The sequence below is a fragment of the Leiobunum rupestre genome, chromosome 1, assembly GCF_980474605.1.
Source record: "Leiobunum rupestre chromosome 1, qqLeiRupe1.1.hap1, whole genome shotgun sequence".
Taxonomy (NCBI): Eukaryota; Metazoa; Arthropoda; class Arachnida; order Opiliones; family Sclerosomatidae; genus Leiobunum; species Leiobunum rupestre.
The window spans coordinates 57,439,862-57,702,052 of record NC_143384.1 but is presented as its reverse complement, the minus strand read 5'-3'; the positions used below and the strand labels follow the sequence as shown (position 1 = coordinate 57,702,052).

At 35.1% G+C, this 262,191-nt stretch overlaps 10 protein-coding genes across 24 annotated transcripts; 4 read left to right on the top strand and 6 right to left on the bottom strand.

Annotated features, from left to right (window-relative positions):
• Positions 1–19,328: 19,328 nt before the first annotated feature.
• Positions 19,329–41,038, top strand: LOC149963366 (thioredoxin domain-containing protein 11-like). The gene is made up of 14 exons (XM_090180481.1): positions 19,329–19,742; positions 21,502–21,712; positions 22,634–22,861; positions 28,234–28,327; positions 31,234–31,406; positions 32,590–32,718; positions 33,038–33,369; positions 34,123–34,561; positions 36,101–36,146; positions 36,203–36,363; positions 36,644–36,756; positions 37,427–37,507; positions 38,188–38,507; positions 40,054–41,038. The coding sequence occupies exons 1-14, from the start codon at positions 19,564–19,566 to the stop codon at positions 40,644–40,646; spliced, it is 3,099 nt and encodes a 1,032-aa protein (XP_090036607.1). The 5' UTR covers positions 19,329–19,563; the 3' UTR covers positions 40,647–41,038.
• Positions 41,039–43,800: 2,762 nt separating this feature from the next.
• Positions 43,801–46,165, bottom strand: Urm1 (Ubiquitin-related modifier 1). 4 transcript variants are annotated; one of them, XM_090170576.1, is made up of 2 exons: positions 46,007–46,165; positions 43,801–44,149 (listed from the first exon to the last, which is right to left on the bottom strand). In XM_090170576.1, exon 2 carries the CDS (start codon positions 44,109–44,111, stop codon positions 43,818–43,820), a length of 294 nt encoding a protein of 97 aa, XP_090026702.1. In that variant the 5' UTR covers positions 44,112–44,149; positions 46,007–46,165; the 3' UTR covers positions 43,801–43,817. The 4 variants fall into 4 exon arrangements, with proteins under 4 accessions (XP_090026702.1, XP_090026699.1, XP_090026698.1 ...); XM_090170573.1 differs by having other exon boundaries at positions 45,924–46,013; XM_090170572.1 differs by lacking the exon at positions 46,007–46,165 and adding an exon at positions 44,199–44,757.
• A 2,985-nt stretch (positions 46,166–49,150) lies between these two features.
• On the top strand, positions 49,151–71,479 carry LOC149963364 (uncharacterized). 2 transcript variants are annotated; one of them, XM_090180479.1, is made up of 16 exons: positions 49,151–49,335; positions 49,419–49,491; positions 52,688–52,833; positions 54,560–54,711; positions 55,949–56,068; positions 56,480–56,612; positions 57,268–57,354; positions 58,527–58,558; positions 59,191–59,692; positions 65,668–65,800; positions 65,885–66,172; positions 66,898–67,571; positions 69,129–69,212; positions 70,814–70,936; positions 70,998–71,190; positions 71,328–71,479. In XM_090180479.1, exons 3-16 carry the CDS (start codon positions 52,698–52,700, stop codon positions 71,329–71,331), a joined length of 2,661 nt encoding a protein of 886 aa, XP_090036605.1. In that variant the 5' UTR covers positions 49,151–49,335; positions 49,419–49,491; positions 52,688–52,697; the 3' UTR covers positions 71,332–71,479. The 2 variants fall into 2 exon arrangements, with proteins under 2 accessions (XP_090036605.1, XP_090036606.1); XM_090180480.1 differs by having other exon boundaries at positions 49,151–49,491; positions 52,691–52,833.
• A 7,452-nt stretch (positions 71,480–78,931) lies between these two features.
• Positions 78,932–100,160, bottom strand: LOC149963363 (uncharacterized). 7 transcript variants are annotated; one of them, XR_016482235.1, is made up of 10 exons: positions 99,965–100,159; positions 94,907–94,994; positions 91,225–91,402; positions 89,750–89,842; positions 87,854–87,937; positions 87,715–87,785; positions 87,343–87,384; positions 84,767–85,132; positions 84,276–84,332; positions 82,689–82,780 (listed from the first exon to the last, which is right to left on the bottom strand). XR_016482235.1 is itself a non-coding variant. In XM_090180474.1 (10 exons), the coding sequence occupies exons 3-9, from the start codon at positions 94,985–94,987 to the stop codon at positions 84,279–84,281; spliced, it is 603 nt and encodes a 200-aa protein (XP_090036600.1). In that variant the 5' UTR covers positions 94,988–94,994; positions 99,965–100,037; positions 100,121–100,137; the 3' UTR covers positions 82,689–82,780; positions 84,276–84,278. The 7 variants fall into 7 exon arrangements, 5 of the variants coding, with proteins under 5 accessions (XP_090036601.1, XP_090036600.1, XP_090036599.1 ...); XM_090180474.1 differs by lacking the exon at positions 84,767–85,132 and having other exon boundaries at positions 99,965–100,037; positions 100,121–100,137; XM_090180475.1 differs by lacking the exons at positions 82,689–82,780; positions 84,767–85,132 and adding an exon at positions 78,932–80,167 and having other exon boundaries at positions 99,965–100,160.
• A 3,374-nt stretch (positions 100,161–103,534) lies between these two features.
• Positions 103,535–108,907, top strand: LOC149963362 (uncharacterized). Its single transcript, XM_090166470.1, has one exon. It carries the CDS (start codon positions 103,535–103,537, stop codon positions 108,905–108,907), a length of 5,373 nt encoding a protein of 1,790 aa, XP_090022596.1.
• A 4,636-nt stretch (positions 108,908–113,543) lies between these two features.
• LOC149963361 (uncharacterized) lies at positions 113,544–118,856 on the top strand. The gene is made up of 2 exons (XM_090166455.1): positions 113,544–116,856; positions 118,810–118,856. The coding sequence occupies exons 1-2, from the start codon at positions 113,544–113,546 to the stop codon at positions 118,854–118,856; spliced, it is 3,360 nt and encodes a 1,119-aa protein (XP_090022581.1).
• A 951-nt stretch (positions 118,857–119,807) lies between these two features.
• On the bottom strand, positions 119,808–136,393 carry Mrgn1 (Mahogunin ring finger 1). Of its 4 annotated transcripts, XM_090180469.1 has the most exons (13): positions 136,209–136,393; positions 135,315–135,433; positions 134,239–134,327; positions 132,869–133,015; positions 132,296–132,413; positions 131,258–131,324; positions 130,456–130,613; positions 129,462–129,807; positions 129,331–129,400; positions 128,694–129,051; positions 128,583–128,603; positions 123,374–123,581; positions 119,808–122,229 (listed from the first exon to the last, which is right to left on the bottom strand). In XM_090180469.1, exons 1-13 carry the CDS (start codon positions 136,291–136,293, stop codon positions 121,673–121,675), a joined length of 2,343 nt encoding a protein of 780 aa, XP_090036595.1. In that variant the 5' UTR covers positions 136,294–136,393; the 3' UTR covers positions 119,808–121,672. The 4 variants fall into 4 exon arrangements, with proteins under 4 accessions (XP_090036595.1, XP_090036596.1, XP_090036597.1 ...); XM_090180470.1 differs by lacking the exon at positions 128,583–128,603 and having other exon boundaries at positions 128,682–129,051; XM_090180471.1 differs by lacking the exon at positions 128,583–128,603.
• A 32,394-nt stretch (positions 136,394–168,787) lies between these two features.
• LOC149963359 (uncharacterized) lies at positions 168,788–170,716 on the bottom strand. The gene has a single exon (XM_090166426.1). The coding sequence runs from the start codon at positions 170,714–170,716 to the stop codon at positions 168,788–168,790; it is 1,929 nt and encodes a 642-aa protein (XP_090022552.1).
• A 9,930-nt stretch (positions 170,717–180,646) lies between these two features.
• On the bottom strand, positions 180,647–181,930 carry LOC149963358 (uncharacterized). Its single transcript, XM_090170571.1, has 4 exons — positions 181,657–181,930; positions 181,509–181,596; positions 181,029–181,438; positions 180,647–180,964 (listed from the first exon to the last, which is right to left on the bottom strand). Exons 2-3 carry the CDS (start codon positions 181,523–181,525, stop codon positions 181,054–181,056), a joined length of 402 nt encoding a protein of 133 aa, XP_090026697.1. The 5' UTR covers positions 181,526–181,596; positions 181,657–181,930; the 3' UTR covers positions 180,647–180,964; positions 181,029–181,053.
• A 15,216-nt stretch (positions 181,931–197,146) lies between these two features.
• On the bottom strand, positions 197,147–202,064 carry LOC149963357 (uncharacterized). Of its 2 annotated transcripts, none has more exons than XM_090170569.1 (2): positions 201,982–202,064; positions 197,147–199,347 (listed from the first exon to the last, which is right to left on the bottom strand). In XM_090170569.1, the coding sequence occupies exon 2, from the start codon at positions 199,286–199,288 to the stop codon at positions 197,576–197,578; it is 1,713 nt and encodes a 570-aa protein (XP_090026695.1). In that variant the 5' UTR covers positions 199,289–199,347; positions 201,982–202,064; the 3' UTR covers positions 197,147–197,575. The 2 variants fall into 2 exon arrangements, with proteins under 2 accessions (XP_090026695.1, XP_090026696.1); XM_090170570.1 differs by lacking the exon at positions 201,982–202,064 and adding an exon at positions 199,422–199,909.
• Between the last annotated feature and the right edge of the window lie 60,127 nt (positions 202,065–262,191).

The following is a 262,191-nucleotide window of genomic DNA, read 5'->3' as shown; positions in this document are numbered from 1 at the left end:
TCACCCCTATCCCCATCTAGTGCCCCCCTATCCCCATCTAGTGCCCCCCTAGTCTCTCTCTCTCTCTCAATAAATAAATAAAATAATGTATTTTCTAAAAACAATTTAAAGGTTTCTCATCTTTTTAAATACAACATGATGTCACTGAAATTTAAAAACACACAATCCCCCGATTTATTAATTATATTCTAAATAATAAATTTAATGTTAAACCAATTTTTATCTTGTAATTAATAAACCCAAGAGGAATGTTATCTAAATTGATTTTTTTTAGTTTCCTAGTTTTAGAAATAAGGTAGCGTAACGCGAACGCGTTGATTTAAATTAATTTTTAGACTAAACAAATTTTTCGACTTACCTGGTTTTGAAAAATAAGGTAGCGAAACGCGAATACGGTCATTTAAATTCATTTTTGGACAAACCGAATTTTCCAAAATACCTGGTTTTAGAATTAAGGTAGCAAAATAGAACGCGTTAATTTAATTTAAATTAATTTTTAGATAAAAAGAGTTTTTCGAGTTATCTTGCTTTTTGGAGTCGAAGCGCACCCTGCCAAACAAGAGTTGCTATACTCCCTTTAAATAAACGTACCAAAATATAAGCAACGACGCCAAAATTATATTATAATGCAAGTATCATTATTTTCAAAGACCTTAGGCTGCGTTCAGTAAGAGTAATCAGACCTGCAGCGGTTCTGAACCGTTTCATATCGTTTGCAGCGTTACGTCAAGAGCTACTGAACGCTTTTCTGTACTCACGCAATCGGTTAAACGCCATTACTTTCCTTAACGTTGTGACGTCACGCTACAAATGAACCGGCTCCCCCCGCAGGTTGAAATGGTTTCAATCGGTTGAGCAGCGTAACGTCATACCGGAAGTCCAAAAAATCGTACAGTAAAAAATCGGTTTCTAAATCTTGAACCGTTGAATTGGTTGCAAGTTACTGAACGTACCCAATTTACGAATACTTACGAATACTTTTGATAGCGATAGTTTTCGGTCACGAATTGACTACATACCAGGCAGTGATTTCTAATTTAGAGTACGAGGTCTATGTTATCTTGGTTCGAGTAAAGATAATATCGACTTCATACCCAAAATTCAAAAATAGAGAGCTTTCTGATTGACGGTTTTGTAACGAACCGATTACCCACTTCCGGTAAGAGATCTCCGAAAAATCTGCCTCCATGCTTTGCTGTGTGCCATCTAAAGTTCAAAATTTTCCTAGTGGGTAAACGTGGTTGACTATGCGCAAGGCAGTAATTTCGAATCTAGGGTACGACTCTATACGCTCTATACAGTATAATATCTTTCCTTCGAATTTTTTATGAAGGTGCGTAACCAAAAAGAAAATAATTAATAATAACAGATGTGTTGATGAACAAATTCTAAATGACTTCATATTTAATTTTAAGTACTAATATTAAAAGTATGATCCGAAAAATTTCATATTAAATTTATAAGCATTTATCCATATTTATATCCAATAGTCGTCGAGATATGGTGTACATAACACTTATTTATTTTAAAAGAGACTTTCAAGACAGAGCTGTGGGCGGTTGAAATCCATTTAAAATACGTCATTCAGTCGCATAATTCGCATTTGCAAAGGAGTTAATTCATGTCAAATCACCCAAGGTCCCCACGCCACCCCCTCCGATTTTAGTGAAACTCTCACCAAATTTAATTCAGCTAGGCTTGGCTAGGCTAGGCTAAAAGCCCAAGGCACCACCTTAGGCCTAAGTCATCATGCGACTTTTGAAGCCCTTAATTCAGGTGGCCGGGTTACAATGCGTAGGAGGGTGGTGGCAAGAAATCCAAAATTTCAGCTGTGTATTCAATATAGCTCTAGAGATACTGGTTTTGAAATTTACCCCTGGACGCGCTCGAAATTTCAAACCTTTAAAAAAATCCCGTTTTTAACGAATTTTATTTCAGGAACGGCTTCGCTCTCCAGAATGATTTTTTTATTTTGGTAAAACAGTTGCTAGAGTCCGCAAGTAAGGTGTCACAATTGAAAATAAATGAGTATTTTATTTTATAACAATTTTCAAAGAGGCTTGATAAATCGCGGTTTTTCTTCGACATATTTATTTAAACAATTTCCCAATTCCGAACAGTAGATATTATATGGTCAGTTATGACTTGAAGTAGTTGAAAAAGGGTCGGGAAACACGAAAATAGAACTAAAATTTCTGAATGACGTCACGGTGTGGACACTTTAATTATTGGATGATAAAATAAGCGAAAAAGTAGATTAGTCCATAATTAAAAGGGATAATATAGCTAAATCCTAAACAAATTTGAAGAAATTAAAAAAACTTACTAATAACTCGTACCAATAGGTCTTCGAGCAAAAAACGAGAAACTCGGATCCAATAGATCTTCGAGTAATAAACTAAATTAAAAATAAATAAAATAGCCAGAAATTCCAACGGTAGACCGGGTTCGTTCTATTTGGAACTCATCAGTACCGTGCGCCAGCCAGATTTCCCGCACGGTACGGATTATTACTCGAAGATCTATTTGATCCGAGTTTCGCGTTTTTTGCTCGAAGACCTATTGGTACGAGTTATTAGTAAGTTGTTTTAATTTCTTCAAATTTGTTTAGGATTTAGCTATATTATCCCTTTTAATTATGGACTAATCTACTTTTTCGCGTATTTTATCATCCTTCTCACAGTCCATAGGTGGTTTCTACTAACTTAACTTTAATTATTGGCTTTTTTTGAAAATTGCAAAATCGAAGCCGTCTTTGGTTACGATTTCGGGTTGTTGAGAAACTAAAATTGATAAAAAAAATGAATTACCACTGGAAAGATAAGGGTTCCATATACAACATATCAAAAATTAATTTTGTGTTTACAATTCCTTGATACTTTAAATAACTTCTCAAATAGCGGTAAAAATCTATATTTATGTGATAAGTGTCAGCCCTAGAACCGCTTTGGAAACAGGCTACTCAATTCGCAACTAAAATCAGGCACCCTCGTTACTGATTAGCTTTTAGAGAACGCGACGCTTAATTACAGTTCCTTACTCAGTGTGTGCATAAATTAGTTATAATAAACATAAGTATGACATTGAATGATATCCGTTAATGACAGTCTCTCTCAAAGTGGTTGCGTAATTAGCAGCGTAATCTGAGGATTTGTAAAATGAAATTCGACAATGCCTATTCTTTTGCGGAATTTTATATCAGCCAAAACATATTTAGATCTCAAATTCGAATAGAAGTTCCGTCATAAACAAAATGAATGCATAAAATGCTTTTGAAAAGTTCAGTCCTTACCCTCTATTGATGTATTAACGAAACAGATTTATCATAAAATAATTAAGAGATGCGAGAATAGGGAGTTTCGTACTTGTGTATTTGATGTTACTTATGGTATATGTAAAGTATAATTTAGATCAAAGTTGATTTAGTATAGCGTCATTCTATTCTACAACCCATTTCTGGCCCATTTTTACCTCTCCTCGGAGGGGTTATATAATCATCGTGTCTGTCTGTGTGTCTGTCCTGCGAACGCGTTCGCATTTTCCGTGCAAAGGTTAATCATTGCGTACGCAGTTTCTCGAAATTTCTGTGTTCACAGTTGCTAGGACTGTCGAAGGGTTGGCAAAACCACCGTGCGACGGTGAGTGTTAACGGATAAATTTGCGGTTGGGTTTGGTTTGGATGGTGTTTTTTCGTTAACGTTCACCGTCGTGACGGTTTTAACTCAGTTTGATTGGATATTTCATTATTGTAATGTTTAAGTGTAGGGTGTTAATGTTATGACGGTTGTGGGTGTTGAGTTTGTTGTGTTTATGTTATAACGGTTGTGAGTGTTGAATCTGTTGTGTTTGTTTTTGTTGAGTCTGTTGTGTTTGTGTTTGTTGCGTTGTGTTTGTTGGTTTGTACGGGCGTTTTCTCTTCAACTTCTTCTTAATGACTTTGGGACGAACCGAGTGCTGAGTGTTATACAACCTCTCAACGTCCAATGGCAGGGTTTCCACCAATTGTACACGGTATTCGTCTTACTATCAAATTGCGATTTATTAGCGCCGGGTGGGAATCGAACCCGGGTCTGCCTCGTGCAAGAGACTTACTCTAACCACTCAGCCACCAACGCTTGTTGAGATACGGTGTTTTTCTAAAAGACAGCTTTGGCGAATGTCCTTTACAAAGTTATAACGTTACATCATAAATCTTATATTTAATGAAATATTTATAAATTATATTAATCTTATATTTAATGAAATATTTATAAATTATATTAATCTTATATTTAATGAAATATTTATAAATTATATTAATCTTATATTTAATGAAATATTTATAAATTATATTAATCTTATATTTAATGAAATATTTATAAATTATATTAATCTTATATTTAATGAAATATTTATAAATTATATTAATCTTATATTTAATGAAATATTTATAAATTATATTAATCTTATATTTAATGAAATATTTATAAATTATATTAATCTTATATTTAATGAAATATTTATAAATTATATTAATCTTATATTTAATGAAATATTTATAAATTATATTAATCTTATATTTAATGAAATATTTATAAATTATATTAATCTTATATTTAATGAAATATTTATAAATTATATTAATCTTATATTTAATGAAATATTTATAAATTATATTAATCTTATATTTAATGAAATATTTATAAATTATATTAATCTTATATTTAATGAAATATTTATAATTTATATTAATCTTATATTTAATGAAATATTTATAAATTATATTAATCTTATATTTAATGAAATATTTATAAATTATATTAATCTTATATTTAATGAAATATTTATAAATTATATTAATCTTATATTTAATGAAATATTTATAAATTATATTAATCTTATATTTAATGAAATATTTATAAATTATATTAATCTTATATTTAATGAAATATTTATAAATTATATTAATCTTATATTTAATGAAATATTTATAAATTATATTAATCTTATATTTAATGAAATATTTATAAATTATATTAATCTTATATTTAATGAAATATTTATAAATTATATTAATCTTATATTTAATGAAATATTTATAAATTATATTAATCTTATATTTAATGAAATATTTATAAATTATATTAATCTTATATTTAATGAAATATTTATAAATTATATTAATCTTATATTTAATGAAATATTTATAAATTATATTAATCTTATATTTAATGAAATATTTATAAATTATATTAATCTTATATTTAATGAAATATTTATAAATTATATTAATCTTATATTTAATTAAATATTTATAAATTATATTAATCTTATATTTAATTAAATATTTATAAATTATATTAATCTTATATTTAATTAAATATTTATAAATTATATTAATCTTATATTTAATTAAATATTTATAAATTATATTAATCTTATATTTAATTAAATATTTATAAATTATATTAATCTTATATTTAATTAAATATTTATAAATTATATTAATCTTATATTTAATTAAATATTTATAAATTATATTAATCTTATATTTAATTAAATATTTATAAATTATATTAATCTTATATTTAATTAAATATTTAAGTATTTTAATGTAAAATTTGATCGGGATCAGGAATTGAACTCGGGTCGCATTGTTACCATGCTGATAGTTCACCGCCAAGCCATTGACTTCCTTAGAAGAAAATTAACCATTATGATATGGCGGGTTTTTTTACTAAACGGATGAATACAATATCTGTGGATATTTTTTATTGAACTTTGTTTTTTAATTTTTGTGAATTTCGTCGGGAATTGAACCGGTAGCGCGGTTTTAGGACTTTAATTCGTTGCCGCTGTGTTATTGATTCCTTTTACGTTGTGTTATAAATCTGTAATATATTATTCAATGACGTTGTTGAACTCTTTAATTGTCAGTAGGTTTAGTTTTTTCGGATACTCTTTTTACCTCTCCGAGGGGACTTTGTACCCTAGGAGAGGTTATACAACCAGCGTGTCAGTCTGTGTGTGTGTGGGTGTGGGTGTGGGTGTGTGTGTGGCCTGCGAACGCGTTCGCATTTTCGGGGCAAAGGGTAATCACTGCGTACGCAGTCGAACCACCGTTTTAGCAGTTTAAAGGTTGGCGGTAAGCGTTAACGGATAAATTTGCGATTGCGTTGAATTTTTTGTTTTCGTTAACGCCCACCGTCGCTTCGTTTGTTATGAGTGCGTATTCTCCAACTCCTGAGTTGAGTCTGTTGTGTTTGTGTTTGTTGCGTTGTGTTTGTTGTTTTGTACGGGCGTTTTCTCTTCAACTTCTTCTTAATGACTTTGGGACGAACCGAGTGCTGAGTGTTATACAACCTCTCAACGTCCAATGGCAGGGTTTCCACCAATTGTACACGGTATTCGTCTTACTATCAAATTGCGATTTATTAGCGCCGGGTGGGAATCGAACCCGGGTCTGCCTCGTGCAAGAGACTTACTCTAACCACTCAGCCACCAACGCTTGTTAAGCTACGGTGTTTTTCTAAAAAATAGCTTTGGCGAATGTCCTTTACAAAGTTATAACGTTACATCATAAATCTTATATTTAATGAAATATTTATAAATTATATTAATCTTATATTTAATGAAATATTTATAAATTATATTAATCTTATATTTAATGAAATATTTATAAATTATATTAATCTTATATTTAATGAAATATTTATAAATTATATTAATCTTATATTTAATGAAATATTTATAAATTATATTAATCTTATATTTAATGAAATATTTATAAATTATATTAATCTTATATTTAATGAAATATTTATAAATTATATTAATCTTATATTTAATGAAATATTTATAAATTATATTAATCTTATATATAATGAAATATTTATAAATTATATTAATCTTATATTTAATGAAATATTTATAAATTATATTAATCTTATATTTAATGAAATATTTATAAATTATATTAATCTTATATTTAATGAAATATTTATAAATTATATTAATCTTATATTTAATGAAATATTTATAAATTATATTAATCTTATATTTAATTAAATATTTATAAATTATATTAATCTTATATTTAATTAAATATTTATAAATTATATTAATCTTATATTTAATTAAATATTTATAAATTATATTAATCTTATATTTAATTAAATATTTATAAATTATATTAATCTTATATTTAATTAAATATTTATAAATTATATTAATCTTATATTTAATTAAATATTTATAAATTATATTAATCTTATATTTAATGAAATATTTATAAATTATATTAATCTTATATTTAATGAAATATTTATAAATTATATTAATCTTATATTTAATTAAATATTTATAAATTATATTAATCTTATATTTAATTAAATATTTATAAATTATATTAATCTTATATTTAATTAAATATTTATAAATTATATTAATCTTATATTTAATTAAATATTTATAAATTATATTAATCTTATATTTAATTAAATATTTATAAATTATATTAATCTTATATTTAATTAAATATTTATAAATTATATTAATCTTATATTTAATTAAATATTTATAAATTATATTAATCTTATATTTTATTAAATATTTATAAATTATATTAATCTTATATTTTATTAAATATTTATAAATTATATTAATCTTATATTTTATTAAATATTTATAAATTATATTAATCTTATATTTTATTAAATATTTATAAATTATATTAATCTTATATTTAATTAAATATTTTAGTATTTTAATGTAAAACTTGAACGTGATTAGGATTTGATCTCGGGTCGCATTGTTACAGTGCGGATAGTTCACCGCCGAGCCATTGACTTCCTTAGGGAAAATATGAAAGTAAAGGAAACATTACGATAAGGCGGGTTTTTTTACTAAAAGGATGAATACAATTACTGTATATATTGTTTATTGAACTTTGTTTTTTAATTTTTGTGAACTTGTTAATATAGGGCACTCTGATTGTTTATTAACTTGTTAAAGTCTAAATATTTTACGTATGAAAATTTAAAGGTCAAATCTTGTTTTAGCGCAGTCAGCAGATAAGATAGTTAAAGGGTAGAACCCGTTAGTTTTTTGTAATCTATTTCGTTTTTTCAGTCGTATATTTTTATCGAGTTGTATACATCGTGCGCTTACACTGATGTTGGTCTGGTTTTAAACTGGGTCGTCATTACTTCGTAATTTATTTTAAACGTTTTCTCGACTGATTAAGATGTTTAATGCAGTTCATCAATTGGGTTCGTTTGTTTCTATTTATAAAGAGCCATAAATATTCCGTCTACGGTCAGTTATTGATTTACGAGCTGTCGTTTAGTCACGTGGCTTTCTGTGCTTTGTGAATGGTAAGTTTTTCGCTTCTTGTTAATAATTTTTTTATTGGTGTGGAAATTTGGACATCTACGATTCCTAATGCAGCCATTGATTTCCTGGGTGTGCGAGTCATTATATGATATTGGAAATTGGACGGTATCGGTCTTTTTCATACGGTATGTGTCACAACGTCAACTGGAAGTCTACGAGTCGTCCACTACCAGATGTCGAATATAGCTATTCTACGGTATCATTATCAAGGGCGAGTGTTGAAATAAAATGAGCGTTAAAGATCCGGCAACTATTTCGTAAGCGAGAAAAATACAAATACCCTCTGTAGATATTTATTTCATTAAAATTTGCTTCGTATTATATTCAACTGATAAACTTCTACGGTAAAAAGGGTTAAACTCAATTGTGCATTGTTTTAGTACGTCTAACGCACTGTTGTAACTACTTAATTTATAATATTCTGAATAAATTATAATCGGTTGTTTCGTCTCAATTATTTTAATTATATTTAAAATTTTATACCGGGCGGGATAGAACCGGGATTAAGGTTTTAGTAAATAACTCTGAATTGTGGAGATCTATCTTTAAGAGTTATCTCGATAAATTAATACCATTAGGGACAATTCATCCGAGGAGAGGTATATTTTGGCTTGCCAACCACTCACGAATAGCACCTCTCTACGTTACATGCATAGACATAATAAAGAAATAGACAACTTACGCGGAGTTTGATTTTACAAAAAAATACGGGAGCTATAACCGAGGGGCTTATCACTCCACGTAATCAGTGTACAGAGCCGTACCTTTGACTGTACTAATGGGATTACGCGTAATCTTGGAAGTTCCTGCCTTTGGCAGTACTAATCTAAGCGTAATCCGGCGTAATCGGTGTACAGACTTTCCAAGAGTGGTTAGCCCCTCGGCTATAACTAGCAGACAGCCGGCAATTGTTCCGTAAGCGCCACTTAAGTTTGGTGGCACTTTAGGCTAGGCGCCCACTGGATCTCCGTTTCGTATCCGTCCTGCCTTCCACAAGGCATTGTCTCCGTTACGAAGCAAAGGCTTGTGGAAGGTAGTACGTAGCATTGAGTTGGGAATATTAATCTAGAGGTCCAATCGAAACGTCGGATTTCAGTATTTCGCGAAACAAGTTTTTAAAAATAAGAATACTGTCGTCTGCTCCCATCGGCGTCCCAAATGACGAGAAAACGTTATCATTCTACCCGTGGCGCCGTCTATCTCTCAATGATTCGTTCTAATAAGACGCGTTTTCAAGCAAAAAATTTTTTTTCTTCAAAATAATGGGGTCATATGATAACGTTTGCTCGTCATTTTAGAGCAGACGGTACATTCGTATTTTTCAAAAACTTGTTTCGCGGGGAGCAGATTTGATTGGATCTCTAGATTAATATTCCCAACTCAATGGTACGTAGACGTTACGAAGAGCAGTGAGCGCTTGGCCTAGGCCACGTAGAACCTAACGCTTAAGAATATTTATAGGATTTAAAATCAGACGCAAAACCTTTAGCGGTGAATTTGAAACACGGGTAGTACGTTCATGTTAGCTAACATGTTTTATAATTAAATACCAAAGTTTTTGTGGTTTGATTATTAAAAAAGTAGTACTTAGTAATGGTGTTTTCTAATGAAAATCTGTTTTTATTTTTTAAAAATGGTTAATATTTGTGCTTTTACGCATTGCAATAACTTTTCAACAAGTAAAACAATACCGGAAAAGGTTTCATTCCATAAGTAGGATTAAATTATAATATTATTTAGATAAATATTCATTCTTATTTAAAATCTTTATATAACTATAGGTTTCCCTTATCTAAACCTACAATACTTTATCAATGGATAATTGCTGTAAATCGAGACAACTGGACACCTTCAAATCGTGATTTAATTTGAAATGATCACTTTTTAGAACGGGATAAACAAATTGTAAATGGCAAAAGGTTTCCATAGAATTAAAACAAGTAATAATATTATAAATTATTTTTTTATTTAATTACAAAGAAACTACATCCACTTGAAAGTAAAATAGAAAAAACTGGTGATGCTAACGTATGACCGTTAAATTTTGACCAAGGATCATTTCGTGTAGGTTTAATTATGTTGTTATTTTAATTTGAGCGAGATCTCCTTGGTTTTTAGCCAACTTTGTTTAGTTGTTATGAAGATATATTCCTCTCTCTATAAAAGAAATGTAGTCTAAGAACTAGAACTTGCTGTATTACGAAATATTGTTGGCATGGATATCTTCCCAGATCTCCACGAAAATATGTTTAATTTTAAAATACAGTATCCTGGTTTTTTCTCTCGAAGTATCGACGTTGTTTACATTCTGCCACAAAGGGAGTTTAGTTTCTTAGATGGCCGTTTGTGGCGCCACGTATTTCTTCCCTATAACGCATAGCTCGTGAAGGGGGATAGCAGCGCGGAACAAACCCTCATATTTAATTGGGCCTCTACTTATTTCCTATCTCTATGGGATTGGCATCTTAATAGGAAATTTGGAAGAGTGGTTACACTAGCACCACCTACCCGCCAGCGCACCGTACTACAAAAATAAATACGAATATTAGTTTTACTTCCGGCGGGAGCCGCGGGATAGACTTCTAAAAATGGAGGGATTTAGTAAATCGGCGAAGTGGAATAAACAACATTGCGCGGTCCACCACTGTAGAAATTCGAGGGTTAATAACCCTGATCTTTCATTTTTTCGTTTTCCTAAGGATTCTTTAAGGTAAATATTACTGTTTACGGTTTTAAATCATTTAGTATGCACTTTATAGAAATATATCAGCTAAGCCTTTGTCACTATAATTATTTAGATGTAACAAATGGATTGAAAAGTGTGGTAGGATGGATTTATCTGGACGAGAGTCAGAGCTGTTTAAAGCTGGGGTCGTTTTATGTTCGAGTCACTTTGAACCACATTCTTTTTTCGATATCAATAAGAGGTTAGCTTTGAATCTGTTTCAATATAATTTTCCTAGATTTATGTAAATATTTTTAAAGGAACAAACTGTTGCAAAATGCTGAACCTTCAATTTTTAATCTTGGGCCTGAAATTGACCTGTTTGAGCATGTTTCAAACCCACCACAAAGTGAACCTGAAAAAATAATTTCTAGTGTTGGCGATGCAACGGATGATGTGATGATGGTTAGTGATGATAATTTATTGACTGACAGTAACACTGAAATTAAAACAGGAATGCCAAGTACTAGTGGCACTGACAAACAAGTTGTTCCTGAGGAATACAAGAGGAAACTTTTGAAAGCAAGGAGTTTACTTAAAACTCAATATAACAAAAACAAATATCTGACTAAGAAGGTTAAAAAACTTAGTTGGGAAATGAAAAAAATTAACCCAATTGAGACTTTTTTTCAAAGTTTACCTGAAAAGGGAAAATTGTTTTTAAAAATTCAATTGAGACTCAACAATAAGGCCGCCAAAGGTAGAAGATTTACCAATGATGAAAAACAAATGTGCCTAGCCCTCCATTTTCAGGGACCTAAAGTTTATAGGCAGTGATGGGCGCGCTCGTATCTTTGGATACTTTTAGGATACGAGATGATACTTTATCCGAAAAATAAAAATAAAATAATACGATTTTGATATGATCTTCTACATTGCAAAATGATCGCGATAGAATTTTGAAGATAATAAATCGGAAGCGAACTATATTTGAAAAGATTCTTCTCTTACCTACCCTAGCGAAAAAAAGGGCGGAATAGAGCTAGTGCTTCCATTTCTTGTATTAGAAATTACACGATAGATTTATTCTGGTTTCTCTTCAATTTTGTTTGTATTTGAGAGGAAATATTTTAGCGTCATCTAGATATGACAATATACACTATTTGAGCGGCGAACCTATCTCACGTGATACTAAAATATAGCCAAACCCGAAACACTGTTAAGTGATAGAAGGGAGAGGAGCGGTCAAAGGTCGCACAGTTTTTCTCGCTGTTTTCTAACGAGGGGGGGGGGGAGCCTGAACAGGCGGAGGGAGGGGGGACGGAAAGCAGAGACTTTGATTCTGCGCCGCGCAGCCTGAAAGGCAATTTCAAAACTAAAACCAAAACTCCCAAAAGTTATTTTTCCCACCTTGGAGTAGAGCAGACGCAGTTAGAGAGTCATGTGTATTGCAAACTGGTGGTGTGGGCTGTGGCGATGCAATAGCTTTATTTATTTTCCATTATTTAGTTTTTGAAAATACTAAAATTAAAATCGATTCTAATCCATAAAATCAAAATCAAATGTTGAAGGATTTACTTCTGAATCAATAATCAGATGTAATTGATGTAAATGATGAAATAGTGTCATGGGACCACATTGAACAATTTCATGGGCTGGACTCTGCTGAAACATACCGAATGGCTCCCAAATTAACAACTAAGGATCTTAATATAACCAACTTCCAGAAATTAAGGTTAAAAGGGCTTGCCACATATTTAGCCATTCAGTTGGAATGGGTAAGTACATGTATACTTTAACAAAAATTATGAAACAAGAGTGCTTGGCAACAGCCAATTTTGTTAAAGAAATGGATAAACTTTTTGATATTTTTAATTCAAGTACTTTCGAATCAGATAAGCCTTCAAGGAAGCCCCTAGTCAAAGACTCTGAAAGTTTTAAATTTTTAAAGGAAAAACGAGAGTGGTTTAAAAAGATCTAAGTTCATGATTGCAAAAGAGAACCACCATGTTTCAAGAGTTGGCGAATTGCGATATCTTGCCTTCTGCAATTGAGTGCTGATCTTTTTGATAAACACAAATTAAAATATATTCTGACATCGAACCTCAACCAAGATGTTCTTGTAAATTATTTTTCCAAAGCACGATCGTTGACTGGAAGCAATGAAAACCCAACATGTCAACAATTTAGGTTCACTTTCCGTAAACTTATGTGTTCATCGTTGTTTTCAAAATCTGACACATATAATTGCAAAGATGTAGATGAGCAATATGTAGTCAAGCTAAGTGAACTGATGGGCACTCATTTGAAAAACCCTTTGTCAAGTTCATTGCAAGATCAAGAAATTAATTTTTGTGATCAGTTTAGTGAAGTTAAACCAACTACATCAGTTGATTACATGTACCTTCCACTTTGTCACAAAAATGTTTAAACTAATGTTGCTGGGTACATTGGGAAAAAAATGATTGAGATTCATCCAAATTGTGAAAATTGTAAAATATCAATTGTGAAAGAAACCACTAAAATGGAAAGTGACAACGAGATGCTTCTCATTTCAAGGGCTTATGTTAATGATTCTGAGAAAGAATGTGGAAATCTAAAAATTCCAACTACAGAATTTGCAGATGCAATCATGAAATTTGATAGATATTTTGAGCAGCTCTTTAATAGAACCATGCACAAAACAAACTTGATGGCAAAACTGGACTATAAACTAAAAGAAATCTCAATGCCAAATTTTATGTGCGAAGAGGCCAAAACAAAAGCCCGACATATTTTTTATAAAATGCTCCATTCATCGTTCACTCGTTTCATATAATGAAGAGCACGCTGCAACAAAAGCTGCTATGAGAAAAAATGACTGCAAGTCTGACAGTAACAGACTTGGAAATAGTGATATTTTTTACGGGGGCCCCGACCCCCTTAAATTTATTTTTATTGAGAGCAACTGGCCCAAGCGGGGGGGGGGGGGATTAGGGGAAAAAATTAAAATTAGGTAGGGAAAATAGGAAAATAAAAAATGGTTACGTTACTTACATAACATTTCTTAACTTTAAAACAAGCAAGTATATTATAATATCACACAATCATTTGTAACGCTAGATCCCGCTCTCGTATAGGGTAGGAAAACAGAGTTTCAAAAACGGCGTACAAATCAATATGTTCCAGAAATTTCCGTAAAATGTTTAATAAATATTTTTTAATTAAATTGAGAGCCCCGGTGGCCCGCAGCCCCCGTTCGAATGATTTATTTTAAGAGCCCACTGATTTTTATTAAGAGCCATTGGCCCCAAGACTCCCGCTAATTCCAAGTCTGGACAGTAACGAGAGAAGGAATAGAAAACTGGCTAAAGTTTTACATTTGTAAGCAGTGGTATTAGTTTCTATTTAAAAACCACACCGTATTTTGTATTTTCAAATGTTTATATTTATCATTCATGTATTACATATTTTTAAGAATATAAATATTTCTATTAATTAAATTTTGCTTTCTAACATATAATTTAATAATAATCAGCTAGGCTAATACCCAAGGAACCACCTTAGGCCTAAGTCATCAAGCGACTTTTAAAGCCATTAATTCAGGTACTAATTAAAGTTTCCAGTAATTATAATCATATAACAAAGCATTTCTTAATCTATGATATAATACAGCTCTAGGTAAATTTAAGGATATTTGGATTCTGAAATTGGAACACCAAGGCTTAGTGGTATTATCGTTGAATAAAACTAGTAAAAAACCATTTAACAACGAAATTAGTAATAATTACATTAAAAGATGTTTAGGGAAACTATGAAATGTAATTTAAGTAATTATTAATCGAATTTTTACGATTACGAAGGAATTATTTCTTTTAAGCGATTCGTAAATCCCTCCATTTTAAAAACTTCGTCAGACGGCAGATCCGCCAAGAAAAAAATAATATTCGTATTTATTTTTGTAGTATGGTGCTCTGGCGGTTAGGTGGCGCTAGTGTAACCAGTCTTCCAAATTTCCTATTAAGATGCCAATCCTTATGGCTGTATGTATTACCCATTGAGTTGAGTTGGGAATAAATAGAGGTACAAATAAATCTGGCTAGCGCGGGACCAATTTCGTTCAATATGGAGACTTTTTAAACTATATCGTTCAACTGTGGCGGCATCTGTCTCTAGAGGTGGCAACTATATTGCAATTGAATTTTTGCGCGAATCATATAACTTTACAAAATATAGATGGCGCTACCGCCCAATTATAAAGATGAATATCGTACAGTCTTCTCAGAACAGGTCCCGCGTAACCATGGCAACCGACATGGTAATTGTAATTCTAGCAGTATTATTCCCAATTCAATGGTATTACCATAGAAATCGGATAACAAACTAGAACGATTTTTGAAATTTTGTCGCGGGTTCCGATTAGAACTTTTAAAAAACCCATGCTTTTCGTTTGGCTGGCAACGAAAGTTACGCCATCGGTGCCAAACTGGTGAACTAACACTCTATTTCGCCTAAAAATAAATGGAAGACTTTAGCTATTCCCTACAAAAAATGTTCTATGAACATTTTACATACGAGCAATCGTTGTGTCGTAATCGCGGTTTTAACGTTGTACCTGATACGCGTCTTACAATTTTGCGCCTTCGTTGACTTAAAGGGGCTCCAAAGTTCGGTGGCAAAAAAAAGAAAATTGAGCATGCTTGTCCTTTCCCCCAACCCCTCACTCGGCCTTATCAGAGGCGGGCAGAGTTAACCATAAATTTCGCACTTTACTGACTTTACACACATTTTGCCACCGAATTTTGGAGCCCCTTTAAAACGCATCCGCCGCTCTTCATGTAACCGCGTTTAAAATTTACCACCCAGCTAACTCTTGTTATTTTTGCAATAAATCGCTTGAAAATGAAGCTATTGTGAAAGATGTGTGAGATAAAATGATGGGAAAGTCGGAATAATGGGTCACTTCAATATAAGTTCATATTGACTGCCGTAAGGAATAAATCCAAAAGACCAGTATCAATGCTTTGAAAAGAAAACATGACACCGATGAGACTGTTCGACATGTAGAACGCGAGCGAATCAACCTACCAAATGATATAAGAAATATTCAACATACGATTTTTCAAGTTTATATGAACTTAAATATAATATAAAATCGTCTTGAAAAACCGTTTATTGCTTTATAACATTCAAAAATAATATTAAAATTATTAACATTAATAATATAATAAGTTTGCGTTGTCAACGCGCGTATTTTGAAACGGAAAAACCCGATTACTATTGTTAAATCTTGGATTAATAATATGATATTTTTAATACGAAACAAATAACGAAATACGTGGAATTTTTGGCGTTAAATAAGCTTAGAACGTATTTCGTTATTTGTTTCTTATTACAAGGAGCGTTCGCCATCATTTAACCAAGATTTAACGATAGTAATCGGGTTTTTCCGTTTCAAAATACGCAGTTGATTAAACCGAGGCTTAAGACTGGACAAGATTCCGCGCCTTAAGATTTTCGTCTACTAGACGAGCAGATGCTCGGTTATCTACATGGTGCGGGGAAAATATTATTTTTGAATGTTATAAAGCAATAAACGATTTTTCAAGACGATTTTATATTACATTTAAGTTCATATAAACGGGAAAAATCGTCAGTGGAATATTTCTTATATCATTTGGTAGGTTAATTAACGTTTAATTATCGCCAACTTTACATTAATTTCAATGGGGTGGGGGAAACTTTTAACCAAGTTACGCGCGAGCGCGCCTCTTTAGCCAAGAATCCAATCGGTGCCTTCTCAGCCATTCGATTAAGCGTTCTAGTTTGTTATCCGATTTCTATGTGTATTACAGGCAGCCTTGGAAATAAGGTTTTATTTTAAACTGATCCGTATGACCAGTGACCCCCTAGCTTATGAATTATTAAACTGGTCTTATATAAAATGTTCTAATGTCATTTATAAGACTAAAAAAAACCTATACTACATGTTTAGAAGTTAGATTTATGTTGGTAACATTAACTTTACACGTATTCAAAATAGTTAACATTATTTTATGAGTACCACAAGGATAGTACAATATAGTACTATCTCACCTAAGACTACTACCACAGCCTAGAAGACCCTCGTAATTTACCGTATTATCTCTTTCTCTAGGCCCCGTAGCTCCAGAGTCTCCGGTCCGTTACCGCGTAGCCAGGTTATTCCATGGCCTACCGTACTCCAGGGAAAGCGAGACTAGAGGATTGAGGGTTTGAGGCCAGAGGGGGGTTAGACAGTTCGACTCGTTCGAGAGATGCGAGCGAAGGGACTCTACATAAAACCTCAACGTGCGGCTGCGGCTTTAGTAAGCGGAGTCGCTGTGCATATAAATCCAGTGAATACGGAAATCAAAATTGATATAAACCTTAAATTAATAGGTCATCTCCTATTATTTGGAATTTTTAAACTGGTCACCTTCTGTTTTTTGTTATTATTCCGAATTAATAAACTTGACACGGTGACCAGTGACCCCCCAAATTTTGAATAAATAAACTGGTCTGAGCAATTAATTAATTGGTCTTTGACCACCTGACCACCGTTATTTCCAAGGCTGATTACAGGCCATGTTCCTTCATCCATGCCATAACCACAACACCTGTATAGTACACGAGTTACTTAAGCCTTTGACAAAATATCATTTCGTCTATTAGAATTTTTTTATTAAAAGATTATCTGCTGCTTTTTATTAGGGTTTCGAAAGAATTAATTGATTTATTTACAAATTATAAATAAAACTAACCTTATTTTAAATTATCACAGCTGAAATTTTCGCGAATCACGTCAGAGTACCAAAGAGATTACAAACACGATCACGTGATGATATTTTATTTTCTCACCTAATCGACAGGCGTCGCTTAAAAGTAGTACCACAGGTATGGGGCGCCAAACCGGCAAAAATTGTATGAAATTTCTATAAAAATAAGATAATTAAAACGTATATAAAAGTATGAAAAAACGTCTATAAAAGTAAGAAACACGTCTATAAAAGTATGAAAAAACGTCTATAAAAGTATGAAAAGCGTCTATAAAAGTATGATAAAACGTCTATAAAAGTATGAAAGAAGGTCTATAAAAGTATGAAAGAACGTCTATAAAAGTATGAAAGAACGTCTATAAAAGTATGAAAGAACGTCTATAAAAGTATCATTAATTGTTAAAAGTTTTATAAAAGACTGATACTTCATGGAATTAAAAACATTATATTTACAATTTGTAAATAAAATGTTTTGAATTCCACGAAGTAGGTATCAGTCTTTTATAAAACTTTTAACTATTGCAAAATAACCATGGAACATTATTTTAAAATTTATAAGTATCATTAATTATTAAATTGTGGAAGCTTGTGGCAAAATACTGTTTCTAAAAACTGCGATGACAAAATGAATTTAAATCATTAAAGTTAAAAAAAACTTATTATTTTGGTGTTCGATGGAAACAGGAAAATGAGATCCGCAAACCGCGTATACGCAGCGGTAGAAGCTTGACTTTTTGGCGCATTCCTAGCACTATATAAATTCAACCTAAACTTCGGTGCGTTCAGTGTAAATGCAGTGGCGTTCAGCCTTTCTTTCTCTCTCGAGCTCTCTCAAGAGAACGAACGAGCGCGCTGGATCCCTTTGACTCTTTCATTTATAGACGTTATTTCATACTTTTATAGACGTTTTTTCATACTTTTATAGACGTTCTTTCATACTTTTATAGATTATTCATACTTTTATAGACTTTTTCATACTTTTATAGACGTTCTTTCATACTTTTATAGACGTTTTTTCATACTTTTATAGACTTTTTTCATACTTTTATAGACGTTTTTCATACTTTTATAGATGTTTTAATTATCTTATTCTTATAGAAAGTTCATACAATTTTTGCCGGTTTGGCGCCCCATACACAGGAATACGGAACAACTACCGGTTGTCTGCTAGTCGTCGCCTCCGTATTAACCACCCGTACAATCTTGGGTCTATTTCTTGATTATGTCTATGGTTACATGTTCCATGACCACGCGATTTTCTCTATTTTAGCTGTAGGCTGGAGCAGACGCTACACCGTTAACGCCGCAGCGCCGCCTAGACTTGTTTCGGTCGCGAATTTACTCTCTGCTAAGCTTCGTGTCCATTGCCAATTTTGCCAAAGGCAAGCGCGTGCTATTTCAATTTTGCGGGAGGAGATTATATTCTTATGTATATGGTTTTGAACTTGGCAAGCAACTCGAATTCTTCTCCGCACACGTGAAATATTACGTCACTATTTCTGTAAATCTCTTTATCTCTTTGCCAAAGTGCGAATCGAGGTCTGAGGGTAAGTTTCGTGCATCTGCTTCTGTAAAGTTCTTTCCGTCATCTTTTTCGTTAAAGATGAAATGGGAAATAAGCGGAGTTGCCATATTTGGCACGTTTTTGTGGAAACTCTGATAAGCGACTCAACGAAAGAATAAAAAATGTTCGCGTCCCTCGTTGCTACTCGCTAGTTCTAGTTTTCCGAATCCGGGGTGAAGTTAATCATGAGTGACGTCACTATGGCGACTGGCATCAATAGCGATGGGAACGAAGATGCGGCGAAAACACAAGAGACACGTGGCGAATCCTCCCATCGTCTCTTACAAGTGATGACCGTTTATGGTAGAGAATTTTGCTTTTTATTAGCTGTGATATTTACCGCATTCGCCGCCTTTCAAAATGGGTAAAAATACTTTTACATAATCAAACTATATAACACTAAGCCTAAACCATTCCTTTCTTATCTATGTTGTGTTAGTTGGACTGTTAGCTCTTTCAATTTTTTTAGGTAGTACACGTGCCAAGATTCTACGGCAAAGTGAGGAGTTATTTTTAGCACAGTAAACTCACCCATATGCTTAAACGTTAAATGGTACATGTATTTATCTATAAACATTTTCAACTCTTCATTACTTATTTTTATGAAATTTACACAATCACTGGTACCAGTATCATTTGTAATGCTACTAAACGTTTTTCAATAAAAAGAGATGCATTAAAAGTAGTTGTTTCAGTTAACAATGATATGTTATTAGTTTTAGAAATTTAATATCCTTAAATTATTATTTTACACTGTTAGAAGCTTCTCTTAAGAACTCATGTTACGTGATAGTAGTGCACTTTACAGTTAGCTAATGAAGTTCTTTTTACAGTAGCTAGCTGTAATAATAATATGTTTATAATAGACTATTAGCTGCTCGCACAGTTTTGGTTATCGCTAATACAATCTGCAAAATTAATTTAGTAGAATTTAATATAAATTTCAATTTGATTTCTGGTAACGGGAACCTAACAAATATTTCAATCTTTGGTCATTTAAAGGAAAAAACATAGTTTGCCCCCTCCTATATAAGGATAACATTTTGTCAAGCTAAATTAATTTTAAAAATAAACCCATATGGATCACTGCTGTGGCAGCCACATGTTGAGTTAGTTCTGGCTTAAAAGAATGTATGTATAATATTTTACACATGTTAGTCAAATCCTATGTTTTCACCTTTGACTAACAATTAAGGGGACCATACAATTGATAAATTATTTTAATTGAAATGATGCATGATGGCAGCTTTTGACAACTTGACTACTTTATTTTAATTAATTTGATTGTAAAAATCAAAATTAATGGAAATTAAAAAAAACCTGTTGGATCAAATATTTTTTTTAAATTTAACCCCTCTATATCATCTTATAAACATGACTAAAAAAGATAATTCCCAGGTGGTATTTATTTTCTTTTAAACTTCTATAATTAATTCATTTTCATCTAAACTTTTCTTCACATAATTATTTTAAATAAAGGTGATTGTCATTTATCTTAAAAAAAAATATTACAGTTTTTAACTATTCAAACATATGAAGATAGCAATGTTTCAACATTAAAGAACTATTTAAGGGTTATGAATGACTAAAGAGAAGGGAAAACCATTATTCCTAATTGTTTTGTGAACCAACTTATGGTGTTGGCCAAAGGCCCTAGACACCAAACCATTATTCCTAATAACTTAGTCAATGATCATCTGATATCAGCAAAAGTGACGTAAGACGCAAAAGTGTGTTTGCGTCCTTCAAAATATTTACTGAAAGCTAGTATGGTTTTCTCTTTCTTTTGGCCAGTTATCACCAGGGCGTGCATTGCCTGTTTTGGATTCTTGGAAATGGCATAGTTGCCAATTGCAGCTCATCTGATTATTATGATAATAAGAGCTTTATTGCTTTGTGAGATCCATTTTGAAATTGGCCCAATGGTTGAAGATTTTTTCATGCTCTTAATTGTAGGATACCCGGGTCTTCTGGCTATAGCCTTTGAGATTTTACACCACTTGCACAGCCCTGGTGAGGAATGACCCTTAATCTTTCAGTGAATACACGAGCTGTTCCTAAGTAGCGTGTATGAATTCCTACTAAAGATAAATTTCTAATGATATTTATATCTTTCTCTGTAGCCCACTTAAAACAAGAAAGGCAAATCCACCTCAGAGATTTTTCCCACTGTCGTCACTGGTTTCGGATTTTTATGTGGGAAATATGCAGGGACTTAACTCTTTGCTGCTGGAAAATGATGTATCCATTGTCATGTATTATGCACCGTGGGATGCAGTGTGCATTCAGGCTCGATCCGAATTCGAAACAGCTGCACGATATTACCATGCTCAGGTATTTAATATTTTCAGTGGACATCCTACAAATATCAATGCAGTTTTTACAGTTGAAAATTCAACAAAAACCACTTGATTTTCCTTATTACACCAAAATACCCTGTAAATATGTATGGCTTAATATTGTAGCTTGAGTAAATAAAAAGGGCTCTAAAATCTTTTCAAGCTAGAGCTTTCTTGCCTAAAGATCCTGGCACCTAGGTGCAACAAAAACAGCACCACAGGCAAGGAGAACTCAAAAGTCATCCATTTTCTTGTGTAAATTTAAATGGTTAGACGTTTTAGTAACTGCTTACGTCAGAAAATTGTCTTTCCCCCACCCATAAAACGTTCAGCGTAAGGGCGCGTCCAATGAAATTTGTACACAACACTGCGTTAACGTTTTCCTTTTGTTTGTTGCTTCTAGCTGGCACTGCCACTGATAATAATATAATCTTCAATTTGATTGACAAAAGGCACATTCCCCTAGTAGTTACATAAAATCATTAAAAACTATGTTAAAATATTTCTATTTTTACATCAGCTATAGTAAAATCGTTGGTTTTTTTTTCTAACTCTTCTATCATTTTCTGTTTACATGTTGTATGAAATCACACCAAGAATATATTTCTTTATACATATAGGAAGATAACCTGCTAGCATAATGGTTTAAGTTTCTTTGGGCATGTGTTGGGTGAAGTAAAAAATTACCAACCAAAGAACCAGATATCAGACTGATTTCCATTTTTATTGGGCTTACTTTTTGAGCATGAGCTAAAAAACGTCTCAACATAGTAAAACATCATTCTTCCCTAAGTTGAAATAAATAGATTTTTGGTTATGTGATTAGAATAAACTTGGTTTCCTAACTTCTCTAGGACCAGGACAGTTACCTCTTTTCGCTTTAGCACTTGACCTTGACTTATGATATTTTTTATAGGTGTTTTTCGCTGCGGTAAATTGCTGGTGGCCTGAAGGTGAATGCCGTAGGTCGTTGAAGCTGCAGTCTTACCCTCTACTTCTAGCTCACGTAAGACGAGCTGGCTCTGTGACTTACAATGGACCTCTCCTGGCTACATATTTAATTCCATTCTTGGACCATGTTTTGTCTCCAGTTTTTCCTATATATCAACAAGGAGAGCTTTTAGATCTTCAAGCCCGGCATGAGGTTGGTTTAATTTGCAATTTTTTTATTTTGTACTGACGTAAGTTTATAATTATTTAAACATTTGTGTCAGTTTCCTATATTTCATGAGAAATATTTTTACTGAGCCATTTCTACTCATACATGCTCATTGCCTCATTATGTGTTTTCTTTGTGCCTATTCTGGGATATCGGAGTAGGGTAAGAAGATTAACTGTATATTGTAATTTAAGGGCCTGGTGCAGAAACTTTTTGCGATTCCTGTTTATTTTAACAGGATCGCAATTTAGCGATTCAGATTTAGCGAGTTCTTTATTTTGCGATCCTCGAAATCGCAGTGCATAGACGTTTTAGCGCTTTCTGTTCATTCTTGACGATATTATTTTTCCGAATTTTGATACCAAAGTTACGGACCAATAGGAGAGCTCGATTTTTGACGCAAAAAGCTATCACATGGTTATGGTTGGCTTGCATTTTGATGATGAAAGCCTGGCTCTTCTATTTAATAATTTTTTACTCTAATTTTATTATTAGGTTTTAGAATTGTTACAGTTAAATCCGTTATTTTATTAAAATATATTAATATAATATAGCCACGTAAGAATGGGGGTTAATCCAAAATCTTTTTACACCAATAAAATACGAATGAAAATAAAATTCATTACTATATATTATTCTCGGCAAAAGTTAACTACAGCAACCTCATCTTGTTTTATATTTTTTTTAGGCGGATACGATCGAGTTTGTCACGTAGATAGCGTGGGTATTTTTTATTTTGGGCGCAAATGATAATTTAATTTTTAATTTTAATTAAATTTTTTTAACTTTTTATGTAATTTTCACGTTTTTTGTTGTTATTATTTTGTTGTGTGATAGACCTTGTCACGTAGATAGCGTGGGTATTTTTTATTTTGGGCGCAAATGATTATTTAATTTTTAATTTTAATTAAAAATTTTTAACTTTTTATGTAATTTTCACGTTTTTTGTTGTTATTATTTTGTCGTGTGATAGACCTTGTCACGTAGATAGCGTTGGTATTTTTTATTTTGTCCGCAAATGATTATTTTTTTATTTTAATTTAAAAAATTTAACTTTTTCTGTAATTTTCACGTTTTTTGTTATTTTGTCGTATGATAGACCTTGTCATGTAGATAGCGTGGGCATTTTTTATTTTGTCCGCAAATGGTTATTTTTTTTTAATTTTATGTAATTAATTGAACTTCTTCATGTATTTTAAAATTTTGTTTTGGTTATAATTTTTGTCGTGTGTTCGCCTACACCAGGCTGTTTTAAAAAATTGCTAAAGAACCGTTTTACGCTCTCGTGCTGGGGGCACGCTGTGCCGCCCCAGCCCCATACTAAAAAAAGCGATGGGTCTTCTATAACGCAACCTAGAGGACAGTACCTAGGCATACCCTTCCAAGTATTGTCGGGAGTGTGAAAATTTGCCCGTATATCGCACGGCCAAGGGCAAAGTGGGGTACGCGACTGGAACACACGGCGGAAATAATAACAAAAATCGTGAAAATGCCCAAACAAGGGAAAATAAAATAAACCAAAAAAATAAAATAAGCGGTTGCGGCCGAAAAAGGCAGCACAACTAGATAATTCCCAAAATTTAGAAAACTTGTAATTTATGTAACCGGAATACCACGTGGAAACTATGTTTTTTTACAAACCACCGGAATACCACGTGGAAATTATTAGGGCTGAAAAACACGTGGTGTCGTCGAACAGACGACGAAAATAATAACAAAAAGCGTTATTAAACAAAAAAAAATTAAATTTAAATAAAAAATTAAATAATCATTTGCGGATAAAATAAAAAATACCCACGCTATCTACAAGGTCTATCACACGACAAAATAATAACAACAAAAACGTGAAAATTACATAAAAAGTTAAAATTTTTAAATTAAAATAAAAAATTAAATAATCATTTGCGCCAAAAAAATTAAAACTATCGTCTCCGCCTGATATAATTATAAAACAAGATGAGGTTGCTGTAGTTAACTTCACCCGAATTCTCTGTTAGAAAATGAGCCATATCATTTGGTTTTTTGGAAAATATTTATTTCAAAACTTAGCTGATAGCAATTAAAATAAATCTAGTTATTAAATAAATCAATAAATAAATAAATAAAAACTGCAATTTAACAAGTGTACACAAATTGGTAATTGTCTAAAGGAATTTCTAGCTAAATATCCTATGTTGATCACACGTAAAACAATGGACCTGCTATTTGATATAAGTTGTTGTTCTACCTAATTATCTGGCATTTACATAGCCTAGTCAAGGTATAATTTGTAACAAATGATATAAGCGTATACAATTAACTGACAAACACTTTTAATAAAAGGTAATACATCAAATTGGCTCAGTAAGCTCTTGATGCATGTCAAATAAACTTAAATGTTCCTATACATCTTTTATCGCAACTCCTAGTCTACCTGAGGAAAGGTTTCTTCTTGGTAGATGAATTGGTATAAATGTTGGTTGATAGCTAAAGATCTTTGATACACTGAACCAATTCACCATGTCATTACTGACCCACTGCATACACTACCAGCAAATAAGGATCTATAAATAAACCAAGGCTTAGAATGCACCCAAAGTAGTAATGTATAAGATTGCCTATTATAATTTATTCTTACCTGTAAAGTTGCTAAGAGTGGCAAGCTTATTTTAGTGTTTCGTAAATCGTGATTGTGGTTAGGCTTTGGCTCTGACAATAATTTAACAAAAACATTTTTCGGAAAGCGATAATGAACTAGAAACTCAAATTTTAGTAATTTAAAATATTCCGACCTATCGTGTTGTGTTATTTATCTTATTAAAGTAGATAAAAAGTGTTTACTTCTTAATTTATATCCTGAGCTCTTTGCGTACCACAATCCGCCATTGCTTTTGCGAGCTTTTCGGCGGCTAGCGACTGTCCTAGGCCTCTCCCAAAATAAACCAGAACACTTTCCTGTAATTTTTGCGGGACGAGATGTCTCTGCACACCGATTTGGCGCGAAGTTCGCGATTTTTCCTAAATCACGCCCCCTTTCTGTTAATTTAGCGAGGAATCGCTATTTTGCGATACTTTAAAACGTCTCTGCACCAAGTCCTTAATCGGATTCTGCCTATTAAAATCTAGATAAGCAGACGATTTTATCAGTATTAGGTGGATTCTTTTTGCTTGTCCTGGAACACCTTTCGTGTTCACCTTTTACTCTAAATTAAACTGTTCGCTTGTTCTGGTGAAGAGACTTACTCAATAACTATTCGTCAAGGTCAGAGTAATGGGGATACACTTTTATCCACCCAATAGCGATAGTAAACTGATAAAATTATGTGCGTTCTAGAATTTCATTGGTTACCTGATCAAACTATTAACCACCACAGAATTGGGGTAAAATCACGTCATATGGCTACTCTTTTTACCCTACTTCAAAATCTCAGAACCAGTTAAAAGAATCCACCTAGAAAGCATAGTCCCAATTCTCTTTAACAAGCTAATAGTTATGGGCCAGAGTAAATCTCATCCTTGGAACAGGCAAATAAAACATATTAGAGTAAATATACTACACTTTTAGTCTGAGAACAAGAGTAAAGAATCCACATATTGTCATAGTGAGCGCATGCAATAAGCAGTGCCAAGGCATAGGACTAGTACAGGATAATTACTTAATTCTCTTGCTAGAGGCTCTTATACTTTTTGGGTGTCAGTACAGTATAATGTTTAATGAGAGCTTGTGGCAAAGTAAAAAGAGTGAGTGGGAGAGGGGGTTGTTAGAACGTATGTCTACAGGAAATCGGAAGAGAGAAAATCGCGCCAGAGTCTAAATATATCGTTGCTAGTACTATTAAAACTAGTAGACTATGTAATCTATTATGAGACTAGCTCTTAGTAAATATTTTAAAGGGTGCAAAGGTAGAGTTGTCACACCTTTGGGTCTTATGTTGCTTTTGCTATGAGTAATTATTTCTACAAACTTTTGTAATACAATTCTAGACTATTAAAATGTAAAATCATTTTGTGAATTTGTAACTTAATAATTAATTATAGTCAAATTTGAAAGTGATAACTAAGATTTTTATAAAGCCTACACTCACAAAGGGATTAGGAATTTGTCCTGGTAAAATATAGGATGGAAAGATATAAGTAGAAGTGTGGCTTTTGAGTTTACAACAAAATGCTATTAAAAATGAAATGTCAACTATTTACCATCTTAAATGTATATAATTTAGTTAACAATAACTATTTAAGCCAAGAATTAAGTTGCGAAACAGTTCCACAAGAAAGCTCCACTAAATGACAGGTGCTGTTTGGGGGGGGGGGGATATTTCTGTTCCCTTTCATGTTTTGCAGAACTCTTGAAAGCATAAATAAAATAAAAAAATATTAATAACCGAAGAAACAAAATTTTGAGGGAAGCAAGGTGGTACTAAAAGCTAAAGCTATTTCAAAATATTCCTTTTTTAAGGCTCTGTGTATTATACGTAAGCTTCAATATCACAGGGCTCACACACTTCATCCATGCCATTACACATTTTTTCAAACAGTACCCTTTTTGCATTACTATAACTGAATAATTGTGACCCGGAAGCTACGTATGTATAACCAACCAACAGGCTTATCGTCAGGGAAAATATTAAAAACACTACCATTCCTTTATTTAAAATTTTAACCTTGAATTTTCCTGAAATAATCCTTTTTAAAATATAGCATTTCTTATTATTAAATCGCTTTTATTCGACTGATAGCGTTACGTGTAAAATTCGTTTGATCCGAGTGGGAGTGAGACCACTTTTGGTGCAACAAAAAAAAACGACGTAAGACAAAGTCAGTGACTTGTATGGCCTTAAGAAAAACTGCTCATTACTTCTAATGTTTAGTTTTCTTATAATAATAATAATTATATTTTACAATGAATAACATTCACCATTCTTAGTATGCTGTAGGGGCTTAATACTGGCCTGGTTTACAACTGAGGTTCTTGTTTGCAATGGTGGCCAACCAATGTTTTTTAAATTACATGCAATGTTTTAAATCAATGTATTTCTTGACGCATACGCAGCGCAGTGGCAATGAACCCTTAGACATTCCATATTGTATAGATGTATAGTTTCCTGGTGTGTCCCAGTTTATTTCTTTGGGATTCACTCAAATAATAAAAATCACTAACCAATCTCTTGTGTGGGTGAATGAAACTTCTCTTTATTAAGTTATTTAAGTTTTGAAACTCAGTTAAAACTCTTAGATAAAAAAAATATTTTAAAATATCAATCTGGGATTACTGCAAGCATTTTTCCCCCTAACTTAACTCGGAATAAGCATATAGATAATAACATTTTAAAGGCTTGGTCTTCAAACTGATTTTAATTCTTTAAATTTTCCTTTTTTAGGCTGTTATGGTGGGTTACTTTGAATTTCATTCATCTCCTCAACCACCTGGTTATCGACAGTACTATATTGCAGCTTTAAAAATGCTTGGGAAAGGTATACATTAAGCATCATTTGATTAATAAATATTTAAGCGCTAGCAGAAAGCTTTAACTTTGGAAAACTTGGCAAAAATCACATTTATGAATTCGAAAACTTTGACATACCCCTGAAGTGCGTGTGTGACCATGGTGGTTTGGCAGGCACATGAAGTAGTGTGTGCATTAGGGTGTCCCTTATTTTTCGAAAGTCAAAAAAAATCAACGCATACCAATTTAATTATGTTTATTATGACACATTGTAACCGATATCTTTCCCCAGTTACAACCTAGTTCGATTGTTCCCTAACCACGTTAGTGCGTGAGAGTGAGAGAGCAGTACAATTTACGAAAGCACCAAAGAAGTTCCAATCATTATTTATTTGAGGTGATTTAGGTAGTGGTAGCAATAACAATAATCAAAAAGTAACATTTCTTCAATTAAATACAATAATAAATTTAAGATGAAAGAGTAACAAAACACAAAACATCATACCCTTAGTTACCATTGTGCAGCAGACATAGCATAGCACTAATTTTAAAGTAATAATTACTGACTTCCTCCATAAGAGTGAAGAATGGCGGGATTATGACAAGTCAACAATACACTAACTCTTTCTAACATATAATAATTTTAACCTAACATTACAAAATATACTTTTATTTACAACTAAATAATAATATATCCTAAGAGCTACCTTATCAACCTACTCCAACAGCATCATCACTATCAATCTCTCTAAATCCTAGCTAACCTCCCTTTATATACTGCCACAATGGGCATACAGCCAAAAGGTGTAAAAAAGATAATTTAACGACGTCATGAGAGACGTGCTCTAAGTGACGTCGACTGCTAAAGTTTAGCTAACTAAGCTCAGTTCAATATAAGCCTATGCCAATAAGTAATAAGTAGCAACATTAAAAGAATAATAGGTAAATAAGAATGTGTATAAAGAGATTGTTCTGGTCTCATAGGAAATAGGAATGTCAAGCTGTCAATGGTAAGAAACCTTACCATTTGCTTAGGCCTAGGCTGATGGAAGCTAGGGTGAAAATCCCGACGGTTGCAACTATTTCATTTTAGCTCATTCTATAAACAGGAACACGTGCCGACTTGCATCTGAAAACGTGCATACAAGTTGGGCAGGAGACGAGGCGTGTGTCCGCGTAATTTGCCATTTTTGTGTCAATTTATGCGCAATTTACACATTAATTTACTGTTAGAATGGCGGCAGTCGAACTACAAAGTGCTAAAAATGATATTTATTTAGTGGGAGATGTACACCATCAGATAACAGGTGTGAAATTGCCTTCAAATCGACAGGATCTAGCAGTTTTGTTTTTCAATATTCGGGAAGTTAAATTAGCAGTAAGTGAAAGTGCTAATCTCGTAATTCATGAATGACATTCACTTACTGCTACTTTCTGGAAACTATAAGTAGAGTAAGTAATGGGCACGACGTAGGAGTTTTAATCGCTGAATTAAGTAAAGCATTTAACACAGTTGACCATGACTTTCTAAAACATAAAAATTTCTCTGATAAAGCTGTGATGTGGCTTGAAACATGCCTTAAAAATAGAAAGCAGTATGTTGTTGTTGGAGTAGAGATCTTTGATGAAAGGAACATAAATAGAGATGACGTCCCGCAGGGAAGTATACTAGGACCTACCTATACAAGTGATATAAATCAGTACCTAAATTCAAGTGTATCAAAAAAATATGCCAACGATGATGCTCTCATAAATTCAGCAATTAATGCCAACAACCTTAAGGAGCCAAAGTGCATGGAAACTAATCCTTAAACGTGTTCGGAGAAATAGGAAACTCATACTAAACAAGTCAAAAACGGTATTCATGATCTTTTGCCCAAATGCGAAATCTATTCAGCCTGGTGAAATTACCACAATTGAAGGTACGGAAATAAAGTTGAGTCTCCTCCTATATATATCTGGGAGTAATTATAGATGATACTCTCTCCTGGAAACCATACAGCGAACAGGTAATTAAGAAAACTAATCCAACCTATTTTCACATATGGAGACTTATTCTACAACTCCGCAAATGAGCCTTGCTTACGAAAAAAAATTGTAGCCTAAAAGAAGAAACGCTCCTCAGTGACAGACTCAAGAGGACAGCTGGGTTGTCTGACAATAAAACAACTGTAAAAACAACTGTACAAATGAAACATCATAGCCTTCATGTTAACAGTGTCGAAAAACCGATGTCGAGATTATCTATTTGAAAATATAAAAATTTAAAAAAGCAATATGTAATGCATAGTTTTCAAACCCGAGGATCCGATCTCAACTTCTACGTGTGGCAACTAGAGACATCCCATAGAACCAAAAGCACCAAGCACCGTGGAATAACTTACAAACAGTGATCAAACAAATTGGATCTTACAAACAATTTTGTGATGAGCTTACTGAATTTGTACAAACTATACCAGATTAAACTTCGTGATAATAGGGTTTACTGTACTAAAATATCTCTGCATATTCTAGCAAGGCTGGCAAGAATTGGGAATCGTTCTTTATTGGCCTGCCACCATTCGAAAACATTGCTTGTCTTGGAGATTAGAGGTCTGAGAATTTTTGCCACTAAGCACAAGTCCAAAGAACGTTTTTAAAAGACCCAAATAGTGATTGGCCGCGCCACGTACGCCAGACAGGGTTTTTCGAGTGTTAACAAATAAAATCAACAATATTCGATTTGTGATAGATAATGTATCAAGAAAAATGAAAAGAAACATACTCGGATAATTATAATAAAGTGGTATGACAGTGCACTGAACTGGCCAGGGATAGCCGATATATCGGCTGTGCCCATATCGGTGCATCCTTACTATAATTACAATTAAAATTATTTATAATTTATTTGCTTAAACAGTGTTCTTAAAAAAAATACGCTTTTCCCATTTTTAGATACCACAAGAAGGTTGGGATTTGCTGTGGTAACAAGTAGAGCTGCAGCTGTTCGTCTCAGGGTTACTGTGGAGTCTGTAGTCTTACACTTATGGAATGGAACCAAAGTCTATCCTGAACCTGTAATTAAAAATGAAAACCTCATCTCTTGGGCATTCAATAATCTTAATCAGGTAAATTTTAAATATTCTGTTTAGTATTGTTTCCTGATAATTTAGTACTGAAATAATAATAATAAGCTATTAAATGTTGGTAGTTAAAAAGTAATTGCTTCTGTATTTTAGAGGCATTAACACAAATGATTTAATTAAAACGTTAAGTGTGTTTAGTTCTATTTTTAAAATAATTTACTTCCCAATTTTTTGGTGTTTCGATTAGTCTCACAAATAGTTGATTATGTAAATAATTTCCATAGCACCCAAACATGACTGTGTTAATTAAAAATATTTATTACAAATGTGAAATACTTAAGCAGTAATCTAAGAATTGAAACTATAATGCTAATTTATGACTGAGGTAAATTTTGGTATTTTTTCCATACTTGTCCATTCTTTTTCGTTTTTCAATTATGTATTTTGTTAAACGTATGCTGATGGACTACATTAAATTGTTCTTCCTTCTGTGATAATGCTCCATTTGAATATTTTTGGAGGTTATTTTGCATAGAATGGATACATATAGTTGTAAATTTATTAGTAACATAATAACAATAAGTATGACTCTTTCTATGGTTTTAGTTCTTATTTTCTTACCGGACCTTTTTTTCGTCACTGATAATCTAGTGTAGTACTGACTTGGACATGCAACCAAAATTAGTAATATATTATTCGGATTAAGCGAAGCTGATATTGGCCAATATCGATATTAGAAAAATAGGCCGATATATCGGTACATCTCTATACTTTTTAATTAATATTTATGGGTTCTGTTCTGTTCATAAAATATGGATGAAAGGGCCGGAGGTCACAGGGCATTGTTTAACTCTCATATATTCATTAAGTACTGTTCAGGTAGTTCCCAATAATGATTTCCCACCTTTGTTATTAATAGAGGCATGTGTCAAAATTGCTGTAAAACTGAATTTGGGATTATTTTCTTTGAAATTTAATTTTAATTTTTAATTACATAGTGTAAGATAGCCAACAAAGAATCTATTAAAAAATTTAATACAAATTAATTTACATAGCTTTAAGATATTACCGAGTGCCAATCATGTGAATGCAGTCGCAGTTATGAAAAACTTAAATAAAATTCGGTATAGTTTTGTGATATTTTGCTTAGCGTAATGATTGGTATCTTTTCATTAAATAATCCTGTTTTTGAATAATATTTTCAACTATTTTTCTTCCAATTTAGGTGTGTACTTGGCTGTCTCCTTCTGGTATGAAAAGCCGATTAATGGCCCAAGTTTTGGAAAAGTCTCCAACTCTAATTCTTTTCACACCAAGAAATCTCATGCTTGAACCACCACCTTATTATGATTTGGTAAGGATTAGTGATTTCCTGGCTGAAACAAATTCGTTCATAATTTTTATAAAAACAAGGTTACTATTATGAGTAGATTAAAAGGTTACTATCGAGTTATTCACTATTTGATATATTTTTGTTTATAAGTAAATAAAGGTATTGAAAACCAATTAGTTAAAAGGAATAAGTGCACGTATGTTCGAATGGTTTTTCTGCCCCATATGATAGAGAAATTTACAAAATAAATATTACAGTACTATGTACCCTAAAATAGTAAATTAAAAAATTATCAATACAATATTGAAATAACATTTGATAAATATTTCTTATCTTTCAGTTACGTGAAACTGCAATGAACTATTTCAACTGTGAAAATGCTCCAGGAGTTACATCAGTTATACACCGAATAATTCTGAAACGTCACATTCGTCAAAAAGATTTTGATAAATTAAGGGATATATGTAGCCCTCGAAATATAGATATGACTTCAGGTGAACAACCATTTGCGTCTGCATGTTGCCAGTCTTTCTTGCTTCCAAAGTTCAAAGTTAAAAAGAAATCCGACTCAACTTGTTATTGCTCTGCTTGTATATACTCCACTAATGGCTGGCCAATTTCAAGTGGTGATGCCAGCTGCAGGGAAGGACTAAAAGCTGTATCTCTTTCGAGGTTTGTTTTTTTTTCCTTGAAACATTTTGTTAGGCTGATTTGGGGCACAATATATTTAGTGATCAAACAAAACAATTCATACTAAAATATTACCAGGAATATATATATTTATACACTTTGAATGTCTAAGGATCTGTTGCCACCACTCTCGGAAAGTGGCTCGAGAAACTGGCTGAGCTTAAACTACATCGAATGTAAGACCTAACTCATTTTTTAATATTTATTGGCTGGCTATCATTGATTGTATGCCAAGTTTTACTTAGGGCTTTGCTAGCTATTATCTCCTTTGTATAACACTCCCGTTTCCATGAAAATCATTGGGGACCACCTTAGTCGTCCTTAGGCATTTCAAGTGTTTGTTTATAGTTTCCTGATATTACCCATTAAAAAATTTGAATTTCTTAGGTGGAGAAAATGTAATATATAGGAATGACGAGATATTTCTTCTGACACAATGAAGGCTTAGCTGGCAGTATGACTAACCCTTACAACTAAGATTTAGGTGTTTCAATCCAATAATACCTTTCTATCAAAGTCATCCTTATCTAGAATTGAGTTTCAACAAAATTAATCTGTTTTTTTGCCACATTGAAAATTATCATATATATTTTTTTTTAAAGTTCTGAAAAGAAGCAATTTTAGTCTTTTTGCCCAAAATGAAAGAAGTCTGCTCTTGTTCAATATAATGTTTTTGGACCAGTGTTATTTGAACCCCCAATTTTGAATCTTCTGATGTATAATTTTTTTTGGCAGACGACTTGCAAAAGGACAGTGTGATAGTCGCAAGTTTACAGTGAAAATAAAGGGGAGGACATTATATTTCGCATCAGTCAAGTGCCTTTCTAGACAATCTGAATTTTCTAAGTTGACATTATCATTAGCCGTTGGTACTTCCAAAGCATCTGGTGTTGAAGATGACAAAATCTTGAAGATGTCATTAACTAAGAAAAAACAAGAATGCAGACATCTGAATCTAGCTTTAAAATATAGCCCATTTAATTTTCCATTGGCTCCTGCACAGCCTAGTTTATCATACTGGCAAGCAAACTTCTCAGGATTAGGATGTAGAACCAATCGTTCATTAAGTTTTCTAGCTCTTGATACAGTGCTTCATCACTCCTTTGCTGAGCATCTCGGAGTTGACATCTATTCCATGCCTCATCAAACTGCAGCAATTATAGTGGAGGCTAAGGTTTGTATATTTTTATATTAGGTGCCTTTTTGTGTGTTAGAAGTAGACAGAAATCATTTATTTTCTGGTAAGAAATAAAACAAACGTTATCATTTAAGTATTTCCTTATCAATATAAATAACTTAAATTGTCCCCTTTACTGGTATCCAGCTCTGTTAAAGGAAGTTGTCTGATTGGTTTACTAGTCCCTGGTTCGAATGCCATAAAGGGTGAAGTGAACTACAGCGGCCTCATTGAATTTCATATTAATTTTGGTTGCGCCTGATAGACCTTGTGACGTAGTTGCCGAGGGTATTTTTTATTTTGGCCACAAATGATTATTTAATTTTTAAATTAATTTTTTAATTTAAAAAATTTCTCATTTTCATTGAATTTTATATAATTTTGGTTGCGCCTGATAGACCTTGTCACGTAGATGCCGAGGGTATTTTTTGTTTTGGCCGCAAATGATTATTTAATTTTTTAATGTAATTTTAAAAATTTCACATTTTTGGGCATTTTCACGTGTTTCGTTGTACTTATTTCCGTCGTGTGTTCGCCGACACCACAGTTTCGGTGTCCTAATAATTTCCACGTGATATTCCCGATATTCCCGTACTTCATAAAATCAATTACAGTTTTTGTTCATTTTCTTGGTGTTTTGTATTTTTAGGCCACAAAGTGATATTCCCGTACTTTATAAAATCAATTACAGGTTTGGTTCATTTTCTAGGTGTTTTGTATTTTTGGGCCACAAACGCTTATTCCAGGTTGATATTAAAAGTATATACTAGGTCGCGTTATAGATGGCCCATCGCATTTTTTAGTATGGGGTTGGGGAGGCGCCGCGCGCCCCCAGCCATTGAGCGAAGTGAGTGCGCGGCGCCGTCAGGCGCCAATACGCGGTATCTCAAAGTGCGTTAGGCGCCAATACGGGGAGTTACTATTTAAGTTGATACGATGCCACTAGGTACGATTACAGAAGGGCCACCGTCAATGCTCGGAATGGGGCTGGGGCGCGTCTGAAAAGTTGTGTCGACGGATACACGACTAAACTATTTTTTAAAAAAACGTAACCAATCCCCTAAAATGACTTTTTTTTAAATTAAGTTAATGAAAAAATTATCGTTTGCGGGCCAAAAAAAATAAGTACGTAATCTACGCGTCAAGCGCTATATTCTCCGCAAAAAAAGTCATCCCCTAAAATTACTTTTTTAAAATTAAGTTAATTAAAAAATAATCATTTAAAGCTCGTAAAACAAGTGGCCTTCATTCACACACTCTACTAAAAAAATCATCCATTCTGTTTGCAGTTTGTTATTAGCTAAGTGTTTTAAAGAAATGTTGGCTCATCTGAATATGTAAGCCTCTAGCTAGCTTAAATATAATGCAAAACTACACTTATATCACAAACTGTCAAAATAGCCTAAAAGTGTAAAAGGCTCAAGCCTGGCCTCTAGTGTACTAAATCTGACCCTGGAGCTTAAGTAATTATTGGTAGCGTTTTTTTCACTATGATGCTTCAACAAAATTAACTTTTGAAATTTTGTTCTTTTCCAGCAAGAAAGTCAATATCTTCTTCCAGATGTAACCAAACATAGTTTAGGTAAATGATTGAACTTACAACTTAAAGTTAATTTCAACTTACTTTATTTCTTATAGTTGATTTTATAAAAAACTTCACATTGGGAAGACTTGATCGATATTTAAGAAGCGTAGCTTCACCTTACCCTAATTCGCCACTTGATGAGTTAGCAGGGGCATTATGCGTGCTTGAAGCAACAACGGAAACATTCAGTGATATTGTACTCAATCCAACAAAGGTATGCTATTTTACTACTAACTGCTTAAAAGTTTTGTCTAAAACTTTTTAGCTGGACTAATTTTGAGTTATGTTGTAAGATTGGTATATAATATATCTTAGACATCTTCCTACATTGTTAATGTTATTTGTTTAAATGTACATTTACAGAGACTCACTTCTTTTTCAGAATATTTAAGAAAAGTTTGTGCTAAATATATCATATAATTATACTATATTTGTATGGTATTGGTATTTGCGTAGCAAGATAAATCCCTAATATTCGTACATTTTTTCCCCAGGATGTGGTACTCATGTACTATGCTCCATGGTGTGTCTTTTGTAGTGGAATTGCTCATATATATCTCACTGTTGCCAAATTTTTTTCTGATGTTGAAGACATAACTTTTGCCAGGTGGGTTATATTTGGCAACTTTCACAATTTTTGTCAGTGGCGCTGCTAGGGTGTAATCAGGTAAGCTGCCCTTTGCTCGAAAAAATTTATGGAGAAGGCCCTAATTTTAAGAAACAAATGAAACAAAATTATATAAAATAATAATTGTTATTTTAAAATATGGTTTTATTTAAATTAACTGATTCTTAGTTTTAAAGGTGATTGGATTGTGGCCATCCTAACTTAAGATGGGTCCATTTTTAAAATGTGGCGTACTCTTTAACCTTTTTTGGAGTAAAGGATGGCAAATAAATATAATCTGTTCATTTGAATTAGAGTTGTTGATTGCAGAAAAGTTTCCGCAAATTGGAAAAAAAAAAATTGAAACCAATTTCTTGTTCATGGTTTTTATTCTAGACTAGTCTAGAGGTTTATTTTTACTTTTGGATGCGACAAAATGAGGCGAAAATACAGCGAAATTTAAATTTGTGAACAATTTTTATCTAATCATGGAATTAAAACTATGAAAAATACTGAAAGTTTTCTAGAAAAAAGGCCTCGGTAATTTTTCGTCTTAAAACTCTTAATTTGAATTAATGAACTTGTAAATTGGTTATTTCTGCATGTGCTTACTGCTTAAGTGAATTTGCTAAAATTTTACCAGTTTTGATTAACTTTTTTACTGTTATAGAATCAATGGAGATCTGAATGATTTACCATGGGAATTTACAGTAGAAAAATACCCGACAATATTATTTTTTCCGGCTCATAAGTAAAGTATTTATTAATTTATTCATAGACTGAAGTTGAACTAAGTTAATTCAAAATATCTTAAGCATCAATCAGTTATGTTTCCACTAAACCAAGGGTGATTTCTTTTAAAGAATAGAATAGTTTTTAGTTAAATTTAATTAACATTTTAAATTTGTTCATTTAACTATCCTCATTTAGTTTGGCTGTATTGCTATGGGTTAAAATAACAATAGACAGACAGATAAATGGAAAATTGGGAGGAATTAGTTTACATCCTATTATGTGGCATCGTAGACCCTGCCACGTACCATCGCTTTGAGGTTTCCAATACTCTTGGAAACATTGTTGTGTCTGATGATTGATTTCTTCAGCAACAGATCGCCCACCCAACTACAGGGTGTGCTACTGTGTATTTACACAAGTTTTAACATAAATTTTAATGTGAATAATTAAACTAAATTAGGTGTATACATTTTTTGAATCAGAAAATGAAATACTAGTGATTTTATTAGAAAGCTGTACTAGCAATTTCTATAACAATTAGGTTTATCCCTCTTTCAAGTCCACAGAATGGTAGTAGTACACTGAGTAAACCAAATCACTTTGAAATGTATAATAAATTTCGCCATTTGTTCTGGGTCCACTTCTCACATATTGCTTGTACTACAATTCCTTATAAGTTCTTAAATATCTTGACAGAAAATCAGAAAGTGTGGAATTTCCAGCAAGCCTTCCAATCAATAATGTCAACCTCATTCAATTTGTTTTGGCTAATGCTAAAGCAAATGTGCGTTGGCAAGCAGCTATGCAACTTTGTGATGGTGATTGTAGTACCAAAAATGCATTGCAGTCTTCATTACAAGTACAAGATCTTTTTCTTGAATTACGTACTCTTCGCAATCAGTTACATCATTTGGAAGATTATCTCTTTGGGTTAGCTAAAGACGAGTCACTTAAGTCAAATGAATTGCCTCCAGGACCTTTTGCCAAAGAAATTCCTCAATGGAAAAGCCTTAATGGTAATTTAGCATATCACTTAAATGTGATGTCCAATTAAAAGAAAACCAACCTTAAAAAAATCATGTTAATAGAATTAGGGAACATGGGCAAATAATCTTTATCTACATCATAACTTATTATAAAAATATCCCATCACATTGCACCACATAAGTCACCCCTGATTGCTATTTTTTTTTCAAATAATCTTCCATTTTTCAAAGAATTCTACCCATTGCAATTCTCTATTTTTAAGATAAAACTGCTTTTTTGAAGGCAAACTGTTTATTTTACCTTTCCCGCTATTATCAACGCCAATCAAGTAGAAAAATGTATTTAATTGGACGTCAAAGTAATTCTTAACAAATAATTGTAGAGCTTAAGGGCTAAGGGTAGAGATGAGTCGGGCTGGCTATTTCTGAAACCCGACCCGGCCCGGCCCGCCAAAATTAACTAAATTTGAAACCCAACCCGACCAGACCCGCCAAAATTATTTATTTCGAAAATCTGACCCGACCCGACCCGCCAAAATTCTTTAAAACTGAAACCCGGCCCGGCCTGACAAAATTTGTAAAATTTTAAACCCGACCTGCCAAGGCCCGATAAAATTGAAACCCGACCCGACCCGATAAACTTGCACTTTTTATGGTTATAGTATAAGCTTGTACTATATTCTAGAGTGAGCTCCCGAATTAAAAATTTCAATTGCTATAGAGTAATATCGTCGTGACGTATGTCAACGTCAACCATGCTTTTTCCTATAGATAAAAAACTGCCCTCAAAATGGCGGCCATGTCCAAAGCTACAGAGCGATACTATTATGACTAGTTGACTAGTTACCGCATGAACTGTGAACCTCTGTTTCCCACAACAACGCTTGTCACGAAGTGAAAAGATAATCACGTGTGAGACTCGTTAGGGGGGGAATCATAGGTAAACCAAATTAAAATTTTGGTGCACTTCAGCGCCGCCAAGTGAGGCGTTTTAGAACGTATGTCTCTCTACGGGCGAGTCAATCTAAGAGTGAAAAGGCGCCAGGGTATATAGACCAAATATTAAGTATTTTTTCCAATTAGTAGGCTATGTAGTCTGTACTCTGTTGTGAAACTAGCTCTCAGTAAAAAAATTGTGATGGCAAAGCTAGCGTATAAACGTTTTTGAGTCTTATCATGTCGCTTTTGTTAACAAGCAATAATGAAATAATTCGCTTTCTGTGTGAAGAGATTAGCTTTTGCGAATAGCATAGAAACTCGGAATGCCCGATCATTAATATATAAAAGCCCGACCTGACCTACTCTGTTTCATGTAAAAAGACCGACCCGACCAGACCCGTTAAAAAAAGACCGACCCGGGCCCGGCCCGAAAAAAAATATATAAAATGAAACCCGACCCAACCCGCCAAAAACTTCAATATCCAAAACCCGGCCCGCCCCAAGGCGGGCTCGGGTCGGGTCAGGTAAGCCCGCCTTTAGCGGGCCCAAGACTCATCTCTAGCTAAGGGCTAGCTACTGAAAAGATAAACATTTTTAATTTATCGAGTAGAGATCTAATCTAAAACCAATTTTTCAGAGTTCAGAAACCATTTAGTGGAGATTTTAAAGAATAAAAAGAGGAAAATTAGACAAGCGAGAGAATTGCAGAAGTATCTTCGTAAAAGACTTCGTACTGGTTCAGTGAGCACAGAAATGGAACTTTTACATAAAGAGCTAGCTACAACTAAAGGAATATTACCTAAAACTCCAATTAATAAAATAACTCCTATTAAGTCTTTTTCCAAAGAACATAGTCCTGTACCTGCAATTTCTCTGGAAAGAAATGTTCTTAAGAAATCTAAACCAGCAAGTGGCACTTTAAAGACAAATTTATTAAAAGAACCTAGTTTAGCTACCAAAATTGAAACTAAAAGCACCCTTGCTGAAAAACATTCTACATCCAAGGAAAAAGTTGTTCCAGAGAAAGAAACACCTGTAATTTCACCAACAAAATACCAACCAACAGTTAAATCAGAAAGTGCTAGTATTTTAAAACCAAAAATTGGTTCAAAAATAGCTACTGAATCAGTGGACTACAAAAAGCATAGTAAAATAAAAATAGGTATATCCAAAAACAAAGAAAAAAGTGAGCCTTTGCTGAAAAAGAAACGAAGAACAGATGAGTTATGACGTGGTAATATTTGTGAATATATTTATTCACATTACTAGAATTTTTTTGGGACTGTTTTAGTAATTTAAATGTCCTATAGTTTTAAAAGAATACCTGTGATATTTCAAAAACAAAAAGTACAAACAGTATTTTTTGAAAAATAACCTTTCAGAACTAAATACTAAAGCGCCAGTTTTATATAGGAAAATCTACCTGGATTTTAAGTTTGAAGTAACTGGTTTTTTAAACTTAATGTTTAGTTTGATTAAGCCAAAATGCATTTGCGTACTGGTTTGGTAAATCGTTATGCATAAGACTGAAAAAGGTTACATAAGTTTTTTTCAAATCATTTAACTGTTGACCCTTTGGAAATTTAATTTGCTTTATGTAAATAAATTTAAAAAAATAGTACTGTCTTACAAAAAAAAATATATTTTTAAATCAACTTATAATATTCAAATTTCTGCAGGCTTATATCATCAATTTAAAGCAACTATATTACTAGGAGCACATGTTTGCAGTTTATGATAAATCTCAGAAATTATTTGTATAGATACATGGCACAAGAAACTCTTCAATTCTGCAAATCAAAAACTCCCAATTTATGTTTTTGGTATTCTGCTAAAGGACTGGAATAGCTCTATTTCGTATAATATTGTTAGTGGTTGTAGCTGTAAGTGCCCTTATTTTATTGAAAGGGGTGGACAAACCCAAACACTTTGACCTGAGGACCATTGTGTAATCCCAAACATTAAGACCAATTTCAGCGATAAAGTGGAAAATCTGCTTGACTGGAATGCTCTTAAGTCACTATTTGATGCATACCTCAAACATCTGTGCCAAGTAATCAACAAAACGACATGGGATAAGAGGAAGTTTCCTTATCAGCAAAGCAGGCCCTACAGATAGGATCACCACTGATTTCAATCAGATGAAGATGCTTGTTTAGTTGGCAATGTCCAGTTATCAACATAATACTAGACTTATAGGGCTAGTAAGTCATTGGATCTTTTTCTAGAAGGACCACAAATGAACTCCCAAGGGTTTCTTCTGACCCGATATCTCAAGCCAAAGCTTGAGTGGCTGGTCAGCCATAATAAACAGGGTGTTACGGATAACAGTACCGAAACCATTGAGTTGGGAATAAATAGAGGTACAACTAAATCTGGCTGGCGCGGGACCAATTTCGTTCAATAAGGAGACTTTATCAACTTTATCGTTCCACCGTGGCGGCATCTGTCTCTAGTGGTGGCAACTATATTGCAATTGAATTTTTTCGCGAAACTGATGCGAGATTGAAATGTATGATTACTCGTAACAAACAAACCTTTGAAGTTGTTTAAAAATAATTTTATTCTGTCAACACGATCCTTTTTAACTCAAGTTACGGTGAGTTAGCTAATAATTATTTATTTTTAACCATATAGCTTTACAAAATATAGATGGCGCTACCGCCTAATTATAAAGAGGAATTTCGTACAGTCTTATCAGAACAGGTCCCGCGTAACCATGGCAACCGTAATTGTAATTCTAGCAATATTATTCCCAATTCAATGACCAAAACAGTTATATTCTATTCTATGGGTCCCTACAAGTTAAAAATGTCCAATGAACCATGGTCCTAAAAAGCCCCATTTCAGAGTTACAAGTTCTCAAAAATCAGCCTAAAAACATGGAAATCAATGCAAATGTGAAATATTTATTCTTCCTTGACCCCAATTGTTTTCATAATTAATCTGTTGTTTTTTAGCAATAGTAATAAAATGATTTTCGAATATCCAAATATCATTAAGCTGGGAAGATTGACGAATTATTATATCTTTCAAGTTAATTATAACATCAGCTAAACCCTTGTAGTGAGTGATAAGCCAAAACCAAGGACACATAATGAAATTGTAATATTTTTTAATGAATACCAAAAAATTTCTTTACAACAACGGTTCAAAATGCCCACCTTTGGCTCTAATAGACAAACACCAACGTTGCAAAAATGATTGACAAACGATTTCAAAGATTTCTGGTGTATTTCCCTGGACGTTATTGTGAGTATCCAGTGTGGACAAGCGATCTGAACAGTAGAAAATCAATTTTGAAGAAAGTATAGGTTTAAGAGCAATCTAGCTATCCAAGAAAAATTTTGATAACCTTACACTAGTTCTTCTTGAGACAATAGTCAACACACTAGCATAAATGCCCAAACTTTCATAAAAGCTAAATAGTGGTTAATCAGATTGGCCACCTGAGATGGAGGGGACAGTGCATCATCATAGGGGAAGTACGCAGAAGCTCAATTTTGTTTTCAGCACAGGAGGAGATAACCTAATCGCAGCAGTATCCCTAGCTTAGTAAGTCTGTAGCAGAATAGCATAACTCCCTTTTTCACCGAAACTCATGCTCTGGTTAGTTAGAATGCTAAACAATCATTAAAGGCCAACTACATACTGTCTTTCACTGAAAGTTGGCTCGCTGTAAGACAAGTCGGCCTTTAGGTAAAAGGATCCATCCGTTTTAAATTCTTTAAAGTTAACAAAACGTAAAGATTTGGTGGGAAGGAAGATCTATAGCTTGTGCTATTCAATATTTTGATAATTATTTTTAAAAACATTTACCCCAAACCTGAGTGGCATATGTGTTCCAAATCGCGTTAACTTTTTGCTATTTAGAATTATTAGCTTGTGAATTTTATTCAACTTCTGTACACAACCATAAAATATTGTTATAAATTGGCCATTTCAGTTCGCTATATGCAAAGAAATAAAACTCACAATTTACTTTACTGAGTATTTCAGCATCTTTGAAAGATTTAATACTTATTTGTGCTACATTAAATTCTGACTCCCCCTCTGAGTAAGCAAACAATTTCTCCCTATTTTCTTAGTCAGATTATTAAAAGGGTTCTATGATTTTACTAGCAATAGACTGGGCCCACAAACAAGAGGTGGAGGAGCTGGTACAAATTACCAGGGGCTGTGCAGCTCTGGTTTGTACATATGAGGTATAGTAATGGCTCTTAGTGCCAGGGCTCGCTTTCAGCAATTCTTGGTTATTTTTTTAAATGCCTTTCCTTCCATGGGACTTACAATAGGATAAGTGTTTTTTTTCTATGAATTCAAAATAATAAAAGTACATTATCCTGATTTGAGAAATTTATTTATAAAAACCAATTTGTTAAACACATAAATTATACTTTATTAGCCACCATGAAGTGTTGAAATAAAAAGAATTTCATCAGCAGGTTGAATTTCATAATCTAATTGTCCTAATAATTCCCAGTCAGAATCATTAATAAGGACTAATATTCCGGGACGCACAGTTTCTCCTTGGATAAACAATTCAGGGCGTTCCTTTAACATATTAACTTTCATCCATTCTAATAAGCTTTTTATAGTCCATTTAAGGTTACTCTTTGGTAATGTTACATCATGATTCTTTTTATTTTCAAATAGCAATTCCGCACCACCTCCAAATAGAATTTTAACATTCATCGCACTTCACTATCTTAAATACCATTGACTGAATTCACCTGTAAATAAAGAATATTTATTACAGGGGAAAAAACAGATACAACCTACATTACATTTTAGGTTCTTTGCTTTAGCCCACATTTGAAAGGTTTAAGTGAGGTTGAATGATATCTCCGTGTACATGTTATACAGATCTTTGCATAAGTACACTGTGCACTATATAATATTTTGGTGGTTTGTGGCTAGAAAGTTTTACATGCACTACCTAAAGAAATATGCTCTCACTTTAATTGTATGATAAAAATAAGTCATGTGACCTTAAATATTTTATTGAATCATTTACTCTTTACCTTATCAATGTGTTGAACCATGATAATATAATTGGAAACTTTTAAAGATAAATAAAGTTACTTTTAATAATCAGCTAGGCTAATACCCAAGGCACCACCTTAGGCCCAAGTCATCTAGCGACTTATAATGCCTTTAAACAGGTGGCCGTGTTACAATGCGTAGGAAGGTAGTGGCAAGCCCTTCATGCCACCCAAGCCCAACAGCTCCCTACAATAACTATGACCGTTAACCTCTACTTGATTGTTTCTCTCAGAAAATTGAAATATATTTTAATGGTATTACATTTTGCTATTATTAATACCAAATTATTTATCATTTGTGCCATCTCCCCACCTGATTGGACAAACTTTTCATTTTAAATTAGTGAGGGAAGTAAGCTTTTTAAAAGTCCTGATATTTTTTATCTAAAATAAGAGCATTCAACCTTGGAGGAATAAAACAAGTATACTTGTTTTATTCCTCCAAGATTCAACTCTCTAGCCTAAGGTACCTTTAACTACCACCATAGTACTTTTCATTGACAGGCACCATCTCCAAGCAAGTTTAGCAGGTGCCTGTCACAAGCTGTGCAAACTTACACCAGCAACTGGTTGACACTTGTCTTTTTAGTCCTATGCACATTTCTTAGTATGCTTAGTCGCACACCCAAAGGATTCATACTTTCAAACGTGTATGCCTAGCATTATAGAAATTAGCTAAATTATTTTCCAATTAATCCTTAAAACACTAGTTCAAAATCATAATAAAACAAATTGAATAAAGCTTTGTCGCATTAGTGTCTAAATAATGCAAATTTCATTAATAGTATTTAATCTATTTTCAAATTAAAGATTCACAGAAGCAAAGTTTTATAAGTTATTAAATTTTAAATTCATGGGATTTAAAGAAAATACAGTTCATAGATATTCTGAAGTACATATGAGAGGCATCTTGCTTAATTATTAGGGAAAGATGATAATCTAAAATATGCCTTAAAGTAATCTTTTCCCTTAAATTCCAATTGAGCCTCAAGAATGCAATAACATTCATCACCCCTGGTTTTAACTTATTTTGACCAGAGGTAGTTTTTGTTCACTTATGTTCAGCATGCACCTCTTAACAAATTTTTAAAGGGCAAAACGCTTTAACACTTCTTGCAATGAGATAATTAGTGTAAGACTCTGTAACCAAAATATCGAAAAACAAGGCACAAATGAATCCCCCCCCCCCCCTCAAATATAATAATAATTAGCTAGGCTAATACCCAAGGCATGGTAACCTAGTACAGCACTGTAGCCAAGGACGGCACACAATAGGCGAAAACTATTCCCTAGTTTTGGAGTTATTTTTTAGAAATAACGAGCAACTTCAAAATACAGTTTGGCTGTTATTGTATGGAAGAAGTTGGTAGTTTGAGGTAAAAGGTGTATTCTTTTCGTCCCAAAGCGAGCGAATAGTTTTGGCCTAATTTAAATAAAAAATATGAACAATAATTATGCATACGTTTTGAGGGGCACGTGCCCCTTGTGCCTCCCTTAGCTACGCTACTGATCTTGTTTAAGCAAAGTCTAAGAATAAACAGTTACTTTTTCTGGTAGAATGTAAAGTTAGAGATTCCTATTGAATTTTCAGCTTTAAGGTGTTTAATTTAAACGTTTAGTTTTTTTGATAAGAATTTGTCTACTATGCTATATAGCCTCTTGTAAAAAGCACTACTTGATACTTTTTGGAATGCATTAATGCAAAGTGAAAATACATTCACAACCGTGCCAGCCTAGCAGACGTCATGAAATGTGTGAGTAGGCGCGGCTTAATTTAAATAAAACATCTTCCCAGAAATTGCCAAGAAGTAATATTTCCGACAGCCAGGACTCATAAGTTATTATTTATATGGTGCTTGGTGAAATATTAGAAAGCTGGAAACTTTCTCGAACGTAAAATCAGTTTTTTGCTAAGCCTTAACATGCCAAAAAAGTTACCTGGTTAAAAGGAAACACTTGTTGGATACCGTACTGCAAAAGTTCTATGTTTATTCTAAAGGAATGAGTTTTCATCTTTTTCCAAAAGATAATTTTATGCGAAATGAATTAACTCTGCCTCCATGAGAAGCTTTAAAATTGCCTGGTATTATAAAATATTACATATAATTTTAATTATTTATACCATAAGAGGATGATAATAATAATATTATCTTCTTATACTTAGTTTTAAAAACATAATATATGTTACCTTAAAATATATTATTGAAAATAAACATTAGCATGTTCCTTATACACGTGAGCCGACGCGTTTCTTAACTGACGCAGTGTTGCCAATGTTCGAAAGTTAAAAATCCCACAGTTTCGGTGAAAAACCACCCAAAAGCCACAACCCCTATATATTCACGAAAACTCCTCGGAAAACAGGTACAATTTTTTGGGACTGAATTAAATTTGTTTTTTGTTTTTGTTTTGTATTTTATTTATTTTTGTTTTTTGGAAAAATTATTAATGTCATATTTAAAGAACTAGTTTACTTTATCCTCCTTGCTTATCCATAGGTAGCAACTCTACCATTTTATTCATTATACATTTTTGAATAGGCGATATTATAAAGTCAGATATGCTTGCTCAACTTGTTAAAATGGGACAACGAAATAGTACAGTTAAAGCCTACGGATGAATTCATAGGCTCTTTGGTGGGGAGGCTAATGGAAGCATAGTGGAAGGTGGCCTTTCCCATCAAAACAATAAGGCCACTTTACTTTATTATATCGCCTATTGTGAAGATTGAAATGTCAGGGTTCTGGCTTAAAGTTAGTGCAATTGATATAATTAGCCTTTTCAGTTTACATAGAGCCACGTAGTGGCCAATGCGAGAAGCTCATGAACTGCTGCTGGATTTTCAATAAAGCGTCTGCTTAGCAGACGAAAATCCAGCAGTTTATGAGCTTCTTGCATTTGCCACTACGTGGCTCTATGTAAACTGAAAAGGTTAATTGGCCTCAAAGCTAGATCTCAAAATGCAATATGCATTCCACAGTAACGTGATGATAGTTCAAGCCTCTGAATGCGCCCCCCCCCACCCATTTGACCCTTGCTCCTCTTCAAATTGGACAATGGACAGCTTCGTGTTTATCTACTCCCAAGTTGTTTAGGAGATAAGACTGTGGACGAATTCCAAGAAATGCGAAGGCCAGCTGCAACCGCAGCAGTGACCTTTCGCCTTCCTTGGAACTTGGCGCAAGTCATGATCCCCCCGGTCTTCCTTGCGGCTCGCGGCGCCTTGCGTTCTTTATGGAGGGGGGACTAAGGGTGGGTACAGTGGCTTATGAGAATTAAAAGTAAAATTAGGTCCGTTATCGAGCCGAAGCTGCCGAACAGGTGGAAGAATTTGGAGAGGGGAGTAGAAACCGAGTATCTTTTATTGAAGCGTCCATTGGTTGAAAATATAAGGATCATAGAAAATAACTGAAGAAGAGGAATAGCAACCATGATAGCAACTGAATATTAGACAAGGGTTTAAAATCTCAGATCTCTCGTCAAAGAAATCAAAGCTAATTTAAACTCGTACCCTAGATTCGAAATCACTCTCTAGCTCGTTGCCGATAGCGTTTACCCACTTCCCACCGGAACTCAGAAAAAATTCGCCCCATGGTTTGCGCCTTACCACAACCGATGGAGCCCGATTTTTCTGAGGTCACGTGCCGGAAAAGGGTAAACGCTTCGTAACAAAACCGTCAATGGGAAAGCTCTAAGTATTCGAATCTATTGTACGAGTTTAAATTATCTTTGAAGAAATGGAACATGCTTATAAAAATTTATTCCCGAGTTAAAAAATAACCCGTGAAAATATTAAATGTTGGTGTTCCACACCAAATATCTGAGGTTCTATTCCCTTAAAGCGATCAATTACATATCATGTAATTTACGGCTCACAATGTTCAGCTCTGCGTTAGACATAATTAAATAAATCATCCTCCAAGGAAATCGCCAAGAAGTAATATTTCCGAGAACCAGGACTCGAAAGGTATTGTTTATTTAGTGCTTGTAGAAATAATGGAAACTTTTCACCTGTAAACCGAACGTCGTGTTTTTCGCAAGCCGTATTATGTCTAAAAAGCTACCTGGTTTAAAGAGAACGCTTGTTGCTGCCGTAAATGGTAAAAATTTCCATTATTTTAAAAAGCTCTATATAAACAGACACTTGCAGGTCCTGGCTCTCGGAAATATTACTTCTTGGCGATTGATTTCGATTCAATTACACTTCTCTTGATCGTCGTATTTTTTATTGTTTTGTTAACTACTGGTGCCCGGGTATCCAATTGATATGTTAGGACAGGGCCTAGGCAGTGGTGTAGCGCAGGTATAGCAGGCCCTTGAAGTATAGAAATCTTATAACATAGAATGATTCCATATATATACAAAATGGGCCAATTACATTTTTGGAGGTTTCGTCATTATCAGCCAATCACGATTCAAAGAGTGATTAGGGCAACGACTCGTTGCCATCTAGTATAAGTTACTGAAAATAATTATTCGATTATAGATTACATCAACTTAAGAACCAGCATTTGATTGGCCCACGTCAATCGAGTTTAATGTAGTTTTTATACATGGTAGACTGTTTCTTTCGACGTTTCTTTACTCGTAAAGATTTTTCTCTTATATGCAAACGTTTTGAATAACTATTGCGTTGTTTGTTGTTATGGCTCCTCGATGCTTCATTTCCACATCTAGAAAACGATTTACGGTGGACGATAATGTGTCGTTCTACACGAAAAAGTTTGGGTTTTCTTAAGCCTCGGGGCAATTTGAAATGATAACAAACAGCGGGTTATTCAAATTGGTGATTTGGTAAAAGCATAGAAATCTCATAGTTAACTAGAATGGAGGAAGAAAAACGTACGCGAGAAGTGCGCCTATCATGATAGCAAGTTTGTATTGCCAAAGGCTTGAGAGGTGGGGAAAGGGGGTGGCAACGAGAGAGGATTGCAGCATCCGTTTTTCTTACGTGTAGTCTGCTGTAAATGCCGGGAAAGCGAAAATCATCATAGGAGAATTTCTGGATAATAATCCACTGGTAATTTAAGGTTAGTTATTTTCATATTTTTCGGGAATCAGATGCTTATTAAATAAGTATCAACAATTATCATTATTTTTTAGTTACTTTACGCTGTATGCGATATTTAAACTGCTGACAGCTCGACACACGCGGTTCAACAGACCAAGGCTTATTTTTAGTTACTTTACGCTGTATGCGATATTTAAACTGCTGACAGCCCGACACACGCGGTTCAACAGACCAAGGCTTATTAAAAGTAGATGGGATGTTTCGGTCTGAGACCCTCCTTTTCAACCTTCCAAATTGAGCGTGTGAGCTCGAAATGCCCCCATCTACTTTTAATAAAGTTGATTTAAAAATAAACTACGTTGACTCCGTCTCTATAATTTTACAGTTAGTTATTTCAACTAACCATGGTTAAAAACTTTGTTTACATGAGGTTTTTTTTGTCTGGGTGGTTTCAGCCATGTTCTTTGCATGAATTTTTGGTTAAGAAAATTTGCTGGTGATTTTTGACAATTACAAGTTAATTAGGTTAGTATGTCCAGTGCAGTGTAGCGATGCACCGACTATATTATACTTATATCAGTAATATCTAAATGGTATTGGCTGATACCCCTTTTAAAAAATTTGTACAAAGTAAAAATAAAAAGAAACGTCGCTTTTACATTTTTTTAATGAATAATTTGAAAAAAATTATATTACAGTGCACTGAACTATTTTTATAGTGATTTTTATCATTAACACTACTGTTATGATAGATAAATTTGGCAATATCGACTAATTGCCCGATTCACGTAGCGCTGCATTCCCACTGCAGTGAAACACGAACGTTCTTAAAATGTTGATTTTGATACAATTTCATAGTAATGATCCATATAGTTGATGCAAGTTTCAAGTTATTTGTATTATTTTTGAATAACTATGATTTCACTCTTTCTATCTACCATGATTAACGAGTTACTTCACCACATACATGAAAAAAACTTTTCATTATTAGTTCAACTTTTTACCAATTTGTTCAACTTTCGACCAATTTGCTCAACTTTCGACCAATTTGCTCAACTTTCGACCAATTTGCTCAACTTTCGACCAATTTGCTCAACTTTCGACCAATTTGCTCAACTTTTGACCCATTTGCTCAACTTTCGACCAATTTGCTCAACTTTCGACCAATTTGCTCAACTTTCGACCCATTTGTTCAACTTTCGACCCATTTGTTCAACTTTCGACCCATTTGTTCAACTTTCGACCCATTTGTTCAACTTTCGACCCATTTGTTCAACTTTCGACCCATTTGTTCAACTTTCGACCCATTTGTTCAACTTTCGACCCATTTGTTCAACTTTCGACCCATTTGCTCAACTTTCGACCAATTTGCTCAACTTTCGACCCATTTGCTCAACTTTCGACCCATTTGCTCAACTTTCGACCCATTTGCTCAACTTTCGACCCATTTGCTCAACTTTCGACCCATTTGTTCAACTTTCGACCCATTTGTTCAACTTTCGACCCATTTGTTCAACTTTCGACCCATTTGTTCAACTTTCGACCCATTTGTTCAACTTTCGACCCATTTGTTCAACTTTCGACCCATTTGTTCAACTTTCGACCCATTTGTTCAACTTTCGACCAATTTGTTCAACTTTCGACCAATTTGCTCAACTTTCGACCAATTTGCTCAACTTTCGACCAATTTGCTCAACTTTCGACCAATTTGCTCAACTTTCGACCAATTTGCTCAACTTTCGACCAATTTGCTCAACTTTCGACCAATTTGCTCAACTTTCGACCCATTTGCTCAACTTTCGACCCATTTGCTCAACTTTCGACCCATTTGCTCAACTTTCGACCCATTTGTTCAACTTTCGACCCATTTGTTCAACTTTCGACCCATTTGTTCAACTTTTGACCTAGTTGTTCAACTTGTAACAGTTTGACTCAACCTAATCGTATCCGATCAAGGTTGCAACACGTTTAGGCTAAACTGCAACAATTTGGGATTCGGGCCAGGCAAGTTTTATATGTAAAATAATGATACGAATTAAATAAGAGAAAGAAAGGTCTTTACTTGACATTGAAATTATACATTTCATAAACAAAAAGAAACACTTACAAAATACGATAACCCTCCTCAGGCGGCCATGGCTATGGTTCTATTTATTTAGAATATCAAAATCAGAGTTATCGAAGCCCGGATGGCAAAAAGGGAAAAAAGGAACCTTTCAGCTTGACAGCTCCGGAATCAGAACAGCCAGGACGCGCAGCTTCGTACGCAGCGCCTTTTTGTTGGGCACGAAGCGCCGCGGATCGTCCTGGCGGTCAGAAATCCGTACTAGGGATTTTAAAACATAACAAAAAATAAGAAAGTTAAATGATAACCGACCAGGTCGCCATCTGGTGACCCGATCGGTTACAAACTTTCGACCAATTTGTGCAACGTTCGACCCATTTGTTCAACGTTCGACCCATTTGTTCAACGTTCGACCCATTTGTTCAACGTTCGACCCATTTGTTCAACTTTCGACCCATTTGTTCAACTTTCGACCCATTTGCTCAACTTTCGACCCATTTGTTCAACTTTTGACCCGGTTACTCCAACGTTCGACCGGTTACTCCATCGTTCGACCGGTTACCCCGACGTTCGACCAGTTACTCCATCGTTCGACCGGTTGATTGATTGTTTAACCAAATATTTTTATATTTACAAGTAAATATTCAATGCTTGTTGCTCACCTCCTCTCTGTCATGTGCGGCGTACAACTGAGTTTTACCCACAAATTCCAAAAAAGGTGGTATTCCCTTTGAGTGAGGAAATTAAAGAAGTTTCTTTATTTAAATTTCAAGGTGATATAAATTTCTACTATTAAGAATTGAATTTTAAATGCGTTTGTGGAAACTACATAATCAACATGAAATTTAGTCAAATGTATGGTATCACTAATTTTTGTGTATAAATAATGTAGTGTTAATTTATTATGGAAACCCTACAACTCTACCTTGAAAGTTAGATATTTGGGCCAAAACGTCCAAGTAATTTTTTCACATTATAGGCTCAGAAAAACATTGTGTATTTTCTGCAACCGCGTGTGATTTTTAATTTGTTTTTGATATAAAAAGGGGAAGTTATATCAAAGGGACTTTCTCTCAAACCACCACTTGATTTGACTCAATTATATTTTAGTAGGCCAATTGTAATAATATTTAAAAGTTCAAACTTTCAGAAGTAAGGTGATGGAACAGCAAGATTCTAGGCAGCATAACTGGAGAAGACCAATTTCTTCGATAACAACAGAAGATGCCTTTGGTATTAAAACATTTTCCATTGAAAAAAGACAACGTCTCAGGCCATCCAAACACAATGAATTGGGTATGACTGACAATAAATAGTTATTATCCATTGTAATTTATACATTCAAGTGTTCCTCTTACCTTGTAAAACCACCCAATTGGAAAGCTAGGTTCGCAGGTCAATTTGGAGAAATGTTTGAAGTTTTTCCAAGCTTTCAGGTAAAGATATAAATGAAGCACCCAAAGTTGCAACAAAGATTTTGTTTAACAAAAAACTTGTAGGAAATCTAGCACTTTTAATTAAACTATTGACAGCTTGGTGTTTGTCTGCACGTAGTACTGAGGTTTAAAAAAAATTGTAATGCCGTTTCTATTTAAATAACTTCTGATTTTCAATGTATAAATGTCTAAATTAAAAAAAGCATAACTTATTACTTGTTTTTTATGCGTGGGGTGGTGTAGTGGTTAGCATTCGCCTCTCTCTCCCCACTGATCTTCGGTTTCCCCTTCTAGTGATCATACGGGGACCACAACCCGGTAAGTCGGTGATTACCGGGTTCACGTTTTTGGCCCAAGCCAATTAGAATAAAAAAATAGGAAAAATCGAATAGCGGCCCCTAGCCTGATAAACAAAACATGTAAAAAGCCCCAGTAAATAATAGAAGAGGGCAGTTAACAACCTGAGCTGGGTGAAGGAAGCTAGTTAGAAAATACCAGACAAAGACAGACCTCTCAAACCACTGTCCGGCCATAAGTTTTTTTAAATAAACAAGGAGTTAACTATATCTTTGAGTTTTATTACTTGTAAAGTTATGCTGTTTAATTAGTGCCTTGCATTTTTGTGGCCCCGAGTGCCATGGAGATATAGATGAAAAAAAAATGATGACTGGTTATAAGTAAACAAGACATATTGTATCTTCAAGTAACTAGCGACCTTTTATTAATAGTTAAACATAAATTATATACAAAATTCAGACTTAGCTCCTATGGAGGCTAGGTGGGAACTGCCATTCAATAGAGTGATCCTTATCTTATCAAGGCCTATTTAAACAATTTACTAACAAGACCCTCTGGCGCCATCTAGGGGCAGTTTGGGTACTACCCTTATAATTTATGGACCCACTAAAATTGGTCCATTACAGCTAGGAGCAACAAACCCAACACCCCACACAAGGAGAACGCAACCCGTCAGAAGTCGTGGATTTTCTTGTGTACATTTTTCATTGGCTAGACGCTTCAGCGTAAAGGCTCATGACGCTCGTCCAATGAAATTCGTACACAACCCTTCGTTAGCGTGTTTAAAGGCTAGCTGCGTTCTCCTTGTGTTTGTTGCTCCTAGATTACAGGGTTTTCAACCCCACCTCGATTCGGGACTGGTTGCAAAATATTTGAATCGGGTTTTTCTTCAGGTTTTTCTTCAGTCGGGTTTTCCAAATTTCATGAAAACAGTCAAACTTAAAAATGTTTAGAAAACCCGACCCGACCCGGCCAACCTGGGTTTTTAGGTTTTTTCCTCTCCCCGAACCTGACCCCGACTAAAATCTTACCCCGTACGATCACTATCCCCTTCTCATAAAAAAACTTGCGGAGGTTAACGGTAATAGTAAGTGTAGGGAGCTGACAGTTGCTCGCCTGGCATGAAGGGCTTGCCACAACCCTCCTATGCAATATAACCCGGCCACTGGATAAAAGGCCTTATAAGTCGCAAGTTGACTTGGGACTGTAGTGGTGCCTAGGGTATTAGAATAGCTGATTATTATCATTATTATTAATAAATTAAGAGTATAATACTTCTGCACCTATAGGTGGAAAAAGAATTGCATCTCAAGTCAAAAGAAAGTGTGAAGCTGCTGTAGGAATTTCTGATGAACTACAAATTAATCCAATTACCATTTACCACTCTACACCAGAGGATGAATCCCAAAACCAGACAAACATTTTCCTTAGGGAAGAAGAGGTATTGTATTATTCTCAACATTATTTTTTGGTCTTTAGTTTAAGCCTAACTCAGGTCGTTTCAAGACCCAATTTTTCTACAATCTCCCTAAACCAACCAAAATCTTGAATTGGTCCCTAAAGTGCCCTATTTTCCGTAAATTTATAAAAACGCACCATCAAGTTAATGTATTGTTATTGTTAAATAAAATGGTCAATAATAATCAGCTAGGTAAGGCAATTTAACCACTGATTGGGTTATATTGTAAGGCCTGGTTTTGACTTACTGCCAAAACCTTCCACCGACGGCCACAGGTGGCGCTAGAGTACTATAGAAAAGATTAATATAAAAGAATCAGCTCATGAAGGTTAGGTGTTAGAAGTAGTCGGAGCTGAACGGCGCTCGGAACTTATAGTAAGAGTCTCCAATTTAGACGTATAGCCTTGGGACCGCCTTGATAGAACCAACCGCAGACCAGTAAGAAGTTTTGGTGAGAAATATTAAAAGGGTTTTGTTGTTTTATAACCATTTAGTTGAATTATTTGCCTATGTAAAAATAGTCCCTTACAATATAACTCGGGGGTCTTTGAAACAAAATAGTAACTTTTTTGTGCAAATTAAAATCTTGCAAAATTTTTTATAAAATTTATTTAAATACCAATTACTTCAGAAAAATATAGTACAAATAAAAATTTCTTTTGATTTAGCATTATTTCCTGTCATTTAGATTTCTTTGGGAACCCTACTAACACACAACTAGATGGACTATCAATTGAATTTTTAAAGTACATGCCTATATGAAATCTCACAAAAATGTAACATCTGAATCCCCTTACGATAACCATCGCTCAAATTCTCCACCAATGCCCTGTTTTTATTTTGGGACAACATGTTATCGCGATGCCTATAATGGCATAAGGGGCAGTATAGTGTACCAAAGATATTAAATGGGAAAGAAAGAATGACCAACAAAATTTTGGGAAGAAAACTGATCATTCTTTACTCTTTCGCATTTGTTATCTCTTATCTCTTGACCAACGGTGGCTTTCGTCAGTGTACCAAACACTGATTTGCAGTTATTTACCTTGATATTAGAAGTGGCATAAATAAAAAAAAATTATGATCATAGTTAATAACCTTAATGACCTTTTCTAGGTAAATATTTTAAAATTCACATTTAAGCCCTTTTCACACCTGCTCTTGTGTTGTTTTATTTATTGTTTGATCGATTGATTGATTGATTTTTTTTATTTATTAGCTTACTGATTTAATGGTATACAAATTAGAAGTCTCAAAGATTCAAGGCATCCAGCCATGTAGTGAAACTAGACATTTTTTTTGGATGGTGGACTTCAATGAGGAGCGAAAGAAACTTAAGGTATTTTAATAAGTTGAAGATCAACCTTGAGGCAGTTTTAAGTTTTTCGCACTTAATACCTTTTGAATCTGATTTAATATACAACTCTGTTTAATATTTTAATTTCATCAAGAATGTATTTATTTATACTCAGGGAGAATGAATATGTCGAGATTATTTTTAGCGTTTCTCCAATTCCACCCGTTGGAGCCCCGGGTATGCTAATCCGCTTAAGTAAAATCAAATCATACTGCAATCTCATTGGTTCTTAAAAATAACGTTTTTCGACGCGAATAACGCTGCAGCGAGGACGCAAAAAATAAGACCCCCCTCCTTCCCCCCCTTAAGTGTGACGGTGTTAGGGCCTCAACGTGTCCGGCGATAGTCTCGACATATTCATTTTCCCTGAATATAAATTCTTGATTTCATTAGGAAAAGAAGATAATTTTTATTGAAGTTAAAAAAAAAATGTTCAAAGACGGATTAAAAAAATTAATATACTGCTGCACTGCCTGTGATGAAGTTTTATTAGGTTTATCAACTATCATTCAAGAAACTTTCGCAGGTAATTAAGAATAGCTATCTGATTACTTTAAAATAAAATTTCTTTAACATTCTGACCAAGTGAACCCTTTTGGGTCAGAGATTGCATTTCTTCAGTCTTTAATGTGTGGGATTGTACAAATCATTGAAGTAGTGTACACTGGACACGTAACTGCCCATCTCCTCTCATTAATATTAGTAAAAAATAATAACTTTTATCTAGAATAGTCAAGCAGGGTTTCCACAGTACCTGGAAAAGTTGGGGAATTTGAAAATGGTCTAAAAATCACGGAATTTTGTTTTGTTCTAACTGATTTTTATGTATAATAATTGTTTTTCTTAACGTTAATAATACGTGAAATAGTGTTCATACTATTTTTAAAACTAAAATAAAGTACTACTGTAATTGGGAAATGGTACGGGTGTTAGACAGGCAGGGAAATCCTGGAAAAATCCGGAAATTTGAAAGTGTAAAATCTGTGACAATCTTGTCTAGGATTGATTGATTATCTGACCAATGTAGTATAGAAAGATATAAGGTTTTTCATTATATTTAGTAATCATAATCAGATTTGCAGAAAAAATACATTTAGTCATTGCTAATTTTTGGTACATATTTAAATTTATGACTTCATGCGTACATTTTGAGAGCATGTGCATAATGGTTTATTTTGCAGAGTTTATTGGAAAGACTCATTTCTGTATCCATTCAAGGTGTGCCAAATTTTTCCTTGATAAACATTTTACAGAAGAAATCATTGAAGGTAGGCAAAAATTCTTTTTTTTTCTGGAACCGCTCATTTAAAATGAAACCGCATTGTCATTAGACAAACAAAAATATTTCTTAGGCAGGGTGCCACTTCTCTACATGAGTCGCAATTGAAATACACTTCATAGCCCTATAGATTTTAGTGTTGCTAGATTTACGCTACTCAATTTTTGGAGTTATTCGAAACGCAGTTAATAATCTAACAATGGGAAGGGTAAGGAATACCGTTTTTAATGAAAATATCAGGTTACTACAGCACTCTTCACCTTAATTAAGTCACTAATAACAACCCATTGGTTGTTTGAGTAATTTGACACCACATAAATTTTGGGAAACTTAAGATTTTTGTTCAATAATTATAGAGGCGAATTCTAAGTGGTTTATTTTTAAATCAACTTTATTAAAAGTAGATGGGATGCTTCGAGCTGAGACCCTCCTTTTCAACCATACAAAATGAGTGTGTGAGTTGGAAATATCCCGTCTACTTTTAATAAAGTTGATTTAAAAATAAACCATGTTGAATCTGTCTCTATAATTATACAGTTAGTATATTTCAACTAACCATATATAATAATAATAATAATAATATGGATTTAAAAAAAGAACCAAAAAATCTCCATACTGAAAATCATAACTTGTTAAACCTAAAATTGCAGAAAAAATTTTGAATTAGAAAATTTGGTATTAAATTTAGCTGAAGAAGTAGATATTTTCCTTATTAGAAATATTCAAAACATCACCATCGCCCATCCAAAAAACGCCTAATTAAAGAAAACCTTTCCTAATTTAAAAAAAACACAAAAACATAACGTAATTATATATTGTAAAAAGTTGATAAATAAACATGTTTGACAATTTATATGTGACATTTAACAATGGATCTCGTAAGATCCAAAACGTTGTGTTGGGATCAACGTTGATGGCATTTTAACATCACGTTTTTAATTTTGTATATTTAATAGTTTTAATAAATTTTATGAAATAGCAATCTCATGAGTACTCCGTAACAAAATAAATGTATAATTTTATCTGTTTGATGAATTTGTTGTGAGTTTGAAAGTAAAGGTTATTCTCTAATTTTAGCGCTCATATGTGGACAACCCTTAAACTTGTTTACTGTTAGCTTTATTTCATATTTGACTCCTTTTGTCTTATTTTATTTTCTAGAGTTCAATGAAGAGCAATTAGAGCCAATTTCTGTAAGTGCTCCAGTTATATTATGTCTAATATGTGGGTTAACAAGGGAAATATGTATAAATGAACAAATACTCAAAGAAGTAATTATTTTATAAACTATGGTAATAAATCAGAAATTTTAACATCTTACTAAAACAGCTGAGTTACTTTTCTCACTTAAATACCTTTTTTTTTTCAAATCTGTCACTGAGTTACCTTTTCTAAAATTACTCTAGGGATGCAACGATATATCAATAGTCAAAGGTCGTTTTTAGACTTCAAAAGCCATAGATCATACCGGCTGTACCCATATTGGTGCATCCCTAAATTAATCACTATCACTTTTTTACAATTTTGGAATTTTTAATGTTATCATTAAAAAATATCTTCTGAACTATTTATAAACTCCTAAAAAAACGAAAGTTTTGTATTAAGAATTAAAAAAATATTTTTTAATAACTTGTTAGTCACTTAAATCACTAAATTTTAATCCATTTTTGGGATATTATCTTGAAAATTTAAAGAAATTGGGTATAGCTCTTTTTTTTGAAATGATAAGGGTTCCATGAATTATTAATAATCTAGAAAGGGTCTCACTTCAAATTTTCTTTGTAAATCCTGCTTTCTACTTAAACTATTCAATTTTTCTTTTTAGCCAAACATAAGTATTGTGGAAGCATTAGATGGAATTTGTGTCAGAGCCACTGATGGAGGCTATGGAATTTTAGTTGCAAGTGAACACCTTAATTCCGCAGAAAATAAAAATATTGTTCTCCAATGCATTTCATGTAAATTCAACACACATAATTGCATTCATATTGATGTCACCAGAGAGCTATCTGCAAATTCATCTGAACTCTTATTGATTGAAGAAATTTTATATAGAAAATCTCTCGAAATTAAAATTACTCAAAGAAAGGTACTCCCTATTTCAAAGATGAAGATCCCATATGAAGCAGCTACACATTCAGAGCTGAGAATAATTTCTGAAAGAGATTACGATTATTTTGCTAATTCCCTGAACTTTCAAAATAATATATACATCGTTGAATATTCTGAAGAAAAGTGTTCAGTCTGCAAAAAAGTAATACCCAAAGATAAACTTGAGTATTCAGTTGTACAGCTGTTTTTAAGGTCAAGTGTTGTTAACTGCCAAAGTAAGTTTTTGGTTGTTTGAATATTTTACATATCAAATACTATTTTTATTAGTTTTTTGCACATTGGCTGTAAACAATCTTGGTGTCTTAATGAAAATCAGAGTTGGCTTACCCTTACCAAAAAATAAGTTGGCTAAAAACCACTTAGGACAACTTGTATATCAACTTGATTTTTAGTTTGTATTTGGGACAAATGCCTACTTAAAAATAACTTAAATCCTCTTTATTAATCAACTTATTTCCAACTAAACCAGAATCAACATTTACATTTAACTACTTAAAAGAAACTTAAATCCTACTAGGGAAACATCTAAAAACCAACTTAAAAATATTATGTAATTTCCTGACTACTAAAACCAACTAATTATAAACTTAGCAAAAGCAGTATTTTCCTAACAACTGAATAACAACTTATTACCCCTTTAATAGTAACTTGAAATAAGCTGACAACTTGAGACTACTTAATACCAACTCAATATCAACTAATAATGTGTATACAAACTGAAATCCAACTTATTTTTTGGTAAGGGTTATAAACCTAGTATAATCCTTATAAAATTGGTCTACGGAATTCTATCGCCATGTTCAAAAAGATGGCTTTTTGACAGATGTTCTCAATCATTTGTGAAATCACAACACTTAATGGAGCGTTGCCATTATTAAGGCTTTGCGAATGGTACTTTTTTTGTATTTGTCAAATATCAAATTTTGGGAACCATTAATCGAAATTCAAATATGGCCAAATATTTCCACCAATTGCCGTGAAGTTTGAAAATTTCTACCAAATAGAAATTTTCATCAAATTATTCTACCATATATAAAATTTTTGGGTTATTAATGAATATTATCGCCAGAACATTGTTTCAATTGAAAAATTAAATTTTTCTTAGTTTCACGGTGTATTGACTTCTGCCATACTGGTGAAAGATGTGCACCGTAGGTGAATTAATAACTTCTCCCCAAAACATCATTTTTTTAACTAATCATATCTCCACCGTTAAGTACTTATTAAAAAAATCCAGTTATGGCAAGTTTAGAGGTGTTGAAAGTGTAATATTTTATACAGAAACAATTTATCAGGAGATATAAGTATAAAAAATGATGTCTAAAAAGTCATTTGAAACGTCACTTCATTTATACAGAAATTAAATTAGGTGGGGTGGCTGAGTGGTTAGCACTTTCGCCTCGTCGGTTTCGATCCCAGCTAGTGGCACTGGGTGACCCTTACCAAAAATTAAGTGGTCTAGGAACTTGGTTTTAAGTTTGTATTTGGGACAAATACCAACTAAAACCATACATAAAAACAACTTATTACCAACTAAAACCATACTGCCAACTTAATATCCACTTATTACCCCTTTAACTAGTTAAAACCAACTTAATACCAACTAAAATGTGTATACCAACTAAATACAAACTAAAAGCCAACTTATATTTTGGTATGGGGAAAAATCCAGAACCACAGAGTGTGTAAGCTATCTCTCCACTGGTTATAGGGTTTTCCCCCGAGATCTTCTGTTTCTCCTTCCCATAAAAACTTGCTGAGGTTAACGGTAAAAGTAAGTGTAAGGAGTTGACGGTTGGCTCGCGTGGCATGAAGGGCTTGCCAACACCCCTTTACGCATTGTAACCCGGCCACCTGTTACTTGATCACGCACAAGCAACATTGCTTATGTGCCTTGGGTATTAGCTCTATTTTAAAAAAAATATTCAAAAACTTAATTACTTCATAACCAGGTCTTATATTTGTTTCTCACAATAAAACAAACTGCTGTCTTCTATCTTATACAGTGTTCTAACAAAGTTGTCCGTAAATTGACAACAATGTTGTTTTAGAGCGCATGCTTGTAAAAAGGGTTAATCAAATATCAATTTTCTTACCTTTATTCAAACGCCTGTAAAATAACAAAATAAACCATTCTCGCAGTGTTTCCCCTTAATATAGGTCTAAAAATCACCAAATATAATCAAATTTTAAGACAAAATGCCAAAAATATTTTTTTTATTAATTTATTTTAATATAAATAATTAATTTATAACTTTGTTGGAGTGGCGTAGTAGTTAGAAGTTTTGCCTTGCAGCAAAAGGAGCTGGGTTGGATCGCAGCTTGTGACACAGGTTGAAAATCCGGGACCATTCTGCGTAGAGTTTGCAATTTCTCTCCTCATTGGTTAAAGGGATTTTCCTGAGATCTTCGGTTTCCCCTTTCTATAAAGACTTGCTTATAGGTTAACAGTAATAGTTAAGTGTAGGGAGCTGTCGGTTAGCTTGCGTGGCATGAAGGGCTGTCACCTCTCTCCTACTCATCGTAACCTGGCCACCAGTAAATAAGGCATTAAAATTCGCTAGCTGACTTTGGCCTGTGGTAGTGCCTAGTATATTAGCCTAGGTAGCTTATTATTATTATTATTATTATTAAACTTTACCACAGTTAAATTATAACACTTTTTAGCAGAGTATTGTTATTGAACGAGGTGGCAAGCCACGCACTTCGACCTTAGGTTCATTGCGCACCCCAAACCCATGACTTTAAAAGTCCTTCTCTGACACAAAGTTAAGAATCTGCCTGGTTGTAATGTTGGAGACATCATGTGTCTCCAACTGATGCATATCCAAATGCTCAAACCTTTCAGCTGTGTAAAAGTCACAGCTACAAAGGACATGAGAGGCGGTTTCCTTCTCAACTGAGCAAGCCCTACAAATTGGGTCATCACTGACTCCAGTAAGTTATAAGTGAGTAACAACAGAGTTCTACCGTAGATCTATATACCTGTGGTGGATGTGTATATTTTTTTATGCAGCGTAACATTATACTACGGTTTATCAGTAGAATACCTGTTTGTCATGTGGAGCATTGTGAGACCAAATCCCGGCCTAAAGCGAAGCAATAAATTCCCTTCCGAAATTAGAGCAAGCCTTACCCTACTTTTAAATAAATGCACTCTTCTCTCAAAATAATATATAATAATAATAATAACCAAATATTTATTTGTTGGAGCGAAAAGTAATCCTGAAATTTAACCAAATTATTGGTTAAATTGAATAGTGACAAATATCTTGCACAGCCCTAATCATTAAAGGACTGAAGAACTTGCAATAACGTTACGCAAACAAAAATGTTTCGCTACTTTCTTTTGTAAAGTTCCATTTTCCTCCTACCCCTAAAATCAGCTTTCTTGTGTTCGTAGGCGTCTTTGGGACAAACTTTAAAACTAGCGCTTTTCTGTACTGAATTATAAACACCCTGTATATAATACTATAGACTTATGCTAATAGTAATCTTATTATATATACTGAGCAAGTGTATTTAGGTCACCTGAACTCCTAAGCTAAGTTGGACATTCGTCATGAGTATGGTTTTCGGCAATTATTTTTTATATCACTATAGAGTAGCCGATGGATTGGATGCCCACGAGGAAAGTAATGTCACAATAAAATCCCACTCAGAATTTTGAATTGCTGGAATTGGAAAAAAATTAACTGTACAACTGTGTTTTACATCATGATGGGCACTCAAAGAAATGAGTAATCCCTTACCAAAAAATAAGTTGGCTAAAAACCACTTAGGACAACTTGTATATCAACTTGGTTTTCAGTTTGTATTTGGGACAAATGCCTACTTTAAAATAACTTAAATCCTCTTTATTAATCAACTTATTTCCAACTAAACCAGAATCAACATTTACATTTAACTACTTAAAAGAAACTTAAATCCTACTAGGGAAACATCTAAAAACCAACTTAAAAATATTATGTAATTTCCTGACTACTAAAACCAACTAATTATAAACTTAGCAAAAGCAGTATTTTCCTAACAACTGAATAACAACTTATTACCCCTTTAATAGTAACTTGAAATATGCTGACAACTTGAGACTACTTAATACCAACTCAATATCAACTAATAATGTGTATACAAACTGAAATCCAAGTTATTTTTTGGTAAGGGATGAAAATGCTGTTTAATAACTTATTGAAGTTCGCATTTTAGTGGTTTTTCAAAAAAGCAATAACAAGTTGATTTGTTTTAAGGTTTCGATATACAGTTTAATAAAATTACGAGTGTGAACTAAGTATATGAAATTAGTTTACTACAGCAAGTTTTTAAATATTATAATTTATACTCCAGTTAATACGCACTACTATTAACTGAAAGTTGCTTAACCTCAGTGGTTTTATGTATCCCACAAAGATGTTTAATATTACCACCAAATATAGAATCAAGATCATTCAATATTTAAGTTTGATATAGAAGTACAAAGATTTGATCTATCCTGGGGCGATGAATCTATGAGGGATTTAGGAGTGCCATTAATTACATCTCTTAGCACTTTTTGATTAGGCTGCATTTATAATTTTGTCTCTCTTGATATTGAAAGAATAGTTGTTTATATTTTAGGTGTGGCTTGATCTTCACTTTTTACTGATAGCCATAATTACAAAGTGAGATAAATAAACCCTCTCTAATGAGTCAAAGGCTCTGCAAATGTACTGTTAAGACACAAAACAGAGCGGGTTTCACCAAAACAAGCTTTTATCTGTGAATGGCATGACTGAGCTAAGGGTTAAACCTAGGAGCAACAAACAACCCCACCCAAGGAGTACGCAACCCGTCTAAAGACGTGGATTTTCTTGTGTACATTTTTGATTGGTTAAATGCTTAAGCGCCTGCTGCCGTCAGAAGGGGAAAATTCGGAAATTGTCTTCCCCCTGCCAGTAAAATGTTCAGTGTAAAGGCTCGTCCAATGAAATTTGTACACAACACTGCATTAGCGTGTTTAAAGGCTAGCTGCGTTCTCCTTGTGCTTGTTGCTCCTAGGTTAAACACTTTAAAATCACTCATTGTTAAGACTATTAATAAAAATAACGTGCAAGACTACCAATAAAAACATGTGCTGTTTGCTCTATTACGCTTTTCGTTTAATTTAAATTGATGCAGTAAATAGTATTTAGATGCAAATCTGTATTTCAAAACTATAGAAAATAATTTTTTTGGTGACATAGAAATCTGGCCATATTTAAAATTATATAATCGCCACAGACAATATTTTATTAATAAAAGAAAAATAACTAAATAGTAAATTTATCCTAGAAAAAAACCATGTAGATGATACCATAAAGTTTACTTTGAGGGAGAAAATAATGGTGCCTTACCATTTGTAGATGTAAAGTTAATTATTAATATTAATGAGATTAAAATTCAATATTACCAAAAACCAACCCATGCTAAAAGATTTTTAGATTATAATTAGTCGCATCCTAATTACATCTAAATCAATTTAATTAAAAAATTTAAAAATAAGTGACCAACCAGAAAAGGAAGAAGACTTAATTTGTAAACAGTTAATAGCATATAATTACCTGAAAAACTTAGTTAAAAATAAATTTAAATCTAATTTAAAAATTCGATAATAAGGTAGGGAGAAAATAACAAAAAAATACCTAAATTAGTATTGCCATATATAAAAGGCATAAGTGAAAAAACGAATTAACAGTTAGTTAAACATAACATAGCTTTAATCAATAATAATTTTGGAAATCTTGCATCAAATCTCTAAAAAAAAATAAGCCAATAATATAAAAATATATATCAAATCCCGTGCAATTGTAAAAAGTCGTATGTAGGACAGACAAAAAGATTTAAAAAACGAGTAAATGAACATAAAAAAGACATTATAACACAATTTAAATAACGGTCTGGCAAAACCATTTAAACAAAAATGTAGATCATGTAATGCAATGGGCCGGAGGAATCTAAAATATTAGCTAAGGATGATAACTGGTTAAGAAGGATCTTTTAAGAATTGTTATGATTTTATTTAAATAAAATATTTTAGTCATGAAGTATCTCGTCTCTTGATCACATAAATTTAAATATAAATAGTCTTAAGCCGAGACAAAAAATTTCTTACAACCCTTATTTATTTCATTGTTTCTAATTTTAACATGATGAATTTCTATTTCATTTTTTAAAGTATTTCATTATGTCTGTGTTTGTGGCACAACTTTTGAATTTGATGGCTTGGAAATTGGTGCCATCAACATGGGACGCTTCATGATAAGTCACCAAATACTTTGGGAATATCACGACGCATTTATTTTTGCAAGGTGATATTGTTATTGATCAAATCAGCAGTAGCATCCTTGAATCTGAACTTAATACGAGTTATTTACAATTTATAAATGTTTTAGGAGCTCCTTCCATGCATTTTATGAAATGATTATAGCTCGTTTTGAAAGAACTAATGATTATCAAAACATAAGAAAACTTCTAAGCTACGCACAACTGAAAGCAAGCTGGCAGCATTTCTTAAAGTTGTTGGATTTTGATGCCTCAAATGGTTTTAAATGCAATGAATGCTTGGAAACTCCAAAAATAATATTATGCGATGGCACAACTTTGGGATTCAAAAGGAAATTTTTAACATGGGCAAGCCTCAGTACAGGAGATCAGGATGTGTTAAATATTCCCTATACAAAGTATGAAGTTAATTTTTTTTTCTTAAATGAAAACCTAGTACACGATTAGAAACAGAAAAGTAGAAATTTATTATTTAAACTTATAACTTTTAATAATCACTAATCAGGAGGATATCATTGATGGAAAGCTTGATGATTATTGCTTTTAAGAAATACTGAGAGCAGGTTGAAATTTTTAAGTAAAAAAGCCATTCTTTAAATAGTTGACATATAGCAAATAATATATTGCATATCTCATCATTTATTATTTTGATTTGTAAGGGACAATTCCCATATGGAAATGACTTCATCAAGCTTTGAACACGAGGTCAAGATAGGATACGATCATATCTTTGGATGATAAAATTTTTATATTTATATATGACAGAATAAATTTTTGATTGAAATCATTTGAATCCAATAAGTTTAATTGATTCAAAGTATATGGAAAGAATAATTTGTATCAAAATTTATTTCAAAAAATTTTTATCCAGTAAGATTTGAATTATAAATCCCCTGACTGCACAGTGAATATGTTGTAAAATTTTACAAAGCTATTTTTATATCATTTTATTTCATTGAAACATTTGAAATTCACCCTGTGACTCCATAAATAGGGCTATTAAAAATACGGTTATTTGAAAAGGAGGAGATACTTTATTTTCAGCCCAAATTTAAAAAATTATTTTAGTAACATTTATGAGCTTTGGTCATGCACTTTTTTTAAAATGTAGTGAACATTACAGGTTCTCTGATAGGGTGTTTTTAAAAACACCTCGAGTAAGAAAACAACTAGCCAGTTTTGTTTCTGCAAGGAACATATCGAAATTGGATTTTAGAAATCTCATTGATTGTCTAAAATCTGAAGCCACAGATGCCGCAACCACCTTGGCAGACATGTTAATTTCGATCGTTGGGGATTTGGAACATCCTAGTTGTCCCAATAATTATAAGACTTTTTTCGAGTCTTTGTCGAAGGATTCGGCATTATGTGCAACTTTTCCTTGCTCCAGTCAATTTATGGACTTGCTGCAGAAACTGGATGATGGGTTTAAAATTAGGCAACACCCGGACGAATTAAGATTATTATCAATGGAATGTCCAATCTTATTCCATTTAATATCAAATGAGAATTTTGACTCATTGCCTTCAAATTTAAAACCTATACTAAGGATAATTGCCCAAAAATCTAAAGCCTGTTTTCCAGTTAATGATGCAACTGAACTAGATTCTGAAAATATCCACGATAATTTAAATGAGGAAGACGATAAATTGGCATGCTTTCCAGCACTTTCGGTTATACGCAGAAGAGGAAATTTTGCAGCAGATATCTTAACAGATGCAAAGTCTTGCGAGAAGGACTTCTCAGGAAAGCATTCAACGCTTATACCTGGAATATTTACAATCTATTGCGAGCATGGTAATTATGTTTTCAATTGTTGTATTCATATTCCTATATTAAGACTTTTTGATCAATTTTGTGGTATCCTAAAAACACAAGATTTTTTCATTTATTGAATGGGGTGGCAAGCCGCACACTTCGACCTTAGGTCCATTGTGCAACGTACCCAAACCCATGACTTTAGAAAAGTCTTGCCTCGACACAAAGCTAAGAATTAGTTTGGCCGGGATGTGGGGGAAGTCATGTGTTTCCAACAGTTGCATACTAAGATGCTCAAATTTTTTAGCCGCATAGTAATCACAGCTACAAAGTACATGACAGGAAATTTCGTCCGCAGCTAAACAAGCCCTGCTAGTTGGGTCATCATTAACACCAATAAGGTTCAAGTGTTGAAGTTCCACATGTGGGGTCATTCCTGATACCTGTGAGACTCAAATATCTATTAAATTGGTAATGACCCGTGAATAGGCCAGTAATCAACCTTATATTAATACCGAAGAGCGAGAGCATCTCTCCACTCTTTGCCTTAAAGGAACTTGTCTTTAGCAGTGCCTTGGGTATTGTCCCTGGTGTATCCTAGCACCAACTGTTGGGGGTATAGTGCCAGAGGCTTACCCGTTGCGAGTTGGACTGGGTACCGCCTGGGACTAACACAAGACCAGAGTTAGTAAAGGGCGAGTATCATTCGACCCCTGTTAGTTGGGACAGTCATTGCCTAGGACCAACCCATGAGACGAGAGGAAAGTAAAGTCACCACCTTTAATCCTCTATCTGGGTGGAAGGCTAGAATACACAGGCTGTCGGCTGGTGCCCTAAGGAGATCGTTGGAAATAGTCTCTCTGCTTCCCCGATATTATTCAGCCCTCAGCACGATACACTTTGGCTTAAGGAAGAAGCAGAGCGTTAGTTGGCCAGCATGGGTAGTTTTCTCTCAACTTATTTCTCTCTTCCACCATGAAGAGGTACAAGGTTGCAATTTATGGAAAGGAAAAAACACAAGACACATCAAATAATAATAATTACTTTTTGTAACCTGTATCACAACAGGCGTGAGGCCCTTTTAACAGCGATACAGGGGAATTTAAACTGCGTGGGAGGGTTGTGGCTAGCCCTGCCACAGCTAACCGCTAATTGGATGTTCGTGTTAAGTTTAGGAAAGAACTTTTTTACAGCGGAGTCCATCATTAAATTAGAAATAAAATACAAATAAACATTGATCGTTATAAAAAGTTGCCTATAATAATTAACTTATATCACATATTCCCTAGCTTCAGTTTTAAATATTTAATGATTGACAAGTTTTTAAATTTTTAGGTAGTTCATTCCAATGTTTGGCCCCCTTTAGTTTCAAATTCTGAAGGCTAAATTTATATAATTGACTAATATAAAGTTAGTAAGTTTATTAAGAGTATTAATAGTTATGACTAATTGAAATATTAGATGCACCCACCGCCTTTTAACTTTGTTTATATAAGCTACTGCTTATTAACTTTAGGTTGATTTAACCATTTTAAGCGGAATATAAATTAGAATACTTTAATGTTAGTAGTATTTATAGTTTTTATTTTATTTTAGGGATTTGTTATGGCTTTCAAGCAATGCATAAATCAGAATCAGTAAATGTGCCTTTCACTATTCTGAGAACAAGATTTCAACAAAGTATGATTGAAATATTGTAACATTTTTAATTTAATTTATGTGCATGGAAGTGTACTTTTAATGGAAAAAATTTGTAGACAACCATAAATCCAAGTGCTCTTGGAACCCTTGTCATTCTCTAATGCAATTATTTAATTGGTCTTTAATTAGTTCAGGAGCATTTCGGTGGTTATAATGGTGTATTTCTCCATCCCGTCAAAAGCTTAATTATATATTGGGTAAATTTCTCCATCCACAATAACACTTAATTTTTATTGATGTTTAATTTTCAAACTACAATAACCTTGTCACCAAAAACAAAAGTTATGAGACCTTTGTAGCACTGCACTTCCATTTTGTAGTTGGGAAAGTATTGAAGTGTTGGAAAGATGGGGATTAGCTGTAGGTCAGTGTCCAACTGGTTACTATCTGCAGATTTTAAGGTCAAGTTTTGGCGATCATAAAACAATTATGTAAACCAGCTAGTTAACTTAAAGGTGATTCCAGAGAAGGAACATTATAACTATACCACTTGGATTACCTTGGATGAGTATTTAATAAAAGGTGTGAATGGTGTATATATAGGATCATGCCTATCATAAGGTCCCCATAAGTAAAGGTCTAGACCATTTGTGCTACAAGCACTTACCCGATATTAAGCGGTAGGCATATGGCAGGTCGCCAACCCAAGGTTTGGCTTGAGATGAGTGGGCAAAGGCAGGCCAAAGAGTTCACTCTAGGCCCGTCTCGGAAGAGGTCAAGAGAGTTGCTAACTCTCTCTAAGACCAACATTAGGATGGTCACTGGCCTACTTACAGGCCAGTGCCAACTCAACAGACACTTAAGTCTCATAGGGGTTAACGATAACCCAATCTGTAGGGCATGCTCTACAGAGGAGGAAACCGCCTCTCATGCTCCAGTGTCAAGCTGTAACCAAAGCTTATTGAAAATTGAAACCCTTTCAAAGTTAAAAACATTTTTTTTCTGTCAGCTAGTTTTAACCTAAATTCGTTGCTTGGGAGTAAAAATTCTTAAAGGTGGCGCTACTTTTGTTACGAGGTAAATTTCATTTCTTCTCTCAACGACAATGTCGATAACATGGGGACCCTATGCTAGACCTTTTATTATGGTGACCTTATGATAAGATATACCTCATTGTCCCTTTTGGAAACATACAAAATCCACCTTCACTAAAATTTATTTGGCTTACAATTAATTTGCCCAAAAATTAAAATAAAATTGTCCAAAAAAATAAATGAAAACAAAAATGATTACTTTCGCCAAAAAGAATAGAAATTGCCCAAAATAATTAAAAAAATTAAACCAGTTTAAGTTTAGTAAAAAAACTTAAGCTGTTAAAGAACCATAAAAGGTAAAAAAAGTTTGTATCATTTCTGAACCAATTTCGTTTCTTATTTCTAGATGAAATTAGGTTGAAATAAAAGGCAAGCCTTGGCTTTAATTGCATAAGAACAAGTTATTCTTGTAAAACACCAGGATATGTGATCTATATTTTCCAATAATTCCAAATTGCATGCATGTAGCCAATAGTTTCCGCTACTCTACCAACTAGTTTAACTTGCATTTTCACTTAGAAAATAATTTAATTTCTTTAATTTTAGGTCCAAGTGTTGTGGTCTACGACTTCGCTTGTGGACTGCAACAATATTGCCTAAATAGAGACCCTGTATTTTTCAAAAACACCAAATTTCTAATAGATAGGCTTCATTGGAAAAATCATACAGGTGTCTATCTTTAAGCTTAAAACCCCGCAACATTGAATATTTGAAATATATATTTTTTTAGGGTGCTCTATTGGCTTTTGCTTGGACCTATATCTTCAGTTCAAATCTTTAAACACTCAAATCAACGAGCAAGTTAATTCGTCACTTAAAAAAATCAAACACATTTTAACATTCATGAATCAAGAAAATTTTATGTCACATTGCCAATTATATCTTTATTCCTACAATAGAAGTAAACTGAAGAATGGAGATTGGTATGATTTTTTCTTCTCATTTTGTTTACTAAAATATATCAGTGTTAAAAAATGACAAACGATAAGCTGATAAATCACTTAGTGCAACATGATTGTGTTAGCTAAACTATTCTAAAAATATTTACATTTTTTTTCAGCTAAATCTACATCACTGATGCTGCTATTTTTGGGAGATAATTAACAAATATTTGCTTTTTCTATGTCATGTTAATTTATTTTTGTAAAAAAGAAGGTATCAATTGTATAAGTTCTATAAGATACAATAAATTTATTCATTAAAATTATTAAATTTTTGTTTTATGGGGGGTTTTTAATAAAAGTTGTTAATTTGGTACTGAATTTTTCTTTAGGAATATGATTTTTAAGTTGGGTTAGGTCTTACCCTATCATATTAATTATTCCCTCAAAACTTGAATTTGGCAGCAGCTGAACTAATCATTTCCTTTAAAAAAAAACCCATTATTACTAATTATTTGAACAAAAAATATTTTGGCAAAAGTAAACTACATCAGATTGTTGTATTTATATACCCCGTGCACCGCCAAAGCATTACAGGGGTTAAAAGCATTACAGGGGTTAAAAGTAAACTACAGCAAGCTCATCTTGTTTTATAATTATTTTCGGCGGATACGATAGAGTTTGTCATGTAGATAGTGTGGGTATTTTTTTTTATTTTGGCCACAAATGATTATTTAATTAATTAATTTAATTTAAAAATTGAACATCTTTGGGTATTTTAAATTTTTTTGTGGTTATTATTTTCGTCGTATGTTCACCGACACCACGTGTTTTTCAACCCTTGGTATTCCTGTAGTTTGTTAAAAAAAATAATTTCCACGTGGTATTTCGGTAGTTTGTTAAATAAATTACAAGTTTTCTTAATTTTGGGATATTTCTAGCTGTGCTGCCTTTTTTGGCCGCAACCGCTATTTACTATCATCCCTATGGTGCTCAAGGGACTGCGGTGGCGCCCCTTATCTGCGCTATTTAAAGATGCCCTGACTGTTTAAAATACTTAGGGCCTGTTGCAAAAGCCCTAGCCAAAGTGCTTAGCCCATTGAATTTCACATGTGCGATTCTGGCAAAGCAGACTTTTACAACGGGCCCATAGTATCCTGATGGGAAATCTAAATTTCAGAGGATCAGTTTTGAAATATTTTTTCACTGGTAAGTGGTAAGAAAAAGTTATTTATTTACAAACACATTGCTCTACATCACAATAGAAAATTAAAATGGTATAGAAGCATAGAAGTCAGTATGAAAGTTGAAAGTTTAATTTTATTTATTGCAAAAACTTTTCTAACATTATTTGAATAACATGCTTTTTGGATCAAATATAAATTTAAGGTATATACTGGTAAACTTATTTTTGTACATGGTTAAGATATATAAAAGAAACAATTTTAATATTAAATTAATAACACTATCAGTCATAGAATGTACAAACCTGACTGGTCTGGTGACAAAATATTTTTTAAATATAAACTACATCCCTTGTAATATATCAATGACATGCAGAAAATAAGACTATCAGCAGCTCAACATGGTATCTTTGTGACTCAATTCTCAACACAGTTGTTAGTAATTAACAATAACAAATAACTATAAATACTGATTACGTTTTGTGAATAGTATACTTTACTATAAATAAAAGCCACTTATTGTCCAGCATAAAACATTTTAAAATGCTACATACATTTCATCTTAATTGCATAAGTCGTTGTCAGGCGCTAACATAAATCTGTACATGACAATCACAATGTGTATTGCAACCAGGGGCGGCGGAATAGTAGGGTACAGGGGTTAATTAACTTATTTCTTCTTATAGTTTGTACCCTCCTGAAAAACGAACATTCCGCTGCTACTGATTGCAACAGCAAAAAAAAGGAATCTTTGAACACCACCTATAGTGGGGACAAATTGCTTTAACATATCTCCCTGCTAAATTAAATTTTTTAATACAAAAATAATAATAATAGGTGAGATTCCATATTCAGTCAAAAAGGAGCGCAGTTCAAATGTATATAAATTATAACATATGCTATAAAAAAATCTTGATAACTAGACAGCTGTTTATGGGCCCCAACCTCAGAAAAGATCTCGAGCCCTGCCAGATAGTCAAATTTCCGGATGTGGGGTCCTTGAGACTGTAAATTTGGCACTGGAACTCTAAAAATTTGGTGGAACTATAGATAAATATATTTGACAATCAATCTGCTAAAGCTTTTGCAAAGAAAAATATTCAGAACAAACGCTCTAAATAAAATATTGAAGGTATAATTTTATTCCAGAACAAAAATAAAATTACTTTACCCTATGTTAAAACAACCGAAAATGTTGCACATATTTTGACCGTGTTTAAACAAAACATTTATACATTGTATACAGAGGTGTATACAACCAAAAATTTCAGATCCTCTCAAATTTTACAATTTCTGGTTAAGCCTTAAGCCAGTGATTGTGTAACCTTGTTAAATTTAAAATAAATTAATTGATATTTACATAAGTTTTTAATATAAATTGTTTCATAAGTACGTCACTTTTTATTTTACATATGCAAAGCGTTTACTGGGAGAGTCACAAGAGACTATATAACATACTTCGGCACAGTTTTCGTTATTCTCTCTTTGACTCGCTCTCAGTAAACGTTTTGCAACTTATCTCATCCAGAGGGTCACACTCGCTGTCCAGCGTGGCAATGCAGCCTCTGTTCTTAAGTTCTTTTATTGCTTAACAAGAGGTCTAAGACCCATCACGTTAAGACAGTGGATAATTCAAAGTATATATATATATACAGAGAAGATATTATATACAATATGTATGTACAGGAAAACAATACAATGTGAGGGAAATAAAACAAAATAAAGGAGTTATGTATTACATTAAATAAAACATAGTCCTAGGAACACTTTTGTATTGTATGTATTATAAATCTATGGTGGTAATAAAATTAGATAATGAAATGATTTTTCGCTTATTTGTCTCTTGATTAATTTAAAAGGTCCTACTATATTTTAATCTAAGTTATTATGGGTAAAGTCCAGAAATTAGAATAGCTGCCGCTAATGAATCTTGTCGAAACTAGCTGCAAACTACCAATCAACCAAAATTAATAGTGGTATAATTGCGCGGCGGAAATGAAAAATATTAAAAAACTTCTATGCATTTCCACCAAATATCAACCAAAATATGATATTACTTACGGAGTTATACTAATTGCACAATTTGCATCAACTTAGACAGTGAACTTCTCTGAAATCCATCTTCGCTTTCCCGCGCTTTATTAGCTATTTATCCTTGTTCGCACTTGGGGTTTCTGAGCCTTGGAAACCAACAATAACAAAATAGGTTAGCAAGGCTTCCCAATGCGAACAAGTCTTTGAATTCGTAAACGGCCAAAAACATAAAAAAATTAATAATTAAGCAATTTTTCAAAGAAAATTAATTAAATTCTGATAAAAATCATGTATTTGGAAATTGCAAATAACGAAACTGTACTTATATTGGTTATCTATGGCTATGAAACGACAAAATATGATATTTATCTATTTTGTCAAATTAATCTGCTACTATAAACAAACCCTTAAGACGGGCGTACTTTTCATGTTTCTGATTCCAGGTAACATATGTTTAAAGTATAACTAGACTTTGATTGCAAAAGCTTTGAAACTTGTACGAAATTTGTTCCGTAAGAAAATCTTGGAAAACGAAAGTCAAAATTTGTTCTGAAGATGGGGTTACCTAACAGTGCTGTTAAAGGCTATGAATGTATGCTATTAATACCAGGTTACTGAATTAAAATAATTAATATAAATATTGTTTATTTATCAAAATTAGTATCTGAAATCCATAATTTTTAATCAAAGGTTTAATTTTTATCACAATTAAATGAATATTAATTATTTCGAAACAGTAAAATTTTATAAATATTAAATTAAATTTTTTTAATATATTTATATCATAATTTTATGATATTATAGTGATATCATACCAAGTATTTCATAATAAATGATATAAAATGCTGTCAAATGATGATAAGTTTAGTTTGGCACTCTTATATGGTTAGGGCTAAGATAACTCCAACAAGACCACTGAAATATAGTTTGAATGCCTTATACGTAAGATTTTATGAATAAAATAATATTTAACTAGTTTTAAAGAAGGCGCCCGTCGATTATCTTTAATTAAATAAATTTTCTTAAAAAGAGCTACTTCCTTTTTACTATCTTGGAGTACTCTCCGGTCCACTCTCTTCATACACTATTTATTTCTTTAACAGTTATTGCAGTTCAGAGGGTTCGTAGCGCTCTGAGAGAAATAATAGAATTCGAGAAAATAATGCGACGATTATATTTAGATTTTTCCTATATATTGCTAAAAAAATCCATAGAAATTATTTTTACCAATTTATATGTGGTGAAATACTTTATACCAGCTTCAAATTTCACACATAAATAACATTTTTAAATATTTTAATTATTACTTGTTTATCCCTTGCGTCATGGCTTCCAAAGTGAAGTGTAATATATGGTCTTTGCTTCCAATTAAGTTCAGTCACGGCCAACTTTGATTGTCGCTCGCTGTCTATGGCGCGACAGCGAGCGACAATCAAAGTTGGCCGTGGCTCACTATGGTTATCACTGTTAGCAGTCGATTATTTGATGTTCGTTGACAATTTTCTTTCGCTGACAATCATAGTTCTCTCCAGGAAATTGTTCGAAACTGAATTATTAAACTTCCGCCCTTAATTTTCCTTAACTTACTAATTAATAACAGTTACTATGTATAATATAAAGTGGTCAAATAGGATCGGGGGGGGGGGGGGGGAGGGCGTTTTACATGAACCTCTGACAAAATGTTAATGTACCTAAGGCTTAAGTGAAGTTGATCATGTTGATGTACCTCTAAACGGACTTCTCATTAAAACATTGTTAAACTGTAGGAATATCCAATTATTTATTATTATTAATCGCTTTAAATTACCTTTCGGCAAAAGTATTTTCTGAAAGGTAGAGCAGAGCTAGGATAGTACATAATTATCGTTTCCTTTTAAATCAGACAATTAGTAACTGAAATAAAAAATTTATGATCAAAGGTTTAATGTTTATCAAAATTAAATAAATATTAATTATTTCGCCATAAATGAAATTAGTAATAATTAATACATTTTTAATAATTTTACTTTATGATATAATAATGGTTTTATACCAAGTTTTTCATAATAATTGATGATATCTGTGATATTAAATGATGATAAGTGTGGTCTGATGCTCTCAAAGATTAATAAATTCTAAGATAAAGCCAAGGAGACCATAAACCTAGCTGGCGCCCGTCGGATTTATATAATTAAATTATGAACTTTATTTAGGAAAAAATTACTTTTTATTATCTCAGAGCACGCTGTGTTTCATTTTCTGTTATTCACTAATTGTAGAAGAGAATGTAGTTAAGAGGGTTCTGTACCAGAGGGGAGGTTGTCTGGTTTATGGATGGGTCAAGGACCCATTTGGTTGCAGGGGCTGGTATGTATTGCCAAACTAACAACATTGGCTTTTACAAAAGCCTTGGAACGTATGCTACCGTTTTTAAAGCAGAGATTTCTGCTATATGCTTCTGTGTTGACTTTGTTGGCTTTGCATTTATAAGTTCTATTATTTCAATCAAAAAATAAAAATGCTACAAAATGCTGACATTTTTAGCGGAAATTGTTCCAAATTTAATTGATACCCCTAGCTCTAGGAATTCTTAAACTATTAATTCTAATTCATTAATAATACCATAAGTAACACAATAAATATAAGTATGACACTTCTTATTCTCCCAATTATAAATTTTTAATGATAGTCTGGGGATCATTCCATGTCAATTCGACTAGCGGAAAATTTGGCTAATTTATAATTTTAATAATATTTTTTCTACGAGTATAGTAGCTTAATAAAACTAGTTTCCCATAGTTTTAACTTTGCAAATAATTTAATCACAAGTCTATAATTTTTTTTAAAATTTTGGGTTATTTTCGATTTTAAATATCTAATAGACATATACCAAAGATAATATGCAAATTAAGTAAAAATTTAGTGCTGAATCCGAATATGGGAGTCAAATTTAGCTAAAATAATTATGAAACGAAATAATTGGCTATTTGAGGGGTCCAATAGACTCCCAGATTTTGACTTGTACTCCACCTTCAATTTTTTTTTTAATTTTATATTTTTGGTTCCTATATAATTCTGAAAAGATAAGTTTTTTGACGGATTTCTGGTTTGATTACGCAATCATCCCGCGACAGACTATCATTTCCCAATATCGTTTTTGTCATACTTATGTTTATTATATTACTTTTGATAATACTACTAAGCATTTTTGAGAAATACAGACATAATTTGAAGGAGTAATTTCTATCATGTGTATGTCTTTACATAGTGGTTGTTGTGGTTTTAATTTATGTGTATGTCTGTTTGGGAAATATTCAGACCTATTAACAAACTGATGACATCACAGGAAAATACCCCCTGTAACTAGGCACTGCCACTAGAATATATAGAAAATGGGTATGAAGTCCCTTAGAGCATCTTTTGTAAATCACTCAGTAAAACCTTTGTATATGAGGAATAATTAGCTTTATTTTTATATTATAAAACACGTTATACATTTAATTGATGCCTCAATTATGAGGCATCAAACTTACCATTGAGCTGGACAACATCAGATGGTTTTTCCAACATCATTGTTTAGGTCTGAAGTACATAAACAACCTCAGCAATTAAGGGGAAACATTGAATGTGTCATTTTGTTGTCAGTTTTACGGGCGTTTGAAGAAAAATAAAATTTATCAGTTTTTAGATATTGACTTGAACTACAATATTAAAAAAATACAATTTTCGATTAACCATTTGGTTATTCAAAAATTCTTGAACATTACTTGAAGGCTCAAAATAGTGATATTTGTCAATTTTACAGACAGTTTTGTGAGATAACTAACGAAAATAATTTATCGTTAGCTTATATAATTTCAATGGAGCTAATGAAAATTTTCTTTCGTTAACTGCTAACGATAAGAGTAGAATCACGCCCAGGTTTTCTAGGAAGCACTTTTTATTTGAGCCTTTAATTAATATTAAGTATTTTTTTAAATAAGCGATTTTAGTCGCACTTTAGGTGTGATTTTCGATAGTTATATTGCCTTATCAATTCCATTTCTATTTTGTTTTCAATTTGCGGCAGAGAAACGAGTGAAATAAACTTTGATGTTTTCAAGTGAAAAATTATCTATTTTAGGTAGGGTTGAGTATTTTAATTTAATACAGTATCAGTCTGTATAGTTTGAAACTAAGGGAAAATAACTTTCTTCTCTGAAACTCCATCTATATGTTTCGCCTTAAGGGGGGAAAGTCTGAAATAACCATAGAAATAAGACGTTCTTACGACACTTCTACAATAATGAAGATATTGAACCACGGTTTTCTGCATAATTATGTTTGAAACCTCAACTAGTCAATGATTGATGATTCGTATTTGATTTTGTTTTTTAATATTTAACAGAATTTAATAGTTACATAAAGGGGATCACAAATAAATTTTAATATGGGAAATACATAAACAAAATGGACTTAAGTGTGAAAGACAATGGAATTGCTGCTTGGAATAATTTACTTGAAATCATGTAAATGAACATTTTAAAATGACTAATTAATTTAATCTAACATAATCTAGAGCTTAAAGGATGCTCCAAATAAAGCCTGATTTATTTATTTAAATATAAATATTTTACAAATTATAGTATTTGGAAACTAGCAGCCTTGAAATAATTTTAATTAGTGGACCGATTTTGAAAGTTGAAACTTCTACCCAATTTTGAAAGTTGAAACTTCTACATGAATCTAGTTTAAGATTGAAAATGGCACCTCTAGCTCAAGGAACTAATTTTATATTCAATTAAAATAAATTTTTTAGTATTTCGACTATCTGAAGTGGGAAGTCACTATGGTCTTAGTGACAGGCCCATACTGGAATTTCTTTCGCTCGACTTGGTCGTTGGTGGAACTCAATTCCCATGTCCCCTTTTGGCACAATTTGCTCCTCTTATATCGATGCCCTGGCTATGGCCCTGCTTAGTGAGCGACTTTCTTAAAAAAAAGCTAAATTCTAATGAAATGCGCTATATCATTTTATTCTATGAGCTATTAATATTTCAGCACAAGGGCGTTTTTTAAAAATCTGCTCTCCACTTTAACAGTGCAATTAATCTAATCAAATCACATTTAATTGAAATATAAATATTTTCGGATAACACCAGCAAAACACGCTATCTCTTGATTTTTTCCCTTTAAAGTAAACTTTTTTTAATGTTATTTGTTTGTTTTAGCTTTCTGGTATGTTAAATTTCCATAATTGACAATTTTTACATTTGATAATTGGTTAGTTCCACCAACCCAGCACATAAAGATAAAAAATTTGTAATATTAACAAAAAGAGTGTTAATTATCATTAAATTTTGTAAGCATTCTTTAATTTAATTAAACAAGATTTTTGTGCTTGATTCCACCTTTGGTTAGATAAATAAAAGTAATGAAACAGATAACAGGTAAGTTCGTAATTGATTTTTCATATTTTAAATATTTGTTAAAACCTTCAGCCTTGGCTACTTGTTATTTCGCCAATAGGGTACATATATAGCATTTTTCATTTGACTGCTCCAAGATGACTTGAGATGTGCCCTATGACATCACAAAATCTCGGCACAAGCTGATATATCTGGGGCAGCTGTAGTGAAAATAAATGAAACACGCCATCTTGAAATTTCAAAAATATTGAGCGATTGGACTAGGTCTGTGGAAAAAGTTAGATCAACTCCGAGAGGAACTTTTGCCAAGCACCATGTAAATGAAACACAGATCCGTACGAGAGCTGATCAAGATCTTCAAATGTAACACACAACTGTCTCTCAGAGCGATCTCATATGCGGTAAATGAAAATCCTTAATAGAGAATGTACAGATATTAAATCTTATGGAAAACATCATACGAATATCCAACACGAATTGAAAAATGAATCAAGAACCAATATAGAATCTGAACAAATAGAAATAGGTATCCTATTGGTAACCAACAGTCATAGAATAATCAAAATCCAATATGAGTGTTAGACCATAATAAACATTTATGGAAATAAAGTTTTGCCAGCTTACTTTTTATATTTTTCATTTCCAATTAAACTATCAACTTCCTTTTTGAGCATGATAAAATATACTCTTAATTTACATAAGTTATCTGCTTGCATTGGTTTTAATAATCTAATTTACAGTCTACTTTTGCTAATTTAAAACATTGAGTTTTATTCACAGGCATTAATTAATAAACACTAGAAATATCTGAAAAAAAAAACGCGTTCGGTTGGTGCTTTTAAAACTAGATTAGACAAATCTAGGGGAAGGACCTAATCCATTTTTTTCTCTTGTTTTTGTAACTGCTTTTATGTATTCATTTAAAATATGTAAATGATCAATAGGCGACTACTAATCTTTGGGACACTCACGTACCTACCTGCACCCTCAAAAATGAGAAAACTATTCACGGATCATTATGAACTACCAGAAAATTTAATTAAAAACTAACAGCTATCAGAAAATACATTTTGTAAGTCTTCAATTTTGCAGAGAAAGTCGTCTACTTAAGTTGCTTGAAGGACTTGACAGTTTTTGGCTTTGTAAATTTTTAATATAATTAAATTATTAGTTCGGTCAATAAGCATTCAAGGTAGGCAGAAAATATGAATACCACCAAAATAACCAAAGAACTGGGGAAAAAAACTAATGTTTAATTGGGAGAATGCGCGGTACTTTGGCCCGATAGGCGTTTGAGGCGAAAGTTAAATAATTATTAATAAACTTAACACTAATGAGGAAATGACCCGCTGGTGTAACCCACAGATTTTGTTTAAACGTGGGGAACTAAAAAAATTAACGCAGGGCTAACATTTTGCCAAGGCAAATGGAAATGAAATTTTTTCCATTTGAATTAACATGGTAAAATTGCTGAAAATAATTAAAAAAATTAAAGTCTTAATTGGTAATTTTGTTGGGGCTGTGCGAGTCGTCCTCTTTCAGGTTTGATTATACCCGAACTCGACCATGACGAAGACATTTTTAAATACTTCTAGTTTCAAGTACTAAAAATGATGCATTACCGGGTAACCGAATACTCAAATTAGCTGCCTGTGGATCTCAGGTACTTGACTACTCGTTGGGTATTTGGTAGTTTCGCCATAATAACGCCATGATTTTGTCAATTTTTCAATATCATTGATTTGTTAATAGTGTACTCGATCTTGTTTTTGGGAACTACTCGATTACTCGGAGAAGGAAATATTTTTCATAATCGCTACCAGACTAAACTAAAATATTACTCGGCTAGACTACTTGTTGAAAATCTTTTGGATCTTTGATACCCGACTCAATCAGGCCAACCCCAATACACATACAGCACCTGTTTTTCGTTTAAGTCTCCTTTGTTTAGGTAAATGCTAGTAAGGCCACGTTCACACTAGAGGCGTTGAATGTTTCAAATGGTTTCAAATTGTAAAAAAATGATGTCAACTGTATTTATAATCCAGTTGATGACGAATTCGTACAACTTGACCTTTCAAAACTATTTTCAAATGTTTCCAAAGTATCAATTGTGGACGTGGCTTAAGTGTAAGTAAATATTGTAAATATCAATATCTTAAGTTAATATCAAGTTATTGCATTGTTTAAACCATTTTCAGTTTTCATGGCAAAGCGGTAGTCCAGCGTAACATCTTCCTTAAGAAATTTTATAGTTGTGTTAAGGTCTACTAATTCCCTGAGTTTATATAAAATTGGTGGGTTACACCTCATCTCCCTTCAGAAAATTTCAAGTTGCATTAAGGTCTACTAATTCCCAGAGTTTATACAAAATCGGTGAGTTACACATGTCATCTTTTAAGTAAAATATCCTTACTATTCAAAAGTTATCTGAGTTGAAACCTTAGGTATGAGTTCTGTATTATCTGTGATTCTACAATACAGACGACAGTTTATAACAGAAATCCAATTAAAGTTCCAAAAAAACAGTTGCGACTGTCTACAAATACATCAAATTCTAGTTCATTTTATTAGTATTTACTGAAGTTGCGTACACGAGATTGCCCCCCCCCCCCCAATGAAAACCTGACGAGGCCACTGATGTACGTTGTAGTTCCATTTAATCATTTTATCCCCCTTTTTTAAATCTTTGTAACACATACTCCCCACTTTTTACCTCAATATTTTTAACTTTTGATTTGTTTAACATTAACACTGTCACTTACAACTATTTCTTTAACCCTGCAAGGCTGCCTATAAGCTCCACAGCTTAGCAGTTTGTAATATATACTCAATAAATAAATAAACTTATTGTGCCTGCAGTGGCTCACAAATTTAACATTTCCCTTTCAAAAGTCTAATAGAAGCGACTAGGCCTAAAATTAAATGCTGCAAGCAAAATTATGAAATATTTTAATATGGCGTTATTTTTACAATCAAATCTCATAAATGTAACACTTTATGGAGGAAATCTTCATTGTTGTTAATCTAGAGGGAGAAATAACTTGTTATAAACTTAATATTACAAATAATGTAATAATAAACTGATCCCAACTATGACATAGGTAAAGTGATGTAGCAAGGGGTCTGCAGAACCCACAATTTTGGCAGGCCTATGACCAAAAGGGTTCCCTTATGACATTTCGAAAGAAATTACATACATTAAAAACCAAACAAATAGCTGAGGGCCAGACATAGGCAATTCTTACTGGATGGTTTTATATAAAATCCCAGAATATACTTTATTAATTTAAACAAATCAAACAATAGTTGCCATTTGATTTAAATGTTTGATCATGCAAGTAAAAATGCTAGTATATCCGATAAGAAATGTCAAAACACTAATGAATGAGGATCCTTAGAATACAGAAAAATTAATTGGCTACTTGTGTAGAAATTACCATAACTTTAAAAACAACGGATTTTATTTCGCACAATTTAAAGAACAGTTTTTTGAAAACGGATTGTAGTTTCGGCTTCCAAAAATTAGGCCTTCGTCAGGGATACAATGCAATTACATGTTGTAAAAGATAAATTGGGTCAGTCGACCTATATAATTTCCAGAACATGGTATTGAGTAAATTCTCAATTTTACAATCTGGTATTTTATCTTTTTAAGACCCTATGAGGCTAATTTTTTGTAGAGGGGTGAAGACAGGTGCACTGGAAATGAATGTGACCAATCGTTTCTGTTATAAATATAAAAATGTAATGTATAAAATGTCTTTCCACTCCTCGCCCCGATTGCATTGTACCCCTTATGATGGCCTAAAGAAGCCGAACATATAGTTTTAGTATTATTCAAAATAAAAACCGATGGTTAAGTTAAAGGAAAAGTCCAGGTTGGGTAAAACTTGGGTCTATTTGAAAGATCATGTTTAAATATACTAAAAAATATCAGTCGCAAAATTGTATCTTTTTTAATGACGAGAAATTAATTTTTTAACGAGCGAAATTTACCGCCAAGCGAGCTGCCATTTTCTTTCGCCTTCCCTCCGCAGACCGCACGCGGAGCAAGTGAGCGCGGGGAACAGAGCGCTGTTAAAAGCCTGTTATAGCGCGAAACAGCGCGTGATTAGTCCTAAAACGTCACCCCGAAACAAAAAATGGCAGATCGCTTGGCGGTAAATTTCGCTCGTTTAAAAATTAATTTATCGTCATTAAAAAAAGATACAATTTTACGAATGATATTTTTGAGTTTATTTAAACATGATCTTTCAAATAGACCCAAACCTGGACTTTTCCTTTAATTATTGATTCTTAGATTCAGTACAGTGGCGGACTGGGTCTAATATTATTGGTTGCCAGGAGACAAAGGGCCTCAGCCTTAACAATTTTAACGTTACCATGTTTACGGGGCCCACTTCATGAACGGTCTATGGGCCCCACCTGCCATCGGGCAGGTTCACTCTATCGCCAGTCCGCCACTGATTCAGTAGATCTGAAACAATTGGAAGTATTTTTGAAAGTATTCAATTCTTACTTTTTATTTATCTTTCTTCAGAAAAACCATCATGGGTTTCTTCAAACCAGATCTCACCTGTTAATTAAAAAGAAATATTAACTTAAATACTGCAGTGCTGGCATATTCAAAATCATCACTCATAAGAAAATCAATATAGAAATTTTAAAGTAGCATAAAGATAAGCTATGGACAAGTATAGTGAAAACCAGCATTTGTTGCAATTTCAATCAATTTAACATTCTTTTAAAATGAAGTTAATTTTCATACTTGACTGTACTGAATTGTAATAGTTAGTGTAGGGGCGCTAGTGGTTAGCAGTGGCATGAAGGCTAGCAACCACCATCCCATGCAGTTTAAAGGGACCCTCTTGGAAGAGGATATCCCTTCTTTGAAGAAGCCTTATTATTATTATTAGCTCTCTTGAAAATTAATTTTAATGCAAAACAAGCAAGTTTCAATAACATCCGCTAGGGGGAAAAGTTAATGAGAATGGTACTTTTACGCCGTACTTAAGCCTGACTTCTGTGACCAATGCAGTTCAGTCCTAGTGTTTTCGATTGAGTTATGCGCTCGGAGAACTGTTGAATTGCTCCCAAAATAAAAACCGCTTTCATTAAAAAAAACCAGCTGCTTCAATATGGATTTATTTGGGTCAACATCAACCCTGTTGCTCCTTCCCAGATTGCTCCGAGCTGCACTGTTTCAAAAAACAGATCAATTTTTCAAAGCGCTTTGATCACAAGTAATTTTTGCTTGGATTTTGATGACAAGTTGCTCTGCAAAAAATTTTGTATACCATTGAGATCGATTCCATGGAACATTTGTACGGTCTCCGAGCCAGAGCAGTGATGTCACAATAAAATTGAGATCGCAACCTACGAGCAGTAATGGAAAATGACATCAGGGTTTCCCTTGATGTGAAAAGTACCATCCTATTATTTTTAAAGCCAACAGATGGTAGTGTGGATATTGAATCTAGCTTATTACAGTTCCATTTGACAATATTTATCTTAGGAAATACAATATAGGTGAAACTTCATTAAACACTAGGGTGGCTACCAGCTCACCAGCTCTACTTTCAGCTTCCTGGGTGTAAGTTCAGAGGGTGCTCAACGAATCTCAAGATTTTGGGAAAGTTCAAATTTGACAAATTACTTAAAATCTTTATTTCTGGTTTATTATTAAAGTAATGTACTTTTTAATAAGTATTTATATATGCCTTATGTCACCAGTGCATTGAATATATATAAATAAGATAACAGACTGCAAAGTGTTTAGATTAATGGTATAAATTTCAGCCACTCTTGTCATTATACAGCTACCCTGCCACTTTTAAGAAGCACCATTTAACAAAAATGTAAGAAAACCAGAAAAGAGGCTGATGATTTGATAAAAACTACATTTACACTACAGTGTCCTTTAGTCATACACTGAGACAAGTAAATTTTTATCAAAATTATTCGGTTCAAGGGATGCTCATCGAATTCTGGTTTTAGTACCTGGTAATGGACATAAAAACTCCTTGGTACAGGGCAAAACTCAGCGCATGCCATTTAAAATTTATTAGAAAAATGGAGTGTGGTAGAATTTTGCCACTACAATGGTTAACACTATTAAAAAAAGGGGGCTTGTGTTCTCAAAGAAACGACTGGTTGTCAACTAATATTGTTAACTTGCCTTCATCACATTATTAATTTGTCTTAGCTAAGGTGTTTAAATTGCCTTTTGACCTTTTATCACCCTCAGGAATTCATGTGTTTAAAAGATTTAAAGCAGTTTCTACCTGAATTTCAGTCGTGATAGCAAATACAAAAATAATAATAGGAAACCTGGATAAATTCCAACACCAGTTTGGTCCTTTAATATTTGAAGTTGTTGAATCTAACAGATTCATCTGTTATGAAATTTATTGGCAATAAGGTATAAATTAAATACGTTCAAGAACTGAACGATTGCATCATCCCCTGTTGCCATGATCTTAATCTTCTCAGAATGTTAACGCCCTTAATATTTGTACGTGGCGCCATCTTGGAAATTAAAACATCACTCGTAATAAAACTAGGCTAATACCCAAGGCACTACCTAGAAAGAGGAAACTATTTTCCAGGAGTATATTAAAATTAGGTTTAATACCCGGCTTCATATTTCTTAAGTTTTTTTCATTTTGAAGCACTCTTTGGCATTTTGCTTTAGCTTGAACAGGATCAAAAACTGCTTGCTTCTTTTTACGTGACACTAAAAGGTCCTAAACTACTAAAAATAGTGACAAACTCTCGGAAGAAAGTGATGAAAACAAATCTGGGCAACCACGCAACATTTTAGCAAGAGAGTTTAAGAAGGAGGGGGGGGGGCTTTCACTTTTTTCTCAAAAATAGATAGATAAGGAAGTCGAGAAATAGATAAGGCAACTAAAGAGAGGAGACATTTAAAATCTGGCTATGAATTAGATTAATAAATATCTGAAGTATTTGAAACTTGGGGCTTTTAGTTGGAAATCAGGCCCTTAGCATTGATTTAAAATTTTAAAGCTCTGGATACCAGCATTTGATTTTTCCACAGTTGTTGGTACTTCTATCTGTTCTTGACATTATTTATTATTATTTAGTAATATAAAAATTCTGATGCATTTGATAATTAAAAGCCTGGAATAGAATATGAGTTTTTTTTTAAATTTACCAATATGTTTGGTCAAAGTAAAGGTCAATGAGCACCCCCTTCCAGTTACACTAGAAACCTGAAACTGACAGAATACTTTCAAACAGATTTTTCTCCATATGTCTATATACAAAACAGTTGTTTTAAGCTTAATATTTTGGATATCCAGTATTTTAGTAAATACAGTCACCATTAAATGGCAAAGTTGTTTTAAGTTGCAAGATGATTTAGGTCAGTAGTATTAGCTTTAAAAAAATGAGTTGTTGAAAGGTACTCCTACCTAAGAGTTTTTTTTAAATTTTTGGTTGTACATTTCTTTCATATAAGCATTCTAGTTTTCACTGTAATTTTAAAACTTTTAAAGTGAGAGGTAATTCCCTATTTTACTAATATTAAAAATAATTAAATAGAAAGAACAATTTTAAATCACCAGAGGATTTTCAGACTCTTCTTCACAGTCTTCAGGTTTTTCCTGTAGAAATTAAAATGAAATGATTAGAACATATTTTTGACATATTTATGAATATGATCAAATTTGATATCTCAAAAAATTCAAAGTAGTTAAATTAGGGATATTAACTTCAGAAGTTAATAACAAAAAACTTGCTAGTCGTTACAAGCGACACAAGCTGTAGAGGGTGTCTATTTATAACTTAACATCAAAGTAGCTAAAACTTTCATGATAAAAAACCAAACATAATAATAAACGCGGAATCCATAATTTTTTTAAATACTTATTTCTAAAACTTTTTTTATGTAGAGGTTATGTTTTCTGGCATAATAACAAACTAGAAATACTCACAGATTGATTGAAATGGTCCACCATATTTGAATATATATTTCTGAACTCTTTTTCTTCATATCTGTGGCCATCTTCCAAAGAATTATTTTGAATTATTATAAGAAATGATTTTGGTAATTATTGTTAATTAATTTATTACCGGCATTTTTGGAATTAAGGGAGTGGAAGGGCAATTCCGATGGCCACCAAACTGGTTTGTTCTCTTCAGCATACATACCACTTCCTACATAAAATATAGATATATAGCCCATCAAGTTGCAAATACCCAGAAAATTATAACACATTTCAATATATATTTAGTTTCTTTGCAAAACAGAATAGAATTAAAATAGAAGCTAGTTCAGGAAACCTTCAGCTCACCAACTATTTCTATTACAATGATCTTCATATTAACATAAGTTAATGATCCCTCTAGGCTCTAAGTAGTCTAATAAGCTATTTCAAAGGTGGAATATCCCTAGAAAATGTTTTGCATAAACCAGTGGGGGTTTCATTAACTTATGATACTACTGACACTCCAAATGAGGGGGCACTTTACTCAGCTTGTAAAAATATTTCAACATAAAGTATTACCTGGGGTTAAAGAAAGAGCTTAATTGCTATTAAAAACTAAGCTAACTAATTCAGTTTGCAGAAGATGACATCAAGTATAGATTTCATAATATTAGAAATTTCTTCCACATGGTATAATAATTTATTTGATAAATTTCAAAACAATTTCAATTATTATTTTATCTTAACGTGTTGACGTTGCATAAGTATTGCAAATTCCATAGCCATCCATCTTCCAATCTCTTTTTTCAGGATTGATGGATGTAAATTGTAACAGAGTAGTAGATAAGATTTGATTTTTAACAAAAACCAACCAAGGCTTGATGTAAAAATTTGAAAAAGTTGTGTTGCAACATATGGGATTAACTGGTCGAAAATATTGAGAACAAGTATAAAATTGAAATATTTCTAGATAATCGAAGGAATATTTTTTATCTACAACTGTAAGCATAAGTAAATTAATAAACAAACATGATACTGTACATTATTTCATTAATAAATGTTAATGAACAGTCTGTTTCAACACAGACTAAGTAAAACACAGAGCACTTTAACATTTAACACTTTTTAGAATGAAGACGCACATTTCACTGCTTCAAGAGAGTTAACATTTAAAACCTTTAGAGTCGACTGTTTAAGAACCACAACCGTTAAGAATGATTTAAATGATTTAAACTCAATTTTAATTATAGGCACTATTTCTATCAGAAATTAAATGCAAATATAGGTAAATCCTCTCTTGTAAATTTGCTTACGAAGTTACTGCTTTCAGGTTGTAGAACTTCAGTTAACCTAAAAGCTTCAAAAAAGACTAGTTTCACTTATGCTACCTTAGCCTTGAGGTAAAGTACTTAAAACCAAAATTTTCAGGACTAATCTTAAAGGGAATATAACTTCAACAGATTCTTTATGGAAGACCACTAACAATTTCATGAAGAATTCGCTCACAACCGCCAAAAAAGGTCTAAAGCTACAGGGAGAAGCCACTGTCAGAAGTGTTGGTGTTCCACAAAAAATACCTGAGGTTCTATAGTAAGTGTAGGAAGCTTACAGTTGGGTTGCATGGCATGAAGGGCTTGCCACCACCCTCCTACTCAATATAACCCGGTTAAAAGGCCTTATAAGTCGCTAGATTACTTAGGCCTTAGTGCTGCCTAGGGTATTGGCCTAGCTGATTATTATTATTATAGCATTTTGATGCAGCTTTTATTTTGGTGGCCAAAAAAAATTAAGCATATGCTACAGTTGGAAAACAAATTTACTACCTGAAAACAGCGCCAGAATATTTTTATACACTTATGAGACTTAATTATCTGCACTTTAATATGGTGTTTTGCCAAGGGAAAGTGATCAAACTTGATGTATTAACAAGATAAAAATGGAAATATTTGGAACTTACATAATAAAAGGCAATTAAAAACTACTTTTTCACTAAATTTTTTTCTAAGTTAAGTTTCCTGCTATGAAAATATAATAAACTTACTCTTGTCTGGATTAACCATATGGGAAACCACTTCCCTAATATCACCAATAAATGCGTTGTCAGCATTTGGAAATGTTTTAAAAGGTGGAATTACTGAAATAAACAGAACTATAATAAATAAACCAATAAATTAAAATGTATTATTACAAAAACAAGGACAATTCGACCATAAGTTTATCATAAGGTCCCCCTAAGTCCTAGTCATTACCTAGTTTCCATGTAGACAGCATTGGTCTTATAATAATGCTTTAAGGATTAGATAGCTACGGTAGGAGTGAAACCACGTACAGGCATAGAGAGATGAAATGCTATTAGATAATTTCGGCCAAGCTTTGCTACATTCTGGTTTTATTTGTGAACAACTTACTCTTACTTCAAAAATAAAATTAAGTCAAAATATAAATTGTTCAAATTTATTTTTTCTTAAAAATCCACAAGAACACGTGCACTTTATTTGAATAGACAACGTCAAATTTAAAATTCTTGATAACCTGTAAAAGATTTTCTAAGGCATTCATCAAGGTTCTAATATCCTTGTGGCTAATATAATAATTTTAAATAAGGCAAAAACTCCACGGTTGTAGACTTTGGTTTTAATAAATCTATTTATGAATACATGCTTATTGAAATAACTTCATTGTATTTTACAGCGCCAATGGCCTGCCGTTGGGTTTTTGCCCACTAGCTTTGATTTTGTAACGAGACTCTTTCCGCATAGAATCTTAGAGAAAGCTTCCGAGTCGGCCGGGTTCTCCTCATTTTTAAATCAAGTTAGGCTGCCAGATGGCTTATAATATCTTTATGAATGTTTATTTATTGAAACAAACGTCTGTGAAGTCTTTACCGACTTGTATACAGACATCAGAAGAGATACAAAAGTGAGGCATATTACCAAAGTTTCCAGAATAAAATATACAAGTAATGAGATCAAATGAGACCAAAAAAATAATTAAATCTAAAAATATAGGATATTTGCTACAAACTAAATTGTGTTTCTGATTCAGAATTAGAGGGATTTATCATAAACTTACAGTACTACCTGCCCAATTTTTAATTATTAACCTTGAGTCAAAACCAAAGTTTTAAATAAATAAATTTGTACCTTTTAGTGTCAATTTGGTTTACCAACACTGCAGCTTGTCATTATGACACATTGACAGATATAACATACGATTGAGGATTATTGTACTTTCCCCCCATGTTATACCATGAAAAAATTTGGTCATTTATTGATATCATAGAAATCTACTCTCGTAATGATAACTTTCGGTAGATCACTTTTATTTATAAATTGAATTTACAAAATTTAGATAGAAATTCTAGGCAGGAAATGGCAGCGGCTGAATAAATGAGTGTGATGTTTTTCATTTATCATTAAGCTAGACATTTTGAGTTAGAAAAACTATCTTTAAAAGTCATAATTATCGCACAAGCTCTATCAATCACACTCAATTTCTATTTCTTTTAGTACTTACCACTGCCAACTTTTTTAACTTTCAATGATCTAATGTCTAATAGCAAAGATGCCTCAAAAATATTTTTTATATTTCCAACATTTTCCAACGACAGTCCAGCAGCATGCACAATAAATTTCCCACTTCGTATTGATATGAATAACGAAGGAATACTCCCTTCTTTAAATAATTCATTAACCTATAGTAGTAGTAATTAATTTAAAAATAAATTTCTTAAATTTAATGTTCAATAGTAAAATTTTATCAGTTATAATTAATCATAACAAACGTAGCTTTGGTACCAATCCTCAGAATAAGAATAAAACTACAAGGAATTGACTTATTCCAAAATTACGTAATATTAGTGCTAAAATCATTGAAATGGCCCTCTTAAACTGAGACAAGTGTGTCCACTTAATCACTTTTTCCAGCATAGTCTTCTCCAGTGACTCAAACCTGCCAAATATTAACATAGTTTTGGCTTCTTGCCATGAACAGGTGGCACAAGTTCAGCAAAAACTTAGTGCGCCTTTCTGCGAAACAAACATTCGAAAATTCAGTTTCGGATGATGTGCCACCAATGATTATTATTTATGATAATTATTTCAAAATTCCTGCTTATAAATACTATAAACTTTCTTAAAACACAAAAAGTTCCTTTACATTAATTATTTACAGGATGTAAACATATATACTAATACAGTAGCATAGGCAGGATCTAATTTCGGAGGGGGCATACAGTGGTCCGAATTTATAGCCCGGTGTACCTAGTAACAGACCGTACCACTGAGGCCTATCATCATAGTGCCCTATGCCAGCGTCCACCTAGCCCGGACAGGTGACAAATCCAGCATGGGTAGCAGAACCCTACTACTGATGGTCGCACCTTTGACGCAAGCCACTCAACCCAGCAGAAGGTGCAGCAACGGCAGTGGGAGTAAGAGTGGATGCTGTAGCAACTCCAGCCGACACCCTACCTATGATGGTAAAGAGTCAAACCCTTTGGAGAGAGCTCCTAAAGGGGAACGACGAGCACACAACAGTCCAAGTAACCCGGCACAGCTGGCACCGGAGATCCCGGTGTGGTTCCAATAGGCCGGGAGACAGGACCGCCGTGCCCTCATACGGATGCCCAGCGCCCCACAGCAGGGTACCCAATCCGCCGAGGTGGCCAGTTTGCACGGACACTCTCCGTTAGCCTGAGCCGAAGCTCAGTATCCAGCCCAAACCTGACCGAAGTCGGAGGTGGAGATAGGACCATTTGATCAGAGCTAACATCTCCCAGTGAGTCACCGCCCTTATGGGTTACAAGAGCCAGACCCTGAATCCCCGGTAAAGCCACCAGTTATTGCACACTCTAACCCATTTTGGGCCGGAGGGGGCATACAATGGAAACAAATAAAACAAAAAGTATTAAAATTGTACATATAACCATACATTTGGGGGGGCTGGGGGCACGTTCCACCCCCTGGCTACGCCACTGTACTTATCGAGCCTAGTGTGATGTACACTTGAGTCTTTTCCTGGGTTAATAAAATTGAAACTACCCTTATAACCTACGATGCAAAGCAGGCCTAATTATACACTAATACAGATAATAATTTTAACTGTACGTAATTTGAAAATTAAAATAATCGGGTTTCTTTAATTTAGACGGATTGTACTAATTTTTTTGAAAAGGTTGTCATTTTGAATTAACAAAATTACCTCTGTCCAAATAAAAACTAGCGTCATTACAAAGGCTAGCTAGTGTTGGCATAATAGGAGCCCCAAGCGCTTCTGCATCATTTATCCTGATTATGCTTCCCCAACATCTATTTATAGAGGAAGCTGCTATCTTAGGTGCCTATAGGCCTACACAAAATGGGTGGTGAAAGGCTTACAAATTGAGCAAACAGCCACACCAAACTTTACCGGGATATATCCAGTACCTATCCTTAGAATAGGTTAAGTAATTCTGGCTGCTTAACTACGTTTTAGCAAGTCATTTGGTGTGTATTTCCCTAGCCCCCATGGAATGTTCTAATATTATCCTCAGTATGCGAAGGAATGAAAGACATCAACGATTAAAAATACACTATAAGGCAAATTTATTGTTAAAATATTTTAATCATTAAAACACTTCAACTAAAAAAGCGCGACATGTTTCGGCTTGTGGCAAGTACGCCGCCGTTTTCAAACACAGTTACAAGTCTAATAGTGTACTTTTAATCATTGATGTCTTTCATTCCTTCGCATAACATTTACATTAGTTTGGAGTTACAAATTGCATATTATCCAAGGGGGTATCCAAATTTATTCGGATAGTCAGGCTGATCTTAGTCTTGGGTCATAAAGGATATCATGGAGAAAGAAAAGGCTGATATCTTTGCCAGGCAGGGTGCGATTTTTGGGTTCTGTGGTCCTGGTACGCAGTCTGGATTCCAAATATATGACTGACCATCAACTAGAGTTTTGGCTGAAGTCGGAGGTTATCAAGGGTTCTTCCACGCAAACTCTCATTCTCTAAATCCCATATAAGATACTAGCAGAGGAGTAAACTGCCTCTTACGACTTTACTGCTGTGACTTTTATGTGGCTGAAAGTAGGGATCATATGGGGTGCAATTTCAGTTGGAAAACTGCGTCGAGTCGGGTCAGTGTTTAATATTTTATTTAAAAAAAAGTAAATTTTAAGAGTTCTAATATTATATAAATTTAAAATGGTTAATTACATTGCATGTCATAAGACTACCAGATCTGACAAATTAAGTCATATATGCCTGATTGAAAACTGTCAATAATGAGCAATGTTAATTTTTGGAAGGTACAGAAGGAATTACCTATTTAATTAACGTTATACAAAAGGATATTTTCGAAAAAAAAACTATATTAAGACCATTCTTGACTTGAAAATAGACAATACTACCACGGTTGGGTCCAGGATGAAAACCCAGGGATCCCCGACTTTCCCGGTCGGGATAGGGGACCTCGAACAATCCCTAGCTGAAAGAATCAAGCATATAGGGATGCATCAATTGGAAACTTTAAAATACTGACGAAGCATATTCTTCAGTTTGTGTCGGAGATAGGTGTAGGTATGGGGTTATACAAAGAACCGATTGTCAAATTGTACAGACCACGCCCCACAGCTCACCCTCCTCCACTTCCACAATATTATTAAAAACTACCCTCAAACAGAAAATACCAATTGAAAGCATTTGAAATATTACTGCTGGAAACTAAAGACCAAAACCTTGCCAAAAATTGTTCTTTTGTCTAACTCAACAAAATTGATGTATAAATTTCACATTGCCACGTAATGCAATCATTTGAGCATGCTATTTAGATTTGCACTATATAATGGTTAAAACTTTCGATAGACTAGGATTTTTTCTTTCTTGAACACCTGAAGTAATATTACAAAACATTTTTGTAATTTATCATTTGGATTAGATAAATGGAGCAATTCCATTGTTGAAAACAAATTTGCTATTCTACAAATTGGAAGAGCATTAAGTTTGTATAAGTTCTTTATGATTTGTCTCTCTCTATAATTAAAATTTTCAGATTAGTGCGATGATTGCCCAGCTCTCAGCAAATTCGGAGACTCTTCTATAAATCGATTTTGTAGAGGCTGATGTTGTGGCCACATATTCTCAGTTAACGTCAGTATAGCTATCAACTTTCAACTACTACAGTTATATATTTTTTTTTAAACTTACGTAATTTTCAATTATCCTGAACCTATTATTGATTCTTTTTTGTTTAGCCCTTTTTGACGTTATTGGCGTAACCTCACTCATAATTGATCTATTAGAAAATACAAAATCTGTTATAAATTTGAATGAAAACAAAAATAATATTAGACATAAAAAGGCTTGCATAAGCTAGAGTTCACGACCTAGCTTTGGTCGTTATTTACAGGATATTACGAAGTAACGAAGCAAGATTCATACAATTTATGGGAAAATGGTTACACTGATTTTTCTTGGTTTTTTTCTGAGATTTCCCTGATAATTCCTGCTAGATATTTGCTAATAAGAGATTGAAGAAATTAAAACAACAAATTTAAAAGTGCAGAAAAATATTTATTTTAAAATTTAAATATTCAAACCTACTAGTTTTGGCTACGTTATCGAACCGTTCTCATGGCTCGATATACTAATGTGTAGAATGAAGACATCAGTGTCAGGTAGGATGTAGCATGTGTATCACAAACTAAACATGTAATTAATTTCTTATCATTTATACTTAAAAACCATGTAAAAAACCATAAAATTAGATATTATCGAATCTTACTTCATTAAAAAACAATTGTTTAAACCGATATTATGGACTGGAAATCGATAAATTGTTAATTGGAAAAAAACAGCTATAATATAAAAAAGTTAATAACGAGGTTATAAATAAACTATACATTTGTGAACGGGTCATCCTACTGATGACGGTTCGATAACGTAGCCAAAACTAGTCAGGTCAAATATTTTAATTTTTAAATAAATATTTTTGTGCACTTTTAAGTTCGTGGTTTTTATTTCTTCAATTAACCTGCACAAGTAGCTAGATATAATTCTTAATTATGCTAATAAGAGAAGCAGTATTGGGAATTTAGCTTTTATCAATGTATGATTAGTGCAAACATTTTCAACCCTGACAAATATTCCTGAATGCTTTGATTTAGTTAAAGCATCCCCAATATTTTCCTGAATATTTTGTCAATAATTAAATTCCATGATTTTTCCAGGTTTGAATGAAGCATTTCAAGTAAAATTCCCTTCCAGTAAGTTTTGATAATTTAAAATTATTACATAACCATTCTTTCAATAAAAGTTATGCAATTCGAAAGTTTAGGAGCATGTTTCAAATTCACGGTTCAGCCATAAATTTATATTGTGTTTCAAAGTTAGGCATATAGGCATTGTTTAAATTCCAAATTTAGTGTTGTATTGCCTAGAAAACTCTTGTCACCATAGAGATTGGCGGAACAGATAAATAAACTGTGTATTTACAGATATTATACACGGATAATGAACTATTTGACATGCAAAATTATCTAACAAATAATTTATTTTTGGATAATTTTCGCTTATTGCTTATCCGAACGCCGGACTATGTCACCAGCTGTCTTTAAAGCTCTAACTTACTAGTATTTTGAAGTTATAAATAATTACTCTGTTCAAGCCAAAGTGGAAAAACTACAAGGGATTAAATTTATTTTGGGGGATGAGTTTCAGTGTTCCGAGGTGGAAAAAGCCAATAATGGTGGTAAATAATGGTTTTTAATGGCCTGGACAATAATTTTTATCATTGCATAAATGTAAAAATGATAAAATGACAATAAAATGATTGCGAAGCCTATAGTTTGGGATATTTTTCACTGATTTTTACGTAATTTGGATTTGTCTGCTACCGTCTCCGTCTGCTATTTTATTTCATTCGAGAATGTTTCTTGGATTGTTGTTACGCTTACTAATGAGAAATTACATTTTTAATTAGCGATTATTAACCACTGGTTAGAAGTTTTCTTTGAAAAGGTGGCTTTTTAGGAACACTGATGAGTTTCAAACATTTCGTATTTTCAATTGTTTCCAGGATATAATTGAGGTAAAAAGCTTCTTGTGTTAAGTTCATCAAGATTTCTTAACAAACTTCATCCAAATATATATTACGGACGTTATTTAAGGCTTGGCCAAGCTTATATTAAAAACTTTTGAAAGATAAATATGAAATCCGTGTGCTTTTAACACCAAAATATATTATTTAAAACATTAATTTGAAGTTTTTTTTCAGAGATGGTTACCACACAAGGTACAATATTAGAATTTTGTTTGAAACTTTACGTGGACTAAACAATTTCAAGGGGGCATTAAAATAAGCATAACAGCTAGTAATATTCACAGAACCTCTGGTTAGTTCTCGTCAGACAAGTCTGTGCAAAAAACAGGGCATTTAAGGTTTGAGAATTCTTAATTTTTGCGAAGGTGTATGACTGACCACAAATAAAACGCCGTCGGACGTCATGACCCCCCCATTAAATAATCCACATGTATTTGTATACAGGTAGCTAAATTAGGTCACGTTAAATAAAACACTCCGCAAAGAACTGTACATCAATAAAAAGGGTACTTATTTCATACTTAAATTTTAAATTGTGTGTTTTAATTTAATTTTGGACCTCTTTGTAAATCAGTTTGACTGAAAGAGTTATCCAATAAAAAAGCCTTTTATTATTATTATTATACAAAAAACTGAGATTGCTAATTTCGATTCCATCCAAGGAGAATATTGGGGAATACACTTATAATATGCTAGATAATAGGGTTTAAATATAAGAAAGATTAATTTTTAAAATTTGAGATTTTCTGCCAGTACACTTACAAAAATAATTGGTCAAAAGTTGAGCTAAACGGTCTAACATTGAACTAACTGGTCGAACTATGGAAATGGGTCGAAAGTTGAACAAATGGGTCAAAAGGTGAAGAAATGGGTCGAAAGGTGAAGAAATGGGGCGAAAGGTGAAGAAATGGGTCGAAAGGTGAAGAAATGGGTCGAAAGGTGAAGAAATGGGTCGAAAGTTGAACAAATGGGTCGAAAGTTGAACAAATCGGTCGAAAGTTGAACAAATCGGTCGAAAGTTGAACAAACGGGTCGAAAGTTGAACAAACGGGTCGAAAGTTGAACAAACGGGTCGAAAGTTGAACAAACGGGTCGAAAGTTGAACAAATGGGTCGAAAGTTGAACAAATGGGTCGAAAGTTGAACAAATGGGTCGAAAGTTGAACAAATGGGTCGAAAGTTGAACAAATGGGTCGAAAGTTGAACAAATGGGTCGAACGTTGAACAAATGGGTCGAACGTTGAACAAATGGGTCGAAAGTTTGTAACCGATCGGGTCACCAGATGGCGACCTGGTCAGTTATCATTTAACTTTCTTATTTTTTGTTATGTTTTAAAATCCCTAGTACGGATTTCTGACCGCCAGGACGATCCGCGGCGCTTCGCGACCAACAAAAAGGCGCTGCGTACGAAGATCCGCGTCCTGGCTGTTCTGATTCCGGAGCTGTCAGGTTCCTTTTTTCCCTTTTTGCCTTCCGGGCTTCGATAACTCTGATTTTGATATTCTAAATAAATAGAACCATAGCCATGGCCGCCCGAGGAGGGTTATCGTATTTTGTAAGTGTTTCTTTTTGTTTATGAAATGTATAATTTCAATGTCAAGTAAAGACCTTTCTTTCTCTAATTTAATTCGTATCATTATTTTACATATAAAACTTGCCTGGCCCGAATCCCAAATTGTTACAGTTGAGTCTAACCGTGTTGCATCCTTGATCGGATACGATTAGGTTGAGTCAAACTGTTACAAGTTGAACAAATGGGTCGAAAGTTGAACAAATGGGTCGAAAGTTGAACAAATTGGTCGAAAGTTGAACAAATTGGTCGAAAGTTGAACAAATGGGTCGAAAGTTGAACAAATGGGTCGAAAGTTGAACAAATGGGTCGAAAGTTGAACAAATGGGTCGAAAGTTGAACAAATGGGTCGAAAGTTGAACAAATGGGTCGAAAGTTGAACAAATGGGTCGAAAGTTGAGCAAATGGGTCGAAAGTTGAGCAAATGGGTCGAAAGTTGAGCAAATTGGTCGAAAGTTGAGCAAATTGGTCGAAAGTTGAGCAAATTGGTCGAAAGTTGAGCAAATTGGTCGAAAGTTGAGCAAATTGGTCGAAAGTTGAGCAAATTGGTCGAAAGTTGAGCAAATTGGTCGAAAGTTGAACAAATTGGTCGAAAGTTGAACAAATTGGTAAAAAGTTGAACTAATAATGAAAAGTTTTTTTCATGTATGTGGTGAAGTAACTCGTTAATCATGGTAGATAGAAAGAGTGAAATCATAGTTATTCAAAAATAATACAAATAACTTGAAACTTGCATCAACTATATGGATCATTACTATGAAATTGTATCAAAATCAACATTTTAAGAACATTCGTGTTTCACTGCAGTGGGAATGCAGCGCTACGTGAATCGGGCAATTAGTCGATATTGCCAAATTTATCTATCATAACAGTAGTGTTAATGATAAAAATCACTATAAAAATAGTTCAGTGCACTGTAATATAATTTTTTTCAAATTATTCATTAAAAAAATGTAAAAGCGACGTTTCTTTTTATTTTTACTTTGTACAAATTTTTTAAAAGGGGTATCAGCCAATACCATTTAGATATTACTGATATAAGTATAATATAGTCGGTGCATCGCTACACTGCACTGGAAATACTAACCTAATTAACTTGTAATTGTCAAAAATCACCAGCAAATTTTCTTAACCAAAAATTCATGCAAAGAACATGGCTGAAACCACCCAGACAAAAAAAAACCTCATGTAAACAAAGTTTTTAACCATGGTTAGTTGAAATAACTAACTGTAAAATTATAGAGACGGAGTCAACGTAGTTTATTTTTAAATCAACTTTATTAAAAGTAGATGGGGGCATTTCGAGCTCACACGCTTAATTTGGAAGGTTGAAAAGGAGGGTCTCAGACCGAAACATCCCATCTACTTTTAATAAGCCTTGGTCTGTTGAACCGCGTGTGTCGGGCTGTCAGCAGTTTAAATATCGCATACAGCGTAAAGTAACTAAAAATAAGCCTTGGTCTGTTGAACCGCGTGTGTCGAGCTGTCAGCAGTTTAAATATCGCATACAGCGTAAAGTAACTAAAAAATAATGATAATTGTTGATACTTATTTAATAAGCATCTGATTCCCGAAAAATATGAAAATAACTAACCTTAAATTACCAGTGGATTATTATCCAGAAATTCTCCTATGATGATTTTCGCTTTCCCGGCATTTACAGCAGACTACACGTAAGAAAAACTGGTGCTGCAATCCTCTCTCGTTGCCACCCCCTTTCCCCACCTCTCAAGCCTTTGGCAATACAAACTTGCTATCATGATAGGCGCACTTCTCGCGTACGTTTTTCTTCCTCCTAGAATGCTGCCGTGTAACTAGCAAATGGACCAAACGCCGTGGCAGACGATAGCCAGATCTCAGCCAATCAGAGCTCAAAGAGTGGTTCTGCCAAGAATTTAATGTCACCAGAGAGAATGACGTCCCCTAGCTCCCGCGATACTAGCGGAACCTAGGAGGATTATTATCCTCTTTGGCGGAACCACTCTAAGACCTCTCATTGGCTGAAGGTTCAAAACGAACTGGCGACAAGCTCGGCTGTAGGCCGCAGGCTGCAGCATTCTAGTTACTTATGAGATTTCTATGGGTAAAAGTTACTTCAAGAGGTTCAGTGAGCCTAGTGGAAGAACAACTCAGGACTATAATTACTGCAATATCCGGTTTTTTTTCAAAACACTTTATTTAGAATTGTAAATATCGGTATTCGTTGAGAACTATCTCTTATGTTGTTTAACAGTGGAATGTTGAATTTAATACTTCTATTGACATTGCTTGCTATTTTAATGTCAGGCTTAGGCTTCAATATTTTCAAAGCGAACCTAACAAGAAATCTTATTTATCTTCCTCACAATGGCATTTAAATATTCCTTATAATAAGTAAATATGGAAACAAAACTAAAAGTTCGAAAATTCTTACCACTATTATAAAATAAAAAACGTTTAAGTGGTTCATATTTTATATTTTTAATAATAAAGATAAGTTACAACAATTATTCAAAAGATAATTTATCATCTCGTAAAATACCAAATAAATGCTGTATTTACCTTTCGAAAAATATGAATCCGAAAACCACATTCTGAATAGTTGCAGCCTTTTCTCGCTTTGTACTTACAGCTAAAACCGTTAAAGAAAGTGGAAAAGACCACTAATGAATCAACAACACAAAGTAGACCCGATCACTAGATAAAATAAGCTTCGTGCGCGCTTCGTAGATGGTGTTACTGTCGTATTAACCAAAAATCTAATCGGTGGGCCGCCAGCCATTCGATTAAGCGTTCTAGTTTGTTATCCGATTTCTATGGTGACGCTACTGCTAGCGGCGTGACGAAACTAAAAGCCCTATAAGCAGTGGCGCCGCCAGGATTTTTTTGCACGTAGGCTAAATATTTGAGAGGGCCCCTAAAAAATTATCAAAGCTAGAGACATTTGTAGAAGAAATAACACAATGAAACCTTTAAAAGAAATGTTTATTGTCAATTTAAAGATATTTCAAAATGACAAGAAAATATTTTTTCATACAATGAAAGACATTCTCCTATTTTTTGCATTTCCAAATTCATCCACAACGCGCATAGGGTTCTCTCTAAGAATGTTAGACAAGTCGCGATTTATTGATAAAATGGAGAGATTCGACAACCTATTTTCTCCCATTGTTGTTCGCATAAATGACTTTATTCTCTTTAACGAGCTAAAACTCCTTTTTCCAGTTGCGCTTGAAACTGGTATACAATTGACAAGATTCAAATATTTTAGGAGATCGCGGAAACCCTCCTTAATTGGAATAAGATGTTTGAAACAATCTTCAACGGTTTTAAAATTTCCATCAATTAAAAGGTTTTTAGCAATTTTAGTTTGACATTTTAGCGCGTCAATATTAAAATAAAATATTTCAAATGATTTACAAAAATGAACTACTTCTTCAGGATTTAAAAAGTTTTCGTTTTGAGGTTCAGCTGCTCTTATCCCTTTTAGTAACCTATTGTTGTCCGTAAATCGCATTTCACTGACAAACTTATCCAGTATGGAATAGAAAGTGATGCGGTGCTTTTGACCTATGGTAACTCTTTCATCAGTTGCTCTACTACCAATTGTATCATAAACAAAAATATTTTTAATTTTTTTGTTCTGAGTTTTAATTCTTTTTCCTGTTGTTTTGGCTAAAGCGTCGGGATCAGCTACTTCGATTTCTATCATATTTGCCACTTTAGACGCCTCAGCCCACATTTCGTTAAATTTATCTTCATTTCTCATATCCTTTAAAGATTTTATAGTTCCTTGACATAATTCATTAGCTCTAGAATAAAAAAGCTGTGGATTTTGCAGAACCTCTGAGAGTGAATTAGTCATTTCAAGAACTTCGTCTAAGACGACTAACATTAATATATTGCCAAAATTTTTAAATTGATATATGTATCCCTTACACTCTGCCGCTTCTTCAGCTTTCGCATTTTCAACAACATTTTCAAGTGCCAAAAGTACCGCATCGACTCTACTTCTAAAATAGTGTATCCCTTTTTTTTACTAGACCATCTGGTCTGACAGCTTTGAGGCATTTTTAAAACATTTTTGTAGCCTAATTCTTTCTGAGCTTCAAGAAAATATTCGCATCGAAGTACTGAATTACTTTGAAAGTTATAGCTGCTTGAAGAAGTCCAATCAATTCCCTTATTTCAGAAATTTTGGTACAGCTATCAACTAGCACTAAATTAAGTCGGTGCGCGTAACAGTGAACATAAGGGCAATTTCCCCCGACAGCGGATTGTATTCGAACGTGAACCCCTGAGATATCACCAGACATTACACTTGCGCCATCGTAACTTTGCGCAACACAATTCGATATGACTAGACCACTATCACTTATAAGTTTAATTATAGCTGATGAAATTGAAATCGAATCAAAGCTATGCAAGTCTGCAAAGCCAAGAAACCTTTCTTGAATATTACCATCACATGTATATCTTACACACACGCATAGCTGTTCAACTCCTCCATTGTCTTTGGATTCATCAGTGATAATGCTATAATATCCACCAGATTCATTTATCTCGTTCGCGATCATTTTTCGAACTAAGTTTCCAGCAATATCAATCAATTCGTTTCGTACAGTACTATGGATGTATTTTCCATTATTGGGCATATGTGAAAAAATAGGTCGTTTCATCCAAATTAAAATAAATAATTATACTTAAAACCAAAATAAAAACTAAACTAAGAATTAAATGTATGTAGAACCATAAACTAAAGTAGTTTTAAACCTCCAAAAAAGGTAGGTGTAAACGTATAAAAAGTATTCATTTGTATATGTAATATATTTTAGCGCATTTAACTTTAAAATTAAGAACGCGCGAAAAAGGCAGGAGAGTTGTGTTTTGAATTTTACCACGAGCGGTCGTGTGAAATTTGTCCTAAAATAAAAGCTTATATATTTGAAAGTTATTCTTAACGTTTTTTTGGATTTAATTACGACGGTTAAGCCTAGCGAACATTTTATATATGATCCTAGTTTTTCAGTCGATTAGGATTAGCTTAGATAATAATTAAACGCTCTCCCACAAGTACGCGACGGGCTATTCCGTTTCTAAAATAGTCGCTATATAATTTGGTGCCGAAACCCGGGATTTCGTTAAGGACTATCTTGTGAAGTGCTACTACTAACGAAGGTGAGAAATGGATATAAACAAACAAAAAAGTATAAGAGCCGCTATCCGGAAGAACATTACTACAGCTACATCGCAGATCGATACTCTACTAAGAAGTCCACAAGTTACGGTTCTATCGCTCGAAGAACAGCTATCACTAATCAGCATAAAGGAAAAATCACTAAAAGAATTAGACTCTCAAATCTTGAACTTATGGCCGCCCGTGGAAACAGAGGAAGACGTGGCGTTGATGAAAGAATTATCGACGGTGATGGAATACGAAGACAAGATCGACTTGGCAAAAACCAGAGCAAACAAGAAGATACAGTCGCTGAACCCAAATGCCGGAGGTCCGTTGGCCAGCGGTTCATCAAACCATGAATCTACACAACCGAGGAAAGAAGAGTGCAGACTACCTACGCTACAAATAAGAAAATTCAAGGGAGACTACGCGGACTGGCCAGGCTTCTGGAGTCAATTCAAATCAGCAGTCCAAGAAAAGCAGGGACTTTCAAAAGTAGAAATGTTTTATTACCTAGATTCCTATTTGGAAGGAGATGCTAGAGAGATTATAGGAGGTTTAAGAGCCTCAGACGAAAATTACGATGTCGCGATTAAATTACTTAACGATAGATACGGTCAAGAACACTTAGTGATTCATGAACTCATGAACAAATTCCATAGAATTAAGGGCTTAGAAAATTCAAACGATACGCACGCTTTGAGAAAATTATACGACTCTTTCACGTCGAATATTAGAAGCCTTAGAGCGCTTGGCGTCGACACCACTGCCAATGGCATATCTTTGTGTTCAAAAATAATAGGCACTTTGCCATACGTAATTAGATTAAAGCGTACTATGAATTGTAAAGCCAATGAGGAGTTTGATGTGGATGTTTTGTTGAATTACATAAGACGCGAAGTTGAAGCGAGAGAAATATGTGCCGTTCTAAAAAGTGATACCGCCGAGAAACGCGTAACGCAAACACGAGAAAGCTCTCGAGAAAATTCAGCTACAGGATATGGGAAATACGAAACGTGCGAAAGAAGATCGCGCCCGGCAGCGGCAGTGTTCTCGACGAAGGTATCGGAGAAAACCAAAGGCGTCTATTGCATCTTCTGCAAATCATCAGCTCACTCCACCAACGATTGCGGAATCTACACTCTAGAAGAAAAAACGCGCGTCTTTAGGAACCAAAATAGGTGTTACGTTTGCTCAAGAATGGGTCATGAAAGCCGAAACTGCACCTCAAAATTCAACTCATGTAGAATCTGCGGAAAAAGACACAACTCAGCTATTTGTCCAGAAAACAAATCTCACAAAGCTGAAGCCAAAGACTTTTCAGATCCGAGAAAAGACAAACGGGAGGAAACTAAAGTCAAGGTCACGTCGGGAGTCGTCGGCTTACGCAAGACCGTCTTGCTGCAAACCGCTAAAGCTAGGGCAGAAAACCCAGAGAAAACAGGCCGCAGTCAAATAGTACGATGTCTATTGGACAACGGCAGCCAGGGAACCTTTGTCACGGAAGAGGTATCTAGAAGTTTGGAGTTACCCGTTTACGGAGAGATGGACGTCGAAGTCGAAAATTTTGGAAATCAGAAACCAACTACAGTCAGACGAAAAATTGTTAAACTTACCGTTCAAAAAGTGAGGGGAGGAAGCGGACCGAGAATTGAAATACTGGCCGTCGAAGTACCGTACATCTGCAGGGCGTTGACCCTGGTAGACTGTAGCGAAGTTATGACATTCGTAAACTCAAGAGGGTATGAACTTGCGGATGAACCCACGGAAGGCACGCACACTGTGTCAGCTATAGGTGTTTTAATAGGAGTAGACTATTACTTTGACGTCGCAAAGGGAGCTATAGAAAGAATTACCCAGAACCTAATCGCCGCAGAAACTAAACTAGGATGGGCCATCCAAGGTCCATTGAGCACTACTCCTAGCGGGGTAAATACTATCAAGATGTCAGTAGCTAAAGTCAGCATCCACGAAGCTGAAGTATCGAAAACTCTAAGAGCGTTTTGGGAAATCGAAGCGCTCGGAATTAAAGGCACAACAAAGGACGATCTAGAAAACGACTATATCATGCAGAAATTCCGAGAACAAATTAACTTCAAGGATGGACGTTATCACGTTACATTTCCATGGGTCGTTCCAAAAGACAAACTGGTAGACAACCTGACAGTCGCCACTACACGAATGCAAAAATTGGTACAGAAATTCAAGGCCAATCCGGTACTCTATCAAAACTACAAGGACGTCATCGACGAACAGCTAAAACTGGGCATGGTTGAAATTGTCCATGATCCAGAAATCAAGCCTACAGGAACCTATTACATCCCCCACCAAGCGGTTCTGAAAGAAGAAAGAACTACGACTAAGCTCAGGGTCGTATTGGACGCATCATCTCACGTCAAAGGAGCCCTGTCACTCAATAACTGCCTATCGAGAGGACCAAGTCTAAATCCAGATATCCTCAACATGCTCTTGAGGTTTCGAAACCACTGTGTCGCCATAACAGCGGACATAGAAAAAGCCTTTCTGCAAATCGTCCTAGAGAAAGAAGAACGCAACTCGGTCCGATTTCTATGGACGAAAGAGGAAAACGGTTGGATCTTGGACAATGAATTTCAAGTACTTCAGATGACTCGGGTACCTTTTGGAGCGAGCGCAAGCCCTTTCTTGCTCGCCGCCACCATAAAGGTACACATCGAAAATTACAAGGATTCCGACCCAATGGCAGTTGAAACCTTAAGCAACTCTCTCTACGTCGATGACTACGCTAGTGGATCGCGGAACACAGAAAGGGCTTTCGAACTGTCAAAAAAGGTCTCGAAAATCATGGACGATGCTAACATGAAGCTACGAAAGTGGAAGACAAATTGCCCAAAACTAAGGAAGAAATGGGGAGAACAAGCAGCTTTGAACGGAGAAGCAATGATACTCGACGGAGAAACCGAAAATATCTCCAACAAGATATTGGGCCTACTTTGGAATCCAAACACCGACAAATTCACTTTCGATCTCAGCAAACTAGCCGAAATACTAGAAGAAGGAAGGTTGACGAAGAGACACGTTTTGAGTGCGGTTGCCCAAATTTACGATCCTTTTGGAATGCTCTCGCCTTATGTAGTTCGCGCCAAAATACTGTTTCAAAAACTTTGGAAGATACCAGAATTACAATGGGACGACGATTTACCATCGGAACTAAAACGAGAATTCGAACTATGGCGCCAGGAAATGCCTTCAATAAGAAAAATTGATCTAAGCCGTTGTTACTTTACCGAAGAGAATATTATTTATCAAGAATTACACGTATTCTGTGACGCCAGTTGTAAAGCTTACGCCACTGTAATTTATCTTCGATCCGTAACTTCATCCAACGAAATTGGTGTTTCATTTGTCGCTTCGAAATCTCGAGTTGCGCCACTCAAACCAAACTTAACAATTCCTCGTCTTGAACTGATGGCTTGCCTATTGGGCGCCCGCCTACTTTCTCATATCGAAGAAACATTCCAATATGAAAACATCTCAAATTTCCTGTGGACCGATTCGATGGACGCTCTCCATTGGATAAAGGACACCGAAAAATGTTGGCCTCCATTTGTACGGAACAGAACTACGGAGATACAGCAGCTAACAAAAACACATAATTGGAATCACTGCGCAGGCGTGGACAATCCTGCAGACATACCTTCAAGGGGCGCTAAAGCCGAAGATTTAATAATCAAAGAGACGTGGTTCAACGGCGTACCGTGGTTAAAGGGAGATCGGAAAAATTGGCCCAAAGGTAAACTAAACGGAGAATTCAGCAAGGAAGCCGAAGCCGAAAGAAAGACGAAACTGATAGGTCTTACCGTGAATCTAGAAGCAGATAACGAAAGTGGCCTTCACATATTGATAGATCTCACAAGATATAACTCTGCAAATAAAGCCTTCAGAATTACTGCCTACGTGTTGAGATACCTTGACCTAAAACTCAAAAGAAAACTGAAAACTGGTCCGATTACCACTGAAGAAATGTGTGACGCCGAAGCTAGATGGATCAGATGTATCCAGGCGCAAGACTACAAAGATGAAATCACAGCAATCAAACAAGGATCTAAAATCGAAAAGAACTCGAAAATCGTCTCGCTTAAACCGATTATCACAGAAGGATTCTTAAGAGTAGGAGGGAGATTGGACGAATCCAGACTAAAGGAGGAAGAGAAACACCCGATCATATTAAGCAAAAATCGAAGACTAACGAATTTAATTGTCAAGAGAAGTCATGAACAGGTATATCACTCCGGGATTCAGAGTACACTCACGCAAACAAGAGGTCGCTACTGGATCATTTCCGCTAGACAAGTAGTCAAACAAGTAGTAAAGAAATGCGTCATTTGTACCAAATACAGTTCCAAACCAGGTGACGTACCCATGGCACCCCTTCCTCGAGACAGGATTGAACCAGCACCATGTTTTGAAGTGGTGGGGATCGATTTTTGTGGACCTCTTAACGTAATGATAGGGAATGTCGAAGAAAAGGCTTATGTCTGCCTTTGCACGTGCGCTGTCACAAGGGCCGTGCATTTGGAGCTGGTACCTTCACTAAACTCGTACGAGTTTCTATTGACACTCAGAAGGATCATCGCTAGAAGAGGAAAACCATCAGTTATATATACCGATAACGCTAAGTCATTCAAAAGGGTCGATGAAGACCTCAAACTAATTTGGAAAGGACTCACAGGACACGATACTCTAGAATTTTACGGAAATAACGGAATCCGTTGGAAATATATCGCTGATAAGGCAGCCTGGATGGGTGGTTTCTACGAACGATTAGTAAGAACATGCAAGGACGTTATTCGGAAGACACTCGGGATGGCATCTTTGTCGTACCAGGAACTAGAAACGATCGTGATTGAAGCCGAAGCGGTTGTCAATTCTCGTCCCGTAACATACGTGTTCAGCGACAGCCGCGAACCAATGCCTCTTTCGCCGGCCGAATTTCTAACGGGTAAACGTCTCACCAGCTTACCACCTCAACAACTAAAGGAAAGCGAAATCCCAAACTCTCAGCGAAAATACGCAATAAGAGTACGTTATTGTACCAATCTAAAGGAAAAACTCTTCAAACGCTGGAAAGAAGAATATTTAATGGAGCTAAGAAACGCCCACCACGTTTTGCCAAACAAACGTAGCACTATCTTCAAAAAAGGAGACGCCGTGTTGGTGCACGAGGAAAAAATTCCTAAAAACATGTGGCGTTTAGCGGTCGTCAGAGAAGCTATTGTGGGCCGCGATGGCCACGTTAGGTCATGTATGGTTCGTTTGCCAAACAGAAACATCATCAAACGTCCAATCAGGCTCCTCTACCCTCTGGAAATCCGAAATGATGAAAACGACCAAGTTTGACTTATATGAAAATTAACATTCAAATAATTTCATGTCAATTTTGGGGGGAATGTGAAAAAATAGGTCGTTTCATCCAAATTAAAATAAATAATTATACTTAAAACCAAAATAAAAACTAAACTAAGAATTAAATGTATGTAGAACCATAAACTAAAGTAGTTTTAAACCTCCAAAAAAGGTAGGTGTAAACGTATAAAAAGTATTCATTTGTATATGTAATATATTTTAGCGCATTTAACTTTAAAATTAAGAACGCGCGAAAAAGGCAGGAGAGTTGTGTTTTGAATTTTACCACGAGCGGTCATGTGAAATTTGTCCTAAAATAAAAGCTTATATATTTGAAAGTTATTCTTAACGTTTTTTTGGATTTAATTACGACGGTTAAGCCTAGCGAACATTTTATATATGATCCTAGTTTTTCAGTCGATTAGGATTAGCTTAGATAATAATTAAACGCTCTCCCACAAGTACGCGACGGGCTATTCCGTTTCTAAAATAGTCGCTATAGCATACTTTCAGAAATTCCTTAAAAATTGGGACATTTTCTCTTAATAAGTTCCAAAATTTCAACAAAATTCCCTCTGTTCAACATTTCGCTATTTTGTCTATGACTTAACCCGATAGGCAATATCTTGTTGAGCACATAATAATACTACTTCTACATGAGTTGATAAAAAGGCTCTATATCTTAAAATATCATTTTTTTGCTGTTGGCTAATCTGGCAAACAATTGATCCTTTCGATTTATTTTCTAAATACGACGTATATTTTGTGTACGCTATTTGATGAGAAGATTTCTCGGAATGAAAATGTTCTTGAAATTTTTTATAACAATTTTTCCAGTCACAAAAACCGGTAATAAAAGAACTAAGTTTAAAGGTCGAAAAATGCCTGCAGCAAAAACAATACACTTTGTCCTTTTGCACTGAATATTCAATCATAGGGTATTTTTTGTACCACGACTGGTTGAAACTGCGATTTTGATTACCAATAATGGTTTTGGGAAACACCATGTTTGGTTGTACTGGGAAACTATCTTTGTCGAAACTTAAATCGCATGGCATGGTAGCGACGGTGCTTAATGAGTTGATTTTCTTACTCGGTATATATTGTCCCTCGGCTCCTGGTTGGATAGCTCCTCACTTGGGTTTTGGTTTTTTTGCGCTGATAAATTAGATATTAAAAGTTCTTTTTGCTTTTCTGGCAGAGACTTTAGCTTTAAATCTGAAGAATAATTTTTTTCGTTGCCATCCGGTTCTCGAAATTTAAAAATTGCTTCCGTTTCTGGTACATCCCGGTTTTCTTCATTTGAACTAAGACCATTTACCCCTGGACTGTAATGAAGATAAGCGTTGTTGTTAGGCTAGTGTCGCCGCTACCCCAACGCCACCATTGTTATTTAGAGGCAACTCTCGTCCACAAGGGAATTCGGACTGAAAAAACGCGTTCACTTCGCGCTCCTTTCGTTCATAGCGTCGCCCTCCTCTCCCGACATTTAACTCGGTCGCCCCGCGAGTCGTGACCAATTTTTGCCCGTTATTTACGGCGTCAAGGCTTAAAACACATGGTAAAGTTTATTGAAATTCCACCTAAAACGTTTTGGGAACTTATTGAAGGTATGTTTAATTATGAATTTTCGAATTTTTTAAGGAAATGTTTTTTAATCATTTTTATCATGGTGTTAGATTAGAGCTCGGCGAAACAGATAAATTAACCGCTAAAGTTTTGATTGACCATAAAAATTACGGTTAACTGTTTATCCATGGATATTATCCACGGCTATATAGCAATTTAATAATTAACGATAATTTTCGTTTGTGGATAAAAATAAATAAAGTGATTATTTATTATCCAAACGCCGAGCTCTGTGTTAGATACTCGTCCACCCGCTAGAAATGAAGAGGAGCCCCGTCCCGAGTTCGAGAAAAACAGCGGAAGAGAGCGCGAATCGTGCGCCTCCTAAAGAAGGGGGATAAAAATAAGGGGGGTTGCTGCATGTTTGTGGATTACTTTCGCGGATTTTCTCCACTTGGTGGTGTTTTGTAGCGGACACTCTGAAATCGGAGTTATAACGTTGGCATTGTAGTCCAGGGGTAAATGGTCTTAGATTTGAACAATTATTTGAACTGCTTGAATAAAAATTACTTTTTTGTTTTGTTATTCCGGACTCCAACCCTGCATCCGTAAATTTATTCGGTTCCTCCTGTACTAATTGTCGAGCCGATTTTATTCGCTGACTAGTAAGGAAAGCTTCTATTGCACCTTCTTGTCCATCATTGGCTAGTTTAATTTTTTTTTCTCTTGAGACGCTTTTGCGCTCCCGACAAGTAAAGTTTGCCGGTCATATTGCAAATAATGAAGAAAGTCGGGCTCAGTCCGAGTCGCGCGTTTACGGATTAACCATATCGTCATGGATTTTTTTGTATTTTACAATGTACTCGAGATGCGTGACCTCTGACTGATGAGTTTCCTAGAATTGGGAATTAGCGCTCCATTCCCCCCTTCTCACTTCTAGGAAATCCATCATCAATGGCTTTACCTTCCACAATGCTACTGGCCCAGTTCTAGAACGGCTTGCTTTCGGGGGTGAGAGTAGACAATAAATCTACGATAAGATGGCCTTGCGAAATTGACCCCAGGCGGACTGTAACAAATAAATAGCTGGAAAACCCGACCCCATGTTCGTGTTCATATCAAGGCTATGAATAATATCGGTTCGTTATAGTCGAAATGAATATAAAAGTAAAACACTAGTGCTGGACAAATGGATGGGGCCCTCATGAAATTTACACGTAGGCTATAGCCTACTCAGCCTACCCCTTGGCGGCGCCACTGCCTATAAGCAGACAGTGCCTTTTCATTGTAGCGGATTATTATTATCCTCCTTGGTTCCGCTACAATCTCAGGAGATAGGTAACGTCATTCTCTCTGGTGACATTAAATTCTTGGCAGAACCACTCTTTGAGCTGTGATTGGCTGAGATCTGGCTATCGTCCGCCACGGCATTTGGTCCATTTGCCAGTTACACGGCAGCATTCTAGTTACCTATGAGTGTGCAATAACTGGTGGCTTTACCGGGGAGTCGGGGTCCGGCTCTTGTAACCCGTAAGGGCGGTGGCGCACTGGGAGATGTTAGATCCGTCCAAAGGGTCCTATCTCCGACCTCCGACTTCGGTCAGGTGTGGGCTGGATACTGGGCTTCGGCCCAGGCTAATGGAGAGGGGCCGGGCAAACTGGCCGCCTCGGCGGATTGAGTAGCCTGCTGTGGGGCTGCGGGCCTCCGTATGAGGGCACGGCGGACCCATCTCCCGGCCTTTTGGGCTCCCACCGGGATCTCCGGTGCCAGCTGTGCCGGGTTATGCGGGCTGCTGTGTGCCCGCCGTTCCCCTTTAGGAGCTCTCTCCAAAGGGCTTGGCTCCCTGACTTCGTAGGTGGGGTGTCGGCCGGAGTTGCTAGAGCATCCGTTCTCTATCCCACTGCTGTGTGCGAAGTGGCGGGCTGGTCGTCCCATTGTTGCACCTTCTGCTGGGTTGAGCGGCTTGCGTCGAGGGTGCGACCATCAGTAGTGGGGTTCTGCTACCCATGCTGGTTTTGTCACCTGTCCGGGCTTGTGGACGCTGGCGTAGGGCATTCTGATGATAGGCCTCCGGTGGTGTGGTTCTCTTTACCGGTACACCGGGCTATAAATTCTGACAACATGTTACGATCTCAAAATCGAAAAAAACCCAGTGAAATCCTACGGGAATTTACCGAGCTTAGCTGTAGATTGCATCGTCTGCAATTGACTCCCGCGAGAGTAGCGGAAACACTCTACGGCCTCACAGAAATAGAAATGATACTAGAAGCACGATTAGATTATGTTGAGATGTACGAGTTAGAAGGCTGCCATGAGAGTGGAATCACCAGTATTCTTTGTGGGCACACGCCATCTATTTAAAAATATTTAAAGTGTATTTTTTTAATAGATGCCGCACTCCTGCGTGGATTAGTAGCGATTCCACTCTCATGGCAGCCTTCTAGCTTGCCCGTTTTCCATGAGATTACCGGATAGCGCAATGGTTCTAGTCTCATTTCTATTTCTATGTATGGCCTCTCATTGGCTGAAGGTTCAAAACGAACTGGCGACAAGCTCGGCCGTAAGCGGCATCATTCTAGTTACCTATCAGATTTCTATGGTTCCTAGTTACGGTCCTTCTCATGCCGGATACAGCAGGTTATCGCTTTATAACAAATTTTATTATCAGCAAGCTCTCTGTTTTCGAATCTAGGGTACGAACTCTCTATCATCTTTTGTTTCAGCTACTCATGTAAATGACGCTTACGCGAAGGTTTGCGAATCTCCATGACAATGTAGACGATCGCGTCAACGTCATTTTCACGAGCTTCTGAATTAGGTCTAACGTAGAAAGTGCTATTGTAGCAAGTCTTTTCGAGTTTGTACGTGAAACATGTTTGCTGTGGTGTCTGAGGTTTCATGGCTAACACCAATTGTGTGGTAAGAAAAGATATTTAGACGCAGCTAACAGACGACAGTACTTTATTACGTTCTGTTGTTATCGAAATCTTGGAAACCAGGTTCCAAATTCCAGTTTTCATTTAGACTTTCTGAAAAGAAATTCAGAATATCTTGTATGAAATGGAAAATCAGTACAGGTTTATGCTTATTGGTTTTGGTGGAAGTAATCAGAGAGATTTCAAAACTGAGCTTGTTAATTATATTATACAACTCGGAGGATCATACGTCGAAAATGAAAAATACAATGATTCCTGTACACATTTCATTTGTATTCAACCATGGCCATGTGGCATTCAGAAGTTCTTGGGTGCATGTGCCACTGGGAAGTGGGTACTAACCCCTGAGTATGTTTTTGATTCACATAAAAATAAGAAGTGGCTACCAGAGAGAGACTATGAGTGGGGTGTCTCCAAAAAACCAACAATTTCCCGTATTCATCCTGATCTGCCAGAATGGGTTAGAACAGCACCAAAGAGGAATAGGATGAGGAAATTAGTGAGACACAAACAGAATGCTGGTTTGCCTTTTAAGAAATGGGTGGCTTCCGTACTTCATGAAGATAGGATTAAGCGACTAGCTTATGAAGAGATCTTGAAAAATGGGGGTGCTAAAATAAAAGTTCTTGGTTATAGTGATGACTGTTATGATCAACTTTTTCGTATAGCTACTCATATTTTCTCGGAAGATATACCAGAAAATGAGCATCACATAAATGCCATTCAAAGTATGGGCTCTAAATGCTTGAATATTGACTATATCAGAGACTTTATTCTGAAAAATGAGAAACCAAAAGAAGAGGAATACTTAATTGCAATTTATGACGTAGATATTCTGAAACTACCGGAAGGTGGAAGCTTTCGATCATTGAAGTACAACTTCAAAACTATGAAAATAAGATTGGAGCAGTGCAAAGTTGAAGTATTAAAATCTAAACTAAGAGAAAAAGCTTACGCTGTAAAACAATCCCCAAAGGATTTAAAAATGCCCAAAACGCCAACCCCCAAACAACCAAGAGGAAGCAAATATAAAAGAATTAAATCCAATGATTCAGTTGATAAAGAATCCACAATTTCAGACAATAGATTTCCAAGGGCTCAATCATCGAGTCAACATAGAATTTCCATTACTGAATCAAATGAATCTATGCCGAGTCCAACAATGTACACTAAATCTTCGCCGAGAGGACGGCGAAGCTCACCAGCTGCAGTTCAAATTCGGGAACCACCACAGACCTCTAAGGTCAAGGCCTTAACCACTACAAAAATTAATAAGCGTAGATTGAAATCGGAGTCCAAAGACACTCCACCAAGAAAATCCAGGAAAAAAACATTACCTAGTAAGGAAGTGCTTATTAGAAAAGTGCCTGCTGAGGAGGATATTTTATTGGCTCCGGTTGAAAATGAAAATAGTTTTAATGACAGTATTGAAACAAATGGGGCTAGTATGGAATTTGAAAGCGCAAGTGTTTCTGAGCTTTTAGAGCCAGAAATGTTCAATTTCATGGAAGGGGATAGTTCTTTAATTCTCTCACCTTCAATGTCTGATGACCTCAAACCAGAAGTTCCATTTGACAATGATGAACTGGATAAAACTATGGGGAAAGATGTGCTAGCTGAAGCGGAAATTGATGACTCTAAACCAGAGGCAGTGGAACCTCATTCTTCTAGTTCAGCCAGTTCAGAAGAGGCTTATAGTGGCCCAGAACAAGTGAACTTTGATACTGAAGCCATAGACCCAGTTTTGGAGTATATTAAGAGTACTTTTCTTCACACTTACTTGTGGGATACTGAGTATCGTAAAATTAACAAAATTGATACGTATTCTACAAAATGTGGCCCTGAGAATGAAATACCTTCTGGAATATCTGCTTTGTTTAATTCTCTAACTGCGCAGTATAAATTAGAACATGCCATGGATTTTTTCATTTCAGTTACCTCACACACTTGGTATCCGCATCCAAAAGTTCTAAATAAAATTATTCAGTTCATTATATTAAATCCAGATGACACTAATTCTACTTCTATAATTAGTAGCCTTTTTAATGCCATTAGTTTAAATCAACCAGCAATTACCCCATCTATCAGTGATGCGTATTTAAAAGCACTTTGCCCATGTTCAACTGAATTAGGTAAAATTCCTTGGAACACTTTTGCCGAAATTATAAGTGCTTGTATATTAAAACAACAAGTCAACTGCGAAACATTGTTAAATTTTTATATAACCATTTTTGAACAAGACTTTGAAGCCTTTTTAAAGCGTACCACAGACCCATCAAGCGATTTAAGCATGAAGAGAGTTACTTGTCCGATGTTGATTCAGCTATTTTGGGCAAATACAACAGTTGGTTCTATCTCTAAACCTCTTGAGGAACTTTTCCGATTTATATACCAATCTGCTATACAGGTGGACTCTGATGAAACCTACAACAACCTTATAACTTTACTTTCATTAGTTGCCGAATGTACTAGATTAGCAGAATCCAACTGCTTTACTTCTGGTTTTAGTGGTTGTAAAAGTAAAGAATTAGTAAGAAATGTTTTTGAAAAATGTAGGTTAAGTGATTTAGACAATGTTCAATTGTATAAATTAATTTGCTCATTGAAACCAACTTGGCTTCAATCTCATATAATATTAGAACTTCTCATGAAACTACCATTTATTACATTTCCTCAAACTCGCACTGTCGAACCACTTTCTTTGTTGAAGATTCTAGATTATTTGAGACCTATTGATAAAAAGAATCTGAGTCCTGCAGAATCACCAGGCCACTCTAAAAAAAAGAATCAAAAAGATCATTTTGAATCACCACTAAAAGCATCTGTTATTAATAGACGCAATCGCAAAGGGGAAACTCAAGTTCATGTAGCTTGCATCGAAAATCAACCAGAAAAACTTAATGTTCTTCTAGATGTTCCAGGGGTTGATGTTAACATCAGAGATTTTGCTGGCTGGACCCCGTTACACGAAGCCTGTAATGGTGGTTATGTTGAGTGTGTTTCACTTCTATTAAAGTACAATCCCAATAGTAAAAATGTTTCACAGAGATTAAAAAAGGATCCTGTTGATCTAATGGCCAAGAGCAATGATGGAACCACACCAATGCATGACGCCATTGCTAATGACCATATTGATGTAGTTAAATGTTTACTTGATAAAGGTGGGATGGGACTGTTAACTGTTAAGTCAAATAGCAGTGTCACTCCATTAGATCAAATTAAAAGCAAAAGGATGAATGAATTTATTTGGTCGTACACTGAGAAACGGTCTGATAAATTGTCTAAAGATGATAAGGAGAATGCAGTACCTGCAGAACAAGACACATCTCATGGAACTGAGCAGCCAAATATCAATGACATTTCATGGTACATGACTCTGCTAAGACTACTAATAAGATCGTATATAAAAATGACAAAACTAGAAGGGATTAAGAGAGGTTTGGAAAAAGTGTTGGAATATATTAAAAAGGATCCAACATTTGACAACATGAATGAATATTTAAAAGATTGTCTACTCTGCATGAAAAATAATGAAATTCCTGCTAAAGATTTATTAATTTATTCAAATGACCTCAGTTGTTACATGGGAATACGAAACGAAGTGTTGAAGTGTAAGTCGACAATTTTAAAATTTTCAACGGACAGAAATAAAGAAGAAACAGAAAATGAACTAGAGCTTTTGTTGATGTATCTTTAAAAACTACGCACACATTTGACAATTCTCTTCTCGTAATTTTACCACAATATTTATTTAATTCTTTAAAAATGTTTTAGCAACATTGTGAATTTGTACAATATTGAAAATTTCTTTTAATATTTGTAAGTGAATATATAAATTATATCAATAAATTTACATCACGAATATTGTTTTTAATTTAAGACAATTAGGAAATGAGACCAACTAGGCAATTAAAAAATTGTACTAACGAGGAGTGTACCCGAGGTGTTAAATACCGATTTTCATGAAACTCTGGGGGGTATGTAGACCTTGGGGTAACATGAATTTTTGCCAAGGTAAAAGTTATGCTATGCGTCCGTTTGGCTATGGCAACCGAAAATGTTTTTGACAACTTCAAATGAAAAAATCTACATTTTAAAAAGCACAGGGTACCTACTGTGAAATTTTTTTGAAAAATCAAATTTTCAAATCTCAACTAAAATGCTAAATTTGAACTATTTTGGGTGAAATGCATCAAATTTGGGTAAACTTCATCCAAATTTGGGTAAAATTGAGAAAATTTCAATGAATATTTACAAAATTATACTTAAATAGGCTGTTGTCAAATAATGTTTTTTTGAAATCCACAAAAATTGGGTAAATTGACCAAAATTGGGTAAAAGGACAAAATGTTTAAAATTGGATAAAATCGTGTTAAACCAATTAATATCGTCTAAAATGGGGTAAAATGATAAAATTGGGTAATTAATTGGGTAAATTAATTAATATTGGCTAAAATTGGGTAAAACAACCAAAAATTAATAAAATTAACTAAAATCGGCTAAAATTGGGTAAAATGATAAAATTTAGGTAAAATAATCAAAATTCGTCCAAATGACAAAAATTGGGTAAAATTGTGTTAAAACAACTAATATCAGCTACAATTGGGTAAAATAATAAAAATTTTGGGTAAAGACAAAATTTGGGTAAAACAGCCAAAAACGTGGCTAAAAATGATTAAAATTGAATCAAATGAATAGAATTTGGTTAAACAACCGGAATTTGGGTTAAATAAATGAAATTGACTAGAATCGTGTTGAATTAATTGTATTGACTAAAATAGACGAAATTTGATAAAAAGAACAGTATTTACTGAAAATAAATAAGTTTCGACTACAATCGTCTTAAATCAATTGAAATTGACTAAAATAAATCCGTCAAACTACCAAAAGTGATGAAGGACCAAAAGTATATAAACTGAAGAAAACCTACAAAACAAATTAATCGATTTTGATGTAATTTCGTAAACACTAATTAACAATGAAAACTACTATATCTTAACTATTTTTTCGTTAAAAACCACCCTTTCGTTCACATCCAAAATACCCCAATTTTGAAAAACATACTTCAACGTTTTCCATAATATTGTTCATTAATTACAACTTGCTAAAAATTGACTTGTGTTTTGTCGAAGCCCCTCTAGTGAGTCAAATGTCTGTATGTCTGTAACGCTGTTTCTCAGAAACTACCCCACCTATTGAAATTAAATTTAACTTACCTAAAGATCTAGGCGGCTTTGACAAGGCGTCATTTTCATGGATTTTGGCGGTAAAACGGGGATGAATACATTGTTTAAAAGAGCAAATTTTCTTACATCGATGATTGTTATTAGATCGATGAAATCATGAATAGAATAATTTAATTGTAATTACTTGAAAATGGCCGCTTTTAGTCTCTCAAAATGAAGATATTGTTAAAAAGTCAAACGACATTGAGTAAATAAGCTAATTATTTTAGTTTTTTATCAAGCATTATAATGGCATTTTCCGCCATTGAGATGGTAAATACTGCTCTTTTTATCCAATTTCGTTCATTTTAGTCAATAAAATTAATTCAACACAATTCTAGTAAATTTCATTTATTTAACCCAAATTCCATTCATTTTATACAATTTAAATAATTTTTAACCACGTTTTTGTCTTTTTACCCAAATTTTTATCATTTTACCCAATTTTGATAATTTTACCCAATTTTAGCCGATATTAGTTAGTTTTATTCAATTTTATTAATTTTTGGCTGTTTTACCCCATTTTAGATGATATTAGTTGGTTTAACACGATTTTATCAAACATTTTAGGTCCTTTTACCCAATTTTTGTCTTTTTACTAAATTTTGGTCAATTAATCCAATTTTTGTCGATTTAAAAAAAAACATTATTTGACAATAGCCTATTTAGGTATAATTTTTTCAAATAATCCTTTATTTTTCAAATTCATTGAAATTTTCTCAATTTTACTCAAATTTGGATGAAGTTTACCCAAACTAAATGAATTTCATCCCAATTAGTTAAATTTAGCATTTTTTTAAAATTTTTTGGAAATTTTTTCACAGTGAAACCGAGAAAATCTCATGCTTTCTAAAATGTAGATTTTTTCATTTTCGGTTGCCATAGCAAAACTGAAGCCCAGTGTAACTTTTACTTTGGTGAAAATTCATGTTACCCCAAGGTCTACATACCCCCTGACCTGATGTTAATGGCTACTTCTGTAAACAAACCCTATTGTATTATATTTTGATTAATAGTAAGTCCGAAAATAAAAAAGACATGACTCATCTTTGTTTCCACCCTGACAATCCTTTTAATCAAATTTGATCCTAATAATACTAATAATAAAAAAATTTGTTTAGGGTAAATTATGTGGGTGTTACACAAGTTTAATGGACCTATTTAAATATATTTTTATTTTTATTTCATTAAAAATTTTTACATCGTTTATGCAGAATGAGTTAGGTTTTGCCTTATTACATCGAAAATGCCTATCTTAGATTAACAAACATACACTATCTTGTTTTTTAAGATCAGTTTTTAGATCACCCATTAGCAGTTTAAGGAATTTTTACTTGCAGGCTACAATTTCTCGCTACCTGCTGAGAGCAAAGTTTAAGTTGCATATAATTTTGCTCAAATAATTTTTAGGTATGCTCTCGCAGGTAGCGGTTTGGGTCCCTTTGGATATTTATAATTTCATTCATTGTTAATTTTAAATCCCATTTTTGAGCCCAAGAAATACTGCTTTTTGCTATTATAAATATTGTTTGGATACCAGCAGAAAGTTAAGAATTCTGATGCCCCTTTAGTAATTACAGACTATTGGTAGGACAGTGGAAGTAGCTCAAGTCTAATTTTTTCCAGTTCCAAGATTTTCAGTCTTACATTTCTGAAATTAAGTGAAATCGAAAGTTGGAGATTTTAAGCCAGGATTTCTTTCTTCATAACACAAAACAAACAATACCCTAAAAACATTTTATACCTTCAATATAAAATTAAAATTCACTTGTAAAATATTTATATAAGTCAAAGTATGTATCAAGTACTAGTTAATATTACCCATTAAAAATCAGTATTGGTGCTAGACAAAAATATTTTTAAACATGAATTTTCAAGCTTATCTTAACTATTTAATTTATGCATTATTTACCAACTTAAGGACGCAAAATATATTTATGTACTTGATCTGAAAAATTCAGATCGACTCGGTTACTGTAAAATAAGTGGAATTAAAGCATTGGTAATTCTTTATACAATATCTTAGGTAACGTTATTTCTTACAAATACAATTATGAAGCCAATAGAATTTTACATACAAAAAAGTTAATTTAAAACTATATTAAAAAAAAACATTCTTTTAATTTACAACTAAAAACCTATTTTAACCTAAGACCATTTACACCTGGACTACAATGCCAACGTTATAACTCCGATTTCAGACTTTCCGCTACAAAACACCACCAAGTGGAGAAATTCTGCAATAGTGATTCACAAACATGCAGCAACGCGAAGTGAACACGTTTTTTCAGCCCGAATTCCCTTGTGGACGAGAGTTGCCTCTAAATAACGATGGTGGCGTTGGGGTAGCGGCGACACTAGCCTAACAACAACGCCTACCTTCATTGCAGTCCAAGTGTAAATGGTCTTAGTTTTAACATTCATATTTGAAGTTATCGTGACATGCATGTACCGATACCCCACACTTTCTAACGAAAGATTTTGCAACACTAACTACTGAAAAAGCCGAAGTAGTTGTTAGACCCTCTTTTTAATCTAGAACATATTAATGTCGTTAAAAACCTAGAACCAAGGCAACGCTGGGAAAATTATTTATACTGTTCACAATGATATCATGTACGCAATGCCACCTGGAGGTTGAGAAAGTAGGATATTTTTTATTCCCAGTTTTTTTAACATCTTTATTAACTATCAAATTTTTGTTCATATATTTATAGTAAGGTTTTCCATTAAAAACTTGTTTTATTTAAACTATTGAAAACTTTCGTTAAACGCTTTTGTATAGTAAAGAAATTAAACAACCATTTTTAAGTAGGTAAAAAACATTCACCAGGGATACAAGATTTAGTAAATAAAATATCCTCGGGTTACAACATCAAGATAGCACTGTCCCCAAATTTTCATGGTTCTTTGGAACTAACATAAGTTCTTGCTTTTATTTAAAAATTCAAGTATACAGGTAAAACAATACTGTTTAATACAGTATTGGCAATCATTTTTTAAATTGAAAAGTAAAATTATTAACTAACTACTGAGAAAGTTTGTCAACAACTGGAGGATTTGGAATAAGCATTCTTGTGCTTGAACCACTGCTAAAGCTATCACCACTGCTACGATTACTACCGTTACTAGCAGGTGTCCCAGGAAGAGAGATCACCCCATTTTCTAAATTAATAACTGGTCCAGATTGATTTCCAATAAACCTCCTTTGGCTAGGAGACAAATGTTGGAGACTACTACTTAGAAATTTGTCTTCATTCTCTTGTTCTTCTTCAATCTCATTTTTTATATCACCAACAACTTCAATTGATTCAGAGGCTATTTCAGGAGGTTCTTGTACTGGGGACGTAGTGGTCTTTAAACCTTCCATTTCCATCCCTTCATCTTGTACTTCAGAATTAGAGCCATTTTTCCTGGAATGTCCATTATCTGTTTGTGTAATTAATACAGAAACATCTTCACGCAAAGAAATATCGATAGCAACTTGAGTGTCTAAAGAAGTATCAGTTCCTTGGTCTACTAAAATAGTTGTACTTGGATCTTCAGGAGTGAAGTAATCTGATTCATCTCCACCAGGTGATACATCTAAAATACACATTTAGAAACATTAAGAAATAATATTTTTCTAGATAACACATTTTCCGCACTTTCTCTGTGCGTTGTATAATGTAACTTTTTAAAAGAAAAAAAACTTGTGCCAAAGTTAAGCACCAATGCAATTTTTGACACATTTCATGTACTCCAAGAAATTATATTTGATACACTTAAAATGTCTAAGGTCAAGATTTTTCTCAAACAGTGGTATGGTAAACTCAGCAAAATAGGCTGCCTGCGAAGCACTAGAATCTTTCCTTTCAGTTGTGGGGCTGAAATTTACAAAGTGTTATTTTAAAATGCAATCACTGTCATGATGATTTCTGGTTATGTATTTCTAAAATTATTTTAAAGATATTTTCTAGTTCAAGGTTGGTTAAATAAACTAACTATTGAATACAACAATAAAAAACTAAGTGTGTTATTAGCAACGGCTAATTTCATTTACTACCTGTAAGGATTTTACTAAAAACATTTTGGATGCAAAACATTGTTGACCAACATGGGTTTGTCAAATGTCTGGGTGAATGGAAAAAATATTTAAACCACGTCTTGACCACAAACACTCTTGTTAACCAAGTTTTAAAGAATGTCCTTTATTAACATAAATTTATATGTTTAAGAGTTAAATAGTTTTCTTCACAGGGATCACACACAAAATCTCAAACATTACGTGGGAAAGTGTTAACAAAAATTCAGCCTGTTTCGTGAACCAGTGTCAATACCACACTCATGAACAAATTTTAACAAAAATTGTCTCGCATAAATAGGCCTTTTCTTTCCAGTTTTCAGAAAGTTCCATAGATCCATTTTTGAGATATATTGCATGTGATTTTGTTTATAAAATTTTAACTTAACTATTTTGATCCCCAAATTATATATTCACCCAAGGAATGGGACTATGGGATTTTTTAGTCACAGACTTAGAAACTTAATTCTATCAAAGAAGATGAAATGGACACAAGTCAGCCCCCATCAACAACAAACAATTACTAATAGAAGGAGTTTTACCTTCCATTCCTGCGGTGTACTAAATTAAACCACACAACTTTGTAAGAATTATATTACCTAAAGTAAAGTCATTCAGATTGTGAAATAAGGGAGAACATAGCATAATGGCCTTCAATTAACTAACCTGGTGCCAGATTTCCATTTCTTTCAAGAAGATGCAATGAATGAGGAGTTGATATGGATATACTGTTACTCTTGTGACTGCTCCTTGTTGGACTATTCTCCTCACCAGCGCTGCTCCCCACAGTATTTCCACCACCTACTTCACTGTTTGAGCTAACAACTGATGACTCTAACAGTGATCTAGTTTCTGCAGAAGACTCATCTTTTTCCTTTAAAAAGTCAGAAACTTTAAACAAATCCAACGAAATCATGAGATATATTGATTCAATATCAAGCTAAATATCTTCACACATACAATTTTTTGTAATCAATCAAAAAAAGCTAAGCAATGAACTTTGCATGCTGTATATAAAAATAATTAACATTTAATTTGAAGCTGTAAGTTTCAAATCTTGACAGCTAGCTTAATTAGTTTATCTTAACAAACGCATTTCCTATTTAAATGATTATAATGTAATATAATAATGACTACAAATTAGAATTATGAACATTGTGGCTTTTGAATATTGATTTTAGAAGTAGATGGATCATGAAATAGTGTTAAGATGTCTCCAAGATTCTTGAGAATTGTTATAATTAAGTAATCTAGTCTTAATTCTCAAATAAACTATTATACATAGTGGTAAGTTAACCTTTGAAATTACTGGCTATTTTAAACCACTTCATGCTCAATTTGTCATATGTAACTACATAAATTCTATTTTTCTTGATGGCCTTTTAATTAAAGCTTTGGTATTAAATGCTGCAAGAAATTGCTCATTTTTCACTTTATTTAAGAGTGATGAAACAATCTCATGAGTTCTGAAATCTGGGTTGGCACAGTGGTATCCAGTCAGTTTTTAATGACCTGGTTTAAACTAGTTTTACCCACGTTAAAAAAATCTCGATTTAAAAACATTTTATGCAATGTAAAACATTTTACTTTATTCAACAAAATATTTACTTCATTATAATAATAAATCAACTACTAATTATCAGTATTTATATATATATATATATATATAGATTTATCTATCAAGATTTTATTCTTTTCCAAAACCAAGGTGGTTTTTCAGGTTCATCCAAATAAATCAATAAGTTGAAAATAACCTATCAATACCTGCAGAACTTGCAGGGCATGACATAATTGGACTTACAAATTTGAAGAATTCAACCAAGTGCCTAGACATTACCAAACAAACTGTACACTGACAGGCACATATAAAAGAGTTCAGTCTTTAATCAAACTTATTTTTAAGCTTATTTTAATGCTAATTTTGACTACCATTTTTTTTGCTCAATATTTCCAAATAGGTATTGTTGCATCAGTGTTAATGATTCTAAATGACATAACAGCTGGCAGAAACTTAATAATTATCTGATACCACTGATCTTTTCTCGGCGCCGCTTAATATTTTTGATTGAAGTTGGCCCACAACGAGTAGTATTCTTTCTAACGAGCTGTTCAGTTTTCCCGATGAGTTCATAGTTTTAAGAACTCTTAACTTCTTTTAGAATAAAGAATGCACACCTTATAGTTACTAATCCTTTTGTTAATTATTTTTTAATTCTTAAACTAGTTTTTAATTTTTACGCCGGCATACGTCGCCACCACTGATTAAATTTTTTAAACTGGTCCTTCTGACCAGTGACCCCCTAGCATATGAATTATTAAACTGGTCCTTATGACCAGTGACCCCCTAGCTTAGGAATTATTTAACTGGTCTCATATAAAATGTTCTAATGTCATTTATAAGCCTAAAAAAACCTATATTACTTGTTTAGAAGTTAGATTATGTTGGTAACATTAACTTTACACGTATTCAAAATAGTGAACTTTATTTTATGAGTACCACAAGAATAGTACAATATAGTACTATCTCACCTAAGACTTCTACCATAGCCTAGAAGACCCTTGTAATTTACCGTATTAGCTCTCTTTCTCTAGGCCCCGTAACTCCAGAGTCCCCGGTCCGTTACCGCGTAGCCAGGGTAGCCTACCGTACTTGGGGTAAAACGAGACTTACAAGGAGAGTACCCGAGGTGTTTATTGCCGATTTTGTTCAAAGTCGGGCGTAATGTAGACCTATATGAGACATGAAATTTCCAAAAAAGAAGAGTTGTACTACCCATTCGTTTTGTTATAGCAACCGAAAATGTTTTTGATCACTTAAAACAATAAAATCTCCATTTAAAAAAGCATGGGATTTTCTCGGTTTCACAGGGTCCTAGCTACGAAAATTTTGAAAAATTTTGAAAATCATGAAATGTGTAATTTGGACCACATTTAGGTAAATTTCATCAAGTTTGGGTAAATTGAAACATTTTTATGGTAAATTTGTAACAAATTTTGGGTAAAATAAGGGAAAAATCTTATTTTGGTTGTAAGTGGTCAAAAACATTTTCGGTTGCCATGGCAAATCGAATGGGTAGTGCAACTTCTCCTTTTGGGAAATTTCATATCTCATATAGGTCGACATTACGGCCAACTTTGAACTAAATCGGCAATAAACACCTCGGGTACTCTCCTTGTTAGAGGATTGAGGGTTTGAGGCCTGAGGGGGGTTAGACAGTTCCATTCGTTTGAGGGATGCGAGCGAAGGGACATAAAACCTCAGCGTGCGGCCGCGGCGGTAGTAAGCGGAGTCGCTGTACATAGAAATCCAGTGAATAGGGAAATCAAAATTGATATAAACCTTGAATTAAAAGGTCATCTCCTATTATTTGGAATTATTAAACTGGTCACCTTCTGTTTTTTTTTGTTATTATTTCGAATTAATAAACTGGACACAGTGACCAGTGACCCCCCAAGTTTTAAATAAATAAACTGGTCTGAGCAATTAATTAACTGGTCTTTGACCACCTGACCACCGTTATTTCCAAGGCTGCTTGGAACACGTCTCTCATGACGTCGTTAAATTATCTTTTTTACTCCTTTTGGCTGTATGCCCATAGTGGCTGTATATAAAGGGAGGTTAGCTAGGATTGAGAGAGATTGATAGTGATGATGCTGTTGGAGTAAGTTGATTATGTAGTTCTTTAAGTATATTATTATTTAGTTGTAAATATAAGTGTATTTTGTAATGTTAGGTTACATTATTATATGTTAGAAAGAGTTAGTGTATTTTTTTGCCTTGTCATAACCTCGCCATTCTTCACTCTTACGGAGGAAGTCAGTAATTATTACTTTATAGTAGTGCTATGCTATGTTGGCTGCACATTGGTAACTACGGGTATGATGTTTTGTGTTGTTTTACTCTTTCATCTTAAATTATTATTGTATTTAATTGAAGAAATGTAACTTTTTTGATTATTGATATTGCTACAACTAAATAAATCGCCTCAAATAAATAATGATTGGAACTTCATTGGTGCTTTCTTAAATTGTAATGCTCTCTCACTCTAACGCACTAACGTGGCTAGGGAACAATCGAACTAGGTTGTAACTGGGGAAGATATATCGGTTACAGTAGCTAGGTTGTTACCAGAATAAAGTTACTTCAGATTAAACCTATTTTCATAGTAAATTTTATCGAGTTTAAGATCCAACGCAAGTCATATGTACTTTGGCTATGTAATTATCCCGTAGACCCTAATACAGCCTAATGCAACCTTGCAGCCACTGGGGGGAATACTATAATTGACTAAAAGGCTAGCTGGGAGTTAACAACTCCCATACGAACTCCTGACTTCTACTAACCACTGCTTCTAATGTTCTGCTTCTCTCTGCTCTGCCCTGCCTCTGCTTATTTCCTTTTATACTAACCCCACACTGGCAACACCACCGGTGCCCTTGGGAGTTAGGCCTGATAAGATAAGGGCCTGACCATTTGGCCTACTAACAATATGGCTGCTACTGATGACCATGTTGGCTACAGATACCCTTATCATTCCCCCTCTACCCCAAATTCACAATTGAAATTTTCAATCTCCTAACAGACGCATATCCATTGAATTGCGGATCATGACTTAGTTTGCCACATAAAGATGTCAAATACCATTTTACTCTTATACCTTTACAAAAAAGTAGATTTAATGTTCTATCTTAATTTTTGCATATGAGTGTATTTTTTGTGGCCGAGTGGTGAGATTGGCAAGCCCTGGTTCAGAGTGTATACATATTTTTCATTTACTTCAATTATATTTCTATATATAAATTTATTTGATTATAAAGCTGTAAACTACAATTTTCTACTGTAAATAATATACATTCAATTACATTTATTTTAAACAAAATAAAAAATACATTTAATAGAATTAGTTAAAAAACATATTTCCTCCAAACCAAGGCTTGAAACAGGAACTAGTTCACACAAAAAAAATCGCATGTTCTAATACTGGCTACGAAGCCAATAGATGAAGGTTCGTATTGCTCAATAATGGTTTCTACTTTTCTGGCTAGCTACAAGGAAAACTTAAATTTTGCTGCTACACAAAAATTGTTTTCAAAAGAAATTATAGCCACTGCTAAAACTGCACTAGTTAAGAACTTTTGTATCCACTTTGATATGTTAACATTTCTACCTGTTACATGTAGTTTTGAATTTAGTTGTTGAAAAGTGTTTAAGTTATATTGAAATTATAATTGTCCATTTAAAATCATCAGATGAATTGCAATGAAACAGATTATGTAAAATGAATAATAAGGGAAAATTTCAATCAAGCATGATTGAAAAAATTTCACAATCTGATTATTTTAGTCAGTGACAAGATATAACTTACATTATGTACCCATTTAGTAACCAAATGAAAGCAGAAGAAAATTACATTAAGACATTATCCGAAAATAGGGATGTTCATTTAAATCACATGTAATGTAAATCTGTACCAATAGGGACTCGGCAGCGTGACGTAGGTAATACGTCAACCAATTCTTTTCCCGATTGAAAAAAAAGCATAGCAGCATGTCGGCCATAGCCAAAGGTGACGTCATGCTGCCACGTCCCTATTCTTAGCAAAGCAAATTAGTAGTAATTACATCAAATCATTATTTGTTTTTGTTAAAATCAATAAAATGAAATCCAATTTAAAATCAACAACCCTGGTGAAAATATTTCTAGGCAATGATAAATTTAGTTTTTTTTTAATCATATTTCTATAGCAAGTAATGTAAATATAAGTGTAAAATTTGTTCCTAGTCTAAGTTTCCAATCTTTCTTTAATATATTAACACACATGGTTTACAAGCAAGTATCCAAGCGTGAAACCTATTTTATAAGATAAATGCCTACCGTGTATAAATAAATCCTATTCTGATAATGTGCATGCACAAGAAATTAGAAAAATAACCATTAGATAAGCAGAAAATAAAGCATTGCCAAGATACCTACACCATAACTTACACTTTTGCGTTTAGCCCCTCCCAATTCATTCACAATTTGCAGAGAATCAGCAAGAAGACGAACTTTTTCTGGGGCTGAAGCCGTTCTGGAACCTTTACGATGTTTTTTTAACTCCGCTCTAGGAGCCAAATTAAGTGATTCAGATTTCCTGTGCGATTTTCTTGGAGTTGCTCCCTGAACTACTGAAGGTTCACTTGATCCAGAAATTGTAAGAGCCGAGGCACTGACAGACACTAAGCCTTGTTGAGACTCCGCACCTTCAGTCCACGGATGGCGCTCTGAATCTGAATCATCTTTTTCGGAACAAGTACTTCCACCACTTTGCCCTCTAATACATGAGGCACTACTAGATTTAACTCTGAAAGAAAATGAAAAATGTTTACAATCAGCCCAAGGGTCATTCGAAGTAAAAACATCAAAGACTGCTCAATACAATAAAAAAGGGCAAACTGGTAAAAAAAAATTCTATTTTAGAAACAGTTGTAAAATTCTAGAGATAGGCACCATAATGACCAGATGCATTAGTTATATAGAGTAACCAAAAATTAAAGAAGTCGCATATTAAAATCTGACAGATATCAGCAACAACCCTAATTACCCTAGAATACTATTTCTGGAACAGCTTTGTTCTAATTACCTATCAAGACCTCTTCTTTGAATTCTTGTATCTGGGCTATCAGTAAATGTTGGAATACCACCATGAACAACTGCCAAAATAGAATGTTAATGTTATTTGGTGAAAATACTAGTATAAGGCACAAAATATACCTGAATTTGGAGGAGCAGTAGTCTGGCATGGTCCATTTAATGCCTCAATTAAAGAAACAGCTTCATAACCTGGAGGAATTGCTTGCGGAGGTTGGGTGTCTCCAATATTATTGCAAACAGCATTTGGAGTAGAACCAGTAGCAATTTTCCGAACAGCTCTAATTTGCAATAGTGCTCTAAATGGTGCTCGGCATATAGGGCAATTATTTGCTTGATATCTTAAGGAGTCAGCACAGCCATAACATAAACAGAGATGCCTGCAAGGTAGAATCAATGTGTCTCTCGATTCACTCATGCAAATGACACATTCTGAGCCATTATCTTCTACTTCTTCATCACTGATATCCTGTATCAAGATTTTTGGTTTTAAATACTATAGCTTTATCATACTTTGCATGAATTAAGCTAAATTAGATAAATAAACTAGAGCTATAAGTTGACAGGAAAACTAGCAAAGCCTTTTTTTGTGGAAATGTTTAAAATATAATTTTTCCAAAGAATTAACAACTCTAAAATGAATACTAGAACCAAGATTATATTAATTTATACATTGAAGGAATGTCTGTACAGAGATAATTTTTAGCATTGTTCCTACTCCCCCTTGTGCTCAAAGAGTAAGCTCCTTCCAACAGACAAAAATCAAATCTTCTGTTACCGAGGGGTAAACCACTGACAGATGGCCTGTACACTGATTACGTGTCAAAGGTACAGGCTTGTACACCAATTATGTGGAGTGACTAGCCCCTCATTGCTTTCCAAAATCTGACGTCTTCCCTTGTAACTGTAGCACATGTCAGTGACTTTTCCCTTTGCCTCTCTTGTGCCAAGGGGTAATTAAACCAAGATGTCTGTGGATAGTCTCAACATAGTCTTTCTCCCTCAGTATAAATAAATACATTTTTGGTAGGAAGGCCATTAAAAATTTTTACTAAATGAAATATTTTAAGCAAAACATTTATTTCTACCAGAGTTGGAGGCTCAATTGTTCACATACCTTTGATTGGTTTACATTTTTGTTTTCAATGCCATATATTTCCTGCATTAAGTAACAAAGGCCATCGACAAAAAGTTTTTGCTTTAGAGGTTTAAGTGTATAACCAGATTCAGAATTTTTTTCCACAATGGCAAACAGAATATGCGATTGTCTTGGCTCTACAATATGAAAAAGTAATTGTTAAAACAAAAAATTAACTGATAGTAAAAAACAGAAGCTTATAAGAGAAGCATCTGCCTAAGCCAACGAAACATGTGATTTCACAGGCCTGAGGCGGTTTTAATGGGTGCAAATTTCCCACCAAACACAGGAGATGTGTACATCATCACGGCTTAACATTTACCCACGGTATTACTGACTAGCAATGTAAAAATTACACTGAAAAGGGGATGTATATTTATTTATCAGCCAACAGCCATATATTATTGTGGGAACCAATTTATCTATTGTAACAACCCTTAAATCAAAATTGTACATTTTTAATAAATAATTTTTTTAAAAGAGCTTATGACATATTAAATATAAGAATGATTTTAAATAAAAGGCTTGCACTGTAGACACAACACTCAACTATTAACAATTAAAAATGGCTGTAGCAATGTTTTATGTACGAATATGGTACATGTTATTTGAGGTTTATATGAACACAAATAAATTTTAATACTCTAATTTTCTTTAGTCACCATTTATGATTTATCAAAAAATATAGAAATCCACATGAAAATATTATGTTGAAACCTCAAAATCTGTTGAAAATTTTTAAATAACATTAAAAAAATTTATATCCAAATATTTTACATACCTTCACCTTCCTCAGCAACACATTGAATAACGACAGGGAGAAGGTCATCCTCATAATGATAAATTAACTGAAACAGTTACAAAAAAATACAAACTTTAATATCAGTAATGGTACATACATAATTAATAAATAAGCTAGACTCATCATGAAATAACACAGGAAATTAATTTGTACTTCAATAGAATAAGAAAATTGAAAAACAAAAATGATCTTTAATGGAGATCTCAAAATGTTGAAATGCCAGGTTTATTGATGAACTAGGGCAAAAAGCTATTCAACTCCAAGTATGTAATCAGTAAATTAAGAATTTCGATTAAAAGAACAAAAATATTCTCTAAGGTCCCATAAATTGAGCATCTCTGGAAGACCCAGTGTTAAAGTCATTCCCATTCTTATATGGGGTTGCATTACTAGAGACCTGGGCAGTTCCAAATTGTACTGAGTAGAATCAGAAAAATTATCATTAGCCACTGTATACTCCAAGAGAACAAGGGGTGGAGTCTATTTACTTTTTTACGCCAACAAGAACGAATTCTTAAATTTCATTTTAACACAAGATAATAGCTATTCTAATAATAATATTAAATAAATACATAAATCTATTAATTAAATGGATTAATGATAGCTGTAACATGCCATTTTAAGAACTAAGACTGACTTCTTATAACAGCGGAGTTCTACTTTGACTATGTCACTATTAATTGCTCCCACCCCAGACATCGCCGGAGGGGACCTAGGGTATTCCAATTGAATATGCATGGGTTAAATAGATTCATGAAATTGTGAATTACTCAATTCCCTCTCTTGGAAAGGCTCAAGTCCAAGATAAAACTATATGAAACTACACTGCTTACAGTAGAAGAACAATTATGTACTAATTTTTTTATCAACATACATAAAAAAAATAGTTAAAAGGGAGTAGGAACAAAATCGCAAAGTAGTCTGCTAACAACTGTTATCATGTGAAATTTGTTGACTCACCACAATCATGGAAGTTCATACTCCCTTTAATGTTTAAATTTTCCCTTTAAACAATACCTGATCTTCAGTGAACCTGCTAGGCTCAAAAAGATGAGTAATTTGTATAAACTGTTGATTAGCTCCTCGCTTGTAGTGATACGTTTCAGAGTTCATAGCCGGATCTTTTGGAGTGTATCTAAATAAAAGCCATTTACTATTATTATATAATATCTAAGACAAGGACATATAAATTGATCCAACAATAGTCACTGATAAAATAAAAATATAATTGATTCCAAGAACATTTCCATCATTTAATTAAGTTAAATGAACATTGTTCAAAATAAAAACCATAATCAAAACGTAAAAAGATGGAAACGATTGGTACAGTTTATATATTCTTCTAAAATAACAATGAATTATAATTTTATTTGTTCGGATATTTGTTCAAAAGAAAACTGAGAAAAAACTCAAACTAAACCAGTGGAAAGGGCAATGGTTAAGGTTGTGATTGTCATGTATTTTCATTAAGCCATGATGTCAAAATATTTTCAAAAGCCTTTGTGTTCTATGTCTAAAATTACTTTTACATTACATTACTATTCAAAAAAATTAAAGTGACCAGAATTCATCAATAATAAAAATACTTACACAGCCATGGTGCTTGTTATCTCCTCAGAACAAAAGTAGTAGATAGTGATAGCACACTTTACATCTGAATCGAAAGTAAATTCAATATTATACACAGGACTATTGACCTGGCCTTCAACGGGAACCTTTTGATATTCCTCTGGTGCTCTGTTAAAAACATAACGTATTAATAAAAAATTATAACATACCCAGTACCTTGAAGTTATCAGGAAAAGAAAGACTAGTTCTCAATTTGACCACAAGAGTAGGTTTTAAAATGAATCTATTTGACTCATGAATATTCAACTGGAATACCCTAGGTCATCTACGGCAATGCATGAGACAGAGCCAGTTTATAGTGACAGTCGAAATAGAACTCAACTGTTATTTGTAAGCAGTCAAAGCTTTAGTTCTTAAAATGGCGCATTCTTGTTATGTTTCCTTTTTTCAGTATTTATCATTAATATATTTAAATAAATAGATTTAAGTATTTAATTAATATTATTATTAGAATAGTTATTATTATAATAAGATTATAAGAATATTTATTATTTGATAATAATATGGCAAATACTGACTCAGGTTTTCTTCCAAAGCACCACTGAGGTTTAGCATTTCAAAGATAGTTTGTACGTTTAAATTGTTAAAAACCTCACAGGCACTCGATAGAATCGCTTTCAAATGATCGGAGTTACATTCCTTCATTTTAACAAAACAACGCAAACCATCCGTCATTTCGTGGTTATTCTGCTCTTGTAAACTATCGTGCCCTAAATGTGTTCATTTTCGAATTCGTTCTTATTGGCTTGAGAAATAAATCACTTGTGTGGCGAGAAAATAGGCTCCGCCTCTCATTCTTTCAGAGTATACCGTGGCTAATGATAGAGTTGAATATTCATCGGTTCAATAGATTCATGGTATTCACTATGATTACAGAGAAGAAACGTTTGAACCATAAAACTTAAATGAGTTGAGAAGGATTTATTTTATCCACTAAAGTTAAGTTACTTGGTATTAAAGTTGGTCCATTTTGGACTTAGGTTTTTAACAGTAAATAAAGTTCCTAATAAATGACACTCAGGCAAATATTATAAGTGCATTATCTCAATAATTTCATGTTATATAATTATAAACAACATCCAATGACAAGAACCGGTAATTGACCTGAAAACTGCCAATAACCTTTTTCTAATTCATATCTTAGAAAGTGGATTATTCAGCCTTAATTTGGTGGAAAAGTGGCAGACCAAACTGGCGAACCACAACAGAAAATTTGGTGTGTGGTTCAATAAAAAAATAACGATATGGTCACACACTTTTGTTCTCATTCATTTTCAAATTTTTCAATTATTAATAACACAATTTAATACAATATCCTTAAAAAAACACACTTGAGAAATCTAAGTGATTCCTTGCGAATATTGACCAAACTTCTCAAAGTTTTTGTTGGCTCATTTAACTGCGGAGCAGGATATGGAAACTACAAAAAGAGAAGATAACAGTTAGAGATATTTTACAAATCATGAAAGCTAAGCAAGAGTCAAAACAGCTTCAATGAAAACCTCCCTCCCATGGAAATTTACTATATACAAGCATTTAATCTTACACAGTTTAATTGAATTTAAGTTAATGACAGCATATTGAGTACTTAAAGTAACCGGTGAAAACACAGAGTTGTGATCCCAAACTGTTTAAATGCCAGTTGCAGAAAAAATGGCCCTTTATAGTTAACCGGGGCCGCAAAATATGTTACAAGACCATTAATTAAAGAGCAACGTAAATGGTCATGTAGGGGGGGCGTTTGATTTGGAACTATGTATTCTTCTACAAGTCAATAGTTGGTTTTCCAAAAAGGATTTCTCCTTGGTGTAACCACCTGGTGCAATTTCGCTCTCATTCTCAATGATTTGAAATTATTTGGCAATTGAATATTTTCAATTAAGGAGGTTCAAACATTAGGTCTTTGATGCGGTATATCTTTGCCCTTAACAATTTCCCAATCATTACACCCCAACAGAATATTTATCTTTATTTTATGATATTTCTTTGGCATAATTGCCTGGATTTTTTTATACAAAGGATCCAATTTGTCAGTAGCCTCAAAAACTTCACTTTCGGGACAAAAAATGCATTGATTTAGCTATGGGAAAAAAACCGCGAGGCACATTTATACATAATAAACGCGGCAAATGTGGTTCTGCTTCTTTTACAGAGTGAAATAAGGCTATGGCAGATAGGGCATGCGCAGTCAATCTCTTTATCTATAAGATAATTTACCCCCCTACAGGGTCACTTGTGTTGCAAAAGCTTAAGTTGCCGGATTGAATATTGAACATTTTTAGATTTTTCAAAGCAATCATATTGAGTTCATAGAAATTATCTGCTACATAGAATTTTCCAAGATTACATTATCTTGAATGTTTTGGTAACTGTCATTGTGATACATAAATTAAAAATTTAAACTTACAGGAGTTGGTTTTCCCCCTAAAAAATTGAGGTCCATATTTTCCCCAAACAAATACGCTTCTGGTTGTGTAGTTTCGAATCTTTCACCTCCCATGATAAAGTGGCTAGCAAAATAGTTTCCTGTAAAAAAAACATTCTATTATAGTAATGATGCATTGATATATCGCCCTATTTTATAGGTCAATATTGGCTTCAACAAAATGAGGTTTAAATTAAATTACTGCTCCAAGCATCACTATCCCCAATTTTCACTTCCTACTACTTTTCAACTTAAAGGCCGAGAACAGAGTTTCCATTTTCTCGTGCGCGAATTTAGACCCCCACAAAATTGAGTGACAGTGTCGACAGCTTGACCAATGGCTCTGACTGTTTTTGAATAGAATATATACAATGAGCATCAAAAAAAGAGGTAAGCTAGAGTACATGGAATTGTCCAGGCGGTCACTCAAGCTGTCAGAGCTGTCACTTAAGTTGTCAGAGACGTCAATCAGTTGTCACTCGTCAAAAAATTAAGTACAGGATAAGAGGGGTGGAAATTAGCTCTGGTCTCGGTCTTTAACCCACTCATCGCCATGGCCAACTTTGCATTTGTATTTCAATGTAACAAATCATAAAATGATATTCCGCTACAAGTGCCAATTAAACACGAGATAGGTATATTCAAAGTTCATTAATTTAAACTTGTAAACTTTTTCTTAAACATAAATACTTTTCACAAGGAAAGGAATTTTGGGCATCAAAAAATTGCAACATAAGAGAAAGATGAGTAGAGGGTTTGAGGTAGGAAATTGATGACTACGCTATCTAAAAGATTTAAAAATCTGTCTTAACGAGATTGAAATTTCAATTCCTTCTACTTTTATTTTACAGCACCATCATTTTAAATCATACTTACCACATTTGGGTGGAAATCTGTAGGTGTTTGACCCCACATCAACTTCTTCGACTCTTGCATTTTGTCTACTTGTTAGGGCACCCATTTTAATAAACTAAGATACAATCACATTAAAAATAAACAATAATAACTAAGAATTAAAGGCAAAGAAAGCGTGTTTCATGGTCGATACTTAATATTAGTTACAACATATGCCACATTTTATTTTTTATATTTACAATGTGGTGTCGGCCCGAGGCCTTAGACACCAAACACACAGTGTGTTACAGGTACATATACTAAAACCAAAGACTATATAGTTTTTGACTAAAACACAGCTACAAAGTCTGAAGATACTTTTTTTTTGAGATACACGAACATCGGTGTCGACCCGAAGCCTTAGACACCAGCACACACACAATAACTGATTAATCAGGGTGAGATATGTGTAACGGCCACGCCAACGGGGGGATACGTGGGGATAGGGGTGGGGACACCCGTGGTGGAAGTATCCCGACCACCCGTTGGGGGATTGGTAGTCGTCCTCACACGGCCATCCACAAACTCTGCCTCCCGGACGCCTGGGATTACAGGAGTGAGCCACTACTCCCGGCGTCTGAAGACACTCTCTCAGAAACAGCTGACAGAGACAAGGTTAAAAGCGTGGGAGCGTCATTGAGTTGGGAATATTAATCTAGAGGTCCAATCAAAACGTCGGATTTCAGTATTTCGCGAAACAAGTTTTTAAAAATAAGAATACTGTCGTCGGCTCCCATCGGCGTACCAAATGACGAGAAAACGTTATCATTCTACCCGTGGCGCCGTCTATCTCACAATGGTTCGTTCAAATAAGACGCGTTTTCAAGCAAAATGATTTTTTTCTTCAAAATAATGGATGGCGCCACGGGTCATATGATAACGTTTGCTCGTCATTTTAGAGCAGACGGCACATTCGTATTTTTCAAAAACTTGTTTCGCGGGGAGCAGATTTGATTGGATCTCTAGATTAATATTCCCAACTCAATGGGGAGCGTACCCAGAAACCTGGACAACAGCTTCATATAGCCCGAGCGAGAACAACCCTCAGGAAGGGCGGAAAAAGTCAACAGAGAGGGCAAGGTTGGGCCAAAAGACTCAGGCAGGCCAACCTCGTGAAGAGCCCGACGAAAAATCGACCTACTGACCGCCGACCCCGGGCAGGAGAAGGCAAAGTGGGCAGGATCACCCTCTTCCCGGCACAGCGGGCAAGAAGTAGAGGGACGCAATCCGAACCGAAGCAACACCGCTGGAACAGGGAAGCGATCAACCCGAGCCAGAGAAAGGAGGCGTTCCTGGAACCTAGAAGAGTGACAATGCCAAACCTGGGAGCGGCCCGAAAAATACTGCACGGAAAAAAATCTGCCCGTCTGTGCGTCTGTCCTATCACGCTGCCACAAACGGAGCAACGCCGTGAAGCATCGCCGACGGATAATCAAAGTGTCTGGGGGCGGAATATACAGAGGAGCCGCTGTGTCATTAGAAGCAGCCCGAGCCATAGAAATCTTATACTCCTACCTAGAATGCTCCCGTCTACGGGAGAACCTGACGCCAAGTCATTTTGTAGCAACGACTAATGATTATATAGTCTTTGCTTAATCTTCAGCCAATCAGCGGCCATTCATTGACTACGGCCAGCCACTAGCGCCATAACATGGCGGTTTAAAATAGTAGAAGCTCAGACGATTTTTCAGGATCCATCCGATCCAAGCTCGCTGAATTCCCATAGGTTTTTGCTGGAGTTTTTCTCATGAACCACTTCAACGTTTTTGGATTTTTATTTAATAAAAGTGTTAATATTTTTTGAACTTTTAGTTTTGTTTTCATATTTACTTATTATAAGGAATATTTAAATGCCATTGTGAGGAAGTTAAATAAGATTTCGTCAGAGGTGGGCAAAAATAGTGAGCACTCGTTTTTGAAAATCCTGCAGTAATGAGTGAGCGCTTCAAATTCGAATTCCAGCTGCTCTTGTTCAGCGAGAGGGCTAAATTGAGCAGCCCCTGGGCGAGCGCCGAATAGTTCGCTCCGGCGTTGATGGCTGACGGCGCGCTGAGGGAGATTCCCCCCTCGACGGGTTAGTTCCCTCACTTTTAAGCGCTCACCGCGCGCTGAGCGAGATCTCCCGATCGTCGGAATAGCCCCCTCACTTTTAAGCGATGCGTTAGTACCCTCAGTAGAAAGCGCTGACGCAGCGTTGAGGGAAAATTACCGAGAGAAGGAATAATTCGCTCAGATTTGTGCGCTAGCTACGCGCGGATTTTGATCACGGTGAGCGACGGTAAAGTTCGTTTACGCAAATCGCTCACAGCGCGGCGAGCAAAAATTTCAAAAATCAAACATTAAACTATTACTCGGCTATGGGTTTATTATTTACTTTTTTTATTAATAAAATGAAGGGTACTCTAAACGTCGGGAGTTAATGATATCTCCGATTGAATAAAATTCAAAGGTTCTTCCGAATTTATCCAACGATAAACTAGACTGCAAATATTCCGTTTAGTGTTAAAAGAGCTTTATTAAGGAAAATATTAATTAAGGATCGGTACCATAAAAACAAGTGGACATTTACTAACCCCTAATCCAACTCATTTGTAAATCTCCAGAATTTAATAGACAGTTTTAGCAACTACCTACAGGGGCGGTGCCAGAAGATTCTTAGGTGTAGGCTAATAATGTTTATCATTTGTGGGCCCCCTGTTCCTCAATATTGGGCCCCTCTATATATTGACTTAAAATTCAATTTTGCAAATTCAGGTAATTTATTTATTATTTGATAATAGTGCGGTTTTTAAAATTTTACAGTATTAACTATCATCACATATTTTATTTGAATTTAAAAATCGACTTGATGTGGCCCCGTCAGATCGATTTGTGGGCCCCTATTTGAACACAAAAGTAGGCTATAGCTCGTGTTGCCTACCCCTAACGCCGCTCCTGACTACCTACACCGGGATTTTAATCACAGTGAACGACGACAGAGTTCGTTTACGGTAAATCGCGAAGAGCAAACATTTTTAATAATAATAATTATTTAAAATTAAACTTCACATTTGACGGTATGAACAAGTTAATAATAAGATTATTTTTAATGTATATGTAAAATATAATACAATATCTTTGCATATAACCGTCTTAGATTTTGTCCATTGTTTATGACATCGACAAAAATAACCATATCATCAAATGATCAAGCTAATTGCGAAGATTCACGGTTTTTAAATAATAATTTTTTTCAGAAAAAAAGGGAGGAGTTGGAATTAATATAATGGCCAGCCTGTGCCAATATTAAAACTGTTTTAGTTCCAAATTGAGGTAACTCGATTTACGCGAATTTTCTTTTTTGCCGTTTTTCAAACTTCCTTTACACTAAAAATATAAATATTACAAATAGCGGCCAATGTATAGTTACAAAGTTATCGATTATTTTCCATTTTTAAAAAGCATTACGTTATAAATTTTTATCAAATTTAAGTAATATTTTTTAGATACCTGGTTTTGAAACTAATAGCGTTCTTTTCGTTTTTATTTCACACCGAATTTTAGTAATAATAAAAATGTTTGAATAATTCTAATGTCTAGTTTGTGCGGGTAACAAAAATCAACAGTGAAGAAGCTGTCAACAATCACCGTCAAGCTCAGCATGTGGGGAGTGGGGACCCGCTGGCTGCCGGGGAGTATGAACAAGGAGGGAGGGGGTGGAATTACCAAGGTAACCTATTTAAAGTTACTATAGACAGTAGGCTATAATCACTATGCTGTAAACATCTGTGTCGCGCGAAAGCGATCCAAATGTAACGACTGACGATAACGATAAAAATTACATCATTCTTCCGAATTTCAAAAGGGCGTTATTTTATTTTTGAACTTGTAATAACTTACACACAAATATTTTCTTTACATTTTTCTGTTTTTATTGCTTACGATGTTACATTTTATATACAATATTGGAAATATTTCAATAATTATTTAAATCTTCGCTCTTGCTTGATACCTACAAAGATTCTCAAAAACAATTGTGTGGAGCGTGTCATTTTCGCCTAATTTGGTTTGACAACAATGAAACGAAACCAAAATTAGTTACCGCCATACGCCAAACGAGGAGGCAATGAACACCGCTAATGCCCCACAATGGAACATTTTGAAAAAAAAAAGGATCCACCGTGGAACTTCGTATGTCATTAGAAAGTGTTCATCTTGTAAAATACGGAACAATTAAAACAGCGAATAGACCAAACGAAGGTGGTCCTGAAAAGGACCGTTTTGGTTTTAGCCAATTATTTGGCTTCTTCTGGTTTTTGAATTTTTGAGACCTTTACGCAAGAACAACCAGCTACAGCCACTTAGGGGGCTTTGTTGGCATTGTCCAACTGCTCCTTATACAACTGGAGTTCAAATTCCATTGCCCCGTTCTTTAACTTGGCATTCATCAGCTCGTCTGGCCTTTGGTCGAGTTCTTGTTCGTTACAGAAAATATCAAAATATTTTTCTGTAAATCGTCCTAAAATATAAAAAAACAAAAATTATCAATAATTAGTAACAATAATAATAACTATAGGTAACACTAATTTGCTGTATTTACGTTTTAGCGATCGGCTTTCAACTTGAAGCTTGAAACGAGGGGGGGGGGGTGGAACCTGAACCCCTTTCCAAACTATCCCAATCGTTTCAATTTTGGGACCCGCAGGTGGAGTCCAGACACGAAGGCGTCTCTTTCGGCATCTTAACGAAAAGGGAAAGGTTGACCACTCATAGGAAACGTCTCTTCGTCGCAGCGGGACATAACTAACCAAATATTTCAACGAAATAGGCCTTCACTCGCTAATTTAGGCTTGACTTATAATATACATATATAAATATACTTTTCGCTAAACTGAACTCCCCCTAAAAATTAGGCGTATAGCTTCATAGACTAGATCAAAACTAGCCCTTCTGAAACCGAAATAAGTATTCTATAATAAAATACCATATAGGAAAACGGAGAAAACCATGTATATTCGGGCCGCGTCTACGGGACGTTAGCTCCAAAGTATATTTTTCTGGACTACGGATAGACTAACATGAAAACGTTAATCAATAAAAATAAAAATACTACGTAATATCATAAATCCATAATTTAATGGAAATAATTCACTAAAACCTATTTACAGAGTGACGTCATCACGGTAAAAAATCACCCCTAGCGAGATGCTGATAAAGGGCACGTCATACACGAGAAGCCCTCTATATAGAGTGTCTCTTGTGGCTAGTTATCAGTAAACGTTTTGCATATAAAGAATAAGACGTGTCATACTTATGTAACAATATTATTAACTAATGGTATTATTAGCTATTTTTACTACATTTATTTACAATGTTTATTAATTCTGTGTTACTATTTACTAAGTTGCGACTAATCGGGCCGATTAGATATTATTGAACCTTGGAATCTATAGCCGACATATTCAGACATTAGAATAATATTAGTTAATTCAAAAGCATTGAATTGGCGGCTTGGCCCGATTCATAAAATCCTATTTGGCTCTGCAAACCTTTTTTCCTTACTTTGGGCTTTTTTTTCGAACACTGCCCATTCCAGACAGCAAGGGCGCCACTTACTCGTTACTGCACCTGACAAAAATATTAAAATAGGGGGACAGTCGATGGAGGGTTTTTTCTATTTAGCATCGAACCCATTTTCTTCATTCTCGCAGTTTTCAATTTCAACAATAGCGTGTACTTCTTAACGTCATATGACGGGGGGTCAAAGCCAGAATTCCGAACTGACGCCAATGAGTCGCCCCTCCCTTGGGTCTTAGCCGTTTAAGATAGCCAATGCTAGGGCAATTTCGAAGTTTCCTATACTTATACCTCGCTTCGTAATCCTTTCTACAATAATAGTATAAATAGTAGGTTCCTTTCTCATTTCCTTACAGTTTCTTGTCGACTTTTCTCAAGTCTGCGTTTTTCGATTGGTATTTCGGTCCTTCCTTAGTTTAATTTTTTCGTGTTTTTTGCTTTAGCTGTTCATAATTTTTCTCGCCTTCGAAGTTTAATTTTTTCGAGTCCATAGTTTTGGAGTTATAGTACTTCGACTATGGCTTGAGTTTTTTTATTCAGTTTCAGGCTTGAAGTTCGTTTCCGTATTTTACAAGATGAACACTTTCTAATGACATACGAAGTTCCACGGTGGATCCTTTTTTTTTTCAAAATGTTCCATTGTGGGGCATTAGCGGTGTTCATTGCCTCCTCGTTTGGCGTATGGCGGTAACTAATTTTGGTTTCGTTTCATTGTTATCAAACCAAATTAGGCGAAAATGACACGCTCCACACAATTGTTTTTGAGAATCTTTGTAGGTATCAAGCAAGAGCGAAGATTTAAATAATTATTGAAATATTTCCAATATTGTATATAAAATGTAACATCGTAAGCAATAAAAACAGAAAAATGTAAAGAAAATATTTGTGTGTAAGTTATTACAAGTTCAAAAATAAAATAACGCCCTTTTGAAATTCGGAAGAATGATGTAATTTTTATCGTTATCGTCAGTCGTTACATTTGGATCGCTTTCGCGCGACACAGATGTTTACAGCATAGTGATTATAGCCTACTGTCTATAGTAACTTTAAATAGGTTACCTTGGTAATTCCACCCCCTCCCTCCTTGTTCATACTCCCCGGCAGCCAGCGGGTCCCCACTCCCCACATGCTGAGCTTGACGGTGATTGTTGACAGCTTCTTCACTGTTGTTTTTTGTTACCCGCACAAACTAGACATTAGAATTATTCAAACATTTTTATTATTACTAAAATTCGGTGTGAAATAAAAACGAAAAGAACGCTATTAGTTTCAAAACCAGGTATCTAAAAAATATTACTTAAATTTGATAAAAATTTATAACGTAATGCTTTTTAAAAATGGAAAATAATCGATAACTTTGTAACTATACATTGGCCGCTATTTGTAATATTTATATTTTTAGTGTAAAGGAAGTTTGAAAAACGGCAAAAAAGAAAATTCGCGTAAATCGAGTTACCTCAATTTGGAACTAAACAGTTTTAATATTGGCACAGGCTGGCCATTATATTAATTCCAACTCCTCCCTTTTTTTCTGAAAAAAATTATTATTTAAAAACCGTGAATCTTCGCAATTAGCTTGATCATTTGATGATATGGTTATTTTTGTCGATGTCATAAACAATGGACAAAATCGAAGACGGTTATATGCAAAGATATTGTATTATATTTTACATATACATTAAAAATAATCTTATTATTAACTTGTTCATACCGTCCAATGTGAAGTTTAATTTTAAATAATTATTATTATTAAAAATGTTTGCTCTTCGCGATTTACCGTAAACGAACTCTGTCGTCGTTCACTGTGATTAAAATCCCGGTGTAGGTAGTCAGGAGCGGCGTTAGGGGTAGGCAACACGAGCTATAGCCTACTTTTGTGTTCAAATAGGGGCCCACAAATCGATCTGACGGGGCCACATCAAGTCGATTTTTAAATTCAAATAAAATATGTGATGATAGTTAATACTGTAAAATTTTAAAAACCGCACTAATATCAAATAATAAATAAATTACCTGAATTTGCAAAATTGAATTTTAAGTCAATATATAGAGGGGCCCAATATTGAGGAACAGGGGGCCCACAAATGATAAACATTATTAGCCTACACCTAAGAATCTTCTGGCACCGCCCCTGTAGGTAGTTGCTAAAACTGTCTATTAAATTCTGGAGATTTACAAATGAGTTGGATTAGGGGTTAGTAAATGTCCACTTGTTTTTATGGTACCGATCATTAATTAATATTTTCCTTTAAAGTAGCGCGAGCCACAATCCCCTAAAAATGAAGAAACGCGTACCGCGTAGCCCATTTCACCTGCCAAGTTTGTCAAGACCAAAAGAATGTATACTAGCGCCTATTGTTATAATTTGTGGCTTTTAATATTTAATAAAGCTCTTTTAACACTAAACGGAATATTTGCAGTCTAGTTTATCGTTGGATAAATTCGGAAGAACCTTTGAATTTTATTCAATCGGAGATATCATTAACTCCCGACGTTTAGAGTACCCTTCATTTTATTAATAAAAAAAGTAAATAATAAACCCATAGCCGAGTAATAGTTTAATGTTTGATTTTTGAAATTTTTGCTCGCCGCGCTGTGAGCGATTTGCGTAAACGAACTTTACCGTCGCTCACCGTGATCAAAATCCGCGCGTAGCTAGCGCACAAATCTGAGCGAATTATTCCTTCTCTCGGTAATTTTCCCTCAACGCTGCGTCAGCGCTTTCTACTGAGGGTACTAACGCATTGCTTAAAAGTGAGGGGGCTATTCCGACGATCGGGAGATCTCGCTCAGCGCGCGGTGAGCGCTTAAAAGTGAGGGAACTAACCCGTCGAGGGGGGAATCTCCCTCAGCGCGCCGTCAGCCATCAACGCCAGAGCGAACTATTCGGCGCTCGCGCAGAGGCTTCTCAATTAGAGATAGAGAAAATAAACTCGTTTGCCTTGAGTACTCGCTCACTTGAGCAAGCCGTGTTTAAAACTCTATATGCTCATTTTTCCGAACGCTCGCAATTTTTTGCCCACCTCTGGATTTCGTTTAGGTTCGCTTTGAAAATATTTAAGCCTAGGCCTGACATAGGCCTAACTTTTAAAATAGCAGGCAATGTCAATGGCAGATTTGGGAGAAGCAGTGGCTGAAGGTTCTTAGTATTAACCTTTGTATTTAAAGGTTATTTCACATTTAAAGTAAGTAATATTATATTTATTATTATGTTTGTAGAAACTTAGATAAACAAAAACCTTATGAAAGAGTAATTACATCCCAGAAAAAATACATTACACTAAAGAATGACACTTATGACGAATTGACGACAGTCATTGAATTAAACAGCAACAATCATTAATTGTCTTATTTTTCAAAACTTTACCTTCTATTTAATAATATGCTTTTTGTCTTAGAAGCTTAGCCAAGATAAATGTCTCGCACTCTGCTTAAATTCAACATTCCACTGTTAAACAACATAAGAGATAGTACGCAACGAAGACCGATATTTTCAATGTAAAAGTGTTCTTAAAAAACGGATATTGCAGTTATTATAGTCCTGAGTTGTTGTTCCACCAGGCTCACTGAACTTCCTGAAGTAATTTTTACCAAATCACCAATTTGAAAGCCCGCCGTTTGTTAACATTTTAAATTGCCCCGAGGCTTAAGGAAACCCAAACTTATACCTGTACAACGACACATTACCGTCCACCGCAAATCGTTTTCTACATGTGGAAATGCAACATCGAGGAGCCATAACAACAAACAACGCAATAGTTATCCAAAACGTTTGCATATAAGAGAAAAATCTTTACGAGTAAAGAAACAGTATACCATGCTTAAAAACTACATTAAACTCGATCACGGCCCCCTGCACGCGCACGTCCTGCACGCGCTCACGTGCGCGTGGAGGGCGCCGTGACTCGATTGACGTGGGCCAATCAAATGCGGGTTCTTAAGGTGACGTAATCTAAAATCAAATTATTATTTTCAGTAACTCAAACTAGATGGCAACGAGTCGTTGCCGTAGTCACTCTTTGAATCGTGATTGGCTGATAATGACGAAACCTCCGCAAATGTAATTGGCCCATTTTGTATTTATACGAAATCATTCTACGTTATAAGATTTCTATGGCCCGAGCATGGGCATCCATCTGCTCATTATGGGTTACACCAACATGGGAAGGCGTCCAAAATAAGTGAAAACGGGCATTGGGAAAAGGCAATAGCTTCTCCAAAATATTCTGGACCAAGGGATCCATAGCCGTCCGCAAAGATAGATAAAGCTGAGAGGGAGCCCGAGCATATAATCGCAGTATAGATTTCATGAGCAGCAAGCCATGACACCGCCATATACAAGGCGCACAGCTCGGCTCGAGAGATAGCCACGTAGGAGGGGCAACGATAACGACGGCTAACACCCAGATTCGGAATAACAAATGCGAAATCCGCCAAAATCGGAGGACAGGACGAGGGAGCCATCTGTATATACATGACACCACTCTAAAGGAAGATAATCGAGACGACAGTAAAAGGCTGAAGCCAAAGAGTGGGAGGTATAATCTGCTTTTGGCCCTGGCAACCAACGTATATCGAGGACGAATGGAGACTCTGTACCCGGAGGCCATGAGGAGCATAAAGACTACGGGACAACGCTGTGGAACAGGTCCTCCAAGTCCCACCCTTGCGCCAGGAGTGTGACAGTACCCCGAATATGCATGTACGGCAAGGCTTGTTCGCGAAACCAGCTCTGAGTCAAATGGGAAGGCGGGGCCCGAAGACAATACAAGGCGTATTGCAAACACTGCGAATCCCGCCGAAGAGAAAGCGGAGGGATGTGCGATTCCACTTCCAAAGCCGACACACATGCCACATTATAGTTGTTAGCCCTTAGCCCTTGAAATTTTTTTAAAGACAAAATGGTTGTTAACCAAGTGGCCTAAGACCCCAAAACTAAACAATAAAAAGATTGCATATAACAACTGTACAGAAAGATGGTAGTCTATGATCGTAGATATATCAAAATATCGCTTTCAGTATTTAAATGAAAATTTTTATTTCTAAGATTTAAAGGGATCCATTAGGCTTGTAAGGGGATGATAGTGGGGGTCGAAATGGTACTACTTTAAATCGCGGAATCCAACAACTTTTTTTTTAAAAGTAGGGAAACGGTTTTGTACTGCAGCGCCACATGTATAATAATGTTTTATGAAACTTTATAAAACACGTTGTGGTGCACGTGGTAATCCGTAGTCGACGGAAATTTGTTTTGGCCAATATTCTTTGTTTGCGCCAAGGAAAGCTGTACATGTACAACTAATTGACTGAGTGGAAAGAGACGAAACGTTTGCCATTGCCGAAAAAGAAACGTTTATTGTACCCCTGCTTGTTCTTGTGGGAAAAGGGTCGATTGCAACAACGGGAAAATAAAAGACAATGAATTAAATTATTTGCAAGTGAAACAACCTGCTCTTAAAAAAATAAAGATCGTTAACGAAAATTCGAGTAGAGAAAAAAAATGGGGCCTAATGGCAAGAAAAACTAGAGTAGATAGTCAGAAAGCCGATATCTTCGAAAGTGAATCAAAGGTAAATGATATATCCTTTTAAATTAAACTAAAAATTAACTAATCATTTTATTCGAATTGAAGTTAGAAATACAAATTCTTGGAAATGTGCTTACGAGCGTGATCTACTGAACTATGACAACTGCGTAGAAAGACGGAAGGTAAGTTAAATAAACCTGCACTTATTAAAATACCATTTATTAAATTGGAATTAATATTAAATAGCAGAACGAAACACCGGTTTATGGAAATGGCCTTGATTCAGGAAAAGTAGTTTTTTTCGCTGATCACACCTCTAATGTACTTAATTTTTGAGTGCTGACCAGTTTTGAAATTCTGAAAAAAACAATGGTAAATATCAAAAAATAAAAACGCTTTACAAATTTGTTAATTCTTACTTTTTATATTCCATTTCCACAGGAGTGGAAAACAGCTTTCTCTTGCGTGTTGGTGTAGCATTTTCAAGTGATATTTGACCTTCATTGTGTATGTGTAACTCTTAAAGAACTACATGTAGAAAACATCTTTCTCTTGCGTATTGGTGTGGCATTTTGAACTGATTCTTGAGATTGATCGCAAGATGAAATTGTGATTAACGATTGATTATTCTGATTATCACTAGAATTTGTGTCCGAAGCTCTCTTTGCTAGGGCCAATAACATTTGGTTTTCAAGTTTGGCCTCAACCAAATCTAATGCAGTTGGTAAAATCTCTTCTACAAAACTATCAGAAGTTACTTTTTCTTGTAAACCTTTGGTTTGAAGAAGCACATCAGACTGGCCCAATTGGTTTTGATAGCTATCTTCGCAGTACTTATCATGAATATTTAGTATATGTAGAGTAAAATATACATTAACCTTTGTTATACTACAATTCCTCACTGATGCCTTTTCTATTTGCGTAGAAGACTTGCATAGTTCTATTGCTTTACGACAATGTCTGAATTACTAAGCCTTAGTCAAACCAGTCTTTTCAACTCCACATTCGCGAATTTTACCTCTAGCCAATTACTTTTTACTCTCTCCCAATTCTCAAATTCTTCAAGAAGATAAACCTTCGATTTATCCCGTTTACACTGATTTTCTTTTCTTTTGTCTTTTTTAATAATAATTTCGGAGGCAGACATCGTGGCCTAATGCCGTCTGAAATTAATAATGAACTAGAATAAAAAAAAACCGCGGAAGTATATTCCGTCATCGCACCTATCAGGCTGCGCGGCGCGCCGCTAGTGGGAATTATTGAAAATAGAAGGCGGACTGGCTAGAGGGGGACGAACGTTCCACCCCTTACGAGCCTGGTGGAACCCTGTAAGTGACGCAGCAAAATTTTGCTTGTTGTACGAATGGCGAATTCTTGTATGCTCTCAGAGCGCTCTAAATACACTTTTATTTTCCTTGTTTCTTGTCGATCTCGGCCAAAAAGCTGTTCAGCTCCAAGTACATAATCAGTAAAGTTTTTATTAAATTAACAAATCTTTTCTCCTTTTCTTAAAGGTCCTTTAAATTGGGCAAATTGAAAAGTACCAATGCGCTTAGAGCTTAGGAAATATAGCGCCATCTCCCTTAGTATCCATCAATTAAATATGTGAAGAAATAGCAGATGACGAATTTTTATGTTTTTCGGTTGAGATTTTAAATGTTACGCAGAGATAATTTGGAACGGTTGAGCCCTCAGCTTGTTGTGTGTTTCGAGGCACATTAATTAATGACATAAAATTATTTGTGGTATTCTACTTTACTTCAAAAAAATATTCCGCGGTCAAAAACTCGTCTCTGTTTCTCACAAACAAAACTACTTAAAAAAATATTCCGTGGTCAAAAACTCGTTACTTTCTCTTTCATCCCAAAGTTGAACCCTCCCCAGTAAGTCCCTCTCGAGGGGGTAACCACTTCGTGTAGTAGGTGTACACTTCTATTTGTATTACGAATAAATACTACAAATTACTTTGTAATACAGCGTAGTATTGTAATATGGTGAATCATTCTGTAATACGGTGAATTACCTTGTAATACCGTGTAATACTGTGTAATATCACGTAATATCAAGTAATATTGCGTGTAGTACGTTGTCTATTAAGATGTAGTATTATATAGTACAGTGCATTATTGCATATTTTTTTAAACTCAGGTATAACACAAAATCATTTGGTAATACATAAGTAATATTGGAAATATAGGGGAAAATACTTTTCAAATTCGATTTAGGAAAGACAGAGGGAACGAGTGGAACTCTGAGGCAAGGGCGAAGGTGAAATTCCAGGTGAAATGAAGAGGGAACGGTGCGGGGGGACGACGACGTTTACTCGCACAGCCCGAGCGGGGAAATCACCAATGCTCGAGCCGATGGTATGACGTTGTTTATGCCTTGGTTTATTATTATGGAAAAAAAATGGGTTAGTTCCCGCTCGTTAGTTCCCGACGTTAGTTCACTCCGACGGTTCGCTCGCGTTTGATCCTTGGTTAGCCATTTTTCCGAGGCTCTTTCTCGTTGCAAAACAAACGTCACCAGCGTTTGATTCCATCGTGTCGAGTGACGTAAATATTACCCACCAATGAAATACCAGGACTTTTTGAATTATTTTAAGCGGCGGAGCGTACTGGGTTGACCAGTGGATTGAGAGAAACGCTAAAAAACGTCTCAACATAGACATTCTCCATAGGTATAAATAAATACATTCTTGGTATTAGCATGTAATACCATTAAAAACTTGTAGTACTGCCTAGAAATTGTAGTATAGTGTAATACTGTGCAGTAACTGTAATACTGTGTAATAGCTGTAATACTGCGTAGTACCGTGTTATTCCGCGTAATTCCGTGTAGTACCGTGTAATGCAATGTGTAATATATGGCAGTACGGTGTAATAATTAATAATACAATCAATTTTCAGTAATACGTGTAGTACCAGTAATAATTCTGTAGTACCAAGTAATCTGTAGTCCGGTGTACACTAAGAAACCTAGTGGTTACCCCCTCGGTCGCTCTCCCCCTTTTTCCCATGCGAGAATTTCCGTGGTACCCTTTTCCCCATAGTCGAACCACCCAAGTAAGTCCCCCTCCCCCTTTTACCCATTTATTTATTTATTTATTTATTTGTATAATAAAGAAATAGGTCACTAAGCTAGTGTTAGCTTATATGTGGCCGTACAGTAAATAAAAATAGTTACAGGTTATTACTTAAACAAAAAAAACTTACAAAATACAAATAAAAGGGGTGCATACGGTACAACGAGTTAAAAGGGTCATTTGAGACTAGAGTAAAACAGAAGTCGCAGATAATAGCATAAATGGTATAGTTGGGGAAAACGTAAGAGGGGAGTAAAATAAAAGTTAAGCTAGTAGGTCAAGTTTAGGACGCACAATCTCGCGAACAGAGCGTCGGAGAGCAGAACGAGTGCCACAAGAGAGAACATCAGCTGGTAGAGAATTCCATAGATCAATTGTTCGGTGGGAGAAATGCCATTGGCGCAGGGATGTTCTAGTCCTAGGTTTAAAGATTTTTGCGTCGTGTCCCCGGGTTCGATGTAGAGAGTCAAATCGGAAGAATGAGTTTGGGTCGACTGATGAGGTACCATGCCACAGACTCCAAAGTTGTACAATATCGTTCACGACATGTCTGAGTTTATGGGAGTCGAGATGGAGTGCAGCGTCACGGTCATCAGGAGAATTTCCGTGGTACCCTTTTCCCCATAGTCGAACCAGCCGAGCAAGCCCCCTCCACCTTTTCCCGTAGTACCCCTTTTCCCCATAGTCGAACCAACCTAAGAGATTACCTTCGGCGATATAGACGAACCACCCCAGTAAGCCCCATAGAAATCGGATAACAAGCGTTCTAGTTTATTATCCGATTTCTATGGTAAGCCCCCTCACCCTTTTACCCATGCGAGAGTTTCCGTGGTACCCTTTTCCTCATAGTCGAACCACCGTAACTAACGAGCCGGATTACGGTATCTTACGAGCTGTATTACGATAACTAACGAGCCGGATTACACCGATGAACTTCTTTGAAAAGTTTGGCGGGGGCGTAGGTACCTCTGGAACTTCTGGTTAGACGAGGGAAACGTTCTCTTTCATCTGGCATTGCTCCTCGGATGTGTGAAGTACTCGGCGTCAGTGGCGGCGCTAAGATTTAATCAGGGTAGGCTATAGTAGGTTTTGGGGGCCCCCCTATATATAGGTCATGGGCGAGCGATTCTACATTAATCGTTATACCTTTAATAATGATATTTTTTTCGTTAGTCACGTTAAAATTGTCTTTGTAACGAATTTTATTTTCGTTAAAATTTTAACGATAAGAGTAGAATCACACCCCAGATGAAATTAATTCAAACATAGATTCAAAAAAACTTTTTATTTTAAAAGTTATAATTAGGCTAGAAAAGTTTCGAAAATATATAGGCGCTATATATTTTAAAGCTTAAATTGAAGCCGCCTGCGATTGAGGGGGCCAGATAATATCTATAATTTTAAAGTATCCTGAGAATAAATAGGGGCCCCCTATTATGGGCTACATAGGCTACAAATAGTTTGACATAGGCTATTGCCTACTTAGCCTGAGTGTAGCGCCGCCACTGACTCATGTAAGCCAATAAAGAGAAGGGTCTAAATTTAGTTTTGATCCCCCACATAAATAAAATTGAGGAAAAATAGCAATCAGGTGAAAATTTATAATCTCACTGCCTTTACTTGGGTAGCAGTAGCATTAAGGTGATATAACCGTAAAATTGATTTCGATAGATTTTTCCAAACAGAAAATCGACCCGTCGTGTATTCTATTTTACCTAAAATACCTTCGTTAAGTATGTAGTCAAGAAGGGCTTAATTATATAGCCAAGTACACAGATATTTTTCTAAAGATATCTACTTCACTTTTATTATCAATGTATTCATTGACGGATGTGATAATAGAAATAACACTTTAAAACAATATATATAGTAATACAAATTTAGAGCTGTACATTTTCTTGCATAAGTTTTAAGTACATTAATTTTTGGATGAAAAAATAATGGCCCATGATCCCACGGAAATATTTTCCGATCGCCGCCTCTGACTCGCTTAGTTGTTCCGTACCACCCTTATCCCTCAATTAATCTGCCAAAATTGAAAAATATCCTCCAGAATGGTTAATTTCATCAATAAAACTAGTTTACCACCGATGTTGATAACTTCATTTTGTATCGTACCGTAAGTATATTTTACATAATTCAGCATAGCTTCAGATTTTATTTTAAAGTCCAGGAAATTCCTCTTTAACAATTCTAATAGTTCAATAAAATTCATTTTCCCCCGCATCCTTACATTAATTTTTTATTTTTCCGTGATTTATTTACTTTTGCTGTTACATCTTCCCTGCACTCTTAAACCTCTATATTGATAGTTATTGTTAAGTATTCGTAATAAAACCATATATCAAATATCTTAGAATTCCACGCTCTATTTAATGAAAACTAATCACAATGCTTAATATAATTAAAATTAATAATAAACTAAAAACTTAAATAACTTTTTAACGCTACATTCAAATAAAATATAGTTTATAAATCTTATAGGACTCAATGAACCCCCACTATAAAATATAAAATTAAGATAATTAATTAACCAGGGTACCTAATATAAATTATAAACTAAATCCCTTCCTTCAGCAATACAAAAAATTAGAACCCTCAAATTATGGAGATAATTGGCGTCTTTTCCCTCGTTTTATTACCATGGTACAATACTTTCCGAGCTGACCCCATCCAAGTTTTTCTCAGAAATTTTCCGAACTAAACCAGTAATGTCCCCTCAACTCACAGCGATCCCATGGAACCAGTGACATGTTAGCGGGTCACTAGCCCACTACCAGATAGCCCGGATCCAACAAAAAGCGCACGTTTTCCAAGGCCAGGACCTTTCGTGGGTCAGACAACGTCATACATCCCATGACATGACACGAGTCTTGGGTGCACCAATGACCCAAATAAAAAGGGTCACCAATTACTTTTCATTTTCAACTCCGCCCTAAAATCCACGGAACAAAACCAAGAGACATAGCCCCAAAAAGACAGAACTCAGGAGAACTCGAGAGAACTGGACAGAATTCTGATTCTGGAGAGATCTCGACAGAACTGGACAGAAGTCTGATTTCTCAAGACTGAACTCGGCCTTTCTGGCAAGAGAAGGACTATGTCGAAATAAATAGAAAATAATGTGCGATGAAGTCGCGCTTAAATATTAATTAACCCTCGTTGCCACCCTCATGATCGAAACAACCATCCAGGGCATTCCGACCAGAAGAGCATAATCCAAGCAGCCATGAATCTGAGAAGTGTAATGCCCTCAACACCCTCGAATCACCTGTTGTTCACCCAATATCTAGCCATTCCGAGAGAAGAAACCCAGATGACCGAGACCGATTCCCTTGCCTAACCACATGTTTTAGACTGAAACCCGAAGTACCTACGCCGCTTGTAAGAAGTTCGTCGTCGTCATCCGGACATCCGTACCTTCATCCGGCTCGTTAGTTACCTTCATCCGGGCATCCGTGCCGTAAGCGAGACGAATTGACAGTTTGGAACTGTCACAGCGAAACAAGAAGTCCCCCGTTGAGCCCCTCCAAGAAAACGCGTGTGCGTGTGTCTTGCGTAATTCGGAATTCCGTAAATTGAAGAGCAACCACGAATCAAGTGATAAGTAGAAATTTATATAATCCCCCCCCCCTTGTAGAGTACCCAGGGTCGAAATACGAAATAGCCGGTGAAAACGTAGATAATTATTTTTGGAAAGAAGGCTTAATCCCTCGCTATTGTTCGAGAAAAGGGTTAAAAGCAAGTCCCCTCGAGGTTGAGAATCCATTCTGCTTCTTGAATTTATACAGTTCGGACTAAATTTTTTCGTTCGCATTGTACCCTCGTTGTAGCCATTTCTGTTTTGTTTTTTTAGTTAACATGAATTAATTGTCGAATCTCTAATTGTAGTATATTAATTGTAGTGTGTATTATTTAGTGTAAGTGTATATTTGTTTCTGCTCCCTCCGTCCTTTGAGTCCAAGATGCCTGAGAGTAGGGATACCGGAACCGATCCCATAGAAAATAGTAAGAGATAGTTTCATTAAGAAATATATGGTCAAAGAGTGTATATTTTCGTGTTTTAATTAACCCTCTTATGTTGAAAAAGCTAAAAGAACCATAATGGAGATGGCCTAACCATCACTAGAAGCAAAGTCAAATTATCGCCTCAGTCCCCCTGAATTTTTTTCATTTTATTAATTTTTTTTTTATAAAATTGAGTGTTAAATAAGATTTTGTGATTGATTAACGACAAAGGGTTTCCATTCTAAATTCAAATCTTCCCCCCCCCCCCCATTTTTCTTTTTTTCTTTTCCCCTGTATGTAACCCCCTCTCTCGGATTTAATTCACCCTACGATAAGGCCACGACTTGCATTGTAACGGATTTTGCCTTACCATTGCCAATACACCGCTCCGTACGTTACAATTAAATTAGTCACCCCGGGTAAACGCTTATCGTTCACTATTGGAGATAGCGTAGCTGCTGGTCTAGATTTTAAGTAGGCTTACACTAGAAATTAAATTACTTATGTCAGGAATTGCCAGGTTTAATAATATAACACTTAAATCAAAATATAACACTTAAATCAACATATAACACTTAAATCAACATATAACACTTAAATAAACATATAACACTTAAATCAACATATAACACTTAAATCAACATATAACACTTAAATCAACATATAACACTTAAATCAACATATAACACTTAAATCAACATATAACAACTAAATCAACATGTAACAACTACATCAACATGTAACACTTTAACACCTTATCTCAAAATAATCGTCAACAACTTAAACCCTAACATTACCGCCCTCACTACCTCACCCTTTTTGGTATTTCAGCTAGAGTCAAAAGCAATACTTATGTGTTCAGTTCTCAGCATCCCTTGGGTCGAGTTCACAACCGCCGAAAACGCGGCACTCCATGTAATGTCTCACGCGTAACCAACCGCACATATCCGAACACCAAAAATCTCGCGGCTCTTGGCACACTTAAGGAACGGCAGCTTAGGCGTTCGCGTACTTCTCAGGGCGCGAGTCGAGGGTTCCTTAACCCTTTACACTGTATTATAGCTTTTGTGTGTAGTTCTTGTATATTTACGGAATGAGCTTTAACGTATATGGATATAACTGATTTATTACATTGATGAATATATACATAATATGAAATGATGCATGACGCTTGTGTCGTAGTACCGGACTAACTAACTAACTTCTAGTTTCCTATCTATCTCGTTGACTGCCCCTACTATATGCGCCACCTAGCGGTGTCTATCTACAGAGTCTATGATGTCATACACTACAACCACTTTCTTTTTTTTTTTAAGAATTAAAGTGATCTATATCAATAGCTTGAGAGTTCAATTATTCACTTCACAAATTCAATTTAACAATTGGTTTTGATTTTCGCGTACTTCTTCTCTTACATGGTTTGTACACTGTTTCTGAAATGTCTTTGGAAAAGTCTCTTCGAATTTGGATTGTCGATTTTGCGTCACGATTTGATCGTAATGATGCTGTTGATGTACTGGCCACATTCTGGGTATGATTGTCCTCATCTCTTTGGTCTTCAGGATCTTTTCTGGGTCTAGTCTCGCTGATGTCGTCTAATTGATTGAGTTCTCTCTCATGATTACTCTGGTCATGTTGCCGTTATGATTGATTGTTCACTGGAATGTCAGGCTTACTGGTTCCGGGAATCTGTTCTACTGGGATTGGATATTCTTCCCTGAATTGATCGTTGTCTCGAGAATGAATGCTATGATTCTCTTTGTCTGGATCTGGTCGGTTGGCAATCTCATGATCGGATTCAAGATCACTGCCTGGGATTGTCTGATAGCTGGAATTCGGTGATGACTGGTTACTTGAACTTAGTGATGACTGGTTACTGATATTTGGGTGCGCTCTAGTTACAGATCGGTATCCGGCATCAGGATTATGACAGGATACACCATCTCTCGGATAGAGTGCACATTCTTGGTTTTCTCTTCTATGAGGTATCTCGGGATGGGTTTTCTGCATAGCTCTTCTCGGTCTCATCTGATTCTGGTGTCTTCTGACTATACCTCTTCCGGTCGCAACTTCGTACATCATGTTTCCTAGTCTTCTCTTTGTGACTCCTTTTAACCATTTGTCTCCTCTACCGTAATTCTTGACCAATACCATTTCTTCGATCTGATACTTCCCGTAATTATCTTTCTTCGTTTGAGTGATTTGGTTGTATTATGTCCAATTTAGTTCGGATAGTTCTACCAAACATGATTTCTGCAGGTGATTTTCCGGATTTCTGGGGAGTTCTCCTGTAGTTAATAAGAAATCTTGCTATCCTCAGGTCTAAGGTTCCTTCATGAAATTGTTGAAGTCCTTGATCAACGGTTTGAATTGTCTCATTATAAGTTCCGTCTAATTTCTTCAGTGTGGTTTTTACTGTTCGAACAGCCCTCTCCGCTTGTCCATTGGAGGCAGGATGATATGGTGCAATTGTTCGATGTAAAATACCATTTTTCTCCATATAGTCCTTAAATTCACCACTAGTGAAACATGTTGCGTTATCGCTGACTAAAGTATGCATTATTCCGTAACGAGCTAAGTTTTGTCGCAGAAATGTAATAACGGAATGCGAACTTGTGTTATTCGTTACTCCAATCTCCAACCATTTTGATGTTGAATCAACCATTATTAATAGGTATTTCCCATTTATTGGTCCAGCGAAGTCTATATGAACTCGCGTCCATGGTTGTGATTCTTCTTTCCACTTAGAATATTCAGCTCTTGGTAATGCTGCGTTCTTTTGGCAAATTGAACATGTCTTAATTTTATCTTCTATATCCCGATTTAATTCAGGCCACCAAACTTTACTTCTGGCTAGCTGCTTGGTTTGTACGATGCCTTGGTGAGTACTATGCAATTCATTGAGTATAGCTTCTTGGCATATCTTTGGAATAACTACTTTGTCGGAGGCTAGTATAACACCTTGATGGATTGTAAAATCGTATCGTCGTTTCCAATATGGTTTGAAAGGTTCTCTGACATTGTCAGGCCATCGATTCTCAACGTGTTGGTATACTTGTTTCAAAATCGGATCGTTGAGAGTTTCTTCAGCAATTTTGCTTGCAGACACAGGTCCTTCTGCCAACTGTGATAGTGCGAATACATATTCACACGGGATAGGTGTCTTTGCTGGCTCCAATAACAGTGGTAGTCTACTTAATCCGTCTACATTCGAATGATTGCTTCCCTTTTTATACCGTATCTCATAACTGTATGCTCCCAACATGAGTGCCCAACGTTGAAGTCGGCTTGCTGCTGTCTGAGGTATTAGCTTTGACTGTGAGAATATAGTGATCAGTGGCTGGTGATCAGTCAATAATATGAACCTTCTTCCAAGTAGATAGTCACGGAATATTATCACTCCGAAAATAATGGCAAGGGCTGCCTTGTCCACTTGAGCGTAGTTAAGTTCTGCTGGCATCAAAGATCGACTTGCGTATGCCACAGGTTTTTCTTGACCATCAATTATTTGTGAGAGGACTGCACCGACGCCTTTTGGAGACGCGTCGCAAGCAAGGTATAAGTCCAATTCTGGATTGTACACTCTTAGGAAAAACGTTCAAGTTGGAACTTAATGTTGTTCTAAGGGCATGATAGTATAGAGAACATAAAACCGTTCTCCTAAGAACAGTTCACTCACTGTTCTGTGAAGAACATAATGTCCCTGTTCTTCACAAAACGGAATTCAGTTTTTAGCCCAGAACTGATGCTTGTTCGACGGAGAATAGGTTTCTGTGCTAATCTAAGAACTGATTCTTGTTCAACATAGAACAAATTACTGTACTTAGCCCAGAACTCATATTTGTTCAGCGTAGAATAGAATCCTGTGTTATGCCCAGAACTGATACTTGTTCGACGGAGACTAGATTACTGTGCTGCGCCCCGAACTTATGCTTGTTCTAAGTAGAATAGGTTCCTGTGCTAATCTAAGAACTGATACTTGTTCGAGGTAGAATAGAATCCTGTGTTACGCCCAGAACTGATACTTGTTCGACGGATAATAGTTTTCTGTGCTGCGCCCAGAACTAATGCTTGTTCTAAGTAGAATAGGTTCCTGTGCTAATATCAGAACTGATACTTGTTCGACGTAGAATAGATTGCTGTGCTAAGCTCAGAACTGATACTTGTTCGACGTAGAATAGAATCCTGTGTTACCCCCAGAACTGATACTTGTTCGATGGAGAATAGATTGTTGTGCTGCGCCCAGAACTAATACTTGTTCTAAGAAGAATAGGTTCCTGTGCTAAATTCCGAACTGATACTTGTTCTTAGCAAGGAACTGATATTCGTTCTTCGTCAAACATATATCACTTCCGAGTCCAGAACTGATACATGTTCTAAATAGAAAAAATACGTGTTTCACCTGGAACTATCGTTTTCTCTTCATAGAGCGGCTTACAATAGCCAGATTTGGACAGGAACTTGAAATTAAACTACCAAGTTTTTAAACGGAAAATATTTAAACCCATTAGTACTACCACTTGTTTATTTAAAAGTAATAAGAGTTGTATAGTTCCACAAAAACGGAGAAATATTAACTACGAGGTAACATCTACAAACAACAAAATCAATATGCATGAATCTTTAGAATTTTATTTTAAAATCTAGTATCAATAACATTTCGAAAGTTAACAAAGTTGTTTGACAAAATTCGAGACGGTTATTGACACTCTTTTAGCATCAATTTCAAAAATTATTTTTTGAAAATACTCCAGTGTTTTTTTTAAACCTTTTGGATACTCGAGGTTAAAAGCATAATATGTTGCAAACAAACACAATACTGCTCGTACAACAGAAGAGCAAAAAATTTCTTGATTTTCAATTGTTAATGACACTTCGGAATGAAATATATCTTGGTCTTCAAACACAATAAGTGGTGTGATTGGCAAATTGACCTCCTTGAAAATAAAATTACTAGATTACTTCAAAATATTTTATTATAGCATCCATGAAGTATAAAGAATATATTATAGATATAAATATAGCTAATTTTAATAAAATAAAATGCTCAAACACATTTTCTGTGGTTACTCTAAGTTAGGAATGCAACGGCTAACCAGAGCCAGAACAGTGTTTTTATTATTATAAATGGTTCTATAACTTTTTACCACAATCTAGCGCATTTTGATAATTAGTAGGGATGCAACGGATAACCAGCACCTAGATGAACCTTGTAAATTCTACGAATCGATATTATCCTAATTTGATATTTGAAACCGAAATTTGTAAAAATTTAAGCAGAACCGATATTTGTAAAAAATTCAGAACCAGAACCGATATTTGTAAAAATTTAATAACTAAAACCAATATTTGTAAAAATTTAAGAACCGGAACCGATATTTGTAAAAATTTAAGAACCGGAACCGGTATTTGTAAAAATTTAAGAACTGGAACCGATAAAGTGAAAATTTAAAAACAGAAACACTTTTGAAAGCATAGAATAGTCCCTTTTTTTCTTTAAGCGCACAAGGAAGCAATAGAACGGCTGCCGAAATTACATAATCTAAAAGTATAGACAAAATAATGTTAGTTTAGGTTTTGGAAACATAAATGTATAACCTACTTTCATAGACGTTCTCTGTTACTTTATCCTTCTCATTGTCTAGAAATCCCAAAATTTCTGATGCTGCTCGTAGATCCCTACATTTCTCAATTAAAGGTATCGATATCTTTTTAAAATGGTTGTGTACTAAACGGTCTAATTCATTTAATTGTTTTTTTGTGATTATTTCCAGTTCGTTAAGCAACTAAAAAAATAGAGATAAAGATTTTTGTATATGAATTATTTTTTTAAAGAAAATTCATACCCCTAGTTCTTCTTTCAATGACGGAAAAGTATTAAGTACTGTAGAAATATCTGATTTTACAGCTAACTTTTGACGATACATAAACGTTTTGGTCATTTTCTCCTTCACAATAACAGCGTCAGGTTTTCCTTTTCCAAATTCCTTGGTGAGAGCCTGCAAGTGTGCTTCTATACTGGCTTCATCTTCCGCTATGTCCTCTGTAATATTCTGCAGAAGAAACATTTTTCAGTATAAGCCATTTTTATATATTTTAAACTCACTCTTAATTGTTTTTCTCGATTAAGTCTTGCTATACCATCTTCACCTTGGGCTGAAGCGACTTTTTTAACCTTATTCTTATTTAGATAAGAATATTTGATTTTGTTAGCTATAACATTTTTATTATGCTTCAGTCGAGTTCTCTCATGTCTGAACTTCTGATCTAATGACTTGACCCACGTATTCTGTTAAAAACAAACCATTATTAAGCATAAGCCTTTCATAAACAGCTCTATAAATTAAGTAAAATTATCATTTGGCTCGTTTCCAATAAATGAAATTCTTAAAAAATACATATTTCCTAACGAAGAATTTGCTACATTTTAACCATATCAGTTTTTACGGTAACAATTCTAAAAAACAAAGTTTTGCTTAAATAATATTTTAAGTAGTTTTAAAATCTGATTGTACATTTCAACCATTTTTACTTCTTTCATTTAACTTTAAAGAATAATCCATTGCTACATCTTTTACAACATAAGTAACAACAACAAGTATGACAATTAGCAAGAATTATCCCTGAAATGATTTTCAGAGTTATTTCGTAATAAAGGTTTAATTCAGCACAAAGACCCCTAGTGCCTAAAACATGCCAACTACTAAGTATACTACTAAGATCAGTTGCACGTCCAATTCGCAGCTGTGCGAGTCAGTGCCAAAAAAGGTTGAGTCAGAAAATTTGCATAACACCTCAGAAAGTGTCATACTTATTGCTATAATGTTACTTATGATTACATTTTGATTCCTTACATATCCAGGGTTGTACTTTAAGTTAGTTTTGTCCATAAGAAAGCGATGCGTCTTTACGAGATCCATGCAAACCCTTTTGTAATCATCTGAACTTGGAATTCTAATAAAAAATAATTAGTTTAACGTAGCCCAATGCATTGCAATAGAATAATCTTCCTACATTTTGTATTTGCGAACAGACTCGTAAAGCGCAGACAAAATTTTGCTTCGGTTACTCTTTTCAAATATGGCAGTGTCTTTCCGTTGGATCATACTTTCTATATCCGTCGGAAGTTGTGGTATTTTATAATCTATTGGAAGGGGTAGTTCGTCATCCTCCATGACAACATCCTGCTCTTTTTCTTGTATTTCCATGGAGGAAACAGGAATTGGTAAGACCAAGGCTGAGCTATAATGGTTGATAATAATAAATGTTTTACTAATATAAATTTCTGCTAATGTTAAAAATATATTAATAAAAAATTACAAACCAGCTTGAGGTACCATTTATAATAGCATTAGGCTGCGAAATTTCAATTAGTTCTTGTTCAGGTATTGCGATCAATTTTGAGCGATTTTTAGGTAACTCTCCAGTCATATTAATATTTATCCAGTCATCCCAATCAGATGAGTGAACTTGTAGCACTTTGATGATTTTTCCAAATTCTTTAGCAATTTTATCTTTTAACATAAGGGCAGTTGATGTACTGTCAAGTTCTATTACCAACTTGGAATCACCAGAAGTCACGTGGTAACAAAATTCACTCATGGTTCTGAAAGAGCCAATGTTCTAGTTTAATAAATTCTTTTCCTTCGCAAGTGTATGAATGCATTGGAGGATGTTGAAGTGTTTCATTGGGATAAATTATATGCCAAAGACCTGCATCATTTACATGATAAGATGATAAGTGATTATCATAATCAAGAGCCTGATAAATTCGTCCACAAATTATATAGGAAAAATCAAGTTTTAAGATGTACGCCACTTTAAAAAACACTGGTATTTTCTCTAAGAGACTAGTGACGAAAAAATATCCTTGTTTGTACTTGATGTTATCGCGGATTATATATGTGAAGTCAATCACAGATTCTGGATCAATATCTAGTCTTAAAAATTCATTAATCTTAAATCTTAAGCTTTGAGGGAATGACTGAAATGCTACTTTAAGTGACTTTCCCTGGTCAAAATCATTTTCAAAACTGTTATCAGCACTTTGCTGCCAGCAAACTAAAAACTGATGTCTTCGGCTTAGCGTTTTTGGAATATTTCTAAAATGTCTAATTTTTGCAGTCAAAGATTTAAAATACTGATGTTTGGCCTCATATCTCATACACCAAAACCTAATAAGAGGTCCGAATTGTTCAATTAGCCTAGCGTAATGTAGCATGTAGTGCATTTTTGGGATAAACGACGTGGGAGCTATCTCACTTAGAAGAGAGTAAAAATCTGACACAACTCTTTCTAAATAAGGAAGCCATGATTTTGAAATTATCGGTGACATTACAATTTCCACAATTTCGATCAAAATGTTATATAATTCCCAGTATTTAGAAGATTTTGGAACTACTGAACCGCATATGAATGGTAGAAAATAAAAAAGAAATTTCTTTTGAGCTGCACTTCCTACAATTTTTCCCTTTCGGGTTAGAGAATTTTTACTTATAGGTACTGGTTTATTGCATTGCTCAAGTTCTCCGTAGTTAAAATTTTCAATTTTTCAATTAATTAAGTCCAAAGACATATACCCTTCCTTTACAACTGATTTTATTACTAATTTTAATATTTTCGGGATAACTCCTTCGAAAAGGTCATGCATCAAATCAGGAGGAAGAGATTCGGTAATTTTAAAATGAGGCAAATTTTTAAACGGAGAATCCCTTTTAACACCATAGATCTTTTCATTATCAGGGTTAAGCTTTACTTGTGCTAAATGATAATTATGTACATCCTCACTTCTTAAAATATAGCTTGTTTCTTCAAATTTTAAAGAAATGTCTTTTTTATTGGCCATACAGAATCTGCAAATTCTATTTACTGAAAAATTTTCAGTAAAACCGCCAAACGAATGACTGGATAAATTGTCACCGCAAATTGTAGCTATGGTCCCAGTAACATGAACTTGATATTTTATGAGGTTTATACCATCAGTTTGCAACTTTAATATATCATTAAAAATTGGTTCAAAAACTTTCGTGTATCCATATTCTTTAATATTGGTATACTTGCAGATTGCAGATAGGTATATTTGACTAAGTTTACTTTTCTTGGATGGGCTTACATTACCTATAGTAAAATATACAAGTGTAACTTTGTGCTTTCCCCTCTTGCTGCCTAATGGGTTGCAAAGCTCAACTTCATCTAAATAAAAATGTAAAATTAACTGAATATTATTTCCATTACCTTCTTGCCTTTTAAAATAAGTATGATTCTTAAATATCTCACCATCTTGATAGTTAGTTATTTCAGCACTAGAATTAACAAGCCGAGAATTTAGGGCAATGTTTTGAAATATATCGTCATGTTGAAGTAGCATTTCAAGGAGTGGAAGTAGGGGTACTACCATAAATGTATCTTTAACTTTTTTTCTCTTAACAATTCTGTAACCTAAATAGTGCTCTTCTGGCTCAACCAATGCTAGTGAATTTTTACAAAATGAGCTTAAGCGGTGTTCACTTCTCAATATCTGAAGTGGTGACCCCGATACACCTGCTTCTCCTTTTTGTATCGAATTCTGAATGTAACTTTCAAAAAGGTTACAAAAATCATTTGAAATGGCGTGGGCCGTTGACAATGGTAATTTATAATATTCTCTTATCTTTAAAACAAGCAATGCAGTTTGTTTCTCTGCGCTATTTTCCATAATGCATTCTTCGTTGTTAACCTCTGAATCACAGTCGCTCAAAATATCGGTTTCCATCTCCTGAACCTCTTCGGGCTCAGGAATATTATCATTCACGCGAGTACAATAATGTTTCCTATATAAATGTGTTTTGTACGACTCAAAATTCTTGTACGTACTTTCACAAGTGTTAACCGCACAAGTTATTTGGAAAAATGATCTATTCATATGAAGATTTTTTACATGGGCTAAATGTGTGGTTAATTTGTGCCTCCTAGCACCACAAATAGAACATGAATATACATCAATTGCCATCATATATATATTTAGAATATTAACGTGAAACTGGGTTCTGTTTAAAAATTAAAGAAAAAATTACTACATTAAATTTCTTCATTAATTATAAATTAAAACTATTAGTTAATTTGACTAGCTACTTCAATCTTGCCAAACCTAACGGGTTGCTTCTTTAATAAAAGATTGTAACCCTACTTCTATACAATTGTTGAAAGTAAAAGTTTAATATTTCAATAATCTTAGGGCCCGTTCCAGAGACGAAAAACTCTCGTAAATTTACGAAAAAGGGGGCGTGTCGATAGCTACGCCGCAAAATTTTCGTTTTGAAAACGAAAACATTTGAGAGAGTTGGCCGTTTTCGGTCTATCGAAATCTGGCAGCATTGCCTGCCTTCCGGCCTGTATCTCCATACCGAAAATGGCCGACGATTACGCCGCCGAAAATATTTTACTAAACAGATCGGCGGCGTTTTTGACCATTATTTTGAATTATCGACTAAGACTATGGGTCACTAATTGAGGTTCTTTTATGGCATTTAATTTAAATTAGCTAGTGAAATTAACTTGAGGAGGAAAATATTTTTTTAAATAAAATAATCAGAATTTGGCATCACTGTTATCTTTCTTGGCCGGCCCATAGAAATCAGAAGGCAACTAGAACGATTTTTACAATGACGGAATGGCCGCCGATTAGAACCGTAGCTTTGGCTTTACTAAAACTTGGCGGAATCTGCCTTTAGGGACCTCTCCCGCTAGTTTTGTAACTTAAAAAATCTACCTTTGTTACGAATAAAGAATCTTGATAAACGACGGCGTTACTGACTAATCCTACAGTTTCAAATCGGCACGTGGTCTACCATTGCAAAAATTGTTCTAGTTACCTTCTGATTTCTATGGGCCGGCCAAGAAACATTTGCCTGGCAACGCTGTTTCTTCACACCGAAAATGGAGGATTTTCCCGACAGCAATTTTCGAATATCGCGACTATTGTAAATTAGTTATAGCGTTATTTTCTTGCGAATTACAGGAAAATTTATAAAGTGGATAATCGTTTAAATCTCTGAACTTGATAATAATATGAATCTTTTTATATTTCAAATATTAATAGAACATTTATCACGGCCTAATTTAAGGTAGCAAACGATAAATTAAAAATAGTATTTAATATAATTTCTGACCAGTTTTCTTGATATGACGTCTTCAACAGTGAGAAATACTACTCACGAAAATCGCGAAAGCGTTGTTTTTAAAACTTCACCAAATAGGCTTATAATGGGATAAAAACAGCTATTATACCGACTCCTACAAATTAATCAATTGTTCTATCAACTCTTACAATAGGAAAACGAAACTGTTGACTCAACACGGCGTTTATTATAACCTACTCGGGCATACAAAATCGCAAACTAAAAATGATAAAATCTCGAGAAATAAAAACATGGCATATTTTAGGCGTAGGAAACGAGAGTGATTTTCCGTTATTCCGTTTATTTCTAACACGTTTGCAGCGTTGCCAGATTCCAAACGTCGAATTATCGTACGAAGTTTCGATTTGGATCGTACTGAATAGAAAACGATCGTACGGCTAAGAAACAAGCTGCTTAAAGGGAATAAAACGTCAAGTGATAATGTAGCCCCACCTGAAGAACCAAGGTTCCCTAAGGGATATCCATAAAGAAATCGTATTTTTGGGGTACAATCCAGCCTTCGGATCGTATATCGTACCGAGGATTCATATATCGTACAAATTCGATCCGTATCGTACATCTGGCAACGTTACACGTTTGAAGCGAAAAGTTGTGAAATACCTAAAAAATAAAACCCGACCGGCCCAAGGCCAAAGAAGTATCAGTGACGTCACTAGTCCGATTTTCAAGCGAGCGATTTATGGGGTTTTTCGAATTAGGTAAAGAATGGGGGGGGGGGGGGTCATGTAGAGTTCGCGAAGAATAGAAAGGGTAGAATGCCGGACCAGTTGACAAATTCTAGAGAATTTCACCCTCGCCTTCCGCTACTCTAGCTACATGTAGGCATTTTCAACTCTTTTCAATTTTACAACCTGTTTGTTGATTCGTATTTTTATGGTTTTAATTAAACAAACCAACTGTGTGTTTCTATATTTCATTTTGTTTAAATATAGATTTGTTAGACTCGGTAGATTTTCAACAAATGACAAATCCTTGTTAGAGGAAATTTGTGAAGTCAAAAATGAAAAAAATCCAAAAACTAACTGAAGAAATAGAAATATAAAAAAACAAAAAATTCAATTTGTAATTTAAATATAAAGCACTAAACTCAATCGGTAATTATCTAACCGAAGTATTATTTCAAACGTTTAATTTCTAGCTTTATGCGCGTGCGTGTGCCGAACCAGACAAAAAGTAGAGGAGGAAGGAAAAAAAAATAACCAAGTTATAATTTTAATTCTTAAAGAGATAGTGACAGCTTAGGACAATATTAAATTTCATATCGAGGCTTATTCCATGTGATAGATTTTAAATTCCTGAATTCGAAAATATATATAACAATGCACTTAAAATAGTATTTATTAATATATTTCAATTTGAAATAACTGTATTTCATAGCTGCGCCAAATGTTTCACTTAAATTTAATAATGAATGGTTAATTTTAAACGAAAGTTTTTGTTGTCAGACTTTTCATCATTGTTTTCTTTAATACTTGTTTAAAAAAACTAATATACTTAGAAAATGCTGTCATTATCTCTTTAAGAATTTGAAAAAAAGTAACCAAATAGGTAGCAGTCGAATAAAATTAATTATAGAAGACACTTTGTATTTTGTGTAAGATTTTGTGATTAAACACAATAGGTTTACAGTGGCGGCTTAAGAAGGCTGGCTGCCCGGGGCACCAATGTTTTTTTGACATCTTATCCCATTTTAAGTTCAATTTTTAAATTATGTTTTAGTTAATTAATTATTAAATTATTATATATTTTAGCTGCCCTAGACCCTAACGGCGCCCCGCCCGCCCTTTTCTAGCTTTGGCCCTGCCGATCTTTTAGCCTTAGCTAAATAACACCCAAATATTTCTGGTAGTTCTTCATAGAACAGAAATAGAGGTAAGGTAAAAAAGTTAGCTACGCCACCTATAGAGAAAGTGTAACTTTATATGTATTTAAAATTAAAGTTAATTAAAATTAAAATTAGAAATATTAATATTACTAGGTATCGGTACTGAGTTTTATAAATGCGTTACGGAATATAAAGTATTAGTTTTAAATATTGTAATTAAATTTTAAGTCGAACTATGAATTGTTCCACCTAGAACAAAGTAAACAATAAAATACGACATTCAAAATAAGTTCTTGGTAGAACAACAATTTTAGGGGAAAGTTCTAAGAAAAACAGAATATAGTTCTAAATGAGACTAGTTCTAAGTAGAACTCTTCACTTCTCCGAGAACTGTGTTTTCAGAGATAGAACTGTTATTGTTCTAGAATGAACTAATCTGTTAAACATAGAACTGTATCAGAACAGTTATTTTTAAGAGTGTAATGAATGAGAAGATTTGATGACACTAGGGCTTTCTTGGCTCCTTCAAATGCTTCTTTTTGCTCCTTTCTCCAATACCACTTGGCGTCTTTGCGTACAAGTTCGTATAAAGGTGACAGTAGTTGAGCACAATGGGGAATAAACTTTCTATAGTAATTTACGAGCCCTAAAAATGCTCTGAGTTCTTCTACGTTATTTGGTTGTGGTGCGTCTCTGACTGCCTTCGTTTTAGCTTCCTGTGGGTGCAACCCATGTTCATCCAGCCGATAACCCAGGAAATCTAATGAATTTCGCAGAAAAGCGCATTTTTCTTTACGTAGTTTGAGTCCACCCTTTCTAAATCGTTCAAGCACAGCTTCCAATTGATTTAGGTTATCTTGTTCATCAACACCTCCCAACAAGATATCGTTTTGAAAAGGGGATACCCTGTTCAATCCTTGAAGCAACGTTTCCATGGCACGTTGGAAAGCGGCGGATGCGGAGGCTACTCCATACGGTAGGTGATTGTTTCGAAACAACCCTTTTGAGGTATTAATTACTACCAATTCTTTGGATACATCATCCAATTCGAGCTGGCTATCAGTGCCGTCTTTCCCATTGGGCAAAAAGGGCACTGCCCTAGGGCCCCAAGATTCTGGAGGGCCCCATTTTTCAAATTGTGAAATGCAAAAGAAATTTTAATAAAAAAAATATAATTAACATTGCTCGAAAGTCCTAAACTTCGTATTTAGTCGCGTCTATAGGCAGGGTAAATCTAAAACGAATAAAGACTTTTGGTTTGCTATTTTTAAATTCAGAATAAGCTCTTTCTTTAGTAATCTTTAGTAGGACAAGTGAAACTATTTGAACCGATAGTGGTAGATTAGAGCGACGATGGACTGGAGGCTAGAAACTTGGGTGGAGTTACAGGGGATCGCCCATAGCTTTGCCCAGGGGCCTCCAATTAGGTAAAGACGGCCCTGGGCTATAAGCCTCTTTCATATCCAATCTACTGAAGACTTTGCATCCGGCTAAATTTGAAAATATGGCTTCAGGTTTGGGCATAGGGTATTGTTCAATGTCGATATTTGGATTCGCTGTTATCGAAAAGTCTCCACACAGTCTAACAGTCCCATCAGTCTTCATAACTGTCACTATTGGTGCGGCAAATTCTGAGTGAGGAATACTAGTGATAAGTCCTTCCTCCTCTAATCGCTTTAACTCAGCTTCCACTTTAGTCTTCATTGCGAATGGCATACTTCGAGCTCTACAAAATACTGGTTGACTATCTTTCTTCCTGTACAAATGTACTTTATAACCCAGTAATTTTCCAGAACCACTAGAGAACACTGCTTCATTCTTCTCTAGTATTGCCGTCAAGGTGGTGTTTGCGCTATTTAAGTGTGCAACTGTCTTGAGGTGGGGTCTATCCTTCAACACCCACTTAGGATATATCTTCAATGTTTGAATCCATTTCCGTCCACACAAGGTCGGACCATTGCCTTGATATATGACCAACGGTAACTCAGCTGATCTACCTTCATATTGTGCCTTGACAGTGGTTCGCCCTTTACCTTGTAAGGTCTTCCCATGAAAATCTCCTAGAGTGATGTGAAAGTCTTCTAGTTCTTTTAGGTTTGGTATTGTCGTGGCAAACTGTTCTGAGATCAACGTGAAAGCCGATCCGGAATCCATCTCGAATTCAATGTCTCTTCCATTAACTTTACAAAAGACCATCCAAGGTTCTGGTATATCTGAATCACTTGTAATGTCACGTACGACTACATTCACTCTATCATGGTATTCGTCGGTAAATGCTTGAGTTTGACGGCTATTGGCATTATTGTTATCCTCATTTTCCTCCTCGACTGAGTCTTCCACCATAGGAGTTGTCTTGTCTGTAATAATATGGTACAATTGGTAATCAGACACAATGTCTTCACTCGGTGCCATGTAATGAGTGCTAGCGTTAGTATTTCCTCCTCGCTGAGGTGCTCTTCTTTGGTAACCACGATGTCTGGTACTTCGAGATCTTGCTCGTCCCGTATTAGAGTTTCCTTTCTGAAAGCAAGCAAGTTCTAAATGTCCTTTCTTTTGACAATGTCTGCATATGGATTGCAAGTATGGACATGCAGATGAACCGTGATCAGTATTATTACATCTGTTACACTGATTGTTCTCTTCTGAATTCCGCTGTTGAAATCTATTTGTACGTGGCTGTGGAATCTCATTCCTATCGTGATGCGATCTCGTTTGCCTATTTCGATAGGTATGCGATCGGCCATAAATCTTATTGATGTTCTCTTTGTTATTTCCTCCACCTTTAACTGCATTCATTTCTCTAGAATCCCTTGTGGCAGCTTCCATTGCCTGAGCTATGGTTAATGCTTTGTCGAGCGTTAATGCTTCTTCCTCCAATAATCGGATCTGAGTACGTTCATCCTGGATACCGGCAACGACCATGTCTCTTATCATGTTGTCTAATTCTGTTCCGTAATTACAATATTCAGATAACTTTCGTAGTTCTGCAACATAGATGGTTAATGTTTCATTGGCTTGACGTTGTCTGTTTCTAAACTTCAGTCTCTGAGCTGCTTCTGATGGTACAGGGTTAAAACGTTTCTTCAGTATCTCTACTAATTCATCAAAAGTCTTATCGATAGGTTTTTCTGGCAAGAGAGTATTCCTTAAAATTCCATATGTCTCTGCTCCAACACAAGATAGTAGGATCGCTTTTCTTCTACCTGGTTCATCTATTTCATTTGCAATAAAATACTGTTCTACCCGTTCCGTATATGATATCCATGATTCTTCATGCGAGTTATTTTTCTCTAAATGTCCGTAAGTTGGCATGATGTCAGGTTGGTTAGGCTTAAATTTTGAGCTTGAAAAAACAATATGGCGTCCCGGCGAGGCTTACGAGTTGCGGATCTGCGCAGTGAATTTCTTCTAGAATATTCGAAAATGGCGTCCTTTTCTTCTCGACGTTTCGTTACGTTGCCTGTCACATAAGCCAAAGCCTATTTCTCGCTTGGTTATCCAATGCCTTGTTACCTTCCTTGATGTTTTGTTATTGCACTACCTCTTCCGTGGAAAAGCTTGTTTCCTTTATCCCCGTCGCCATTTTTGTGTATTGTTCTTGTATATTTACGGAATGAGCTTTAACGTATATGGATATAACTGATTTATTACATTGATGAATATATACATAATATGAAATGATGCATGACGCTTGTGTCGTAGTACCGGACTAACTAACTAACTTCTAGTTTCCTATCTATCTCGTTGACTGCCTCTACTATATGCGCCACCTAGCAGTGTCTATCTACAGAGTCTATGATGTCATACACTACAATAGCAGACGGGTAACTCATTTAAATAATAAAAGTTTGCTTCAAGTCACCTTTGCTCAAGAGCAATATCTGCGCCAGAACCTAAGATTCAGGTCGTCATCCGGCGCAGAAGTTCAGCAGACCCAGTTTTTACTCTCAAAACTTCTTGAAGACACCCTATTCCAAAACCCCTAGATCGTGGTTTCTCCGCGAGGCACTCGCGTCACCAAGGGGCTAAACTGATTTCGCCCAATCGATGAAAGGGGTCACCCCCTTGCACCGGGCTCGCATTATTTCCATTTGGGGCTAATTGGGGAGTGAGGGTCATAGGTCGAAAGTTGTTTTTCGACTTTGGAGAAATATTTAACTGGGCTTTACAAAATGAATCACACTGGCAATCCTTATTTTCTTAAAAAGACGGTTAAGATAAAAGACACTGTTAGGAGCGGGGGTACATATGGTTTCATTTATTAACAAAGGGGATACTTTTAACTTTAAATGGGACACTAGCGCGAGGGGCAGAAAGACAGCAGCTAACGCTTTCAAGCAACAATAGCGAAAAGGTTTTTACGACCGGAAAGGCGTGGGGAGCGCGGGACTTCGAGGCCTACGGAGTCATCGGGTCCCTTCTAAGAATGTCGACGTTATATGGTTCCAATTACTCCGCCCGCGACCAGCGTGAGATTCGCATTTGGAACCCGCTCGAAGAAACTCTACAATAAGTGCTATTCTAAAAATAGCCGATTCTTTAAATTATTTAAGAAGCTAGAGAAAGCCCAGAAAAGCAACTACCATATTATTTGTTAAAAGTGGAGATTAAATAAGAATATCTAATAATATACGTTCAGCATTGTGTCACCATATTTCCCCGCCTTCGTGAATTAATATCTTAGAGCAAGGGCTAGGAATATTTCTGTCCATCAATCGCATGACAAAAATCCTAAAAAGGTGGCACTATTTACACTTTCATTAGGCCCTCTAAGCGCAATGTCTTGTTGGGCGCAAAATAGTGCAACTTCAGCATGATAAGCCAAAACCTCCCTGTTTCTAAGTATATCATTTTTATCTGTCTATCTACTAAATTAAACTTAGGATTTGACCTTTCGAAAATTAAAAATGATAACATCGATGACCTTCAACCGTGTCTTCAAGGTCATTAAAAAATCATCTCGAGAACCGCTAGATTTAGAAATTTCAATCCAATTAGAAAGTTGTTCCTCATCAAATTTTATGTCTGAGTAACTTTGGCCCGAATTAATTTCATCAATTGGAAGCCGAAAAATGTCACACTTAAAACAAGTTGGTCATCTAATTGGAACGAAGTTTCTAAAACTAACGGTTCAAGGTCATCGATGTTATAATTTTTAATTGTCCCCCAACATGTGTTAGGTGTAACAAAAATTTCAAATTAGTATAGGAAACGGTCTTTGAGGTAATCGGCCTGGATCGTTTTTTTATTGAACACAGTGAATAAATCATATATCTATAGAAAATTGTACCAAAAAATCGAAAATGGGCAATCAAAACCAAACATCGATTGTATCGTCTGCTGCAGACGATTCAATTTGGGTTTTGTTTTGATTGTTACGAACTTTAAAAATATAAACAAACAGTAATAGTACCTGAAATTATCTTCTGCTGAATTAGTGATAAAATTCTTAATAAAAGTAAAGAATAGCTGTATATTGAGTTACGTTGTTTATTTACAATGGATAGATTAATCTTTGGCGAGCCGTTGTTAACTGAGTACTGCACGGAGATAATAAAGTGAAATACGCTGCCGGCCCGCCATTAATACTTGGGTACGCCAGCCCCAGTAGCATTTTAGAGTCGGGCCGACGTCGCGTCGGCTAGTGTCTTAAAACAGAAAGGTCGGCCTACTGTCGGGCCACCCCACTCTGAAAGGTCGAAATGTCCTAGTAGAAAAGTAGTCGGCCGACCGTCGATCGACAAAACAATTCGACTCACTTCCGCTGTATGTCCTACTCAGAAAGAACTATGGGCCGACTCAGAAATGACTATGGGCCAACTCAGAAATGACTATGGACCGACTCAGAAATGACTATGGGCCGACTCAGAAATGACTATGGGCCGACTCAGAAATGACTATGGGCCGACTCAGAAATGACTATGGGCCGACTCAGAAATGACTGGGCCGACTCAGAAAGGACTATGGGCCGACTCAGAAAGGACTATGGGCCGACTCAGAAATGACTATGGGCCAACTCAGAAATGACTATGGACCGACTCAGAAATGACTATGGGCCGACTCAGAAATGACTATGGGCCGACTCAGAAATGACTATGGGCCGACTCAGAAATGACTATGGGCCGACTCAGAAATGACTGGGCCGACTCAGAAAGGACTATGGGCCGACTCAGAAAGGACTATGGGCCGACTCAGAAAGGACTATGGGCCGACTCAGAAAGGACTATGGGCCGACTCAGAAAGGACTATGGGCCGACTCAGAAAGGTCTATGGGCCGACTCAGAAAGGACTATGGGCCGACTCAGAAAGGACTATGGGCCGACTTAGAAAGGACTATGGGCCGACTCAGAAATGACTATTTGCCGACTCAGAAATGACTATTTGCCGACTCAGAAATTACTATGGGCCGACTCAGAAATGGCTATGGGCCGACTCAGAAATGACTATGAGCCGACTTCACAAAGGCATATTTCCGACTCGGAAACGACGTTGGGCTAACTTCATATACATACAATTCCGACTGTGAAACAACGTTGTGCCGACGTCAAATTAAATCGCACTTCGGAACTCCCACTTAATACCAATTTGATGCCTTAACAGTAATTTAGCTGATATTGAATCGAAAATAATTTTCAATAAAAATTAGCTATTTATATTAATAGAACTAATCCAAACAATATACAAGACTGAAAATCATTTGGCGAAGTACATAGAATTAATATAGTAGTGATATAGAAAAGAAACATTTTAATTAAGCTTCTAGATTTTAATACGTAAAAACAATTACAATTCAAATACTTTTAACAAATATCATTATCTTTTAATGTTGTAGTCTATTTTATATGTTATTTATAAGACACATGACCTTGTAATTGCCAAGGCCTAACAGCTCAAGCAAAACATTGTTCACAAAGCTATAATTAATTGATGTAGATATTATTTATTTTGATATATTATTGAAAAACTTACTTTGTTAGTTTTGATTAAATGTATTTCTCAAGATTTCAATGATTTTTCCATTAATATTTAATAGAAAATTAAGCGCACAAATCAACAATTACACCTATCATCTCAAGCGAGTTCGCTAATAAACTTCTAACATGCTGCTAGCAGAGATACTGACAATATAGAGATATGAAACTCCCTATACATCGCTGCGACCCCTTTTTTTTCGTTAACGTCGGCGCCATCTATCAGCCGGGAGAAATCTTTTTCTTCCCGTGTTTATTTGTAGTAGGTTTACGTTTTGAATGAAATTCAATGAATCATATGTGCAGCTTTAATAAAGAAATACGATTGCTTAGAGGATTTTCAATATAATTTATTAAGATAAGATTAAAAGTAAGTTTTTAATTAATTATATTTAATTATTTTAAGAAAGTTCATGTATTAACTATTTTTTATGTTATTTTAAACCTTTGTTACTTGAATCAGGGCCAGAGGTTAAATTAATGATCATTAATCCAAGGGTATTTCTGGGATAAATAATTGGAATATTATTAATCCAAGTATATGTTTTCGAAATAGTTAATGGCTAAAATGTTTGGTAAGTATTTGTTAATGTTGAACCTTAAGTAATTTGCGATCTAGATGTTTCGGGGTTTTGTCATACTTGTGGTTTAAATTATGTTTTTCCAATGTACTACAAATGGAAAGTTGTACAAAAAAATTGATTATTTCTTTCAAGTAATCAACACATGGAACATGCTGATGCATCTCATCTTTTGAAATAAACCAAGATTGATCGATTGTTCTTGAAATAATTCTGGTAATCCACTCTTTGACTTTATTCATTTGTATTACCATTGGGAAAAGTTTATCAAACTTGTCCTTGATCTCAGATACGTAGCTCTGGAATCTTTCAGTTGGTATTGTCAAGCCACTGAATGTTGATGTATCACAAGACTTAAATTATGCTAATATATTTGACTGGTTGAGTGTTTGTTTTTCATCTACAAGTTTGGTTTTGCATGATTCACAATTTTGGTTTTTATTACAACGAGATAAGACATATCCTGAAATGTAAGATAGTGTGTTTTGTTTTCCAGGCCCTTGGCTTTCAAGTGAACTTTTACAAATTTGAAAGTCTTCCTCCGAACATGCCCTGGGATAATAATTATTTGCTGATGGAAGACTTTCATCATAATCATCTGGAATTATTATATGGGTCTTATATAAGTCAATGTTAAGAAGGAATTTGTCTCGATATTAGGTTTAGTAGATTGCTGAATTTAATTGTAAGAATTTCCACAGATAAAGAAAATCATGTTAAAATTTAATAGAGTTGTTTTGAATGAAACTGTTTACAATCCTGTTCTGTAAATAAAGTTTCGCTGGAACTTGCTGCAACTGAAACACAGGTCCTTTTTGTAGGTCTATTGTTGCGCTCTTCAGGGGCGTAGGAACGTTGTAGAAGTTGGAGGGAGCAAAGTGAAACCAAAAGGGGTCTGGAGAATGGTTTTAAATTTTTAATGGAGTGTAGCTTTTCCAAATGCATTTGTACATTTTTCTACTATATACATTGGCGGGAAAAGTCTGAAATTTAAACACAGTTGAGGTTCTATAAGCTTTATATGCTTTTAAAATGATAATTTGAGCCTTGCGAAGATTTTAACTGACAAAATGTTGGAGGGGGCAATAACATTAGTTGCCCCTCCCAGTAAAATTCTAGGGAGGGGCATTGCCCCCCTGGTTCCTACGCTCTTCCACCACAGACCGTTTACTAGATTCTATTTGAAAATTGAGTTTTAACTTATGACCCCGTTACCAATGTATAAATTTCATCGTACCAGTTGTTTTATGATATTCCTTGATATCATTTTCTACTAGGTTCTCCGGAACCTTTACGTTTGAGCAACTAGCTGAATTATCATTCCCTTGGGAAATATGTTTCATTTAAATTAACAATACTTAAAACTCAATTTTCACTTGTTGGCTTAAATTAATTTGAAAATATTGTTGGAATAGCGTTTGATGTCAGTCTGTTTTTGGTTTTTACTATTCCTAAAACAAGAATCCTCAAAATGTAGGGCGCATATTTTATTATGATGTAAATGTATCGCATCTTTCAAATAAAGATAGCTGTGAGAAATGGCTGATAATGTCGGAAGAAGCTAAGTTTATTGAAAAACCACATATTAAAGATAGGCTATTAATTAATTTTTCCCACCGTTCTTGCTCTTTTGGAAACTTAAACAAGGAGATCCTTTGCTTTTCTTTGGAACTGTTACAAAATTTTACAGAACAAATACTTCCAGGCATATTTCTTTATTGATACAAGCCCTCAAGATGATAATTTCTAAGACAAAACGCATATATAAATTTTTGCGTCTGCAATCCGCTGTTTGGGATATAATTAATCAATATCAATAAAAATCAGGAATTAATATTTTGAAATAATATTGTAAATCGCAAACCCCTGTAACACAAGAAGTCGGTTTAGAGCAAAGACTATATACGCTTCGCTTACTAGACAGGCGTCTCCATACAAAAACCTGTTAACACTTACTCTAACCGAACATGAATTCCAACAATTGTGGATGAAGCGTGAAGACATCTCATCATTCTTCGATACTAAATCCGCTAACGGTTCTACATGGTTCTTCGAAGGATCAACGACTAGACGAATAAAACTGTGTATTTACCGTGACCTGAAAATGGTTGACATCCGAGAAATGTACCATGGAACTGGACCCTCACACGGGACGCTTTTCCATAGTAAAGAAGGTTTAGCTATAGCCAGATCTTCTTGGAATAAACTTACAGATGTTTACGATGAACTTAACGTCTATCTCAACGAGGTTAAACGCGTTCATAATCTTATTAGTCAAAATGTAGAGAATCAAATTCGTGATTATATAGCGAAAAAATGTTACGGTTGTGAAATAGACCACCCTTCCCAAATAAAGCATGATTGCTTAATGATGGAGTGGGATCTGAGGGTTGAATTACACCTCTCAGAAGCTATAAATAATTTAAACTATTCGGTAATTAATTCTATATATTCAGGTAAATCGTTTCTGGAGAAAAGGGTTTGTGATGTCATTATTAGTAAAATTGTTTGTACAGTGAGAAAAATATTATTATCAGATAAATAAAAAATATTAATAAAAGAACTCAATCCTCTCAAATTGTGTCATTTATAAAAAAAAATGATTTTCAACTTACAACACCCTTTTAACAGTCCGGTAGCGGGTGCTTCTCAAAGCGGCAAGAGCTTTTTCATAGTTAACCAGCGTCATTTACTATTCGGAATACCAATCATTGGTTGAAAAAGACAAAAACTACGCAGTTTTATTTAATCAAAGTTCATAATAGACTCTCAACACCCATGACTGTCCAAACCTTTCCTTCCCTGTTCATTGTAAACATTGATACTTCTAAAGGTCGAGGAATTCACTAGCGCTGTGTTATATGTGTAAATAATAAAAGAACAAAATGTTAACAATCTTTAATTTTTTAAGGCGTACAATATACATATCAAGGAAACTCAATACAACATTTGTTTTGAAAGCTTCGGAAAATGTACAGACTTGTTTAAAATTTAACTACTTTATAGAACGAAACAGTTTAACTGTAGCATATAATTCATACCAATTGCAGGTGTAATAAAATATTTTCACGAAATGAACTTCCTATTAAGAATAATAAAATACTTATTTATATTTGCCACATCTCTCCTTAATAACATCTATCCAACAATGTCCATAAGATAATGTTTGAACCCCGTCAAATAAAATGTATCTCTTATTATCACAAGGATTGAGGGATGTCTTATTTTGCGCTACCGTGTAAACATCGTGTTTATCACTTACTATCCGCTTCACCAAATTCGCAGATATCTTTTTGTTAAATAAGCACGCGCGATAATCTGAGTGGCGTATATACCTCTTTACCACACGTTTGGAAATTCCCTTCAATGTTTTCTTTTCTCCCTTTTTAGAGAGAATACTATATACTTTTGGTCTTAAACCTACAAACTCTTCAATGGGGGTTCCATCAAGCTCATCTTTCATTTTACCCAACACTTTTTTATTTTTATGGCTATATAAAAAATGATCTGGTGGATAGCCTGAGAAATCAAATCGGACTGAATCACCTTCGAAATCTTTGTAAATATCCTCTGTTTGAAAATCATATGTAAGGGAATCTGTGTCGGTGAAAAGAAGACGTGCACGATCTCCGTATTTAACTCTAATATAATCATAATGGAAATCGTAGATTAGCAGTTTGCTTAGCTCAAGAATTGTACACCCCACATAAATAGGTCTACATAAATGTAACGTTTTTTCCACTTGTTGAATTCCTACGAGTTCATTGTGAAAAATTATGAAAGGCGGGGGAGGAAGCTTTCTTTATAGCCATATCAGCGGTGTGCACTAGATCGAAATTTATACGATTACGTATATTCTCCATCGTCTTACCAAATATCGAGTTGTTCAAAAGTTTGTAATAGTTTTTAGAAAATTCGTCTATAGCGGTTTTTCTTTTCTCCGTATTAAAATCTATGTATGGTTTAAGCCACGCTTCCTGTTTAAAAGTTAAAATACGCTGAACGCTTATGAGTTTCATTCCTTTAGATATATAATTTTTCAAGTTTCGGTAATGAACTACATATTTCTCTCTGTCGTACAAGTTGGGGGTTAGTTTAGGTAAAGTGTCTTTAATCGGGATACCTAATTCTTCCATCATTCGATAATAATATTCAGAAAACATGTGTTCCCTAATTTTTATTGATTCCGGGGCTAACGGATAATCATTATGCTCCTCGTGAAGTTCTTCCGGGTACTGCAAATCCACCTCTAAAATAAATCCGATTGGAGAATCATCAGGACAATTTAAAATAATTTCTTTAGTATATTCTAAGAAGTTACCCACGTAACCCCGGAAACAGGTAAAGGATAAGACATAGCCATACCGTACTCAGGGCTGGCGGATAATGTGGGTATGGTGGGTAGAAGTACCCACCCGGGAAATTCCGGGTGGGTATTTTACCCACCCGGAATTGATGTCATCAAAGTCGGTACTATGGGGATAGAGCCACGGCCATTGTCACAGAATAGCTAGGTTTCCACAATTTTCCAGGGACTACGTATTTTTCCTATCCCCTCCTTGGTTAAGTTAATTCATTCAGTATAAAAACTGCAGTAAATTTGTAAAATAGGTTATTAAATATTAGTTTTTAATTCTAATGAGACAAGCGTGAATAGTAAAATGCAGTCTTCCCAAAAGGGCAAATCACAACTTAAGCATAGACCTTTGACAAGTCTTTTCATTTCCTTCGCGTCCATCCCCTTTCTATTTCTGAAAATACGGTAAAGACTGACTTCTATCGGGAAGTGATGCAGAAGTTAAATACAACACTATCTTTATCTCACGCTTTAAATATCGGTGCTGTTGAAAACTATGCACGCGGCACTGCCCCGATTGAAATAGATTAAAGTAAATCATCAAAATCAAAATTTAAAAATACATAAAATGACAAAAGAATAATTTTCATAAGTGTATTTAAACGTTAATGTTTGTCGTCATTAGTCTCTTTGTATCAAACATTTATATAAAATAGTTATTAGCTACCTCCCGTTGTGAAGTAGGAATTATAAGTGCATTTGCATACACTATAAATTTTAGAAGGTAAACGATACTAAATGTATTAGTAGTGGGCTCTAATGTAAGTGTTCAAAAAATAAATAACTGATTATCCCTAAACTGCTTATTTGACACCAAAGCCATAAAGTCTCCATTTATTTTTTAAATAATTGAAATTTAAATAATCGGTGCCTAATTTTAAGGAACGAAGTCTTCTACCACAAATTGGGGTAGTAAAAGTACCCACAGTTGTCAGTACTACGTTTAATAACGTTGTCTCTACCTTTCTATATAATTGAGTTTAAATATTAGTACTCAGATCCTTCAAACATCGTTACACGTAGCCATATGAATTTTAATAGCTACATGAAATCACGCGTCAAAATATTTGGAAAAATTGTTGAATCAGTTCATTTCCGAAAATGCAAAGCGCAGTACAGTTTTTGCATTGCGCAATTAATACTATGTAATAATAAATTTGAATAATACTAAATTTTTGTAGTTTTTACCTCTATCAATTTCTCTTAATTAGTATTATATAGGCCTATCTTTTTATGTAGGATAACCCAATAAATCCGCCCCCCCCTTCTTCTGACTACCCACCCGAGATTAACACGATCCGCCGGCCCTGACCGTACTGATTATTTAAATCCAGGTACATTATGTAATTGTTCGGTTTTGAAGTGTTATTTGTTTCTGGGAGGTATGGATTATTAGCCCTCGCAAAGCGGTGAGATATCATGCTAACCCCACCTCGAATTCCCTTTTAGATAAATAAATACATATCAGGGTCTAAAAACAAATCCAATTTAACTTTAGTCATGTGCAACATATTCTCCCATGAAAATCCAGGACTTGTGTAACAGTGTGCGGGGTCTAATCCGAAATCTTCTATCCCCATATCTCTGAAGTTTTCAAAAACATCCGCTAACTGGAGAGTATCAACCTTCACATAATGATCGTGCAAATCTCCTATTCACAATTCAAGAAAAAAAAGATAAAATTGTGAGCTTTTCTATATTTGTTTAAAACATACCGAGAGTTTCAATATTGAATCTTCTCTAAACTTCTACAACGTTGTTGTATTTTTCATCGGAAATATTTTCCTCGGTTAGCGAACTATAGAAGGCTTCTTTCGGTGGAAGCTGTGTTTCGTCAAATTTCTCAAAACTGTCCATATACTCATAAGGATAACCCTGTTTACGTAAGAGATGTTCTACTTGTTCTGGAGGGTAAAATTTATTTAAAATTTTGAAAAGGTTGGCTCCTTTCCTGGCCACGTTAACTACTAGAGACTCGAGGCTGTCGGGTAGAAAGCGGTAGGAATCTAGAAATCTTAATGATCCGAGAGAAAAACTTATGTATGTTTCCGTGGTTGATGGAATGCAGGAAAGCTTCTTTTCTTTTTGAATACCTATACGTTGCATTATTAAATGAGCATCGATTCTAAAATTCATGAAAAAAAAAAAAATAAATAAATCATTGTGTTACGAGAATGTGTTAAAATTGTTCTCACTTCGATAGGTTGTGCATTATTACTGGGCTAAATTTCGTAACTTTAAGTTTTAAATTGCATTAATTGTGAGCCATTCCACGGAATTGTCCTACAAAAACCGGAAACACATTTTTTAATTTATTCTTTTATCAAACTTGGAATTTAATACCTGAATAATGGCAATGGTCTCGGACAGGTCTATCTTCACTCGTGAAATACTCTTCACAAATATAACATTTATCAGAATTTTGTATTTCCTCAATCTCTTCCGAGGAAAGATTCATTGGAATATTTCCTTTTAACTCTGCTCGAATGTACTCTTCCTCCAGCTTCAAACTTTCTAGGAAAACATCCACCGCGTCTCCACCTCGATAACCAACGGGAGAGCTAGGACCTATAAAGAAATTTATCGTGATAAACAATTTGATTGAAAAAGTAAAAACTTTTTTTTTACCTTTACGTCCAACAACAATGTAGCTAAATCCGCAAGCTACATGTTCCTGTATTCTAGTCGTGGAAGATAGTTTTGAATCGGGCAAACACGTATTTACCCTATTCAGAATTGATTCAAAATCGGCGTAGATTAAGAATGGAACTTTCTGTTTCATCTCAATTTCCTTAAATTTTAACTGGGTGTAGGTGAGCTAAAATACACCACAAAAAACACTTTTCATCGCTCGATCTCACGTTAAGCACACTCTTCGTACTCTTAATATTATCAGGGAGTTCCATATAAGTTCCAGCAACAAGTGGTAAATATTTTATAATATCAACTTGAAAAAATTTGATATTCTGAATTTTAAATCCGCTTCCCATATCCTCAAATTCTTCCATGGCTTTCACGATTCGCTCCAATCCCATATCGATTTGATTCGCTTACTCCTCAGGTGATAATGAAGTGAAAGTTTGGCTTCTAAAATATGGGTGTGCTTCTACAGTTTGTCCTTCAGCTACATCTCGCGTATAGCAGGCTTGAATAACAAAATACCATTTTATAGCATTCTTACGGAGACGAGTTGCCAAATATTCGATAAGGGATTCCTTTATTTTCCGGATTAGAATACGTGGTTCAACAATGTTTTCCGGTGGGGTGTAACGGGAACTGATGACAGCGCCCCCGAAAGCTTCCGCCACTTCAACATCTAATTCAGGTGGGTCCTCGTCAAGTTCATCAAAGTTTATAAGCTCCTCACGTTGGTTTACGGATGGTTCAGGAAGGGATGGTTGGACAATAGGGTGGGTTGATGAGGATAAGGTCTATGAATGATTGGTACAGCTATAATAAACATTTATTATTTTAGTGATAGTAAGATTCTTTTTTTCTCAATTACAGCCGTTAAATTCCTTTTTAGTAAAGGTGCAAAATAAGTGTTGATGCAGCACTTATATAAAGATCCTCTTGAGCAATACTTTGGGAGGCAGCAATGCTCGTGTGGTCGAAACAGTAATCCTTTCATTGGGTTGTTTGAAGCCAGCATGGATAAACTTAAAGCCTTATCTTGACTAGTCATAGAAGCGGTTAATGGCAATTCCAGAATTTTCAAAAAAAATGGTTACATAATTTTATTTCAATTCCACTTGAAACATCTCAGTTTTGAAAAATAAAAATATATAATATTGATCTTTTGTGAAACAAAATAATGCGTTCTTTTTCAGGTCGTTTTACAATACAAATTTGATTATGTAAACAAAATTAGCCTAAATTAATCTTTACATAACACAAATTGAAAAAATTTATATCACTAGAAATATCACTTAATCTTTCCGTTGTAACACTATTCTGATTCTTCACTCATTATGAATAGGAAAATTTATTAGGAATACATATTATAGTGGGAAATTTCATGATGAAGTTAAACATTGTTGTAAAGTTCCTAATCTGGGTCTCCATTTAAAAAATTATACATTGAATTATCGTCAATTTAAATTGTACTTTGAGAAGAGCTTGAGCTGTTATTTGTTTTAATTTCTGGAATGTGAATGGTGGGAATTTCTTCCTTAGTTGGAGATCCTTTACTTAATTTGTTTTTCTTCAGAGGAGATTCAAGCTTTTCCTTCTGCGATTTTTTTCTTTCCAATATTTTCCTCTACAGGCTTTTTCTTTAGAGAGATTAGTTTCGTAGACTCTTTGGACTTTTCCATGAAACCCTTTCGTAACGCTTAATTAGCTTTGAGGGCTTCTTTGGTTTCATACTGATATGTCCCGGACTAAACATTTTCCTCTAGTATTTACAAATGCATCCATAAATAATTTTGGTTCATTTAGCTTCTTGAAAGTATACTGTAGACAATGGTATACAGCACCTAAATAAATAATATCATAAAAAAAGCATTACGAAATATTTTAAATTAAGAAACAAAATAATTACCTTTTAAGATGAAACACATGGCTGTTCAAGTTTGCTTAGGCCAGAGAGCCGAATTTCAAATTTGGTGCTTCTATCGTCGATCGTTTAGCTCCGCCTCTTTAGGGAGGTTACAAAAGCATCATACCGGAAACCGACCTGGCCTGTTATTTCGATCACGTGGTTTTAAGAGCGACAATTCAACCCCCACTTTCCGCTCCCTATCTAAATTATCTCTGCTAGAAACCTCTACACTATAATTGGAAAATCTAAATATCCCATTTAAAAAAAACAAAACCAATTGGAAAAAAATTCTACAATTGGAAAAATTAAATATCCCATTTAGAACCAATAAGCAAAACCAATAAACTCCACAATTGGAAATCAAAATATCCCATTTAAATACAATAAACAAAACCAATTGGAAAAAAATACATTCTACAATTGGAAAAACAAAATATCCCATTTAGAACCAATAACAAACCAATTTAATCCATCAACAATACCAATGTGGAAACAAATGGGAATGGTCCAAAAATACAAGTGGAACCAACTAATCGTTACCAATGTGTAAAAAACAATTGGTTTCTATTGATTTTTTTGAAAGGGAGGCCTCACTATGAGTCAAGATAAATCAAATTTCTTCGTGGTGGGCCAACCTTGTGCCAGTACAAACTAAAGTCATACAAGAAGTTAACTCATATACATATTTGGGGATCGAATTTGGTAGTGTTACCTCCATAGAAATCTTATAACATAGAATGATTCCGTATAAATACAAAATGGGCCAATTACATTTTCGGAGGTTTCGTCATTATCAGCCAATCACGATTCAAAGAGTGACTACGGCAACGACTCGTTGCCATCTAGTTTGAGTTACTGAAAATAGTAATTCAATTTTAGATTACGTCACCTTAAGAACCCGCATTTGATTGGCCCACGTCAATCAAGTCACGGCCCCCTGCCTCGTGAGCGCGTGAGAGGGCCGTGATCGAGTTTAATGTAGGTAGACTGTTTCTTTACTCGTAAAGATTTTTCTCTTATATGCAAACGTTTTGGATACTTATTGCGTTGTTTGTTGTTATGGCTCCTCGATGTTTCATTTCCACATGTAGAAAACGATTTGCGATTAACGGTAATGTATCGTTGTACAGGTAAAAGTTTGGGTTTCCTTAAGCCTTGGGGCAATTTGAAATGATAACAAACGGCGGGCTTTCAAATTGATGATTTGGTAAAAGTTACTTCAGGAAGTTCAGTGAGCCTAGTGGAACAACAAATCAGGACTATAATTACTGCAATATCCGTTTTTTTTTAAAAACACTTTATTTAACATTGTAAATATCGGTCTTCGTTTAGTACTATCTCTTATGTAATTAGCACGTTTTAAAATTTAATGTATTTACAAAAAGAATATACAACTATGAACAAATATTTACAACTATTTATAAGAAGAATAGGCATTCCTCTAAGGAAGAACCTGGCGGAAAAGTGTTCAGCACCGAAGCTGCATTCCCTCGTTGGACCGCGATCGCGATCCGTTGCAGCAGATATTCTGGCGAACGCGGTTCTCCCGTTACTTCCTGAATCCTTCGGCCTATGGCATGGACCAAGGACAAACCTTCGCGCCCGAACGACCCGAAAGTCTCAATAGCTACAGCCTTAAACACGAAACGATTCTCTAGGCCCGAGTACTTTTCGCGCTTCTTCCTCTCAGCCTGGGTAGCGGCCCAGAGAGGGGCTGATGAAGATGAGGACAAATACGAAGGCGCTAGAGGGTCTGTGCAGGTGAAATCCCACACCAACGATTTTCCGCCGGACCATGGGACAAGGGACATTCCGTCTGGGCGTTTTCCATCATCGCGGGACAACCCATGTGGCTCAAGAACGGACGGTACACCTGCAGATACTAAGGCGCGTCGCAGGATGTCGTTGACGGCACCGTGTCGGGAGAGCCGGCCGGAGCTTTTCTCGCAACTCAGGCCGTGGGTGCCCCAGGAATCAACGATGATGCGGGCGCCTAACCGAAGGCCGATGGCAATACGAAAAGAGTCATCTCTTATGTTGTTTAACAGTGGAATGTTGAATTTAAGCAGAGTGTGAGACATTTATCTTGGCTAAGCTTCTAAGAGAAAAATCATATTATTAAATAGAAGGTAAAGTTTTGAAAAATAAGACTATTATCAGTATGATTGTTGATGTTTAATTCAATGATGCTGTTTAATTCAATGACTGTAGTCAATTCGTCATAAGTGTCATTCTTTAGTGTAATGTATTTTTTCTGGGATATAATTACTCTTTCATAAGGTTTTTGTTTATCTAAGTTTCTACAAACATAGTAATAATAATAATATTATTTACTTTAAATGTGAAATAACCTTTAAATACAAAGGTTAATACTAAGGACCTTCAGTCACTCGTCTGGTTCTCCCAAAACTGCCATTGACATTGTCTGCTTTTTTTAAAAGTTGGGCCTATGTCAGGCCTAGGCTTAAATATTTTCAAAGCAAACCTAAACGAAATCTTATTTAACTTCCTCACAATGGCATTTAAATATTCCTTATAATAAGTAAATATGAAAACAAAACTAAAATTTCAAAAAATCTTAACACTATTATTAAATAAAAATTCAAAAACGTTGAAGTGGTTCATGTGAAAAGTTCCAGCAAAAACCTATGGGAATTCTGCGAGCTTGGATCGGATGGATCCTGTAAAAATCGTCTGAGCTTCTACTATTTTTAACCGCCATGTTATGGCGCTAGCGGCTTCCCCATAGAGATAGAAAAGAATTAGAGGGAAGATTACCGCGTTAAGGCACCCCTGTTTTTGACCGGGAAAATTCATCCCCCCCTCGCACGTATGAAAGCGGAGATGGGCAGAATTTGCAACGCCATCTATCCTTCCTTTGTTTACATCAAATGAAAGGGGCGCGAACAACAGTGGCTTGGGCTCTCTCTAATACCATAGGAAGGGTTGTTCGTGAGTATTCTTCGGATGCGTGGAAGGCGCTTCTCTGCTTCTCCGCCATCTGTCTTCAGGTTCCCGTTAAAGCTGACGGTAAACTAGTGTATCTTGCCACCGCCGTCAGAGCTAACGTTAAAACGTTCGAGGAAGGTCTGGTCTTACCAACTATCTCGCGAAAGACTAACGTATCTAAAAAGAAAGCCCCAAGGCCCGATGGAATCGGTAAGATAGCTGATGGGGATATCTCAGGAGCAGTACGTGTCATTTCATCGGTCGACTCTTTTGCCCCGTTCGACGCTGAAACGCTCGACGTCCTACGCCGCAAACATCAGCCGGGTACGAACCACCAAGACTTCTCGTACGAACCCTCGGATTTGTCTTCAATATCGCGACCTAACGTAGCACTACCTGACGTCCGCTCCGCTATCCTCTCCTTTCTGTCTGGTTCCGCGGCCGGCCTAGACAACTTGCGACCCCAGCACCTGAAGGATTTAATTTCCAATGGTACGGGAACGGCTGGGGAGTCGTTACTTAAATCTCTAACCAGCCTATGCAATCTGATGCTTGCCGGTGAAGTCCCTTCCGATATCTGTCCGATCTTATACGGAGCCTCGTTATGTGCTTTAAAGAAAAAGGATGGTGGTTTACGCCCGATTGGGTTGCTCACTCATTATGCTTTCTCTTGGCCCTCTTTTTCGCCCCGTGCAGTTGGGTTTTGGCACGCGCGGTGGGGCAGAAGCCGCAGCCCACGCTGCTTGGCGCTATGTCAACCACGCCCACTCAGATGCCAAATTATTACTTAAAATAGATTTTCGCAACGCTTTTAACACTGTTCGTCGAGATCGCCTCCTCGAATGCATCTACAATGAGCTCCCAATACTTTATCCTTTTTTACGCCAATGTTATCGTGTTTCGACCCACCTAAACTTTGGCGAGTCCTTAATTTCGTCGGAAGTAGGCGTTCAGCAAGGGGATCCTCTAGGCCCTGCTCTTTTTTGCTTAATCGTTCAAAAAGTAGCGTTAAAGATGAAATACGAATTTAATGTTTGGTATCTTGATGATTCATCGCTGGGAGGCAATCCTGAGTTAGTCCTGAATGACTTGGTTCTCCTGAAAGAGCTTTCCCTTGGCGTCGGTCTCGAGCTTAATCCATCGAAATGTGAGCTCTTAATCCTCAATGCTGGCGGGGTCGAAGCGTCTCACTTCACGTCCATGTTTGAATCGGCGGCCCCTGGAATCGAAATTGTTGATCGCTCCAATTTTATTCTTTTAGGCTCTCCCCTCTCGCAAGAAGCCATCTCGAAGTCCGTGGAAACTAAATGCCAGTCTTTGTCCACCATGTCTGCGAACCTTCCGCACGTCTCGGCCCACCACGGCTTTTTCTTATTGAAAAACTCGTTGGCCATACCTAAGCTGCTTTTCCTCCTCCGCAGTGCTCCTGTTTGGCTCTTTAAAGACGGCCTGGGCTCTTTCGATAACACGCTCCGTTCGGCCCTTCAAAACGTTACCAATACTTTGATGGACGAGGGTCCCTGGGAGCAGGCTTCGCTCCCGGTAGCTCAAGGCGGTCTGGGAATCCGCCACGCTTCTAAACTTGCCTTGCCGGCTTACCTGTCATCTTGTCACAGTGTGATAGATTTGGTGCTATCAACGCGAATGGGAAGGTCCAATTACCGCAAATACCTCGATTTTTTTGCTCGGTGACGCGTCTACCGACCGCGATAAGGCCCGCTTGCTTTCAGCCTCCTCAAAGGAATCGGGTGCTTGGTTGAACACTCTTCCGTCGCCATCTTTGGGCACTCATTTAGATGATGATTCTTTTAGAATCGCGGTCGGCCTTCGGTTGGGAGCCGAAATCTGCGTGCCTCATACGTGTATTTCCGGGGGTCATATTGATTCCTTCGGCACCCACGGTTTAAGCTGTAAACGCAGTGCGGGCCGCTGGTCGCGACATGGTGCCGTGAACGACATCCTGATACGCGCCCTCATATCGGCAGGAGTTCCCTCCGATCTCGAGCCGCGCGGCCTCTCTCGCGATGACGGTAAACGCCCGGACGGGATGACTAAGGTTCCATGGTCGGGTGGCAAATCGTTGGTGTGGGACTTCACCTGTACGGACCCGCTAGCGCCTTCTTATTTGGCCAATTCCTCTACAGCCCCTCTCTGGGCCGCCACCCAGGCTGAGAAGAGGAAAATAGTCAAATATTCGGGCCTCGAACACCGCTACCAATTTAAGGCCGTTGGCTATCGAAACGCTGGGCTCCTTCGGTCGCGACGCCTTGGCTCTCATCCACGCCATAGGGCGTAAAATTCGAGATGCCACGTCCGAACCACGCTCCGTGGAATACCTCGTCCAACGTATTGCGATAGCCGTGCAACGGGTAACGCTGCTTCCATCTTGATCACGTTTCCTCCGTGAGCTTCGTTGGCGGTCTATATAGATAATCTATTTTAATGTCATTTTCTTTTTTGCTAAATATTGTAAAAAGGATAAATAAAGAGATTTTTATACTAAAAAAATGTTTAATACTGTTTACATTTGTAAAAAGGAATTAAAATTATAGTTTATTGAAAAGGACCAATAAAAGATTTGTATTGTTTTGATTGTATATTTATTTTCATTATTTGATTGTATATTTATTTTAATTATTTGATAGAACATTAATTTTAAGTATTTGATAGTACATTTATTTTAATTATTTGATAGAACATTTATTTTAACTATTTGACAGTATATTTATTTTAATTATTTGATATTATCATATGTAACAAAATTATGTGATTATGTTACATATGATATTATTATTATTGTATCTCCTTACGTCTAAGTATACAAGTCATACGTGTTGAAAACACAGGTGAAAAAGATATTTAATTAATTAAAATAAATATACTATCAAATAATAAAAATAAATATACTATCAAATAGTTAAAATAAATATACCAAAAAATAATTCAAATACATATACTATCAAATAATTAAAATAAATATTCTATAAAATAATTCAAATAAATATACTATCAATAATTAAAATAAATATACTATCAAATAATTAAAATAAATATACTATCAAATAATTAAAATAAATATACTATCACATAATTAAAATTAATGTTCCATCAAATAATTGAAATTAATGTTCTATCAAATAATTAAAATAAATATACAATCAAATAATTGAAATAAATATACAATCAAATAATTAAAATAAATATACATTCAAATAATTAAAATAAATATACAATCAAATAATTTAAAATAAATATACTCTCAAAATTATATAATTCGAAATTTAGAACTTTTAATATATGGCGCATATAACACCGCGAAAAAGCGAAGAGATGTACCATTTTAATATTTTGCTTAATTCAAACAGCAATGTTTCCCCGCCAAAACACGTGCAACATCTATTCCACCCTAGTTTTCAACACATACGAACCTAAGCTTCCAATATCAGTATGACTTGTATACTTAGACGTAAGGAGAGCGTTAACGGTAATAGTTAATGTAGGGAGCTGTTGGCTCGATCTCGTGGCATGCAGGGCTTGCCACCGCCCTCCTACGCATTGTAACCCGGCCACCTGAATTAAGGGCTTTAAAAGTCGCATGATGACTTAGGCCTAAGGTGGTGCCTTGGGTATTAGCCTAGCTGAGCCTAGCGTAGGCTTGAGCATGCTGAAACAAGGGGTGAAAGAGAATTTAAAATCACGCCTCCCTTTGAAACGCGCTTTCCCATAGGACGAAAAGAGTCCGGTGTCGTCGAGGAATTATCGGCTCGTATTAAAATGACGGTGACCAAAACAAAGCTTTTGTTAAATGATTAAAATGACGGTGAGCTACTATACAGATAGGAAAGAAACATTTCACAAACCGTATTCATTTCCCGCTAACCATGCCCGCTAACTATGCCCGATACCGGGTATTCGCGTAGTTCCGCAAGTTCGGAAGATTCTAAGGCTATTTTTAACAATAGGTACTTTTGGTTTTTGTTTATTTTTTAAGGTGCATTACTTGTCAAGGATGGTTTTTGTTTATTTTTATAAGGTGTATTATTTGTCATGGATTACAGTAATCCAAAAAGTTTTAACCGCAATTTATTATTTAGAAAGATATGATAAATATAAAATTGTTACTTGCCAGCATTTTTTACCTCGTAAAATACAACATATTTTGAGATTTTCTCGGGAAATACGAGATTTTTGTACGTGTTGGATAAGGTAGGACTGATGATGAATTACATTTAACGCAATATATTACTAAATTTTTAAACAGTGTCATCTCTTAGTCCCTCTCCCTTGTTTAATTCGCACCAAAAGAGACTATACTAGGTACTGTCCTCTAGGTCGCGTTATAGATGGCACAGCTTGATTAGCAAGAATGGGGCTGAGGTGGCACCGCGCGCCCCCAGTGCTCGAGCGAAGTGAGTGCGCGGCGCCGTGAGGCGCCAATACTTCGATTACGAGTCCAGTTTTACTTTTAATTTACACGTACAAAAATCTCGAAATATGTCGTATTTTCCGTGGTAAAAATTTATGTCAAGTAACAATGTTACATTTATCATATCTTTCTAAATAATAAATTGCGTTTAAAACATTTTGCATTATTGTAATCCTTTTGTTTTTAATGCGAAACATTATTTTTCGGGAATTATTACTTAAGGAGATATATTCAATGGGGTTTATATATGCACCCATGATGATTATAAGAACGGGGCTGGGGGTGGGCAACGGTCCGGCCCCCTAGTTTCGAGCGAAATGAGTGCGTGGCGCCGTCAGGCGCCAATGCATAGTCTTTGGGCAATTTTTAATTAACTTTTTAAATAATGCTTTGCGGGGAATAATTTTTGCACCATTGGAATCTCCTTAAAAAGTACTTTAAGGGGGGGTCGAGAAAGGGGAGCAAAGGGAGTGGCGGAGCTATTGTTCCAATTTACCAGGTTCTCCGGTAGACTGGAGCATTCTAGGTAGGAGTATAAGATTTCTATGATTACCTCGTGCCAAGACCTCAGGGAAAAAATATTGAAACATAAAGGAAATAAACTCCGTTGGGCAGTGTCAAACCTTTCCAAGAATTCCTACAAAAGATATTCGGTCTCCCGTACTTTATGGAAAATAGTAGCTGTCCCTGTCCTCACTTTTATGAACGAAGTCTGCACAATTAGCCAGAGTACCACTGAAGTTTTGAACTGTGCCCAAAAAGAAGTTGCTAGAGCAGCCTTAAATGCTGGCCCAATGGCAGCTAATGTGGCTATTCAGGGAGAAATTTGTTGGTCCCTCTTTGATGACAGAGAAGCTACGAGTAAGATATGCTACATGGGTCGCCTGAAATTTATCCCTGACGATAGACTGGTCATACAACTATATTCATACATACTACTGAATGGTATTACTACTTCATGGACAAGAGCTGTCGATAGGCTCGATAGAAAATACTGTGTGGGAACAACAAGAGGGAAGGTTAACTCCTATAAAGAGTGGCCCAATATAGTGAGATCCGACATAAACGCATCAAAAAACAGAATATGGCAGTCAAAGGTGGGAGCAACACCTAGCTTGACCCAAAACAAGAAAAAAAGGAGCCCTCATAAGAAATATTCTATGATGGATCATTCGGAAGTGGTCTAGTCTTTCAGGCACGGACTGGGTCTCTCCTAACGAGCGAACGACAATCACAACTGGTAGAACTGACTCCGGAATGCCTTCTATGTGCAAGCCCGCTGGAAGACCTCCACCATTTAAAGTTTAAAATCTTAACGTTACAAATTATAAATTCGAAATCTCGTATTTGTACTGTGGATATAAGACATTTTATTTTACTGTATTTAAACAATACATTACAAAAGACTCAAAAACTGTTACCAAGTCTAGAGTGTTAAAATCCACTTGTATCTTTATTTCAATGGCTGAGCTCCTCGTGAACCGCCCTGCTACAAAAGGGTGTAATTCTATTACGGCTAAAATAAAACCTGTAAACCTGTACATTTGAATACACGACGACGACGAACATTAGCAGTTAGACTACAGTGCTACGGGAAATTAACCGTAGTTAGTATAGTCTAATCAATATTTGTACATGATTACGTGCTGTATTATTGTTTCTGCTACAGCTAAAACTTTATACTTCGCGCACGTGAAAGGGAACTAATACAGTATGGCAAGTTACACGAAAGGAAATAATATATTTTGAACAGTTGGACTGAGCAAAATATAATATTTGAATAGGATATATATTATATATTTTGTTTACTTACTTTGATATTTTTCTAGGGACACAATGATATTTTTTAGGGGGGACAGAGACCTTTTGAGGGGGTCAGGTAATATTTATAATTTTAAAGTATCCCGAGTATCATTTTTGGGCCCCCTTTTCATGAAATTGGGGCCCCCTATTATAGGATACATAGACTATAGTCTACTTAGCCTGAAAGTAGCGCCGCCACTGCTCGGCGTCCAACAAGACGATGTGTGGGTAAAGAGGACGTTCTTTTTTCTAGATAAATGGTTGCTTTCGTTAGAATCTTTCTGTTGGAATATTCTGTATGGATATCATCTGGGTAGTTAGCGATGGTTGTTTCGTTCGTGACATTGCGCGAGGTGTTCCGGTGAGGGTTCGTTTCGAGGTATGCAAATCAGAATTCTTTACAGGGCTTATCACCCTGGTCTGATGTAAGGGATGTACATGCGAAGTACTGAAGGAATGAATGTAAATTGATAGACTGGAATACAGTGGTAGAAATAAGTAAATAACCACTCATTTGTTAAGTGTTATCGGTACACAAAAACGGATCAACACACACTCAGTTTTTAGTAATGTTTAAATTCATAATTAACTCTAATTTTTCGTCGCATATCCTTTTACCCAAAAATTTCACCACTTGCTTCAAAAAAATTAAATTATCCACGTGGATGGATTTGAAAAAATTGTGATGGGGGTGCCTCCATAATTTTGGTGGGGCCTCCAAATGGTTGGCCTGCCTCCCCAAAAATCCTGGCGCCGCTACTGACGTTGTGGACCTCCGACTCAAAGCAAAATCGTGTAACCAAATTGTTTTTAGAGTGCGCGATAAAAAATGTCGTAAACAGCTATTGGTGGAAGAGGAACTGACCTACTAGCGGGCAATGGCTCTCTGCCAAGCTTCGGAAACTTTAACGAAGCAATTAAAAACATGGTCCGACAATGGATGATATGGATCGGCACCTCCACATGTACAAGTAGACGCTTTAAGAAGAGTACACCAATTGAAAACCGGAAGCAAAGGGAAAACGAACCAAGATGACAAACTCACAATGAAAAAGTGATCAGGACCGGAGGATAAAAAACAGTTTTTGGAAAAGTGTTTTCGTTGTTTGGTAAGCACGAAAAATTAAAATGTCCGGATTATAAGGATGAGTGTCACAAATGTCACGGTAAAGGACATTGGGCTAAAGTTTGCAAATCAAAAACGAAGTACAGGCCGCTACGAGCGATGACGATTGCATAATCGGAGTTATTTCTAAAAGAGAAAACACAGTTGCGAAGCTGACAAAGATTGGGTTGAAGTCAAGGTTCTTACAAGCGGCACTATAAGGTTGGAGCATATAAAAGTGGCGGGAAACTAGTTTTCGGCAACCGCGCGGGAGGGTGTGTTTCCCCTAGTCTGGTGACGTCGTTGGTTAGAATAAAACGAAACAAGACTCCGCGGGAAATGATATTGGTTATATCAAGGATAATAGCTAAAGGATACGAAATGGCGAAGCGAGCGCGTACCTCTCTCGTGAAAGGCGTCTCCCCCGACGGGTGGATGGGGTGCAGACTTGGAATTAGCGGGAGTCTTGGGGCCAATGGCTCTTAATAAAAATCAGTGGGCTCTTAAAATAAATCATTCGAACGGGGGTTGCGGGCCACCAGGGCTCTCAATTTATTTAAAAAATATTTATTAAACATGTTACGGAAATTTCTGGAACATGATTTGTACGCCGTTTTTGAAACTCTGTTTTCCTACCCTATACGAGAGCGGGATCTAGTCGAGGGGCTCTTAGAAAGTCTGTACACCCATTACGCCGGATTTTGGTTAGATTACCACTGCCAAAGGCAGGGACTTCAAAGATTACGCGTAATCCCATTAGTACAGTCAAAGGTACGGCTCTGTAAACCGATTACGCGGAGTGATCAGCCCCTCGGATCTAGCGTTACAAATGATTATGTGTGATATTATGATATACTTGCTTGTTTTAAAGTTAATAAATGTTATGTAAGTAACGTAACCAATTTTTATTTTCCTATTTTCCCTACCTAATTTTAAATTTTCCCCCCAATTCCCCTCCCCTGGGCCAGTGGCTCTCAATAAAAATAAACTTAAAATATCACTATTTCCAAGTCTGATGGGGTGGGTAGAAAAAGTGGGGATGGCATCCTGGTAAAACGCTAGCTGTCCTTGCTGTTGCTATCTAGAGGCAAAAATCTGCGATTCTTGGCGCCAATAATCGGTGATTCGGTTTAGGTCAAGTGGCGGAATATCTTTAAAACTTTTAACTTTAACTGCGCTTTGATTTAAATAGTTATTTTGTAAAATGGGAACATACTGTGTGTTTAGTAAGTGTAAAAATTATGATAAGTCTAAACTATCCGGGAGTCGGGGATAAAATTTTATCAAAAAGCTTAGAAAAATGTATAAGATGGATTAAGGCGATTAATAGAATGGATATTAGTACTCATTATGATGTGAAACCGCATCATTATGTATGCTCTTTTCATTTTAACGGTGCGGCAAAACTAAGGATATTTTCAAATATCTTTAGTAGAGAGGGCGCTACAAAGTGGTCTTACCAGGATCATACACATTACCACTTTTTTAGTCCCACCTTTTCTCCCAACTTGTGGGAAGGAAACTATTACGGAAGGGGAGCGAAAATCGCGGGTTATTTCGTATCATTTAGCTATTATCCTTGGTTATAGCAACACTGCGCAGGTGCCAAAGAAAAAAAGGAAAAATTCCAGCTACAGGTCTTTCAACTTATCGTTGTAGTAGCTCAATTTGGCTATATACAACAAAACATTGAATTTTTATTTACGTTATAACACGTTGTATTTAACAGCACTATTTTGTTCGTTGTTCGTATTTTCGAAAAATGCCTATATCATTCTGTATTTTTAAACAGATTAATTTAAGGTAGTAGAGCGAAACTTTTATTTTAATTTATTTCATTTTCTTTGGTGGTATTTATCATAAAAGGCATTGGGCCTGGTTCATGGTTATTATCCGAGATAGATCTGTTCGTTTCGTTTATGATTATCTACCAAACACGTGGCCTCGTTTCCTGTTTGGAGCACTGACAAGAGTGAACACCTGCCAACCAGTCCTTCCGCGTTGACTTTGAAAGTTATCTTCCCATTTGTTTAAGATATTGTCTTCGGGTGCTTCGGGTTCCTCTTTCCATCAACACTCGCTGAGGTCTTAGCTAGTGTAGAGACGCCAGTAGTTATCTGTTGCATGACTAGCTACATCTAGCCTACGCGGCTTAAAGTCCCCTGCATGTATAGCTGTTAAATGGCTTCAGATCTCTTGAAAAGCAGGTTATTGACATAGCTTAATTTTATAACTATCTGACCTTTTCCTATTGCAAAGACTATAAGTTTATAAAGGGTAAAGATCAACCCGAAATACACCAGGAAATGTTCATAACCAAATTTCGCTGTTTTTAAACTCAGGTAAAGGTTTTTAAATTTGAAACAATGAAACGTGATGCTTCAATCAAACTTTTAGATCTTTCTTTAAATCTTACCGGTTCTCACTACTAAAAGGTAGAAAACCATCGAATCTCACTGTTCCTAGTGTCAAGTAATATGGGTTCTGATGAACATTTCCACATTTGAGTCGGTGATAAGAAATTTTTGCTCCAACAAATTTGGGAGTCCACTCAACTTTTTATTTCAAAAAGAGCGGTAGCTTTACTCTGTACAGTCTAAACTTCTACAAGTTTTCCCTACACGTTTTCTAGCTCTGTTTATTTTGGTCACTGTAAAATGTATTTTCCTTCCCATAATTATCAATTGATGAGAAACTAAAACAAAATTAATTTGGTTTCCAAATAACTATAAATACGTTAGGCTTTCAATTAAATTTAGGATTTTTTGTTAATACTTAATGTTCAGTCTTCAAAATACTATATATATTTAAAATATTTTCCATTCATTGCGAAGATAATTAAGTTAAGCAGAAAGTTGACTTGATCAGTGTAAACGGTAGGCTTAAAACTGATCTTTTTCTATGTTCAATGAGCTAATTAAGATAATTCAGTTAATTTTTAAATATTTTTTAATACAAACAATTGAATTATGAAAGTCAACTAAGAGTAACTCTTAATGATACCATAATGAACGGTGAGTAAACCCGCAATAAACTAAAATAATACTTAGATCTCGAACAATTGAACGGTAATATGGCGCCTGCTGCCGTGCACTTTTACTTTTGAGAATGCTCATGCCATACAATGCTGTGTCAATTAAATTATTGATACTTTATACATGTATTGAATGACCATTTCTAAAAAGATTTCTCGACATGTTATTTGTATTAAAAACGTAGAAATTTCTAATTTCTAAAAATAACTTGAAGTTTCTAAAAGTAAAATAAAAAATAAACATTTTAAGAAAAAAATCTTAGTTTGTAGATTATCATCCTAAATAGTAAAAAAGCATGGGCCCATCATTGGATTTACGTTTCTCGGGCATACGTACATTCTTCAAACGTCTCAAATTTGGTATTAAGAAAGCACTCTATATGAGGGTACCTTATTTTGACCCTATTTAAAGTTCGCCTTAATAGTGTCAACATCCCCTACTATGGAACCAGTGACTTGTCCGGAAGACCAAATATTGTTAATCGTAATCCGGCTAGACTCTGACGCGTTGCTTAAGTTATTCCACAATCCTTTGATACCTTCCATCAAACCAGAAGTGCCCTTAAATTTAATGACTTTCTTAACAGACACACTAGTTTCGACGTTATCAGACGACTGTCTAATATTCTGGTTCTCCTCATACTTGATGGACAACTGTTCTAAGTCTGTCTCAAAGGTAACGTTTTTCTCCTTCAGTGCTTGATTCTCTTTTTCCATTTCATCGATCCGGGACTCCAGATTTCCAATGCGACGCTCGCCGTCTTTGAGCAGCTCAAGGCGCATGGCCTCTAATTCTCGCTCACTCTTTAGCCGCAACTCCTCCAACTCCCGCTGATGCTCCACTGTCAGCTCCTCAATTTGAGCGTTCAGTTGTGTTTTTGCTCCATCAAGACGGCCTACTTTTTGAGCGTACTCTTCGAGCTCTTTTTCGCGCTCTTCGCTAAGGGTGCAAGTGAATTTCTCCATCTCGTCAATTCTTCTTAGAAGAAGTCGCGTTTCTTCTTCCTTTTCTCTCAGTTTCCGGGAGAACCTCAGCCTTAACTGTTGCAAACTGTGCTGCTTCTCGTCTTTGCCCCTTTTGATTTTCACGTCTATTTCCGAAATATAATCGGAAGTGTTCCGTAACTTCTCACAGAATTTGGCGGCTTTCTTTCTACGGGCGGCAATCAAGAATGAAAGGAGATAATTGTGATTGTGGTCGAAATTATATTCGGTGGCTTTTTTCAAAGTTATCGCGTTTTCGTCTTGAGCGTTATTTAAAGACTCATTGGAACGATTATCCGACCGTTGACACGATAAAATGAGTTCTCTTATTTGCAATTGACCATAATTTGCAGCTTTTTCCACAACAGTGAAACCGATCTTGTCTCTTGCTTCAACATCAGCCCCACGATGAAGTAGCATTTCTATCAAGTCCCTATGATAACGTACACGATTTACTGCAGCGTGTAGAGATGTTTCATTGTCGTCGTTGACGGCGTTAATATCAGCTCCTTTTTCTATTAAGAGAAAAGCGATGTCTTTGCGCCCGCACCTGCACGCGATGTGAAGCGGGGAGTTACCGTGTTTGGTAGACGCTTGGACGTCACCTCCATTTTGGATTAGAAGCTCCGTTATTTCTAAACGTCCCTTTTCCGCAGCGACGCATAACGGCGTGAAATCATTTCTCTCAGACGCAGCGCTATTAACTTGAACGCCATTTTCGATTAAAACTTTCGCCACGGCTAGATGTCCTTCCTGCGTTGCTACAAACAACGGGTTGGTACCATCCTTCGCCAACACGTTAATGTTCGCACCCTTTTCAATCAACAGTTTTACCGCCTCCAGTTGTCCTTTGGTCGAAGCGACGTATAACGGGGTGGCGCCGTCTCCAGCGCTCTTGTTAACGTCGGCACCATGTTCAATTAAGAGTTTTAATATTTTCATTTCACCGTAGTAAGAAGCCAGGTACAAGGCAGTTCTTCCCTTTGGTCGATTCAAGACGGCGTCGAACAACGAAAGAGACGAAACGTCTTCAACTCCGTCGACGTCGACGCCACCGTTGATCAACGACAGAACTTGTTTATTATCGCTTCTCGTCACTGCATTGCACAATTCCGATACTTCGCCGTTCATCGTTTTTGTCCAACAGTTTTATACGTAATATAATTTTATTTTACTCCTGTTCGTTCACTCTAAAATGATAAAGGGTAAAAGCTAATCGAAAGTTAAGTAAGTGCCCGAAGACTTGTAAGGGAAGTAAACGCACCTTTGTTTGTTCCCCCTACACGTTTTCTGATTTTGACTTAACCTAATTTGAGTCCGTTATTCGAACATTTCGCCGGTTTCACACTTTTGGCTCATCAGTACTGTGTATTAATTCTAGCTATTCTCGGAGATCTGCGGATATCAGTATGACCAGGAAATTATACACTTGGAATGTCTAAGGTTCCATTGACACAGCGAAGCGAAACCGACTCGAGAACGGGTGGGACTTAAGCTACGTCGAATGTAACACGTAGTGCGTGTACTCAAATCCATTGGCTGGCTGCCGTCGCTAGGAAAACGCGCTGCTGGAATAAAACGAAGGGCACTCACTCGGAAAGAAGACTTACGGTAATAGTAAATGTAGGGAGCTGTTGGCTCGAACGCGTGGCATGTAGGGCTTGTCACCACTCTCCTACGCATTGTAACCCGGCCACCTGAATTAATGGCTTCAAAAGTCGCTCGATGACTTAGGCCTAAGGTGGTGCCTTGGGTATTAGCTTAGCTTATTATTATTATTATTATTATTATTATTATTATGAAATAAATTTAAGAAACTCCAAGTAGTTCTCACACTGAATATCTGGTAGAATTTATCATGTTCTTCACGAAGCTGAGGTAGTTTCGCGTAAAATCACGTATTTAGATGGTATAAAAAGAACACAGAAGGTAACTGAACTTCTGTTGGATACAAGGCTAAATTTCAATTGCGCGTTTAGTTTAGCTTTAGCACGTCACGAGCAAAATTATCCGTTTATAACCAAGCCTGAATCATCAGGGGGTCCCCATGGTTTCCTGGTATAACCAACTAACTACCCTATCAATACAAGATTAAATTAAATTCTTCCGATGATACACAGTACTTATGAACCTCAAATGAGTGAAAGCGATTGATTATTGGAATTTTTGACTGAAATTTGTATTTAAGTTAGTATATTTATCCGAACGTCAGAATTAGAAGAAATTGTTTCATGAGTATCGAACCGCCCTGCAACAGTTAGGAATTTCACTAAATATTGGATAGAGCTGAAGTTACTTGAGTATTATATAAAGCTGACAACAAAAATCCATAGCTGTATCTACAGGGTGTTAACTAAAAACCGATACAGAGCCAATTACTCAAAATGTGTTTTAGGCAGGGGGACAAATTACAATGAAAATTTCAATGACCTTGAACCAGGTCTTCAAGGTCATTCAAAATGTATCTCGAGAACCATTAGGATTAGGAGAATGGTTCCAATTTGAAAAATGGCCGCCAAGGTTTTTTAAGTCAACTTACCTTTCACCTGAGGTAAATAAACCAATAAAACTCAGAAATAAACGTTAATTAATTGTTTTAAGACGTACCAAGTATTTTTATTAACTTTTTGAGTTTAAATGTTTTAAACACAAAATAAACGAAATAAGTAATTGAAATAAATAAGCAACTAATAAACGTAAGAATCATTTACAAATAATTTTAATAAATAAATAAATAAATAAATAAATAATGAAAAAACTGAAGACTAACTTTCCCAATTCTGCCTGAACTTCTCTGGTACTACGGCGGGGATTTGCATTAAAATACGCTAAGACATCGACGTCTAAGTTGCCTACTTAGTTTTGTGGTCCTTTACTATTAAAAATACTTGGTACGTCTTAAATTAATTAATTAACGTTAAATGTCGTGTCTTGATAAGAATACCACACACGACCTTATGGTTTTTGGTCTAACATTTCTCGGCTTCCCATTGGTCAAATTAGATCGGGTCAAAGCTGTTTAGACTTAAACTTGAACGTAGAACACATTTCTAATTGGAACCATTCTTCTAATCCTAACGGTTCTCGAGATAAAATTTGAATGACCTTGAAGACCTGGTTCAAAGTCATTTATATTTTCATTGATATTTGTCCCCCTGAATCCTCTATGTAACCTGCAAATTTCTAATTCTTAAATAAAACACATTTTGAGTAATTGGCTCTTTATCGTTTTTTAGTTAACACCCTGTATAATCAATTATTCATATCACGAAGCAAACTATACTCAAGTTATATCCTTACAATCGGAAGAGAAATCTTACAAAATCATGACCCTTTTGGAATTTTTCTCGGAGCAGGCTAAAATGCTTTTCGATGGTGAGTTTCTCAATCATTTAATGGGTCAAATATGACTTTGAAACAGTAGCCAGAAATCCTTCATGGGAGGGGTTCAAGCTTTGTAAAAACTTAAGGGGGGTCGAGAGGGAGTGAAATTTTGGTACAGCCAAAGCTACATCCAAAAGGGGCGGGTATTGACACGGAAACCTTCCCCTTGTCTACGCCACTGCTTGGAAAACCGACTTCAACTAAGTTTCAAGGTCTAATGTAACCGTGGCTTCTATCTCCTTGTTAAGTCTTTGCTCATTTTCAGTTGTGAGTAAATGTTTCTTAATTTTTACATATTGAATATTTATTTGAAATTGAGAATCTCCTAGTGAGATGGTAAGCCGTGGACCCCATAAAGTTTTTATTCGGCAATGTTCCCTACACTGCTATAAAACTCGATACACTAACATGTTAGAAAATAAATGAATTTGAAAAGTTACCAATCGTAGTTGCAATGGCGTCTTGAAACTTCTCAAAACCCAGAATAAGCGCAGATTGACTATACAGGTAAGGGCAGATCAGTCCACCTTGCGGGTACAAAGACAAGAGAACACATTTTTCGTAAGGCGTCTAATCAAGAAAAAATATTCCAGATAAGACGTTTTAGAAGATATGATAACAAAGCCGGCTTCCTGTTTTGAAAAATACGTTGTACCAGAAGATTATAATATATATCTTAAGGGCAAGTAACCTTCTAAGCCATTACAATGAAACATGTACCTTCGCAGGCTCGCCCAGAGGCCCGTAGCCTGGATTTTTGGCTGGAGGGGCCCCGGAAAATTCCTAATGGGGCACCTTTAAAAATCAATTTATTTCCTAAGACCTTTAAAATTAGTTTAAATTAAATTTATATAAGAGGTAAATCGAAAAGCTGTAACTAAAATGGTGTAAACTTAGAACTTGACACAAGTAGGTGTGTCGAGTTTGTCGATTAATGATGGTGGAAGTGATACTAATTTAGTAAAGCATATCTTAGCAGCCGTTTGACGTAGCCGGATAACAATGACACTTTCTAAATATGAATCGATTCTTGTGAATCCAAAAATGCAGGTTTCAGGGGCGTAATATCATTATTAAAAAAGTTGTCAAAAACGATATTTGGCGTTTCCGGCCGATATGGAAATGCTACACGTGAATCAAGACATAGGCATGAAAGATATTAATAAAATATTAAAAATAAAATTGGTTTCAACTTGCTATCTTTCATAGTTTTTGAGATAATCGCAAAAAACTGCCAAAATCCCAACGGCCGAAGACTTATTTAACAGAGTGTACAATAGGTAGGTGAATACTTAACTCGTAATAGATATATTATATAAATCGGATTGTATTCTGAATAGACGAGTAAAGAAATTGTTTGCCAGTTTTTCTTTAATTTTCACGGGGAAGGTATTTTGAAACAGAGGGAAGAAAATGGGGGTTATCCAGTAATATTTGTGATGGTAGCGGCATCTTACGGCTGATTTTTACAACTATAAACCTATTTTCATTGGTCTATGAACGTCGGCTGCTTATGTTGTTATTTTTGGATTACGATATACATGAAGGATCTCTTATCGTTTTACTATTATTAAATATAATTAGTTTAAATTAGCTTTGTTAAATGAGTTTCCAGGGTGGTTCCAAGTGTTGCCTTAAAGGTTGTAAAAGCTTTCCTTTTGGTAAACTGAAATCTTCATTTAAAATCACTTTCAAAGCAAACCTACATTGAAAGATGCATTAAGCCTTGTCCGAAAAATATTTTTAAATTTAGATTTTAATATTATCATACCATGTTTTTTTTAGTTGTTAAGTTCATCTCCAGAAACTACGTTTTTCTTTTTTCGAAACCTTTTTAATCATTAACACTCAATATTTAAATAAATTAGTTTAAGATGTGGAACACTGAACCGCCACTTCGCCGGAACATTTTGTAAAAGTGTACAAGTAGTATAATTTACGTTCTGCGCAGACTCCCGTAATAGCCAATCAGGTTCTCCTTTCCTACCCACAATTCCCTAGGAAGTTCGTTAAAAATATTTCAAATGGAAAGCGGTTTTATTTACTCGTCTATAATAGTAATTAAGTTTCGTAAAATAGGAAAAAAGAAAATGACACAAAATAAAACATAATTGAAAGAATAATTTTTCTTATTTTTGTTCACCTTGCAGAGATGTAACACCGATTTTTCTAAAAGACGCCTAATCAAAATGAAATATTCTGGATTATGTTATCACAGTCTCGTTGAGAAAAATAACTACCTTGTATGAATAATTATACCTTGGGGAAGAGCCGGCGTAGCCGACGAGTCGTCCCCAAGATAGATATAGGTAACTAGACATTTAACATTAAACTCGAAATTATTAAACTCCCCGCATGGGCAAAAAGGAGCGGTTCGAGAAGGAGAAGCCCCCCCCCGATATTAATTAGATTTTTCATTAATTAAATTTAGTAACCTGAAGTTGGATACCATTGAGTCCTTACCTTTGTAGATTTCACCTTGTTTGACTGTTTGGGGGTTCGGGGGGGGGGGGTGAACTGGAATATGGGCGATACATTATTATTATTTTTAGAAAATTGAATTCATCACGTTAGAACAATTTACAAAAAACGGTAGTTTAATTACTTAACTTCAGAACCAGAGGATTAGGCTTGTTTGTCGTATAATTTTTTACTTTTAGTATTTGGGTTTTTTGTTAATGTAATAAGAGCACCTTTATTGTAGTTTGTTATATTTTAGTTATGTTTTTAATAATGTATTAGTTTTACAAAGGACTCCTTGATGCTGATAAAACGTTTGGCTTGCATTGAGTGGACAACGATATTAAACCACCCACATACTGGCAAATATTAGTCTACTATGTACTACTGAAACAATTAAGACAGAAAAAGGTTTCGTACTGCGACAATACTGGATTTACAATTAAAAGCAGAGAATATAAAAGACCTGATAAAAAACATCTTGGAGTAGTGGCGTATTTCAAGTGACTGGAGACCAGTTTCTTTCAAGTCAGTCAGTCTTCGATAATTCACTGCCCAAATATTCATCTTCTTTAAACTACTGTAAAAATCGAGACATAAAAAGGTTTCGTACTGCGACTACTGGATTTACAATATAAAGCAGCTGTCATTGGACTAGCGCCGTATATTCGTCTAACCCATGCAATTGTTAGATAATATCAATTGGCTACAGAGAGCGGTTTGTTTGAACTCAGTAAGTCTTTCATAATTCACTGTCCAAATACTGCCAAATATTCGTCTATTATACACCAGTTGGATATACAAAAGGAAAAAGGTGTGTATAGAATTGAGTGATTTCAGAAACTAGAATAATACAGAGCTTACAAATTTGCTACACAATTTCTTGTGAGAAAAAACTATTTGGTAAATTTTATTATAGGGTCATTCCACGTGAAATCGTCAAGCGTTGTTGCTCGATATTGATGGATTTCGCCCAAAATTTTTCCCTGGTTTATTTACCCTAAATATGAAGCCTCCTGGAGTTTAGCGGGCTAATTTAAAAAAATTGAAAAGTTATGATTTTTTGAAATTTCATGCATTTTGGCTAGAATTTCGTTACTTAATAAACATTTTTTTCAGTAACATGATTCGTAAAGCTCCCCAAAATATGGAAATTGGTACTCTTAGGTAAAAAGACCTACAGATTCTGAATGAGGCTTTCAATTTACTCTATGGGCTCTAGTTTTTGATATAAGAGCTGTTTGGGGGGTTAGCGCAAAACATCGTTTTTACAAAGGGGTCCATCTCAGAATTCAATAAAAATTTCAAAAAAGGACCTCCTTGCACATAGAAAAGTCCCTCTTAAATTTGGTGTTGGCGACCAAATTATTTTCATAAAAACAATTTTTTTGAAATTGGCCATTTTTCGCGTTTTTCGCAAAACTGCGGTGTACGAGCTGGATAGAGGGGTGGCACTTATCATTTATTTAACGAACTATGCCACATCCAAATTCAACGTATGCACCTTCTTACATATTGAAAGGCCTCTGTCAAATTTGGTCTTGGCGACGAAACTATTTCTACCAAAACGATTTTTTTTAAATTGGCCATTTTTAGCATCTTTCGCAAAACTTCAGTGCGTGAGCTTCGGCGGGGTGGCACTTAATATTTAAAGATCCCCCCCGAAATTACCAGAAATTTCGACAACTTTTTATTTCTAGGTTTCAAAGAACTTAATAATTAATTTTCTATTCTTATTTTTTATGAAATATTTTTGAGATGAAATATTTAAAATATTAAAAAAAACCAACAGATAATTTTAAATTAAAATCCTACTTTTTTTTAATAAGTGTCTTGGCCATTAATAAGCACTCATTTGAAAAGTAGTAATGCCTTACCCTTGGCGATTTTGGACGATTAACAGGGCAAAGTATTTCACACTCTGGAATCCAGTGCTCATATTTTCGATTGGGCCAGTTATAAAAAGTTAAGATACCGTGAGGGTGAATTAAACTTATTAGTCTTTCTCGATATATGTAATTTTTTTCCACAACAACCCCAAAATATAGCATTTGGTCAAAAACTATGGCAACATATTGTCGGGGAATAAATTCGGATCGTGTGTCCAATGCCAAGTTTTCATCACATAATTTAACTATTAAAAAGGATCCTTCGCCCGAGAGGCGAGATATTTTTTATTCAGATTTGCTGATTGGGATAAAAGAATGATGGCTTGGTGTTCCTTGGACAGTTCTGGCTTTTTCAAGTCGGATTTTAATTTTTTAACCGTGTAAATCGATGTCCGATTGCATAGCGTAATACTTTGGCCAAAATGGCCAAGGGGAAGGCACTACTGCTTTTCAATTGAGTGTTTATTGAAGGCCAAGACACTATTTAAAAAAATTATGATTTCAATTTAAAACTATCTGTTGATTTTATTTTAATATTTTAAATATTTCACCTCAAAAATATTTCACCTAAAAAATATTTCATAAAAAATAAGAATAGAAAATTAAAAATTAAGTTCTTTGAAACCTTAAAATAAAAAGTTGTCGAAATTTCTGGTAATTTAGGAGGGGATATTTAAATTTTAAGTGCCACCCCGCCGAAGCTCACGCACTGAAGTTTTGCGAAAGATGCTAAAAATGGCCATTTTCAAAAAAATTCGTTTTGGTAGAAATAGTTTCGTCACCAAGACCAAATTTGACAGAGGCCTTTCAATACGTAAGAAGGTGCTTACTTGAAAATTTCATTGGCATATTTCGTTAAATAAATGATAAGTGCCACCCCTCTATCCAGCTCGTACACCGCAGTTTTGCGAAAAACGCGAAAAATGGCCAATTTCAAAAAATTTGTTTTGATGAAAATAATTTGGTCGCCAACACCAAATTTAAGAGGGACCTTTCTATGTGCAAGGAGGTGCTTATTTGAGATGTTTATTGAATTCTGAGATGGACCCCTTTGGAAAAACGATGTTTTGCTCTACCCCCCGAAACAGCTCTTATATCAAAAACTAGAGCCCACAGAGTAAATTGGACACCAAATTCGGAATCTGTAGGTCTTTTTACTCAAGAGTACCAATTTCCATATTTTGGGGAGCTTTACGAGTCATGTTACTGAAAAAAATGTTTATTAAGTAACGAAACTCTAGCCAAAATGCGTGAAATTTCAAAAAATCATAACTTTTCAAATTTTTTAAATTAGCACGCTAAACTCCAGGAGTCTTCATATCTAGGGTAAATAAACCAGGGAAAAAAGTTTGGGTGAAATCCATCACTATCGAGCATCAACGCTTGACGATTTCACGTGGAATGACCCTATAGTGCCTTATTAAAACTGTCTGTTTCGTCTTTTGACTGTCTGCATTTGTAATTCCCACCATCAGGGCAGCAAACTAAAGAAATTTCTCCATTACACCGCAAAATGAAAAGCGTCTTCTATTTTTACATACTCTCGCATTTACAGTCTTTTATTGGGTCTCTCATCCTTGGTCCGCCCGCCAAAAAATCAAAATTAACGACTATAGATTTCTTTAATTTGAAGTTCAATATAAAAATTTAAACATTGTCACCAGAGAGTGGTTTAAAATAATATTTATTGTCGCGATATTCTTTTTTGACTTGAAATTTCTCAGAGTTTTAATACTCATCCACTCTAATCGCTCGACTTTATGTACTCAGTTATTGTGTCATTGTATTTTATGTTACTATGGCTTTGTAACTAGGAACACTATCTGAGTTTTAGAACCAACATTATAACATTCACCACTTCTTTGGCCACTTTAATAATACCACGGAAATCAGTGGTTCAAAATTAAATTTAACTTACATTACGAAATGTGGTTTATTTTAGTAGCTTTGTTAGTTCACCACCCGGTGGAGTAGCCTTGACAGTTCACCGCCCGGTGGCGCAGCATCCACCCGGCGGAGGCCTTCCACTGCGCTGGCTGGGACCGGCAGTAAGACACTTCTGTCTCGCGCAAATAAATGAAAGATAGACAGTGAAGCTGAACTTTCTTTGCGTCGTCAAAATCGCATTTATATTATTTCGAATTGCCCAAGTTGTTTATAGTTTACAAAGTGTATGTAAATATATGAAACCATAACGTAAGGCCAAAATATACCGGTTTTAGTGAAATGGTTATTCAATACCAAAAGAGTGTATCCTAAAAATAGTAACTTTACTTGGGTTCATTTGATCAATTAATACTATTACGCGAGTTCTAGGGGGATTTTACTATGAATTTTTAGCAAAAGTCAAGGGAAAATAAAAAATATAAACATCTGTGGCTTTAGTCGGACTTTATCATTTCTTATCAAGCGCGCAATCGGGACTTCCGGGCAGCTCGATCAAGAAATCACAACGCCGACAGAATTCGTTGAAACCTGACGTTGGAAATAATCTCCTCTATTGTATATTATAGGTTGGTACTGACCGTACTGTTAAAATTTATTATTTTCTTTTTTCTTTTTATGATTATCTACCTACGAATTCTGTCTGGCGACTCCAATTTAACTATCTAACCCAAAATGGGTCGATCTACTCGCTCTAAAAAAAGAAAAAAAGTCCATTAAACAATACCAGCCTAGCAATTAATGATGAATCTGACACGTCTGACTCAGAAGAATAAACAAAAAAATCAGTCCTTCGCGAACTTAAAACTATATCCTCTAAAATTGATGTCCTCAGTAAAAGTCAAATAAACTTTAATGAAAAACTAGATAAATTAACTGACAAACAATTAGCTATGGAAACCACATTAAGTCAAATACAGGGAAAAGTAGATGAAATTGATCCAATTAAAGGCCGGATTGCAGATTTAGAAGACAAAGTAGTTAACGTCTTATCAACAGCTAAAGATAGGGAGGAAAAAATAGGATGCGTATTGATAACTTAGAAGTCGTCATCCGACGTAAAAACCTCCTAATACGCGGTCTTCAAGACAATGAACTTGAAGATCGTAACTAACTTAGAGATAACTACCAAAGTGCAACCAAATCAAGTATAATATCGCAGGGGTGTATTTGTAGTAGGAAAGAATATACCTGTTATATTCCAAGCTGAAACATATGATCAAAAAATGTCCCAACTTAAGAACAACACCAAACTAAAAGGAACTAATATCTACGTAGAACAAGATTACACCCCTAATCAAGAATACGCCCGCTATAAATAAAGATTGTTTAGTAAAACCGAATTACCAGAGCGTCTCAAGTGGGTTGCAACTAATTGAATTATGATCGGTAAAGTCACTTATAGATTTGATTTTGCAAACCAGAAAATTTTACAAAAATGAAAATCTAACCTTAATTACTCAATTAGTCAGAATTTTTCTTTGTTTGTCAAATGATTAATATAGTATATAAAAACATACGTAGTGCTAATGCAAATTTTGCTAATTTTTATACTACTTGCTGTACCGAACTTTCCTTCGAAGTTGACGTGTTTGCCCTAGTTGAAACGTGGTACCCAAAAAACTTTGCGGATTACTATCCTAATTATACATTTATTGGCAATGGTCGTGAGTCTCAAGGGGGTGGAGGTATTGTTTTTTTTTGTTAAAAATAACAAAAATATTGAAATAATATAAAAAGCATGCATATTAACGGAAAGTTGTGAAATCTATTCTATAAAAATTGGAAATGTATATATCTGTGTTCTATATCGATGTCATAATAGTTTTGTTAATTTTATTGACACTTTTGAAGAAGTTGTAAAACATTTAGGTACACCAAACAGTGTGAATGTCATGCTAGGTGATTTTAATGTAGATTTATTAAACCTTTAAATCCAAGAAGTATAAATCTGTTAGACCTAAAACAAAGTTAAGGTCTCACTCAGATAATTAAAGTCCCCACTAGAGTCAAAGAAACAATTATTACCTCGACAGCATCACTAATTGAGCACTGTTATTTAAATTTTAGTCCTAGAGACTATAGATATAGCAGACCGCTATCCAATCCATGTCAATATACCTACTATCAATATAAATAAAGCAGAGACTATAAGGCGGACGCGAAATTTCTCTGAGGCTAATATACAAAAACTTATAACTAAACTTAATTAAATAAACCGGAATTCCATATATCTCCTAAAAGACACAAATGAAGCTTTTGTAAATTTTTTACTCTTTTCCAAAATATCTATAATCTTTGTTTTTCATGGTCAATCGTGGAATATGGTAAATCTCATAACTGGATAGACCAAAATTTAAAAAATATAATTACGGATCGTAACAGATTAAAGACTCTATCAGCGTGCTCACCAACAATTGATAGCTCAAACAACTATAAAAAAGCCCGTAACAAATGTAACAACCTTATAAAAAATGCATGAGCAAAATTTTTTAGGACAACTCTAATTAATTCCCGAAATAATCCACGGCAAACATGGAATTTAGTAAACACTATTATAGGGCGCAAACAAGTAAAGCAAAAGGATAAAAATATAGAAACTTCTCCGGACACTTATAACGAATACTTTAATCCTGATATAACGGTTAACGACAGTCAAAATAAAGAAAATAATACGAATATAATTCCAATATGTAACTCCATGTTCGTCGAAGACACCTCAAGTAAAGAAATCACAGAAATAATAGACAGCCCTAAAGCTAATTCATCCCCTGGTTTTGACGATATAAGGCCTAAAATTATTAAATTAATTTAATTATTATTATATTAATTTAGACAAAATTCCTTTCCACCCTTATTTTTCAATAAAGGATATTTTGGGCTACACAATTACACTTTCAATTTTTATTATAATCATCCTTTTTAATCCTAATTTCTTCAATGACCCAGAAAACTTTAATCAAGCTAACCCTCTTGTTACACCTCCCCACATTCAACCTGAATGATATTTTTTATTTGCTTATGCTATTTTACGTTCAATACCTAATAAATTAGGAGGGGTACTAGCTTTAATCTCTTCAATCTTAATTTTATTAACACCCCCCCCCCTAAGCAAGAGAAAGTTTCAAGGGCTCCAATTCTACCCTTTAAACCAAATTATATTTTGAGGCTACCTAACCCTAATTATTATCTTAACATGAATTGTAGCCTCCCCAATTGAAGAACCCTATCTCAATTTAGGACAAATTTTTACAATCGCATACTTCGTCTACTTCTTATTAAACCCTCTAGCTATAAAAATTCAAGATAAAAGACTAAACTAATAATTTAGCTAAATAAAAGCAATTTGTTTTGAAAGCAAAATATAGGTAACCTAATGATTTATTTGATTCAAAACTAGATTTTGAAACACCCTAAGCAAAAGAGATAAAGGAAGAAAAAATATTCTTATTAATACAATTATTATCTGACCTAAGCCCTATTTAAATTCTAAATTTAATTCAATCTATCTGACCAAGTAATTCAGAATACTTAAATTAACACCCGGTACAAAAACCCAAAATACCCCAAAACTAACGGTAAAATACACTTTCAAGCTAACATTATTAGTTTATTATAACGATAACGAGGGAAAGAACCCCGCACCCATAAAAAGAAAAATATAATCATAAAAAAAACTAAAAAAAAACAAATAACAACTTAACAGACTTAATAAGATAATATTACCATACTCTGCAATAAAAATGTAAGGAAACCCCCAGAACCATACTCCACATTAAACACAGATACCAATTCAGATTCCCCTTCAGCAAAATCAAAAGGACTACGATTAGTTTCTGCCAGACAGGATAAGATCCACACGCCTAATAAAACTAGTAAAAGACCTAACTTTACTTAAGAAAACTCCCAACTTACCACCAAATTAAAACTACCAACTAACTGAACAATACTTAATTAAATTAAAATCAGACTTACCTCATAAGAAATAGTTTGAGCTACAGCTCGATAACAACCTAATATTCTATAAATAGAATTAGTGCTTCAACCAGCACCCAAAAGAGAATATACACCTAAACTAGACAGAATTAAAAAAATAAATTAAAGCATACTGATAGAAAAAAACAAACCCCCTAAATTACATAAAGCCCAATGAGCCAAAGCCAAAAATAAACCTATTACCGGACTTAAATAAAAAATCATTTTATTAGAATACAAAGGCCAAAATCTGCTCTTTAGTTATTAATTTTAAACCATCCGAAAAAGCTGTAAAAGACCCATATAACCAACCCTATTTGGGCCTTTACGAACCTGAATATACCCCAAAACTTTACGCTCCAGTAAAGTAAAGAAAGCTACACTCACTAAAAGACACACTAATATCAAAGTATAGCTTAAAATTAACAAAATTATTAAAAAAAGACACCGTCTTACAAATGAAGCTTAAATTCAACGCACTTATCTGCCATATTAACCAAATACATTTTTAACTAATTCACATAATATAAATAATTTATAGATTCTGGGCCTTTCGTACTAAGAAACTTTTTAAAAACTATAGATATAATCCAACCTGGCTTAAACCGGTTTGAACTAAAATCATGTAATTTTTTAATTGTCGAACAGACTAACTAGTAAAGCTTCTTCACAATTTGATTAATTCAACATCGAGGTAACAAACATACTCTTCGATTAGAACTCCAAAAATATATTATCCTGTTATCCCTAAAGTAACTTAATCTTATTTTACCAAGAGTGGATCATCATTAGTTTTAATTTAACTAATTGTTAGTTTATTAGCTACCACCCCAGTATAATTAATTTAGCTCTAAAGATAGAATTTTTTTTAAATTAAATCAATTAAGCTTTATAGGGTCTTATCGTCCCATAAACTAATTCTAGCATTTTTTATTAAAAATTAAATTCAAAATATTTAAAAAAGACAGACTTACCCTATTTATCCCTTCATACCAGATCTCAAATAAAAAACCAAATGTTATGCTACCTTAGCTTAGTCAGGCTACAGCGGCCCTTTAATTCAATCAGGGGGCAGACTTTACTTTAATAACTATACCTCTTTTAAACTTAAATTAAAACTAATTCAACTAAAACTTAACCAAAAAATAACAGTTCTTATCTCTACTAATTAAATCATTATGAACAATTTTTTTAAACTAAAATCTTCTCTTTATAACCCTTTAATCCTTACAAAAAAATTGTTTTTAAACAACAAGCCACTATTAAAGCTCTCTAATCATCCGGAATAACAAATATAAAAATTATATGTAAGCTTAGCCCTAACAAACGTTTTGCTATTTTTTTTAAATAACACCTACCTTATTAGTTTCTAACGAAACCAGATAACCTAAAATTCGGATAGCATCTCACTACTATACACTTAATTAATTTTGTCACAATTAACACTTAAGCCTCTAACTCATTCTAATTCGGGAAACTGAAATAAATCTAAAATTTTAATCTACCCTGAGACAAAAGGTACAGAAATTTCTACTTTTAACTAAATTTTTAAACACCTTTACAGTTCATACTTATCTAAATACTTCAAAAAACTTTAATAAAACAATATAAACAATTAGTTCATTCAACCAAATTTACCTCAATATACTAACTAAAAAATATTTAGTAGAACACTGTCATACAAAGAACTATTTAATGTAAATAAATCGCTTTAAAGCTCTACTCTAACCTCTAGATGCAAGTTCCCTTACATCTACTTTGTTACGATCTAATATTAAAATTAGAGTGACGGGCGATATGTGCATGTTCTAGAGCCTGATTCCACTCATCTTATTAATACAAATTTACTAATAAATCCCTTTTCACACAAAAATTCAATTCATGATCCAAACCTTGACTAAAGTAACACATCTCTACCTAAGCATAAACTACACTTTGATTTGAAATAACAAAACTGACCACTCTAATACTGAAAACTAATAATTTATTTAACTAAGTAATCTAACAACAACGGTATATAAACTCAATAACTTAATTAAACTAAGGTAAGATTTATCGGGGTACATTGATAGGAGGATAAAACACCGTCAAATTCTTTAATTTTACCATTATTCCTTAAGAAAATATAAATTAGCATAGAAGGGTATTTAATCCTAGTCTTTACTCTAACTTTTTATCCAACAAACTATAAAATTTATAAAAGAATAATATTTCACTTTTAAATCAGAGTCAAAATGCGCATAAATAAACTTTATATAAACCTCACGCTTTAAGCTGGCTAATTCACTTCAATCTATATATAAAAAAATTAAATAAACAAATAATATTTCTAAACCAAGATCTATCAAAAAACATATAAACCTTAAAGTAACTATAAAACATTTTATCTTAAATTAACCATCCAATAACCCGAACAAAACAATAATTCCATAAAAGAATACCTAACTGAACCACTTAACAATAATATAATATATATTAAAAAAACCTAATTTTCCTTTTTCTTGTTAGAACAAAAAAGGAAAAAGAAAAATTAAGTTTAATAATACAATTATCTCCGGTGTCTTCAAAGGGCACTGTGCAACAACACCAACACTTAAAAGTAAGCTAACTTTAGTCCCATACCCTAACGATGAGAATAACTCCTTTTATTATCATAAAACCTGCTAACCCCATTTTCCTAATAAAAGTTATATTAGGACCAACAATCTCACTAACGAGGAGACTACCCGAGGTGATAATCACCGATTTTGTTGAAACTAGGTGGGTATGTAGACCTTATGGTAACATGAAATTTCACCAAGGGAAAAGTTGCAATGGGCATTAGTTTTGCCATGGCAACCGAAAATGTTTTTGACAACACAGTCTGTATATTGCCCCATTGAAAATAACATGGGAATCTGAGTACTTCTAAGGGTAGCTTCTTCTATACTTATTATCAGATCCGTACAAATAGAAATAAATTATTCATTTTCATCTCTCACACTCTTAGCTTTAATAGCGAAGGTAGGGGCAGCACCACTACACTACATTTTTGGGTGCCTACGCTCTTAGAAAGTGTAAGTTGAATAAACACATTTATTATCCTAATATGACTTAAATTAACCCCGTTACTTCTAGTAACCTTAACAATAACAAAAATAAATCTTTTATTTTATATTGTATTATCATTAATTTTTGGGGTCTTAAGAGTGTTTAATCAAACTTCTACAAAAAAATCTCGAGTTTTCGTCTATCTCCCATTTAGCCTGGCTCCTAGTGGCACTAAAACTTAACTTAAAAATCTTTTAATCTATTTTCTATTCTACACAATCACCTTAGCTATTTTATCAAATCTTTTAAATGAACACAATATTAGTTCACTTAACAAAACTATATTTATAAATAAAGGGTCCAGACTACCCAGGCTATATCTATTAATATTAAGTTTGGGAGGGATACCCCCTATAATTGGATTTTTCCCAAAAATCCTAGTTCTATCCCTACTAATTACAAGTAGTAGATACCTACTAATTTTCTTAATATTACTAGGCTCCATAATTAACTTATATTTTTATCTACGAGTAACCTACAGCACCCTGGTCATCTTCATATTCCTTTTATCAGGCCCACTAATTATCCTAATAGCTAATAAAGCTTTAAGTTAAAAAAACTATAAACCTTCAAAGTTTACATTAATTAAAGTTAAGCTTTAATAACATATATCTTAAAATTTGCAATTACATTTTTTTTAACTATAAAGCCCTAGTAAAAGGAACAACCCATTAATAAATTTACAATTTACCTCTTTTATCTTCAGACATTTTACGATTATGCTCAACTAACCATAAGGATATCGGTACACTATATATAATTTTTGGAGTTTGAGCCGCAATGGTTGGCTCTGAGCAAAGCATCCTAATTCAAATTGAATTAGGACAACCGGACTCAATAATAGAGAATGAACAAATTTATAATGTAATTGTTGCATCCCACGCTTTTGTTATAATTTTCTTTATAGTTATACCTATTATAATAGGTAGTTTTGGGAACTGGTTAGTCCCCTTAATATTAGGAGCACCAGATATAGCTTTCCCCCGTTTAAACAATATAAGATTTTGGTTATTACCCCCCTCCTTCCTACTACTTTTAAGATTATCTATAGTGGAGAGAGGTGCCGGTACAGGATGGACAGTTTAACCTCCTTTATCAAGAAATTTAGCCCATAAATATTTTTTCTTAGCATTGGCAGGTATCTCGTCAATTCTAAGAGCCGTTAATTTCATCACAACTGTGATTAATAAACGAACCCCGGGAATGATTTTTGAGTGGGTTCCTTTATTCGTCTGGTCTATTAAAATTCCAGCAATTCTCCTTCTTCTCTCCCTCCCAGTCCTCGCAGGAGCTATTACGATTCTTCTAACAGACCGAAATTTTAATACTTCTTTTTTTGACCCCGCGGGTGGGGCAACCCAATTTTATACCAGCATCTATTCTGGGTTTTTGGTCATCCGAAGGTATATATTTTAATCCTTCCAGGATTAGGGATAGTCTCCCACATCATTAGCCACCAAACAGGGAAAAAGAACCCTTTGGGACACTAGGGATAATGTATGCAATGTTAGCTATTGGTATTTTAGGATTTGTAGTTTGGCCCCATCACATATTTACTGTAGGAATAGATGTAGACACTCGGGCTTACTTCACCGCGGCCACAATAATCATTGCTGTACCTACAGGAATTAAATTTTTTTAGCTGATTAGCAACAATACATGGATAAAAATTAAATTTAGACCCTTCTCTTTATTGGAGTCTAGGTTTTTTTATTTACTATATTATAGGGGGCTTACAGGAGTCAGTGGCGGCGCTACACTCAGGCTAAGTAGGCTATAGCCTATGTCAAACTATTTGTAGCCTATGTAGCCTATAATAGGGGGCCCCTATTTATTCTCAGGATACTTTAAAATTATAGATATTATCTGGCCCCCTCAATCGCAGGCTTCAATTTAAGCTTTAAAATATATAGCGCCTATATATTTTCTAAACTTTTCTAGCCTAATTATAACTTTTAAAATAAAAAGTTTTTTTGAATCTATGTTTGAATTAATTTCATCTGGGGTGTGATTCTACTCTTATCGTTAAAATTTTAACGAAAACAAAAAGACAATTTCAATTAGTGTAGAATCGATCGCCTTGACATATTTATGGGGCCCCCCAAAACCTTCTATAGCCTACCCTTAATAAAGTCTTAGCGCCGCCACTGACAGGAGTAATCTTGGCAAACTCCTCACTAGATATTATCCTCCATGACACCTATTATGTAGTCGCACATTTTCATTATGTCCTATCAATAGGGGCAGTCTTCGCCATTATAGGGGGAATTGTCCACTGGATACCCCTATTTACAGGACTAATTATAAACCCTAAATGATTAAAAACACAATTTATCCTTATATTTTTAGGGGTTCATTTAACCTTTTTTCCCCAACACTTTCTCGGTTTTGGGGAGATACCCCGACGCTACTCAGATTACCCAGATGCCTACACCTCGTGAAATGTCGTATCCTTACTTGGTTCCACTCTATCCATGATTGCAATAATTTATTTAATTTTCATCATTTGAGAAAGTATAGTAGCCCAACGAGTTATAGTATTCTCTTCACATATACCGACTTCTGTAGAATGGGCGCATCAACATCCTCCAATAAGTCATACTAACACTCAATTAAATTTAGTATTCAATTATGGCAACTTGAAATAAAATTATCTTCATAGACGCAGCTTCACCTATTATGGAACAAATAATATTTTCCCATGATCACACCTTGATCATTTTAATCTTAATCACTATCCTAGTTTCCTATATTATAATTAACTCATTAATCAATAGATATTGAAATCGACTTCTATTGGAAGGACAAGAAATCGAAACTTTCTGGACAATTATCCCCGCTTTCATACTTATTTTTATCGCCTTCCCCTCACTACAACTACTCTATGTAATGGATGAAACCAACCACCCCAACATAACCATTAAAACCATGGGGCACCAATGGTACTGATCATATGAATATACGGACTTCAAGGACATTATTTTTGATTCGTATATAATTCAAACAAATGACCTTTCAAGAAATAATTTACGGCCCCTCGAAGTGGACAACCGGGTAGTTATCCCAACTAACATTTACGTTCGTCTTTTAATTTCAGCCACTGACGTAATTCATTCATGAGCTATGCCTTCGATAGGTATCAAAGCAGATGCTATCCCCGGACGAATTAATCAACTCCCTCTACTATCTCTACGAAATGGTATTTTCTACGGCCAATGCTCAGAAATTTGTAACATCTGTGATTATTCTAATGAACATTTTGATATTAGGATTACTGCACGAGTGAAACCAGGGAGCACTAAATTGAGCTAGGATTTCCAGAATCCAGAGTGGCAGGCATAATTCCAGCGAAGCTTCGCTGAATAAGGATCTCTGAGGTGATTGACGGCAGGGAGGAGTGCACCATGTCTTCCTCTTCTAGGATACCCATAGACGCCAGCAGGCAGAGGGACTTGTCTCGGAAGAAGCGTTCGGCGTGGTGTGTGGCATTGGCCAGAAGATTCTTTTGGACTTTGTCGCGTTACTTTCTTTTTGTTTGAAATTGCTTTTTGAGACTCTGTAATGGGACCCCCCCCCCATACAAAAAAGGTGGAAATAAACATTTTACTTAGTATTTAAAAAATAAAATTTAATTTGCAATTAAAAATTGTAAGTCTACCTAGCCTTACCCCATTAATAGTAGTATAAAATTACATTCAGTTTCGGCCTGAAAAGGGACAAACCCTATTAATTTAATAGAAACCAAATAGAGGTATCTTATTTGTTAATAAGTAAATTGAAAACACTCCTATTAAAGAGACTAGATAAATAAAGCCGCTAACTTTAAAAATGTTAATCAATAACATAGTCTTTATTTTTCTAGTGTAAAAAACACGTTGGATTTAAAAAAACCCAAACTACCACCGGCTAAAAATACTTACAAAATTCTTACCTTAGTTGCTTCAAAACTATATTCTAATTAAATTATGTAAGTAATAAATAAAGCAAAAAAACTATAACCAATAAAATTAGACCTAGCTGGGCCCCTAAAAAATTATACTGATAATTTGGCATTTTTACTCTCATTTCACCTAAAGCCCTAAATACGCCTACACCCCCTATCAATTCATTTCAGCCTAAATCCCCTTTGACCATTAACCCTCCAATTTTGTCCCCTATTAATATCACAGGGTAAGAACTAACCCAACTTAAAAATCATATCCCTAAAAAAAATTTAATACCAAATTAACAACTTTTATTAACAAACCCCCAAAAAATAAATTTAATACTACCAAGTCTATAATCAAGAAAACACAAGTAAGAGTAAAATTTTTCCTCAAAAAGATAAATAAATGCTAGAGGCATAATCTATTATAAGTCATTGAATTACCCCCCCCCCCCAAGATCACACCTAATAATCTTATAGCCCCAATGGAAAAATGTATAATAGCATCCTCCTTATATCTATTTAAACACCCACCTTGATAGACCCTAATACATAAGTAATAAACCAAATTCAAGCTATAAATTATAGGTATAAAAACACCAAAGAAAAATCCAAAAACAATTAAAACATTTTTGTATCCTATAAAATATAACTTGATTATTAAGTCTTTAGAGTAAAACCCACAAGAAAAAGGGATCCCACATAATTTTAGAAAACTTAGTAATCACCCCAGACAAACAAGAGGAGAACTCTGTATCAGACCCCCCAAAAGTTGGATATCCTGATAGCCGAATATTCTATGGATCACAAAACCTGCACACAAAAATAATAAAGCTTTAAAGATAGCATGACTCGTAAGGTGAAAATAAGATATTTCTCAAAGACCTAGAGAAAGAGTAAACACCATCAACCCTAACTGGCTCAAAGTAGATAAGGCGATTACTTTCCTAAAATTCATTTCCACACAAGCACCTACACCTCCCATAATTAAAGTTAGCAAAGAAGCTACTATCAAAAACCCCTTTAATTCCAAACTAAGCATCCCTTCAAAACGAATTAAAAGAAATACACCTGCAGTCACTAAAGTAGAAGAGTGTACTAAAGCAGAAAAAGGAGTAGGGGAAACTATCGCTGCTAGTAACCAACAAGAAAAAGGCATCTGCGCTCTCTTTTTTATAGCACCTAAAGCAATTAAAACTCCAACTACCCTTAAGTTACTGCCCAAATCCCCCGGAAAGAGCCCAATAAAATTTCATCTCCCTCTTGAAGCCAGAAAAGAAATGCCAAATAAAATACCCACATCACCTACACCATTCATTAGAACCGTGATTATCCCAGAATTATAGGATTTCATATTAGGATAAAAAATCACTAAACAATAAGAGATCAAACCTAGTCCATCCCACCCCAACAACAAAGATACTAAATTAGGACTTAGAACAAACAACCCTATTCTTAAAACAAACAAAATAACAAAATAAGAAAACCGCCTAAAATTTAAATCAGCCCCCATATATCTTATTCTAATAGCTAATACAACAGAGAGAAAAAATAAACCTAACCAATCAAACAGAAGCATAAAACTTACCTCCACACTACCTTCATATAAAGAATACTCTAAAACAAAAGTTTTACCGCTTATTAATAGATTTAACCCAAAAAACATGCTTTCAATAACATAAACCAAAATTTAAAAATATTTACTACCTAAAAACTTCATATTATCTTCAACGCCACAAATTGAAATTTTTCTTAAGCTATTTAAGGCTAAAAAACATCTAACTTCAAAATTAGGTATAAAAGAGGAATAATATGTATTAAAATAACGATTCTCTCTCGTAAATCAAGACAGCTAAAAAACTATAACTACACAATAAAGCACCATGCTGAACCAAAGAAAAAAAAGAAAGTATAGACAGCGCTTAAAAAAAATATTAAACCCAAAGGAACTATGTATAGTCTTTCAACACCCAAAATTCCAAAAGACAAAATTAGCTCCCCCGCCACATTCAAAAAAAGGGGGGGGGGCAGCTTTATTTCTTGCACTTAAAAGAAACCAAAATAACCCTATAACAGGATTTACCAACAACATCCCCCGAATTAGTATAAGACTACGCGAATGTAGTCGTTCGTAAACCATATTAATTAGGCTTAATAGCCCAGAAGTTGTATACCCATGAGCAAGCATTATAATCACCCCTCCATTATAACACTATACTCTCAAACTAAAAACTCCTACTAAAAATATTATTATATGACAAACAGATGAATATGCCACAAGAGATTTTAAATATCCCTGTGATAAACAAATAGCTCTAGCCAAAACACCACCCAAAATAAAAAAAAGTCATTACTAAGTCTAATCAACCTTTAAGCACATTTACAAAAAAGGTAAAATTTGGATAAGACCAAAACCCCCCAATTTCAATATAACACCGGCCAAAACTATAGAGCCAAAAACGGGAGCTTCCACATGTGCCTTGGGTAACCACAAATGAACTATATATGCAGGCAATTTAACTAAAAAGGCAAAAAAATTAAAGGAAAATAAATCAAATCAAAATCACAATTAAGATAGTACAAATAAGTATAACCTAAACTCCCCACATTGAGTCTTATTAATAAAATCCCAACTAATAGGTGTAAAGAAACAAAGATAATTTAAAATAGCATATAAAGACCAGCACCAACCCTCTAAGGTTGTGAACCATACCCCACAACAATTACTAAAAGAGGGACCAAAGACATTTCCAAAAAATATAAAATAACATTAAATCATTCACACTAAATCTCAAAAATAAAAAAATATAAGAACGAGACGTAAGGAAAGAAACATCTTCCCTCGCCCTATTTTAAATAAAGAATAAGAACTAAGTAAACTCAATAGTGTAATTATAATCGTTTAAAACAAAAGGATGCAACCTTTACTATCTAACCCAAAGAATCCTCTAACGTCGTAAGAGAACCCCACTAACCCAAAGGATAAACTGAAACTATCAATACTGATAAAAGTAATAAACAAGCTACAATAATATAATACTCTAACACAGCGGTTCCCAAATTTATTTTGCTATGGAACCCTAAATTATCCACCTAATTCTGGTGGAACCCCAACTATTTTTTTTACTTATCTTAAAAGACTCTTGACACAAACAAAGATGGCCGCGCTGCGAATTCTCGGAACCCCTGTGATCCTTCCACGGAACCCTAGGGTTCCGCGGAACACCTTTTGGGTACCGCTGCTCTAACAAACCTAGAAAAAGAGTAAAAAATAATCTAAATAAAAAGATCTTTAACATTGTAACAAACTTATTAAACCAAATATCTCCCCTCCATATCCTTTTACTAAGCTAAACAAAACAAAATATATAGCCCTAAACAGCCTTCACACACAACAACAAATAGATACAAGAAGATAACTAAACTATCCAACAATATATAACCGACTCTATTCACGACTATAAGATAACCACTTTATATTAGAAACTCCAATCTTAAGATTAAAGATAACAGATGCAAGCGACTTAATACTAAACTTATAAACCCCCCTAAAAAAATGAAGTAAAAAAATTAACTTTCCATAATATTGCTCTAGTAGTTTATTAAAAACATTGGTGTTGTAAACCAAAATTGGAAATTAACCCTCTAGCTAAACTCTGAAAAATCTAAAATTACTTCAATCCCCAAAACTGATATTATGAATTAACTGATTTTAACAACCGTTCTTATTACCTTTACTCTTCTACTAATTAGATTCTCGAACCACCCTATTACACTAATAGTGACATTACAATTAGTTTAGCTATTAAAGCATTTTTTTAAACTAAAATGAGACTTAGTCCTACTAGGGGGACTAATTATTTTATTTTTATATATAGCTTCTCTTTCCCCAAACGACTTCTAAATAAATTTACAACTACTAGGCGTACGAGAAAAGAACCAGGAGTGGATTCTGTCATAGTTGCACGACCGAAAATGCCAAACTAAATTCAACAATTCCCTCTCTAATTGGAGTACCCCAAGGCTCCTATTCTATCGCCTCCGTTGTTTAATATATTTATAAATTATCTAACACTTATTAATGTTAATGATTTTCTTAACCTGTATGCCTATGACACCCTAATTTTTAATGACGGTTCCTACCTAAATTCAATTGTTGATGAAACCAATAATATTTTAGATAGAATTCAATAATGGATTTTGGATAATTTTCTAGAATTAAACTTAGACAAAACTGTATATATAATATTTCATAATATTAATAAACAAGTTGGCAAGCCAAAATATACCTCTCATCGGAAGAATTGTCCCTAGTGGTATTAATTTCTCGAGACGTCCCTTAAAGATATCTCCGCAATTCAGAGTTATTTACTAAAAACGTAATCCCGGTTCAATCCCGCCCGGTATAAAATTTTAATTTTAATTAAAATAATTGAGACGAAACAACCGAGTTTAATTTATTCAGAATAATAAAAGTTAAGTAGTTACAACAGCGAGTTAGACGTACTAAAACAATGCACAATTGAATTTAACCCTATTTACAGAACAAGTTTATCATTTAAATATAATACGAAGCAAATTTTAATGAAAGAAATATCTACAGAGGGTATTTGTATTTTACTCGCTTACGAAATACTTGCCGCATCTTTAACGCTAATTTTATTCCAACACTCGCCCTTGATGAAGATACCGTAGAATAGCTATTTTCTACATCTGGAAGTGGACGACTCGTAGACTTCCAGTTGACGTTGTGACACATACCGCGTGAAAAAGACCAATGCCGTCCAATTTCCAATATCATATATTGACTCTCAAACCCAGGAAACCAATGACTGTATTAGGAATCGTAGATATCCAAATATCCCCACCAAATGTATTAACAAGAAGCAAAAACCTTACCATCAACAAAGCACAAAGAGCCACTTGACTAAACGCAAGCTCGAATATCAATAAACGTTAAATGAACGCCTTCGCTGTATTGCAACTTTATTTAAGACGATTATAAATCCCGTAAATAAATAACAAAAAACTAACAAAGTGGACCACCCACAGGTTCTACCCTTTAACCCTCTTATCTCTGCTGACTGCGCTAAAACAAGATTTGACCTTTAAAATTTCATACGTAAAAAATCTAGACTTTAAAAACCATTAATATACTCCTCCGCTAAGCTGAGTTTACATTTAAACGTAATATGTATCGGTGGTTCTGTGGTAGAACACTCGCCTGTCATGCAGGAGGGCTCGGGTTCGAATCTCGCCCCATGCGATCGCAAATTGATACTAAGACGAATACCGTAAACAATTGGTGGAAACCCTAGCTATTTGGACGTTGAGACATTTATCGTAACCCTCAGCACTCGGTCCGTCCCAAAAGTCAATAAGAAGAAGTTGGAGAGTAAACACCCATACAAACAAAACGCAAACACAACAAACTTATCACCCACCGCCGCCATAACACAAACTCAACATTCCCACACTACACATAAACATTACAATAATAAAATTTCCAATGAAACCGCTTTGAAACCCTCACGACAGCGTTAACGAAAAAAAAACAACCGTACCAAACCTCACCAACCGCAAATTATGTTAAGTATAAGCTTTCAAGACAATGTATACGTTTTATGTTAATGTACCCGAAACAATCTTTTAGACGGTAACGTAGACTAAAAAACTTTATAATATAAATAAATAAACTGTGAAATATACATTAGTTCCTACAATATTAAACCGCAGTTATAAATGATTAACAAACAAATAATGTTAGTCACACTTGGCGTGACGCGGTTTTCAAAATAAACTTTGATAATCATAAAAGACAATATAACCTGCAAAGCAATCCTTATGGAAAACCCCCATTTTTTCAAATATCGCTGTACATTGGCGCCAAACATTTATAAAGGCAAGAGCGACTAAAGCTGCAAAAGTTGGTGCTCCACACTAAATACCTGAGGTTTTGACTATTTTCCGGGCCTCAAAATCAACGAGCCAAAATATCTGCCAGTTAGTCTGGAGCTATTTTCGCCCGTTTTACGGGCCTTTTCTTTGGTCAGGCGAAAAAAGACTTTGCCGCGCGGGCATCACGGTTTTCACTAGTTTTCATGGCCTACGAATCAAGAAATACGTCACTCGGAAGCAAAATCCACGTATATTGATTTATTACGTGCGTTTTATAAAGCTGATATTTTCGCGAATATTAGGGATAACAAACGGGGGCTAGCACCATTAGTATAAGAATTCATCGTAAAAGTGTAATCGCTCCTTAAAGCAAAAACCATGTAAATCAAGTACCCCTTCCTTTGGGTAACATCAAACGAATATTTTAGTTCATCCACGTAACCAACCACATTAACATTCCAAACGTAAAAAAAAAATGACAAAAACGTAAAGGGAGTTTAAAGTGACCACTTCACTATCGGAAACTGGTCTGAAAACTTGCCCTTTGGCTGGTTTTTAATTCTAAAATTCCAGTGTCTCATTTATTTCTAAATTTTGCCGCTCTTAGAGTGGGCGTTTAGGTTTCTTGAAGCAGGGAGCACTAAACCCCTGGAGAGGTCCTGTGGGGTAGAAGCTACCGGCCAGCATAGTCCTCTAATTTCCCCCATATTCCTTTCCCCCTCCTAGTTTACGGGAACGGAGGTGGAAACTGCGCATGCGCCGCAGAATTGTTAAATCGGTTCACGGAACTACAATGATGACGTTAAATGCATGCGCATTTCAGACTTCCGTCCCTATACCAGGAAAACGGGGGAAGAAACTTTGGGGGTGCAAGAGATACTTCCAATCGCCGGTTTCACAGCAATTCTCCCCACAGGACCGCTCCAGGGGTTTAGTGCTCCCTGCTTGAAGAAAGAGGGATTTGACAGTAAGGCGCTTGTAAGGAGGATCTGCTATAAATTTAAATCACTCTTTACAGCAAAATCGACGTAACTCGAGCTGCGTTAGTTTTGCTTTCAAGTTAGATATTTAACAGTGTAATAGTAATTAAATAAATATTTCAACTATAATTTTGATATGAGTTTAATAAACTATGCACTGAAGTGGTAATGAAAACCCATTAGACTATTAGAGTAGAAAATAAGCGGTTATTATCCCGTATATTACATTATTTCACGAGATGTCAATTGACGATCAAATTGCTCCTTTGGAAGTTCAACCACATGAGTCCGTAATGAATCATTCATTGTTTAATATAATTAATTTACGTATGTAGAGAGAAAAGAAACAATAATCCAGTTTTAGTTATTGAAATGTTTTTATACATCTTCATTAACTAGGAAGGGGTACTTGATTTACGTGGTTTTTGCTTTAAGCAGCGATTAAAATTAATTAAGGCTAAATGTATATCACCGCCAATTAAGGCTAAATATTTATCACCGCCAATTTAGGCTAAATATTTATCACCGTCAATTAAGGCTTAATGTAAATCACCGCCAATTAAGGCTAATGTATATCACCGCCAATTTAGGCTAAATGTAAATCACCGCCAATTAAGGCTAAATGTAAATCACCGCCAATTAAGGCTTAATGCATATCACCGCCAATTAAGGCTTAATGCATATCACCGCCAATTAAGGCTAAATATTTATCACCGCCAATTAAGGCTAAATATTTATCACCGCCAATTAAGGCTTAAATGGATGCTGAAGACGATAAATAACTTGCTCTTATTCGATTCTCCATCTATAATTAAGCCTATTTAAATATTTCATTCGTGAAAATACTTTAAATCAATTTTCTAAAGAAATAAAAACTTTGAGAAATTCGGGCCTAACGCGTCGACCCAAAAAGTTCTCGGAAATTTGTGTATTTCGCGGCTGTACGAGCGTCCAATGAGAAGCTTCTTTCAACTTTTATAACACCAACCATAAGTTAATGATACCTCTAAGTAGACAAATGGCTATGCTGCCTATGGCGAATATGCTTGTCCAAATCGACCTATGTCTCTCCGTACTGCGTATCAAAGTAGCCTTAACATAGACTTGGAACTGCCGAAGCTGACGTTTCTTTAATCCCGTTTGGTGCAAGGCTAGCTTGAACTTCCCCAAAAGAGATAAATTTCGGTATTCCCTTAGAAAATTTTTCCCCCCGCAGAGGCAAAAGAACGTTTATTTTTGTTATTGGTTTATTTCTCTCAGCCCAATATAGTTTCATTCTCGACCGCACAGCGGCGCTGGGTCCGAGATATTTTTCAAATCTTTCATTTTCGCGGGAATCGGAGAGACAAGATTTGACATCACATTTTCTGGACAAAGATTCCACCTTGAAAGGGCTTATTTGTCTACTTAGAGGTATCATTAACTTATGCACCAACCAATGAGAGAGCGAATTTAGGCGCACGCTCAGAGCCACTGCATTTTGCGAGATTTTATGCCTTATGTTTGTTATGACACTTTTTAAATTCGGATAACTAATTTATATAAACGTTTTGATCGGTTATTCTACTGTAGAAATAATTTTTTACATCTACACCTTAAAAAATGTTGTCCAATTTTGGATGAAACAGGATCCAAATGACTGACTCTGTGAGAGCACACATTTCGGTCCAAATTTGGATAATAAAATCGACGTCCAAATTTGGATGGATATATTAGAGTCCAAATGTGGATCTAGCTATCCAATTTTAAAGAGTCGTTTTACTTTGGTAGACATAAAATTACATTGTGTTAAATTGATCCATGACCCATGTTTTTAAAGGCCAAGTTACGAAGTAATTATTTCTGGAATGCTGATTCTAAACTTTTAGGTCAATTTAATAATAATAAAAGCAAGAATTAGTGACAATTACAAAGATATACTGCGTTAGATACGATATTCGCTGTCATAGAAATATAGACGAATATATTTATTAATATTAATGCATCGTTGTTATTGGATGCAACTAAGCAATTGAAATATTATGACGACTAAGTGCTTAATTGTAAAGACCTTAGAAAATGTTTACTAAAAATATTTACTATAGTGTTCCAGATCAACATGACAAATAAAGTCCGCGATACTGTTGATAATGAAGATAAATTCCTCCTGCAATGAGCTTCTTGTTGCTACATTGAATCCTAGGTATATGAAATAATAATTTTAGTGTCTTAATTATTTATGAATCCAAATGTTCCCTATTTACAACCTTTAATGCTGGTAAATTAACTTAAATTTTTTGTTGAGAATATTTCTAGTTTATCATTAACTTTACCTTAACTGATATGTTTCATTTTGAAGTTACTTTTCCAATGGTAAGTGAAGTTCCAGTTACTCTTTTCATCAATCACATAGCATAAAATGATGAAGAAGAAAGTCGAGATTCTGTGCAGAAAACCCCCATGGACTTAACCAATCGCATTTGTGCTTTTAAATTTATGTGAGCAATAACGTACTATAAACATGGGTCCAAAAGTGCAGTTAATAAAAATGTTCAAAGGAGATCTTTGCACTTCTGGGTGATAAACAACATTTCCACGTTTTGTAGGTTTCCAATGCGGTCTTAAGAGTGTCAATTGAACAAACAGTGAAAATGTCGAGTGAAATACACTAATTGTTTTTAGACATTGCTGTCCTTGTCTGATGTTTCTATTATTTTGTACTCACAACTTGTCAGTACAATCAATTGAATCAGGTAATATTATCCTTCTGTGTTGGTCATTCTGAATTTCATTAAGTAATATTGTTCATGTTGAAAATTATTGGAAGAAAAGATCCCCAAGTGCTATTAATAGTAACATTCTAGTGCATACCACTGATGATTGTCATATACCTTATCTGCTCTCAATTTCACACAATTTATGATCATCAGCGTGTACTAGGAATTTGTAGATTTAGCCTAGCTGTTGATCTGCTAGAAAAAGACTGTTGCTTTCTTAGGAGTAGTGGTAGCAACTGAAGCAGACTCCAATTATATTGACCGGAAATAAATTGTACCCATCAAACTCTTCGTTGATATATTCAGAGCTCAGCTGCCATGCACATAAAAACTCCAGACTTGGGGCTGATATCACAGAAATAGCTAATATTGGCTGTTAAATGTAAAATGCCAAAAAAGAATTCAAAGACTCCGGTTCTGCCTATTGGTACAGTACCATATAGTGACAATCCAGTTTATCGCCAAGGTATTATCGACATTATACGTAAAAAACTGGTTTTCCGGAGCTCTATAGTTTAGCCCCCTCCTGTAAAATCCTGAAATGACGTTCCTGCTTAAATCCATCGCCTACACTACTTTAGTGTACCCTCTTGTTGAATATGCCACATCTATTTACGATCCATATCCCAAAGCAAGTACTAATTCCATTGAGAGAGTTCAGAGTATGGCTGCAAAATTTGACAAGGGTGTGCAATTCTATTACCGTTAAAAAAGTGTCAGTGGTGCAATTCAAACCTTGAAATGGCCTTCTCTTAAACAATATCAACAAGGGCGTCACCTAACAATATTTTCAACACAGTCATTCACAACGCACCCAGTTTGCTAGTTTTTGAGCTTTCTCCTGCTTATAGGTATGCCCATGTTGTACAGGGATAGCGAAAACTTCAGCTCCCCTTCTGTAGGACAAACATTCGTAAGTTCTCCTTCTGCCCAGGTGCCATCAAAGAATGGAATTACTTAGCAATTCTTTCAGCAAAGCTTTCATCCCTTCAAAAGACCATAAACTTTATACGAAACATTTGGTTTTTATCTCTGTATATAATGTATACATGTATTGTATTATTTTCAGCCTGATGTGATGGACATTCGTGTCTTTTTCTGGGTAAATAAACTTAAAATCCTCCATGTGTCCTTGCGGAATGTCGAATCTTTGTATCTGAATTGATAAAGATGACATTACTCTAACATGCAGTCACTTGCTGTATGAATCCTTAATAATATGAAAATGTCATCCCTAGATAGTACCTGCAAATGGTTTGATGGATCTTAGACATTTTTGTTGTTCTGAATTTGGCTACAAAGCCTACTCCTGACATTGTAACATATTTTTGTTTATTGTTTATGGTCATTTCTGAACACCACACAGGCTATTTGTATCATCTCTTGATATGAACTATAAAGTTCGTAAATATGTTCTTTGACAAGCTTTCAGAACCATCACTACATTATCCCGTAGTTCCACTAATATTTAGTTATTTCATCTGTTCACTAAATCTGATGTCATTTTCTGTTTTCTTTCGTCAAAAGTATGTATTCGAGTGGTACTGTAGTCTTCCCTACAAATGTTGATAAGGTAGTCTATTCAATAAGTCTGCAATCTGCATGTGAATTTTAGGACCATGTGTTATTTGCTAGTAATGTAACCAACATGCAGTTGATGGTCGTCATGAGGTACAGTTATCTTCCATTTAAATATTCTTGTAATTTAGACACGCGAAACAATCTTGCTAACGCTTCCTTTTCCAGTTTTTATTGCTATTTTCAAATGTGAAATACCAAATGTAACGCTTCCCATGATAGATATACATATTTTAGATTTATCATAACAGACTAATACTCTTCACTGATTAATAGATTCCCTGAAATGTTTTCCACTGTGCCTCTTAGCACATCTAAATTGATGTTTAAGTTTGTAGAGTGATGCCATTTGAGTGGCTTATTCTGATATGAAATGTTAAGGATAATTTAACAATCCAATGAATGGTCATATTTGAATTGCATTATCTGGTTTTGGCGCATCTCTTATCACATTAATCATTTGTTTTCACTAATCCTTGGGCATCCAACTTGTGGCCAAAGAATTCATTTTCCCAATCAAGTTTATTCCACTTGTCATCTTCAAATGAAGATAAACCCGGATGAAATTCCAAATTATAATCTTTCATATTGAAAAGGTGCTTTTGTTGTGCTGACGACAGTTAATTGTTCATGTCTAGGCATTTAAAGTGAATGGTACACTAATGATCCCAAGTTTTTCCATAAGCCCCAATTCTGAAAACTCTTCCCTGCATGTAATAAAGATACTGATCTACATGTACCTTTACCAAACATAAGAACAGAGCTCTCTTTAACATTACTTCTAGCTTCCCAGTTCTTTTGAAAATATTTCTTCATGTTTTCCAAATTGTATCCAAAGTAATTGATCTCTCAACATTATGAACAAAGATAAGTGAAGGTAAAACTTTAAATTTCAATATAATCATTTCTAACTATATAGATTTGGTTCTGGTTCTTTAGTGCTGTCAATCCTGATTCCTTCATAACTAATGGTAACTCTAGTTCATCGTATGACGTTCACTGTTTGATCATAACATCTTAGTAAATATTGTTCATCTTGCTGAATCGGTAAAGACTTTAAATGATCTTCTGTCAGCAGATCAATTTCTAAACTAATATAATGTGAAGGTACTAAATCGCCATTAGCCACGTAATACGTTTGCATTTTTGTGCTTGAATTTGTTGAACTTGGTTGATTTAATCATCTTTCGTTGTTTAATTTTATGATTCTTGTGTCCTGTTTCTGTACTTCTTACATTCGCATTCTTGCATTGCTTCATTGCTATTTTTCTGCTTATTCCTATGTTATTTTGCAAATCACCATTATTAGGTTTTGTGGTTCTAGCTAGCCATTTTCATAGACTGAATTTAACTGCTTTCTCTAAAGTTAGCCCATCAACAGCTAATAATTTCTTTTGGACAGTGTCATCATTAACACCAATGCATATTTATTGGCAATGCTAGGAGTTCTTCCTACATTCAGTTTCATATTTTACTATTAAATTCCAGACATAATGCCAATCTGTGAGGTTTTGGATTGAAATACTTCTCTAGAACTTCCACTACTTTTATGCTTCATAACCCCATCGCCAAAACATAGTAGTGCATACATTTTATTATTTAAAATTTTCATCAAAACAGATAATAGCTCTGTTATCTTATTGCCCCGCCTCTCTGCATATTGAGTTCAAGGTTCTATTTGTCAATAGGTCCCCATTGTACTAATAGTATGTGTACGTTCTCCACAACTGCCTCCATATCACAAATTAGGTTTGCCTAGAAAAACAAAGAGTACGCTTAAATCATTGCAAATGCACATTTTAACTGTGCTTTGTCCACTACCGTAGTTAGAGGGGGGCGGCATTTGCAAGGGGAGTTGTCCTGTAAAATAGTTTGAGGAGTGAGCGAGGGGCTAACCACTCTTAGATAGTCTGTACACCGGATTACGCTTGATTAGCACTGCCAAAGGCAGGAACTTCAAAGATTACGCGTAGTCCCATTAGTACAGTCAAAGGTACGGCTCTGTACACCGATTACGCGGAGTAATCAGGCCCTCGGGAGTGAGACTGAATTTTGGTGTGTATTGAAAGGGGAGGTAAACTCGGGTACCTGCCCCGGGCGGAAGAATCTCTAGCTACGCCACTGGCTTTGTCCGTATTTTTACTATACCTAGTAGTTTGGAGAGGTGTAAATGAGCTTCATAGTCCTTTTTTAAGGAATTGTACAGTAATACCACATTGAATGATTCTTTGACATCCAAGAAATCTAGAATAAATTGAATCCTATCAGTGAAATCAAAAACCATGGTTGGTTTGAAAATATATCAGAATTCATAATGCTTTTGCAACATCTTTGGGCATAGTGATCGACGATTGTATTAGTCAATGGCGGAATAGAACTCTTTAGGCTACAAACCAAGCATGTTGCTTTTGTTGGGTATGTTATATTACTATTATCACTGAATGTACCCCTTAGTTTTCTCCTTTCAATTTGGTTTTCATTATATTCTTATTCTCCTGTTTAACTAGTCTTCCACCAAATAAAACTTTGTTCCGTGCTTTGGAGAATTAGATTTCATTTGTTTAGATTCCATTTCTTCCGCTCAAACCCAAACAACTAATTAATCTGTCAAACTGACAATTTAACTAGTTAAGAAGGGGTTGAATAACGATTTACTTAAAGATTACATTTTCAAATTTCTTACAGCAAACACGTTAATAATTTGCTTAAAAATGAATTGAACCAGTAGCGTAGCCAGGATTTGGTTTCGGGGAGGGCACATAATGAAAAGAAAACTGAAAATTAAAAATTGTACATACAACCATACGTTTGGGGGGGGGGGGGGGGCAAATTAAAATTTAAAAATAATTATAAATATTAATTAATTGAAGTACTTATAAATTAAATATTACTATAAATAAGCATTCAGCGCCATCACACATGAATTATTATCATTAATTACATAATTTTAAAATAATAATGTTCATTAGCCATAATTACATTTTCTAATTTCTTACGGCAAACACATTAATTATTTGTTTAAAAATGAATTGAACAATTAAAGTAATGAAAATGGAAATTTAAAATTAATGAGAATTAAAATGAATGAAGATTAAAATTAATGAAATTTAAAATTATTGAATAATTAATTAATTTAAATTAAACGAATTAAAATTTAAAAATAATTACAATGTTAATTAATTGAAGTAATTACAAATTAATTTTACTATAATCGTTCAGCGCCATCACACATTAATTATTATCATTAATTACATAAGTTTACAATAATAAATGTTCATTAGCCATAATTATTTATTAATATTAACATCCTTGCTATAATCAAAAATAAATAACTAAAATTCTTATTTTAAACAAATTTCGGAAATTAATATTAATTTCTAATAGTGTACATGTAGTCTAGCATGATGACAATACAATTTATGCACATTAACATCATTTCTATTTCTTGATTTGACCAAGAAACATCATTGATTCTTCTGATTATTAGATAATTGTTATAGCTCAAGCAATAATTTTGTTTGGATTTGAGTTTGGAAATGGGGCCCAAACAGAGGAGTGTTAATTTCTCTGATGAGGAGAATGAAGCTTTGGTGTCGGCAGTTGCTGCAAGACCTGGAATTCTCCAAAATGTAGGAGATTCCAGTCTTGAACGTCTTAAGGAGTGGGAGGAAGTCGCAGAAGCTGTAAACGCTGTTGGCCATACAAATCGTACGGTTCAAGAGTGTAAGCAGCGGCTGCGCAATATTAAGAAGACAACTAAGTCCAAGGGTGCTGCCATAAAAACGTCACTGAGGAAATCTGGTGGTGGTTCGAGCGCAGATACACCAACTCTTACCCCAACCGAGAATAAGATGCTAGGGCTAATGTCCGAAGAGTCTTACTCTGGGATTGAGGGTGGAGTGGACACCGGGTTCCAGGAACCCAGACTTGAAGCATCTGCAGCTCAAAAGAAGTATGTAAAATTTGTATTTGTTTTCAGTTTTAATTGTTCATAATTACTTACTTTGAAATACTATTTTGTTGTAGGCATCCACCAGGAAACATGTTGTCGTTTTTGGACTCTTTTGGAGGAGAAATAAGTGAATACTTTCACCATGATGATGATGTTGATGATGATCTGGCTGGACCGAGCTGGCGGGACAGCACTGGTTTGGCAACACTAACATCTGCCTCCAACTCTTCCAATTTCGTCAGTGCGGTTGCCACCCCTGAAGAGTCTTTGGATGTTTCATCCAATATTCAAGATGATACTCAAACTTCAAGTAAATCAAATAATAAATAAGACCATAGTTGTTTAAAAATACATTCAGAAATACGTACGGCATTCATAATGGTTGAAGGGGGAGGTGTAATAATCCTTGCTCATACACATATATCCACTACAAAACTAGCTGGAGACACTTTATCCAGCTAGTTTCTGGCTAATTGGCAGTCTTCAGTTGTAGGTAGGATCTTGCTTCCACTAAAATCAAAAATGAATGTTCTTTCAGATACCAGTGCCAAGAAGAGGAAACTCCCTCTTAAGGACAGGGTTCTAGAAGTTTTGGAGGAAATGTTGCAAGAGCAAAAGCAAGCTCGTCTAGCCTCAGAGGAAATGGCTACGTCCAGCAAGAGGCGAGAGAGATTGGAGGAAAGACGGACTGTAGCTGCAGAATCACAGGCTCAATCCCAGCGAATTCTTGCAGATGCAGTTCTGACCTTCATGGCTGGGCGTCAGCAACCCAATGATGTGCCGGGCGAGCTCCCTAGAGATAATTGAGTTTGTTCTTTCATAAATCTTTACTGGCAGTTCGAGGGAATAGGCCTGAAAACCATTCAAAGTTATTTTCCATATCAAGAACAATCTTCAATCTTTTGAATGATTCTAGTACTGTTATGGGAAATTTATTTCTTTGGGGTAATGGGAATACCTCTTTAAAAACGTAACGCGCCATTATTTCTACCTCCTGGGTAGTGTGGAAATGAAATAGTACCTATGTTTCACAATAACTGCTCAGTGATTATACATTACCTCTACAACCGAACACAGATCCACAAGTCGTTCCCGTAAACGTCTACCAATTGCAAGGTAATGATTATCATTATCTGCATTGGTTAGCTCGTCGACAGCAACTTGGTGTTCATTAGCAATTCGTGAAATTTCCAAGGTCAGAGCAGCTAAAGGGACCAAAATAACACTTAAGTTATATATACATTACCACAAATAACGTTACCATAATAAATATGACCGTTAGTAATGATTATCACCAAATTGATTTTCAGAGTTTTGTGCAATGGAAGTTTAGTTCAGTACAAAGCGCCCTAGTGTCTACAGAATACAAATGAAGCTTCTTTCTAGTGTCGAAGCTTGGTCTGATGGTCTAAATAACACTAGGTGGACGGTTATCTTCCGGAAGGCGACCAACACAATATCTCACAAACTTCTAACGGCTAAGCTACAGTGTATGCGTTATTACTCACAAGAAGACGACCCGAGGTGATTTTCACCGAGTGTGATTAAATTTGGGGGATAGGTAGACTGCTACTTCCAAACAATTTGCTGGGGGCAACTAATGTAATTGCCTCAACTTTATGCTTGGTTGAAAATTAAAATGTATGAAATAAAGTTAGGAAAGGCTTAATCGAGCAAATATTAAACTACGGTCGTTAATTTTCTTAAGAATTTAACTTTACAATCTCTTCTATCCAAATGCATAAAATACTAAATCTAGTTTGTTTTTGGGTTTCATTTGTTTTTCTTACAGCCACGTACGTGACTACCCAGACTGCAGGGCTAAACGCTTTGCCCCAAACTTCTCAAACGTTCCAACGCCACTGGTGAGTGACAGTGTCGAAAATATTTAGTTTCAAAAAATAACATTAACTAATAAGAAGTGTCATACTTATGGGAATTATGTTACTTATGACATTACTATTACAATTTACAATTACCAGGAGCAAGAGGATGTGGAGCTTGTCTTGCCAAACAGAAATTATGCAATAAACAACAAGCGAATGTAATACGGCACACTTTAGCAGGCTCGTAACATAAAGTTCCACCAGAAGTATCGAGACATCTAAACCTAGACTTCAAAATGCCATTGACTCTTTCAATGACATTTCTCCCTGCGTGATAAATGTGTTAGTTGAGGTTGGTGAAATATGTACAACTACTTTTGTTACCTCTACAGTGTCTTTTATTGAATTCTTTCTCTTTATCCGTTTCAGGATTTAAAAAAGGTGTAACCAGCCATGGTTGCAAGCCATAACCATTATCCCCAAGTAAGTAGCCACGAGGCATTTGCTCTTCAGTGAACTTCTGGAAGATGCCACAATGTCGCCATATGAAAGAGTCATGTGTGCTTCCAGACCATCGAGCAACAACGTCAACAATTTTTCCTCTATTATCACAAATCTTACAACAAAAACATTAAATGTCATGCACCATTTTTCAAAGTATGGAACGTTTATACCAATTGCACGTTAATGGAATAATTCCCCTTTCTATCCATATAATCGTGTTTGTTGGCATTAGGTGGTGCTTTAATGTTGACGTGTGTACAATCTACAGCTCCAAGTACACCTGGCAATTTGCATTTATTTAAAAATGACATCTGAAATTTTTTTTAAATGTTTTTACATAAGCTTATAACGGGTTTCCTTGTTTTACCTTTACTGCTGAAACCTCTTCATCTTTTTGGGGAAATGAACAAAGTTCCCGCTTCACACTTAATATGGCATTTGTCACTCTTTCAATTGCACGACTTACTGTTGATTGGCTCGATCCGTGTTCAAAGTTGCTAGCTATGACCCTTTGGAAAGAGCCTGACCCATAAAATAATAGTGCAATAAGTACCTCATCTTCAACCGAAAGGACATACAAATTTCGGTCGATATACTCTTTTTGCAGAGTGTCTCTTAAATCATTGCACAACATGCGAACATCTTCCTTTCTCATACGATACTGAGCAAGAAATTCTCTTTCGGGAAGCAAAAATGCATCTCTTCTAATTCGTCTATAACGTTCTCTTTGATCAAATGCATCAAACAAAGCAAGGGCGGCGACAGCAGCAGCAGCACAAGCCATTTCAGAATTTAGCGTTATAATAAGAATTTTTGTATAAATATTTACTTTAGTGTATTTGGTTTTTTTTTCGAATAAAATATTATATATCTGATAAATATATATTAATAAACCTTGAATGGGAGATATTTCCGATTGACCTTGAACTTGGCCGGAACTTCCGTTTGACCCTTTAGTTTTGAGGGTTATCGCTCGATGGCGCTTATTTTTTAAACCTTTAATTTACTCGATCGACTGCAGAGAGCGCCTTAAAGCGGAAAGTTCTTTCCCCCGGAATAGCGTCAGAGATAACACAAAATTGCCGGGGGGAAACCTTTCCCCTTTCAAATTTCCGGAGCCAATTGCAATAGGCATACGTCACCGCCACTTCAGCCTATGAGATTTCTTAACCGCCGGTTAAGCTTAACCGTGGTTAACCGGGGACCAGCAGAATCTAGCCCTTGAAGGGCTGCTTTACGGTGACGTATTGCTTGTTTTGAACTCCTAACTTCCGATTAAAATTTTCCGACATTTTTAATATCATTTGTAAAGTGAATTTTGCCGAAACTGCAATGGGAGTTATTGCTGCTGTCGTGCGATAGGCTTAGCGGAAGAAGTAGAAATTTTTAACGAAGGTAGCATGGAATTGAGAATGTTCAATGTTGAACTAAGCGCATCATTGGAGAAGCAGGTATTTAATATGTACGTTACAATCGTTGAACATAAGGTTTTAATTGGCGTTATTTTTTACAGTTAAGGCTCTTTTCAACGTGTTTTGTCCAGTAGCCCCGCCAGGATTTTTTCGCGAGTAGGCACTGCGTGATTAAGAGTAAGGTCATTTTTGTTGTTCTTTAACTAGCCAAATTGTATATAATTATTTAAAAATTTTATTATTATTAAATCAATAAAATTTTTATTATTATTATTAAATCAATAAAATTTTTATTATTATTAAATTAATAAAAATGTTATTATTATTAAATTAATAAAAATGTTATCATTATTAAATTAATAAAAGTTTTATTATTATTCAATTAATAAATTTTTTATTATTAAGTATATTATTTACAAATAAATATTACCAACTATACTTTTAATCGAAGAATTCCACCCTACGATTACCTCTTTACCCAAATTCATCAACTACTTATTTAGGCTTGTCTCCCCCATTGTTAAGGGGAAGACTGCAGTGGCCATTGTCTAGTTTCACGCTATTTCAAGCTGAACTGTTTTATTGTTGTGTTTTAACTTATTAAATTAATATTGATGTGTAAAACAGCCTCTTGTTTAGTGCTTAAAATAATTTTGACAATTTTAAATTTCAAAGTAATCTAATTATTACGTTTTAATTCGGACCCCCGGAGCTAAACACGTTGGGCAAACGCCCAAACTACCCTATAGTAGTTGACCTCTTGAACAATAATTTTTCTCACTAAACTTGCTTTTAAATCATGACATTTTTTTTAAATATCTATAATTGCAATAAAGTTTCCCCTATTCCCAATATTGTCGGCGGATGTGTAAGTGTTCCCCTGAAGTGCTAAATCTTGTTGGGCACATAAAATAATCACTTCCACGTGTGTAGATAGGACCTCTCTGTTTCTAATAACGTCTAGTCTATGGTGGTCGTTAACCTGGCAAACTATTGATCCACGGGATTTGGATTCCATGTAGTCTAAGTACATTTTGTAGGAAGTGAAGTGTTCTTCGAATTGTGTCTCCATGTTTTTCCAATCCGAAAATCCCCTTAGAAATGGACACGTTGTTTGATGTATTTTGTGCATGGTTAGAGTTGGGGTTTGCAATAACTTCTGCAATTTCTCCTTCATGAGTCAGTTCCATTTCCATATCAGTACTGACGTTTGGAAGAACTTCAGCAGTATTACTAAAACAGTGACTGTTATCAGTCTCCAAGGATTCTAAACCCTTTCCCAATTCTTTGACTAGGTTTTTCTCAGAACTATAGTTATGGCTTTGCGCCGACGATTTAAAAAAAAAGTGCCATTGCACCTTTCTGATTACTAACGAAACTATCTTCCCTTTTCCATTTTTCTCATTTTTGGGACCCAGATAAAAATTTTCTGGTACTCATATTTGAAAATGCTACTATTATATACTAATAGCGAAATAACCTTAAAAAGGTTTAAGAAAATAAAGCTTAGTTAAAGCTATGTAGTCTTCAAACAGACTTTTTAATAATACCAGCTATATCAAAACCCTGAAAAAAGCGGTTTGAATATTTTTTCTAGAATAGCTAATTAGCCTTGAAAAAGGCTTTTTGAATAATTTAGCTAGAATAGCTAATTAGCCTTGAAAAAGGCTGTTTAAAAATTAGCTTAAAACAGCTAAATAGCCTTTAAAAAGGAAGAGACTTAAAAAAAATTTGACTGGGAGATAATCGAAATTGAGAACTACCTGTTTGTTCAGGAGCAGAAAACGAAATGAAGAAACGCCCGTTATCTGGGACAAGTCCGACCACCAAAGGTCTAGGTCCTTTCTCTACGATCAGTGGTCACTGATATCACGTGATTTCGCAAAAGGGACAAGGAGTAAAAAAGAAAAAACCCTAATCCCCATGACGCTCTCTATTCAAAGTAGTGACTGGTACGATGCTTTACGCTTCGACCTCAGCTCCGCTGGGATTTCCCTTCGTTTAAGCGTTGCAACGGTTTAAGTCGTATTAAAGAAATCCAGTTTCTCACTTTATGCCCCCTTTTGTAGAATTCCTAGAAACTAAGCTTATGTTTATTGTGTTGGTTGGAGCTAAGTTATCACTGAGGCGAACAGGTGGTTTTTTTTGCTGCTTTCCTTGCACGACGGACTTCCCCGTCCCGGGCCAGTCTTTTGTCATATACTCTATATCAATGTTAACAGAGTACACTACCAAAAGCAGAAACCACAAAGTCCGCTGCCTTTGTTTGTGTACTCAAGTAATATTGATTTCGAGTATAGGTGGTTCAAAAGGGAACGTTTTGTTAGGGCCATTTAGGACTCTTGGAAATTGTAATTGAATGGGAGTTCTTTTTTAGGGGGCTAGATGACCAATTTTTAAAAATAAATAAAATTTAAAAATCACATTTGGAGGCCCCAGAGGCAATTTTTTTAAACTTTTAGAGGCCCCTAAAATACTCCTAAAATTTTTGTGCCTACTTGTGCCTACTGCTGGCGGGGCAAAAAACAACGTTTTTTAACGTCATCTGTTTTTTTTTCCTTTATCGTTCCTGCCGCCTGCCGCTGTCCAAAAACGATCTGGTTTTTGAAATAAAATTGATAATGTTTGAAGTAGACACGTTTTTTTTAAAAGGATCCACATTCGGCTTTAAGAGGGCAAACAGGGAGTTCATTTACTCATATGATCCAAAGTTGGAATATTTCGTACAATTTTGGACAAACATTGGATTATTTTTTCTAAGAGTGTATTCTTTAGGCCAGCGGTCAACGCAAGCGATTTTATAAGGTAAACAATCATTTTCACCACATTTTCCAATATATAAGGCCAAGGTTTAATGTGTGGTTTTGGTTTTCAGGCTAGTAGGAGCCGGCTTTTAGGCCCTGTTTATAGATTTGAATCTCCATAGAAGCGTTTTGATTGCCACTTGACATTTGACAGTAAATGGCGAGCAGTGTAGTGTGTGCTGTAGGACTGTGCGATAATACATTTGACAATTGTCGTGGGTTAAACATCTCATTTCATTAATTTCCAAAAGATCAACAAATAAGGGCGGTATGGCAGCTCTAGGAAAATCAGATGATTTTCAATCTACTCCAAATTTGAGAGTATGTTCTGCTCACTTCACATAATATAGTTTTCATCCACGTACTGATAAGCTACCTATAAGTAAAAAAAAGAGCTTCATCAGCAATTATCACAAGTGAAAATAGACTGTAAAACTTAAACCAGAAATCTATTATAAACCCTTTTCGGGGATAAGTATCCAACCGCAAATTTTCTAGAAACGTTCTTTTAACAATTTACAGCTTGTGGATGTGCACAATTTTATAAACAATTGAAAAATATTAAATGTATGCACTCCTTTCGAAAATTTTACATTAGGGCAATGTACGTTTTCAGGTTCTTTAAGAACTTGCTTATATATATTTTAATCCATTCTCCTGAATTTATTACTTTAATTATTGTAATTTAAAATGTTGGTGAAATAAGGTTTATTATAAACTTTTGTTAAAACTAAATAGTATCTTACTCATGTATTTTCCTGTACGTAATGGAGGTACGCCGGCCTGAGAACATCAATTTCTAAACAATTTAATCGAAATTTTCTCCAATCGAGACAGCAGCGTAAACCAGGGGTTTCTCGCACTAATCTTCCTATCTCTCGACAACAAATACTCTCCGTCGCTGTAGGCATTGGCCTGCAATTACCGCAAGTACACCTAAAAGAAATTGTTTATGCTTAAATTAGTATAATGATTCGTGAAAAATATTCAGAATTCATTTTTAAAAATTGGTATTTCCAATACGTTCATTATTTTCCGCTACTACTGGCTGTTCATTTTCATCTTTATTTGCAAAATACTCAGGGTGGTCAACAAGTAGAGGCTCAAAGTTATAAGGAACGGCCCCTAGATTCTCCAATTCTTCAGCCATAATTTCCGTCAGGACCAAATTTAACTAAGTTTCATAAACCAAAATAAGTGTTGGCCTTGTATATTATAAATCGTGGTGAAAATGATTGTTTACCTTATAAAATCGCGTGCGTTGACTGCTGGCCTAAAGAATAGATGTAAAAAAAAATTTCTACAGTAGAATAACCGATCAAAACGTTTATATAAATTAGTTATCCGAATTTATTTATGAAGAAAAGTGTCATAACAAACAATAAGCGAAAAATCGCAAAATGCAGTGGCTCTGAGCGTGCGCCTAAATTCGCTCTCTCATTGGTTGGTGTTATAAAAGTTGAAAGAGGCTTCTCAAGGGACGCTCGTACAGCCGCGGAATACACAAATTTCCGAGAACTTTTTGGGTCGACGCGTTAGGCCCGAATTTCTCAAAGTTTTTATTTTTTTAGAAAATGGATTTATAGTATTTTAACGAATGAAATATTTAAATAGGCTTAATTATAGATGGGGAATCGAATAAGAGTAAGTTATTTATCGTCTTCAGCATCCCTTTAATGTATATCACCACCAATTAAAGCTAAATGTATATCACCGCCAATTAAGGCTATATGTATATCACCGCCAATTAAGGCTATATGTATATCACCGCCAATTAAGGCTATCCGTTTTTCCAAAAATTTATGTTTTAAGAATTAACGTCATGTTCAGCTTCACAATTTTTAATGCTCCGCATGACTCCTGCTTCGGCTCTGGCTCCGACTTAAACCCTATTGGCTCCAGTCGGCTCTGGCTCCAGTTCCGATGAAGGCCGGAGCCGGATCTGGAGCCACGGCTCCGGCGTCAAGTGTTTTAAACCGACTCCAGGACCAAAACTTTTATGGTAATTTTTAGCGATCACTCTTTAAGCACCAAAATTAATAATATATTATATTATTATTATATAAATATTTATGTATAATTTAGTAAATATTAATGAGAATGGAAATGAGATAAACGACGATGTTCCAGTTAATAATAAATCAGGTCAATGGAAAATTAATTTTACCGAACTGTTAGATCAGAAAGATACCTATAAATGCAAAGAATGTTGGTAAGCCTTGGTTTTGAATTTTTGGTCTTCTACTTTATGTCTAAGCTTTTTTGTGATGAATTTACGAGTCCTAGCAGTAGCAGTGGTACACTCCACTCAACGGGGTCTCGATCGAGAAACGGTTTGAAATAATTTTTGGATTGCCACCAAAATTCCCCTGTTGCTGACGTCACCCAGATGAGATCCCATTGATTTTCAGTAGGATCTCATCTCAGTGACATCACGATGTTCGTTAGCAACGAAGTTACCAACCTTAGCCCTTAGCAACCACAGCGTATCGAGGCAACCTTTTATGTTCTAAAATTTACTAACCTTGCACTCCACTGGTAACTTTGTAAGGAGTAAGGACTATCTATTTAAGAAAAATTAAAATATTTTGTTAAAGCAGGGTACATAAAACAAATTATTTATGTATAGATTTAACTCGGGTAATGTTACTGGTCTATAAAATAATCGAATTTTTTCTTTCTTTATTTAACGCTTTGATTAGCTTTTGCAACACAATAGTGTATTCTTTCACAGAAACATTAGTGTTATCTTAATATATACATGCACTTAAAAACATAATAAGTGCAATCGGAGCCGGATACTGGCTCCGGCTCCGGCTCCGGCTCCGGATTTTTAAGGGAGCCGATTTTTGCCTCTGGCTCCGGCTGCGACTCATCTTCGGAGCTAATATCGGCTCCGGAGCCGTTCACGGCTCCTGCTCCGACCTCGGAGCTGGATCTGCTGAGCACTAACAATTTTTGCATTTGTAGTAGTTCTTAGATCTTTTAGCAGTTTTTTCACATTCAACGTGCACCCACCGGTAGCACCAAACGCATTTGATTTGCGTTTCCGCTCCAATACAGTTTTTACCGTGCGAGCAGACCGAATTATTTAGTTCATCATAGCTGGCAAGCCAATTACTGGTTATTTCTTCGGTTCCTGCGTGATGAAACTCCTCCGTTTTAATGTCTATTTGTTCTATGAACTCGATGACTTCAGCGATATTGCAGGGTGCTGGGAAATTACCTTTAAATTTCGGTTTTTCTTCTGGTTTGTGGAACAAGACGAAAAGACCCCATTTTCTGCCGATAGCTTCTGACGGAATAGCGGTTCGTGTACCATTCAAACTGCTCATGAGGTAATACAGCACATAAAGTCCGCAATCATAGTTATTGGGTTGCTCCGGACAATCATAACTTAATATAAAATCAGAGTCTTTTAAATTAAAAGGTCGTTTTGCCACCTCGAATGCCAATTTCACAATAGTTAAAAGGGGTTTTATAAAACGTAAAATCAACTTTGGCGGTAGGTGCAGTCCGTCTAATATTAAGTTACTTTGAGATGAAAAATGAATCAGTCCCAAAAGCCAATGATGTCGGACGTATGGAATCATAGATGTTGTATATGTAAATACAGTGATGACTTAATTAGACATAGAGAGCGCATGCATAGGTTAGGAGGACTAAAGGTGAGGTGATCGGAAGATGAGGGCATTCGGTATTTGGGCACCGTGCGATATAGTATGACGATTGTATAATGATTATGAATAGTGTAAATAAATTAGTTTTATTATCTATCTAATTAGTCGTTATTTTCAATGACAAACAACGTACATAACAACTGGCGACGGGGATAAAGACTACGTACGACGCACAACGACGTACAGGAATCGGTGCTTGGCGACGCCATTTTGAAAAACCAAAAAGGAACAGCTTTTCGTAAGCTTAACCCCAGTCAAAATGCCTACATATGGTCACTTAGATCGGTTCGATGGCAATACCGAATCATGGGTCGCATACTCCGAACGAATGGAACAATTTTTTGCAGCTAACGATATCATAGATATCAATAAACAGAAGGCAATATTATTATCCAGCTGTGGAGCAGAAACTTATGGAGACCTGAGAACTCTGTTATAACCAGATAAGCCAGCAAATAAATCCTTTCAAGATTTAGTAAAGCCATTGTAAGATCGTTTTAATCCAATCCCTACTGAAGCGGCTCAAAGATTCAAGTTCCGTAATAGGATGAGACAAAGCAATGAAAAATTAGCAGTCTACGTTGCCGAACTAAGAAAACTTGCGGAGCATTGCAACTATGGAGTGGAGTTGGATAACATGATCAGGGATATGATAGTATCAGGAATTGAAGATGGGCGAGCACAAGTACGACTCTTAGAAGAAGACTTATTAACACTAGCCAAAGCCATGAGTCAAGCTGTGGAATCTGCCTCGAGAGATGCACTTACCTTGAAGATATAAAATGGTCAATCCAACGGGGGAGCTACTAGAGATGTAAACGCCATATATAATACGAATAAGCGACGACATAGAGGAAGATCATACCAACGTGGACGGGGAAACACACACCGAAATGGCAATGAGCGTATGCACCATCAATCCGGGAACACCAAATGTATCCGCTGTGAAAGAACAGATCATGATTCTAAATCATGCCCGTATCTCCAATCAAAATGTCAGAAAATAGGGCATTTGGAAAGAGCTTGTTTTGGCAAGACTGTCACCAATAATAGAGGCCGTAGAAATAGTAGAGCTCATCATTTACAAGAATATGACATGTCAGAATATATGTTGTACCATATACGGAGTACCCAAGAGACTAAAAGTCAAGTTAACATTGTGAAAGGTGAAGAAAATATACAAGTACCTGGGCCTATTTTTGAACAGCTTACTGTTAATGGTATCACTATGACGATGTCACGATGGAAGTCGATGCCGGAGCGGGATTAACCCTTATATCGCAAACCGAATTCAAGAAGATTCCCAACACAGAGGAAATTAAACCATGTCACATGTATTTTACATCATATTCCGGACATGATGTAAAGATTATTGGACAAGTCATGGTCAATGTGGAATTTAAAGGACGTAAAGCCTAGCTACCTCTAATAGTATGTAAGGGCCAACGACCAACATTGTGTGGAAGACTGTGGATATATTCCGAATTACAAATCATACCATCGGAAATATCGCATATACGAAACTATGTCTCAACTGTGGAATAAATGTTAAGACAGTATGCAGAAGTATTTTCTCCAGGAATTGGCAAATTAAAAAGTTTTAAAGTTCTTCTATATCGAAAACCAAACTGTCAACCAAATTTTATGAAGGCACGTAGCTTACCGTATGCCACTAAAGAAAAAGTGGAACTTGAAATCGATAGATTGGAACAGGAAGGGATCATTTCCAGCATACCCCATTCACAAATTGCAGCACCGATTGTCACGGTTATAAAGCCAAATGGACAAGTACGTTTATGCGGAGATTTTCCCCTCATAGCCAATAAAGCCATCGAGGTAGAGAAGTATCCTTTTCCCAAAGCTGAGGATATTTTCGCCAACATGGCTGGGTGTAAATTCTTTACCAGGCTAGACATGAAGGAAGCCTATTCACAATTGGAACTGGATGATGAATCGAAGGAGCTGTTGGTGATAAACACATCAAAAGGACTTCACAGAAATAACCGTTTACCATATGGTGTGTCATTAGCTTCCGCAACATTCCAACGTTGCATGGAAACTTTTCTACAAGGTATTAAGAGTGTCACCTTTTCAGGATGACATCCTATTGAGTGGAATAGATGTCGAGGACAATCTTAAACAATTGCAAGCCTTATTGAAGAGATTTAAAGAAGCAGGTATTAAACTCCGTTTGGAGAATTGCGCTTTTTTACAACCATCCTTGGACTTCCTCGGATACCATTGGAATTAAAATGGATTACATCCGCAAGTCTCAAAAACCAAAGCAGTTGATGAGGCTCCTCAACCAGAAAATATAGAAGAACTAAGAGCATTTTTGGGGTTAGTCAACTATTATGGCAAGTTCATCCCTAATTGTGCACAATTACTGGCACCATTAGACCAACTTCTATGTAAAGACACGAAGTGGCACTGGGGTAGAAGCTCAAGAAAAAGCATCCAAAGAAGCCAAATCCACTTTAACAGCATCAACATTACTGGTACACTATAATCCAGAGTTACAACTTTATCTTGCATGTGACGCATCACCAAAGGGAGTTGGAGCGGTATTATCTCATATTGTCAATGGTCAAGAAAATCCAATTGCTTATGCAAGTAGGACATTAATATCGGCTGAGAAAAATTATTCTCAGATCGAGAAAGAAGCTCTCGCCATCATTTTTTGAGTGGTAAAATTCCAAGACTATTTACTTGGAAGACAATTTGTGCTAATTACGGATCATAAGCCGTTGGTAACCATCTTTTCATCATCAAAAGCCATTCCTAAGACTGCAGCTGGGCGATTGCAACGATGGGCACTGTTGTTGGGTGGTTATAGCTATGAGATACAATACATAAAGGGCGCACAACATTCCAATGCAGAAGAGTTCAGCAGGTTACCATTGAAGACTGAAGACAAACCTGTACCAGTCCCAAGTGAATATGTACACTCTGCTCAAAAAGTCTTTGCCCGTGGGAGATTTCGAACATTTTCGCCCATCACTTCTTGTATAGTTGCATCAAGTCGAAGCGGACATCGGTAATAGATTAATAAAATGATTAGCTACAAATTTCCCAAAATCATTTTCTGGATAGACTTATAATTTGGCCTATTTTGGCCTAAAAGAGGGGGTGTCAACTTTTTTATTTTTGATCTCAGGTCATTTTAAACCCGATTTTCTTGTTCTCCGGGGTTGATTTATATTTAGAAAGTGTTGGAATTATTCAAATCGCCGCATTGGTTCAAAAGATATTCACCAAAGAAGTTTTCACAGAAATTGAGAAATATCTAAACATCTCACCAAGCCATTTAAAATAAAAATGTTGACGGGTTTTCTCGCCATCTATAGTTCCTAGAAGTAATCTTTTTTGGTTAATTCTAAATATGTAACAAATTGAAGGTTAACATAAATAGTTTCATGTGATCATTGAGAAACGAACAAGGGCGACCCCAGAAAATAATTCCAACACTTTTTTAATATAAATCAACCCCAGAGAACAAGAAAATCGGGTTTAAAATGACCTGAGATCAAAAATAAAAAAGTTGACACCCCCTCTTTTAGGCCAAAATAGGCCAAATTATAAGTCTATCCAGAAAATGATTTTGGCCAATTAATCTATTACCGATATCCGCTTGATGGAACTATACAAGAAATGACGGGCGAAAATGTTCGAAATCTCCCACGGGCAAAGACTTTTTGAACAGAGTGTACACAGTATTGCTGAGCTGAATATGGCACCATTAACCGCGGAGATACTCGAAAGTGGGACAGCAAAAGACAGTCTTACAACAAGTTTTTAAATATATGCAAAACCGATGGCCCAAGAAAGTACAACTTGAAGTCAAGCCATACTTAAGAAGAAAATTTGACTTTGCAATTCATCGAGGAATTCTAATGGCCAGTAGCAAAGTGATAATTCCACGAAGCTGTCAAGAGGAGGTTCACCGAGAGCTGCATAGCTCACACCAGGGCATTTTTCAAACCAAAAAATTGGCCCGTAGCAAAGTATGGTGGCCTGAACTCAACGCTAGTATTGAAAGTAGAATCAAGACATGTCACATTTGTCAACAATATGCGCCTATGGCTAAAGTACAATAGTCAAGTTGGCCAAAAGAGCAACAACCATGGATAAAAACGCATATTGATTTTGCTGGTCCTGTTAATGGAAAATATCTTCTAATCCTTGTAGACTCAATGTCAAAATAGATGGCGATAGGCGTAACAAGCAATACCAGTTCAGCCGTCGTTATTGCATTCCTAAGACAGAACATGGCACGTTATGGTCTGATGGATACATTAGTAAGCGATAATGCAACCTGTTTCACGAGCGGTGATTTTCAAACGTTCATGAAGAATAATGGAGTAAAGCATGTTACCATAGCGCCTCATCATCCCGTTTCCAATGGGCATGCAGAAAGAGCGGTCAGAACGGTTAAAACTGGACTTAAAAAACTAAATGGAACTACAAATACAACAATCGAAACCATATACGATGGACTTCAAAAATATCCAGAGGGTTCCTTAGAGACAAGAATAGCAAGGTTCTTAATCAACTACCGGAGAACGCCTCAAGCTCAAGGAAAATCACCAGCTGAAATGTTTTTCGGAAGACCAATCAAGACTAGACTTGATATTGTTCACCCTAAAAATCTCAATAACAAGATCACGACGCAACAAGACAATAGAAGTTTCCAAACAGAACAAAAAGTTTTTGCTAAAAACTTTGGAAAAGGGGAGAGTTGGATAGCAGGAGTCATCAAAAAGCGATTAGGCAATATGATATACGAAGTTGCAAGTGATAGAGGAGTACTGAGAAAACATCAAAACCAATTACGATGCACGGAGGAAAATTCAAACATGTACGAAAAGAACACACCAACAGAGAAAAGAGAACCCGGTGGATTCAATATTAATGAAAATACGAAGTTAAACCAAAATCAGGGATTCAGGTCAGCCGCGACTACAATTGCACATCAAATTCCACCAGTGCAGAACAGAAATAGTCAGCCTGGAATTCAGAGTGTAATTAGAGTACCCGCTATAGAAACTAGTAGCCCTATAAATTCCACAACATTGACGAGCAGCATGCAGCAAACCCGACCAGAACCATCTTGTCGGAATCACGACCAGATGCATGAAACTCAACTACAGCAGGAACATCCAGTCAACACGCACCAGAATCTTCAAGAGTCAGTAATAGAGACAAGCCAACAGCCAGTTCCACTTGACCATTCTCAACCATCATGTAGTGTCAATCCAGATCCACTAGTTCCAGCAGCATCTCAAACTACCAGTCATGTTAACGCTGATGTTAACGAATCAAGAGTATGCTGTCCCCAGTCAAAAATAATTGTTCGAAAAGACTTTATTAAATCACCAAGTTCAAATAGTTCTAGAACTGGGGCCTTATTCTGTAAATATTCGAAATCCAATTTTCGATCGAAAACTAGATTTCGAACTTCGAGATCTCGACGAATGGTATTCGGTAAAGATTTCGAATAAACATAAATCAATGCAAATTATCAAAGTCGATCTCGACATGGTATAGGGTATCGAGATCGAATTCCCATTCGATTTTTTACAGAATCGCCCCCCAGGAGTGAGAAGATCAGTTAGACAGCGCAAACCAGTAAAAAGACTTTCCTTGTAAATAATTGAACATTAAGTTACGATTTCTAATAGACTAGCTTTTCTCTTAAAGTGAGAGTGATGTTGTATATGTAAATACAGTGATGACGTAATTAGAGATAGAGGGCGCATGCATAGGTTAGGAGGACTGAAGGTGAGGTGATCGGAAGATGAGGGCATTCGGTATTTAGGCACCGTGCGATATAGTATGACGATTGTATAATGATTATGAATAGTGTAAATAAATTAGTTTTTATTATCTATCTAATTAGTCGTTATTGTCAATGACAAACAACGTACATATCAATAGGTATAAGTAGTGAAATGACGTCTTTATTAATAAGTTTCAATTTGAAGAAATTTGGAAAAATCACCGAGTATTTCTTCTCGACCAGGGCCCGCAGGAGCAATATCGTTATGCGCAGCTCGGTACATTTTAGTGAATTCGTCGAGACTCACGTGAAGAACGTGATTCGCTCTGAAGTAATTGATAAGGGTGGTCGCGTAGCCGTCTATTACGTAGCAGTGAAGCTCCTGCTTAGGCTTTAATGCAGAGGTGTAAACCATTCTATCAAACTCATCAATATCAATTTTTCCACTAAATCGTTACTGAACGAAAAGTAGTTCGTAGCATTCGTGTTTTTAGGCATTGCACGCCAAGGCTTACATTTATAACTCGTTTCTCTTCTACCTTTTTGAACTCCTACAGTAGCGATTTCTTGCAAATAACTTTGCGCTCCGAAATCGCTTTTCTTATCTGTTAACATATAGTGGTTTTTTTAACAACAAATATTTTTGGAATATCTCCAGATTGAACTGTCTCATCAGTATTTTTTTCCCGGTAATATAGGGGAGACGCTTTTAATTGGAACTTCTGACTGCATTTTTGTTTGTTTCACGTGCCTTTTCGGCGAACTTTCGCTTTTGCTTATGACTTTTCGAGACGATGTTAATAGTTTTCTCTTCAAAAACATTCGGCTTCTCGAGGATGGGGCTGCGGACCATGTAAATATTCTTTCGGATCGTTTCCGACAAATTTCTTTGGAATTTTTGGAAGCTTTGTTTGTCGCGTTTTACCTTTCCTCCCGCTGGTGCTCTTTCCCCTACTAGCCTTCATTATGTCAGTAAGTTGAAATTTCTGGACGGATGGTACAACGTTTCGAACTAACATTTGAACAGCTAACAAATAGTAGCACTTACCTGCATTACAAGAGCACGGATTTTTCTTGTTTCTTAGATTTACTACATTGTAATGGCAAATGGATTAGCCACGATATAAACTTGGGCTTCGTGTTGGAAATAAATCAATTTGTTTATCAAGCATATATCCGCTAACGCTTTATTTGATCGTATCGCACCTTGTCTTCAATCTCTTCCAAATGCGGATCGAACACGACTTTACCATCCCGAACTCTTATTACTATTTCTTATAATTTACCAAATTTAATTCCTGGCAAGTGCAGTTCCTTCGCAACCTTTTTAAATTGCGCCTTGATAAAGAAATTGCCAGGCGATTCTCTGTAGGCTCTGTTAAACTCGTTTAAGATATAAATTTGAACCAGTGAAAAAAGCATTACAATGTGATTGGGATTCAGAGGTTTTCTATCAGACTCATCTTTTAGCGTTCTGTTGAAGCGCTCACCGAGGTTATTAGTTGGTGCAACATCTACAAATGTGGCAAATGCGTTCGCGTATCTTCAAATCGTGCTTTAGGTATTGATCGAAGTATTCCGCAACACCCAAATCCCAGTCATCCGAATATTCAGAATATTTTTCCTCAAATTCTTCGGGAGACTGACCACCAAATAGCTTATCTAGAAAGGCGCTATACGCTTGTATCTGGAACGTCTGGGCGTCTTTCTTACGCAACCACGCTTTGAGATCGGATTTGACGTGATTTCGGCCATAGCGCAAATTTTTATAGCCGACCACAGACGATTTGATAATGGCGTTCCCGATCGGTTACAATTGGAATATTCGTCCCCCAGTGGTCTAAACTTAAACGGTTTAATACGTGATCCCTCCATAACTGCGTGTGCACTTCCTCTTTTCGACTGGTGTGCATCAAAAAAATTAAAGGCAATGATGGGTCTCCAACTATTTCAGTATTCTTCATCATAACTACTGATAAGTAGCAATCGCCTAAGTTGTAGGTGGTGTCGTAGGTAAAACACTGCTTGATAATTTTATCTGCAAAAAAGCTTGAAGAAGGCGATTTGCCAAAGTAAAAGCTTCAGGATGAGATCAAACTACATTGAGCACCGGGAAATAATCAGCTTTACTAATGATTCCCTTTGAGGAAGTATGTACCAAGCTAGCAATGTTAACTACGATGTCGCTGCTTATGACGCTTTTTCGAGTAAGAGCCGATTTAAAGTTTTCGACCTGCTTTGTGTTACGAACCCCTGTTGCTTCTAAATCTAAAACAGTAGGCACCAGCCCACTAGGGTCACTCTTCCGCGCTTCATCTAGGGCTTTTTCTGTTTTAGCTAACGTTTTTTATATAGGGTGTCTCAATTTGCTCGATCAGGCCATTTTTCTCAAAATGTATTTATGCTAGGGTTAGGTATGGAAGGCTTTGGTTACTAAATTTCAGAAAAATCGAACAATTTTGTGCCGTTTTGGAAAATTTATTTTTTCACCGGTAGGTGTCACGCAAAATGTTTCAATAGAAAAGTTGTAGGGCATAGTCGAAAGTGTAAAAATAATTTTGGTTCGGTTGAAAAAGACCTATTTTTCACTGATTTTGGAGGTCGGGGGAAAAACAAGTTGTACTAGCAGGCAATAGCCTTTAACGAATTGTAGGTAACATGCATTTCAGTTATAAGATTTCGAAAAATAAACAAATAATAATTAGCCCAAGTGACAGATGTTTTTTAATGACTTCTACAAAATCTTTTCAAAAATGCCACCTTCTGATGCAATGCACAAATATGCACGATGTTGCATATTGCGAAATGCTCCCCGAACCATTTCTGGAGTCACCCGGCGACATGCTTCGATGATTCTTTGTCGTAAATTTTCAACGCTCGTCACAGGTGTTTGGTATACGTAGTCCTTAACGAATCCCCAAAGAAAAACGTCGAGTGGTGTTAGATCAGGGGATCTTGCAGGCCAACGAACAGGACCAGTTCTTCCGATCCATCTTCCAGGAAACTCGTCGTTTAGATATGCAACCACGTCACGATATTGCTGAGGTGGCGCACCATCTTGCTGGAACCAGATGCGTCTGTACTCAGCCAGAGGAATGTCGTCCAACACGTTGTATATTTCATTTTGAAGGAACTCCAAGTAGTTTTGACCGTTCAGACGATTTGGCAGGAAGAACGGGCCAATAATTCTGTCACCTAACAGACCAGCCCACACATTTAAGCGAAACTGCACTTGGTGGCGGTGAGGAAATCCCCAATAAGAATTCTCGTAGTCCCACATATGTTGGTTTTGACGGTTGAAAGGCCCATCTCTTCCGAATGAACATTCGTCGGACATCAGTAGTTGATCGTGAAAATCCTGGTGTGCGTCAGCCATGAGGCAAAACCATTTGCAGAAGTCGAGTCGGCGCTGTCTATCACCGTCATGCAGTCCTTGGTGAAGTGTCGCTCGATAAGGATGAAAATGGTGTCTTTTGAGTGTTCTCCAAACGTTGTTTCGATCCAACCCTAAGTCAAAGCTGGCAGTCCTGACGCTCGCTCGAGGATAGGCGACGAAGTAGGCAAGTATGGTGTTTTCCATGTCGATGTCCTGGAGACCACGACCACGAAACCTCGGATTGATATTACCCCAGTTGTCGAAGTCACGGACCACTCTAAGAACCGTCGTATGACTTGGTCTGCAATTGGGAAATCTTCGTCTAAATAACTGACTTACTAGAGTAGCATTACGACGACCTTCTCCGTAAAATAATTCTAGCATATGAGCGCGCTGATCTCGAGTGTAAAGAGGCATACTGGACAACAATCGGCCAAGCTGATATAATGTTTTAACTTTGAAATGTAAACGCTTTAAATACTACTCGGACAATTGATATTTCACGTTAAAAAACAAAAGAAAAATAAGCGTAATTTTTGGTCTACAAATCTTAATGGAAGACGCGGTCTTTGTCTACTTTGTCTAATTAGGTGTTGAACGTAATAATTTTCTTTAACAATAACTTTTTGCAGATCTGATTATTAACTACATAGCTGAAAGCATAAGTTCCCTAAAATAAATGTACATGTGTGTTGTGATTATGTACGATTGTTTACGTTAAAGGCTATTGCCTGTTAGTATAACTTGTTTCTTCCCCCGACCTCCAAACTCAGTGATAAATAGGTCTTTTTCAACCGAACCAAAATTATTTTTACACTTTCGACTATGCCCTACAACTTTTCAATTGAAACATTTTGCGTGACACCTACCGGTGAAAAAATAAATTTTCCAAACCGGCACAAAATCGTTCGATTTTTCTGAAATTTAGTAACCAAAGCCTTCCATACCTAACAAATAAACCCTGAAAATTTCAGAACCCTAGCATAAATAAATTGTGAGAAAAATGGCCTGATCGAGCAAATTGAGACACCCTGTATAGTTTCAAAGGTGATGACACTTTAGTTACCTTCTGTTTGATACTATCTCTGACTTTCCCGCCCACAAAGTTTGGTCACCTAAATACTGAATAATTATGGACATTCTATTACCATCTCCCCTGTTCCTCAATTTGAACATGCGTCTTTTAAATCTGTTGTCGTACGCGCGTTTTCCATCTACAATACCCCTATCCATACTGTAGTAAGATTTAGCCACGGCATTCTTAGTTGTTTTTGCATCACTTAATAGGACTCGCCAGCCTATTTGATCCTTAGGAACTAGAAAAACATAAACGTCACCTCCTTTAATGTCCTCTGGTGGATATTCAAAAACAGGGCCTTCGAATGATAGTTTCCATTGTCCCAACCAAATGTTCGGAAATAATGCAGAACACCAAAATCTTTTTAATAATAGTCGGTGTCGCCAATGAACATATAAAAGATTATGGAACAATATTAAAAATGGCTATTTCACTTAATTAAAACTTAACATTCGCTTGTGACGTAAATACGGCGTTCCGTTCATTATTTTAGTGGAGCGTGGTGTTGTTATCTCCGCGATGTTCGGAGGCAGCCTCTGGACAGCGTTCAGCGTTGTATATAGTCCGAGAGACTAACTTAAATTTCTTATTTATCTCTATATATAGCTTTTAATTCCAAAACCACATAACTTTGTACACAAATCTTAAACAGATATGTGGTTTTTGATATTAAGTGGCAATATATATAGGGCGACAGCAATCATAATGTAGATATTGTGATAACAGTATCAGGGCACCTACCTGTAACGTGACCAATTGGGAGCGTCACTCAAAGGTGTAGTATCTATTTATTTTCGTAGAAAAAGTTTATTGATAAAGTTATTGTTTTTTTTTATTTTATAGCATATACACAAAAATTTTCTTCGAGAAAAAGGCGCAAAAATAAAGCGAAACTGATTTTTTTTCCAAAAAGGCGTCAAAAGAAAGTTCCAAAATTAACAAAGAGCTCTCCCAGGCAATTAGCTTTTCGAAAAGTATTTATTGATTGGATTTCTTTTGACGGAGTGCCATTTTCGGTTGTCGAAGGCCGAGGTTTTAAAATGGTAATCGAAGCAGTTGACACGGAACTAACGGTCCCTTCGAGACGCATCATTGTGCGAGATTTGGTGGGAAGAGTGGGAATGGTTTTAGTTCCCAAAATGAAGGTGAGGTAGCCGCTCAAGTGTTGAGACATAACTTTAATGTTAGAGTAAATATATTGTTTCAGGTGTTGCTCGCCTCTCTCAAACCAAAATAAGTGCAATTAACCTTGGACATTTGGTCGAGTAGGCAGCGTCAGTCTGTAATCGGCTGTCGAGTACAGTTTATTGACGAAAATTGGAATTTCCAAAATTTGCTATTGGCTTTCTCTCATTTTCCGCACAGCCACACTGGTGAAAATATTTTAAGAACAATTATGGCTATTTTAGAAGAAGTAGGGCTAGATCCATCTACGGTTAGATTTAAATTTTTAGAATGTTTTCAGGCACTAAATAAGTAAAACCCACTAGTTGCATCATTTCAGATATCTTGCATCTGTGCCGATAACGCTGCTAACATAACTAAAGCGTTGAATATGGTCGGGGTTGTCGACGGACATTGGGAAATGCCGTTTTCAACGCCTAAGGAAATTGAACTCGAATCTGGTCTATCGGAGGGCGAAGCATCCCAACGCAACAACGAAGAACCCACTGAAAACTTGGAGGCTGTCGAGGAACATTGAATTACAAACGAAGGTTGAAACTTTTCATATACTTTAAAGTTTAAGATACTTATGTTTAAGGGAGCTATAACATCAGTCTAATTCACAAATTAGGTAATGCAAGAAGTTGTCTTTTACAAAGAGTAATAAATGGACAGACCCTACTCCCTATCAGAGAGGGGGGGGGGGGGGCGGCAGAAGATTTTTAGGTGTAGGCTAATAATGTGTATCTATTTTGGGGCCCTGCTCCTCAATTGTGGGCCCCCTTATATATTCACTTAAATATTAAGTTTTTCTAATTTTATGTATAAAGCGAAAATAGAATAATTTATTTTAAAATGTTATTTTCTAATACTTTTGTTTTATTGAAATCGACTTGAAGAGGCCCTTTCGTGGCCCACTGCAATTCGATTTGTGGGCCTCAGTGAAAACAGACAAGAGCCTATGTCTCCTACCCATACCGCCGCCTATGCCCCTTATATTGAAATTATTTCAAAATTTGGTAAAATTCTCTAGTGTTTTGCTCCCAGAAAGGTAATTAGACCATTATAAATTAGAAAACAAGTACTAAATTGCGAAGCACATAAATCAAGAATGTATGTTTTTAAACATGCCCGCAGATTGTCGCGACATAATCTTTCTTCCTAATTATTAACACATTCAATATTGAATTAATTGATAAGTTTAATGCCGATGTAAAATGTTACGTAACATTCCGCTCAGCCGTCCACCTCCCCGTCACATTTAGTAACACTTGAACAAACGCCCATTACTGTGTTACGTAATTTGTGAAAAGCCCCTAATCAAATGTTTTCACAATTGAATTTTTTTAACATTTTTTAGGTTGGAGTTCCTCGAAAGACATTTTTTATCCCAAAAATATAAAAAAAAAATGTGGACGTTTTTGATAAAACAAAGGACCCCTTCGCTTTTGTAGGAGAAAAATCAAACTCTTCTTCGGTTCCGCTGTGCGAAGAAATGATTACCGACAACTTGCGCGCGGAAGCTACAGACCTGTTAGATGAAATTATCAATTTCGGAAAGAGATACGTGGCTCATTCTCCCCAACTCGTAGTAAATGGTGCAATAGAAAAGTGTATAGAAAACCAAGAAAATGATAGAGCGTATAAGCTCGTGGATTTCTTACCGTCATCGCTCTCCTAAGTGGACGGAGAAGTTCAAAGAACATTTCCCTCAACAATTGGACGTAAAGGCCATAGGTGATCTTCGGCTGAATGCCGGATATTCGGCAATAGAACGATTGTCTGAGGTAAGTTTCGGAATTTTTACAGTGGTTGTGTTGTTCAGGGAGTTACGTTTAGAAGTTTTTTACGTAACCCTCAATTTTAAAATCGCAACGGTGTTTTTGATTGATTTTTAGAGAATACTGATCACGCTTTCTTCCGACAACTGGCGCTATCTTGATTACGCCATAATATTGTCGGTCTGCTACGCGGCATATTCGTCATCAGCTCCCTCGAAGATACTAGAAACATTAAAAAAGTTCCGCCATGAAACTAATTGTTCACCGTTTTGTATAGGGGACTACATTAAGTGAACGTCATTTTGATATAACATTTATATAGGTCCTTTGATAGTTTATTCATGTTCTACACATTTAACCAATTTCTAATTTAGGGTGGAATGCTTCAGACTCTTCGAGACACTATTAAGGAGGCGAGAGAAACGAAAAGATATGATAATTTGGAAATCCCAAGTGCCAATTTCGAGCAATCGATGAGTGAAGTTTTGCGTTTGTTGAAGCCAAATAAGGTTACAACGGACCTTTTTCAAACAAACGGACCAACCGCGCATCTCGTCTTAGGGCAAATTCTATCTGTAGTAGTACAGATTCGCGAAACGAACTCTCATAGTTTTCCAATTTTGAAACAAGAACTATTGAATCGTATTTCTACAAGATTCCCCAAGGACATTAAAGATGGCCATTACATCGCAGCTGCAATGTTGGATCCACTACAAAAATAACCGTGTGTACATGATTTAATTTATATTTAGTTAAAAGCCAAAAACAGGAAATTTAGGTTTCCTCTGTTTTTAACTGGAAATTGGTTGACTGTATAGCATATGTGCCTTCTAAGCAGTCCTCTTCCAGTTCAAGACAGAGTAAAGCGAAAGGTCATGTAGTCGGTTTATAAACCCTCGACCCTTTCACTAATTTATTTTCATAAATATACATTTACAGCAATCCTTCCTGGGATTTAGGAGAATTTAGAACTCCGAGCCTTGAGACCGCTCTTACCAAAGTTCGAAGTTTTTTTGCAAAAACAAATGATACGCGGGAACTGCGTAAAAAAATCAAATATGGCTCAGCCGTCAAAAGTCTTTCCAAAGTTGATAGCGCCGTCTAATTCGAAAAATGCTGTATCCAAACCAGAAAATAAGCTTCAGAGCTATTTAGCGGAAGGGATTTTGGAACAAGACGATGTTAGTGCCCTCGATTATTGGCGCATGAATGAAATGAGTTTTCCCAACCTGGCTAAATTGGCAAGGCACGTTCTGTCCATACCCGCTGCTTCCGCTGACGTTGAACGAATGTTTTCTCTAGCTGGAGCCATTCTTAGATATCGTCGGAGCAGTATAACGTTAAAGCATGTGGCCGATTTGCTAACGTTTAGAGAATATAAATTTCTAAAAGATAAAGTTTAAAGGTTAAATATGTTTAACGACTCACTTTCTTCCTTCTAAATCAATTCAGCTAAATTTCTGTAGTAAATTCTAAGTAGATATGTTATAAAAACAATTGATTGCGATATGATTGATAACGTTAAAAAAACCACCAAAATAAAACATTGGTTTTTCCTACATTATTTGATTGCACTAGTTTGTTAGTAAAATGGTGCGTTATTAATTGATGGTGTTATTTTATTTTCACAAAATGGTACTGACTTAAAATATTTTCAGATCGCATATTTTCATTGCATATCAAATATTTTATATCTAGATGAGATTTATTTCACTTTTGAGTAGAGCCACCAAGAAGCCGATTGTGAATAACTTGATTAACAAGATGTCACGGACATTTTCGTAAACGCAATCCCACTAATGTGCTAAGAATACAGTCCGACAAAAACCTTAACCATTTATCAAAATTCGCACCAGAAAGCCTGCATCATTCACCCTGTATCAAAATTATCACCAAAAACTCTCGAAAATAGCGAATAATCAAAGCCCGATATACAACATTCACCCTGTATCAAAAGTCGACCAGAAATAGTAAATACTCGTAGCTCGATATAAAACATTAACCATGTATCAAAATTCGCGCCAGAAAGTCTCCAACATAGTGAATAATCATACCCGAAGAAGATAGCTCCGCCGAATCCCAATTTATCCAAAAATGGTAAATAATCATATCTTGATATAAAACTTCCACCCTGAATCAAAATTCGCGCCAGGAAGTCCCCAACATTCTGAATAATCACAGCCCGATATAAAACATTCACCACGTATCGAAATTTCCGCCAGAAAGTCTGCAACATAGTAAATAACCATAGCCCAAAATTAAGCCATCACCCTATATCAAAAATGTGTACTCATCATTAAATACTGCTCCGATCAGACACCAATGTCACACTTATTTGTTACTTCTCGTCATACGTTTAAGAGGCCTTGAAAACGCCAGAGATAAAACGCTCGTTTGAACCTCTATAAGGGCTAATTTTCACTAGTCCAAAAACGCCACGATGGTTAGCTTCGACGCAAAAAGTTCCTGTTAGGCCTAAGACAATATTTTTGCGTCCGCCGTCGCCGTTGTCCCGTTTCTGTCCAAGTGAAAACCAGCCTTAAGCGCGTATTTAGGACGTTCTGTCACTTTGCTGTCCAAAAACCCTTACTTAGAATTAAAATAAAGCAAAGTAAATTACTTAGCTTAATTGAAGTCCGATTTTCATGAAATTTATATTTTTGTATAGCTGTAGCCATATAACTTAGAATTGCAATTGGTAAAGGCCTCGCTCTGGTCAACGTTAGGCCTTTATTAATTGCAATTCTAAGTAATTTACTTTGCTTTATTTTAATTCTAAGGGAAATTTAACACATCCACAAAAACTATAAAAAGGGGAAAGAAAAAGGGAAATGCGACCAAAAATTTGCTAAAACTAGGGAAATTCGAAGGAAACAATTATTTGGTTCAAAGCTAACATACAAAATAGCATACCTTCATTAAAACGACTTTTTATGGAAGAGTCAATTAATACAATGACAAATAAATATATTTATTTTTGTTAATGCTGGTAAAATTGTTACTAGTTTTTATTCATTGCGATATGAAAATAAATGTAATATTTCCTCCGGGATATTTATTTTATTTTACATCGTCCCAAATAATTGTTTTACGCAATATCATTATTTAATGCCCAATGAGCATAATTTGCCTTGTTATATTCTTTTGAGTTATTTTTAATTACGGAACAAACGAATTTATAGATGTTTTATAAATACCCGGGATTTGGGTATTTACCCGGGTAAGTCATACTTATTAGTTTCTTAAGGCTTACAGTTAAGTTGCCCAATAAAGAATTAAAAATGTTAGAAAGCTTATCCCACCCACAATACCGCGAGAGGTGATACCCCCCTTTAAAGCAAGTGGCGGCTCCTATTTTAAGGTTATTTATATTGACGGTCGAGAGATGTAACTAACGTCGAATTTAATCGAATTAGAAACAAGTTGAGCGAGCAAATGATTCCATCAAAAGAAGGTGCCTCAAGGTACCCCTTTCTTTGATTGGCTTTGCTTAATCACGTGCGCAGTAAACCTAGCCTGGATTGGCTTTTCCGCAATCACGTGTTTGAATCACGTAATTGTCGACTTTCAAATAAATGAAAACACGTTTTTGATAGTCGATACTAGAAGGAAGCACCTTTCCGGTGATCCAAACAACCATAGCTATCTTCGTTGCATAGATCCAACAAAAAATACAGAGGGCAACGATAGAGCCGACACTTGCTTTAAATAATTTAATTTTTGTCTTTTTCCTCTCCACCAAAAACGTCGTTGGTTTTTACACGTACAATACGTTTTGTTCAGTTTTTACTATACCAATACATTCTTTAATATTAAGTAGTCCTACGCATTTATTTTAAAATAATTGAAGCACAGACATACTGACATTTTGGAGCGCTAGAAGAACATTAAACTGAAAATGTTTAAAATATTTTTCAATAAATTTGTAATTCTTAAAAACTTAGTAACTCGAAATTGTTTAAACAAGCATCTAAAGCGAGCCTGCTCTGCTCTGCTCGTTAAATTTCGAGCCAAGCCGAGCCAAACCTCTGCTCGGCTATACTCGAGCCGAGCCGCTGCTTTTGCTAGTCGAGTCGAGCCGAGCTATCAAAAAGCTCGCTCAGCTCGGCTAGTGAACAGCCCTAACAGCTCGATAATTTATATCTCAATTTGACACTCGGCCCGATAATTTTCAGCTCAATTCGACACTCGACTTGTTTATTCCTAGCTTGACTTGGTTCAATCCCCTTCGAGCCTTTGGGAGTTCTCAAGAGATGGATCGAATAGTTGACAACTCTAGCAATAAGCGTTGTTACTTTTTTGTTAATTAATAATTGGGACAATTTAATTTCAAATTTTTGGACAATGTCAAATGTTTTTGGGTAAAATCGTCATTTATCACATTCATTTTTATTTTTGGACAATTTCATTATTATTTTTGGTCAGTTTAATAATAAGTCGTTTCTTAAGGTCATACGTTAAAATGCGAAATAGCTAAATAACTCACTTAAAAAATTTCTTCTACGGGTCTGTAAACCAAGGTAGTACTTGTCTTGAATTAACTAACATTCAAATCAAATATAACTTTAGAAATGTATGAAGATTTCAAGTCAAAATAGCAAAAAGCAATAAAATTGACAGTCATTAGCATTAAAATGAATTGTGATATAGGACTGTTCACAAACTACGTAAAGCGGTAAGGGGGAGGGGGTTTGTTCAAGTGTTACTAAATGTGAAATAACGAAAAAAGGTAATAAAACACCGTATTGAAAATTAGAAAATCTCTGTACTTCGTCAAATATCCGTTTTTGGCGGTACGA

Bases quoted from the DNA above. Each gene is read 5' to 3' on its own strand.
- LOC149963357 (XM_090170569.1), bottom strand. From the start codon at position 199,288: ATGAACGGCGAAGTATCGGAATTGTGCAATGCAGTGACGAGAAGCGAT.
- LOC149963359 (XM_090166426.1), bottom strand. From the start codon at position 170,716: ATGCCAACTTACGGACATTTAGAGAAAAATAACTCGCATGAAGAATCA.
- LOC149963363 (XM_090180475.1), bottom strand. From the start codon at position 94,987: ATGAGTGAGGTTACGCCAATAACGTCAAAAAGGGCTAAACAAAAAAGA. The intron at 89,843-91,224 runs GTAAGTACTAAA...TGTTTATTTCAG, and splicing joins AGTTAAAAAAGTTGGCAGTG to TAATTCCACCTTTTAAAACA. The intron at 87,786-87,853 runs GTAATAAATTAA...ATTCTTTGGAAG, and splicing joins CCTTAATTCCAAAAATGCCG to ATGGCCACAGATATGAAGAA.
- Urm1 (XM_090170576.1), bottom strand. From the start codon at position 44,111: ATGAATGTTAAAATTCTATTTGGAGGTGGTGCGGAATTGCTATTTGAA.
- LOC149963362 (XM_090166470.1), top strand. From the start codon at position 103,535: ATGGATATAAACAAACAAAAAAGTATAAGAGCCGCTATCCGGAAGAAC.
- LOC149963366 (XM_090180481.1), top strand. From the start codon at position 19,564: ATGAGTGACGTCACTATGGCGACTGGCATCAATAGCGATGGGAACGAA. The intron at 19,743-21,501 runs GTAAAAATACTT...CTTTCTCTGTAG, and splicing joins TTCGCCGCCTTTCAAAATGG to CCCACTTAAAACAAGAAAGG. The intron at 36,364-36,643 runs GTATGCTATTTT...TTTTTTCCCCAG, and splicing joins TTGTACTCAATCCAACAAAG to GATGTGGTACTCATGTACTA.
- LOC149963364 (XM_090180479.1), top strand. From the start codon at position 52,698: ATGGAACAGCAAGATTCTAGGCAGCATAACTGGAGAAGACCAATTTCT. The intron at 52,834-54,559 runs GTATGACTGACA...CTGCACCTATAG, and splicing joins ATCCAAACACAATGAATTGG to GTGGAAAAAGAATTGCATCT. The intron at 65,801-65,884 runs GTGATATTGTTA...TAAATGTTTTAG, and splicing joins GACGCATTTATTTTTGCAAG to GAGCTCCTTCCATGCATTTT.
- Mrgn1 (XM_090180469.1), bottom strand. From the start codon at position 136,293: ATGGGTGCCCTAACAAGTAGACAAAATGCAAGAGTCGAAGAAGTTGAT. The intron at 131,325-132,295 runs GTATTGTTTAAA...TAACTGTTTCAG, and splicing joins GCAGGTTCACTGAAGATCAG to TTAATTTATCATTATGAGGA. The intron at 129,401-129,461 runs GTATATTTTGTG...CTATTTTGGCAG, and splicing joins TACTGCTCCTCCAAATTCAG to TTGTTCATGGTGGTATTCCA.
- LOC149963361 (XM_090166455.1), top strand. From the start codon at position 113,544: ATGGAAAATCAGTACAGGTTTATGCTTATTGGTTTTGGTGGAAGTAAT. The intron at 116,857-118,809 runs GTTTGGAAAAAG...GGCCGCTTTTAG, and splicing joins ACTAGAAGGGATTAAGAGAG to TCTCTCAAAATGAAGATATT.